The 235,663-nt window shown below is 54.3% G+C and overlaps 89 protein-coding genes across 89 annotated transcripts; 48 read left to right on the forward strand and 41 right to left on the reverse strand.

Moving 5' to 3' along the window:
- Positions 1-2,201: 2,201 nt before the first annotated feature.
- On the reverse strand, positions 2,202-3,448 carry ACRALDRAFT_1067694 (uncharacterized protein; the record flags this gene model as incomplete). Its single annotated transcript, XM_071017474.1, has 3 exons — positions 2,202-2,256; positions 2,429-3,068; positions 3,139-3,448. 3 exons carry the CDS (start codon positions 3,446-3,448, stop codon positions 2,202-2,204), a joined length of 1,005 nt encoding a protein of 334 aa, XP_070878522.1.
- Positions 3,449-4,139: 691 nt separating this feature from the next.
- Positions 4,140-7,202, forward strand: ACRALDRAFT_1047124 (uncharacterized protein; the record flags this gene model as incomplete). The annotated part of the gene is made up of 7 exons (XM_071015483.1): positions 4,140-4,819; positions 4,905-5,026; positions 5,154-6,306; positions 6,362-6,370; positions 6,448-6,593; positions 6,713-6,927; positions 7,000-7,202. Exons 1-7 carry the CDS (start codon positions 4,472-4,474, stop codon positions 7,200-7,202), a joined length of 2,196 nt encoding a protein of 731 aa, XP_070878523.1. The 5' UTR covers positions 4,140-4,471.
- Positions 7,203-7,710: 508 nt separating this feature from the next.
- On the forward strand, positions 7,711-9,958 carry ACRALDRAFT_1074227 (uncharacterized protein). Its single transcript, XM_071018214.1, has 4 exons — positions 7,711-8,066; positions 8,158-8,532; positions 8,627-8,743; positions 8,854-9,958. The coding sequence occupies exons 1-4, from the start codon at positions 7,802-7,804 to the stop codon at positions 9,729-9,731; spliced, it is 1,635 nt and encodes a 544-aa protein (XP_070878524.1). The 5' UTR covers positions 7,711-7,801; the 3' UTR covers positions 9,732-9,958.
- A 765-nt stretch (positions 9,959-10,723) lies between these two features.
- Positions 10,724-14,523, reverse strand: ACRALDRAFT_206366 (uncharacterized protein; the record flags this gene model as incomplete). The annotated part of the gene is made up of 10 exons (XM_071022020.1): positions 10,724-10,864; positions 10,940-11,050; positions 11,127-11,309; positions 11,388-11,544; positions 11,588-11,674; positions 11,749-11,835; positions 11,928-14,239; positions 14,275-14,306; positions 14,334-14,371; positions 14,435-14,523. 10 exons carry the CDS (start codon positions 14,521-14,523, stop codon positions 10,724-10,726), a joined length of 3,237 nt encoding a protein of 1,078 aa, XP_070878525.1.
- A 5-nt stretch (positions 14,524-14,528) lies between these two features.
- Positions 14,529-19,678, reverse strand: ACRALDRAFT_1060442 (uncharacterized protein). Its single transcript, XM_071016234.1, has 8 exons — positions 19,451-19,678; positions 19,203-19,391; positions 16,848-19,139; positions 16,353-16,796; positions 16,046-16,292; positions 15,717-15,967; positions 15,417-15,645; positions 14,529-15,356 (listed from the first exon to the last, which is right to left on the reverse strand). The coding sequence occupies exons 1-8, from the start codon at positions 19,529-19,531 to the stop codon at positions 15,130-15,132; spliced, it is 3,960 nt and encodes a 1,319-aa protein (XP_070878526.1). The 5' UTR covers positions 19,532-19,678; the 3' UTR covers positions 14,529-15,129.
- Positions 14,555-15,101, forward strand: ACRALDRAFT_206365 (uncharacterized protein; the record flags this gene model as incomplete). The annotated part of the gene is made up of 6 exons (XM_071022019.1): positions 14,555-14,587; positions 14,666-14,717; positions 14,802-14,822; positions 14,850-14,957; positions 15,004-15,016; positions 15,071-15,101. The coding sequence occupies 6 exons, from the start codon at positions 14,555-14,557 to the stop codon at positions 15,099-15,101; spliced, it is 258 nt and encodes an 85-aa protein (XP_070878527.1).
- Positions 19,679-19,851: 173 nt separating the features above from the next.
- Positions 19,852-21,433, reverse strand: ACRALDRAFT_1060440 (uncharacterized protein). The gene has a single exon (XM_071016233.1). It carries the CDS (start codon positions 20,781-20,783, stop codon positions 20,139-20,141), a length of 645 nt encoding a protein of 214 aa, XP_070878528.1. The 5' UTR covers positions 20,784-21,433; the 3' UTR covers positions 19,852-20,138.
- Positions 21,434-24,433: 3,000 nt separating this feature from the next.
- On the forward strand, positions 24,434-25,866 carry ACRALDRAFT_2094693 (uncharacterized protein; the record flags this gene model as incomplete). The annotated part of the gene is made up of 4 exons (XM_071022679.1): positions 24,434-24,538; positions 24,616-24,673; positions 24,846-25,327; positions 25,393-25,866. The coding sequence occupies 4 exons, from the start codon at positions 24,434-24,436 to the stop codon at positions 25,864-25,866; spliced, it is 1,119 nt and encodes a 372-aa protein (XP_070878529.1).
- A 401-nt stretch (positions 25,867-26,267) lies between these two features.
- ACRALDRAFT_1074222 (uncharacterized protein) lies at positions 26,268-28,388 on the reverse strand. The gene is made up of 4 exons (XM_071018213.1): positions 28,238-28,388; positions 27,876-28,177; positions 27,190-27,810; positions 26,268-27,084 (listed from the first exon to the last, which is right to left on the reverse strand). Exons 1-4 carry the CDS (start codon positions 28,329-28,331, stop codon positions 26,569-26,571), a joined length of 1,533 nt encoding a protein of 510 aa, XP_070878530.1. The 5' UTR covers positions 28,332-28,388; the 3' UTR covers positions 26,268-26,568.
- A 436-nt stretch (positions 28,389-28,824) lies between these two features.
- Positions 28,825-32,241, reverse strand: ACRALDRAFT_1047112 (uncharacterized protein). The gene is made up of 2 exons (XM_071015482.1): positions 29,750-32,241; positions 28,825-29,694 (listed from the first exon to the last, which is right to left on the reverse strand). The coding sequence occupies exons 1-2, from the start codon at positions 31,916-31,918 to the stop codon at positions 29,329-29,331; spliced, it is 2,535 nt and encodes an 844-aa protein (XP_070878531.1). The 5' UTR covers positions 31,919-32,241; the 3' UTR covers positions 28,825-29,328.
- Positions 32,242-32,633: 392 nt separating this feature from the next.
- Positions 32,634-33,176, forward strand: ACRALDRAFT_206361 (uncharacterized protein; the record flags this gene model as incomplete). The annotated part of the gene is made up of 3 exons (XM_071022018.1): positions 32,634-32,664; positions 32,726-32,955; positions 33,003-33,176. The coding sequence occupies 3 exons, from the start codon at positions 32,634-32,636 to the stop codon at positions 33,174-33,176; spliced, it is 435 nt and encodes a 144-aa protein (XP_070878532.1).
- Positions 32,745-34,375, forward strand: ACRALDRAFT_2050107 (uncharacterized protein). Its single transcript, XM_071021572.1, has one exon. The coding sequence runs from the start codon at positions 33,286-33,288 to the stop codon at positions 34,189-34,191; it is 906 nt and encodes a 301-aa protein (XP_070878533.1). The 5' UTR covers positions 32,745-33,285; the 3' UTR covers positions 34,192-34,375.
- A 1,014-nt stretch (positions 34,376-35,389) lies between these two features.
- ACRALDRAFT_2076867 (uncharacterized protein) lies at positions 35,390-36,889 on the forward strand (the record flags this gene model as incomplete). Its single annotated transcript, XM_071022290.1, has 1 exon — positions 35,390-36,889. A coding segment is annotated over one exon (1,500 nt), but the record flags the coding sequence as incomplete, so codon positions are not given.
- A 741-nt stretch (positions 36,890-37,630) lies between these two features.
- On the reverse strand, positions 37,631-40,341 carry ACRALDRAFT_1079391 (uncharacterized protein; the record flags this gene model as incomplete). The annotated part of the gene is made up of 5 exons (XM_071018895.1): positions 40,008-40,341; positions 39,814-39,950; positions 38,190-39,746; positions 37,896-38,060; positions 37,631-37,752 (listed from the first exon to the last, which is right to left on the reverse strand). The coding sequence occupies exons 1-5, from the start codon at positions 40,019-40,021 to the stop codon at positions 37,631-37,633; spliced, it is 1,995 nt and encodes a 664-aa protein (XP_070878535.1). The 5' UTR covers positions 40,022-40,341.
- A 319-nt stretch (positions 40,342-40,660) lies between these two features.
- Positions 40,661-42,609, forward strand: ACRALDRAFT_1091501 (uncharacterized protein). Its single transcript, XM_071019571.1, has 2 exons — positions 40,661-41,128; positions 41,222-42,609. The coding sequence occupies exons 1-2, from the start codon at positions 40,683-40,685 to the stop codon at positions 42,474-42,476; spliced, it is 1,701 nt and encodes a 566-aa protein (XP_070878536.1). The 5' UTR covers positions 40,661-40,682; the 3' UTR covers positions 42,477-42,609.
- A 588-nt stretch (positions 42,610-43,197) lies between these two features.
- ACRALDRAFT_2094286 (uncharacterized protein) lies at positions 43,198-44,667 on the forward strand (the record flags this gene model as incomplete). Its single annotated transcript, XM_071022664.1, has 1 exon — positions 43,198-44,667. One exon carries the CDS (start codon positions 43,198-43,200, stop codon positions 44,665-44,667), a length of 1,470 nt encoding a protein of 489 aa, XP_070878537.1.
- Positions 44,668-45,206: 539 nt separating this feature from the next.
- Positions 45,207-51,970, reverse strand: ACRALDRAFT_2050110 (uncharacterized protein; the record flags this gene model as incomplete). Its single annotated transcript, XM_071021573.1, has 2 exons — positions 51,759-51,970; positions 45,207-51,657 (listed from the first exon to the last, which is right to left on the reverse strand). Exons 1-2 carry the CDS (start codon positions 51,854-51,856, stop codon positions 45,207-45,209), a joined length of 6,549 nt encoding a protein of 2,182 aa, XP_070878538.1. The 5' UTR covers positions 51,857-51,970.
- Positions 51,971-52,394: 424 nt separating this feature from the next.
- On the reverse strand, positions 52,395-54,322 carry ACRALDRAFT_1074218 (uncharacterized protein). The gene is made up of 8 exons (XM_071018212.1): positions 54,084-54,322; positions 53,984-54,021; positions 53,884-53,925; positions 53,704-53,817; positions 53,506-53,639; positions 53,274-53,451; positions 52,963-53,217; positions 52,395-52,899 (listed from the first exon to the last, which is right to left on the reverse strand). Exons 1-8 carry the CDS (start codon positions 54,139-54,141, stop codon positions 52,813-52,815), a joined length of 906 nt encoding a protein of 301 aa, XP_070878539.1. The 5' UTR covers positions 54,142-54,322; the 3' UTR covers positions 52,395-52,812.
- A 1,460-nt stretch (positions 54,323-55,782) lies between these two features.
- Positions 55,783-58,382, reverse strand: ACRALDRAFT_1039309 (uncharacterized protein). The gene is made up of 4 exons (XM_071015131.1): positions 58,126-58,382; positions 57,999-58,061; positions 57,198-57,935; positions 55,783-57,140 (listed from the first exon to the last, which is right to left on the reverse strand). Exons 1-4 carry the CDS (start codon positions 58,132-58,134, stop codon positions 55,944-55,946), a joined length of 2,007 nt encoding a protein of 668 aa, XP_070878540.1. The 5' UTR covers positions 58,135-58,382; the 3' UTR covers positions 55,783-55,943.
- Positions 58,383-58,617: 235 nt separating this feature from the next.
- On the forward strand, positions 58,618-60,622 carry ACRALDRAFT_1047100 (uncharacterized protein). Its single transcript, XM_071015481.1, has 4 exons — positions 58,618-58,967; positions 59,025-59,199; positions 59,262-60,106; positions 60,168-60,622. Exons 1-4 carry the CDS (start codon positions 58,710-58,712, stop codon positions 60,261-60,263), a joined length of 1,374 nt encoding a protein of 457 aa, XP_070878541.1. The 5' UTR covers positions 58,618-58,709; the 3' UTR covers positions 60,264-60,622.
- A 1,716-nt stretch (positions 60,623-62,338) lies between these two features.
- Positions 62,339-65,385, forward strand: ACRALDRAFT_2038380 (uncharacterized protein; the record flags this gene model as incomplete). The annotated part of the gene is made up of 4 exons (XM_071020870.1): positions 62,339-62,399; positions 62,451-62,820; positions 62,878-65,108; positions 65,186-65,385. The coding sequence occupies 4 exons, from the start codon at positions 62,339-62,341 to the stop codon at positions 65,383-65,385; spliced, it is 2,862 nt and encodes a 953-aa protein (XP_070878542.1).
- Positions 65,386-67,642: 2,257 nt separating this feature from the next.
- ACRALDRAFT_1060424 (uncharacterized protein) lies at positions 67,643-69,785 on the forward strand. Its single transcript, XM_071016232.1, has 2 exons — positions 67,643-69,024; positions 69,076-69,785. Exons 1-2 carry the CDS (start codon positions 68,189-68,191, stop codon positions 69,500-69,502), a joined length of 1,263 nt encoding a protein of 420 aa, XP_070878543.1. The 5' UTR covers positions 67,643-68,188; the 3' UTR covers positions 69,503-69,785.
- A 765-nt stretch (positions 69,786-70,550) lies between these two features.
- Positions 70,551-71,933, forward strand: ACRALDRAFT_2038382 (uncharacterized protein; the record flags this gene model as incomplete). Its single annotated transcript, XM_071020871.1, has 3 exons — positions 70,551-70,907; positions 71,008-71,346; positions 71,439-71,933. The coding sequence occupies 3 exons, from the start codon at positions 70,551-70,553 to the stop codon at positions 71,931-71,933; spliced, it is 1,191 nt and encodes a 396-aa protein (XP_070878544.1).
- A 360-nt stretch (positions 71,934-72,293) lies between these two features.
- On the reverse strand, positions 72,294-73,092 carry ACRALDRAFT_2023707 (uncharacterized protein; the record flags this gene model as incomplete). The annotated part of the gene is made up of 2 exons (XM_071020151.1): positions 72,294-72,734; positions 72,790-73,092. 2 exons carry the CDS (start codon positions 73,090-73,092, stop codon positions 72,294-72,296), a joined length of 744 nt encoding a protein of 247 aa, XP_070878545.1.
- A 371-nt stretch (positions 73,093-73,463) lies between these two features.
- ACRALDRAFT_1039302 (uncharacterized protein) lies at positions 73,464-75,865 on the forward strand. Its single transcript, XM_071015130.1, has 7 exons — positions 73,464-73,720; positions 73,852-73,892; positions 73,992-74,018; positions 74,082-74,157; positions 74,279-74,809; positions 74,871-75,294; positions 75,352-75,865. Exons 1-7 carry the CDS (start codon positions 73,696-73,698, stop codon positions 75,581-75,583), a joined length of 1,356 nt encoding a protein of 451 aa, XP_070878546.1. The 5' UTR covers positions 73,464-73,695; the 3' UTR covers positions 75,584-75,865.
- Positions 75,866-76,470: 605 nt separating this feature from the next.
- ACRALDRAFT_2038384 (uncharacterized protein) lies at positions 76,471-80,557 on the forward strand (the record flags this gene model as incomplete). The annotated part of the gene is made up of 5 exons (XM_071020872.1): positions 76,471-76,501; positions 76,565-76,719; positions 76,789-79,697; positions 79,788-80,463; positions 80,528-80,557. 5 exons carry the CDS (start codon positions 76,471-76,473, stop codon positions 80,555-80,557), a joined length of 3,801 nt encoding a protein of 1,266 aa, XP_070878547.1.
- Positions 80,558-80,930: 373 nt separating this feature from the next.
- Positions 80,931-82,424, reverse strand: ACRALDRAFT_1067675 (uncharacterized protein; the record flags this gene model as incomplete). The annotated part of the gene is made up of 1 exon (XM_071017473.1): positions 80,931-82,424. One exon carries the CDS (start codon positions 82,422-82,424, stop codon positions 80,931-80,933), a length of 1,494 nt encoding a protein of 497 aa, XP_070878548.1.
- A 2,181-nt stretch (positions 82,425-84,605) lies between these two features.
- ACRALDRAFT_1054403 (uncharacterized protein) lies at positions 84,606-85,234 on the forward strand (the record flags this gene model as incomplete). The annotated part of the gene is made up of 2 exons (XM_071015818.1): positions 84,606-84,662; positions 84,743-85,234. 2 exons carry the CDS (start codon positions 84,606-84,608, stop codon positions 85,232-85,234), a joined length of 549 nt encoding a protein of 182 aa, XP_070878549.1.
- A 2,238-nt stretch (positions 85,235-87,472) lies between these two features.
- Positions 87,473-91,213, forward strand: ACRALDRAFT_1039295 (uncharacterized protein). The gene is made up of 3 exons (XM_071015129.1): positions 87,473-88,188; positions 88,290-89,546; positions 89,605-91,213. Exons 1-3 carry the CDS (start codon positions 87,799-87,801, stop codon positions 90,688-90,690), a joined length of 2,733 nt encoding a protein of 910 aa, XP_070878550.1. The 5' UTR covers positions 87,473-87,798; the 3' UTR covers positions 90,691-91,213.
- Positions 91,214-91,592: 379 nt separating this feature from the next.
- ACRALDRAFT_1060418 (uncharacterized protein) lies at positions 91,593-93,010 on the forward strand. The gene has a single exon (XM_071016231.1). It carries the CDS (start codon positions 91,635-91,637, stop codon positions 92,757-92,759), a length of 1,125 nt encoding a protein of 374 aa, XP_070878551.1. The 5' UTR covers positions 91,593-91,634; the 3' UTR covers positions 92,760-93,010.
- A 318-nt stretch (positions 93,011-93,328) lies between these two features.
- ACRALDRAFT_1047082 (uncharacterized protein) lies at positions 93,329-95,584 on the forward strand (the record flags this gene model as incomplete). The annotated part of the gene is made up of 1 exon (XM_071015480.1): positions 93,329-95,584. One exon carries the CDS (start codon positions 93,329-93,331, stop codon positions 95,582-95,584), a length of 2,256 nt encoding a protein of 751 aa, XP_070878552.1.
- Positions 95,585-96,169: 585 nt separating this feature from the next.
- On the reverse strand, positions 96,170-98,991 carry ACRALDRAFT_1074206 (uncharacterized protein). The gene is made up of 2 exons (XM_071018211.1): positions 98,202-98,991; positions 96,170-98,118 (listed from the first exon to the last, which is right to left on the reverse strand). Exons 1-2 carry the CDS (start codon positions 98,266-98,268, stop codon positions 96,794-96,796), a joined length of 1,392 nt encoding a protein of 463 aa, XP_070878553.1. The 5' UTR covers positions 98,269-98,991; the 3' UTR covers positions 96,170-96,793.
- Positions 98,992-101,023: 2,032 nt separating this feature from the next.
- Positions 101,024-102,895, forward strand: ACRALDRAFT_2023716 (uncharacterized protein; the record flags this gene model as incomplete). The annotated part of the gene is made up of 4 exons (XM_071020152.1): positions 101,024-101,350; positions 101,492-101,553; positions 101,626-101,758; positions 102,044-102,895. The coding sequence occupies 4 exons, from the start codon at positions 101,024-101,026 to the stop codon at positions 102,893-102,895; spliced, it is 1,374 nt and encodes a 457-aa protein (XP_070878554.1).
- A 335-nt stretch (positions 102,896-103,230) lies between these two features.
- ACRALDRAFT_1067668 (uncharacterized protein) lies at positions 103,231-104,379 on the reverse strand (the record flags this gene model as incomplete). The annotated part of the gene is made up of 2 exons (XM_071017472.1): positions 103,231-104,087; positions 104,235-104,379. 2 exons carry the CDS (start codon positions 104,377-104,379, stop codon positions 103,231-103,233), a joined length of 1,002 nt encoding a protein of 333 aa, XP_070878555.1.
- Positions 104,380-105,418: 1,039 nt separating this feature from the next.
- ACRALDRAFT_2038391 (uncharacterized protein) lies at positions 105,419-106,828 on the forward strand (the record flags this gene model as incomplete). Its single annotated transcript, XM_071020873.1, has 2 exons — positions 105,419-105,612; positions 105,667-106,828. 2 exons carry the CDS (start codon positions 105,419-105,421, stop codon positions 106,826-106,828), a joined length of 1,356 nt encoding a protein of 451 aa, XP_070878556.1.
- Positions 106,829-107,228: 400 nt separating this feature from the next.
- Positions 107,229-111,120, reverse strand: ACRALDRAFT_2093627 (uncharacterized protein; the record flags this gene model as incomplete). Its single annotated transcript, XM_071022634.1, has 3 exons — positions 107,229-107,273; positions 107,337-110,844; positions 110,912-111,120. 3 exons carry the CDS (start codon positions 111,118-111,120, stop codon positions 107,229-107,231), a joined length of 3,762 nt encoding a protein of 1,253 aa, XP_070878557.1.
- A 524-nt stretch (positions 111,121-111,644) lies between these two features.
- On the forward strand, positions 111,645-112,156 carry ACRALDRAFT_2038393 (uncharacterized protein; the record flags this gene model as incomplete). Its single annotated transcript, XM_071020874.1, has 2 exons — positions 111,645-111,965; positions 112,019-112,156. The coding sequence occupies 2 exons, from the start codon at positions 111,645-111,647 to the stop codon at positions 112,154-112,156; spliced, it is 459 nt and encodes a 152-aa protein (XP_070878558.1).
- Positions 112,157-112,383: 227 nt separating this feature from the next.
- On the reverse strand, positions 112,384-112,938 carry ACRALDRAFT_1054395 (uncharacterized protein; the record flags this gene model as incomplete). The annotated part of the gene is made up of 4 exons (XM_071015817.1): positions 112,384-112,523; positions 112,576-112,638; positions 112,765-112,780; positions 112,876-112,938. 4 exons carry the CDS (start codon positions 112,936-112,938, stop codon positions 112,384-112,386), a joined length of 282 nt encoding a protein of 93 aa, XP_070878559.1.
- Positions 112,939-113,489: 551 nt separating this feature from the next.
- Positions 113,490-113,830, forward strand: ACRALDRAFT_2094433 (uncharacterized protein; the record flags this gene model as incomplete). Its single annotated transcript, XM_071022669.1, has 2 exons — positions 113,490-113,606; positions 113,663-113,830. Coding segments are annotated over 2 exons (285 nt in total), but the record flags the coding sequence as incomplete, so codon positions are not given.
- A 310-nt stretch (positions 113,831-114,140) lies between these two features.
- Positions 114,141-114,989, reverse strand: ACRALDRAFT_1054394 (uncharacterized protein; the record flags this gene model as incomplete). The annotated part of the gene is made up of 1 exon (XM_071015816.1): positions 114,141-114,989. One exon carries the CDS (start codon positions 114,987-114,989, stop codon positions 114,141-114,143), a length of 849 nt encoding a protein of 282 aa, XP_070878561.1.
- A 525-nt stretch (positions 114,990-115,514) lies between these two features.
- ACRALDRAFT_1025230 (40S ribosomal protein eS10) lies at positions 115,515-115,912 on the forward strand (the record flags this gene model as incomplete). Its single annotated transcript, XM_071014754.1, has 2 exons — positions 115,515-115,553; positions 115,643-115,912. Coding segments are annotated over 2 exons (309 nt in total), but the record flags the coding sequence as incomplete, so codon positions are not given.
- A 1,222-nt stretch (positions 115,913-117,134) lies between these two features.
- ACRALDRAFT_1091485 (uncharacterized protein) lies at positions 117,135-118,202 on the reverse strand (the record flags this gene model as incomplete). Its single annotated transcript, XM_071019570.1, has 8 exons — positions 117,135-117,422; positions 117,488-117,553; positions 117,599-117,612; positions 117,665-117,785; positions 117,849-117,878; positions 117,915-117,949; positions 118,002-118,112; positions 118,181-118,202. 8 exons carry the CDS (start codon positions 118,200-118,202, stop codon positions 117,309-117,311), a joined length of 513 nt encoding a protein of 170 aa, XP_070878563.1. The 3' UTR covers positions 117,135-117,308.
- A 613-nt stretch (positions 118,203-118,815) lies between these two features.
- Positions 118,816-121,101, forward strand: ACRALDRAFT_2030825 (uncharacterized protein). Its single transcript, XM_071020673.1, has 7 exons — positions 118,816-119,310; positions 119,413-119,516; positions 119,537-119,541; positions 119,693-119,776; positions 119,853-120,427; positions 120,512-120,609; positions 120,691-121,101. The coding sequence occupies exons 1-7, from the start codon at positions 119,276-119,278 to the stop codon at positions 120,846-120,848; spliced, it is 1,059 nt and encodes a 352-aa protein (XP_070878564.1). The 5' UTR covers positions 118,816-119,275; the 3' UTR covers positions 120,849-121,101.
- A 2,292-nt stretch (positions 121,102-123,393) lies between these two features.
- Positions 123,394-126,077, forward strand: ACRALDRAFT_1028029 (uncharacterized protein; the record flags this gene model as incomplete). The annotated part of the gene is made up of 2 exons (XM_071014831.1): positions 123,394-125,083; positions 125,155-126,077. 2 exons carry the CDS (start codon positions 123,394-123,396, stop codon positions 126,075-126,077), a joined length of 2,613 nt encoding a protein of 870 aa, XP_070878565.1.
- A 430-nt stretch (positions 126,078-126,507) lies between these two features.
- Positions 126,508-127,364, reverse strand: ACRALDRAFT_2023724 (mitochondrial 54S ribosomal protein mL61; the record flags this gene model as incomplete). Its single annotated transcript, XM_071020153.1, has 3 exons — positions 126,508-126,955; positions 127,079-127,185; positions 127,320-127,364. 3 exons carry the CDS (start codon positions 127,362-127,364, stop codon positions 126,508-126,510), a joined length of 600 nt encoding a protein of 199 aa, XP_070878566.1.
- Positions 127,365-127,756: 392 nt separating this feature from the next.
- On the forward strand, positions 127,757-129,950 carry ACRALDRAFT_2023725 (uncharacterized protein; the record flags this gene model as incomplete). The annotated part of the gene is made up of 2 exons (XM_071020154.1): positions 127,757-128,231; positions 128,305-129,950. 2 exons carry the CDS (start codon positions 127,757-127,759, stop codon positions 129,948-129,950), a joined length of 2,121 nt encoding a protein of 706 aa, XP_070878567.1.
- A 429-nt stretch (positions 129,951-130,379) lies between these two features.
- On the reverse strand, positions 130,380-131,636 carry ACRALDRAFT_2023726 (uncharacterized protein; the record flags this gene model as incomplete). The annotated part of the gene is made up of 1 exon (XM_071020155.1): positions 130,380-131,636. One exon carries the CDS (start codon positions 131,634-131,636, stop codon positions 130,380-130,382), a length of 1,257 nt encoding a protein of 418 aa, XP_070878568.1.
- Positions 131,637-132,215: 579 nt separating this feature from the next.
- Positions 132,216-133,447, forward strand: ACRALDRAFT_1074200 (uncharacterized protein). The gene is made up of 2 exons (XM_071018210.1): positions 132,216-132,655; positions 132,765-133,447. The coding sequence occupies exons 1-2, from the start codon at positions 132,433-132,435 to the stop codon at positions 133,079-133,081; spliced, it is 540 nt and encodes a 179-aa protein (XP_070878569.1). The 5' UTR covers positions 132,216-132,432; the 3' UTR covers positions 133,082-133,447.
- A 226-nt stretch (positions 133,448-133,673) lies between these two features.
- On the forward strand, positions 133,674-134,572 carry ACRALDRAFT_2095464 (uncharacterized protein; the record flags this gene model as incomplete). The annotated part of the gene is made up of 2 exons (XM_071022724.1): positions 133,674-133,846; positions 133,927-134,572. The coding sequence occupies 2 exons, from the start codon at positions 133,674-133,676 to the stop codon at positions 134,570-134,572; spliced, it is 819 nt and encodes a 272-aa protein (XP_070878570.1).
- Positions 134,573-134,814: 242 nt separating this feature from the next.
- ACRALDRAFT_1067658 (uncharacterized protein) lies at positions 134,815-137,415 on the reverse strand (the record flags this gene model as incomplete). Its single annotated transcript, XM_071017471.1, has 2 exons — positions 134,815-137,174; positions 137,307-137,415. 2 exons carry the CDS (start codon positions 137,413-137,415, stop codon positions 134,815-134,817), a joined length of 2,469 nt encoding a protein of 822 aa, XP_070878571.1.
- A 396-nt stretch (positions 137,416-137,811) lies between these two features.
- ACRALDRAFT_2038401 (uncharacterized protein) lies at positions 137,812-139,532 on the forward strand (the record flags this gene model as incomplete). Its single annotated transcript, XM_071020875.1, has 2 exons — positions 137,812-138,501; positions 138,561-139,532. The coding sequence occupies 2 exons, from the start codon at positions 137,812-137,814 to the stop codon at positions 139,530-139,532; spliced, it is 1,662 nt and encodes a 553-aa protein (XP_070878572.1).
- Positions 139,533-139,941: 409 nt separating this feature from the next.
- Positions 139,942-140,676, reverse strand: ACRALDRAFT_1028124 (uncharacterized protein; the record flags this gene model as incomplete). Its single annotated transcript, XM_071014836.1, has 2 exons — positions 139,942-140,270; positions 140,334-140,676. 2 exons carry the CDS (start codon positions 140,674-140,676, stop codon positions 139,942-139,944), a joined length of 672 nt encoding a protein of 223 aa, XP_070878573.1.
- A 391-nt stretch (positions 140,677-141,067) lies between these two features.
- Positions 141,068-142,704, forward strand: ACRALDRAFT_206328 (uncharacterized protein; the record flags this gene model as incomplete). Its single annotated transcript, XM_071022017.1, has 8 exons — positions 141,068-141,077; positions 141,130-141,253; positions 141,326-141,446; positions 141,501-142,015; positions 142,051-142,083; positions 142,184-142,213; positions 142,281-142,359; positions 142,402-142,704. The coding sequence occupies 8 exons, from the start codon at positions 141,068-141,070 to the stop codon at positions 142,702-142,704; spliced, it is 1,215 nt and encodes a 404-aa protein (XP_070878574.1).
- A 39-nt stretch (positions 142,705-142,743) lies between these two features.
- ACRALDRAFT_206327 (uncharacterized protein) lies at positions 142,744-145,509 on the forward strand (the record flags this gene model as incomplete). Its single annotated transcript, XM_071022016.1, has 7 exons — positions 142,744-142,911; positions 142,972-143,000; positions 143,126-143,157; positions 143,228-143,258; positions 143,291-145,350; positions 145,399-145,419; positions 145,484-145,509. The coding sequence occupies 7 exons, from the start codon at positions 142,744-142,746 to the stop codon at positions 145,507-145,509; spliced, it is 2,367 nt and encodes a 788-aa protein (XP_070878575.1).
- A 1,005-nt stretch (positions 145,510-146,514) lies between these two features.
- Positions 146,515-149,730, reverse strand: ACRALDRAFT_1039267 (uncharacterized protein). Its single transcript, XM_071015128.1, has 3 exons — positions 148,747-149,730; positions 147,666-148,634; positions 146,515-147,549 (listed from the first exon to the last, which is right to left on the reverse strand). Exons 1-3 carry the CDS (start codon positions 149,519-149,521, stop codon positions 146,720-146,722), a joined length of 2,574 nt encoding a protein of 857 aa, XP_070878576.1. The 5' UTR covers positions 149,522-149,730; the 3' UTR covers positions 146,515-146,719.
- A 536-nt stretch (positions 149,731-150,266) lies between these two features.
- ACRALDRAFT_2094157 (uncharacterized protein) lies at positions 150,267-151,456 on the forward strand (the record flags this gene model as incomplete). The annotated part of the gene is made up of 3 exons (XM_071022655.1): positions 150,267-150,602; positions 150,664-151,354; positions 151,416-151,456. 3 exons carry the CDS (start codon positions 150,267-150,269, stop codon positions 151,454-151,456), a joined length of 1,068 nt encoding a protein of 355 aa, XP_070878577.1.
- A 232-nt stretch (positions 151,457-151,688) lies between these two features.
- On the reverse strand, positions 151,689-152,712 carry ACRALDRAFT_2094028 (uncharacterized protein; the record flags this gene model as incomplete). Its single annotated transcript, XM_071022650.1, has 2 exons — positions 151,689-151,869; positions 151,934-152,712. 2 exons carry the CDS (start codon positions 152,710-152,712, stop codon positions 151,689-151,691), a joined length of 960 nt encoding a protein of 319 aa, XP_070878578.1.
- Positions 152,713-153,295: 583 nt separating this feature from the next.
- On the forward strand, positions 153,296-157,467 carry ACRALDRAFT_1026032 (uncharacterized protein; the record flags this gene model as incomplete). The annotated part of the gene is made up of 10 exons (XM_071014776.1): positions 153,296-153,503; positions 153,572-153,804; positions 153,999-154,020; positions 154,083-154,135; positions 154,195-154,359; positions 154,435-154,643; positions 154,720-155,187; positions 155,241-155,446; positions 156,219-156,312; positions 156,405-157,467. 10 exons carry the CDS (start codon positions 153,296-153,298, stop codon positions 157,465-157,467), a joined length of 2,721 nt encoding a protein of 906 aa, XP_070878579.1.
- A 1,409-nt stretch (positions 157,468-158,876) lies between these two features.
- Positions 158,877-162,205, reverse strand: ACRALDRAFT_2045332 (uncharacterized protein; the record flags this gene model as incomplete). The annotated part of the gene is made up of 24 exons (XM_071021507.1): positions 158,877-159,091; positions 159,162-159,179; positions 159,226-159,279; positions 159,318-159,601; positions 159,662-159,706; positions 159,743-159,770; positions 159,869-159,940; positions 159,998-160,076; positions 160,160-160,174; positions 160,218-160,332; positions 160,440-160,483; positions 160,509-160,534; positions 160,596-160,844; positions 160,875-160,942; positions 160,983-161,006; positions 161,073-161,265; positions 161,302-161,321; positions 161,359-161,393; positions 161,455-161,474; positions 161,527-161,695; positions 161,809-161,837; positions 161,882-162,028; positions 162,087-162,139; positions 162,191-162,205. 24 exons carry the CDS (start codon positions 162,203-162,205, stop codon positions 158,947-158,949), a joined length of 1,947 nt encoding a protein of 648 aa, XP_070878580.1. The 3' UTR covers positions 158,877-158,946.
- Positions 162,206-163,925: 1,720 nt separating this feature from the next.
- ACRALDRAFT_2093237 (uncharacterized protein) lies at positions 163,926-167,590 on the forward strand (the record flags this gene model as incomplete). Its single annotated transcript, XM_071022623.1, has 3 exons — positions 163,926-164,658; positions 164,746-167,064; positions 167,133-167,590. 3 exons carry the CDS (start codon positions 163,926-163,928, stop codon positions 167,588-167,590), a joined length of 3,510 nt encoding a protein of 1,169 aa, XP_070878581.1.
- A 923-nt stretch (positions 167,591-168,513) lies between these two features.
- On the reverse strand, positions 168,514-169,504 carry ACRALDRAFT_2093011 (uncharacterized protein; the record flags this gene model as incomplete). Its single annotated transcript, XM_071022614.1, has 3 exons — positions 168,514-168,928; positions 169,018-169,324; positions 169,408-169,504. Coding segments are annotated over 3 exons (819 nt in total), but the record flags the coding sequence as incomplete, so codon positions are not given.
- A 652-nt stretch (positions 169,505-170,156) lies between these two features.
- ACRALDRAFT_2045335 (uncharacterized protein) lies at positions 170,157-171,696 on the forward strand (the record flags this gene model as incomplete). The annotated part of the gene is made up of 3 exons (XM_071021508.1): positions 170,157-170,805; positions 170,879-170,933; positions 171,019-171,696. 3 exons carry the CDS (start codon positions 170,157-170,159, stop codon positions 171,101-171,103), a joined length of 789 nt encoding a protein of 262 aa, XP_070878583.1. The 3' UTR covers positions 171,104-171,696.
- ACRALDRAFT_2050142 (uncharacterized protein) lies at positions 171,169-174,121 on the reverse strand (the record flags this gene model as incomplete). The annotated part of the gene is made up of 3 exons (XM_071021574.1): positions 172,908-174,121; positions 171,953-172,786; positions 171,169-171,878 (listed from the first exon to the last, which is right to left on the reverse strand). The coding sequence occupies exons 1-3, from the start codon at positions 173,581-173,583 to the stop codon at positions 171,169-171,171; spliced, it is 2,220 nt and encodes a 739-aa protein (XP_070878584.1). The 5' UTR covers positions 173,584-174,121.
- Positions 174,122-174,731: 610 nt separating this feature from the next.
- On the forward strand, positions 174,732-175,218 carry ACRALDRAFT_206319 (uncharacterized protein; the record flags this gene model as incomplete). Its single annotated transcript, XM_071022015.1, has 4 exons — positions 174,732-174,795; positions 174,863-174,935; positions 175,064-175,099; positions 175,161-175,218. 4 exons carry the CDS (start codon positions 174,732-174,734, stop codon positions 175,216-175,218), a joined length of 231 nt encoding a protein of 76 aa, XP_070878585.1.
- A 352-nt stretch (positions 175,219-175,570) lies between these two features.
- ACRALDRAFT_2050143 (uncharacterized protein) lies at positions 175,571-177,636 on the reverse strand (the record flags this gene model as incomplete). The annotated part of the gene is made up of 3 exons (XM_071021575.1): positions 175,571-177,078; positions 177,135-177,432; positions 177,571-177,636. The coding sequence occupies 3 exons, from the start codon at positions 177,634-177,636 to the stop codon at positions 175,727-175,729; spliced, it is 1,716 nt and encodes a 571-aa protein (XP_070878586.1). The 3' UTR covers positions 175,571-175,726.
- Positions 177,637-177,904: 268 nt separating this feature from the next.
- ACRALDRAFT_2030843 (uncharacterized protein) lies at positions 177,905-178,405 on the forward strand. The gene has a single exon (XM_071020674.1). The coding sequence runs from the start codon at positions 178,174-178,176 to the stop codon at positions 178,330-178,332; it is 159 nt and encodes a 52-aa protein (XP_070878587.1). The 5' UTR covers positions 177,905-178,173; the 3' UTR covers positions 178,333-178,405.
- Positions 178,406-179,321: 916 nt separating this feature from the next.
- On the forward strand, positions 179,322-180,918 carry ACRALDRAFT_1060393 (uncharacterized protein). The gene has a single exon (XM_071016230.1). It carries the CDS (start codon positions 179,501-179,503, stop codon positions 180,611-180,613), a length of 1,113 nt encoding a protein of 370 aa, XP_070878588.1. The 5' UTR covers positions 179,322-179,500; the 3' UTR covers positions 180,614-180,918.
- Positions 180,919-181,450: 532 nt separating this feature from the next.
- On the forward strand, positions 181,451-185,595 carry ACRALDRAFT_1060389 (uncharacterized protein). The gene is made up of 5 exons (XM_071016229.1): positions 181,451-181,887; positions 181,962-182,405; positions 182,468-182,885; positions 182,948-183,159; positions 183,216-185,595. Exons 1-5 carry the CDS (start codon positions 181,594-181,596, stop codon positions 185,472-185,474), a joined length of 3,627 nt encoding a protein of 1,208 aa, XP_070878589.1. The 5' UTR covers positions 181,451-181,593; the 3' UTR covers positions 185,475-185,595.
- Positions 185,596-185,849: 254 nt separating this feature from the next.
- On the forward strand, positions 185,850-189,724 carry ACRALDRAFT_1025826 (uncharacterized protein; the record flags this gene model as incomplete). Its single annotated transcript, XM_071014769.1, has 2 exons — positions 185,850-185,918; positions 186,008-189,724. The coding sequence occupies 2 exons, from the start codon at positions 185,850-185,852 to the stop codon at positions 189,722-189,724; spliced, it is 3,786 nt and encodes a 1,261-aa protein (XP_070878590.1).
- A 692-nt stretch (positions 189,725-190,416) lies between these two features.
- On the reverse strand, positions 190,417-191,188 carry ACRALDRAFT_1067643 (uncharacterized protein; the record flags this gene model as incomplete). The annotated part of the gene is made up of 2 exons (XM_071017470.1): positions 190,417-190,860; positions 191,009-191,188. The coding sequence occupies 2 exons, from the start codon at positions 191,186-191,188 to the stop codon at positions 190,417-190,419; spliced, it is 624 nt and encodes a 207-aa protein (XP_070878591.1).
- Positions 191,189-192,931: 1,743 nt separating this feature from the next.
- Positions 192,932-194,749, forward strand: ACRALDRAFT_1060388 (uncharacterized protein; the record flags this gene model as incomplete). Its single annotated transcript, XM_071016228.1, has 3 exons — positions 192,932-193,199; positions 193,261-193,729; positions 193,825-194,749. 3 exons carry the CDS (start codon positions 192,932-192,934, stop codon positions 194,747-194,749), a joined length of 1,662 nt encoding a protein of 553 aa, XP_070878592.1.
- A 402-nt stretch (positions 194,750-195,151) lies between these two features.
- Positions 195,152-195,902, reverse strand: ACRALDRAFT_2023748 (uncharacterized protein; the record flags this gene model as incomplete). The annotated part of the gene is made up of 3 exons (XM_071020156.1): positions 195,152-195,213; positions 195,302-195,764; positions 195,843-195,902. The coding sequence occupies 3 exons, from the start codon at positions 195,900-195,902 to the stop codon at positions 195,152-195,154; spliced, it is 585 nt and encodes a 194-aa protein (XP_070878593.1).
- A 620-nt stretch (positions 195,903-196,522) lies between these two features.
- ACRALDRAFT_1039242 (60S ribosomal protein uL24) lies at positions 196,523-197,642 on the forward strand. The gene is made up of 3 exons (XM_071015127.1): positions 196,523-196,608; positions 196,706-196,818; positions 196,892-197,642. Exons 1-3 carry the CDS (start codon positions 196,593-196,595, stop codon positions 197,168-197,170), a joined length of 408 nt encoding a protein of 135 aa, XP_070878594.1. The 5' UTR covers positions 196,523-196,592; the 3' UTR covers positions 197,171-197,642.
- A 313-nt stretch (positions 197,643-197,955) lies between these two features.
- Positions 197,956-198,162, reverse strand: ACRALDRAFT_2055963 (uncharacterized protein). The gene has a single exon (XM_071021754.1). The coding sequence runs from the start codon at positions 198,147-198,149 to the stop codon at positions 197,976-197,978; it is 174 nt and encodes a 57-aa protein (XP_070878595.1). The 5' UTR covers positions 198,150-198,162; the 3' UTR covers positions 197,956-197,975.
- An 861-nt stretch (positions 198,163-199,023) lies between these two features.
- ACRALDRAFT_2023750 (uncharacterized protein) lies at positions 199,024-201,967 on the reverse strand (the record flags this gene model as incomplete). Its single annotated transcript, XM_071020157.1, has 2 exons — positions 199,024-201,785; positions 201,856-201,967. 2 exons carry the CDS (start codon positions 201,965-201,967, stop codon positions 199,024-199,026), a joined length of 2,874 nt encoding a protein of 957 aa, XP_070878596.1.
- Positions 201,968-205,057: 3,090 nt separating this feature from the next.
- ACRALDRAFT_206310 (uncharacterized protein) lies at positions 205,058-205,315 on the forward strand (the record flags this gene model as incomplete). The annotated part of the gene is made up of 3 exons (XM_071022013.1): positions 205,058-205,063; positions 205,105-205,251; positions 205,277-205,315. The coding sequence occupies 3 exons, from the start codon at positions 205,058-205,060 to the stop codon at positions 205,313-205,315; spliced, it is 192 nt and encodes a 63-aa protein (XP_070878597.1).
- A 674-nt stretch (positions 205,316-205,989) lies between these two features.
- On the forward strand, positions 205,990-207,097 carry ACRALDRAFT_2023751 (uncharacterized protein; the record flags this gene model as incomplete). Its single annotated transcript, XM_071020158.1, has 2 exons — positions 205,990-206,250; positions 206,543-207,097. 2 exons carry the CDS (start codon positions 205,990-205,992, stop codon positions 207,095-207,097), a joined length of 816 nt encoding a protein of 271 aa, XP_070878598.1.
- A 406-nt stretch (positions 207,098-207,503) lies between these two features.
- ACRALDRAFT_2038421 (uncharacterized protein) lies at positions 207,504-209,378 on the reverse strand (the record flags this gene model as incomplete). The annotated part of the gene is made up of 1 exon (XM_071020876.1): positions 207,504-209,378. The coding sequence occupies one exon, from the start codon at positions 209,376-209,378 to the stop codon at positions 207,504-207,506; it is 1,875 nt and encodes a 624-aa protein (XP_070878599.1).
- A 913-nt stretch (positions 209,379-210,291) lies between these two features.
- Positions 210,292-211,286, forward strand: ACRALDRAFT_1054367 (uncharacterized protein; the record flags this gene model as incomplete). Its single annotated transcript, XM_071015815.1, has 2 exons — positions 210,292-210,402; positions 210,561-211,286. The coding sequence occupies 2 exons, from the start codon at positions 210,292-210,294 to the stop codon at positions 211,284-211,286; spliced, it is 837 nt and encodes a 278-aa protein (XP_070878600.1).
- A 529-nt stretch (positions 211,287-211,815) lies between these two features.
- On the reverse strand, positions 211,816-215,157 carry ACRALDRAFT_2093068 (uncharacterized protein; the record flags this gene model as incomplete). Its single annotated transcript, XM_071022617.1, has 7 exons — positions 211,816-211,971; positions 212,046-214,000; positions 214,057-214,391; positions 214,464-214,753; positions 214,819-214,862; positions 214,924-214,937; positions 215,009-215,157. The coding sequence occupies 7 exons, from the start codon at positions 215,155-215,157 to the stop codon at positions 211,816-211,818; spliced, it is 2,943 nt and encodes a 980-aa protein (XP_070878601.1).
- A 956-nt stretch (positions 215,158-216,113) lies between these two features.
- ACRALDRAFT_1025758 (uncharacterized protein) lies at positions 216,114-217,300 on the forward strand (the record flags this gene model as incomplete). Its single annotated transcript, XM_071014766.1, has 2 exons — positions 216,114-216,389; positions 216,479-217,300. The coding sequence occupies 2 exons, from the start codon at positions 216,114-216,116 to the stop codon at positions 217,298-217,300; spliced, it is 1,098 nt and encodes a 365-aa protein (XP_070878602.1).
- A 456-nt stretch (positions 217,301-217,756) lies between these two features.
- ACRALDRAFT_2094505 (uncharacterized protein) lies at positions 217,757-218,494 on the reverse strand (the record flags this gene model as incomplete). Its single annotated transcript, XM_071022671.1, has 3 exons — positions 217,757-217,864; positions 217,955-218,113; positions 218,240-218,494. 3 exons carry the CDS (start codon positions 218,492-218,494, stop codon positions 217,757-217,759), a joined length of 522 nt encoding a protein of 173 aa, XP_070878603.1.
- A 230-nt stretch (positions 218,495-218,724) lies between these two features.
- Positions 218,725-221,107, reverse strand: ACRALDRAFT_1039232 (uncharacterized protein). The gene is made up of 7 exons (XM_071015126.1): positions 220,853-221,107; positions 220,675-220,759; positions 220,594-220,613; positions 220,502-220,537; positions 220,285-220,446; positions 219,900-220,225; positions 218,725-219,839 (listed from the first exon to the last, which is right to left on the reverse strand). The coding sequence occupies exons 1-7, from the start codon at positions 220,949-220,951 to the stop codon at positions 219,047-219,049; spliced, it is 1,521 nt and encodes a 506-aa protein (XP_070878604.1). The 5' UTR covers positions 220,952-221,107; the 3' UTR covers positions 218,725-219,046.
- Positions 221,108-221,280: 173 nt separating this feature from the next.
- On the reverse strand, positions 221,281-222,710 carry ACRALDRAFT_1047024 (uncharacterized protein). Its single transcript, XM_071015479.1, has 2 exons — positions 222,349-222,710; positions 221,281-222,268 (listed from the first exon to the last, which is right to left on the reverse strand). The coding sequence occupies exons 1-2, from the start codon at positions 222,622-222,624 to the stop codon at positions 221,441-221,443; spliced, it is 1,104 nt and encodes a 367-aa protein (XP_070878605.1). The 5' UTR covers positions 222,625-222,710; the 3' UTR covers positions 221,281-221,440.
- A 286-nt stretch (positions 222,711-222,996) lies between these two features.
- On the reverse strand, positions 222,997-224,193 carry ACRALDRAFT_1060381 (uncharacterized protein). The gene has a single exon (XM_071016227.1). It carries the CDS (start codon positions 224,055-224,057, stop codon positions 223,371-223,373), a length of 687 nt encoding a protein of 228 aa, XP_070878606.1. The 5' UTR covers positions 224,058-224,193; the 3' UTR covers positions 222,997-223,370.
- A 433-nt stretch (positions 224,194-224,626) lies between these two features.
- ACRALDRAFT_1060380 (uncharacterized protein) lies at positions 224,627-225,151 on the reverse strand (the record flags this gene model as incomplete). The annotated part of the gene is made up of 1 exon (XM_071016226.1): positions 224,627-225,151. The coding sequence occupies one exon, from the start codon at positions 225,149-225,151 to the stop codon at positions 224,627-224,629; it is 525 nt and encodes a 174-aa protein (XP_070878607.1).
- Positions 225,152-228,376: 3,225 nt separating this feature from the next.
- ACRALDRAFT_2038429 (uncharacterized protein) lies at positions 228,377-231,028 on the forward strand (the record flags this gene model as incomplete). The annotated part of the gene is made up of 4 exons (XM_071020877.1): positions 228,377-229,015; positions 229,102-230,664; positions 230,732-230,848; positions 230,939-231,028. The coding sequence occupies 4 exons, from the start codon at positions 228,377-228,379 to the stop codon at positions 231,026-231,028; spliced, it is 2,409 nt and encodes an 802-aa protein (XP_070878608.1).
- A 95-nt stretch (positions 231,029-231,123) lies between these two features.
- ACRALDRAFT_2014818 (uncharacterized protein) lies at positions 231,124-232,167 on the reverse strand (the record flags this gene model as incomplete). The annotated part of the gene is made up of 10 exons (XM_071019787.1): positions 231,124-231,174; positions 231,249-231,319; positions 231,346-231,386; positions 231,427-231,472; positions 231,540-231,547; positions 231,648-231,755; positions 231,782-231,798; positions 231,842-231,896; positions 231,929-231,960; positions 232,000-232,167. The coding sequence occupies 10 exons, from the start codon at positions 232,165-232,167 to the stop codon at positions 231,124-231,126; spliced, it is 597 nt and encodes a 198-aa protein (XP_070878609.1).
- Positions 232,168-232,537: 370 nt separating this feature from the next.
- Positions 232,538-234,498, reverse strand: ACRALDRAFT_2038430 (uncharacterized protein; the record flags this gene model as incomplete). The annotated part of the gene is made up of 4 exons (XM_071020878.1): positions 232,538-233,518; positions 233,598-233,803; positions 233,906-234,278; positions 234,406-234,498. The coding sequence occupies 4 exons, from the start codon at positions 234,496-234,498 to the stop codon at positions 232,538-232,540; spliced, it is 1,653 nt and encodes a 550-aa protein (XP_070878610.1).
- Positions 234,499-235,663: the final 1,165 nt, after the last annotated feature.

The raw sequence follows: 235,663 nt of genomic DNA on the forward strand, positions 1-235,663 counted from the left end.
GAGGAAGTCATGCGAGAGAGTGGGACACAATCACTACCAGCAGGTATTAGATGGAAAACTACATTGGTCAGACTTGTTCCCGTCAACTGCGATGGTCATCAAGAGCGGCAACTGTGATTCAAGTACCTTCGATGGGAGGAGTCTGGTAGCCTGTGAGGACATCATACATAGGTGGTAGAACTCGAGAACCAAAAACGCCCCCAACTGATTACAGAAATAATACACACATGTCCCCCTTCCCTTTCCGTCCATCCATATTACCTACGATACGAGTGCGGTCTGCCACCCCCCCGATAACTGTCATGTGCGTTCCCGCCTCGGTAGCTTCCATGACCACCTCTAGGTGGATATCCGCCCATACCGCGCTGTTGCCCCGGATGCGATGGTGGTGCGCCGTAGTTATACTCTGGGGGCGGATATGGCCCCCCAAAGTTATTGGCTCGGTGCCCCCCGTTGTAGTGCGCCGGGGGAGGCGGAGGGGGTAGTCCCATACCAAAACCCGGGTGTCCAGGGGGTGGCGGGTGCCAGTGTGATGGAGCCCCGGGCGGCCCCGCGGGATGATTCACGCCGTGAGAATTTCGTGCGGGGTGCGTGTGAGGAGGTAAGGCGTTTGGGTGTTGATAACCGTTTCGCCCCTGGGGAGCGTAGTTGATTGCCCCACGACCACGACCCCGACCCCGACCCCCATGGTTCTGTGACAACGGGACACCGCCCCAACTCCTCCCAGATCGAGACGATTTGTTTCTGAGGGCCTCGATATCCGATCTGTCAAGAACTGGTCTGGGGAGTTTGGTCCCGCGTAACAGCATGGACTTGTGCGGATGCGACGAGTGCGGGATGTCGTAGTAAACACTGGGATCACTCGAGCGTTAGCATGAATTCAAACTGCAAAAAAGTGGCTTTTCGAGGTCTGACTAACCTGATAGATCTGTCATAGTCCAAGTTTGGCATGGCATCGTTGTCAAAGGGATATACCAAAGGGCCGTGTGGTAGGTAGTCGGGGAGTTTCTCCACTTTCCCAGACATGCCATCGCTACTTCGCGGGTTCAGCTTCAGCACAGGCGCACCCTGCTTCTTTGAGTAGAAGCTTGTGGTGATGGCATCGTAGAGTTCGTGGTGGGCGTCTGAGAGGAGAAGAACGTCTCTGCCCCTCTCATTCCGCGCGGCTTCCTCTGGCGATAAGAGGGCATACTTCTTCTCTACCGCCGCCAGAAGCCTCGGCATATCGATGAATGGCAGTAGCGCAACGCCTTGCCATGCCATCTTCTTTCCGTTCAAGTCTATCTCAAACTCTTCGGGATAAAAGTCAATCACTTCACTGTCCTCGTTTGTCATCAGGTCGTGGAAGACGTCGGGAATGGCATGGCGCGACGCAGCCGGCAATACACTCATGAGCTGCTCAAAGGGCTTCGACACTCTCCCTTTTTCAAACTGAATATCCATGCTCCCCAAATTGACAAAGTCGGCAGCAAAAGGTGCGTAGTGGTAGGGGTAGTACCACTCCCATGATGGACAACCCTGGTAGTAATAAAGGAGCACCCAGCATAAGCCTTCTACGTAGGCTCGTGCTACTTTATGCCGAAAGGCAATGTCACTCCGGTCGACATGGAACTTTTGCTCGTAGTATCGATCAGCATACCCTTCTTCCCACAACCGAACGTTGTCGACCGGGGCCTCTTCGGTCGCTGCGGAGGGCGTTCCAGGACTGGATGTATTCGGGGTTGGCGAGCCCGTGCTGTCCGCCAGGGTATCGGCTTTGCGTTTTCCGAGCGCGGATTTTGGCGACTGCGTGGCAGATTCTCCGCCGGCTTCCGCCGCTTTTTGCCCAGACTCGTCATTCGCTGGCTTGGGAGGCATCATCCCTTGTATCTTCTCCCTGATGACGCTGGCTGCACTTTTATTGGCCACATTCGCGTTGGCGTTCGACGACCGTCCCACGATCATGTCATGTGTGATAGCGGCGCCGGAGCCATCGATCGGAAAGCCAGCGGTGGGGAATAAAGGCAGGCCTGAGCTCGCATTGTCCAGCGGAGCTTTCCGCGCACCTCCGGCCGAGTTGTGCCGGCCACCTCTTCCCTGACGCTCATCCTGAAGTTTTCTCCGCTTCGCATTGGCCTCTCGGCGGTCCGACTGTTCTTTTCTTCGCTTGAAAATGGCATCCTCCTGTTTCGCTAGCGCGTCCATGATGAGCTGCGCCCGCTTTAGATTGAGATGGCCGTCTTTGGTGACATAGCCATCCATGAAGGGCAGGTTGTCCTTCCAGATTGTCGTCAAGGTATCAATACCGTTTTCCCGAATGTCAAGTGCGGGCAAATGAGGAAGAAAGTCGTTGCCTACGAAACAACACAAGAATACCCAATCGTCAATGGCCCTTTCCAGGTCAAAGGCGAAGGGCAACCCGGGGACGTTGAGCTCCGCTGCCAAGTACTCTCTGAAGATGGAGACATGGAGCCAAATGAAAGGCTTGAGGGGGGCTTCTTTGGCCTGTTTGTCCTCTTCGTCGTCTTTTGCTTTGGCCTCGCCTCGACAATCCCGTGCCTCGTGCCCTGCCTGGCCACAGAGTTTGCACATCCTGGTCTTGGATTCCTGGAAGAAGACATCCTCGCGCAGCACGCGAAAATGAGGTTCGTGGGTGGCAAGCCCCAACATAATAAGATCCGCATCTAGGCCATAGATGACATGTCGCGTGTTTGGATCGTGATCTGGCGACGCCCGTTGAGAGCGAATGAAGTCCATGATCTTATGTTCTCCTTCGCCAGGTACGGTGGCGTCTGAGATCAAAATCTTCATCCTCGCCCAGGCGGGATCCGAGTTCAGTTTGTAGGCACACCAGTAGCGGAGGCTTATGGCAAGAATGTCCATGAAAGGGGTGCCGGGCGTGATAGAATTGGAATCAAAGGCCTTCTTGGCTGCGCTCTCCAGAGTGTCCTTGGGCAAGACGCCGCCGTTCTGTTGCTTCAGTAGCTTGAGGAGCTCTTGCTTGTCGACCTCCTTCTCCTGGGCTTCTTGCGCAGATCGGAACCGCCGGGAACGCTGCTGGTTCATTTTGGCTCGAGGGGCAACACCATCTGCGATGGAAGGTGCGTTAGCAACCTGGTAAAAGCGCGCGCACGATATTGGGTTTACACAACCACTTACCAACCGCAATCATAAGAAGCTTGCGAGGTCGAACCATGTTCACGACACGATCCGTGTACTTGAATATCTCGAGCATCATCTCCTCTTCGTTTTTGGGGGCCGGGCGATCCTCGGGATGAGAACACGGATGCACAATGCCGTTCATGTCGAGGTACAAGTTATCAAATTCTTCCCCGTTGGGATTCGGTCCTGTCGTGTCAACCGGAATAACGGTACCATCGTCCATTTTCACCGGCTGCTCCTCCATCACCGGGGAGATGATTTTGGGATACTTGTTGGAGAGCCATCGGAACGCCGCGGGGATACCCATGGTGACGGCTTCGCGGTGCGTCGTCGAGTCGGTTCAGAGGTTCGATGCGCGAAGTCGCGAAGTCGCGAAGTGTTATGTCGATCTTTCAAGTTCCTGAGAGTGAGGCCCTGTAAAGTACCCGTAGCTTGGGCAGGAAAGGCAAGAAGTAGACAACGTAGCTCGCCGCTGCATGAGCAATGGGGAATATGTAGCGAGCGTAAAGTGCTATCCAACTGTGCAACTTGAAAATTGGGAAATCAGTTTGTATAGAATGGTCCAAGTTGATATTCTCGGAAATCCCTGACCCGGTAGTTTTACCTACGACTTGACTTCACGTGTTTCTCAGCCTCTTGTCTCCACATCTAAGCATAACAACGAATAGAAAGCTCGCAATAGCTTGGCCCTACGTAATCTGGTATCTGCCAAATGCATACGCTAGCCGGACGGAGTACTTTGACCCACTTAAGAGGTACCGTACATGTCGCGAAGCACATGTTGGGCTGATTCTTAACAAACCGCCACCACCACTGTACGCTTTTTTTGTTTTTTGTTACGAAAAGAACCTGTAGCAAGCTTTGCTGGACACTGTACCTAGTGACTCCGTGCAAGGGGTCCGCCACGCAACGAATGCTTGGCATTCTCCTTACCACAGCTAGAGCCGACCCGCCCCGCGTCACACTCCGGGGAAAACCAGGCGCGCTTTGAAACCAAATCAGGATCCATCTCGATACTGGCCCGATATCGACAACCCAATGATAAGGTCCGAGTCAACTTGTTTCTCAGGGAACGTATTAACAGAAAATCCGACCATAGTTGGGACGATCGACCCTCGCTCAGTTTCCGGTTTCCAGAACCATTCATTCGGCTAGTCAGACTGCCGCTATCGGAATTGTCCAGCAAGCTTCACTCAAACAAATCCCTACGATGCTGACGGGCTAGATACTGGCACCAACGGAGTCTCACCTGGCGACCAAAACGTATTGAGCCACTGAATATTCCGGCGGGAACCTTTGGGCAGGTCATTTTGAAGATCGTTTTGCAAACATGGCTCCCGACCGAGGCAGCAGTCGAGATGGCGGCGCGCTCTTGACATCCGAACAAGATGTCGACGCCACTTTACGTCCTCGGATCGAGGGCGAAAGCTTCACGATCCGTGGTGTCGCCGTTGGTCTCCTGGTTGGCCTGGTCATCTGCTTCTCCAACATGTACTTCGGGTTGCAGACTGGCTGGATAAGCCCCATGACCTTGCCGGCCTCTCTTGTTGGATTCGGTATCTTTCAGGCTCTTTCCCGGCACCTTCGATTCCCATTCAGCCCCGTGGAGAACGTGCTGGTGCAAAGCGTTGCCGGAAGCATGGCGATCATGCCTCTGGGGTGTGGTTTTGTCGGAGTGGTATGCCCTTCTCCGTGTCCCATCCGCTTCAGCTCTCACAGGAAAGAAGAAGGGCCGAATAATTCGTTAACGTAAAATCGTGAAGCTACCTGCACTGAATTATCTCCTGAGGGAGGAAGAGCAAGGCCCACTCAAGTTGAGCATGTGGCAGTTGATCGTCTTCTCCATTGGTCTCTGTTATTTCGGTGTCGTCTTTGCCGTGCCATTGTAAGCCAACCCCGCCCCTTGCCTAGCCGGCCGCTCACACCGACAATATCTCTTCTCATGAAAGTGGGACGGCTGGGTGTAGACCACCTCTCGAGAGTCTGGTCAGACGCTGATGTTCGATTTAAAGGCGACGACAGGTCATTATCCGTGAGAAGCTACGGTTCCCCAGTGGCTACAGCACGGCCGTCCTGATTGGCGTTCTTCATGGACAGGTGCGAGGTCCTGGCCCCGACGGGAAGGCCGCGCCGTCGTCCGGCGATTTTGCGAGTCTCGTTCCGCTGACTACGTCTTCTGACGTTAACATCTCGACGAGCAGCGACGAAGATGGTGATGAACGGCACGGCCAGGAACCAGACCATGCGGCGCGCCGCCGTGACTGGGCCAGAAACGTACGTATTTTGTTCATCTGCTTCGCCTTTTCTGCATTTTATACGCTTTGCACCTACTTCCTCCCCTGGTTGCGAAGCATCCCCATACTGGGCCGTGCTGCGGCGCATACGTGGCTCTGGACTCTGAATCCAAGCCCTGCGTATATCGGCCAGGGCATCATCATGGGCCCGGAAACCACGCTGCACATGCTCCTCGGCGCAATCGTCGGCTGGGGTATCCTGTCGCCGCTTGCAAAACACAAAGGCTGGGCACCTGGTCCCATAGACGATTGGGAAAGTGGGAGCAAAGGCTGGATTGTGTGGGTGTCTCTGTCCATCATGCTGGCAGACGCGGTTATGAACCTCGGCCACCTCGTTGTTCGCTCGCTGTGGCGCAGGGGTAAACCATGGATTCGAACGGACTCTAAGACGATTTCCCCTCCCGGCTACTCTGCCATCCGAACACACGAGGATGATTCTGCCGGAAGCGCGCATAGAGACGAAAGGGAGAACTCTGCTCTCGATATGGATAGCCCACGCGGATCCCTTGATGCAGACTCACCGCTTCTCCGCGCAGACTCTCCATCCGGCAAGAGCCACATCGCTGTAATGGACGACGCTCCCCCTGAACAACAAGTTGGAGACATGACGGTGGGAGTTGGGCTGATCGCGTCAATTCTACTATGCATCGTGACAGTCCGATATGCTTTTGGGGATCTCATGCCGCTATATGCGACGGTCATCGCCGTGATGCTGGCTCTTATTCTGAGCATCATGGGGGTGCGGGCTCTGGGAGAAACGGATCTCAACCCGGTTTCCGGGATCAGCAAACTCGCACAGGTCTTCTTCGCCTTGATCATTCCCGCGTCTCACCAGTCGGGAGTTATCGTCAACCTAGTTGCCGGGGCCATTGTAAGTTGGGTGTGGTTCTTGAGATGATTTGCTACTGATGCTAATGAAATCACAGTCCGAAGCTGTAAGTCCATTTCAGCCCGAATCGACAGCCATGCGGCGGTTCGAACAGACTAACCTTCCATTTCTTCTCCCCCTTAGGGCGCCTTGCAAGCCGGAGAGTTGATGCAGGACCTGAAGACGGGCCATCTCTTAGGAGCGGCACCGGCGGCACAATTCTGGGGGCAGATCATAGGGGCGACGGTGGGCGCTGTGGTCAGCGCTTTTATCTATCAGCTTTATACTGCGTCAGTCATGTTCCATTCCATTCCCCTGCCGTTCTCCTTGCCTCCCAGAAAAGGCGACCCTAGTCACTCAGTAACTGGGCAAGCACGCTGACCTGTGAGGTGTCTCGCCCCGTCTCTAGAGTCTATCCGATCCCAGGTGATCTGTTTCAGATCCCCACTGCATATGTTTGGATCTTCACAGCGAGGCTTGTCACCGGCAAGGGCCTGCCGACCATGACGAAAGAGTGGTCGATCGGTTTCGGGATTTTGTTTGCCATTACGACTATTATCAGAGCGACCTGCCCGGGCAGGAGATGGAGATCTCTGGTTCCCGGCGGCATTGCCGTTGCCATCGGTATGTCACTAACCCTGCCTACCTATGTAACCCCTTCGCTCGATGGTGGGAGTTCCTGTTCTAACAGGGAAGAAGGCATGTACAACGTCCCGTCCTTTACGCTTGCGCGAACAGTGGGCGGTCTCCTTGCTTGGTATTGGTCGTCGCCTTGGCGAGGAGCCCCGCGGGAGAACACGCCGCTCATCGTCCTAGCCTCGGGCTTCATTCTGGGCGAAGGATTCTTCAGCGTCGTAAACTTGATTCTTCAGAGCGCCAATGTGCCGCATTTCAAGTAAAGGAATTGCCGCGTCGGTTTTCACTGTTGATTCTACCTATATAGTCTGTTTCTGCATGTACCCTACACTTGCTCGGATACCCGGTTAGATACTTCGTACGACTTTCGACATGATACTACGAATAGGTACATATGAGCAGGTTCCTGTGAGTTTTGGCCTGTGGCTTTCAAGTATACCGATAACGGGCTCCGCGGGATGGTTCACCAGATGTACTCCCACTCAAATCGGTACCTGAAGATATGCCTAAGAATTGCGCCTGCTAACAATTAGCGCAAAATAAACTCTTCGTTATTTGTATATAAAACGTGTAGTTACTATCCAACGTGGGTATTAAATAAGAAACTAAACCGTCTTTTTTATATGCTAGTGTTGTTTTACGAGTTATATAGGTACTATAATTACCAGTTAATTCCTGAGTGTGTGGCTTAGGTAGGAGCGAGACCCGTGGCACCACAAGTCTATACAAATCGATATCCATTTCGCCCCTCCTTCCGTCTTAGGGCTTCACCACCAAACCATACAATAACGCCGGAGACCCTTGTTCCTTCATGTGCATATCCTACTAGCAATCACGTCGCATTAGGTAGCTATTATCAACCATGGCGGGAAACAAACTCATAAATAACAGAGATCCCGACTTCTCCGATGACTCGGCGAGCTCGGGCGGTGATGAAGCAGAATGGCTGGACGTTGAACCGGAGGAGGATGAGCCTCTCGCTATCGTCTCTCTCCTGGACGACTCTGTTTTCCCGGATGTCATGTCCATGTTGACGCATTGTAAGGAGAAACACGGCTTCGACTTTCTTGCCCTCCGGCAGCGTCTTGGCCTCGATTTTTACGGAACCGTCAAGCTAGTCAATTTTAGTCTGTCTCTCCAAATCCGCCCGCTCCCATCACGTTTCGACGTTTTGAATCGTTGAGGCCTAAAAACTCGATGGCTAACTCGAAACCCTAGTCCGGCAGCAAATCCACGATGGCCGCCCCCTTCCAGAAACCATCACGCTGGAGACTATCGCTGACGACCGCTATCTGAAGCCTGTCGTGGACGATGATGCCCTCATCCTATCTCTCGATGAGCTGGACCTTGATGACTCGGACCAGGAGGCCGTGCCTCCTGTCGCCGACGATGTCTCGCGGGAGGACCTCGCTGCTCTCAATGCCCGCCTGGCGGAAGAGCTGGCCGCAGTCAATTCACAGTTCGCCGACTATCGTCTCGCCGTGGAAGAGACCCTCGAACGCCGCTGGGGAGACGACAAGCGGGACGCAACTACGGAATCGGATGAGGCCAAGGATGAATCTCAGTATTACTGGGAGTCGTATGCTGCAAATGGTGCCTAACCCCTCCCTCTATCATCCCGGCCTGGGTGTCCGTGGATTTTTATTTTCATTTTTATTTTTCCAGGGAGCTGACAATCCCTCCTTAGAAATTCATGAAACCATGTTGAAGGACACGGTGCGGACGGATGCTTACCGTGACTTTATTTATGAGAACAAGGCCTTGTTCAAGGACAAGATTGTCATGGACATTGGATGTGGAACTGGCAAGAATCCCCCTTCCCTTCTTTTCATCCCCCCTTCTTCCTCCTCCCGCCAGTTCCTCATCATTCGTCAGTGTTGATCATCGCCATGTACTAACACCGCAATCGCTTAGGCATCCTGAGCATGTTCTGCGCCAGGGCAGGCGCAAAGGCCGTTTTCGCCGTCGACAAGTCGGACGTCATCGAAAAGGCACGCGCCAATGTTTACCAGAACGGGCTGTCCGATACAATCACTTGTATCAAAGGCAGAATCGAAGACATCGACCTCCCCGTCCCGCAAGTGGACATTATCGTCAGCGAGTGGATGGGATACTGCCTCCTCTACGAGGCCATGCTCCCCAGTGTCCTGTATGCCCGGGACAAGTACCTAAAGCCGGATGGCCTGCTCGTACCAAGCTTTGCCACCATCTGGGCTGCACCCGTGTCCGATCCTGAATATATTACCGACCATGTCTCCTTCTGGGACGACGTGTATGGATTCGACATGAAAGCCATGAAGACGGGCATTTACGAAGAAGCCCGTGTCGAGGATCTTCCACCCTCAACGATTTGTGGCCAGCCGTCTCAGATCTCTCACCTGGATCTGCACTCCGTCAAGCCAGAAGAGCTCAACTTTCGCAGTGACTGGCAGTCGGAGGTAACTCAGCAGGTCGAATCCATCGACGGCTTTTTGATATGGTTCGACATCTTCTTCACTAGGTCTCGGCAAGAGACAATCCCCTGGGGGACCAGTGTCGATCCGAGTTCCCCTGACAGCAAGATCCCGTCGGCTGTTGCCTTTACAACAAGCCCTCGTGGCCCGGTGACCCACTGGAAGCAAGGTCTCTTGTTGGTTGACCCAAGTAAGGGAATTCTCACCGCGGAAAAGGGAACTCGCGTTTCGGGTGAGATAATCTTTGAAGCGCCGGAAGAGAACCCAAGAGCACTCGGAATCTCCATGTCCTGGACTACAAAAGATTCCGAACGAAGACAGACGTGGAAATTGCAGTAGTAATGTCATGGAAATGGAAAATGGTCACCACAAAAGTTGATTTTGGCTCTTCTGCGGAGTGTACGGTCTCTAGATCTAGATTCGGGGCTTTGAACTCAATGGACGCGCTTCAACCCGACATCCCAGGGATGGGACTGGCACTACTCGTTGTTCATCTAGCAGCTCGACTGATGTGTCAAGCGGCCTGTTTCTACCAACATACGACCGATCCGTCCCACTGGCTTATCATCTATGGGGCAGCGGACGGGAACCCGAGCTTTCCAATGTGATAGGACGTGTAAGGGAGGGTTATAGGGAGGTCTCCTCTCCTCTGATCCAAAAAAGAACGGAATCAAAAAAAACAAAAAAGAAGAAAAAAAGAAGAAAGAAAGAAAAAGTAAAAAACATACAACACCGGGTATTCGCTGGTCGTCACCGACCCAACTACTAATCCGGCCCTCACTGGCTTATCTATGGGAGAGCGGACGGGATCCCGAGCTTTCCAGTGGGTATGGTCGTATGTGACAGTACTCTGTACGGGAAGCACTTATAAGGTCTCTGAATAAGAGGCAAAAAGGAAAAAAGAAAAGAATATAGCAAAAACATACAACACCGGGTATTCGCTGGTCGTCACCGACCCAACTACTAATCCGGCCCTCACTAGCTTATCTATGGGAGAGCGGACGGGATCCCGAGTTTTCTAGTGGGTATGGTCGTATGTGATAGAATTGTATAAAGGAAGCCCTTATAAGGGGATGTGCTTGACAAAAAAATGAGGGAAAATAGATAGCGGAGAGTTCGGAGAAGGGAACCCCAAGAGATGGAGGAGCGTCAAAACGTCCCATAACAGCACATCAGGGGTCGAAGTGTCATAGGCTCTTTTGTCTTGATTCTATCATGGGGCCAGTTCGTGGCTGGGGCTGTTTCGACATAGAAAGGCGATATCTTCCTCGCATATACATTCGTCCCGTTCTAGCCAAATTGTGCGCGGCATATTGGCTGCCTGTCTAAACTCAGCCGGCATTCTTGACTCTATCGTCTTCCTCGGCCTCGTCCTCGTCCTCGTCATCGTCTTCGTCTTCGTCATCGCTCTCATCCTCGCTTTCGTCCCCCTCTCCATCGGACACCTGTTCTCCCAACTTCTTGAGCCGCGCCTGTGCAAATTGTGTCAGTCATGACCAAGTCTTTCTATTGTTCGCTCCCATGGTCCCCTCTCGGCATAGACTTACCTTATACTTGGCGACCTTCTCATCCAAGTCGGAAAAGACCATGAGTAAATCATCAAGCTCGGTCTGGGTTGATTGCTTCGCCTCCTGGGCCTCCTTGAGGGACATCTCACGCTACCAATCTGTCAGCCGAGCCCCTGAATTACTGCATGCCAGGACAACTGGCTCATTTTCAACCGAGGAAACATACCTTGCGGATCTTCTCCCCAGCTTCATTTAATTCTCTTTCAAGTTGAGACGCGCGATTCTCCGCCTTGGTGGTGAGTGCCTTTTGCTTTTCGATATCCAGAGCATGCTGTTCTTGTTGCTCCGCTGATTTAGATGCATGTTCCTCTCGTAACGCCTGCAGCTCCTGAGTCTTTTCTTTGTCGGACTGTTCCCTGAGTCAGTAATTGTTCCTTGTTTCTCGATATTCAGATGGCTTGCTGCGGCTTGCCTTTTTCAGGTCCACCTCGAGTCTGCTGATGGTAGCACGGAGATCGGCAATCTCGGCATCGGCACGCTGCCTCGTCCTCTGAACCTCAGTCTCCGACGCTTGCTTGGCTTTCTCAAGTTCCTCCTTGAGTTCCGCCTGGGCCGACGCACTCTTCCGTCGTAGTTTCCTGAATCTGTCAGTGGCAAGAGGTGGCATGAGTGACAATCAAGACTCACTCCAATTCCGCTTCTCCCGACTTCCTCACGTATTCCAGCTGTCTCTTGTGATCCTCTTGTGCAGATAAAAACTTGCGGTGTTCGTCCCTAGGCCGTGTCAGTGTTACGCCAATCAACAGTCCAACGACCGAATTATTAAATCGTCCTCAATTCCAACGTACTCTAAATTGGCTTCGGCACCTCGCTTCGACTGTTCCATTTCCTTCTCGTGTTGGTCCTGGGCAGCTAGGAGCTCGCGGCGTGCATTTCTGGACGGTCGTCAGTATAAAAAGAAAGTCAAGGAAAAGAAAAGAAAAGAAAAGAGGAGGGCTCGACTGTGAACGAAAGCCGGGTGCCTTACTCAAGTTCCACCACGTGGTCGCGACGTAGAGCTTCTACCTCAGCCTTGGCCCTGGAAACCTCTACCGTCGCCATCTCCCGGGCTTTCTTGTGGTCGGCTTGCTCTTGTCCGAGTTGCCCCTCCAAAGCAGACAATGTCACTTGGGCCTCCTGCAATGCCCTCTCCTTCTCTTCCAACTGTTGGCGGAGAGAATCCACGAGCTCCCGCGAGATGCCCTTCTGCACGCCGTTGGAAATAACCGAGACCTCCATGCCCGGGTCCCGATCAATGGCGCGGAGCATCCGGCTGTAGTTATCCTTGAAGAAATTCACAAAGAGCGAGTCGAAGAAAACATCCGGAAGTCGACCTGAAGCCGAGGCGTCCAACTTTTGCGGAAGTACCTCAAAGTCGCGCATGGCCGGATGGCTTCTCAAGTTGGATAAAGCCTCGAAGTACCGTTCTCGTCCCATTCGCGACAGCAGTAGCGAATGCAGACTTGGCCTGGGGATGGGGGAATCCTTGGTCGAGAATTCGTAGATTTCCCCCAGGAGCATCGCACAGAGACCCTGGACGATATCATCGGCCGGACCCTGGCGAACAACAGCTTCGATAAGGCTCTGGACGTTGCTTCCTTGGTCAAGGAAGTCATTGACGGCGTCCAAGTCTTCAAACATCCAACCCAAGAGGAGTATGAGATAGCCAATCACCACGCGGCTGTCCTGTTCGCGCTGTAGTCCCGAAACAACATGAGCGGTGATGGTCTGGATGCTCGTTACGACCTCTTCGCCGCTTTCCGCATCGCCTTCTGTGACCTCCATGACGAGACTCTTGGCCCCTGGGTTGTCAAACAACAGATGGAAGGTGATGATGGCGGCGAACCAAATGCGGTAAGGGTTGCTGGCGACATCGTCGGCGTCTGGACGAAGCAGCACGGCCAGGACGTTGGCCGTTTCGTCCACGCTCGACCGGTAGCCTTCGATGGCCCTCCTGAGAAAATGCAGACGAATCTCCGAGTGTTGGAAGAAGTAAGCCATTATACATTCACAGGCCCCACGGCGCACATCGAACGTGTCGGTGGATGAGAACGTCAGCGTCAGGTCCAGCAGGCCGTCGATAACGTATACTTTTGCACCATCGCCATTTGCTCTGGCGTCGTGCGCTTCGGCCCCCGGCCCATCAGGGCCTAGCGGGGCGGGAACCTGGAACTGGGCGAAGCTTTCTTGGAGGCCGGTGTTGCCCCTGATAATGTCGGCGCATGTCACCAGTGCCTGAAGGAAAAATGTTGGTTGGTATTTTAACAATACATAACTACGACAACACGCGGGATGACCAACCTCTGCTTTAATGGGTGTCTGCGCTGCGCGGCTAAACGAGAGCTGCAGCGCGTGGTACAGCAAACCGCTCTGCCCCAGGGCTGCTTGGTTTTGGGAGAGCCCGACGGCTCCCTCTGCGAGAAGAAGCCGGACCACGGCGAGGAGCGCGTAGATATTACGGTTCCGCTGAGCTTGTGCCCACGAAGCTACATCGTCCCCTTCCTCCTCTTGAGCCCTCAATGCAGCCTCGAGGAACGCCGCAAGTCGCAGTATGCCTCCCGACTCGCGGAACAGGGACTGGTTCGAGGTGTTTCTTCGGAGGAGGTTGGCGAGGAGGATGAGGCAGTCTTCGGTTGTGCGGCCTCCCTGTGAAAGCGCGCCGTCGGAGGTCATGATGGCAAACAGGCGATCGAACGCATTCTCAAAGGCGACGAGTTTCTGTACGTCGGTTGAGGTGGAGGTTAAGAAGGTCAGAAGTGTTATCCCTTCGTTCCTGACTGCGTCCCGCTGGTCGTCAAGTATGGCAACGAGGCGCGAGATGCCCAAGGGTGCAGTAAAGATGCATTCTTCGGTTCGCTCGGTGCGTGCGGAGAGGATGGCTGTGAGGAGCTGGAGTGAGTATAGGCGGGAGTAGAAGTCGGTCGATTCGAGGTAATCGAGTAAGAGCGTGATATTATCCTGACGTTGCGTGAATTCATCGGCCATCCACAGCATGACTTCATCGGATGCTTCTGGACTGTCATCGTTGGGGTTAAAGAGCATCAATAGCGTCTCCAGGATGACCTTTACGGTATCGACGTCTTCTCCATCGTTGCCCAGGCCGCCAATCAAGCTGCGCAATGCACCAGACGCAACGGTCGCTGGGAAGTCTTTGGCGAAGCTGCGCAGGCCGAGAATGGCAGCTCGTCGGTCCTCAAGGAGCGTTGCGGAACCCAGGCGACCGCTCAGGACAGAGATGGTCTCGGTGACCGACTGCTTCGCGGGAGCCGTGGAAATGGAGAACATGCTGAGCGTCGTTGCCTTGTCCCTGCCATGGAGCGCACTATCTGACCCACGTTTCCGCTCAATTTAGCTCCGTTGTATGCGGCTGACGGTCACAAAGGCATTATGTGACGCCGGCCTTGTATAGCTATTCGTTTATTCTCGATCGTGCTGGTGATGTTGTGCGTTGGTAAATAAGTTAGCTACAGTACCTAGTTGTTGTGGTTTTGACACCTTGGCCCAAACGTGTACGTACCCAAGTTCGAGGTACGGTACCTGTCAATGTACGTGGTAACAAAGGAGCTAATTTGATAGGATTGCATCGGGTGCCAAGATAGGCCAGTGGTACTTCGTATGCAATTGCTGGCTTCTGGGGATACTTACGATGTAGGTAGGTAGCCAGCACGTACAGCAACTCCAATTCCTATTTTACTCGAGCCGACACTGAATGTTACAGAATTACAGCATGGCCAAGTACACACGCAGCGCGTAGACCCCCCTACGACGGTGGTCACTGGTGCGTCCAAGTTAACCCCCTCTAACACTACAACCCAATTCTGCCTTCGTACACTTAGACGATCCCACTGATATTCACTCGGAGCCTCCAAGAACATAGAGTCCAGTATCAGTTGTCAATTGCGATCTGTAGAACAGGAAAACCGCCAAGGATGCCCTTTCCGCTATCCCCGCTGTGCCATACCCAACCTACTAATCATACACGCGGCCATCTCCCCTCGCCATATGCCCGCCGACCCTCGTCAGCCCTCTCACGAGTCTCCCTTCGCCTGCTTCGACACACTGAGTTCCCGGTATTGCGTATGCTTCCGTTTCCATGCCTTCCGATCGTTGTTTCTAATCTGGGTGGGCGAGGAGCAACCGCATGACCCCTCGAGTATGTTAAAGGACGGCGATGTGTACTAGCAATGGCATTAAAACCCAAAGCTATCAAGAAGAGAGTTTGCATCCGGTTCCTGGAATATGGTTGGCGGTGGATGTGCCTCGTCTGGCTTGGCAGCTCGGATATCGGTATGGAGCTTTGATGTTGGAAGGTCGTCCACGACGAGCGAGCTACGTCGCCTCAGTAGCTTTATCGAGTTCACCTCGCCGCCCAAGCCGGAAAACACCGTAGTCGGCTGGGGGAACTCCCAGTTGCGAACTGCATGCTGTGAGCATTATGCATGACGAAAACAAACGGTGCAGGAGGATAGAAACATACCGAGATCGAGACCTAGGAGATCACACCCCATACGACCGTAAAGCTTCGCGCTATGGAGGACAAATTCCCATTCGGCTCGCGGTGTCACCTTGGAGGCGCCGCGGAGCGTCTGTAGAGTCTTCTGTCGTAGTTGCGAGTACAGCACAACCAGCGCTGGGTCGTCTGTCAGGAATAGCTTCGACTTCATGTCGAGGACCAAAGGTGTTTCCAGTAGAGCGTACACAGGGGTCTATAGAGCGCTGTCAGTTGTTGTCTGTGCTGGCCCGAGGCCACACGGTAAGAAAGGACGAAAGCACTCACAATCAACGCTCGCACCGCCATGTCCTTGCGGTTCAGCATCCAAAACGCCCAAGACGCAAGCCATCGGTTTCCTTCCCGGGCGGCGACACCCAACACCTCGTCCTCCAGCAACCTGCGAAAGACCTTGCCGTGATCACCTTCATACACACGGGCGAGCGCAATGGCCAGTTGCAGATCTTTCAACTGTTTTAAACAGACGTTGACGGCGTCTTCTAGCCGGTCAGCTAGGAGGAAAAATGCCGCGGCGTATTCTGTATCGGTCAACCAAAAGTCAGCGACTAAAGCTAATATCTGAATAACGTGTGGGACTGGCTTCTCTTTTTGCGTACCGAATCTCCGTCTACCAAGTAAGGCGTAGGCATTCTTAAGGGCTGCTGTGCGCCATTTAGGATCATCGAAATTATTGGAAAGGAGCTTTAGTGTAGCTGCTTGCTCGCGATGCCAAGTAGCCATCCGCCAGAGGCCTTGCAGGACCGTCTTCTTCTTCAACGCCAGGTAGTACAAGCTGCAGTTGATGGGGTTCTTCTCATCGCTTTTCGTATACTCGTTTCGCGCAATGCGTTCGAATTCCGTCGCCTGTGACCGTTAGGAATATGAATCGGCAACACGGGGCGCCTGCGCGTGGATTCCTCTTACCACTGCGTGCGAGTCGGTCAGCCACATGAACATGCCGCTCTCTCGAGCATGCTCCCACCGAATCGATCCGTGATACTGCCGTGTCACAAAGTCAAGTAAGATATCTTGACTGGTCGAGTGATAGGCCCATGTAATCTCCCGCCACGTCATTTGTATCTCATTGGTACGACCTTTGCGGAGAGCATGCTGGCGGAAAAAGAGCATGAACCGCGCGCCGTTTTCGTCCAGCGACCGGCGATGCTCCTCCACCAAGCCGGCACACTCAATAATATCAGCTAGTTGGATCTGTTCGTGCCCCGAAAGTTGTGACAATCCTATTTTTGTAAGACGCTCGTTGATGGCTGCAGCTACGTCAGCCGTGAACGACTCGTCGTCGTCACTTTCTGCCAAGGGGTGGCCATGAAGGCGTGTGGGTTGCGGTCCGAATCCGGCGTTGGAAACGGCCTTGGATAACAGTTAGCTTCTCACGGGATACGTTACGTTGGGACCACTTACATTCTCCGTATAAAAGTCGTCAGGATCCAGTCCCAAGTAGTCATCAAGCTCCTCCCCCGGGAGCACATACTTTAGTGCCTTGTGTAATGCCATCAAGACCTTATGCACAACCGCTACTTTGCCAGCGAGGATATACTGACTGAGGAACTGGGGGTGGAACACCGGCAATGGTCCGTTGCATCGCTGGACGGCTTCGAACAGGTCCCAGACTCTATGTTTCCTGTACGGTAGGTGCAGGCTGCTGATTCTCGCATCCGACAGGCCAAAGTCCCTTCCGTGAACGAATAACTGGTTACCTGCACCAACAACAAGATGTCCGTCTCCAAGCCAGACAGAGTCTCCAATGGGATGCGGTGTCAGACCCTGAATGTTGATTTCTCGGATGGGAGCCCAGGCTGGGCCCTTGTTAAGGTAGTCGAAGCGCATCTGACACAGGAGAATTACGCGATGCTGAAAGCCGACGGCCAAAATAGACTGACAGTCGGGCGTGGATGTCCAGTCCAGATCCTGGATGGTCTCTTGTGTTTGATAAGTCTCCGTGTACTCCAGCCGAGCGCCGCCGACATCCCAGATGTAGAGTCCGGACCGAGAAGAGTCTACCAAAGCCGCCTTGGACAGTGTGCTTCCGCTGACAAGAGCCGGGTTTTGGAGTCCAGTTTCGGTAGAGCAAGTCGAGAGCCATTCCACGCTGCGCTCGGTCAGATCGACACGCGCCGCCCAGAAGTGAACGCGGCCAGTGTCAGTGTAGGATACAGCGATGTCTTTCGCAAACACATCGAGGAAACCCGACACGACCGGTACAGACCCCGCAGGGTCGACGGGTAGGACGTACGCGAGGCCCTCGGCATCTGTCCACTGGAAACTGCAGAACTCCCGGATGAATACATCGCTATGGCCATTGGTTTGCGGTGTCGTCCGGCCATCATGGCCATCCTCGTGATGAATATAGTCCGGCAGACTGACCTCCCAGACGAGGCCCTCTTGCTCCGAGGTAACGGTAGCTATATAGGCCGTCTGGTGATCCTCGGGTATTGCGCGTGGTAAAATCAGGAGGCAGAGTGGGTTCCCGGCAATGCTATACTTCTGACGACCGAGGAGTACCGCCTTTTGCTCGCGGCAATCCCATAGGGAGATGGTATCATGTTTCAGGAAGACGACGAAGCGACCTTTACGCAAAACACAAATGCGGTGGATGTGGCCCTCGTTGGGAATACTGCTCTGTCGTAGGAGCTCGGGGGAATTTCTCTGGCCCCCGTGCCGCCAGACGATACTATCGCCACCGGCCGTCCTCGAAACCACGGCACGGCCACTGAAATTGCGCACGACCTTTTGAATAGGCGCGGAATGCCCAGACCAGAAGCCCCGGAGGTGCAAAAGTGGCTTCTCGGCTTGAGATGCTATTAGATCCACGAGTTCCGTCCCGAATATCCGAATGCGGCCATGGTCGAATTCGTGGAGAAGGATGCGGAGCTGGCCGGAAGACGGCATGCAGTAGGCCTGGATTTCCACGTGCGAGGGAGTATCTGAAGACTCCCGTTCCGACCGAGTCATCAGACTACCGGATTCAATATAGGCAATGCTCGTAATCCCCAGTTCTCGCGACGAAGATCCCACGTTCTCCAGCGCGAGCACAGAGAGCGAGTGGCCCCCACTCAAAACAAAACAGAGCTCGGATTTCTGGTTTGCAGCGGCAATAAGGCGATCGAGGGCGGCGTTACGTTGTTTTTCCTTGCCTGCATCGGATTTCGCCTTGTTCTCGATCGCGGTCGCAACTTCACTGGCATCGAGAAAGAAGACGCAGGGGCTACCATACAGGCTCTGATCTCGCGCAGCCCACGACAGGTCGACTTTACCACAACTCTGAAGATTCTGTGGGTCGGAAGGGTCGGATGCAGCCCAGACGTGAAGGGTGAGATCCGCACAGATGGTATATAGAGCCTTGTTGGCCCTGGAGGGAGTATCGTGGTTCTTGCGCCATTGGATTCTCGTCACAACGTCGGGATGTGGAAGGCAAAACAAGTCGAACCGAACGCCTTCCGTGCCGTAGGTCAGCCTGTGCCATACTTTGACAACAGAATCATAATCCCCCACAACGGCGATGTTTTCGGAATCCGAGGAGAGGGAGGCTATCTTGGCGGCATTCGCTAATCGCTTCTCCCAGAGGAGTGTCGGCTCGCCAGACGTCGTGTATAGGTGCAGCGAAGTAGTCGCTACGAGAAGTTCCTCCGATGCTCCCCAGGACAGGCGCGGGGTGCCGGGTGTCGGTATTGGGAATGACGATTGAAGAATCCACTGCGCCAAAGTCATTTGTTAGCCCCCGTCTCCCTGAGCCAGATGGAATTCCAGAAAACCCACTGTCGGAGGATATGCTTTGGCGCTGAGAGGCTTGTAGACTCGCACAACAGACTTGGTGCTCGTGGCTATTTTGCCTGAAGATTCGTCGAACGCAACAGCGAGCAAGACACTGTCATCGTCCTCATATACGGTCTGGATCAGCACATTGGGTTCCGTAAGCACAGCGAAGGCGTTCCCAGTTGCATAGACCTGGAGAGAGTGAGCTTAATTCCCCAGCAGTTAACCATTCTGTACTTTGCGCCACCCACGTTATATGCCTTTGTCTCCCAGACACCGGTCGCCAGAGCTTGAAGCTCCGGCGATGGCTTTCCTGGGAGGACGGCCTTCATTCTAGATACATTGGCCGCCGTGCTGCAAGACGAGGTCGGATGGATGGCCTTATGCGGGACTGGAATAGACGATACGAGCAGATTGGTTGTCGGTTAGCACAGGGTGGCGGCGTAACTCTTTGTTGGTCCGGAACTATAGGAACCCCATATTGTCGCGTTGAGGACAGCAGGGTTCACGATTCAGAACGACGTCAACGTGCTGATAGTCATAGCAGTGACCCACTTATCCGTACGCCCCACTGTACACTGTCTTATGGTTATACGAATATTCATATGTCACAATCCGAGCAACCCCTGATTAAGCAGTGGTCCGAGCTTTTCACAATGACCTCCCGCAGAGGTACGACTGTCAAGGACTTTTGATTTATATTCCTGAGACGGCCGAGTGTATCTGAACACGAGGTTTGAAACGATCAGGAATTGTTCTCTGACACCCGAATGAGAATATATACATGGCCGTCATACTTCCTCTGCAGTTTGGAGCCTATCAGTAGCCCTATGGGTATACGCGCGAATGCAAAACAAGACCGCTTCTCCTTTGCTGGGATTGCTGTCAATATCCAAAATAACCGACCACCTTTTCATTACCCTAGACAATTTCCTCTGTTCAAGGACTCGTTGCAGCATCACCAATTCGGCTCCCGCGTCTCCGTTCCTCGGCAATTCGGCGAGCCTCCGTGACGGATAGTCGTGGGGTGGCTCTGACTGAAAACCGCTCTGGCGGCTGCGGCCCAAGTGACCGGCTGGCAAGGGGGTCGTAGCGGATTCGCAGCTCTCGTTCGAAAGGCGTTGACAGCGGTGCCAAGGGGGTTGTCGAAGGCAGCTTCGCCAGGGACGAACGGAGGCCGGTCCAGCGGGTAGGCGTATTCATCACGCCGCCAATCTCCTCACCTTCGGATATGGCCGGTTCAGTCTCCTGGTCCTCGTCTAATTCCCTCACCAACGTTCGGCTTGACACGCCCAATAGGGACGATGCCGCCGTATGGCCGGATCGCGTCCTTGACCAGAGTGATGTGTCGTGATTGCGACTTGCGCGAGAGGGCCCCATGGAGGAGCCCACCAACGTGGAAAGACGAGACTCGCCCGAAAAGGAGGAGCCACCATTCTTCCAGTACAGCAGTACCCGATGCGCAGATTTTCTGGCGTTCTTGCCCCCGACATCCTCAACAACATATTGGTGAGAGTGGAGTTGCACAGACATAGAATGCCATTTGCTCCAAACTCTTGATGTCAAGAACCTGTCCCAGGCCATGCGGGTTTCTTGCTCGATCAAGCGACACCCCTCCGAAGCCACAATCCACTCATCTAGCCAGATAGCATAAAGGTGCAAGGGCCCTTCCTTTGACACCAAATCTTGGCATTCCTCTTTCCAAGCATCAAGTGTCTGTCTCGCCCTGCGGGTATCCAGTCCAACCTCAATGCGACGAGTTGACTGAGCCACGCTATCCAAGTCCCGCACGGCGGCTCTCCAGTAGAGCAGTTGTCTCCTTGTAATCAACGCCTTTTGTTTCCATCGACATTTAACATAGCCCCTCCGCGTAGTTGAGTCCCATCGCGGCAGCGACCGCTGCCAGCGTCGTATCGTCTTGGTCAATACGAAATACCGCTCGGCCCGGGAAGCCCACCTGGATACCTGGTCTTCATGGTCGATTTCAGAACTCCATGTAGACAGAATGCTATCCATGACATTTTGAGCTCGGATGTCTCTGTAATACTGACCAATGGCTTCTGAGGCTCGGACATTCTGTTGCCAGCGCCGTAGAACCATGGCCGTCATGTTCTTATCAAAGGATGCAGTAAAATTGCTGGGATCATCTGGCGACCACGGCTGCAAGGCGAGCCTCGCTTGCTCGTGCTGGTGCGCTTGTGGATGAACCCCGGGCGGTTGCAGTAATTGATGCCATTCTCCAAGCCATGTGCGGGCGGCTCTGATCTGCAATGTATGCTGGAAGCGCTGGGAGCGCACGGCAAGGTCCCAAAGATCCAGAGTCCTGTAAAAAAGTATGTCCCTGGCGAAGAAGGCGGCATCGCGCGACTGCACTGCAACACTGCGTCTCCACGACAAGGTGACCTTGGAAATCAAGAAAATCTCGCGCATTTGCGTCGCACGATGCTCCAAGCTCTCAGCCTCAGACAAATAAGCCTGCCACTGGTGTATCCTGAGAGCCCCTAGGCTTGAGAGGGGGGAAACTGTGACATCAGATGCGACGGTCTCCCATCGCCGCGCGACGCGCCTGAAAATATTGCGGGCAGCTAGCTTCAGCGCATCTTGCTCTTGTCTGCCTGCGTCGCGAGCAAGACCCGCCCACATATTCTCGATTCGCGAAGCCGAGATGCGCCGACTAGAGAGCTTGGCCTCGGCGGTCAATTGAGCCCAGGGCCCAAAGTGACGTATACGCAAGATGTGTCGCCTAGCAACGGCGGTTCGCTCCATCTTTTCTTCCGTGCATATTGCCCAGTGGGAAATGGCTTTGGTGAGCTGAAACAGGCTCCAGGCTCTCGATGCCCGCCTTCCCAGTCGTTCGGAATCTGCTTTGGCCTGTGGATCGATGGAGAGTTCTTGAACCTCGTTCCAGGGGGTTTCGTCCAAGCTCTGTTCGCGAGGGTTATCCGGCTTTGTGATCCCGGAGCCAATTGCGACCTTGGATTGTTCAACTAGGTCTGAAGGGTTGTCCCGCATATTATGAAGCGAATCCTGCAACACAGTAGCGGCTTCGACCGCTTGAGATGCATGGAGAGCACTGATGCGGCTAGCAACATGATTACTGTGTAGGAACTGAGGCTCAATATGTTGTGCCGCTTCGTCGCCGGCTCTCGTGTCGTCGTCCGACCTTGGGTCGGTCACTTGGCTCACTTGGCTTTCTTTCGTGTTCGCGTACAAAAGACCGGATAAACGTGGCGGATGGGCTTCTCGGGAAAGCACCGGCGCGGCTGATAGATGCCCTTCGCGGCCTAGCTGGTTGTGCGCCGAGTGGGTGTGAAGAAAGACGGAAGTCGTGGTGGATTTGTCTGAGAAGGCTCCCTGGGACGAGGTGGGATGATCGGAATCAAAGTCAATCTCTACCTCAATCCCCATCCTTGATAGAACAGATTTGAACTTTTCGAAAAGAGTTCCATCGCCCCGTTCTCCGCCGATGCGGAAAACAAGTCGCGAGATGTGTTGGTCCTGTTCGGCATCGACGCCATGTAAGGGCAGCACTTCGTCATAGGCCCTGAAGAGTGCATTTGTGGCCAGGCGCTCTCCCTCCGGCAGCTCGGAGAGGATCTCCTGCGCTCTTTCCACGACATCGTGTAAGATGCGAATGTCTGCGACATGGGTAAGCCCGAAGAAGCGAACGCGTCACAAGATGGTGCTATACCTTCATTACTGTAGTAGGACTCGGAGGCTGCATATGACGTCGAGTTCGAGATTGCGTCTTGGGGGGCCAGCGCAGGGTAAGGGAGCAGCGATGGCATGTGAACGAGGGTTGTGCTTGCAGCATGCTAAATTGCTGGTGTTGTGAATTGTCGTAGCTCTGGTAGCTAGTGGGCGACACATTTGACATTTGTCATATGAACTCGTTGGATCACCTTATGCCGTAAAAGCTGCTATTTCGCATGGTAGAGTAAAAAAAGAAGCGAGGGCAATCTATGATTGGGAACTCGTGGAGACCAAGGCCTCTTCCCGGGCAGAAAGCATGCTGATGGAGGATTGGCGGGATGTCAAAACAAAGCTTTTGCGATAGGGCGACTCGAGTTCAGATCCTGGCGCGTGTCGCGCTGCTAAAAAGTACAACCCAGCCTCTCGAATAACCTCGTCATTACCTAATAGGTACTACGACAAGGCTGACATTTATGTCTATATGCATATCACAACAGCGATACGTAGGGACGTACCTAGCTGCGAATGCCGAAACTTCGTGGTCGTTTTCCAGCTCTACGTCCTCACCATCGCATCGAGTCTGAAGTCGGCGGGGTATTGTACGATACATCGTTTCATTACTGTTCCCTCTACAAGTTAATGTTTTAAGCAATTATGACTTCTCGTTCCCGCCCTATCAAAAAGTTTGCGGCCGCAGTATCCCGCTGCAGCGCAGAGGTGAGCTCTTCATCTCGTACTCCATCCGGATTACTCTGACACAGACGAGGCATAGGCATCTGTCTATGGCAAGTGTATTGTTGCCGATTACAATGCCGTCCATAAGGATAAATGTGTTCGTGAGTTTATGAAGTTAAAAGACTGCTATCTGGTGAGTTTGCGCACCGCACACCCTTACGCCATAACATCTCCAACAATGACATGCAGGCGGCATCCCGGAAGGCCTGATGGTCTGGGTCGGAATATATGTTCTTATCGGCGTCTCCAATGTTGGTCATCCATCAATTTCGTCAGTCGACGGATAGTGGACGGCTCAATGGTCTCGATATAACAAAGGTACCTACCTACCTAATTCGGTATCAGACGCGCCGAATATGGAAATACCTACCACCGTTCAGCAATGTTGCGACACGTCACACGGCGCGTCAGGTACAAAGTACACCATACCCATGCATTAATGCGATCGAAACATACATATAGGCGGATTATTCGGTTTCCGGTGCGGGATCATTTGGTGAACCAACTTCCCAAATTGATACCCGGGTAATTATCCGTACTCCCACTTTAACTGCTTCCCCGAGCCAACCTACATCTTACCTACATAAATACTATGAATTCGAGAAAGACCAAAACAAAACGACAACAAGTACCATCATTGGCGACACCATTGCCGGCGGCAGGCGCTTCGTCATTCGAATTACCGCTGTGAATTTTCTCCTGTGCCATCCACTGTTCTTCATCCAGTTATATTCGGCTTGCTGCACCTCCGATATCAGGCAGCTATCCTCCCAAGCCGACCAGTTACTTGGAACTAATCCTACGATATGTCGTTTCTTTTCGGCCGCGCGAGAACCAGGACGGCTGTGGACCTGCCAAAGCAGGCGAGAGAACATCTTACTAGATTAGATGGCTCTAGTAATACCTATAGAGTTGAGTCGAGCACTTCGCCCAGATGATCATTGCTCTGTAGTCCATCTTCGACTGACGGAAATCCGTCCACATGCAGGCCGACGAGCTGGCCAAGGTTCTCAGTCAGATGAAGCACATGCTACAAGGCACACATGGTAGTAGACCCCACACCCCGCGCCCCTCCACACCATTCCCCCCTAGCTGCAACGGCGACAACAGCAACACCAGCACCACATGCGCACATGTACACACACATACCCTCGCCCACCCGTCTCGTCCCTAGGCACTCGCCCCGTCGCTGCGCGAGCGCGACTAACCATAGTGTAGATACTGATAGTACACCCGAGCAAATCTACCAGCTGGTGACTAGCTTGATCGAGGAGGATGTGCTCTATCTCCTTGCAGTGAAACTATGGCGCCTGCCCTTCGAATCACGGAAAGACGCCCAGGTTATCTTCTCCTACGTCTTTCGCTTCCGCCCGCCCACTGCTTCGCCGAAGAGTGATCCCGTCGCGTTATCCTATGTTGTAAACAATCGCCCGCAGGTCTTGCTGGAACTCTGTCGCGGATATGACCACAAGGAAAGCGCAACGCCCGCCGGATCCGTTCTGCGGGAGGTATTGAAGCTGGAATCAGCAGCGGCAGCTATCCTCTACGACGACGGCGACCAGCCTGGTTCGAGCGCCAAGGGGCTCAGCGGTATCGACAGGGATCGGAAACAGACCGGCACGGGAGTTTTCTGGAGATTCTTTGACTGGGTCGACAAGAGCTCGTTCGAGGTATCCGCTGACGCCTTTACTACGTTCAGGGTGGGTTCCGTCCTTCTATCCACTCATTGAAACAAGTCCCGCTGACAATTCGTCTATCTTCGCAGGAGCTTCTCACGAGACACAAGGAGCTAGTTCCGAGATACCTTTCTGTCAACTTTGACCTTTTCTTTGAAAAGTATAACAACATTCTCGTCCAGTCCAACAGCTACGTAACCAAACGGCAATCGATTAAGCTTCTTGGGGAGATTTTGTTGGACCGCTCCAATTACACTGTCATGACAGCCTACGTCGACCGGGGAGAACACTTGAAGATATGTATGAACCTACTACGCGACGATCGAAAAATGGTCCAATACGAAGGCTTCCACGTCTTCAAGGTGTTTGTTGCCAATCCGCATAAATCGATTGCTGTACAGAAGATACTGCTTATGAACCGGGAGAAGCTCCTGGTCTTCCTGTCTCACTTTTTAGAGGACAGGACCGATGACGAGCAGTTCATTGACGAGAGGGAATTCCTCATTAAGCAAATCAAGAACATGCCGCCAAACCCAGTTGCACCCCAGCGGCATGGCGGCTAGACGCTGAGACGCTTGTCAGGCAAGAAGCGCATGCCTTGAGCAAGGTAACCTACCTACACAGAACCGAAGCCGTGTGTTCTGTCGCATTGCATCTCAGCTATAGCGTGGGTTAGTGCATCCCGAGCCACCAAACCAGGGGAAGGGGATGGCACTGAACAGGACAGAACCCTGACTAGATGGGACGTCCTGATGAACATATATATGGATATAAACTTTAGTGGCAAAGGCAAAGGGAAGGAATACACATGCATTGGCAACATATGTATTGAGGGACATCCTTAACTGCGCCCGTCTGAGAGTAGTTCAACATGGCGTATGGGCAGTGGCCTTTGGTCTACGGCTTCCTTTGTACAACTCTTGCTCCTCTGTCAAGTGTGCACAGTGCCGTCCATACGAACCTACGGCACAAGTTATCTCGGGGTAAGGAGGCAAAACGCTAATCATATTTGCAAGCAAGTGATCGTTGATCGTGGTACAAGATGTCCTAGGTAACAGGGCTGGCGCCGAATCCCAAAGCTACTGGCCTCCCGACACCTCCAACGCCCAAGAAATGACCCATCATCCAGCGTGCCAGTAGAATCCCTTTTCATTCCGCAAGCTCTATCGCCATAGCAAGCCATTTGGGACAAGGGGGGAAGATGAAAATAGGAGCACAGATAGATAAAATAAAATAAAACGGTCCTGCCGTGCATTTAGCAACGGTTACCGCGAGGGTCTGGCAAGAAGCAGATTCACGCTTTCGCGCGCATTCGAACTCGCCCAAACACTCTCCGGCCCGCCACGCCGCCAATTGTCAGTGGTCACATCATCGCTTACGCCTCTGGGCGCTTCGCCCATGATCACTTCAAGATCTCGCTGCTGAGAACTCAGCCAGTCCCTCATGAAGATGGCGGGATCCTGAGCCAGCGATGTCAAAAAGGTGTGTTTGGCCTTTGAGGCCGAGATGGCCTCGGCTATCAACGACAGATGCTCATCCAGCGCCATGATCTCTCGGAGGTCGCTGCCATACGCTGGGTTCATGATGAACGGGAGGGTTTTGGCGCGCAATGGCTCGTCGACTGTCACCTGGATATCATAGATGGTGGGCTGTGGGTTCTTGTGGAACTCTTCGTCGACCCGTATGGTGTAGGGTAGATGGACAGGATCCAACGCCTCGAGGTGTGCGTTGATGAACCGGTCCAAGTCGGAAATGGAACAGACGTCGCTGCCTGGTATAATCTAGACGGCCGTTAGTCACAGTTGGAAGTGGCCGAATTAGGCGTTCGTGGAGGGCGGTAAAAAAGCGGGGGATTGAGGGACTGCCTTGCAAGTCCAGGTACACACCTTTTTCAAAAGCTCGTCGCATCGGAAAATGCGCTTCTCCTCATCCTCCTGCAGACCCATAAACTTGATGTACTCCCAAATTCCGGTCAACACCTCCTGCCGGTTGGCCTCAGACATGTCGACGATCTCTGAAAGATCCTTGCTCAGCTTGTATCGTTCAGGGTCCACATGGCGCGTCAAGACTATGGTGATGTTCATGTTCTCGCTGCCGTTGCGCTTGAAGGTGAGTTCATCGAAGTCCTCGGTGGACGCAGTCGCCTTGGACGACCTTGCCTTTACCCAAGAGACTGTCTGGTTGGCCGCGGCGCGCGAATAGCTCTTATCGAATTCGACCTCCATTCTCTGGAAAAAGTGGGTGAAGCGTGGTCCAGGGGCCTTGGTTTGAGCGGCTTTGGCAGAATCCGAAGACCCCTCGGCGCTCTCCTCGGCAGTGCCGGAAGCCTGTTTTTCCGTCGAGTTGCCGTTGTCGTCGTCGTCGTCGAGCAACCGACCTTGTATTTTGACGAGGTAAGTTGCCTCCAGGTTGGGACTAAAGTCGAACGCATCCGCTTTCATGCCACCGACTTGCCAGGGTTGGTTCTCGACCGTGTTGCTGATCCAGACGCGGAGGGTCTTTGTGCGCTAAGGGTTTTATATGAGCGACGCTGGCGTGACCCTGACGGGAATCTTGTTTTGATCGGGCTTACCTTTCCGTGTCGATGGATAGTATCTATCATATCCAGACGTTTGCGCGTTATGGTGGCGTCGATGCGTTGTTCGAGATCGCGGAGATCCTTGTATCTCTGGGCCAGCTCTGGATCAATCAAGCAGTCTTCGATCCCTTCTGGCAGATTCTTGTCGGCGGGTTTGCGACTCCTTCGCTTGGCAACATTGAGAGAGGAGTGGGCCAATTCAGGGTTATCATGTTGTACGTGGGCGCCGGGAGGCATAATCGGATGCATAGCAGCTCTATTCGGGGTCGGCTGTGCTCCAGGCATCACCATGGGCCCTTTTACAATACATTGGGTCAGTAAAAGTGGGATGAAGCAGTTCCAAAGGAGGTGCGCACCTATCCCACCTCGTCGCTGGTTTGGCTGTAGTGGTCTTGGCGGGCCTTGTGGCCCGGCATGGCTATAGCCTCCAGGCCTATACTGGGGCTGCATTTTCACTGGGTTGGAATCAGCTTTCGGGTTGTTGCTTAATGGTGATCCCAAAGGTCGTGTTTCGCGAACGGATACTTGAGCGACGATGAAGCTCTGGGAGACGCGCTGTGGCGGCGGGGACTGACATTTCACGAGGTACGTACTTTTTACGCCACAGATACATGCGCATCCGTAAAGCAGCAAGTCACACCACACCGCATAATTACGAATATGGGCACCTCTTAAGTGCCGAATATTAAGCATCAAATCTTGCATATTCTGATAGCTGCATTCATACAATTAATCCGTAACTTCGTACATCTGCCTGTGGAAACACCGGGTTTGTAATTACCACATAAGCTCGCGGCTTGAGGCTGTGCGTCTATTGTAAGCATGATTATCACGAGGCGGAATGTTTCCAGACATCCCGAGAGGCCGTCGGAGGCATGGAACACGACGGAAATGGTCTCGTCTATCCACCGTCGAACTCGCAGAGTCGCCGGGTCTAGGACGGACAAAAGAAAGCGAGGCTGTCTTTTCTACCTATCTTTTGTGTGCCTCCTCCGTACATGATAACCAGGTCATTAATCTGTCTACATACTAAGCTCCGAGCCCAGCAGTGCATGTACAGGTATGGTATGTAGCCCCTGATTGACGCGCGAGTCTGGGAGGACTGGGACAAAATTTCCAAGCCTCTCTCATATGAGTATATCCCATCCAGGTCCAATAGGAACCGCACTAACTGCGCTCATGTGCCTTGGCTGCGCATTAAAGGCCCTTCGTATATCTCTACCTCCCTCAAGAGATTCGCTAGCAAATACGGTGGTCGATGAGTTTATGAAAACGCCATGCTCCCTAATGCTCAGTTGTATCGAAGAACATGACATAGCCCTGAACGGATCATATAGAGTCAAAGGGCAACTACTTCGAACCAAAATAAAATAAAAACCATGCCATGAATCGCTGGTGCAGGGTATGCGAGTGCCGCTTCGGATCGTTTCCAGTGGGTTTGTCCAGCTCAAAACTGGGCACCAAGACCATTCTTCGACTGCCGCTTGCTGAACCGGTTTCGTTTGGGTGTGACCTCCTCTAGGCCTCCTTGACTTTTGGTGAGATGGTTCCTCCCAGACCGGTCCATGGCACCGGTGCCGTAATTCTCTGCGTAGGGACCCCGTCCACCCAAGGTGCTGGTTGGACTGGAGACAGCGGATGATATTTCCCCAAATCCATTATCGCTTCGGTACGAGCCAACTTCGTTGTAGGACAGTGCCAAGTCCTTCGCTCTCCCTAGCGTTTCAATCCAGTCGTCCGTTGAGGAGCTGCCTGTTTCCGATGAGGAATACGTGGTCGACTTTAGCTCCTGAAAGGTGAAGTGGTATTTGTCCTAGGAACACAATTAGCTCGGGAAGATTGGCATGCCGAAGGAGGGCAGTGCTTACCGTGTCGATGCACCAAGACTTCTGGCCCTTGGCGTCTATATAACTTCTCCACGAGCATGATGGCGATAGTAGGGAGAGCTCCTGTTTTGCTCGCTTCTCACCGCCGCCGGCGGGCGCAAAGAGGACTCGCCCGCTTGACGTCACCAGGACCAGTCTCTGCCTCTTCTTCGTCGTACTGCCACCAAAAAATCGCGAGAGTTTTTTGTGACCCTCACCATCTTTGCCATGGGAGCCATGTGGGAGCGGGCTTGTAGTGACCATCAAGTCTCCTAATTTGAGAATCCGTTCGTCGTTGTGCGTTAGCACAGGTGACCATTCAATGTCGAGTTGCGTTGGGGGTGGCAGTTCGGCAATGATCCTTGCGGGGCGTGGGTTTCCTAATCCGCCTGTGTTCTGGGAAGCGGGATCCTTGGCCGAGTTGGCGGCGTCAGGGGCACTGGTGCTGTGGGCGCCATTGAGCTGTATTCTAGTAGGCTCCTGGGAGACTGGGACGTGAGGTCGTAGGCGTGGGGCTTTGGTTCTCCACAAGGTCTTGCCGAAAACCTGCCCGTCAAAGAACTCGTGGTTTTTGATATGCTCCACGGTGAGTCGACGAGTCGGGTCAAGCACCAGGCATCTCTCCACAAGGTCTCGCGCGGCCGGGGGGAAACCAGGCGGGAATTCGTAATCCAGGTTGACAATCTTCTGGAAAGTCAGATACTCCGTCCCAGCCTTGAACGGCGGGCGTCCGGAGAGCAGTTGGTAGATGATGCAGCCGAAAGCCCACAAGTCACTGGCCTTGCACGCATTTTTGCTCGTGAGAAGTTCGGGGCTCACGTATTCTGCGGTGCCAACAAAAGATGCCGCACGACTGCTGTCTTCGAAATCTCCCTGGCGATCGGGCGGACCCCTGCCAGAGCCATCTTGCTGAGATTGTGCCTCTCGCGGGTCTTTCAGCAGTTTCGCCGTGCCAAAGTCTGTAATCTTGACGTGCATGTTGTCATCAAGCAGTACATTTTCGGGTTTCAAATCGCGGTGGATCACCCCCCTCGAGTGCATATAGTCGATGGCGTCGAGGATCTGTGCACCGTAAAATCGGGTGCATTCCACGTCAAAGGTGCCAGTCTTCTTAAGGACACCAAGAAGCTCGCCTCCGTTGCAGAGGTCAAGCACGTAGTATAGCGAGGCTTCGTCTTGGAATGTGTAGTAAAGCCGTACGATCCCGGGATGTTCGGTGAGGCGATTCAGGGTGTCCTTCTCGATGTTGACGTATTTGATCTTCTTCTCCCTGATGATGTGTCTTTTCTCGAGTACTTTCACCGCGTATTCCTTGAGAGTTTGTCGGTCCGTGGCGAAGTACACGGTACTGTACGACCCTTCCCCGAGCACACGGCCGAAGCTGAAGTCCCGGACGCCTTTTTTGATGTGTCGGAGAACGGTTTTCCCACTAGCGTCGATTTCACGCCGTACACCGGTTGCCGCCCCCCTATCTTTCCATTCTTCGCTGGACGTCGGAAGGGGGTCTTCTGGGCCATATTGATCTCGCCGAGAAGGGGTCGAAGCGCCAGAGGCAACGGCGTAACCAACGCCCATTCCCTTAGAGCTCCGCCGAGGTGGCAGGGACCCAGATGGATGGGGAATGGGTCCATGACGAGAAGACCGGCTGCCTTCTCGGGATAGTATTGTGTTGGGGTGGCCAGCAGCGGGCCTTGGGCTATTCCTTGTCGGTGTTCCATATATGGATGAGCGCGATGCTTCGGTTCTCGGAGCCGATTGATGCGTCGATACTCGTTCGGTATCGACAGCTCCAGATGGGGTGGTGGGTTGAGAGAGAGACGCGGTATGGGCGGCGTGGACGGCTAGCTTCTGAAGATCTGGCTGATCAGTTGTTTGCGGTCGGGGATACGCGTCGTCAGAAGCGGTAGCGTTACGGTCGGAATGTTGGCGAGTGTCGGGATCTGACGCATCTCCGAGTCCACTAGAGCCCGGGGGAAGTGATAATGTCGAAGCCAAATTCGGCTCTATTTTTGAGGGTGTCTGTGTTGCAGGCCCGGAGTCCGGGGGGCGGTCGACGGAGGGTACGACCATCGATGATGACGAAGTGTCGTCCAACGGTGCAGCATCTGCGTCGTCTGGGTTCGCAATGCGCAGTCCCCCGAGGGCTTGGGACAAGCTAAGGTCTCCGTTCATGATGTCGGATCAATACTGTAAGGATGGGACAAAAGTTGAAACCTTTGCAGCCTGGGAAGGGGAGGAGACCACTCGGCGGGATGAAAACGAGCCACGGGGGAACTGGCTTGAGAGCCAAGCATTGGATCGGATTATCGTGTCGGTCTGGCAAGGATAACAAGCTGCCTGGCTCGAATTGGTAGGCAGACAGGATCCCAAGGCGTATCGCAGTTTTGTATTTGGCGTTGATATGTAGTTCGAGGTCGTGTCGATTGCAAGTTGAAACCCCAAAACGAGCTGCTTACAGGCCCAGCTTGTTATAATGGAAACTGGCCTGGCCTCACTATCACAACCGGGGATGAGGAGTGGCAGAACAGGCTGTGCTTCTCTTGGCGTGTCCGTAACCTTGGTTGCTCCTAACTACGTATTACTTGTACACCCCCTTAACTAGGGGGGAGGATAGGGACCAACCACTCCTATGCTTTATTGCTTACCTCGAAATACCTGTCTATCCGGGATGATATGATCCTCTTACTTGCACTCTTATGTAATACACAATACGACTTGCCGTATCTACGAATAGCATATTTTTCAAGGCAAGTGCAGTGCGTGCAGTCGCCGAGCTTAGCCTGTTCTAGGTTGGTGGACCCGCACCGTGCATGGGCTGTACTCATACGGGTCTTCGCGTTGAAAGAAGGTGGAAAGTGCCTGGAAACTTGTATCGGACCCACTTGTGATGCACATCAGACAGAGAGGCTGGGGCAATTGTGGGTCGGTAAGGCCCGATTTTCATCCGGGGAAACGTGATGCGGGACATTTTATTAATAGCTATCGGTCCCCATCCTCTCTTCGACCACTCACTCATTCCCATACAACCAACCATCAAGACGACCAGGACTCAACCAGTGCCTCTAGTCCAGGGAGGTTTGATATCCTCACTTCAATCCCTTTCACTTCTCATCTGTTCCTCCTCTCCGATCTTGGAAGCCTTTCTCTCTCCCTCTTTCACCTTATCTATTCACTACCGGGCCCTTGACCACCCGGCCTTCCTACGGCTCGTGTCAGTTACTACCTACATGATACTCTCGTGACATCGCCATCCGAGTCTCCGTTCCAATTTCACCGCGACTCCCTCTGTCAGCCAACAATAACGACATCTCCCGCCTATCACCACATACCTAGACGCGCCGCATTCGATACAGTACAATCGGGCTCAGGGATCACTCACCATTGTACTTTGGGCATTGAACCGACTTGGCCCAACTCGACTTGGAACTGACAGCTTGAGCTCGTGCTAGGCATACTCAGCTTGATTTTCCCTTAATCATACACTTACTTGCTCCCTAGTTTGTTTGATATACTCACCTTACAGGTTCTAGTTCGTCATCATGGCGCCTCTCGCTTGTTCATTCCGCTTCGGCTCGCCAGGTCTATCTATGTCGCCAGAATCAATCCATCAGGGGCCTTTCGGAATGGCATCCTATGAACAGTCAGCCAGGCCGTCCAACACCGTCATTACATCACCCTCGATGAATCCATTTCCACAACCCTGTTCACTCTCAGCTCTCCGTCCCAGTTCGCACCAAGCAGTTGGCCGCAAACGCTCCCGCGATGAAGCTGGCACCAACTTGAGCATTCATCACGAACTCCAGAAAGACGCCAAGTACGGCGAGGGCATGTCGGTTTTCAAGCGGAACAGGGGGTACATCGCCAACAGCAACGCCCAAAGGTCGTTTCTCGCCAACCGGCCGCCTCAAGAGACGCCATTCGCCCGCAATGGAAAGTCCCGGCGTCTCGATCACACTGAGCAGCAGGCGTCAACCACCAAAACAACGATGCCCAAGGGTCCTGCATTGTCCGTTACTGAAGTGACCCCAGCATCAGTAAGCTCTGGCAATATGCAACCGGTGGTCGATGACTTCACTCTACATCTCGGTATCGGCTGGCGAAAGATTAGCGACGACGAGCACATCCAAGCGGCGGCTCGCGGATGGTCTCGCTACATTGAAAATCATTACCCTCTGTCGTCAGTGACCATCCTTCTTGAGAGCAGGGGTTTGCAGGCTTATCTTGTCGAGTCGGCCGAAGGGTTCTTCCTCTTTTCCGAAGACCTGCGCAAGGGCCGGTTAGTCAGTACCAGGGTGGAGGTGGCTCTCCAGAACCTGAAGTGCTCCCCTCCCGTCTTTGAGGGCCAGGACACACTCGTTGCTACCGATACTCCAGAAATTGGAACCACTGAGGCACAGGGCTTTCGGCACGAGTATCAGCCCGATATGGCGATGGAGATGGCTTAGGAGAGGACACCTGAGTTTGTGCATTTATCCAGCACATCTACCTGCAATCTGGGCATAGACACCACGCCCTTCATGTACTACTATATTATCATATCGCGAAACCATTGTGGGCATGGCGGTCGCCGGCTTATTGGGTTTCTCATATTTTCCGACGCAATATACACGCAGTTTGATTAGATCTAGAGCTCTTTGAAATTTTTTTTGCATCGTAAATTTCCTCCGGCCTACTTCCGGATGATTGGATCTTGAATTGCGGTTTTGCAAGGTCTCGAAAGGAAATAAACGTGAGGTGACGGGGGCATCTTGCGAGCGGCAGGGAAGCGGATGGGGCTGTTCTCATTGGCACTAGTGTAGAACGATTCGTTCCGGACGTGTCTCAACAAAGGTTCTTGAAGTACCGTTTTGGGACGGTAACTGTCGATGAATCCCTATGCACGTATGTACGTACCTACGGAAGATTTCATCCCGTAATCTAATGGTTCGTATTGGTGTTGCTACATGGCGACGATCGACGCGTCGAGGAGACAACCGGCTTCCCCGTGATTATTGGCCAATCGTACCATGTCACGCCGGAGTACCTGATCGGACACCAACGAACTGGGCGGGTTCGTCCATAGTAATACTCTATTTGTACACACTGTACACATCTGTAGGCCCTGAGCCACCGTGGTAACGGCCTGTACAGTGAGCGTACCCACATACCTTACGTACGAAGTAATGGATTAATTACACATCGTTGTACCTTGCCTACAACGATACATACAGACGTACCTACGAAGTACGTACACTACCTACTGGGAACGGCAACCCCGCCATGGAACGATTCCGTTTCGCCATCCATCACATGCGCTCCTCTCACTGTTGATACAAGACCACAAGGCAACTGTCGGCAATTTCCCTCTTCAAAGGGTGCAAGCAGCCCCAAGAGGCTTCCGACCAGCCGCTTCATAACAGGGCCAAGTCTAACGAAACTATCGCATCGACCTGGGCTACGCGTACGTTCCCACATCATTGTTCTGACTCAAGACCCCTCGAGAACGTCACCAACCGAGCGTGCATCGCACTTGATTCACGCCTACCATTTTTCTAAATACCTGTGAATCGTCACGGCCACGCATTCTTCATGGTCTCTCAGCCCGATACCTCGACCTCGCTTACCCTCCGAGGACCCTCCTCGGTCATCTCCAGAGCATCCCTTTCCCGATCGAAACGGTACAATCGTTCGCACGTCGGCACCACCAACCACGCGCCGCAAAACGAGTTCCCCTTCTTCAGTCACTCGGGCGACGTAGAGATCATAGTCAAGGTCGCCAACCATCAGAACCGATACTTGCTGCACCGACATATCCTCACTCGATGCTCCGGCTTCTTCGAAGCCAGCACCAGCCAAGAATGGTCACGCGCCTCGTCGCTCCCAGAACCCTCGTCTGTCGCCCAGCAGCAGCAGTCTCGCAGCAGTTACGGCACAGAGTCCGTCGTATCGCACTCCTCGTCTTCGTCCCCGCCTCGCCAGAGATGGCGCTACGAGCTCGATCCGGGGACAGGTGAAGGAGACATCCCCATGCTTGTTCAAAAGTCATACCCGTCGAATTCCCGGGACGCAATCGATGTCACGCCTTCTTTGTTCGGCCAGGGCGGGCTCTCAAACCCCGCCACTGCATCCATGCCCGGCGCTGGTCGTCCTAGCCCCCCAGATCACACTCGCTCGTCGTCCGTTTCTTCGCGCCGCGGCTTCTTCCGGTCGGCAGTCAATCTGAGCCTTGTCCCTAACGCTCCAGCGAACCCTCCCCCTTCACAACCCGACATCGACCTGCTCCGAGACTACGATAACCTATTTCGCATATTCTATAATTACCCGCCGTTCCTGGACGGCATCAATATTGCCGACGCGTACGTGCAGTGCAAGTCCCTGCTCGCGTTGGCCGATCAATACGACGCGCTGGCCGTAGTCGGGCCCAGGGTCGACCACCACTTGCTGCAGTTCCAGTCGAGGCTGTGGAGGCAGATTGCCAAATACCCAATATCCTACCTGCGCCTCGGCTATCTGGCGCGCAGCAAGGTCATATTCCAAGAGGCGCTCATCCACGTCGTCGGCCAGTGGCCTTCTGGAGAGCGCAGCCTTCGCGCAGCTCTCCCCGATGTCGTCCTCGACATCATAGAAGACAAGGTCGACGAACTAGAGGACATAGCAAGTCGCGTCGAGGGCCGCCTCTTCCGCCTCGGCTTGACTACATCTCGAGGCGAGCGCGTCACCCCAGCCACGTCATACCTCGACTGGCTCGCTCTCAGTCTCTTCCGGCAGTGGCTAGCCGACAACATCAATCCGCCCGCCGTTGACCACCGGTCTCGCGACTCGCGCAACCGACAACATACGGGGAACCGGGCGCAGACTCCACTGCCGCCGGCGTGCCCTTCGCTGGCGGACATAGGCAGGGCATATCGCATCCTCGGAGTCTCCCCGCCGTCGGCCTACCTGGGCCACGACGAGTGCAAGCGCTTTCTTAAACTGACGCCGGAACTATACAGCCGGGAGAACCTGCGCCGCTTCGAGAAGCGCATTGACGAGCTCAAGGCCATGGCGCGAGATGTCGTGCGGCCGTTGATGGGCAGCGGGCTCACGCTGGACATGGATGCGAAAATGGCAGATAGCGTCGGATATCTGACGTGCACCACTGTTGGGGATCTGGACCTGCCTTGGCACCTGGAGTGACACGAGCAAAGAGTGAAGGGTACTTTGGGCCAGGGAGTGTTTGCAGCATGTGAGATGAGGATATGCTTGGGGCGTTTGACTCTGCGGATATTTTGAACCGGACTTGTTTTGATACTAAGCCATGGAAGGACTGTTGGATACCCGGTGGGATAGTTGTGGTTATGCATCTGTTTCCTCTTGTGCTGGACGCGAGGGTTATATGGACTTGGGTAGTATATGGAGTTTCGGTTTATTGGACATGTATATTTCATCGCTGTAGTGGCGTCCAGCTATGTTGAACACATGCTGGAACATAGTATGTGTATATATATGGAGATGACAGGAATAATAACCTGCCAAAGGCATTCCCCTTTGGCCAACGAAATAAGTATGGTATCTTTGGACATGATTAGCGGCCTGCAGGCCAGGCCATGAGGATAAGCCCATTAACATTAATCATCTCCTGTAAGATCGATAACAGAGACCTCACTTCGTCTCCATGCCCTTCGATGAGTTCGCACTCCTCCCAATTCCCATTTTATAAGGCCTGTCGTGGTCAGGGCCTCCGCCTCCTCATGTCCCACTTCCAATTCATTAAAGAACCCCTCGTCATCCACACAAGGAACTAGTAGTCGAACCCCAGAATTTTTTGTCGATCGTCCCGACGAAAAGAGGTCATCATTACATGACGATGGAGAGGGCGTGGATATTTCCAATCTTTCCATTAAAGCAGTGACATCGGTGCTGCGATCATCTTTGCTCGCCTGGTGGGAGGAAGACGATATCTCCAATCTCCCCAGCAACGTAGTGATACTGGCGCTGTGATCCTGAGTGGCAGTCGCGGCCGGGGCCCGTTTCTCGCGCGAGGTTCGCTGTCTCCTTGAGCTCGATACGGACGTGTCTCTAATCCGCGCCCCACCGGGCGGGTCAGGCAAGAAGGACGTTATCGAAGTCTGCGTCATGCAACGCTCAGTCAGGATGAGCTTGTGCTTTGAATCATGTGCACGTAGTTCACCTGTGCCTCTCCCCGCCAGCTCGCGCTTTTCCCGCCTGGTCAAGTTGGCTTTCTCGGCCTTGTGGCTTGTAGCAGACTTGCTACCGTGGGCTGGCGGCTTCTTGCCCAGGAGAAGAGAAGACAGAGGCGGTAGACTCTCTGGGCTAGAAGATAGGACAATGGCCTCTGGAGATTGGGTATGTTTGCTGTTCCTAGGCGGATATTGTGAGCCAATGATCGCCCGTGATGCTGACCGCTTCGTCGGCTCCCCTGCGCCCTCTGTGCTTGTAGGTATGGGTGGTTTATTTGGCTTACTCAAAGGTCGCGAAATATGGTGCAACTGTCGTGAATTGGATGGCGAGCTGGGGCCAAAATGATCCGCTCCGCCAGGGGCTGTCCAAGGAGGCGTGGGGGATAGCGGACGGTGACGGGGCCGGGAGAGAGAGGTTTTGGTTCCTGGGCCCGCTGGGTTTCTCTCCTGCACCACCCATTTGTCGAGGGTACCAGCTTTCTTGGACTCTGGCATTGAGTCGCTCGACTTTGTCCCTTTGCGTCCGCTGGATTTGGTTGATCCCTTCGCCACCCTAGTTGCTTCCTTCTTTTTAGGCTTCTGCTTCTGCTCCCACTCATCGACATAAGACGGGGCGCCCAGTTTGACAAAGGTCTCCGGCACCCACAAAGATTGTGGCGAGGACGGATCGAACGTGGCCTTTGTCTTTCCAGGTTCAGGATCAGACAGCATGTCCGGGCCACTTTGGGAGGCGCCGTACTCGTCATCGCTATTGAGGCCAAGACCCCCGCGACCGCTTGGTACTTCTTCCTCTGACATTTCCTCGGATAGATCCAGAGGGACGACGTCGAGCGGTGTATACGAGACACGAAGCTCTGGTGTTCCGTCGGTACTAAAGTGGCACCTTCTACCGGATACACCTCGAATTAAAGGAGTCCGACCCATCCCAGACGCCGCGGCTCTGTCGTTCGAATGGTCCTGGTTACACGGTAATGAGAGTCCTTGAACTAGCAGCCCTGGAGACAACACGCGGATGAGTTTGATGGCGCCGATTCGGTAGGTCCATTCGAAGGTCTCAGCAACGAATTCTCTGAGCGCCATGGCGTCAACCGGGGCATTCCAGGTAACGCTCCTCTTCAAGCTCTCAATGGTGTCCAGGTTCGACACGACGGGATGCGTGTAGTATCTTAGGATTTTCATTTCGGGAAAGTCGTCCGGTATGACCAGCGCCCTGTGTCTCGTGCGGAAAAAGCCGCTCTCGTTGGTGTAGAGTTCGCGTTCCAGCGATGCCTTCCACGACGCCAAGCCGTCTTTGTCTGCGGCCTTGAGGCGGCACAGGGACTTCCCAAATCCGGCTCTGGCAACCTCGCATGCGAGCTTTAGTCCGCAGCGGGGCACACCCTCGGGAATGTAGTCGCCACCGCTCATCAGGGCGACAATGATCATGCCCTCTCGATCTAGCCCCGACGCGATCATGGCTGGGTGGTCGACGTCGTACATGGTGACGTGTGTGGGCGTTTTCGCGCCCCGCTGGCCTTCTGCGCTCCAGTTGCGCAGGGTGCGGGTGCAGCCAAACATGATGGTATCGACATCTTCGCTCAGGACCGCGTCGACAATGCCCTCTCGCTGCAGGAGGGCACATTCAGCCTCAGCTTCGCCGGGCGCTTGGTGAATGGGGAATCCGAAAAGGCGGATCAGTCGTTTAGCCATGGCATTGGACACGCCATCGCCGCGGCCAGAACGCTTGTTGCGCTTGAATGCCGGCTTGTACGGGCCATCGAAAACGAAGATGGGCTGCACAGCCAAGCCGAGGAGACGAACGAGACGGTAGAACAGGGTTCGGATGGCGGGATTGGTGCCACCTGAGTTCACGTCGGGTCAGTAACGTTCGGAAGAGACAATACCATTGAGAGGATGACTGGACTTTACCCTTTGCAGCTCGTGCCTGAAACTGCCAAATAGCAACGTCGATAGCAACACGCAGAGGCCGGCCAGAAGTCTCGAGTTTCTCTGCCGCCAACTTGGCAAGTGCAATTCTCTGACCCGGGCCGAGCTCCCGGTAGATACTGTGATTCTGAGTAAATGGATGTCCCAATAACAAACCGGTAGAACAAGCAACCTACCCCTTGATGCCCATATGGTAGCAAAGGAAAGAGGGTGTCGACTCGGTTACGGGGGCTGCGTTGCCGAGGTCAGGCGAGCGGAAATTGAAGTTATCAACAGATCGTTCGGCAATAGTCCCGTCATTGGCCGAACGTATGAACTGGCCCCCAAGTTGATGGCGATTCCAGCTGTAGCGTTGTGAATGGCGAGGTGGGTTCCGCTGCCCCGGCGTACAATATCATACACGTTGATGGCTTACGTCAAGAGGTCACCTCAGCCATGCTTTCCTGCTTCCTACCGAGAAACAAGAATGATAGATTCCCGGGTTCAACAGGGAAGACATGGGTAGTCGTGAGGGCATAAAGGGCTCTCGCTCATAATGCGCCCAGCTGGAGAGGTTGTAGCTATGCTTTGTTATGACGGCCTTGTTTACTCATCTCCCAAGGAACCAAGGTACTTCGGGAGCTTGAGCAGGGAGGATGGATTATTTACCTATCGGTATAACTACTCTGTATAGAGGAATACCTCAACTAGGCAGTATAATCAACTAACAGAGAAACGACAGTTCAGAGGTTCCACGTGCTTTCCGTTGGGCGCGCGACTGTATGGATACGCGGATAGGCCTTATCGTACACCAAAGCGCAGCCCGATGCCAAGCTAAGACGTACGCATTCTCGTTCTCGAGGACTCTCGACATGTCCACATCCACGCCTTCGGCCACTGGTCCCGCCCATCGATCGCTATCCAACATTCGTTCCGGAGCAGCCGCCCTTTCGCAGACCGGCCCGAGTAGTCCACGCACACCGGCTCGTGGAATTGCCTCCGCGTTCGGATCGCCGTCTAGTCTTCGGGTCGAGGAGGAAACGGTTGTCATTGAATTGGGAACCAGGTTCATCAGGGCTGGATTCGCGGGAGATCACGCACCAAAGGCGGTGGTCTGCTCTGGTCCCGAGGACCAACGCCGTGCTGGAGATTTCAGATCATGGGTGGCCCAGGCAGGTGACAGGGACTATCCGAAGGGGCAGCCCTCGCGAGCAGAATGGGCGCGAGAGTATGAGATATGGGCTTCTGATCTCCGCGACTCGGATGTTAGTCTCGTGCAGGATAAGATTGATCGTGCCCTGCGAGAGGCGTTCAATAAGTATGTCCCCTGTCCGCCCCATGACGACAACAACAGCGACAACAAAATAAGGAAAAGGAGAAAAAAAATGTTTATATGCTAAGGTTTATATAGCCATCTCCTCATCGATTCCCGGCCACGTCGCATGTCACTAGTGCTGCCATCTATGATACCCCTTCCACTGATTTCTGCCACTCTTGATACACTCTTCAACCCGTTCCAGGCCCTTACGGTCTCGCTTGTGTCGGCCTCCGTCATGTCGGCCGTGGCAGCCGGTGTGCGGTCTGCGATCGTCGTAGATCTTGGCTGGTCCGAGACTGTGGTCACCAGCGTGTATGAGTACAGGGAGATCCGCCATACAAGAAGTGTCCGCGGCGGCAAGATGCTCGTAAATGAGGTCCACGATCTCCTGGCGGATTTGCAGAATGGCCAGGAGGGAGGACAAGCGCAAGAGAGGGACCCTGAAGCATACCAGTCGGCGAAACCATTCCTAAGCTTTGAAGAATGCGAAGATATAACCTGCCGCATGGTATGGTGCGGACAGGCTTCGAAAATGCAGACGGCTGGCGACGCAGACAGACTGTCGACAGTCGAGGAGCACGAGGAGTCTCCAGACGAACCATCAGATCCGCAAGATGACGCGACACGTTTCGTGCGAATACCTCTAGAGTCGTGCCATCCGCCAGGTATCGTCGAGGTGCCTTTCCAACGCCTCTCTGAGCCATGTGAGAACACATTCATGGCGGCTCAATATGACAGGACCAGCTTCGATGACAATGAGCTACCGATTCCGCAGCTTATTTACCAGCACCTCCTAGTACTCCCCATTGACGCCCGGGCGGCCTGCATGTCCCGGATACTGTTCACGGGCGGGTGCTCGAACATACCGGGGTTGCGGCAACGACTGTTCGACGAGTTGTGCCTGATGGTTCGTAACCAGGGATGGGACCCGGTGCGCGGGAAAGGGGCCGACCAAGTCAGGAGACAGGTGCCGAGGGTGCCTGCTGCCGGCGGGTTCGATAACGTCCGCCGTGAAGCTGCCAGTCCAGACGCCGGGAGGGACCCCATCGAACAGCTACTCGAGAAGACGAGAAACGAATTGGCCGACATGGGCATGCAGGGCAGACTCAGGGCAGTCCACACATTAGGCGCGTGGAGCGGGGCCAGCATGGTCGGGCAGCTCCGGGCCATGGCGGTTGCCACCATTGACCGCGACTCGTGGCTGCAACAGGGGATTCATGGTGCCTCGAGGCCTGGCGAGGTCGACCTCAAGGCTCAGCAGCGGCAAAGCTTGAATCATGGGAGCATGTTGCATAGAGCGTCGAGTTCTTCGGCGACTTGGACGCTCGGTGCTTGGGGAGTTGTCTAACAGATGCCTTTCTGGGGTAACTATGGTCCACGTACCTATTTCAGTGGCTCCTGCGAATATACCTACTACATATTTGACCTATGCCACCCGCCCAGTGCTAGATTATCTAACGTCCTTTATCCCGAGATGCGTGCGTAGAGATGTCCTATGTAATAGACTCAGACGTCTTGAGCTGCACCTCCAATACTACGCCTTTTGCCTAACAGGTTTCAGTCATTCAGTTCGTATAGAAGTCCTAGATATATAGAATGTCGAACAGGGCAACATAGTCAATCTGTGACCGTAGGCCAAAACAGTGGTTGGTCGATTCTAAGAGTGTGCCCGGGCGACCTTGTTGCCTTGGTATTGGCACTTGTGCTGTATCTTTCGAGACCACTCGCTTTGTGGTACTACTTGAGTCTAATTATAATCCCTTTACAAGTACTTGAAAATATACTGCCAATTTTTACTCGATTAAACCTTTGAAGTAGAATTATACGAATACCTTCCTCTTAATTCCGAGGTGTGGTGAACTTGGAAGTCTCATCAAGTACTTCGTACCTTCAAAGCACAGTGAGGATACAGTGTCGGAGACTGTCTAGACACTGTAGCCGTGACTTGATTACTCAACGATGCGTTCAACCATGTTCTAATCTTGCACTTCATTCAAGCGCTCTACGTGCTTGAGCTTCACAACATGACAATTATGGCCCTGCGCGTTCGCTGTTGGCCCATCTCTCGGATGGCCCTCCCAAGGGCCATCACAGGGTCTGAACGCGTCTGCCGGCGCCTCTTCACAGAATACAAACGCCCATCGACAGCTCCCAAGGCCATGATCGACATCAAGCACATCCGGGAGAATGCTGATATGTACGAGGAGAACTGCCGGAGACGCAACTACCAGGCCCAGAGCAAATACCCAGCCCGCATCAAACAACTGTTTGCCCAATGGCTGGAATTTCAGAGGAACAACCGAACCCTACGTGAGAGATCCAACCTCGTCCGCCTGCATATAGCGAACCCGGCCTCCACCCACCGAGACGACTCCGCTTCTTCTCTGAAAGGTCTCACGCGAGAGCAGCTGCTGGAAGAGGCCCGACTTCTCAAAGCCCAGCTGGCCGACGTGGAGGAAAGCGAGGGCCGGCTGATGGATGAGATGCAGGCACTCGCCTTCTCCATCCCCAACCTGACCAGCCCCGAAACCCCGGACGGAAAAGAGCCAACAGTGCTCAGCTACATCAACGAACATCATTTCGACAAATTCACCTCCTCCGACAGGGTCTGGCGGTCCCACGTCCACATTGGGTCCGAGCTCGGCCTCCTCGACTTCGCAGCAGCGGGCGCCACCTCCGGCTGGGGCTGGTACTACCTCCTCGACGAGGCCGCCCAGCTCGAACAAGCCCTCATCCAGTACGCCCTGACCGTGGCCACCCGCCACGGCTGGCGCCAGGTCTCCCCTCCCTCCCTGGTCTACTCCCACATCGCCACGGCCTGCGGCTTCCAGCCCCGCGACCAGAACGACGAGCAGCAGATCTACGCCATCGCCCAGGCGGCCGACGACACCGACCGCGGCAAGCCCGAGCTGTGTCTCGCCGGCACCTCGGAGATCCCGCTGGCAAGCATGAAGGCCAACACCACCATCGACGAGGCCTCCCTCCCCATGAAGCGCGTCGCCGTGTCGCGGTGCTACCGCGCCGAAGCGGGCGCCCGCGGCGCGAGCACAAAGGGCCTGTACCGCGTGCACGAGTTCACAAAGGTGGAGCTCTTCGCCTGGACGCGCCCGGACCAGGACGAGGCCGCGGACGTCTTCAACGAGATGCTCGACATGCAGACCGAGATTCTCGAATCCCTCGACCTCAGCTGCCGCGTCCTGGAGATGCCAGGTACCGATCTCGGAGCCTCCGCCGCCAGGAAATGCGACATGGAGGCCTTCTTCCCGTCGCGTCAGGACCAGGACGGGGGATGGGGCGAGGTCACTTCGGCCAGTATCTGTACCGACTACCAAACGCGGCGACTGGCAACCCGACTCAAGACGAAAGACCGCCTTACGTTCCCCTGGACCGTCAACGGGACCGCCCTTGCTGTTCCTCGAGTGCTGGCCGCCATACTGGAAAACGGATGGAACGAAGAAGACATGACCGTTCGCATCCCAGAGTGCCTACGGCCTTGGATGGATGGCCGGGACCAAATTGGGCCGAAGAGGAGGACATAGGAGGAATATTCCCAAGACACCCACCATGACAAGGCCTAGCCTGTTACCGCTGCTTTTCTTTCGGCGCCTATACCTGTATTCTACGCTGTACCATAATGTATCTATCCGTCTATCACAAATGGCCGAGTTGGACGCAAGCAAGATCGGAGGCAAGTTGTACGATTAACGGATGTTGGATATATCTTGCATATGTCATGTCATATATTCCCACCCAGGCATTCAGCAGCGAGTGCGCCAGTCCTGTCAGTTGCCTCATACGCTGCGCTACCAAGATCGACACATTCCAGGGGCATTGTCATGTTGGGAACCACGGCGCGATGTCGTTAATTGTACGGACGCAAGCTAACTACTTAATACAAGACAATATCGAACAAACGACCAGGATCTCTCCCAGACAAGCCCTTAAGGAACTGCAAGGAAAAAAGAAGAGAAGATGAAAAGAAAAAGAAGAACAAACAGTACAGCCCGGCTTGCTCCCAACCGAACCCACTCCAACACCCGTGGACGCCTCAAAACTGTCGCCATGGCCATCCGCCGCCTCACACGTCCCCATACCCGACCGTTTGGCCATCCCTAGCAGCCTTGTCGAACTCGGGACTGCCAGAATGTCCATCCTCGACGCCATCGTCTTCCATGTGATCAAACTCGTCGCCGTACTCTCCCTCTTCCCCGAAATCCTCATTGACCAAGGTCTCCGTCACAATCGTCGTGCCGTGACTGCTTCGCCGGACATCCATCTCCTCCGCATCCATGTTCGCCATGGAGTCTTCGACTGTAAGCAGCGAGTCCTTCGGGGCCTCTGTCTCTTCGTCGACCTCCCGGACCGACATGTTCTCCTTATCGTGATCGCCATGGCCATTCTCCAGACTCCCACCCCAGCTATTCTTGCGTAAAGAACGCCCGCTACGCACAGGAGTCCGTACACTTTGGCTTCGCGAGACGCCTCCACTAGCGACGTTGTTGTTGATGTGGCTCAGTGATAGTATTCGCCGGCCCGGTCCGCTTTGCGCCGGCGATGCGACGTTGCGCCGAGTAGCCAGGGCAATGTTGACGGCCGGGGGGTTCGCGCCTTCCGTTGCACGATTGTGCTTGTGGCCTCTCACCCGCTTCTGGCTCATTGCCTCCTTGCCCTTGGCCGCCTTGGACATCAACAGGACGCGCGAGTGATCCATAATCCCGTCGAGAATCCTGCGTTCCAGGCCTTGGGCCCGTGCTTCCATGTCTTGGAGCTCTTCCCGTCGGAGCCGCAGGGCTGTTTCGATCGACGAGACATCAGCCACCAGGCGCGTCTTCTGCCTCGTCATCGTCTCCTGCTCCGCCCGAAGACTTCCGACAGACTCCTTCAGCCGCTGCTCCTCGGCTCGGAGGTCAGATAGATTGGCTTCGACCTGTTCCTTTTCCGCGAGCCGGCGCTCCAAGGCGATTGTCGTCTCCTGCAGGGACCTCTCTCGGTCTTCGTTGGCATCTGCTATCTGCTTCGCCTGCCCCGCGAGGAACGCGGAGATCTCAGACGCCGTGGAAACCACCTGCTGGCGAATTTGCTCCAGGGCGTCCAGTTGCGAAAGCGCCTTCTCGGTGGCGTGGGTGTGGTCGACTATCTTGTCCAACTTCTCCTGCACGAGAGTGTCGTCGTATTTCAGCTCATCCTTTGGCTTTGCTTCCTCAATCTTGTCTTGGATATCAGTTGTGGACGTCTTCGAGTACTCGTAGTGTTGTCCGACAACGGCGAGTACGTCCTTGACGGCGTCCAGAATCTTGGGCTGGAAGTCCCCAAGCTGGCCCTGTAAATCCTCGACTGTCTCCACAGCCCGCTTGATCTGATTCTGACTCTCGTGATGCTCTGACGTGCTTTGTGCGTGATTCTCATCCGTCTTGACCGCCATCTCCTCCACCTTGTCAAAAACCGTCCTCGATGCCTCCTCCATCTTCTCGAGGGAGTCGGTGACGGCTGCGCCCAGGGTGTCGACGAGAGACTTGAGTTCCTCGGCCATCGTCTTGCTTCCCAAGAGGGCAGCTTCCGTCTCGACGTCTCGCGCTTCGGCTGCTTTGGCACGCTCCTCCGAGAGAGACTGAAGTTCTTCGTACTTGACGACCAGCTCGGCGAACTTCTCGTCAATCTTGGAACCCAGATCATCGGTCAAGTGTTGCAGCTTTTCGTCGGTATCGAGCTTGGCACCCACTGCCCCGGTTTTGGTTTCTTCAAACTCCGCCCGTACCATGTCGGAGAGCTCTGTCAGGTTCTGTCCCAGGTTGGCATTCTGTCCCACCGTCTCAGAAATACCCTCCAAGAGCTTGGAAAGAGCCTCTATCCCCGTCACACCATCCTCCAGCTTGCCCTTGACCAGTTCTTGAAACCCCTCGAGGACTGTCTTGACGTCGGAAACTCGCTCGCCAACGCCGACAATCTCGGCTTGTCGATCCTCGGACGCCTTCGATTGCGATTCGTTCATCGTGTCAACGCGTGCCCGCAAGTCGTCCAAGACACCCTTGACGGCGTGTACGTCTTCACTGGAGGAAAGCGCAGCCAGATCCGTCTTCACCATGTTCTCAACGACCGTCTTGATGTCGTGGCACACTGTCTCTACTGCGTTGACGTGGGTCCGCGTCACCCGTTCGGGGTCCTCTAGGCTCGTCATCTCTCGTTCTTTCATCTCGTCAAAGGCCGCCATCACCTGTGTGACAAGCGACCCCACAGACGTAACGTCGTCTTTGCGGGGCAGGGTGTCGAACTGGGCGACGACCTGCGTGACAAGCGACTCCACGGCCGTGACGGCGTCTTTACTTGGGAGGGCGTCGAACTGGCTAACGACCTGGGTGACAAGCGATTCCACAGACGTAACGTCGTCTTTGCGGGGCAGGGTATCGAACTGGGCGACGACCTGCGTGACAAGCGACTCCACAGCCGTAACGGCGTCTTTACTTGGGAGGGTGTCGAACTGGGCGACGACCTGCGTGACAAGAGACTCCACGGCCGTAACGGCGTCTTTGCTGGGGAGGGTGTCGAACTGGGCGACGACCTGTGTGACAAGCGATTCCACAGCCGTGACGTCGTCTTTACTGGGGAGGGTGTCGGTCTGGGCGATGACCTGTGTGACAAGCGACTCCACGGCCGTAATGTCGTCCTTGCGGGGGAGGGTATCGATCTGGGCGACGGCCATATCAACAGCGTCACGAGTTTCGCCGATCAAGGACTCAAGATTGTCCACATGTTCCCTTCTCACAGCATCTGTGCCGTCGATCAGGTCGTCGAGCCTGGCCTTGGTGTTGCGCAGTATGGTTTCGATGGCCTGGACGTCCTCCCTAGACGCGCTGTCGGTGGGCAACGGCGTCTCCCTCTTCTGGTCCATGCCGTTCACACACTCCTGGACATGGCCCAGCATATTTTCCAGGCGCGCAAAATCATCTTTTGTCACCTGCTCCGTGGACGTCGATTCGGTTACTAATGCCGTCTCCCTCTTCTGGTCCATGCCGTTCACGCACTCCTGGACATGGCCCAGCATATTTTCCAGGCGCGCAATATCATCTTTTGTCAGCTGCTCCGTGGGTGTCGAGTCGGTTACCAATGACATCTGTCTCTTCTGGTCGAACCCACTGACAGACTCCTGGACGCTGACTAGCATGTCTACCAGACGTGCAAAGTCATCTTTGGTCACATGTTCCGTGGCTGTCGAGTCGGTTGCCAATGACATCTCCCTCTTCTGTTCGATGCCGCTCATGCACTGCTGGACGTTGACTAACATATCTTCCAGGCGTGCGAAATCATCTCTTGTCACCGGCTCCTTGGTTGCCGAGTCGGTCAAGTCGGTTGACAATATCATCGCTTTCCTCTCGTCGATTCCGTTGACACATTCCTGAACGTTGACTAGCATGTCTTCCAGACGTGCAAAATCATCTCTTGTCACCTGGTCTCTGACTATCGGGTCGGTTGCGGGGGGCGTCTCTCGCTTCTGGTCCATCTCGCTCATGCATTCCTTGACGCTGGCGAGCATGTCTTCGAGACGCGCAAAATCGTCCCTTGTCACCTGCTCCTTGGCCGTCGAGTCGGTAGCCCCAGGGCTCAAGGCCTCAACCTGGTTACGTAGTTCCGAGATGAGGAATTCGAGGTTCTTGATATCATCATGACACAGCGCATCAGGTGGCTCCGCAGGCATGACTGCCTTGTCGTTTATTATAGCCACTGCCTGATCCTCTCGACTTTGCTCTCGCAGCGCCGCAATGTCAGCGTGGACACCATCTAGGCCTGTCTTGAGCGCCTCCAAAATCTCGTCGTTGGCTGTGAGGTCGGCCGGCTTGTTGCTTATTTTCTCAATGCTCACCCGAACGTCGGCGAGGCCCTCGTGGAGCGTATCCAAGACTTCGGCATGTCCTGCCGACGGCCGGCGCATTTCGGCTCGGACAGCGTCCAGGCCACTCTTCACGGTTTCAAGAATGTCCATGTGGTTGACCTGGGGAGCTGCGGGCACCATGGACGAGTTGACTGTATCGCGGAGCGAATCCATTCGCATTTCAATGATAGACCTGGAATCGTCCGACGCTTTCGCCACAGTCGATGCAATCTCGTCCCGGAAACGGTCCAAGGTTTCGGTCAGTTTGTCTGCGAGGTCGTCCTGCGATTGCAAACGAACCGATTCTTCCAAAAGGTGGCTGACATAGGCTTCCATATCGCACCGCAGTTTCTCCAGTCCCTCCCTCGTAGCATCGAGAACCTGCTCAGTGTCGCGCCCGATGGCCGCCGCGTCCTCCTTTGCATCTTGCGAAGCCGCCTGAAATTCCTGGCGCATATAATCCATCATCTCCTGGAGATGCAATGCAATCTCATTGCTGTCAGGAAGATGGCTGAGATCGACATTCTGTTGCGGGAAATCGAAATCGCTCAGGCCCTGCTTGACGGCATAGATCATGTCCTCCCGCGTCAACTCCGCATTGAGGGCAGATGGTGCGACCGGGAACTCGAATTCCTCAAGACACTCCCGAACCGCGTCGAGAATTTCATCACGCGAGAGGCTGGGGGTTGAATCCATGCGAGGAGGGACAAAATTCTTCAGACCCTCAACCACCGCCTGGAAGACCTCCTCTTTCGTAGCACCAGGAGCGGTGCTGTTTGCTTGCATATGGTCCTGCAATCCCTCCGTGAGGTACTGTAGGATCTCGAGACGACCCAGGCCCAGATTTCTTTCGTACTCGGGTTTGTAGTTGTCCCAAGCTTCCCGCACAGCGTCCACCACGTCTTCTGGAGTGAGGCTCTCGTCATCTGGTTTGGATGCGTCGGCATCGCGCAGGGCCGCTCTCATGGCGTTATAGATCTCGTGGTAGTCGATTTCCTTGGGACGGGATGAGACGGCAGTTGCCGACAGCCGTTGATGCTCATGAATAAGCTCGTCCATTTGGGTTTTCATGCGACCCAGCCCTTCCTCGACAATCTTAGCAATCTCTTCGGTGGCCGACGAATCGTTTTCCTGGACTTGAGAGTCGTCCAGCTCGTCGAGTCGGCGGCCAATCTCCCTCCCCATGCCCAGGACTTCCCCACGAAGTTCCCTGACGAGGGCCTTGACTTCTGCGGTGAGACCCCCGCTCTGAGAAACAATGTCCTTCACTGACCGGATAGCTTTGGTCATATCGTCTCCGAGCAGTTTCACAGTCGTGTCTGACGCCAGGGACCTGTGGTCCATGCCAGGTTGAGTCACTTTCTGCATTCGCTGTGAGGCAGACAAAGGCTGAAGATCGTACCCCGTCTCCTGTCTGTTTGACTGAGCAGAGTTGCAGTCTCTCTCCATGTGGTCATCTTCCTCCCCGATGGCCACCATGGCCTGCTCACGGTCCCTTCTGGCCTGAGCGACGAGCTCCTCAACCCTAGCAGCGGATGCCACGCCAGAAAGTCTTTCGGAGAGTTCGGATAGTCGGTCTAGAAGGAGATTTTGTCCGTCTTTGGTGCTCATGTCTCGCAATACCTTCTCGAGAATGACAGTGGTGGTGGTGGCAGTAGTGTTGGCAGTGGTCGTGGATGGTTCAGAATTACAGAGCGAGGGCGTGGCGACAGAGTCACGGTCAATAGACCCAGTGAAGCTGCCTGGGGAGGGGATCCGCGGTAGGGAGTATGGCCGCATGGCCTTTGCCAGAGGAGGAGGAGATGCCTGATGGGATCTGCTGTCGAGGTACAGCCCGGTATTGTATGTATCACGAGACGCTATCCGCGCAGTTGTCTCGTGCATATTGTTGAGCACGTCGCGTAGACTTTTTCGAATATCTTCGTCTCTGGCCTTTGTGGCCTCCTTGAGGCTGAGAAGATCGGCTGCGTTGTCGCGACTGCGCCGGCTCAGTTGAGACATATCTCTTTGCAGAGCTGTAGCGATATTTGTGAGGCTCAGGATTTGGTTGGATACACAATCCAGGCTCTCGGGTACTCGGATGATGGATGAGGATTGGTTGGTGACATTTTGGAGAGGAGCTGGTTCGGAATCCTTCGTCGTCGGCGCTGGCATGGTCTGCATATTCTGCAACGCCTGCATTGTAGCCGATTGTGGCGGGGTGTTTTCACCCAAGATACTCTGGTGTGGCCTGCGGACTGTTGGACGGAGAATCGGTGTAAGGCTCGGCCCAGGTCGGGGCGAGTTGGTGAGGACCTGGGATTCCTTCTCGGGTGGTGCTGATTCGACCATACTATGAGACGACGCCTTGGACGGCGTGGAGGGTCTGAGGGATCTCTCAACCGACTTGGTCGGTGAAGGCGGGCCCGACAACTGCGAGCCCTCGAGCAAAAGGCTGATATCCCGTACGGTGCCTGCCTGAAGGGACTCCATGCGTCGATGATGGGAGCCTCGGACGAGGGACTTCTCTGGCCAACTATCGTTTGTGTTCTCTCGGGCTTTCTCCGCAAGGTTAGCGTGGGCTGACTGGATTGCGCTTGATGTGCCGCGCCTCGGGGAAACGCTGGGGGATTGCGGGTTGAGCGGAAGAGGAGGGGGGGCCCTCTCAGGATCGGAACTATCCCACCTGCGTTCAGTTAGCTCACGCCAAACTCCGGTCATTTCACGTAACGACGGGAGCCGAAAAGACGGGATCGCCTGACGGCGGTGGAAGCGAAGGACACTTACATGGGAATCAGAGCTCGGCTGTGGTCTGAGGATGCTGAGTGTTGATGTCTAAGATGTCGCTCCCCATCCCTGGAGCCGTCGTACTCCACAGCTGGCATTGTCCTTCAATATGGCAGCAAGTAACCAAAAATGTCGGTTGATCGGGATCGACTGGCAAGAACCAGTAAGTATCGTCTTGGTATCGTGGGAACAATAATACGCCTGCCTGGTAGGAATGTGGGGCGGGCAGGAGCAACAGTTCACTGAGAGCTACTGGCAGACTCGTCGTGGCATAAACATTTGCTGGAGTTGACTTGGGCGACGGGTAAGAAGGAGAAGAAAACAAGACTTGGACGGTCTGAGTGCAGATGGGGAGTTGTTGAATTTGAATGCAGTGCTTGTGTCATAGTGTTCTGAGGTGATGAATGTTGATGGACAGCTCCTTCCCCATCTACAGCTCAAGCAAGGTGCTGTTCGGCCTTGGCAGGTGATTGGTCTAATTCTGTGTCCGCCTGTTGCCGAGCAACCACCACACCGCTGCCCTGTCCTTGTCCTCCTGTTTGACGTCGGGAAACACAAAGCTTTGCAATGTGACAATGCGACATGGAAACATTTCCGTATTATGTAATCTTTGGTAGAGCAGTACTGAGTAGTGGGTCGCTGAGAATAGGGTACTTATTATCGACAAGGTTCTCCTGGTATTATACGATAGGTAGCTTTCTAGGCGTAGATTCACTCACAGCACCTTGGCCTATCTATGTACGTGTACACCACTATTTAAGTCGTAGAGTGAAGAAGTCCGAAAGTTGCCAGGTTACTGCGCCATAAACAGCATCAACGCCTTTGCCCTATTTTGTGTCTATTATACAAGTCTAAGATGAAAGAAAATGGAGCACAATTGGCCCGCCATGGTGTTATGGGTTGAGGCGGCGCAAGGCGGCCAGACAGCCAAGTACACAACACCAGGCAACGGACGCAAAACTGTGTCTCCCAACATTTCTAGGATCTCTCCACACCAGTTGCCGTCTCATATCCCATTATATGTTTTCGTATTCTCACTTCGTTCGTGGTGATATTACTTGGACAGAGCAGCGTCAAATGCGGGAATAAGGGTTTGCGCGAGCCAGAAAGAGAATACGAGTTTGGGCCCGGTCATCAGCAACTGCGCGTCATGTTGATCAGCCAGTTGTCTTTCACGCCGAAATGCAAAGGGTCGACGACATACCTTGGGAACCAGTCCCTTGAAAAAGCTGGAGAAACCCTCAACCCTAGCCATCCTGGCCAAGATTCTGAATCCACTCTCCGGGTTGTCGAAGTTTCGGTTTTGGATGCGCGTCTTGATGACGTCCAGGGGCGCAGAAACCACGAGGGAGGCCGATGCTCCAGCAATGGATGCAATGAAGTTCTGGAACCACGAGGCCTTGTTGTAGTCGTCTAGCTTGAAGAAGAATTCCTTGGCGAAGGCAGAGCCTCCGAAAAGCTGCGCATGTTGTCAGCACCCATAAAGTCACCCAACAGGTCGGTCGCAAAACTAACCGCAAAGGAACCCGGCGCATTTCGAGCTGCTGTCCAGCCCCAGCCCCTGTAGAGACCAAAACCTTCGTCCGCCACAATCTTAAACACGCCTCTGCCTCGGAACGCCTCCGGGTTGGTTTGCCGCTTGATCTTGAGGACGTCGAGCGGGAGCAGAACAATTTCGCCAATTCCAATCAAGCTGGTCGAGACGTTAACGGTTTGCGATCAACATGGTGGAAGAGACAATCCTCACCTGCCGGCCGTGGAATGCAGGATCGCCTTGCCAGTCTTCTTTCCGAAGGCGTGTTCGAAATCCTTGCCGTAATGCAGGGTAAGATAGTCCCGCGCCACCGGTTGGCCGCCATATTTATATATTCTTTGCAGTACCTATTTGACACGCGTCAGTTTTGGCATTTTCGCTTTCGCCGACTCATGGAGAAGGCGCTCCGACCTTGTAGCCTGCTGCGTATCCCAAACCAGGGAAAAGCGAAAAGAATTTTCTGCCGGGGGTGGCATTGGCCTTGTCCTTGAACACGACGGAGTTCAATTGAGCGATACCGGAAACCTATGGTGCTTTGCGTGAGTTCGGCCGCGCGATACTGGATAGGGGCGTGTCAGAGATCGGTTATACCCGTGTCTGATTGCTCATCAATCGCTTCGCAATGGTGTCAACCTGCACAGGCACGAAGTTAGAGAAGCTATGTACGAGGGGAAATCGGGGAGCGTATTACAGGATGAAAAACAGCCAACTCGGCAATACCGGCGGAGCCTTCACTGTCGGTCAGCGTCACTAAGCCTTTCGCAATGTCTGAGGCAAGCAGGATAACACACCGGAGCCCAGGAGTCGGGCAAGGTTGGACTCCTTGCGCGTAGCGTTCGGTGGAGACATGGCGACGGAAAGTCAGATAGAACTGGAGCAATTGTGTCGAATGGGTACAGTAGGATGTCGCGCGAAGTTCGAAAGAAAGTGTGTCGCCAGTTCGGTCTGAGAAAGAGTGGCTCTCAAGGTAGTACAATTTTTGTATTTTTATTTTTTTTCCTTTGCCAATGCCCGACTTCGGACTCGAGAGTGCAGCATCGAGAAAAAAAAAATGAAAAAAAAGGTACTGATTGGATGTACCTGAATGATATCTCTTATCGTTGCTTAATGAAATATTATCTAATCAATGCCGTCGGGTTTTTCCGGAACCAGAGATGCGTATGTACATAATAAAAGGGACTCTCTAGGGAGACCTCACATTTCCATAGACAGACCTCACACGTGACTTCTTCGTGGGATTTTGTGGGGCCATGACAAAGCCGTGAAACTTCCCAAGTATCCCATACAATTTGTATGTACAGCTTGAGTAGATACCTGTACTTAACATTTCCATTTGCAGGGACATTTTCCCATTAGATTATTCCCGCGGTGCCCGGCCATAGTACTGTACGAAGTAAGTACTATTATTCCTATGCCCCTTTTCTTCCCTGTACTAGATGACTTAAGGGCCAGTTTTAGGCTGCTTATGCCTTAAAAAATCACTGACTTTGGGGAATATCGAGTGTACATAAAAAGAGGTGCGGTACTTAAGCGGCTTTACGGCTTTGTCATGGCCCTATAAAAATGTCACGTGTGAGGTCTGTCTATGGAAATGTGAGGTCTCCCTAGAGAGTCCCTAAAACAATAAAGTACCTTAGGTATTTCACGAGTTTGACCAAAGGGTCGGAAATGGTCGGAAGAAGAACCCCTGTAATACATACGAAGGCAGATGCGGCTGGCAAGGCCACGCCCCACCGTTTGGAGTCGCCTGGAGCTGGGCAGTAAAAAGACACTCGATATAATAAAAAGACACTCGATATAAAAAGACAATCGATAATATAAGACACCACCACTTGCTTCAGATAAACAGAGTAACCGCAGGCGTGCTTTATCGATTGAAGCGAATAACTAATAGGAGCGGACGTATTCGTTGTATAATGTAGGCGAACAAGACTTATGATTCAACTGCCCTTCTGTTTTCTCTGCCAACCACGAGTATAGAAGGACCGGTCAGGAACGAACTCCCGAAAAACAGGATGTGGCACGGGTATGCTATGGCTGTCCTAGGAACACCAATACAAGAATGGGCGAGATAATGAAGAAGGAAGCTTTTAGGCACCGCGCTTCGTAGTTTGCTACGATATAGGATGGGTCTGTCTCCCCGATGAGAAGTAATTTCCATCTATCTTAGTCTAACAACGAGACCTCATCCTACGTAGTAGAGTAACCATCTATTACTATGTCCAACAGAAAAAAAGAAAAAAAGAAACAGAAAGAATAAGATCACGTCAAAAAAACCGGTCACGGTTGAATTGGATAAGAGAGTAGTTGTTGGAAGGTTAATGCACGAGAAAGACGCCAGCTTAACTCCTGACTGTCCAGACATTAGGATACGAACTGCGACGCGAAGCAGGGAGGTCGGCGGAGAGGGACACACGGCAAGGTATTACGTCAAGCGCAGGTGGTCCATGGATCCTGATATAGGTGACGGAACGCATGGGAAACAGGCGATGGGTTTATAGGTGGATATTAATGCATCTCTAATAGTACCTGGTGTGGCCCAAAGTAAATGGACGGTAATCCCCCGTCACGGCATCAGAGTACTAATGGTATATATAGGATGTGTGTTGGCCTCACATGCGCCCCGATCAACTTCACCCCAAGGTCATCCATTAGAAGTCCTTGAACACACAGACGAGATCATCTAATCTCATCACATGCCCCAGAAGCTTGCTCTGCAGCTCCAAGAAGTGGCTATACTTGTCGTAATGTTCCGTAGTCATCACTTCCTCCTCCTTTCCCTTGACATCCTTCCGATCCACGAACGAAAGAATGTTTCGCTCTCGATACCTCTGCACATCCAACGTCTGTAGACATCGAAGCATAGTCTTGTATACGTCGTCTAGTAGCTGATTCCTGACCCTGCTTTCGTCAAAGAACCAGAAGAACATGGTGCGGTTCGCCGTTCGGTTGTTGTCGCGAGGTACTTCTTGAACGTCGACAAAGCCGGCCATTTGCAAAGCCAGCATTTTCCCCTGCACATCTTGTTTCTTCATGAGGGCCAGCGAAGGCAATGTCCTCTCATCCAACTTCCCCTTGCTCCGGAGGATACGTGTCAATCTCAGACCGTGCCGCCCGAAGGTCTGCTCGATGATGGCTTCCGTCTCCATCTGCCTGAGCCGATCCATGAGCGGCTTGAAATCCACCGTCCATTGGCCTCGGCCCTGAGTGCCGCAATGGCGGAGAAAACCTTCTTGGCTTTCCGCTAGAAGAAGGAGATGCTGCCGCATGCTTTCGAAGCGACGGCCCCGAGAATCTGAATCTTCGTCGAATGCGACCTTTGCCTCCTCGCCTTCCAACCGTCCCGGTCTCCGCGCCGAAGACCTCACATCCTCAACGTCAGAATCCTCGTCACTGGCCATCCCCCGGACCGGTTGGCTCACATCCTCGATTTCCGATTCATCATCGGAGTCAATCGAGGCCGTTTTTGGCTCTTTTCGCACCTTCTCGGCGTTGCGGTAATTAATCTTATCTCTAGGGACTTTTCCAATGCCGGCGGTGACGCTGAGCGAGGGATCCAGAGCGTCGAAGATCTGAGTGGACATAACGGTAATCTGTTGCTTGGATTTGCGACCGCCGGTCTCGTCGTCGTCGTCGTCATCATCATCAGCACCGCCGCTACCATGGAGCTCGGCGTCCACCCTCGGATCCTCCCGGCACCGGGCAACTTTGTCGGACAGTAGCCGGAGAGCGGTGTGGTATACTTGTCCTGTGATAACCCCTAGACTTTCCGACGCATACCGGGCTAGCGTTTGGTTCCGCAGGTCAACAAGACACTTTTCAAAGTTGACCTTGAGGACACAGTTGGGCTACAATGCCGTTAGTAGGACCTCACTAGTGGGACGCAAGAAGAGACGGAAACTCACGGGAAGTGCTTCACTGTATCTTTTTCCTCCGAGAGGGCCATTGACATGTGATCCATTGGTCACCTTCCGTCGTTTCGCAGGAAAAGGGACGGTGTGTTCAAGCTGCCGCTTCAACTTTTGGCTCTCGTCACAAGCTGTCTGGAACCGCTGCAACGCCAACTGTTGCAAGGCTGCTTTGGCTTTTGCGCTCGTCTTCTCTCCCGTAGCAGTCTTTATCGTGTCCTCTTGTATCTCACGAAGCACGTCGTCGGGGCTTCTGAACGTCTTGGGGCCAACCTGGTCAATGACCCCCCCGATAACGAGCCGGCAGAGAATGGCATATAGCTCTTCGGCTGATTGAATGTGACGGGACGGGCCGGCCCCAGTCCGTCCTCCACCGTTGATATGCTGGCCGTTGGTTCCATTTTCACCTTCTTGCGAATACCCAAAGGCCTGGACGAGATCGGATACTCGCGCATGGCCAAGCTGCAGCAAAGTCTTGAATACATCTTGCTCCGCGGGACCGAATTCATTCCCCACCATTTCCACAACCCTCCCCGAACGAACAAGGTTATAACAGGCATTCGCGTTGGCTTCGTAGCTCGTGATGGGAGACTCTCGGCTCGAATAGTGATACAGTAGATTTTGTTGTATAAGGACTGCTAGCCCATGGCGCACTTCTCGGGGAGGCAGTGAGGTATGTTGTACAAGCTGTACAAGCGTCAATCTTCCTTTGCTAAATAATACTGCCAAAATTCTCTGTGAACACATGTATATGTTAGCAAGGCAAAGCAGAAAAAAACAGCTGTGATCAGGACGAACCGCAGGGAGTTCGCCAAGCATGTCGTTCACAAGGTGAGCGCAAAGCTCGGCAGCATGCTTGGTCTGAAGCGCGCATGTTAGAAACCCGGTGTTCAGCGAACGTGGTCATTATAGGTGTGTTACTGACAACTACCATGGTGGAGGTCGACGAGAAGGTATCCTTGTTTGCGCGGATGGAAAGAGATCCCCTCTAGAGACGCTCTCACTATCTCCAGAGTTGCCACAAAAGCTACCGATGGACCATTGAAATGGATTCACAATTTTCTGTGAGCAATTGATATTGCCAGAGACAGTAACGTATGGGGAGTTAGAGAGGTGTTTGCGTCTCGACTTTTTTTCCCCAGGCGTCGAGAAATATACTAATAATAGGACGCTGCTTGTGACTCGGAAGCATGATGGCGGGGCATGGGCTTCACTTCACGTCTGTACTTCAAGCAGACCAATGCGAGGTGCTTAGGTACTCTACCAGGTAACTGCATATGTATCTACGGATACCTACTTACCCGGGGGCTCGGATAGATGGGTACCACTCTCTCAATGTTCGAAATCACGTGATCTGTGGAGTGGCTAATTGTGTCGTTATGATTGGATGGAAGCGAAATGTCGTCTCTCGAAAATTGATCGGGACGACGGGCATATTCTTCGAATCTAGCTATCACGACCTCGGTCCACGAACGTACATCGCCAATTCCGAGCATCCGCTCTCACAACATGATTTCGCGAACATCCTTCCCGCGGGCCGCACAGCTGGCCCTTCGCCAACCAGGCCATGCTCGAACCCAACTTGCTCGTGGCCTGGCTACCTCCTCCCCTTCTGGCTCGTACGAGCTCTCGGATGTCGGCGGCGTGAAGGTTGTCGCTCGTGACTCCCGTGGCCCGACGGCCAAATTGGCCGTGGTGGCCAAGGCTGGGACGAGATATGAACCGCTCCCTGGACTGGCTGCGGGCCTTGAGTCCTTCTCCTTCAAGGTAAGACTGATGACGCCCCCAGGTAATCCTCAGGCTAACCATGGCAATTCTGTGTAGACAACCGAAAAGCGTTCTGGCCTGCGAATTGTTCGCGAATCCGAACTCCTTGGAGGTCAATTGGCTTCCTATCATACTCGGGAGGCCTTGATGATCGAGTCGAGCTTCCTTCGCACAGACCTTCCTTACTATGTCGAACTACTGGGCGAGGTTGCTTCGCAGACCAAGTACACAAGTGAGTCTTTTGCGGGCAATAAAACATGTTTGAACACGCCCAGCTGAGACGTTTTATCCCAGCCCACGAGTATAACGAGGAGGTTCAGGAAGTGCTCAAGGCCAAGCAGGCCGTCGCGGCATCCAATCCCGCTGCCCTGGCCCTCGACGCTGCCCACGCCGTCGCCTTCCACCATGGTCTTGGATCCCCTCTGAACCTGACCCCATCCATGCCGACTCAGCCATACCTCAATGAGTCGTCCATCGCCGAATACGCCGGAGCCGCGCTCGCCAAACCCAACATCACCATCGTCGCTGACGGTGCTTCTAGCGCCGAAGTCTCGAAATGGGTTGAGCAGTTCTTCAAGGCGTCGCCTGCCTCCTCGTCCACTTCCCTGGGACTCAACACCACACCCTCCAAGTACTACGGTGGTGAATCCCGTGTTAACCACACGGCCGGCAATTCCGTGGTCATCGCATTCCCTGGCTCGAGCTACGGAACCCCGTCGCCCGAGGTCGCCGTCCTTGCCGCGCTTCTCGGCGGCAAGTCCAGCATCAAGTGGTCGCCCGGCTTTAGCTTGCTGTCCCGCACTCTTGGAGGTCTCTCTGGCCTATCGGCATCTACCGCTAGCCTGTCGTACTCCGATGCTGGTCTCTTCACCGTTCAGCTGAGTGGACCTGCCTTGTCTGTCCGGAAGGCTGCGGAAGAGACTGTCAAGGCATTGAAGGCCGTTTCCCAAGGAAACGTTAGCAAGGAGGACCTGGCCAAGGCCATTGCCAAGGCCAAGTTTGACGTTCTCGAGGCGAGCGAGGGTCGCAATGCAAGCATGCTTCTTGCAGGATCCAGCGCTCTTCATACCGGCAAGCCAATTGAGATCATGGAGTCCATCAAGCCCCTCGACACCGTGACCGTTGACAAGCTCAAGACCGTGAGTTATCTACACCTCCCAGGCCCATTTGGACATTTCCACTGACTCGACAATGTAACAGGCCACGCAGAATCTCCTGAAGGGCAAGGCTAGTGTGGGTGTAGTTGGCGACCTGCACGTTTTGCCATATGCGGAGGAGCTCGGTCTCCAGGTATAACCAACCGAGCTAGGTGCTAAATCGGGACAAGGAACCATGTACCAATAGTCGATCGCACGTGGCAGCATCGCCTTCCATTTGTAGTAGAATCCGAAGCTTTTCCTGCGACCCTTTGCGGGTTTCAATTCAAGTCCATATGCTCTACTGGGCTTCCCAGGTTATTCGTATATTACAAACTGACAACTCACATTGGCCATCAACTTCCATCCCCTCGTGTCTGGAATAGTAACATCCATATCTACACTCGTACACTCTCCTGCCTTCCGGCTACTAACCACCTCTCCAACCTCAATGGCCCAATATAGGCGACGAGACGCACCGTGGATACTGTTCGGTATCCCGGAACACTAGCATGGCCCTCTATGGCCAAAGAAGTTATAGTGGAGCGAAGCAGTACCCGGCATCTTGGAATAATCGGCTGAACTGCATTCAGCTGCAATGCTTGTTCCGCAGTACGTCATGCGAGGGGTGTTTTATTCGCTGATCAAGCTCTTATTCCAGGACACCAAGAAGTGGGACTTCTGGAGCAAGTACGGGGCTACGAAGAAAGAAGCTCAGCTACCTACGACTCGGCAAAGCGGTGTCGCATACCTGAACATTGAAGCCGGCAAAATGTTAGACTCATTAACCATTGTACCGAGGGGTGATCATGAGTAGTGGAAGAACTATCAGTCTTATAGTTTTTTTTGGGGCGTAGAAAGTTGGAATGGGCGAAAATACTGAGGGGGGGTATGAATCCGATGTCGTTGTACATGCCTGGGTACTCGAACGGTACATCAAGGAAATGTGACGAGGTAAAGTGTCACCGTAAAGGATACGACGAATCTCCACCACCCACGGAAAGTTCTCGGGATTTTTGCTTAGACTGTCTGTACCCAAGTAGGTACATTATAGGTAGATATTCAACACCCACGACTTTACACGCAACACTTAGCCACCAATACAGTACCTACCAAATGAACTTGGTGATATCGTATATGGGATACATGGATAATGCTTCGCGGGAGTCTCGATGACACGAAAACGCCTGTACGGAGTACTAAAACGAGCTTTCAGCCAATTATCATTCCGCTTCTTCCGCTAAACAGTCCACACCGATATATCCATAAACCTGGTAATGTGATGCAGTTTATGCTTCTTGCCAGTTTTGGGGTACTCCCTGCCTGAAACCCATGAAGTAACAGAAATCGGCGCCAGGTGATCAACCAGAGCTCGCTATTTTGGTGGTACCTCCTTCCAATCGGCTGTCCTTGCGCTGTACATGAGAACGAGGCGTCGTTGCTAACAAACCCCAAACCACCACACATCTTCCCCTGTCAGATTTTCCAATACTACATTCTGTGTCTCTGAACCTCACCCATTCCCATTCTCTGCGATCCCCATGGGCAATACGCTGCACCGCATGCCCGAACGTCTTAATTAAGCTCTGCAGAAGGCAGGTAGGTGCTGAACTTCGCCGCATTATTTATTCCAGCCTCGAGTCAATGCCGGACACCCCGCCCTTTCATGTCTTCCAATATCCCACCTATTGCCTTTCGTTGCACAAGCTCCTTCGACAGCTCCTGTATTCGACAACCGCAATACAATATATACTGACTGCAGTAGTCTCGACTCCAGACAAACAATCTGGTCACCTGGCGTCATATCCAGTGCGAGTTGATTATCTTCTACTCGGTACCAGCAATCACTGTGCGTGGTCTACATTTTGGTGCTTGGCAGTTGTGGCGTCAAACTCCCCATCAAGGCGTACGAACTATTGAGTTCTTCGAGGTTAGTAACTCTATGATTCGGGGCTGTTCTCGTGTGGGGTTTGGGGATTTGCGATATTGTGCTTGAATCTCAGCGGCAAATCTGGACGCCGTAAAGTTTACTTATAGCTGTCTCGATAGTCGGACTATCTGCAACGCAGTGGCTGATTCTGGTAGTTGACTTGGATTCTTAATCAGGCCATCTTGAAGCTCTTCCCGACCTGGGTTTCTCGGTCCACTTTCCCCGTTCCCCAGTTCCTAGACTGAAGGAATAACACCGACAAGCCATTCGACATCTTATGCAACAACCGACACATACCGTCTGACATGCCACCCCCGAAAAAGGACTTGGGCATGATGGGCAGAACGGATAATAAGGGGCAAAATGGTGGGTGCCCTGGCGCGGGAACGGGTCAACATCTGCTAATCTATTGTTCAGGCCCAAGAGGTGGCTTCAGGACCGATGCTGCCATTTCAAACAGCCGTTTTGGTGCTGAGCGCACTCTGAAGCCCTGGGTTCCTGACTCGACAGATGAAATCGACGGCAGCCTAGAGAGTTCGAGCAACAGTGGTCCTTGGGATCAGTTTGCTGAAAACGAACGGCGATTTGGCATCAAGACGGATTATGACGAGAGCATCTACACAACCACAATCGACAAGAATCATCCGCAATATCGAGATCGCATGGCCGCTGCTGAAAGGAAAGCCAGAGAGATAGAACGTAGCCTCCCAACAACCGCTCATGTAGCGGAGGAGCGCATCATGGACCACGTTGTAGGAGACGGCCGGGGCGATGACGAAGAAGAGAAGTACTTCAAGCGGTTTTCAACGCTACCATGAGACGCATGCTGACTATTTCCACATAGATATAGCGGGGTTCGGCGACAGGACATCCCCTCTCTCCCAAGTCGCGAAGACAAATATACGCCTCCTGCAAAGCGGGCTCCCTCAGCCCAAACTACGGTCGCTGGGGCACCTGTAGACCCGGCTATCATCTCGTCGCAGATGCGGGCCCCGGCTAAAAAACAGTCCCCGGTCAAGACCGAAGAGACAAAGACACCTGCTTCTGCACCGAAGCTCGGTGCTGCCGAGGCGGCGGAACCATCTGCCGAAACGAAGCTTTCAAAGCAGGTCGCGCCAAAGACCGAGACAAACGTGCCGTCTGCACCCATGTCCGCGGAAGTATCCAGCACGAACACATTGGGTGGGAAATTACCGGACAAGTCCACGTCTTCGCGACCTTCAGCGACATCAAGCCGCGTCATGTCCCCGCAAGTTAAAGAGGGCGTTCCCAGTGCCGCGCTGACGGTGGAGCGCGATGTCCTCAACTCGTTTAAATCATTTGCGAGCCAACAGCGCCAGACTGCAGACAAGATCCGAACGAACAAGGCCAAGGCGGACAAGGAAGTCAAGTTAACCGAGTTGAAGAAATTTGCACAGGGCTTCAAGCTCTCAACGCCTGTGCCGACTGACTTGATCTCCATCATTACGAAAGACCCTGCCAAACAGAAGGAAATCCAAGCGAAAGCCCTTCAAAATGCGGAAGAAGTGGCGCGAAGGAGGGCGGCCGATGCTTCTGCGAAAACCAAGAACCCCAACCCCAAGGAGAACACAGCCAAGCCAGCTACGACAGCTGCCAGCCCCGTGACGCAGGTCGCACCGGACAGTCGAGGTGTTACCCGAACTGCTGGTTCTCAATTTGCAAATTCCCCAGGGCCAGCAACTCGCCACGCGAATGTGCGCCAGCCATATGCCCCTTCGTCTCATCCTAACGGACCTTACAGAAACGACCGTCCGGGGCAACATCTTACCCAGCAGGGTCGTCAGACTCTAGGTCAACGTTTGCGCAACGTGGAACAACAGAAGATGTCACAACCGCCTCCTCATCCCCAGCCACCCCATCCCCAGCAGCAGATGGGTGCTCATGAGATGCGTGTGCCGCCGACGGGCCCGGCAAACAGCGGGGCGGATCTACAGTTTGGGCGCCGACTCAGTGGTGTCCCGGGACATATGAGTGCGAAGCTCAATCCGAACAGCCACGAGTTTAGACCCAACCCATACGCCTCCTCTTTCAACCCGAATAGCGCCCAACCCAGCACGACTTCTAGTCCTCCTTCCGCTGGCGGGAATAATAATGCAGCAGACTCGTCCCCGCATACCGGCCCGGCTGGGCAGCTGATCCGCCGCAAGACCAAGGCCATCGACGCCAAGAAGTGCTTCATCCTTGCTCATATCAAGATGTGCCAGCCGCCTCAGGGGCGGAACTGGGAGGATAATGGCAATCTGAGGCCATCCTACGATACCCTTCCGACATGGCGTCAATTCCAAGAGGAGGCTGAAAAGCCGGACTCGACGATGCGTCTGACTTACAAGGAGTTCTTGGAACAGCAGTCGTTCGCCACACCATCGGCCGCTCCCAACCCGCCCCACGTTGGTTCCAACGTACCCCATCATTATCAATTACCACTGCACTTGCAAGGTCCGCATGGTTCGGCACCCCGTCAATCTCCAAACTTGCCTTCAATGCCGATGCACACTCAACATAGCCACACGTCACACGCCGCATATAACAATGCGGACGATCATCGGATGATGCATTCGAATTCTGCCCAGTCTTTTGCATCTCCGAGGTTGGCACAGGTTCCAATGACGTACGGCCCAGCCGCGAGCTCCCCAGCGCAGGTTCCCTTTAATCAACCTGTAATGCAGCCTTATATGAGCCCCGGCACTCCGCAGATGAGCCAATTCCGGAGCTTCTCCAACACCCATCAACCATATATCCAGCAACAGCCTGGGCATGTGGCTGGACCGATGATGATGCAGCCGCAGTTCATCCATGCGCAGGGCATGGTTCCTTCACCGCAGCTGCCGATGTATGGCACGCATGCGCAATTCGTTCCTCCCACTGCACCCCCCTCTCAAACGATACCTGGATCCAACGGATATCCCAGCCCGGGCAGACCCGCCGCGCCCATGATGTCCCACCAGGGATCTCAACAGGGGCAGGCTGTCTACGGCATGAGTCCTAGCCTGCAATATCAACAGCCTGTCTTTGTTCCCCAGCAGCCAGGCGGCCAAGGTGCGTTGCCCTTCAAAGGTATATGAAACCTGGTGTGATTCGCTCACATGTACGATCCGATGCAACACGAGACTGATGATTCTGGGGCACTACAGGAAGCGGACGAGGTTATGGTGCGGCGGCGCCACAACCGTATGGGTCTAGCCCTCAGCAAATGCACTCATATGGCCAGCAGCATCGAAATGGAAACAATAACTACGGTGGCAAAACTTTTGGGGGACACGGACAACAACAAGGAGCTCATCAGGCAAACGCCCAAAGTCGCCCATCAGATGGCCCGGCCGACGGCAGTTGAGCTACTGTCAACGGACCAACGCAAAGGACTCGAATCACGTGACCGAAAGGCTCGCCTCACTCCCTCTCCCACTCCGTGCCTCTCGCTATTCATGGCTTGAACACGCACGGCGCTCAATGTGTTCAGGACAGATAAGCCATATCCCAGTGCCGGGGGCTTTTAAAGAGGACGTTCGCTCCATGATGTTTCTCCCCATGCGTAGGCCTGGCTGCGAGGATACGCATGGAGATTGATGGGGTGGGAGCTCTCACGGCTGGCGTTCGCAAGGCTGGGTACTGAGCTGCAAAATCGTGTCCAGGCTCCCCGTAGGAGAGAAGGGGAAGGGGCCCAGGATAATAGCGTGTAAGCCCCATTCAAGTCTCAGTATCGGCCGATAGATATATCAGTCAACGCAGTAGTTTTCGAGGTGTCGCGCACAGGGTGGAGAAGGTATTAGTTTGACAATGCTGAGCAGCTTGGGTTCAGGCGAGAGGCGAGGATGCAATCAGGACAAATCGAATAGCCTGTTACCGCACCGATAGTGAGAATCTTGGAACAGGAAGTGCCCACTGCAAGTCAAGACGGCGAATATGTGTTATCCCCGCTGCATCATCTCTCGAGGAATTGTGGCTGCCACTTGACTATTGCCCGCATAGATGAGAATGGCCCAGGATCACGGACCCGTTCAAATCCGAGAAGCGGCGTTATCCGTTCTCCCCCATCCGGTGAAGCCTGTCAGTGAGTGTCACGTCTATAGACGAGTTATCTGGGGCATCTTGTGCGGTTGGCATGAACTCGAAAATCGTCGGTTGGTTGCTGGCCGAGGCAGCGGCCCTAAGACGGCAAATGGGTCTGTAAGACGCTTTCTTTACTCAGTATACTTGGTAAGTCACATGGGTGGTGAGAATGGAATTTCATAAGAGGGTGGGCAAGGCCAAGTAGGAAACCTTCGTTCTACAATAGCTCGCTACTACGACACCCAATTTCATGTTTGAGTGTGCGCGAGGGGAGGACTGGCGTGAGGTAGGAGGACACTGCCGATGGAGGCAAAAGCGGCTGAGGTCTGATTCCGCACAGCTAGGAATGGGTTGGGTCAAAATGGACCTAATTAGGCTGTTCGAGTTGAACGTCGTGGCAAGGTGACAACAACAACAACATAACCCACGATAGGTGGTAGGGTAGGGTACCTTATGATGAACATGCCTCTCCTGGTCCAGACTCTTCGCAGATGTTGATCATCTCATCACATTGGCACTGCGTGGTTTTAGAGGTTAAAGTGTCGGGCGGGTACTTCGTAATTAACTGGAGTCGGCGAATCGAGCATGTGGGGTGAGATGGCTTCCGCGTGCGAATCAGGTACAAGGTAGTTTTACCTGGCAGGTACGCGATACCGTTGATTGGCCCAAGAGTCCCTGCCTTCCAACCTCGTTCAAGAATTCAGGAATTCAGGAATTCACAGCACGTTTCGGGCCATTCCAGTTCGAGGTCAGCGTGGGAATTCATGCCCCACCTGCCCCCCGGATTGGCGCCGTAGAAAGACGGCTGCGATATCCAATTCGTCGGCAAGCCGCTGCAACGACCCCTGAATCCCTGATCGACTTGAAACACCCTCCTGCCTCCCAGTTGGCAGAAGTGACCAGCAGGACCCGTGGTGTTCTCTTCTTGTTCTCTTTCTCGGACTTGAATACCCTGTGCCGATTCTATGGCATGGCAATTCTCCATGAAATCGTCTGAACGTCAAAGGAAGGCCTTCTCATTATGTGGTACTGTGTGACTTGCTGGCCTTGTCTTTGTGCAAGAGAAGGAAAGAACACAACAATGTAGGAATTGAACATGGATAGGACATCCTTTCAGTTGACCGTCCCTGTCTTTATTGAAAAGGGTGTCTTTACATGTAATGTCGACCCCATTCATTGGTACAGGGTCCTCGGTTCCTTGGGCCAAGACCTTCTCTTAGAGGAGTGAGTGGCTGCAGTACGTTGTAGACGAAGAGAAAAAATATGGACTCCCAGGACAGGGTGTGATGCCGAATGATAGTGCACATACAAGGTCGGCAAGGGTAGGTATGCTTCCCGCCACTTGTATTCTTTTCCATCAACCTACGAGCCATAAGAGGACAAGTAGAAATAATCATGAGATTCGACAGTCACTGGTGTGGGCAGGTGGTTGGCTATCGTACCTGCCTTGCCCAGGTTCAACTCCTACCCAAGGGTCCACCCCTCCTTTTTCCAGGATACTTCTCTACCTCCACACGAAATTCCCGTTTCCCTAAGGAGGATATAAGACCGTCGATGGCGTACCTACCTTGAACGAGGAGCCTGTTCTGTTCTTGCAGTGCAAAATTTCCCTCTCAGGGTTCCTGTTCAGCTTCAGGTCTTCTTCCTTCCTTTTCTACACAAGGCTGGTTCACTCCTTTCCTGGCCTTCTGTTTTGTCTCAGCAGGTTCTGTTCTCTTCTATCACCACTCCACATCGCCAAAATCTTTCACGGCTGCCGGAACAGCTAGAGTGTCATCTCACTCCTTCCTCTTTATTTCGCTCCTGCTGCCTGGACAATTGTATTGTCACATCGTCAATCGTTTTGATCTCTCGAGTTCTACGAGCCGGCTCACGAACCCAGGATCACTATAAATTACTGCCAACTCGAGTGCACTCACTCCAGTTATCGTTCCCTCACTTCCATCTCAAACAAGAGACAAAACCACAAAGCACATCAACTGCGACACCCAGAGGCTTTCTGATAGCCAAGCAAACCGACTTTAACATCAACAACAACCAAGACTCACAGCTACAGCTGCAACCTCACGGTACTCCATCACTTCATCATGGTCCGAATCACTTGGAAGACGGCCGCTGTGGCCTTCCTCCACGCTGGTCTCGTCTCCTCGCACATGGAGATTTCGTGGCCACCTCCACTTCGCTCCAAGTACAACCCTTTTGCTGGTGGCGATATTGACTACAGCATGACTTCCCCCCTCAGCGCATCTGGCAGCGACTTTCCCTGCAAAGGCAGTCTCAGCCTTCTTGGCTCTGACGCCGCGCTGCCAGTGACCTCTTATGAGGCTGGCCAGACGTACAACATGACCATCACCGGCGGTGCCCATCACAATGGCGGAAGCTGCCAGGCCTCTCTTTCTTTCGACGGAGGCAACACCTTCAGCGTCATTCACAGCTACATCGGTGGCTGCCCTCCCGCGGGAACGTCTAGCTATGACTTTACCATCCCCGCCGATGCTCCCTCCGCGGATAATGCCATCTTCGCCTGGACCTGGTTCAACCAGATCGGCAATCGCGAGATGTACATGAACTGCGCCGTCGTCTCCATCCAGGGCAGTGGCACTTCCACCTCTTCGCTCGCGGGCCGCCCCGAGATTATGATTGCCAATGTCGGAAACGGCTGCTCCACCACCGAGGGTACTGACGTGGAGTTCCCCAATCCCGGTCCCGATGTCACCGTTGCAGGCTCTGCGACCACGCCTCCCCTGGGCAGCTGCGGAGGTGGAAGCGGAGGCGGCAATAGCGGAGGTGATAATGGCGGCGATGGCAACCGCTCCAACCCCGACGAAGGCTCCAACCCTGGCGTTCCGACCATTCAGCCCGACCAGCCTGCTATCAAGCCAGACCAGCCCGTTCCCGAGCTCCCCAAGACTACAACTTCTCTGTGGGTACCCTATCCCTTACTGCCTCCAAACGTCTCGCTAACACATTCTAGTCCCGGCGGCGTCTTCATTCCTCTTCCCAGTGAGGCTCCTCCAGCGGAACGGCTCTCCACCCTGACGACTGTCACCATTCCGACCACCACGGCTCCTCCCTCGCAGCCAACTTCTTCTCCTGGTGAGGAGGAAGCATGCGATGATGTCGAGGATGGTGTCGAAGATGGCGTCCAGGATGACGTCCAGGATGGCGTTGAGGATGGCGTCGAGGATGGTGTCCAAGATGGTGCCCAGAACCCAGGCACGGCCTGCGCCAACGAAGGCCAGTGGAACTGCCTTGGCGGTACTCACTTTCAGCGTTGCGCCTCGGGTGTCTGGTCCCAGCTTATGCAAATGGCTGCCGGCACCACGTGCGAGGCAGGTCTGAGCGAGACGCTCATCATGATCAGGAAGAGGGGAGGTGCCCGCCGTTTTCTGATCCTGTAAGGGACGGGCCTCGGCATACATGCTTTGCTGCTTGCCCCTATAAAAGCAGTAGGCTCATCTGCTTTCTTTCTGGAAAGGGAACAAATGTTTGGCTCGCCACCTAAAGCCGACAACAACAGTCGGATGCATTTCACCAAAGGTAGTTGAGGGCGGTAGGGCTTTGGCGTCTAGGTTCCCGTTTTTTGATTTCTTTTCTTCCATGTAACTTAAGAACATCTGGGCGACATACACGGCCCTTTCACTTCCGGTGCAACGAATACAAACCATGCTGATAAGTTGTGATTCCTTGCCATTTGCCTACATGGTGAATCAGTGACGAGACAATGGAGGCCGACAGAAATGATCAATCTGACTGATAGCATATGTGAGAGGTAAGGTAAATAGGTAGGCATTACTTACCTCCTTGTTTAGTAAAAGTACTACTCCAACGCAGAGTCCCCTCCGTATCCGTACATTTTGAAGCCACCCCCTGGAGATGATCAATCCCCTTACAGCCGTTCCTATTTCGTACTCCTTTCGGGAGGCCGCCCGCGTGGCTCTTCAAGCAGATTGGTTGCGATGGCATGACGGCTGAAGCTAGGCACACATGCTGGACGGACGGCCGTCCAGCAGCCCGTCCGTCCAGCAGCGACAAAAAGCATACGCGCACTTGTAGAGAAGAGGGGAAATACGACGGACGTAGATTATAAGCGCAGAGTTCGGCTTATCTGTTTATTCGTAGCCTGAGAGTGCTCTCGTTTCCTTAGAAGTCGGGGGACCGAAACCGGCTTCCCGCTAAATCCTCAGCCACACCAACATCTCACGCCACGTGCCCGGCACGCAACAGGGCAGCGAAATGATGGCTGCGCCACAGTCAGCCTCTCCTGATGTCCCCGCTATCTAGGTACTTTCGAAAGTTGTCTTGTATATATTCGACGTAAAAGACCAGAGGTGGGCGGGCAGCGCTTCAACTACGGGATCCGCCAAACTGCGTCCTATGCGCAATAGCTCTACCCCTTCCCTTTTTTACCCAGTTTCCCAGGAGTCCCCCTAGCTGCTGCCAAATCCCATGACCGGGCCAGCGTCCCCGGGCGCCGAGGGCCCCACGTTCGCCCCGCCGCATCTCCCTCCAGGCTGGATCGCGCAGTGGGATGGAGCGAGCAGGAAATACTACTATGTCCAGCTATCGACGGGCGTCTCGCAATGGGATGTCCCTACGGACGCTGCGCCGACGGGCAGCACGCCCGCCCCGGTTGGGGACCATCCTTATGGCGTCCCTCCCCAGAACGAACTCATTACTCACCCCGACGGGAGCCAGACGCTTCGCCACGCCGACGGTACGATGGAACCTGTGAACCCGCCTATGCCTCCGGACGGCACCAGTACAAGAGGCGGTGATGGGCCGGTCGGCGACCGCGGGCTTGGGGTATGTCTGTCTACCGTGTCCTGTTTCTGAACCGCTGTCATTCCCTGCTTATCCGCTGCCGTCAAGTCAGCTCCGCTAACGTGGTATGGTGCGAAACCAGAGTATGGCGATGAATATGTTAATGGGAGGAAAAGACTCAAGACAAGGAAGCTCCGGAAAGAGTCCCCTCGGAAATATTGCTGGTCACATCATGGGAGGCGGGAATTACGGAGGTCAGGGAGGAGGTGGTGGAGGTGGTGGAGGGAAAAATCCGCTGGGGAAGATTGGAGGCGCCTTGGCCTCAAGTCTTCTCAATACGGGTGGGGGATCAAAGCCTGACCAGCCCGGGACCTTTCACGGCGGCCCGGTTTCGGGCCAGCAGCAGCAACACGGCCTAGCAGGATCTATCATGGGCGGCGTGGCTAACATGTTCGGTGGAAGCAGCAGTCAGACACAAGGAGTGAGCATTCACCACCCTCCGAGTCTTGTTATGACTCTCCCTGCGACTCTCTACCTAGTGTCTTGCTAGCTGACGCGTGACTATGGCGATAGGGATCCGGCTTTGGCTACTCGAACACAGGAGGGACGGGCCCATATACGGGGCCGGCGCCCCCCGTATCCTACGAACCGCCTGGGACGAGTTCTTCCTCCACGAGCGGCATGGGGCGGGGTTCTACATATGAATCCCGGCAGTCGAACCAAACGGGCGCGCAACGCCTTTCCAATTCCCATGCTTCTGGAACGTCTGGGAACGGCGCATCCTTCGACAGACCTCCCGCGTCACAACAAACCTACCCGGCGTACGGGCAGATGCCGCCACCGTCATCATCAGCCGGAAGGCCAGCCATGCCGACATATGGCCAGAATCCACAGTCATACGGCGGGCCGTCTCCAGCGGGTGTCTCACAGCAGCAGTATGGTGCCCCGAGCTCCTACAACCCGCATTACTCGGGCGGCGGCGGAGCTCCTGTTGGTTATCCGGGAGCCCAGCATTCCTTCCCGACAGGTCCTCAGCACCGTGGACATAACTATGGATCGCCATACTGAGGGAAGCGGCAACGGCTCTTCGAAACAAACATGCGATTCTATACCGTTCTGAACATCGTCTTCTCTTGCGTTCGTCAGCACTCACGGCAAACCAGTGGACATGGGTGGATCCGTGCCATTATCCGGCGGATGGCCTCATACTTCTTCCTGCCTTTATTGCTTCCTTTTTCTCCACCGGCTAGCAGCTAGCATCTCTTCACATATATTGCGGATGGGGAGTTGCGTGGTACTGCATGTGGCTCTAGTGAATTATCTTCTCACGACAATGCTCTGTCTAGCAGAATATCCCGCATGCTGGAAATCAGGATCATGGTGATTTCTGTCATAGGTGGCCAGGTCTGGCGACCCAAAGCGAGTGAGCTATTTCGTCTTCTTTTGAGCCGTCGCGTTTCGCTCAAACGTCTTGTCGGTGCCAATCAGTCTCCGTATCCGGGAGACGATATGCCGCGAGAGCAAGATAGCCAATACGGCGATGACAATAACGTATGCCACAGTCGACATCAGTGACTCTGGGATTATACCGAGTACATACGGGTCCATAATAATGTCGACAAGAGGCGGCTCCACTTGGGCCATGCGAGCCGCGTCTTCCGAGTAGTAGTCGGCGGCGGCGCGAACACGGAGGAATATAGCAGAGGGGTACCCCATTGCTCCGTCGTAAGGCTGGAAAGGAAGTGGCTCTTGGCCGTCGTCTGACACAGCCTCCTGGCCCCGGCCTGACTGGACGAGGGACGAGGCCAGCTCTGGGTCCTCCCAGACGTCACCTGGCTTGTAGATGTCAAGTAGGAACTGGGTCGGTTGCTTCATGGGCGGGTCAGAATCATCATTTAGCAATTTACCGGTTTTCACCACTCACTATCGCAGCCCAGCACACCCGCACCTCGTAGCGGCGTGACGCCGTGAGGTTGTAAAGCAATAACCAGGATGTTGTCCCAAAGGGTGACTCGGTAGTCGGGAAAGACGCTGGTATATGTCGCCTAATAGATCTGGCCGCAGGGGTGAGAACGTCTAGGTGGAGATCGTCCAGCGTCGAAGAGTTATAAGACATGCTGGTGTCCTCTGGGCCGAGAAAAATGATCTTCTCTGTGTTGGCCCAGACAGTCTCTACGAGGGCGCAGAGACACTGGACCCAGACGAGGACAGATACCACTCCCTTCATGCTTGCCGCCGTCGACTCGTCTATACACTTGTTAAACGACCAGATTCGTGGTATATATGGGGGACGATTAGATTCTACCTAGATTGTCGAATACTTGATTAGTGGAGTTGTATGGGCACAAGGGTGAGAACTTGAGGTATCTGAAATCCATCTCGTCTCTCTTATCGTGTTGATGATGATGTACCTACCGTGCCAATTAAAGTACAGTGAATGTACTGTATGTCGTACTGTATATACTGTGTGTGTCGACAGTCAGGCAACTGCCCCTGGCGAGCTATTCCCCTTTGGGCCGAGGGTCAACAAATACAAGAATATTTAGTATTTATTGGTCAGCTTGCACGGGCTTTCTTAGGGAGACCCCTGACGGTCAAATTCGGTCTCCACCCTCTCTGCCTTCCCTACTTAGGCGGAAACTACTCGCATCATCCTCTCCAACAAAATACCTACCAACTCACCGACAACTTGCTCTCTCGCAGTATTCTTTCTGCGATATAGAGTCGTGCACAAGGGCCCAAGTTACCCCAGGTTATACTCCCGAGCTTCCCTTCAAGCCGGATTTCCTTGCTTTACAATAAAACTCTCTGCACACGACAGTCATTCACCATGCGTGAAGTTATTAGCATCAACGGTATGTTCCATCCATGCCAGCCCTTATCCAGAATCCCCTCCATGTTCTTCATCTCAACCACGCGGTCCAGTTGCGTGCGGCTTTCAGAGTCGTCCATCTCGCAACATAGGTACTGACTTTGAGGTCTATAGTTGGACAGGCTGGCTGCCAAATTGCCAACTCGTGCTGGGAGGTGAGCCTCTTGATTCCAACGACAATTTTCGCCCTGGCCTCGCCTCTCTACCTCGGTTCGCTTCAGAAACACCTTGCTGACTATTGTTTCGATGAATAGCTCTACTGCCTTGAGCATGGAATCCAGGTTTGTCTAAACTGCCGTGACCTTCTATCGTACTTCTGCTGACGTCGACTTTCTTCACTCTAGCCCGATGGCTACCTGACCGAGGAGCGCAAGAAGGCCGATCCGGATCACGGTTTCAGCACTTTCTTCTCTGAGACAGGTATGGGACCCAACCTGGATACATACGTGATACATCGTCGAAATTTACGGCAATATCAGACGAGTGTCATTCATGCTTCTTACGTGCTGGCTCAGGCTAACCAGACTCTTCATCTTGATAGGTCAGGGAAAGTATGTCCCTCGAGCCATCTACTGCGATCTCGAGCCCAATGTAGTCGACGAGGTCCGCACCGGGCCCTACCGGAACCTGTTCCACCCCGAACAAATGATCACGGGCAAGGAGGACGCCTCGAACAACTATGCCCGCGGCCACTACACTGTAGGAAAGGAGATGATTGATCAGGTCATGGACAAGATTCGCCGCGTTGCGGACAACTGTGTTGGCCTCCAGGGCTTCCTCGTCTTCCACTCGTTCGGCGGTGGTACTGGATCTGGTTTCGGCGCCCTCCTGATGGAGCGTCTCTCGGTTGATTATGGCAAGAAGAGCAAGCTGGAGTTCTGCGTGTACCCCGCGCCTCAGACGGCCACTTCGGTTGTTGAACCCTACAACTCCATCCTCACCACCCACACCACCCTGGAGCACTCTGACTGCTCCTTCATGGTCGACAATGAGGCCATCTACGACATTTGCCGTCGCAACCTTGGCCTTGAGCGCCCCAACTACGAGAACCTGAACCGCTTGATTGCTCAGGGTATGGTCAATCCTCAAGACTTCGGGCTGTTCGTTTGTGCTTGCTAACATGGGATATTCAGTTGTTTCGTCGATTACCGCATCCCTCCGATTTGACGGCTCTCTGAACGTGGATCTCAACGAGTTCCAGACCAACCTGGTCCCCTACCCCCGTATTCACTTCCCCCTCGTTGCATATGCTCCCATGCACTCGGCTGCCAAGGCCGCGCACGAGGCGAACTCGGTCCAGGAGATGACCATGTCCTGCTTTGAGCCCAACGCCCAGATGGTCAAGTGTGATCCCCGCAACGGAAAGTACATGGCTACCTGCTTGTTGTACCGAGGTGATGTCGTGCCCAATGATGCCCATGCGGCTGTCGCGACTCTCAAGACGAAGCAGACCATCCAGTTTGTTGATTGGTGTCCTACCGGATTCAAGCTTGGTATCTGCTACCAGCCACCCGAGATGGTTCCCAACGGTGATCTGGCCAAGGTCAGCCGTGCTGTGTAAGTTTTCCATGACCTCACCAAGATGAGTAAAAAGAAACGCTAACATGGCTGTAGCTGCATGTTGTCCAACACCACCGCGATTGCCGAGGCCTGGTCGGCGCTGTCTCACAAGTTCGACCTCATGTACTCAAAGCGTGCCTTTGTTCACTGGTACGTCGGCGAAGGCATGGAGGAGGGCGAATTCTCCGAGGCGCGCGAGGACCTCGCTGCCCTGGAGCGTGACTACGAGGAGGTGGGAGCGGACTCGCTCGCCGACGATGAGGATGGATTGGAGGCGGAGTATTAAGTCAAGAAGAAACAGCCACGTGTGTCTGCCGCGTTCCGCGCAGACTTGTGGACTAAAACAGGGTAACCTTCTTTGTTCTTGGCCGGTCTTGCCGTGCACGTTCCTATATTAGGCTCCTACTCGAGTGGTGGGATAATAACAAGAGACAAGATTCCCCTCAGCTACTGTACTACGGGTAGACGACACTTGACTGTGTGAGAGTAGTCCAGGGCCTGATACAGGACTGCAATTTCTATAAATATACATCAATATAATGCTGGAGACACTATGTATTAAACAGGGAATATCCTGGTGTAACCTTGAACGGTGGTATTTTTGCTGGCGGAGGTTTTACTGTGTAGATGTTCCTGAAGACATGGAGATGGCGTGTTGGCATACCGATTTCGTATATGCAGATGTTGGATGATAAACTACCTGTGGATAGGGTCTTGCACGACATCATAGTTCTTCTGTGTGTACCTTTTATTCATAGAATAATACTCCGAAGCTATTCAGATACGAGCAACAGAAGGGGGTGGTGTGTGCACAGACCATCTAGCGATTGTGAGGTACCTAGGTACGTAACCTGGCGACAGCCGCCTGCCTTCGCACCTCAGTACCTAATTATTACTCCGTCCGTCTTCTTCGCTCCCAATCTACGTGCCTGGTATCTCTGCCTTATCTGCGCCTCTGGCTTCATCGTCAACTATTAGCCGACAGCAGCAACAGCTCCCCGGAGTTGCCACCTCGCATATGCCTAGATCGATCAAACCACTACGCGCGTAGTTGGTTGCCTTGGGAGGATATCGGCCGAAGAATAACATATCTTTTTTTGGCATCCCCACGTCATCAACCAGCCACATACCCAACGTCTTTCTGCCTATTCCGCAGCTGTCCCGACGAGCAAAATGTCTGCCGCCGAAACGGGCGCAGATCCAGGTAATACCGGAAGCTGTCCGCCCATTAGGCGTATTGGAGCTAACGACTGTTACTTCGCTGTAGCCGCCGCCTTCAATCTCAACCTCAATCCCGAAGAGAAGCGTGTCTACGGTCAACTATTTCGACAGGCCGATTCCGATAATGTCGGTGTTGTTACGGGCGAGGTAGCCGTCAAGTTCTTCGAGAAGACGAGGCTGGATTCGAAGACTTTGGGCGAGGTTCGTCATGTGTCTTGGATAGCGACGTCAAAAAAGACTAAAGACTAACCGCAACAAATGGCCAAGTAGATCTGGCAGATTGCCGACAACGAAAACCGAGGTTTCCTCACACCCGCCGGATTCAGTGCTGTACTACGCCTCATTGGGCATGCCCAAGCTGGTCGAGAACCGTCACTCGAGTTGGCTGCACAGCCAGGCCCTCTTCCTCACTTTGACGGCTTCCAGGTTGCTGGTCTCGCCTCTCCACAAGCTCCGCCTACCGCGACTCTCCAACCTCAAGGGTCGGGAGGCCCCGTGCGAATCCCCCCCTTGACTCCCGACAAGGTCAACCAATATGCTGCCCTGTTTGAGCGCCAGAATTTACGGCCCGATGGCCTGCTTGCGGGCGATCAGGCCAAGCAAATCTTCGAAAAGTCTGGCTTGCCGAATGAAATTCTGGGGAGGATCTGGCAGCTAGCAGACACGGAACAGCGAGGTGCTCTTGTGCAGACCGAGTTTGTCATTGCCATGCATCTCCTGACCTCACTGAAGTCCGGCGTTCTGAGGGCCCTACCCAACATTCTCCCTGCTCCCTTGTACGAAGCAGCCACCCGCCGCGGTTCCGCTGCGCGCCCATCGCCGACGAACACTGGTGTCATGTCTGCCATCCCAAGGCAGATTAGTGGCACTGCACCCATCCGCACAGGGAGCCCCCTCAGCCAGCCGCCCGTCACTCCAACCGGCCCTGACTGGCTCATTACCCCAGCTGATAAGGCGCGCTTCGATCAACTGTTCGATGAACTCGACAAGACCCGGAAAGGCTTCATCACAGGCGAGGAAGCGGTCCCATTTTTGGCTCAGTCCAACTTGCCAGAAGATGCCTTGGCCCATATTTGGGACCTTGCCGATTTCAACTCGGAGGGCCGTCTCACCCGAGACACATTTGCCGTTGTCATGTACCTGATACGCCAGCAGCGCACGAAACGTGATGGCACTGCGTTACCTGCTTCCCTCCCTCCTAATCTGGTCCCTCCCAGTATGCGACAACAGCCCCAGGCCCCGACGGCCGGCTCTCCCTTCGACACTGGGCCGCCAGGTCCGGCGCAGCCTCCCCATGCAGCGCCGATCACAGCGCCAGCAACCAAGTCGGCACTCGATGACTTATTTGGCCTAGACGCGTCGAGTCCGACAATCCCCGCGGCACAGACCCAGACTGCCCAGACGACGGGGGGCTCAGTTGGGCGTGATTCTTTTGCGACAGGGACCAAGACCCAATCCCTATCTTCTCCCCCCAAACCTTCTTCGCCCGTATCAACTCAGTTCAAGCCTTTCGTACCCTCGTCTTCCTTTGGCCGAGGCCTGACGGCACAGATGACGGGGGATTCCGCGGGCTCAGGGGCTGGCCTAAACAAACCCTCTGGACCCGCATCGGCGGCTGATGATCTTCTTGGTGACAACGACCCGGAGATCAGCAAAAAATTGACAGGCGAGACGACCGAGTTGGCGAACCTCTCCAACCAAGTTGGTTCGCTGTCCAAGCAGATGCAGGAAGTACAGGGACAACGGGCAACTGCGCAGAATGAGCTGAATCAGACGAACGCGCAGAAGAAAAACTTTGAGCAGCGACTCGCACAACTGCGCACCCTGTATGAGAAGGAAGCCAACGACCTGCAGGCACTCCAGGAGCAGCTCAACGCGTCGCGCAAGGAAACGCAGAGGCTTCAGGCCGAGTGCATGCAGCTGGACACCACGTACCAAGACCTCGCTACGCAGCATCAGCAAGTGTTGGCCAACCTTGAGGCCGATAAGCAGGAGAATGCGAAGCTCAAGGAGAAGATGCGGGTGGTGAACGGCGAGATCACCCAGATCAAAGCACAACTCGAAAAGCTCAAGTCGGAGGCACGGCAACAAAAGGGACTCGTCGCTATCAATAAGAAGCAGCTGATGACGAATGAGGGTGAGCGGGACAAGCTCCAGATGGAGGCGTCGGAGCTCGCAAAGAGCAACGCGGAAGCGATCCCTCGTCAAGATACCGGCACCTCCATCCCGGGCTCTACTACCACCATCACGAGCCCGGCCGCTTCAGTCGCCAGTGCCAATAACCCCTTCTTCAAGCGAACTGCTAGCACAGATATCATGGGGGCCTTTGGCGCTCCCGGGGTCAAACCGAACACGGCCACCCAGTCCTTCGACGATATATTTGGGCCATCTAGCCCGATTCCCGGTCCTGTCAGTACGCCGCCCCCGCCTGCCGTATCGTTCAAGCCTCAGAATACAGGCGCATCTACCGGCAGTGTGGGTTCATTCGCCACTCCTCCTACTACTTCCCCGAGCGTGAGCCGCCAAGCTACCCTGACCAGTGAGCCACCTGCTGCGCCAGAGTCCCGGCAGGGTAGTTCCGGCTTCATGCCGTTTGCTGATACCACAGAATCGGTGTCCTCGTCGCGCGCCGTATCGCCGCCTGCCTCACGAGTGGATGAATCGGCGGACGCCGCGGCCACGCCCACCCAGCTGCCGCACCCAGGACCGGGAGCGTTCCCCTCCGAGTCTGCGTTGACTGGTGAGGCTGGCAAGGAAGCCAAACCTGCAAATGAGAGCGTGCACTCCACAAATGGAGATGCCAGCGTTTCTACTGCTTCCACGGCAGAGAAGCCTGAGGACAGTGTAGATGACCCCTTTGAGGCGCTAGACCAGGACAAGGCCAAGGCAGAGTTCGATAATGCCTTTGCGACATTCAGCAAGGCACACAAAGCTCCCGATAGGCCTGGAGCTGATACCAACAAGCCGACCTCAGCCTTCGACACCGAGTTCCCTCCCATCTCCGAGCTTGAGCGGGATGACGATGATTCCGACACCGCCAGCGAACGGGGCGGGTTTGATGACGACTTTGCTCCCGTTTCTCCGTCTCGCCAGCAAGAGCAGCTTCCTGCGGCGGTCAACCAGGATCTGACGGAGCCCGTACCCTCAGATGGGACCCAGGCTGAGTCTGGTGAGAAGAGGTGCGTTCCCTTGGCAGGTGCAGTAGTGCTTGAATCCCATCGCTGTCGATACAACATGATGGGAGGACCCCAAACTAACGTTCAATACAGCGACACGCCGACCTCGGGAGGAGGCACGGTAGCCCCGCCGCCCGCGGTGTCAACTACATCTCAAGCTGCTGACAACTTCTTCGGATCCACTGTGTCTGTGCCCGCGCCGGGCTCGGCATCGGGCCATGGACCGACACCCGCCACATCCCAGGCACAGGTCAGCAAGAGTAGCTTCGAGGACTTGGACGACGAATTTGAGGGCCTCGAAGACGCCAAGGAAGGTTCTGCCGACGACGACTTTCAGACCATCTCGAGGTCGGGCTTAGACGACTTCAACCCGGTGTTCGACAGCAGCCCGCCGCCCAGCCAGACCAAGGGCACATCCAGCACGGCGCCGTTTGGCCAGGAGAGCAGCTATGACTTTGGCACCACGTCCACAGTGTCGACTACAGCTGCTGGGCCTGGCGAGTCTGGGAACACCAACCTGCAGAAGAGTTCGCCGCCGGCCGAGTCCCATGATTGGGATGCCATCTTTGCCACCCTGGACGCTCCGAGCGAATCCCTCACGGTGTCGCCGCCGCCATCCAAGCAACCGGAGCCGAGTCCCCCTCTCACCAGGGGCGCCACGGAGGAAGGCAAGGACGACGACCCCATACTCAAGGACTTGACCAGCATGGGCTACTCTCGCTCGGATGCCCTGCTGGCCCTGGAGAAATACGACTACAATCTCGAGAGGGTAGGTTGATGCGTGCGCCTGTCCACGAGTTATCTGTCAAAGAATCTAACCCAAGCATGTGTAGGCTGCGAATCATCTTGCCAGCCAGTCATGAACTGCGCGGGCGTGAGCGACACATCGAGCTTTTATTCATGGTTTCTAGGTGTTCCGAGATGCATCGACACTTCCGCTCCTTTTTGGCCTTTTTTTATTTTTGTAACCACACTAGCCCGCGAAGTTTGTGAGGACGCTACGCTTTGTTTCCTATCTCCTTAGCAAAACTCATGCCTCTTTTGTATGTATTTACAACATAGTACGGAACCTGTCCGGACGTAGTAGATGGTATGTAGCGCGGTTGCAGTTAATCTAGCCATCTTGTGGGAGCCCTGCGGAAGTCTGAGTGGCCGTCAGACCCCTATTATTATATTATATCTTGGTTGTAATGTTCTCCTTTCCTGCTTCGCTTCCTATCAGCGAAAGCTGGCCATCTAGTTCGTGCTGGAGCTGTCGCTTTCGTCGCTGCTAATGTCGGAGCCGGAGCTGCTCGTCGTATCATCGGCAATAATGTTTACGTCGGCGTCACTGTGGGTATCAATATCGTTCTCATCGGCCTCCTCCCCCAGGCTTTCTTCGGACACAAGGTCGACATCTTCCCCGCCGCTTAAACTTCCATTCAGCCCTGTTTCTTCGTCTTCGCTCGTCACCTCACCGTCTTCGAGGACATGGCGTGGTCTTTTGCGATTTGACTGCAGACGTAGACTCCCGTCGTTTCTGTCTCGTTGACTGGTTTCCCGCTGCGCCTCCTTCGGTCGAGGGTTTCTGGGGCAGGCGGCCAAGGTAGGGGGTAGCGGCACCGAACTGGGAAGAGCGTATATAGTCGGGAATTCGATGACGGTGGTTTCGCGAAGGGCCTCGGCGAGGATGGTGGTGGAGTCCACTGGATGGACGACGGTTTTATTGTGGTGGGTGGTCGTGGCGCGGGAACTTGAAGCCAGGTAAAAGTTGAATTTGGATGCTTGAGCTGGGTCAACCCCTACAACGCCGGTAAATGGCACGGTTCCTGACCGCGACTTCCAGGCGGAGTCTGGGTAAGGCTGGAAAGGGTAATGGCCCGGACGCCAGGTGCCGGTTATGGGGTCTTGGGTAACATCGACGGGGTGGCCCGGTGGGGGTTTCTGGCGGGCTTTCGATGGAGCAGGGTGAGTTGAGGAGGCTTCGGGGTTGTCTCGTGTTTGTTGGGATTCTTTGCGGAGCCTATTCGCCTGTGCCACTTGAGCCTGGACAAGGGCCGCGTATAAAGGGGTGTCGTCCATGGCCTTGCTCATAATTCGAGTTCTCTTCCAGTCGGGGCCCTTTTCTCCAATATTCTTTTCAGCTTGCTTAACGTCTTGTACGGTATCGGCGGTGTTCTCGAGCAACAGCCACTCGACCTGCCAGTGGATTCTGCCCGAGGCCCTGTGGACATTGGTCCCATTTTCCTTCTGCCTGGTCATTCCCAACGGCAGTCTGCGGACGTTTATATCAAAGGTGGCCAGCCTCTTCTTCATCTGCTTCGACAGCTCGGGCCTTCCGGCGGCGGGTCCCGATGGGCGCGGGGCTTGGGTGACGAGCACCTTTTGTTTGGAGCCATCCTTGCGGCGGCGCCACTGGACAGTCTGGACTTCGGCGGGCCGCAGTTGGTTTTCGGTCACGAGGTGACGCTCCTCGACTATTTCGCGTTCGGATCGCTGGCGGGCGCGTTCGATGGCGGAGAGGAAGTTGTAGTCGTGGTCAATGCCGGCGGGGGTCTTGAGCTTGGAACGGGGGATGTAGGCGGTGGGATCGCGAACGCCCGAGCAGGACGACCACGCTTTGTGCTTGCGGCTGCACGGCAGGGAGCATGTTCGGGTGGAGCAGGCCGGGCATTTGTACTTGGGGGGTTCGATGTGGCAGATGCCGCAGAGGGAGGTTAGGGGAGGATCAGCACTAGAAGAGGGAGGCATGTTGAAGTGTCGGGCGAAGGGGAATGATTCACGACCAAGAAGCCCGTGAGCAAGGGGGACTCGCGTAGTTCAGTAAGTTCATAAGATCCGCTTGGTCCAATCGATGTAATGGCTCATTTCTTTGTTTTGGTCATGGGTTGGAAGAGTTTCGTCCATACCAAGTACGAATATCCGAAGAGAGCTTTTTCCAGGACTGAGGACCTCTTATCGGTCAGCGAACAGCAAAATTTCCTTATCGCGCTTTACCTGATAACGATAGCAGCTGATTGGCTGAGGGACCACCGATGGTGTACCTAAGTACTTCGAACCCTCAGCCCTGCCGACGATCCATCACCATTCCTCAACATTTTGTCATGGGTTATCAAGCTACTGTACTGTCCCTAAAATCATATCGGACTAACCGCGGATTTGGTTTACTCTATCATTATTAGTATGTGCCGTCTCTAATTTTACGGTTCTCTATCCATTACGAACCATGGGTATACATGAATACATTGTCGCTTCGGTACGCTTCGCCCAGGGCAACAATATATACAACGTAGAATGACATACATGGATGGCGACGAATGCAATGGACATGAGGCTCGATTGACTCACGGTGAGACTTAATGTCAACACGGGTAGGCCTGGTTTCCGAGTAAGTACGGATGCATACATTGCAAATGTATGAAGACCTCGTTCTGTAACGACCGGAGAGGAATGGGTGGTGATTTATACCACAAGGCAATATAGGCGTTCTTGGAGTTTTCTATGTCTCAATGGCATGTGATCGCCAAGCATCACTGCACTTTTTCAATTTTTCACATTCACGACAGAGTTGCAGCAGGAGTACGACAGTACGACCGAATTCATTGCCCGTTGGAATGGAAAAGCGGTCCTACGTGGTTGCCCTCGTCTTTTGCCACGCCTTTCTCGTCCTCGGATTACAACGTACTCCTAGCCTCGGTTCCTATGTATCTTTATACACTACATTCAATTCTCGTCTCATCCGCGAGTCGACGATTGATAGAGTTGGCCTATCCTATCATACCCTAAAATAGATCGACGATTCCACCGGCATCCGTTGTCGGATGACATGCTCTCAATCAGTACACAGGTCACGGAATGTAGCCGCGTACTTTCGGGAGATAAGGTCCCTCCCTACCTCCTTAGGTGGGGATGAAGAACGTCGTGGGGGTTCACACTCGACTTTCACATGTCAAAAGAGCGAGGCCACAGAGGTGACAGGGATGATTCATTACCACGCATACCGTCGACGAACAATCAATTAATCAGCCAAGAATCCGGTTCAAACGATGACAACGACGACGCCTTATGACCTTATTGGCACAGGACAAGCCCAGAAACAAAAATCGAGGGCCAATCGAGTTGTCATGCCGGGACGTTGGCGGTAGAAACAAGACACGGCTCTGGATCCAGGCCGCAGCTAGCTTTGAACTAGTCGTACGCCTTGCACGCAATACGACGCCATGCGCCCGTCGATATGGTTCTGGCCCGGTGAGGTTTATCTCCACCATTCTTTACGTTCATCGCCGCACATGTAGGGGAACTGCGACATCTTTTTTCGAATGGACTAACTCGGCCGATGGGCCAGGTGCTCCAAGCACATGCACATGTCCGTGACTTGGTTTAATCCCATGTTCACCGCATCGGAAGCCTTTGGCGGGCAAGTCGCGGCAAGCCCAGCTTGTGTCTTATCATCTACACTCCAGTACGGTACACCGGCGAAGTAGGTAGTACAGCTCCGTCCCAGGAACAGGCCACCCGGCCTTATCTACACGGGCATTTGAACCCATGTGCCCCGCCGTGGGTGGTTGGTATATAATATTACCACGGGTCCTACGAAGTACACACATTCCATTTCCTCCCTTGATAAATTGGCAATTCCTAAGGTGGTTATAAGGAGTACCTCATCCCACTTCGTCTTACCTTTCGCCACTTTAACGTCTATTCTTTTCTCCTTCCACGCTGTTTTACTACTGACTTACCTCTCCCACCTCGCGACTCTCTTTCAAGTCCCGAGGCTTTTTACCCGACATCGCTCCTCCCCCATCAAGCCTAGTTCAGTACTGTTTGTGAGCATTAGAATCAACCCTCGGCCAGTATCGTGTACCCGTTTTATCTGACTTGCCTCCCGTGATCCAGACGTCCACGACCTTCAGACATCAAAACTCGCCAAGCATGGCTCAGGTCAATGGAGATGTTGCCGGCTCAGGCCCCAACTCAGCCTTTCTCCAGGTATGTTTCTGTTATTCTGCTTTCTTCCTTCGGTCGTTCCCTGGAAGCTCGCAGGGCCATTCCGCTAACGCTGTCCCTAGCATCTTCTGGACTACCCAGTGGTTTACGACGGCGTCACTACGATCAAGCAGAATCCGTATGCACAAAAATCACTACAGCTCGGCGACTCGGCCTACAAGACCTTCGCCCAACCATTCGTGCCCCTTTTGAACAAGCCGTTCCAGCTCGTCCGACCCTACCTCCAGAAAGCCGATTCCCTGGGAGACCAGGCCCTGTTCAAGGTGGAGGAGACGGCACCTTTTGTTAAGAAGCCCACCAACCAGCTGGTCGCGGACGCCAAGTCCCTCATTGGCCTGCCTTACCGAACTGGAATGGAGGCGAAGGACCATGTCATGAATACGTATTCGAACGAGTGCAAGAAGATTGGTGGCGACGGGATTGTGACCCAGGGCAGGGCGCTCGTTAGCACAGCCCTGGTGTCGAGCAGCCAGTTGTTGAACTGGGCTTGCAACGTCATGAGCAGCCGCGGCAAGGAAGCCAAGGAAAATGTGAAAGATAAGGCGGATAAGTAAGCGATTGGCTGTAGTTATATGGTCTATTAATACGGTTTTCTTTGGCAATGGTTCTGTCGGTATGGCGCTTTGATCAACCCATCCGTTGCGACTCTATATTCTCCTCTGCCGCTCTTGTCGCCGTGTCTCCAGCTTTTCGAGCCAATGCACCGGGGAGTATAAGACGCTAGTTCTATTGCGCACCTAGACAAAGTACATCTCCCACGTGGACTTTGTTGTGAGAATTCCAACTCGGTTCTGTCGATGGAGTAAAAGGTGGCTGTTGAATTCGAATTATGGGGCCAGGGTTTTCCTGGTTGATAACATCGGGGTTCTGGATGTCCTTCCGCTCTGTTGGCTCCATCACGCTCCGAAGCGAGCCCGGGTCGCCGTTCAGAGGGTTCGGGCCCGGATTGTGGGTCTCTCTCGGAGCAGACGACCGGGCTACTCGAGGTCGATGAGTGTACCTCCCTCGACCACCTACCTAGATATTGTACGATAACCGGGAAAGTAGCGTGGGTGGAAGGGAGCCTGGAAATTGAGTTTCGAGTTGAAGGTGCTGTTACTGTCTGTCTTGTTCATCAACCCTACTGGCTTGAAGATTCAGAACATGACATCCTAGTTATCTCGATCGTGGTTACACTGGTGTTAGAGGATCCAGTGGGCCTGCCTACAGATAAATATACGTAGCTATTTAGAACATATGTACAACGTAGGCCCTCTACAATAGGTAAACATACGTGAAATCAGCGACACTTGCCGGCCTGTCAGGTTGTTTTGATAATACCGAAGTAAACTAGGGGGCGGCGAACTAGCAGAACTAGCAGGCCTCTCGTGTCATGATCGCCTTTTGGCGCCGGTTCGGCGATGGACTAGCACAATGGCATTTTCGGGAGGCAGCTGTCATCACCTCTTGGCCAAATACACTATCATTACAGCTTGATTGGTATCGCGATATTCCTTTGGCACGAGGATGTACAAAATCAATTCGTAGGTCATATCGTCATCTCGTATGACTTATACATCGGCAGCAGCAAGGCCGGGTGTGAAAGCTGTGAAAGTCGGTTGGCAGCACCGCATCAACACGATGGAAGTCTCTATTCTGAGCTCAACGAGAGGAAGATGAGGGCACAAATGAGAAGGAGAAGAAGACCGAAACCACACTTGTGCAACAAACAGTTCAACAGTAATACCGCGCAATGAATTATTTCCTATAACGTACGTTGTACTCCTCGTATCTGCGATTCAAGACTGTGTTTATCCGCCCAGGTCCAACCTCCTCATCGCCTCTGTGTCGCAATTGTACACACTTTTCGTTCTTTCGTTTCTTTTTCTTGTTCTTTAGTTTTACTTCTTCTTTTCTTTTTCTTTTATTTTCTTTGCTTTTGGAGTCAGTATTGCATGCACAAGTATGTACGTTGTATGTATGAAATCAAACCCGAAACAGAACATGAGCGATTCAGAGCGAACCCACAGTGAAAGCGGGGAGCGCACCTGGGAGGGAAAGAAGCGTGGGTGGCGGCTGAGCTTTCTTCTTCGAGAGAAGACGCAATTTCCCGTTGGTGGTGGTTTTCTCTCTCCTCATTCGTTCATTCGTCAGTTACTCAGCTTATGGGCCTCAAATCTAAAGGACGAACCAGGGACCCCCTGTCATCGTCTGCTTCCTAGCGTGGCTCACTTGAGAGCTAGTCACGTCCAGTGGGTCCCCACCCTTCTGCCATGTGCCGTCTGCCTCACCTCAGTTCACACTGTAAAGTGTTGGACATGATGAGTGTGGAAAGTACAGATAATAACAGCAATGCACAGTGCAAACGACTCTCCATGTCACCGACTGACTTCGTAAAAAAGCAAGGCAAGTCGTAGCGTCGTATCAGACTCTCGGAAACCCCCTGAGCACCCCTGACGGCGAGCTTTCCCCTGACAGCGCGAGTACGTTGAACATGGTTTCCAACTTGCAGGTCGTTTCCCTATCCGTGTTACCGTGGAAGCTCATCCTCGTCTTGGCCAATTTCACGAATTTTGCCTAGGGGTCTGATCACCCTTCTCGTTTCGTTCGTTCCCCTCCCCCCCTGACTCGAGGGCCGCACAGTTGATCCGACCGAGTGGTTTGGAAAGGAGAGGAGGCGTTCGGTCTTTCCTTCCTTTTGGCCTGCTTCACCTCTTTGCTCCTCTCTGTCCCCACTAGCCGGCTGCACTCTTGCTCCTCGCCCACCTCTCGTTCGCCTTTCTCTCTTTTCTTTCTCGTGCATCTTCAACTAAAAAAGCCGGTATATTTCCCTCGCCTCCTTGATCTCGAGACCGACGTGACATGTCGATTCTGGCCGTGTAAGGGATTCGTGTGAATCTCCTGGTGCAGCACGATTGCCTCTCCAGAGAGACTACGTCGTCTTCCTCTTTCATCTTTCATCTTTTATCCTTTTCTCTTCTATTTTTCCCCTCGCTCGAATCTGTTCCGACGTTCAAACGGCGGACGTCGCAAGACGCTGGTCAGGTCGTTTTTCGAAAAAGTACCACGAGTCGAATCCGCTCATACGTATACGCACCACGCACCACGTCTATCACACTGCGTTCCTTCCTGAGCAACCATGGCGCCATCCCTAAACGCCCATTCATCCTTTACGCGCCCTCGCACCGGTGACCGCGAGGGCCGTCCAACTACGAGAGACCAGAATGACAGCAACCTGATGATTCCTAGCCGCACGTCGTCGCTTCACTCTCGCATCACACAGCCGATTCCCTCGACGCTCAACGCCAAACCCCAGCAGCGCACACCAAAGACACTTACCCATGCCTATATGGTCTGCGGCGTTGGGCGGGAGCCGTCGCAATGGGTCAAGGCACCGCCACCCGCCCAGGGCAAGATTGGCCACATGAAGGGAGCCGTTGGTCAGTTCTGGCTGCCCGAGATTCTCGGTAGCAGTCCCCGGCTGGAGCAGGATAACGAAATAGCCAGGTCGCTCCATGCCGCCATGAGGGTAAGTCGCTTTGTCCGGACCAAGAAAAAGCACTCGTCTATCTTGAATACATGTTTTTCGGCGACAATAATCTGTCAACGGGACTGAGCTAACAAACCTAGGCTTGCTTCCCCCACGACGTCGAAATCTGCACCGGACGAAGCCAACCCCATTGCGTGCATCATGCATTCGTGCTACAGCAAGATTCCTCCCACACACTCTACGGCATCTGCCTGCGCGTCTGGTCTCGGGCTGATGAGAAGCGCGCGGAGACCATCCGTGATCTGAGGAAGAGGACGGAACCCGACTTTTATGACAATCCCGACGAGACATACTGGATCCCCTACTGTCTGTCTTTCCTATCCCGGTACCCCCTGTACAACCTGCTCGGCGACTACCTGAGGGGCATGTGGATTCACTGGAACAAGGCTACCAACCTTTTCCATGCCGAGGAGGTCTCCCGCATTCTGAGCTTCCCCGCCCCGCGCCTTAACGATCTCGTTCGGATCGACATGAAGGACTATGCCTTGTGCTATCAATTCCCTTCTTCGCCGACGGGCTTCCAGAACTTCTCCATGTGGCCCTTGTTCTGCTGTCTCTCGATCCCCAACATTGTGGGCGTTATCGAAGCGGCCATCTCTCCGACGCGCCGTATCATCTTTGTTAGCCATTACCCTGCCATGCTTACCATGGCCGCCGAGACGGTCAGGTACTGCGTGAGGGTGTACGAGTGGAGTGGCCTTTACGTCCCGGTCGTCCATGCCCGCCATGCCAAGGAACTGGTGCAGGAGCCTGGCCCCTACATTCTCGGCATCACTGCCGAGTGCCGGTCGCTCTTCACGGCTCCCACCGATGCGTTGGTCGTGGATCTGGACCGCAACTTTGTCCTCACCTCGAGCCCTCCGACGGCACTGAACCCGGGTCAGCGCAACAAGTTCGTCACCCGTCTGACACAGGCTCTCAGCGGCGATGTCACGCCGTCCGGCGTCCCCCAACATCTCCGCTCGGCCTACGGCGGAGGCAAATTGATCCCGGCCGGTCAGATTATCGTTATGCGAGGCGAGGTTGAGTCGATCCAGGACCCGGAGTGGTGGAACCAGGACGCCGTCATGACAGTCATGGATCACGTGTGCGAGAAGATGGGCCGCAACACGGGCCTCAAGGCCGTCTTTGGTGGATCCGTCAAGAAACCTCTTATGACCAAGGTATCTATGCGGCACCTGAATGAGATTGTCCGCGAGAGGAATCAGTACTCTCGCGACGCGCTCGAGGCGTGGCAAGACTTTATCAACCTGAAGGGTCGCATGGATACCGAACTCAGCAAGGTCACCAAGCGCAACAACTACCTGGTCGAGGAGCTCGAGAGCTGGAAGCAACAGGTTCGTGTGCCGAAATACTGCTGTCGCCATGAGAATGCTTTTGCTAACCCGTCCTTAGTTCCTCAAATTCCAAGCCTTTGCTGAACAGCTCACAAAAGAAACGCAAGATCTCAAGGCGAAGATTGAGAACCATAAGAGGGAGAATAGGCGCCTGGCTGGTCTCCTAGACCAGCAGAAGGACGACAACGCCCGGCTTTCCGTGCGCCTTAACGGCACTGAGAAGCAGCGCGATGACGCCCTCGAGGCGCTTGTGCTCCAGCAGGAGATCGCCGAAGAGCTGGAGCGCGAGCGTAAGCGTAACAAGAAGGAGCTCGCGGCGTTGCAGCACACCAACGCGACCATTCTTCGCCAGCGGGACGAGGCGCGTCGCGTCGTACTCCACCTGCGCAGCTTGATCGGCGGACAAAGCCATCACATGGAACACCTCGTCCGCTCTCTCACCAAGCCGGATGAGCTCGCCTCGGAAGTCGAGACGGGCTTCGGACATGACGAAGATGACGAGCAGGACGGCACATCCAGCGAGAGTCTCTCTCCGGAAGCCCAGGCCAACCTCCGGAACGCAGCTCTTGCCAACAAGCGCATGTCATCCTCTAGTTTCGTGGATGTGGCCGATCGTCATCTCAAGGACAAGACGGACGCCATTGCTCACATCATCAGGAATATCGCCGAGCAGTGCCAGGCCGCTGTGGAGGGCCTGCAGCTCGCACAGGACGCCGAGATTGACGAGCGTGCCAGACGAATCGCGGCACACCGCCGACACAGCAACATGTCGATGACGCCGAGCGACGACGGCAATGACACGCACTCCAACGCCACCTCGGAGGTTGGCGATGATAGCCTGCTCCACCCCACCTCTGGGCGGGCATCTAGCATCCCACCCACGCCGGATCTGGTGCCCAACCGAAGCAGCACGGCCATGTCGTTCGCTTCCACGGCCACGACGCCCGAACGGTCGAGCCAGCAGTTCATGATCCGCGACGACATGCCCACCAAGATTGTCGAGGACGACGAAGACGACCTGGAGGAAGGCCGTAGCGAGTCGGAAACCATTCCCCAGGACCACGGGCTAGTCGGCAAGCATGCCGAGAGCTTGATCCATCGGCCATCTGGGGCTAGGATCAGCGCTCTGGGCGGCTCTCGCTGAGCTGCTGAGCTCGAGCTGGGTGTTTATGTTACATTTCCCATGGCCGGGAAAGTGTTTCGTTATGCTGGAGTGGATCCTCCACCATCTGTGAAGCTGATTTTCCATTGTCCTTAAGCCGCGGGGTCGTTGACCAGTCTGCTTCTCCTGTGTGATCGATTTTGGCCATCTTTTTCTTCTATTCTCTGACGACTGGTTCCCTCTGATCTTTTATTTTGTTGGGGTTTTTCTTCGACGAGTAGTCTTGAATGTTTATCTGTCTGGCGTTGATACTCCTGTCACTGGTTTTCTTTTGTCGTCGTATATAACCGCCTCGGGCATTGATAATCAGCGATATGAGGCATCGCGGCTATATACCAATTTCTTCTCCCATCGGTCTACTCGCCCGATGCTGTCGTGCTGCCCTCGTTGAACAGTCTACTCGAGGCGGGTTTGCTATGCCCAGCATCGCCTGTTATCTAACTAGATTGATTGTCCAGCTGGTCCATTCACACTTTTATAGCACTCGTAGCGAGTTCCAAATCTGGCATTTAAAGTGATCGACCTTGTTTTCTTCATACCCTCATCCCCTTCGACTATGTTGCTGTGTGCTTCGTAGCAAGAGTGTTGGTATGGCTGCTAACATGAACTGATTGGTCAGATGCCTTAATGAGTCACGTGACTAACTATCCACAACAGGACCCACGTGTCGCTGATGTAACCGTTGACTAAATGTGGGGTTTGCTGACGAAGTACCGCTTCCGTCTCAGTAAACCATCCGTTCTGGGGACATCTCCACGACTTGTCTGTGATTAGTAGCGGATTAGTGAGACGTATTCAGCAAGGACACGGCGTCACTAATAAACGGCGCTTCTACTATAGCCCGTTCTCGCAGTTTCTACCGATTTATATAAGCTAGGTCCCGTCGCTAACTGTATATAATATCTCCTCAGCAATCCACATTCCAGATGAAGGCACTCATAGTATCTGTGTCCTTTCTCGTAGGCCTTGTTTCTATTCTATTCTTTGTCGGCAAGGACCATATCCAGCACGTCGTGACATCGGCAGCCATAACGATACTCGACCAGCTCGACATCAACTATTACAACCACACCATACAACATCCATCCACCACAGCGGTCGCGCCACAGTCCCAAGACGACCACCACCTTTACGCGACGGAAATGTCAGTCTCTCGCGCGATTCGCAAGGTCTTCCTGGCCGTTGAGCAGGCCGAAGGCGCTGGCGCCCGGGTCAGGCGCTCCATCGGCACCCCGCAACTACGCAACTTGTCGCCGTTCCTCATGCTCGACCATTTCTCCATCAAGCCCGGCGCCGGGTTCCCCGACCATCCGCACCGCGGACAAGAAACCATCACGTACCTGCTGCACGGAGGGGTCGACCACGAAGATTTCGCGGGCCACGCCGGCACCATCGAGAGCGGCGACCTGCAGTTCATGACGGCCGGGCGCGGCATCGTGCATGCCGAGATGCCCAGGCAGAATGCGGACGGCAGCGCCAACGTCGGGCTGCAGCTCTGGGTCGACCTCCCGCAGCACCTCAAGGCGTGCGAACCGCGCTACCGCGACCTCAAGGCGGCGGAGATCCCGACGGTCGATGCCGACGACGGCCGCGTCCACATCAAGGTCATCTCGGGACAGAGCCACGGCGTGGATTCGGTGCGCGACCTCGCCTACACGCCCGTCTGGATCCTGGACCTGCGGATGAAGCCGGGCGCCAAGGTCACGCAGCCGCTGCCGGCGGGTTGGAATGCCTTTGCCTACGTCCTTGACGGCCAGGTTCTCCTGGGCAAGGGGGACCAGCAGCAGCCGGTGGATCAATACCACAACGCTGTCCTGGCGCAGGAGGGCGATGTCGTCGACATGGCGGTGGACGCAGGTGCCGAGGGCGACGCTCGCGTTATTCTGATTGCCGGGAGCCCGTTGGACCAGCCTATTGTTCAGTACGGACCGTTCGTCCTGACGTCGAAGGATGAGATTTACCAGGCGCTGCAGGACTATCAGACACACTCGAACGGGTTCGAACGGGCGGCGGGGTGGCGGAGTGAGATTGGAAAGTCCATGGTTCGTTAGTGGAGAGGTCAAGACGGTTGTCTTTCACCATGGCCATTAGACTAGACCAGCAGCCTGGTGTTGTGCGTTGGCTGTGCTTTTGTATAGGTACGGGGTGATTTATACGCCACATTTGGTGGGGATGGACATCGTGTTCCCTTATAGCTAGCTTGGCGTTTTGTAGTGGGAGGTTTGGATTTTATCGCATGGACCAAAAATATGTAGATAGCACTGAATTTCTTAAGCCCTTAGATTGTCCAGATGGATGCGAGGGACGTCTTCTGTTGATGTAAACATGTGAAGTGAGGTATTACCTTATATGTAAAAGTGCGTTGGTAACTCCGTACCCCTATGGTCGAAGTACCTACCTAGGTACCCAGGCATCGAAGACCCACTAATTATGGCATGCAGGTAGGTACAGATATGTACATGTACAACGCAAATGCTCTTGGTGGCCGCTTCGCGTCTGGATACTCTCCTGGATACTCTCCTCTTCACCAGCATCAATCCAAATGCTTCTTCGATTTTGCGCTTTCCCAAGGTAGTAATGCGCCCGCTACCCCGGCGAGCTTTTGTTCTGGCCAGCCACCATGGACGCAGCAGTACCCAAGCTCTCCGAGCTCCTCCGACACCCCGATGACCTCGACAAGATCGCCGGCCTGAAGCAAGAGTTCAGCCGGAAGAAGAAGGCCGTCGACGTGCAACTTCGTACTGGTCTGCGCGATCAGCTCGAGACGACACAATCCGGCATGAATGGCCTGGCCGACGGTCAAAAGACGGTGCAACTGATCAAGGAAGAGATGATGAAGATCGACCGCCTCTGCTCCGAGTCGCAGAACATGATCAAAGACTTTGCCAGCATCAACTTTGTCTCCCAAGCCCACCGAAACTTTGGCGCCGTCCAGACCATGCGCAAGAACCTCGAGACTTTTAACGAGCGCCTCTCTGTCATCGAGGGCATGCTCCGGCAGGACGAAGACGACAAGGAGAACATGCCCAACCTGCTGTCCATCCACTACGAGCTCACCCAACTGCGTAACATCCGCGACGACGCCATGGAACAGATCCGGAGGGCCGAGGACCCGAGTCTCCAGTCAACCCTGGAGGACTACTTCCAGAGGCTCGACGACATGATCGACTGGTTCGACAGCCACATTGGTCTCCTGGCGCTGAATCTCATCAACCTGGTGGTCAACGACAATAACGGCCTCGTGGTACGCTTTGCCGTCATCATAGAATCCGAGGAGAAGAGCGATCAGAGGGTTCTCGCGTTACAAGAGGCCCTGAAGGACCACAAAGAGATGGCGACCCGGTTTCAAAGCATCACCGACGGAGCCAAGACGGTCAGAGGGTACAAGGAAAAGTTTCTCAAGGCCATCCAGGTCAACGCCGAGGGGCAGTTTGCCGAGGCCAGGACCGAGTTCCTCGACGATCCCACCCAGCTGTCGCAGGCACTACAGTGGTACTTCAACGACCTTAACGCGGTCAAAATAGGCATGACGCCCCTGGTGCCCAAGAAGTGGAACATCCTCAAGACCTACGGCCGCGTCTACCACGGCCTCATGCGCGACTTCCTCGTCGGCATCATCGACGATCCCGACGCCAGCTCGGGCCACACCCTGGAGATCATCGGCTACACCGACAAGTACTACAAGAGGATGGCCAAGCTCGGCTTCCGGCAGGACGAGCTGACGCCGCATGTCATCGACTCGCGCGAGGCCGAGCTCGTCCGGGAGTTCCGCCAGCTCATCATCAAGTTCCTCGACGAGTGGATCGACCGCATCTTCACCCAGGAGAAGAAGGAGTTTGCCGAGCGCAGCGTCGAGGGCTCCAACCTGGACCAGGACGAATACGGCTACTTCCGCACCCGGAGCCTGGTCGACATGTGGCGCATGCTGCGGGAGCAGGTCGACGCCGCCGCCAACTCGAAGCGCGCCGACGTCGTCGAGGGCGTCATCGACGCCATGTTCCTCCGCCTGCGGTCGCGCCAGCAGTCGTGGCAGCAGATCCTCGACGAAGAGGCCGTCCGCTACGAGACGGGCAAGGCCCCCGACCTGGAAGGCTTCCAGGCCCTGCAGGACTGGCTCGTCGCCACCGCCAACGACCAGATCGCCTGCATCGACGACAGCGAGGACGAGAACAGGCTCGGCTACCTGTCCGACTTTCGGCAAAAGTTCGAGCTCCTCGTGTCGCCCGCCTACATGGAGCGCGCCGACGGCGAGATGTTCATGCTGCGGGACGGCTACGTCGACTTTAGCACGTGGTGCATCACGAGATTTGTGCGGCTCATCTTCTCCGTCGACTTCAAGACCGTCATGCCCGACTTTTTCACCCCGAAGTGGTACACCAGCACGGCCATGAAGCAGATGACCGTGACCTTTGAGGAGTACCTCGGCGACTACCGGCAGGTCCTCCACCATTCGCTCGTCGACATTTTTACCGAGATTTTCGCCGACGAGCTGCTCGTCCGCTACCTGACGTCCGTGCGGAACAAGGGTGCCAAGTTCAAGCGGGCGGACCCCTTCCAGGACAAGATCTTCAACGACATCAAGACCGCCTTTGACTACTTCAACAGCCTGCCCAACCCGGATATTGGAAACTCGGTCAAGGAGACGTGGAGGGCCACGGAGCACTTCCTCCAGCTGCTCACCGTGGAGAAGGATGCAGTTCCCGATGCGTTTGAGAGATTCAAGACTGCTTATTGGGACTTGCAAATTAGCTGGGTCGAGGCCGTCCTCAGGTCGCGGGACGATTTTGAAAGGGCCATGCTTAATACCGTCAAGGCGAGAGCAGCCCAGCTGGATGTGCCGCGCGCTGGAGAAACGATTATGGGCAGAGTGAAATGACCGCCTTGAAGTGAGGCCAACAAGTCTCTGGGGCAACTTTGCTCTCACAGCTCCCAATGGTCTGCTCTTAGGGAACTCCCTTGTTCCCACACCCCATCTCCGAGCCGAGTGATGTACAGTCAGGTGCCTGGCTTAGAGCTGGAGCTCGTCTGCCTTGTGCCTCTCACACGGCTACGCCTCCCATTACTCCGTCCAACGCACGGCTGATCAAGTGGAACTTCCGTATTTCCCGACACCGCAGCACAAATTCACAGGGGACATCAGGCACTCGCACCGACCCAGCTTCTACTTGGTATCACTTGCAGCTGCTCTCCATGCGAGACGCACGCAGTGACAGAGAGAGAACAAGCGGTCATGTTGGAAAAGTAACAGGATGGATTCTTTCAAACATGTAACAGGATTCAGTTACGAGTTAGCGTCCTCGGCTCCGAGACAGTTGTCCGATCCGAGAAGCTGTGCCACAGCCTCGGGTTTTCACATGTCAATAATGATAGCTCCAAAGAAATTATTAGTGCAGACCAGAGACGTCCGACCAACCCCTCCAAACTCCTCTTTTCCTTTTTCCCTGCAGATGCCATCCCTTTGAACTACGCGAGGAAGGGTATTGGCTCGGTTCCAAGCCGATCGACCACCCATCTAATCAAAGCAGGCGAAGTCCCGGTGATTGTTACTAGTAGGGACCTCTCTCGTCATGGGTAGAGTTTACCATTACCATGGCTGGAAAGCCATGTGCCAAATTCACTATCGTTAATCGGGACTGATATAGAAAACACCGAGTAATCTTCACCACCCGTCCCCTGCTAAGACCAATACAGGACACACACCCCATCTCGCGCGACGAAAAGACCAACTTGCTGGAACCAACCAGCCGCACATAATCCAACTGTCCCTGGCATCTCTCGTGCTGTCATCGAACATGGGGTATCGTTTATCCTGCGCACTACACCCTTCCGAATTCCCCCCTCGTATTTGGCGACGCCAATCAAACGAACCGCTGCGGCCGCACCATCCCGGATTCTCCCAGTACGCCAACTATGTAACGCCGACCAACTCGTGATACGTCCCAGCACAGCCCTTGTCAGCCTGGGCATAGCATTTTCGAACCGCCCCAAATGCTACCTGTACAAGACCTGGGGGGGAAAGGAAAGATAAAAATAAAAATAAAAAGTACTGATACAGCACATCCAGCATGGGTTGAAACGTCACCCGCTATTGTCTGCTCTCAATCTCGCTCAGCTGCGCCGCGAGCTGTTCGTTCCCCCGGAGGATGTCTTCCAGCCACTCGGCGGCCATGGTAAGCATGGTGCTCTTGCTGAACCCGCCACCCTTGAGGCCCGGCACCAGTTCGCAGAGCTCCTCGAAGCCTTCTTTGATGATGGTCCTCCGCTTTTGCTCGCTGCGGATGTGATTCTCCCGCTTCTGCGCCTCGGTCAGGTTTTCTCGCGGGGGCTTCGCCCCTGCGCCAGCCTTGCGTCGTCGACTGGGTGCGCCGCTCTTGGGCTTCCTCTTTTTCGGTCCCTTGGAGGACGTCGCCGCTGCCCCCTCGGCCGCATCCTCGTCCCCGCCGTCCTCCCCTTCCTCGGCATCGCCCTTGGCATTCCGGCTCTTCTGTCGTTTCCTAGGGGGACCCTCTTGAACCTCCTCTGTTCGAGTGGCTTGAGGCGCTTGTCTAACCTGGGTGTGATGAGAGGAGAAGTCGCCGTTCGGAGTTGATGGCTGGGTGTTGGCCGCGCTCTGACTCGGTTCCAGGCAGTCTATGTACCGCATCTGGTCCTTGGATATCGCATCCATGGTTTCCGTGGACGACTCGGGTATGAAGTTCTGAGAGCTGAAGCGCAAATCGGAGCCCCACTGCACTTCGACGGGCGGTTGGCTCTGTTGCGATGTCGATGCTGCCATTTGTCCTTCGACTGGAGCTGACCCATACAACAACTCAGGGAAGGTGTTTACGTGCTGTACCTGAGCAAAGCCGGTGTTCGAATAGCCGTTGCCGTGTTCTGGTGGCCTGAAGCTATCCATCGGTTGGTGCCTTGAATGGTCTATGTGCATATCTCGTGAGGGGAACAACGGCGTCGCGGGCGCTCTTGGTGATGCGCCATTCTGCAAGACAGAGGCGGCGGCAAGAACTTCGGCTGAGGGATGAGATTCGGCAGACGGCTGGGAATGAACATTCGCCGAAGCATGGGGCTGGGCAGGAGGCGGAGGAGGAGGTGGAGGAGCCATCGTTCCGGTACCCATGGACATCATATCCAGAAGGCCATGATGGTGCAACTCGGTGCCGGGGGACAGTAAGGAGGCGGCTGACGACGTCTGGGCCAAGGACGTGGAGGTGCCCATAAACTGGGGAGGCAACTGCAGCCAGGCATCGGTAAAATTCAAGCCTTCGCCGAATGAAGGAAGGTTGTAGTGATCGGACGTCAAGTCGTCGAAGAACGACGAGATCATTTTTTGGTCATTATCGGAAAGTAGGGGCGCCCCGGGGGCAGGTTCGGGTGGAGGGTCAAGGAGACAGTCTTGTGACGCATCGACGGAATCTGGCCGGGAGGTCAGTCAGGAAGTCGACGGTACAGATATGATCAGCGGCCACACCAAGGGCGGGGGGATAGGAGAGACATACAGCCAAAGGGTAGGCTGGCGTCCGAGGGCTGTGAGGAACCCATTCTGGGACGCTGAACAGCAAGCATCAGTGCGTTCGGCGCAATTCAGATGATGTTTCCTGCTGAAACCATGGACCTGGGGAGAAGGCGGAATTGTAGAAGAAGGACCGGACAGCAGGCGTGGGAGAAAGCTGAAGGAATGGTGTAAGCACGTCCGTAGTCACGGAGAAGCTCATGTATCGTCGAGTCTCGTCTTCGGAGGGTCGAGTCGTGCTATTGATGAAGGCTCGCGCAAACCACCGAGAAGTGAAAGAGAACGAGCGGGTATTGTCGGGTGGTTCAGATGGGCTGGCGCGGATGTTGGTGACAGGTGGCTCTCCAAAAGATGGGGTTGGAAGGGTGGCCACGAAAGCATCAACGTTGTGGTGACCCGGAAATGCGGCTGCAACGGAACAGACGCAGAGTCTCGAGGCCCGTAATTGTACTATCGGTGGTAAGAAGCGACCGGTATCTGGAACTACTGAAGTAGTATTACAAGCCGTCGAATCGTCGGGGTGGTGAGAATGAGAGGTACGTTGTAGTTGGTGGATGCGAGCGTTGTAGTTGGTGGATGCGAGCGAATAGAAAGCCACAGACAGGTGCAGCAGGATCGCTGGAGTGTGGCGTGAGAAGGCTCCCTCAGTTCCAGCGTTTGCCGCTTTAGGATGTTCGCGCAAAGGACCGCAGTGCAGAGCGAAGCCGTTGGTTATTACCGTGGTGGTTTGGAGTGAAGAGGCGAGAAGAATAGGAGATAACGAACGGGCTTGGAGCAAGACGAGGAAACTCGAGAAGGGCCTACATAGGACTCCGTACAGGAGAGTTGAGTACTGGACGGAAGGGAATGACGCTTCTGTTGAAAACGGCATAAGGGCCCGACCGGGAATGGTTCTGGAAAGGGCATGGTGCGGCCCCACTTGACCACTCCCACAGATTATGAGCAAGTACCATGTACTATTAGTACGGTACCGGTACTCCGTAGGTACCTGTTGTTAACGCTAGTGTGTCGAGGCGGGGCTAGGAACTCTTCTCGACAAGCGTTAAAGAACGCGGGGAGAACATTACAGGGGCTCGGGGCTTCTAGGGAACGTCCCAGCTATTGATGGGCTACGCAGCGTTGATGGAGGGTATTGGTGGGAATACCCTGGATTATTATTATCAGAATAATCACATGCTTCGAGTCTTGATCAGGTCAACTCAACCCACCCCACCTTGTCGGTCTTGTTTGTTTCTCACCGAGAGTTTTCTCGTTGGCCGGTAGCTTCTTTGCTTCTTTTGCTTCTTTCCAGGGGTCCTTCGTTTCAGCATTATTAAGCAGCATCTTATACTAGAATGGTGCCGATGGTACATAACCAGTCACTCTCAACTACTTCTTTAGAATCCATTTACTCGAGGTTTACTTGACAACCAGAATCGACGTCAACCAAGCATTGTCTTTTCTTTGTTCTTCTTTCCCCTGTCTTTCCCCTGGGCCAGAACTGAACCAGTGGGGACTTTTAACGGAATGAAACGGGTGTCCCCACGTACTGAAGCTATTGCTACTTCAGCGGCGCCGCAGAAAACTGGCTTGACGTTCTTTCTTCGTTCATGCTCCTGACACCTGATGAGAAGGGCGAGCTGCATGAAGCATGAACCGGATTAACAGTTCGTTGGGGAAGTAGGCCCGAAGCCACGGACGACGAGCGGGAGGTACCGGGTGGCGTCCATGACATGGTATCCAACTTGAAAATTTGCATAGATGGATGTACAATATACATATATAGACCTGTCAAGGTATGTGGCTGTGGTATATTGGATGGGAGCCTTCGAGGGGGTACAATCGACCACGAGGACAGTACTGGTGACAATCCACGTACTTCGTACGAATACAACGTATGTATTCGCAGCTTTCTCGGGACCCTTTCGGGTTCTATAGTGGCGTGCATATCACGTGCAACATTTCCGACATCCTGGCCCAAAGATCTTCGATCCCTGAGTCTTGGCCCCCTCCATCCTGACCTGCATTCCATGATTTCACCCTCATGCGCGCGCCAGACGCGACGGACCTCGGCCTACCTCTTATTCGGGTCTCATGAACAAAGCCATATCTATTCATACATATCTGCCAACAACGAGTAATGTCCCTAGTATTCCCACTCCGTAACTAATTGATTCGTCTCTTGTCCAGATTATTTGATTCTGGTGTCCGTTCTTTTCCATCTCTATTCAGACATAACCTTACCTTTCCACCGACCCTCTATCTTCCTCTTTGCTTTCTTATTTCTTACTTTCATGCTCTACTGTCCAAAGCTCGACCGATTCTCCAAACGCCTGGTAAGACCACTTGTTTACATTTCTGTCATGTCGAGCCACCCTCAACAACTCCCATTCCCAACTGAATCAGGAAAATATCCTGGTCTGCTTTTTACTTTTCCGTCCCTCCTTTCGTTCTTCCTATCTAACTGCCGGAGAGAAAACGGAATGAACCTTTCTGTGCAGTGACTTGGCTTGGTCTCAACACCTATTCTCAAAGGTATACCTACCAGTCCCATGTGCGCCATTCCTTATCACCAAAGGTCCCTCAGTTGACCACCTTTATTTTCATCGGGTGTTCGTCTTAGCCGTCTCTCGCCTCGTCTCCTGTCTAGTTATAAACGCTTACGGTAGCCGCTAGGGCTGATTGTTGACCAGTGCCAAGGGTCTACCCGTGTCATCGTTTCAACTCATCCACCCGGCGCATTCAGTCACTCTGGACACTCTCACATCCCATCTTCGACGGCCGGGCCGTACTTACAGTTAAAACCGTCCCGAGTCAAATCCCCACGCGATGAACCAACAAGGCCAAGTGCGAATCCGTGGCAGGAACATCCTCCATCTTCGAGCCATCCCGCCTCCGCTGAGGCCCCTCATAAGGGCCTACCTTATCGGCTACGCAACTACAGTCGGGCCCAGGCTCCTCAATGTCCTGCTTCGGCGAATCGCCGCAGTTCGAAGACGCCGCAACACCACCGCCATCGGGGATTCGTCTTTACCCCCGAAAGTCTCACATGACAACCTCCTCGCTTCCCTACGCCGCGTAATCCTTTCCGGTCTCGACTGGAGGGCCTTTCCTACTTTCTGTGCCGTCCTTGTCGGTGGCAGTACGATTCTCGAGGTGCGTGTCAGAGGCTCTTGATCTCCAGGGTGTGACAGGTGACTCGGTTTCGAATATCGGTTATCGTGATGGTTACAGGGGACGGTTAAAGCTCGAAGAATCAAGTCTGTCCATCCCACACACAAGACTCACATTTCATAGGAACCAATTCAACGGCTCGTGAGACGGTTTGCGCCCAGTCTTGGTGACGTAGCTCACACAAGGTAAGTCCTGTCTGTGCGCTTCCTCGACTCCAAGATATCTCCGTGCTTGATCTTCACTGACCTGCTTCATAGGCTCTCAAGATGGCTTTCGACATTTCTCCCCGCCTATCTTGGCATATGTCTCTTGCAGTCGAAGCGGAGTCCCGCCTTTACTGAGTCGGTCCTCGTAAAGTCGAATGCTCACCCGGGAGTCGAGCGCAAGGAGGTTAGATACGCAGGCCGTACTCTGGACTTGTCCTTGTTTGCAGTCACCCGCGCCGTCGACGTCATCGTAGGAGAGCTATGGTCTCGTCGCCGGGCTCGAAGAATAGCAGACAAGAAATGGACAAAGGTGAGCCACATCTCGCCCTCCCTATTTCTCCCACCTTTTTTTCTTTTTCTTGGTTATTCTAGTTTCCCCCTTACCCTCCTCCCAGGCATCTTTCCCTGACCCCAGTTTGCATTTCCTTGGCATTTGTTCAACCAATGAGTCGATACTGACAATACCCAGCTTGAGAGCCTCATATCTCGATTAGCGGATCCATTCGTCTTCTCTTGCTCCTCCGGCCTCATCATGTGGGCCTGGTTCTACCATCGCTCCCGCCTACCCCGATCCTACCATAAATGGATCTCGTCCGCCGCCGCCGTAGACGACCGTCTCATCCAGGCCCTCCGGCACTGCTGGAGTGGGGAGCTCCGCTACGGCGAGGACACGGGCCAAGCCGCGCTTCTGCAGCCCATGTGCGAAGACTACGGCTGGCCCCGCGCTTGGGGGGACCCATCCGTCACCGTCCCCATCCCCTGCGAGATGGTACACATGGACTGCGGCCCATCGTGCGAGTACCACGCCGTCATGCGCTTCCTTCGCTCCTGGCGCTGGAGCATGACCATGTACCTGCCGCTGAATTTGGCCCTCCAGATCCGCCGCAAGCTGCCCACGACCCGGTCGCTCGCCCCCGCCGGTCTCTCTGCCGCCCGCTCCTCCACCTTCCTGGCCACCTTTATCGCCCTGTTCTACTACGGCGTCTGCCTCACTCGCTCAAGGGTCGGCCCGCGCCTCCTCGGAACCGACGTCGCCGCCCGCCAGGCCATCGACAGCGGCTTGTGCGTCGCCTGTGGCTGCTTTTTGTGCGGGTCGAGCGTGCTCATCGAGACGGCCTCGAGGCGGAAGGACATGGCGCTGTTCGTGGCCCCGCGGGCGCTGGCTACGCTTTTTCCCCGCCGCTATGCTGAGGATAAGCAGTGGCGGGAGACCCTGGCCTTCGCTACAAGTGCGGCTGTCGTATTCACCTGCGTCCGAGAGAACCCTGCACGAGTCAGGGGAGTGTTAGGTAGGCTGTTGCGATTCGTGCTGCGGCAATGATTGCCAAGCTGAGAAGGACTTCACGGTACATATACGTACTGCCACATGGGTTAAGACCCGTGATGTAATTGTTGAGGAGAGTCACGACGAGCGAGGCATTGCATAAAGCATAAAGCAGAGATACATAATATTTATTAGCTACCACATTGAATGTACCAGTACCTTAAGTCTTTGAGGTTCAGTTGTCCTTGGGCCGCTCACATCTTGCTCCATGCAAAAGAAAACGTGAAGTATGCTCCTGGATAATCAATAAAGATGACCTAGCTAGGAGATAATCGGGTTTTGGTGCACCACCCAACTCCCAATCCTCATCGTTCCCCTACCTTGGAGTTATCTCAAGCCCTCCACCAAGAAACAACCCCCAAAACAAAAACACAAACCAGAATATCCCGCCTCACGCTCGAGAACACCTGCCCGTAACGTAGCGCCGTCTCCACCCGGCCCTTCCAGGGCCCAGGCAAAAAACCAGCCACCATCCACAGAGGTCCCGACTCGGCACCACCGGGCTTCCCCCGTTCAAGCATGAAGCGCGTGGTGATGAGCAGCGCCTCAGCCGTAGCGAACATCCAGAAAAACACCTCCCTGCCTTCGTCCATACCGTGCACGACTGAACCATCGCCATCTGTGCCCGGGTTGGAGAGGCTCAGCGCTGTCCTCTCTCGTTGCACCTTGGAGCCGCTGAACTGCGTCGTGAGGATGATGTAGAGTCCCAGCACGAGGGCGAAGATGGCATGTAGGATGCGCCAAGTGTAGTCGGCTTTCGAGGCCGGCCGGTTCTTTGGCGACTGCTGCTGTAACCCCCCCGGTGGCATCCCCGGCATCCCTTCACCACCCCTGGCAGCCATCATCTGAGACATCATCTTCATAAACGGGTCATCTTGACCGCCGCCAGCCGCAGCACCGAACGGGTTCATCGGAAGGTCGCCTGGAGCAGGAGCGGCACCATGGGCGGGACGGTCGAAGCCGAGCATCATCTGACGCAGTTGGGCATCGGAGAGGGCGCCCGGATCGACCGGCGGGGTGGCGGACGAGGGGTGGATACCAGGCCGGTCACTGACAGAAGGGCGATAAAAGTGTTGGGAGATGTCGACCTCTTCTGGGTCGGCGTGGCCTGTGGCAGGCCTTGGCGCAGGCGGTGACGGCGTTGACGTCGACGTGACGGTGACGGGCGCAGGAGTTGTCGAGGGCTCATCTGTATTTGTTGTCGGCAGCCAGAGTTAGCCCAAGCCTATCCTTTCCAAAAAGCTACCCGAGGAGGGGAGCGAAAAGTTGACAAGGTATACGGAAAATCCCTTGTCATCATCCGTCATCGTCATACAGGCCAGGGTCAGACTCGTACCTGGGACACGGCCTCCGAGGCCGGTGATTTTGTTCAGTCGCGCAGCCCCGCCAGCCCGAATCTTGGCTTCTCTACGCTCCTTGCGAATGCGTGCCTGCTCTGCCGCACGCTTGGCAGCGGCGTCATCTGGTGTGATTTCGGTCATGTTGTGTGCATCGTCCGTCTCTCAGGTTCGTGTCGATGGATGATTTGGATTCTAGCTTTAGTGCGTACGAAGTACGAAGTACTGCTTGGAAGGTACTTGAGTGGGTCCACTTGTCCATCCTTGCTAATGATTACTAAACAAGGCCCATAGCTCCTTCTTTCTTCTTTCCTCCTTCTCGTAATTATGGGTAAAGTTGTATCGGGTCGAAACGGCCGAAACGCGGCGTTTATCGAGCAGGGCAAAGTTAGAGGAAAGGCAGTGATATCCTCTATAAGCAGATGGACAACAATTGATAAGTAGGTATTTGGAAGGGAATACAACTGTGTTTAAGTACCTTGCTTGGTTGATCCCCAACCATCCATTGATGGCTCTCTTTCTGGACCGCCGCTCGGCTCTAGGATAGAGCTCTGAGCGTTGTGTCAAGCAGAACAATCCCTCCTTTTTCAACAGCCTAGTGTTAACGGCTCGCTTTGGTGGCTTGAGCCCTATCGTCAACAGCTCGCCCTCTTCTACGGCTTGAGCGTCAACCGTCAATTGTCAACCCTTTTCGGCTCGCGCTTTCCACGGCATGTAGCCTAGCTGTTTATGGCTCCTCCTTCCCTCTTTTCCACCCTCTTTTGAGCCTCTATGTTAGTTAGCCTCTTCTTCCTCTCATCCCTTTTTTACCCTCCGTCCCGCCCTCTCTTTTTGACTCCATCGTCCACCTTTTGACTCTACGTCTAACCTTTCTTTTCGGCCCTGCCGATACTCCCATATCTATGATCCGATCATCCTACCAATCCTCCCGATCCTCCCGACCTTTACAATCTTTTTCCGACCTTCCACGATATTCGACATTATCTCGACTCGAATCTTCACACCCCCGACGAGCACGTGTTGATCACGTGGTGGGGAAGGGTTTCTTACAACGTACAGTGTATCACATAACAAGCTCTTTCATGAGAGGCCCGCTCCAATAACCCCGCAACATTAGATTGCGCCGCCCGGGATCCTCGGGATCCCCACATCGTCCAGACGTTGATCATCATCAGTACCTACCATGGAATTCATCGCCAAGGCCAAAAACGGGGAGGTTCAGGTGGACAGCCATGATCAAGTGTTGCGAATCGCCTTTATCTATATGGATGAAGGCCTGTGGGGAGGCTATGGATGCGACTATGGAGTGTTCAGTGTCGTTGAGCGACTCCACAAGTATGGGTGGTCATTTGGCCAGGGACACTTGAAATTCAATCGGTACGTCCGAGTAGAGGCTTATCTATTAGGACGAGAAACAGCTAACGTACGAAGAACTCTGGATATATTCTACCTAGCCCAGATAGCAGCTGGCATCTACCGCTCCACCAACCAACTACAGACCAACGTCTATCCTAAACCAGACGACTTTGATATATTCTACGCCCGACACTACCAGTTACTTAACCAGGACGCATGGAAGGAGTACTACTCGCCGGCGTTCCTTGCGCAGCCACTGTCAGCTCGCTTTTACCGCCTCCCCGACCTACGGGACCTACCGGACGCAAGCGATCCTCTTAAGGCACCACGGCAAAAGGGAATCGGCCACCATAATAAACTTCCCTGCTGGGCATACAATGTTGTGCGGACGCACCAGCGACAGTCGACCCTTCCCGTCGAAACCATTATACAGATCGCCCTCTCCACCCTCGAGCAAACTATATCTCGCCAGCGGAAGGAGTTCCCATCCCCAAGTATTCAGCCATACTCGGAGACGCAGGCTCGCTTCTGGCTTAAGTACATGAAGATAGACGATTCTAGTGAACCAGTTATTAGGCAGGCATGGACCTCTAATAGATTTGGCTCTCTTATTGCGCAAGGTTGGTACGATGCCTGGGGGTGGGAAAGGGACTACTCACGACAACGATGGGAGGCATCGATTGGCGTCGTACCACCTCTCGATCCGGATTTAGATGAGACGCTTTACCAGAGCGAGGTGACCTGGTGTGGGTATCCAGACGGCGGGATAACTGCCCTGTCGTGGTATAGAGGGTGGGACGCGGAGTTGGGGAGTGAAGAAGACCTTGCGTTCTTAGCAGCTGTTGCGGTGAAAGAGACGGAGGGTATCGATACGGATACGGGTATGGATAATCTGGATTATGCAATTCGATCGCATATCCTTCTAGGGGTGATGCGTGTGGCGTTTAAGATGGAGATGGAGAGGGCGAAAGATATAGACGATCTAAAGGGGCGGATAGTAAAGGTGGGCAGGATTGATGAGGAGAGCAAGGCCGAAGAATGGATTCGACAAGCGTTGATGGTTATGGAGCCATACGTACCTGCATATCAGGGGCATGATGGATGGCCTGCCACTGTGGAGGATCGAAGTGAATTACTACGGAAGATTCTGGTGGAAAATGGGCATCTTTTCGGAAGATGGACGGTTTGTCCGTCTTATAAAGAGTTTGACTTTGAGCTGAACCCGAGGGTATCATAATTAAAGGGCCATTATTTTGGAAGTTGCCTAGGATCACAATGGCTAAAATGGGGACGGGAAATATATTGGCAAACATGATCAAAGAACTCGGGAAGACAATGACAGACACAACCTATATATGAAAACAGTGGCTCATCACATGACAAAATACACATACAGCAAGATAGGCCCCAGAAGCGATGCCATGCTACTCGCGGCACCACGGAATCGGTATATAGAAAAAACCCATTCTGTTTGGTACGTTGAAATCTATGAAAGCTACCTAGGCAATGGAGTTCCAGACGGTTAGTCCAGTATGCTCCGAGGCCTGGTTCCATCCGATAAAGTCAGTTCGTCAATTGTCATCGTTTGCGCCAACCATCTTCTCTCGCGCCCAAAGACGTGGCCTGGTTTCTCAAGCTCAAGGGGTCGCCTTGCTCATGCTGATCAATCGCTTGACGCCGACCTGTAAAACTCCTTGTCAGCACATCTATCCTTGCAGCCTGAACCGCACGTGGCTATTACTTACCATCCAGTTGCCGCACTCCTCCGTCTTGTCCCGCTGCATCTCCACCTGCAGACGGTGGGCGACTTCGTAGTCCTTGGCATGCAGCGCATCCGCGAGTTGAGACAACTGCCCAATCGTATCCGGTTGCAGCAGCTCCCCGTTGTTCAGGTGGTCGAAGAGGATGTTGAGCCGCTTCTGCGTATCCTTGACCTGCGGCGCGAACGATGAAGGGGCCTTGCTGGCGACCCGTTGCATGTCCGAGCTTAAAATTTCGACCAGTCTCTGAGCATTGGCTGGAATGTGTGACCTGTCACCGGGTGGGTGCCGAGCCTTGGTGGGAGGAGCCGACGCACGAGGTGGCGGAGGCGTCGCCTGGGCGACAGGAGGGGGTCCGCTTGAGAGAGGACGTCCGGTAGGCGGAGGGCCTGCCGCCGGCGGTGGAGCGTGGTAGGGCGCCGGCGTGAATTGGCCATGGGGAGCAGGGACCCCACCAGCTTGTGTAGGGGGCGGTGGAACGGGGGCATATGGGTTCCTGGGTGGCGGTGGCTGGCTTACGGAGGGGGACCCAGGAGGCGGGATTGACATGCCCACGGGCGGCTGACCAGGTTGCGGCAGCGTAGTAGGGGCAGGGGCGTAGCGGTTAGAGGGCGGTGGGCCAGACGGCGGCGGACCGTACGGGGATGCCGTCCGGACAGGCATATGAGGCACCTGGGGCGGCCCAGGCAGTTGCTGAGCCTGGGGAGGGACATATGCGTTGCTTACCGACGAGGATGGTCTCGGTGGTCCCGCTTGAGGAGGGCCAGTCAGGGGAGACGACAGCCGGGGGGGACCCGCTCCTTTCGGCGGGGGTGGTGGAGGAGCCGCCGCACCCGGTCGTCCGAATGAAGCCTGAGGAGACCCCATGGGGTTGGGAAAGGGGGAAGCAACCGGTGTCATGCTTGGAGTAGATCTCCTAGGGGGAGGTGCTTTTGTAACCATGGGAACGTCGTTCCAATTTTCGGTGGCTTTGACCTGGGAACGGGGAGGAGGACCGGATGGCGTCGGGTTCCTCGGCGGCACATTAAACTGGTGAGTCGGCGGTCCATAGCCAGTGGGAATCTGTTGTCCAGGCTGCGTCATAGCTGCAGGCGGTTGGTATCCTCCGGATGGCGCGTACGGGCTAGTTCCCGAAGACGCAAACAAGTTCGGTGTCGGCGGAACGTAGGGATTCGTGCTCGCAGCGGTCGGAACGGGCGCCGGGGCTACATAGGGGTTCGCGGCCGCGACACCTGGTACAGGTTGATGGTGGGCGACGGGTTGGCGAGGTGTTGGCTGTCGATGGGGCTGTCGGGTGGTCGCCGCAGCATGAGGGGTGGCTTTCTGGGTGGCAAGCTTCAGCCTGTTGCGAGCCAGCTCTGCATCTGGATATTTCGCAGGCAAGTAGTCGAGATACTTCTGAGCCACGTCCAGCTGACCGTGGGCCGCGATTATGTCGGCATACTCAGTGTACTTGTCGTACAATGCGGACAGCTTCCAGCCCTCGGCCAGGTCCTTATCAGTGTCCTGGAATTTAGTCACCTGTCGGAAAATGGTGATTTTCTCAATGAACTGCTGCAGCAAGCGGGCGTGGATCGAGAAGGTCGATTCCTCGGATGGGCCTTCGGCACTGGCTTGCTCGGCTTCCTCCAGTTCCGCAAGCCAAATATCGACTACCTTCTCCAGCTTGGATCCAACCAGATAGCAAAACGAGGCATCCTTCTTCGAACCGTGCTCGTTAATCCGGTCGCCAAGGGCCTCGCACAGGTCCGGGAAGTCCTCGGGGTCGGAGAAGGTGCAGAGAACAGCCATCGTCTCCTTCCAGTTCTCGAGATCCGCGTTGTAGACCACGTCCCAGAGGTTCTTGTTGACGACCGAACTGAGGAGACGGATGTAGCTGGGGCGCCCGCTCTTTTGGGCTAGATACGCAGCCTGGACCTTGTCAACCAGCTCCTGGCCGCCGCAATTAGCGATGAGGAAGGCCTCGGCAATTTGGTCCTCCTTCAAGCAAATATCCGTGGCCTTGGCGAAATTCCCGAGCAGCAGCGCACTGGTGATTTGCTTGTCAACCTCCGAGTCATTCTCGCCGAGAAGATGGAAGGGGCTGTCCGTCTTCGCGCCCTTGGTTGCGGGGATACCGTTCAGGAAGTCATCGCCGTCACCCTCACTGTCACCAAAGAAATCGGACGCGTCGGCTGACGGCTTGTCCTTGCCTTCCTGCTTATCATCTTCTGCCGGGGTTTCGGTTTCCGTTTTGTCGGCTACCTGCTGGTCGGAAGTGCTATCCGCCACTTCCTCTTCTGTGAAGCCCAGGTACTCGATGATCTGTTTGCGAGGATTGTCGGCCGTCAGGGTCTCGATGACATGCCAGTCGGCCTTTTCCTTCTCCGTGGCGGCTTCATTCTTCCGTGATTCACAAATGCTGGCAAGGTTGCCCGACCTCAACGTTTCCTCAAATTTCTCCGTGGCAGCGCTGATCTCCGAGTCCACAGAGAATTGCGAGATCACAACCTTTGAAGCCCGTGGCTGGCCCGCCTGCTGCTTGAAAACCACCAACTTTCCGCCGAAGCCAAACGACGCGCCAATGGGCGGCTGGAACCACTTTGGAGCTTTGGCCAGGGTGAACGCAGCCCCTTGCGGTTGTGTCTGTGCCTGGTTGAAGAAATCTTCGTCGTCCAACTTATTCTTCTGCTGGGCGGCTTGCGGCGAGTCGGAATTGGTGTTCTGCAAGGTCTGGATCACAATCTTTCCATCAAAGCCTGCAGTTGCAGAGAGGTTGGGGTTGTGGGGATTGAACCGCGTGAGGAACGTCCAGTTGGTCACTTCGGGGAACTCTCCATACTGCTCCCCGGTCTGAGGGTTCCAGACTAGAGTACGATTGTCTTTGCCGCTCGAGATCAGGAGGTCACTATCTTGCTGGCACCAAGAGAGGGAAAGCACGCCCTGCTCGTGGCCCTGGAGGGACCGCTCCGGCGCGTTCGAGTTCCTGAGATCCCAGAGGAAGATAACAGGGGTCGAGTCGTCAGGAGTCGCCGTCAACAGCTTCGTGGAATTGTTCGGATCCCAGGCGATGGCGCTCACGGGCTTGCGGTTGTTGTTCAGGGTCAACGACGCCTTTTTGGTCTTGAGATCCCACACAGTGACGAATCCGCCCGATCCTCCAGTTGCCAAGATGTGCGCGACCTTCCTGTTCCAAGCTATACATTCAAGGTCGTCAGATCGAGCAGCTGCGGTGCCGAGTCGGAAAGAGTTCTCAATGTCGGTAACATCGTAGACGAATAGCTCTCCCTTGGCGCCAGCAGTGGCGAGAATATGGGGTCGAAGAGGGTTGAACTGCAGCGACTTGATCGCCCCGGTGTGTTTCGTTGTACGAGAGATCAAGGCATCTTGGGCGCCGGCGCCCGCAATGAGCTTTTCGGCATCCCAGAGCTCGAGCGATCCATTCTCTAGGGCACCTGCAATGATACCACGTGGATGGTCTTCGCCGGGTTGGCCCCAGGCAATATCGTAGAATCTGCCAGTATTTAATGAGCCCGGGTCTTCTATGCGTTTATCACGGGCATGCTTCATCCACCCCTTACCTCGATTCAGTGGTGATGCTGACAAGGGGCTGGAGCTCGAGCCCCTGATCCTCGTCGTCGAGGTTAAGATCCCAAAGCTCCAGCTGCGTCTCATCCGAGAAGTCGGCATCCACAGCGCCGGCCCTAGTACCAGTAGCAAGGAGTGGTTTAGCGGCGCCCGGCGACCAGGCGAATGCCGCAGTTCTGGGGATTTCTCGAAGCCGAACCATGTTCAGTTGCTTAGGCCCTAGCTGGGCTCGCGGGATGACGACGCGGTGTGTGGTGCAGAAACTGTGGGATGGGACAATGTAGCCGCCAATTCGTATTGATTAGGGTGTAAATGACATGAAACAATGAAATGCCACGGGTAGAGGCTGGAGTGCTTTGCTCCAATGCTGGTGGCCTAGAGTTGCGGCCAGTGGGCTTGTGTATGTTGGCTGCTACGATATACGTATGATGCCAGATTGCAACGCAGCACGGATTGGGGCAAGAGCTTCCGTGCTGCTTCGATGTCAAGGTACGTACCTAGGTACTTCGGCCTCTGTACACGGTAGCAGCAGCCCAGCCTTGGAATGCCGCCTACTATGGGCAGGTACCTACCGTTACAGGGACCTAGTCACGTGACTCGTAGACACCGTAATGGCCCCGCAAACCCGTTACGCTCCCTCCAAAGCATACAGCTCATGATTACCAGAGTGATGGGTATAGCGATTCAACACCGCAACAAACACTTTGTCCTCCCAGCCTACTCAAAATGACAGACGCTGCTCGCTGGAAAGCGACACTTTACGTCGGAGGCTTGGCCAGCATGGTCACAGCAAGCCATATCCACGACGCATTCATTCCCTTCGGCACCATTGTAGACGTGACACTCCCCGAGAATGACAAGCCGAACAGCACTGAAACTCACCGGGGTTTCGCCTACGTGGAATTTGCAGACCCAGAAGACACCGCGGAAGCCATCGACAACATGGATCAGTCCGAATTCTTCGGTCGCGTTATCAATGTCTCCGCAGCCAAACCGCCTAAGAGTGCCGGGGAAGGACTCGGCAGCAAAACAGCTGTTTGGCAACAGGTGCGTTGTGCTAGACCGGTACGGCGACGGCGTATAACTGACTCGACGCGTAGGAGGGATGGCTTGCGGAGCATGCTGTGAGCGAGGAGGATAAGATGGCAGCCGAGGAAGCCAAAGCACGGGACGCACAGTGTGCTGATCCAATGCAAGGCCTACAGGATCTGGACGTAGCCGGGCCCAAGCCGGAATGAAACGTCGAGAAGGGGAATATGGCTGGTATTTGCATAGCGGCGGCGTTTACAAGGTTTCATGGTCGTCATCGTGATATAGACGTATTGAGAGAGACAAATGGAATATGATATTTCTGGCTTTGCACCGACCCTAGATCTTCTCGCTCAACATACACAAGTCCATCACACCTCAATGACACATGGGTGTTGTATTAAAACTACCCTTAGGTACCCTCATCCGCCTAGCTCTAGTGTTCCGCCGTCTCTTCCTCTGGGTTGTGGGGCATAGGAGTATGACCCTGACGCTTGAGGCGAATGGTACTGTCGGTCGTGAGGTGATTGAAAATAGAATAGGTCCCGGCAAAGAGAGCAACCATAACAACAGCACCTGAAGAATTGTGAGCAATTGTTTCTCGATACGCTTTCCGCGCCCGACGTACCAAGAGGAATCAACTCGGGAGGGATATTCTTGAGCTTGCGAAGTCGCTGCGAGACGGTATGGCCTACACGACACGGATCAGTACTGTAACGTGGTATCTAAGGTCGCCGCTATGTCGTTCTCCGTAATGAAAGCCATTGACGAAGCCAATGGCTGCGTTTCGGTGCTACAATGTATTTCTTGCACATACCGACTTGGTCCTCCTTCTATTATGCAGGTCACGTCATGGTCAGCTGATCTGGCACAAATACTTTTACGACTCGTGGTGTTGGGGGCAAATAATAATAATAAAGCCACTCACAGGAACAGGAGACCTCAGACGGGGAGTCTGGCGAAGCATTCGAAGACCGAGGGTAGGACGCATCTTGGATGGTGGTGGTAATGAGCGAACTGTGCTTTGGACGAGTCGAAGTGGGATCGAAACCAGAGAATTGGCAAACAGTGGTGGTTTGATGTCGGGATTCGGCTCTGCGCTTAGTGGTCAACTCGCTCTCTGTCTGGGGGAGGATCGGAGCTCGGCCCACCATGCTCTCTCATTGGCTGCCTGAGGCAACCACTTACTTTCGCCCACCCGGGCACCACCTTACGATTCTCGTCAATGACCGAAACACACCTCATTACGGACATACGAAGACCAACTTCTCGCCGCTACAGCGCATCTTCCGAAACTCCACACTTCGACCCAACACATTGACCCTCGAAATCCTTCACAATGTCTGACGACCAGGAACTCGTTACCAAGCCGTTCAAGTTCGTGACAGGTACGTTTAGGAAATTCCTCTACGGTTAAATGGCATGATCATCCGAGGCTAACATTTTGACTCTTGCAGCCGGTACGATTGCCCTCGCGATACCTTTGATAAACATCACAATCGACATATCAATGGCAGGCTTTGTTTCTGACACGATTAATTTTTAGGCACCGATGCCCGCTTTCCGAACATGAACCAGACCAAGCACTGCTGGCAGAACTACGTTGACTACCACAAGTGCATCATTGCCAAGGGCGAGGACTTTGCTCCCTGTCGCCAGGTACGGACGCATTCGAATCAATTGAACGCTATAGATGTCAAGCTGACAAGGCCTAGTTCTTCCTGGCCTACCGGTCTCTGTGCCCCTCCGGATGGTACAACCGCTGGGATGATCAACGCGGTATGAACAAAACCTCCCTTCGTCCCATGGTCTATTTTCCGTCATCGGCCTCGCTAACAAAACCAAAAGAGGCTGGAAACTTCCCCGTCAATCTTAACGTATAAGGACGGATGCTGTTAGAAGTAGTGAAGAGCCTCTAGGAGGCAAGATGTAGGAGTCGGGGCAAGTGTAATAGTTCCCTGCAAGGGCAAGATATCACATAGACAAATGGAATGAGGCTTCCTTCGCTACAATGCAATCTCATATATTAATCCGTCCGTAACTCGAACGCTTTCGCCAACCCAAAAGAAAGGAAAGATAAAAAGAATATATCTCTCGAAAACGCCTTGCATCTGAACGCCATGATTTCGTGAAAACAGTTCTTCGACACCTAAAGTATCGCCACTCCAATGACCTCCACCAGCATGACTGCCATCAATTCGCCTTGGCTTCGTCGTCATCAGAGCTCATGAATTCATCATCCTCGTCAAAGCCAAAGAAAGTCCGGGGCTTCTCTGGTTTGGTCTTGGGTGTCTTTGTAGATGCCGTGGAGTCTTTAGACTCCTCGGAGCTGCTCTGCTCTGGGGAGTCCGACAGACCCTCGTCAGGATGTTCAGAGGAGATCGATCCGGCTGATGTGCCGAACAAGTCACCCTTGTACGCTCCAGCCTGCATGGCAGCCCGCACTGCCTCGCGGGTCCGCTCACTGACTTCCTCCTTCTCTTCCACCCACTTTCCGTCGATGCGGCCTTTGCCGCCGTGCTTGATCTCATCCTCTCGTTTTTCGGCCGCATCGACGATTTGCTGCCACCTCTCGCGCCGCTTCTCCTTCTCTTTCCTTTCCATTTCAGGTTTGATGGCGAGATACTCGGCCAGGGCCTTGGCCTCCGTCACTGTGCGCAACCTCCGACCAGCCAGGTTCCTGCTCGATCCGTTCGCATCCCCCTGGTTCCGTTTCTTCTTAGACGACATTCGACCACCGGCGGCTCGCAGTTGTGATCCGAAGCCACCCTTGCCACCACAGAGGGGCAGAGAGAGGCGGAGAGAAACGAAGTCATCTTCCAACGGCAGCAAATCCGCTAGAGTTTGTGACGAGGTTCCTGATAACTCCTTGTTCGATACCGTTGTCAGGATAAGCCTTGTGTCTGTCTCGGGCAGTCGCTCCTCAATTCTCCTACGGACGTCGGAGAGTCCAGTGGACGCAGGCATGGGCAAAACCAGGGTTGGCGGCACTCCCAAGCCAGCGAATGTGCTGACAAACACATTGACGTTTCTGGGCGACATCTTCAGTTCCTGGACGCAATCACAAGGCGTTCGGCGATGATGGCTTTGTCTGTTGTCGCAAGTTGGTGCTGTGGCGAGTCGCAAGAAATAGTGGTTGCTGGAACTGCAATGCTGCAGTAGAAATCCCCAGCCACAACTGATTTGATGAATAGGTTTTCAGTTTGTAGGCGTCTCTGCTATGGCACCTGACGCAGTGTTGGCGAATGAAATCTCGAGTAAACAAGCAAGAGAGTTAGGCAGGTGAGTGAGTATCCGACGCCATGGTGTTGCGATGAAGCCTCCTCACCGAAAGAGGAGGCTTATCTTATCAGCACCAAAATCACATGACTTACCAGCCACAGACGTGCGCCCCGAATGACCAGGAATCTGGAAGGTGTGGTGTATCCCCCCCACCTCGCTAGCCCCAGGGTTTTTGCCCACACAAAGTTCAACTTTTCGCCTTTGTCCGTGTCCCTTGGAGATAGATCTTTCGCAAGCCTCACGACACACCCCTCCTCAACGTCGAGTCGATCAACAACCGCCACGATGTTGATGCCCAAGGCTGACCGCAAGAAGATCCACGAGGTTAGCACCACAGCGTTTTCCCCCGGCTCGGTTTTGGTGGTGCCAAAACAAACGAAGTTTGACATGCCACTGACGCGAAAGATACCGAGCAGTACCTCTTCCGAGAGGGTGTCCTCGTCGCCGCGAAGGACTTCAATCTCCCCAAGCACCCCGATATCGACACCAAGAACCTATTCGTGATTAAGGCCTGCCAGTCGCTCAACTCCCGCGGCTATGTCAAGACCCGGTTCAGCTGGCAATATTACTACTACACCCTGACCCCCGAGGGTCTCGATTACCTCCGCGAATGGCTTCACCTCCCGGCCGAGATCGTCCCTGCCACCCACATCAAGCAGCAGCGGTCGCACGCGCCTCCCCGTGGTATGCTGGGTGAGGGCGAGCGCGAGCGCAGGCCGTTCGGCCGCGGCCGCGGTGGTGACCGGGGTGACCGTGAGGGCGGGTACCGCCGCCGGGATGCTGGCGAGGGCAAGGAGGGCGGTGCGCCCGCTGGTTTCGACCCACAATTGTAAGAACTCTCGCACGCTCGCTCACCCCCCGATATTCGTACAGGTGTAGTGACTAACATTTCGCGTCTTTTCTTTAGCCGTGGTGGCTTTGGCCGTGGCCGCGGTGCTGCTCCTCCCTCGTAAAAGGGGGAATTTTTTCCTAAGGGCTTTAACTCACGAGACGCATGGACGAATTAAAAAAAAGGCACCGACATGTATTTTAAAGTGGAGGGCCGGATAGTCGCGCGTCGGGTTTACGTCACACAGACTACGGGGGACACATCGTAGGGAGTTTGGAGGTTAGATCCTCGGATATCGCGTTTGCATCAACGGACACTTCTTCAGGCAACCGACTTGGACTCATTTGAATCGCTCGTGAGGTGCACCGCAACCGTACCCGCGGGGCGGCTCGTGTTCGTGGTGTGAGGGCAGAGGGTCTTGCGTCGAGCTGTTGTCTTTGTGATAATAACTCGGGAAACGCTGAAAAGTCCGGGAGCCCAGTCTGGACCCGTTCTGAACACTCGTCCACCCAAGCAAACAGACTCCTGTTGTCTATTGAATCCCAAGGCGTTTGGGGTCTTAAGGTCTTGGCCTCAAAAAGCAATATTTCTGAACTACTCTCATCTCGGTCAGCTTGTGTCCAGGTACCAAAACGCATCGATCCTGAGTTGATGCACGGCGGGCATGTGTTCGTGTGACTGGTGGCGAAGCACGGTCTGGACAAAAAGCTTGTGGGAGCTTTTCAGTGTACGTTGTATATCATTGCGAAGCCCAATGGATGTAAGTGGACCATGATGCGAGAGCTGCATCTAGCGGACTAGCGGTGACAATGCATGCCCAAAGCATATTGCCACGTCTGACAGAGACGGAGATGTTTAGTTGACCATTTGAAGCTTTGAGGGCAAGAAACTACAATGTGCTGGTACCAATTACGACGAGACGAAAGCGACTGCAGTTGATGACCCAGTCTACCCTCTCAAGTTGGCACGTGGGGAAGCCATATTGCGCAGGGTCGACAAGCAGCCACATACTACCATCCAATACAAGCTTGCATGGGATTTCAGCTACCAAGAGAAATGGTGAAGGAAAGAAGCGGTGTTACCACCATCCATCTGGCAGTGGAATGCAAAAGCAATTCTGCTGACACTTGGGCCGTGTTGGGTTTGTTATAAGCGAAAGATCCAACCTTGTCATGCGTAAGAGAACGACGCGGTGTCTTAGCGAAACTAGAAATCGAAGCCGCCTAAGAAGCAAGGACGAGACAATGGTGTCAGTCATATTGAAGAAAAGCACGGGGCCTTGATCCGTCTTGAAGGGAAAGAAGCAAAGATGATTCCGTGAAGGACGACGGCATACAGACAGGAAGTGGAGATATCTCGAGCGACTTAAAGAGGAGTCATGCAAGTAAGGTGCCTTTTATGGAATCTATCGTAGGCTCGACTGCTCAACGGGGCTGGAACCTGTTTTCTTATGGGAGGAATGGAAGGTAGAGGCCAGAGTATGCGAAGCGATAGCCTCGAGAACAGCGTTCATTAGGTAGGCAGGTCAAAATGGACATACAACGTATACCTTGGCTAGCCATGTGGTTCAAAGATGCACAAAATACCGGTAGTCCCGTCTACCGACGGTCCTTGTTTCTCGTTCTTAGGGGTCGTTGCGATGGCAGTACCATGGGGACTCCAATAGGTAGGTAGGTGAGGATACTATGAATGTTATTCTGTGTAAGTTGGTTATGAGCTTCAGCCACCTAATCGTTGTTATGCTGTGTGATATGGCGGTTTTGGGCGCCAGTCAGTATGCTCATGCAGACGTTGGACTCGTACCTACGATCCTGGGGAAGCTAGGACGAAAACACGTGCGTCCTGAAGTTCCCCACTCGAACGACCAAGGGGAAAGGCTTGACCGCCAGTTCTGTACTCTGTTTGGTACAGATACCTTTGGTATAGTGGGTGCGCATAAAAACCGAAGCATTCCGATGCGGGGCTGTCTCGAGGGATACCCAAACGTTTCGAGGCTTTGAACTTGAGATGCTTCGGCCAGTGGCTATAGTTCGAAAGTGCCCTCAATCGGTCACCTCCACCGTCGGGTTTTCTTTACATCGCCAGTTCCTTACAAACGATTCACTTAACATCTAGTAATCACCAGTCTCAGTGCCTTTGCCCATTTTCCCTGCCTATCTCCCCTCTAACGGAACCTAACGGCGATGTGCGGGCCCCTCCTGTGTGGGCATTTCCGTGTACCGCCGCGCAAATACGAATACCAGACAGTGAGCCTTACCGAGATGATATGGCTGCGGCTTAGGTGCGAGTCTCCGGAATCAAACTATTCCCCGTTTCCCGTCTCTGGTAATGTATGGCAGTCCAACTATATGGATTCTCTGCCGATTGACGGGCGGCCGGGCCCAAGCTGGAGCCAAGGGCATTGATTTCAGCGGTCTGCGGGGGATGCGTTGTCGCTTGCCTGCCGCGTATGATCCGGTTCGCCAGATCCTTCATGTTCGAGTCCTCTACGTCGTCGCTTTCCGTCCTTTATACACACACTTGCGATGACAGTCGCCAGTCAGTTATCTCAGACCGCATCCACCGCCTCTGCCCAGAGTTCCCCCACGATCAACGGGTAGCGGGACGCGTATGTACGTTGTATATCAACAGAGTGTGGAGAGCAACGAAGCGGTCTGGACTCTCCTCCCCCATTAGCGGCTGTGCTCTCGCCCACCCCTTGCACTTATCAACGCCCTGCCGCCATTCACCGGTGGTGGGGTTGGAAACCCCCAAGGCCAAGGTCGGCCTAGGGTGAGACTCGACACTACAAAGACGAAGTACGAAGTACGCGGAGACCACGGCATGATCCCACTCGCCCACTCTCTTCCATCCGCCCCGTGCAGCCTACCTATCCATACGTCAGGATCCTTTCCACCCCTGGATCCAGATCCCACCACCAGACCGTGCTTCTGGCAAGCCGTGGACACGACCCCGGGTTTCCCCTTAGCCCCTGTCCTTACACCCGGGGAATGCGCGGGGTCGTGCTGACGACCACCGCTTGACCCCGCGACCGTATAAAATGTTCCTGTCTCTTTCCTCCCTTCCCCGGACATTACCGTTCAGCTTCTCCCTCTGTCTTCCCGTGTAGTTTAAATAAACCCAGCACTTCCTGTTTTACTTTTCGTCCAAGATCTCGTCTTTTCTAGATCCTTACAAACTCGCCAATTACTTCATACATCTCTACGACCGAATCACCATGGCCGATCTTCCCAAGACTATGAAGGCTCTCCGGTATGTATGCACCTCGGTGTGAAAATGGCAATAGTCAATGACCATGGCAACGCTTGTGGTCCACTCCGCCCCCCGGCAAGCCAGACTAAGCTTTTGGTATAGCTACGAGAAGCCGGAGGACTGGTCAATTGTCCAGGTCCCTCTGCCCGAGCTACGCGACAATGATGTTCTTGTCAAGGTCCGGGCTTGCGGTGTGTGTGGAACTGGTACGTCAAAGCAGCATTCTATCTGCCTTTTAGGGCACCCTCGGATTTATGATTAGGGAACTGACCGAGAGTGTCTGGTCGACAGATCTTGTACGAGAATATCTCTAACCCCTGATCGTGAGAACAAGGAGGGTGAACGGAGCATGGAGCGTAGCTGACATGTGGATCCCCGCTAGCACATCCACGAGGGCGAATTTATCGCCAAGTTTCCCTTGATTCCTGGTCACGAGACTGTCGGCGTCGTCGCCGCCGTTGGCCCGGTACGTCCCCACATCATCTCCCAAGGACAGCCCAAAACCTTCCAAGACGATTCACTAATACGAAGCCGTGAGACAGAAAGTCAAGGGTTTCGAGATTGGCGACCGCGTTGCAGCCGACAATAGCGAGCTCTGCCAGGAGTGCTTCTACTGCCGCCGTGGAGAGGAGCTTCTCTGCGAACACTTCGAGGCCCATGGCGTCACGATGAATGGCGGTTTCGCCGAGTACTGCGCCTACCCTGCCGGCAAGGTTTTCAAGATCCACAACCTCACCGACGTCGAGGCCACCCTCATCGAGCCTGCGTCGTGTGCCTGCCACGGTCTCGACAAGATCCGTCCCCGCCTAGGCTCCAGCGTCCTCATGTTTGGTGCTGGCCCTACTGGTCTCATGCTCTCCCAGCTCATGCGCCAAAACGGCGGCTGCAACGTCACCATTGCTGCCCCTGGCGGTCTCAAGATGGACCTCGCCAGGAGTCTCGACGCCGCCGACCATTACGTCGAGCTCTCCCGCTCCGAACCCGAAGTTCAGTTCGCCCAGCTCAAGAAGGACAACCCCTACGGCTTCGACGTCGTTGTTGAGGCTACGGGCTCCACCAAGATCCTCGAGGATGCGATCCACTATGTCCGGCGTGGCGGCAAGCTTGTCGTCTACGGGTAAGCCCTGGTTCCCGTCCTTGGCGCTGCTCTGGCTGGTGCGTTACGTTGTACAGATAACTAACCCTGCCACTACTTTTCCAGCGTCTATCCCAGTTCCGCCCGTGTCTCGTGGCCCCCCTCCAAGATTTTCGGAGACGAGATCACCATCCTCGGCTCCTTCTCCGAGACTTACATGTTCCGTACGTGTTGCCCTTTTCTGATGCTAACATCTAACTGGCGCGCACGCAAAGGCACAAAGGGCTGACTTTTGTGGTAAACAGCTGCTACCATTGACTACCTCGACAGCGGCAAAGTCAAGACTAAGGGCATCGTTAACAAGGTATTCAAACTTGAAGAGTTCGGCGAGGCCCTCGAGAGCATCAGGAACAAGACCGCTATCAAGGCCGCCATCGTCTTCGACGGTGCCACCGGCGTGTAAACGATCAGGCCCCTGACCTTACTCTGCGACTGGGTGTTTGCCTACTGGGCTGTATTCTTTGCATGCCAGCATGATTACATGAAAACTTTGGCTCGTATAATGGGTGTAGCAAACGGGAGTCGAGGTTCAGAATTCACATCCGGGGATATAGGGTGTGGAATGTGATATAGATAGCATGAGCGATGACTGGTAGCGACGACGAATTCTCTAAGACCAAATTATTGGAATACACATTGAATCAGAATGACTTGTGCCTTTTCTTTGTGAGAATGCCAATATAGTACTGTACCGTGCTTCGTACATATATCTCGAGGAGCAAAGCCGGTCGATCTCGGGCTGTCAAATGCGACCTCGTCGGGTGGTTCGACTCCCATGAATGTTGGAGTGTACTCTGGTGGTGTCAGTCGAGATTTAGTCTGGACTCTAGTTGTGTTCCACCTACCCCAGAATATGCACCGAACTGATCGCGGCTACCCAGTGGCATTAACTCTGTCCCGTGTTTGTCGCCCGGAGGTCGGATTGAGGGGGGTTCACTGGAATATAGGGGGCTCAAATATGACTTGACACCCGAGTTGACCCTGATACTGGTAGCTCAATGGTATGGTATGACCTAATCACGACGCTTCGTACCTGAATGTTGTTGTACATGTCCCTGTACGAATACTGTACCTGTCAAGTACGGATACTCGCACAGAGTCTTACGCGCTCTTTGTACAACGACACTACAGGGATTCGAACTCGGGGTCCCCTTCGTGATTCGCCCTAACAAGGTACAAATGTACCTAGTAGTCTGGGGGATGCTCTGGGGTTTCCCCGGCTTAGGTAGGTTGAATACGAGCTTCATGTTGGGTTTTGGATCCCTTTCACCACCATTTCCTCTTCTTTTCTTCTCCTTTTTTCTCCCTCCGGCAGCGGATGTTGCTATATTCGGATAGTCTCTCTATGTGATTATATGTACAGTTTTTCGAATCACCTGCATTATTACTGTCGTTATCGGACTGATCTATTATCCTGCTTCATCTGCCGGTGCACTCTTCTTCCACATTTCACAGTACCAACAGCCCAGCAGCTCGCTCTGGCCTCTTGTCGCGACAACTGGCCAAAGCCTTCATCGATGACTTCCGACCTTGTCATTGCCTGATTTTCCCGTCTTTCATCTAAAGTAATCTACCTGCCTACCGACCTAGGAATCCAAGGAACCGGACCAAGGTACGGAGTACGTGCCTAGGTACATACTGTAGCTCAAACCCCATAGCGGGGCCAGAGTCCAACCTCGACCGCGTGCGGCATCGACATCTGTATCATCAACGACCAGACAGACTCCGAATTCCTGTCCGGATCACCCCGACTGGGGAAACTGCTCCCGATCCCTCGAGCTGAGAAATGCCCGTTACTTCTCATCACCGGCAACTGCGTTTGTCCGTGTGCCCGAGTCGCTGCTATGGCTCCATGGCCACCTCGTCTCCCCGTTCCTCCTCCACCTTCCGAACCACCCCCTCCACCACCACCACCGCCTCCTCCTCCGCCGAAGGATACGGCCTTTTTACCACCTTCCTCGACGCTTCCAGTTCCTACCCTCCAAATTACACCATTAGCTCCCGGTCAGGAGTCAAGTTCTGTCCTCCATCTGAGCTCTCGCCGTCAAGAATCACGCCGACCCACCGCTTACGACGATCTCGTCACTCGACTCCATAATACTCCGCTAACTGCGCCGCCACATTATTTGACACGGTCACCCAACTCACCGGCCTTTGACAATCCTCAGCTCAACGCAGATTCGAGTTCCTCCGAATCAGACCTCCACCCTTCCAGGCCACCCCGTCCCGGCCATGCGCGGTCTTTGAGCCACCCATTCCCATCTCTATTCTCCAAGAAGAAACGTCCCAACACCAACCCTGGTTCTGACTCCGACATCGACAACGGTCTTCCACCACGGCCGGTCCCGGGAAAGTCTGACAAGAGAGGGAACATGGCAGGAGGTGGCAGTCGAGACTTCGTTACGGGGAACTGCATGACCTGCAATTCCCTTGTGCGATGGCCCAGGGAGCTGAGGGTTTTCAAATGCACAGTTTGTGTCACCATCAACGATCTCCACCCGGACTATCACCCGGAACCCCGAACTGAGGATGTCCCGCGCTGGTTGCGAAAGCCGGTTCCCGACACCCCATCCTCACCTCCTACGAGACATACTCGCCAGGCGAGTAGAACAGAGGCGAGCGAGATTTCGCTGGAGCACACGAGAGCCTTGGTACACAGGTGCATTCGGGCATATCTCCTCTCAGCTTGCCACAAGGCTCAGCGTCAAGAGGCGCCCGTTTGTTCTGTGATGCCTGGGAGGAAAGCTCTGCCTCCATCCGAGGACGAGCAACAGAGTGTATCGCTGAGAGTGCCTGCCAAATTGGACGCTTCTCGTCCCTCGTGGGACCCAACAAGCGAAACACCATCAAAATATCAATTCATTGACCAACCCACGCTTTATCTGGAACCTGGCCGGGACGCCTCGACTTCTCGGTCCTACTCGTCTTCGTACCCTGGTCGTCCATCTATGCAGGAATTTATGGCGGGGAGAAATACTGCTCGGCCTGGAGAACCGCCGTCACGGATTGAGCAGGATGGAAAGCTGATCTTCAAGCCCCTTGAAAATTACATTATATCTTGTTTCGGATCTTTTAACTGCGTGAATAATTCTTTCCTTACCAACCGTTCGACACATTCAGCCTCGATCCCCAGACCTACGACTGCCAGACGACCGTCGGCGGCAACTCGCCAAGAGCCGCCGAATATGTCCTCCCAAGTATGCGACCTGGATCCAAAACTCCTACTGCTGGGCGACTTTGCGGAGAACGGCATGTGGTGGACCGGTGTGCAGGGAGATTCGCTTCCACAGGGCAAGTCGGAACGGCGCCGACCGTCGGTGACTACTCCGTCTATAGTCACCTCTCATTCTCCCCGAGTGGATTGGGCCCAGGTGTCAGACTGGTATGCGGCAGTGGTAAACGCAGCAGAAACCTGGCCCTTTATTTACGACGAGCTTTGCGCAGAAGAACACTTCGAATCGTTGCAGGCGTCCGAGTTGCGGGATTTGGAGGCCAGTCTCTTAGCTGCGCAGGATCATCTCCAGCGGGTGCTGCTCAAGGCCACCGAGACGCTGCTCAAACGGCCCGGACGCCTCATGACCGATCCCAGTGACGTACGGTTCCTTCTGATCATCATGCACAACCCTCTACTGCATGACAATTTTGCCGGCTTTAGCGGCATTCTCCAATCCGACGACTCTTCGACTCGGCAGAGGAATGCCTCGGCCAGGGGGACTCGGCAGCCATCGAAACGAGGGCCAGTTTCGGGACAGCACTCTAGCATCATCAAACGAGTTGTGGGTCTAATGTCCAACGCATCGAGCACCTGCCAGACTCACTTGGTCGCCTGGTTTGCGAGTTATTCCGAGTCGGCATTCGCGTCGACCAAGGACTTGGTCGGCGGCTTTCTGACGTATAGGCTTATCCGCCAGCGTGATAAGAAACATGAGACCAGGGTGGATATCACCGACGGCCTGATCCCCAACATGAGTAATGGACATTCAGCGGCGTCACTTCATGCAGCTCTGGGCACTCCTAGCGCATCCAGGAAACCTAAAGAGACACCGAAGAAGGTGGTGTACCGTGACGACTGGCAGATCCGTGCCGCTGCTCGCGTCATGGCCCTGCTCTTCGCTGCCAACAACACGCTCGATGTCCGGCGAGCAGATGCTTCCGCGTTAAGTGACAGCAGCGTTATTCTGCGCCAAGGTGTCCAGACCTATGGTCAGTTGCTGCCGACCAGCGACTTTTACAATAGCATGATCGACTACGCCGACCTCGTGGCGGATTTCGAGGCCTGGGAATCAAAGAGGGCCAAATTCTCCTTTTGTCAGTATCCGTTCCTGCTCAGTATTTGGGCCAAATCGAAAATCCTGGAGTACGATGCGCAGCGTCAAATGACGAACAAGGCGCGCGATGCCTTCTTCGACAGCATCATGACGCGGAAAAACGTTAACCAGTTCCTCACACTCGATGTGCGCCGGGATTGCCTTGTTGAGGACAGTCTGGCGGCTGTCAGCGAGGTCATCGGCAGCGGAAGTGAAGATATCAAGAAGCGGCTGCGGATCGTCTTCAAGGGCGAGGAAGGTTATGATGCTGGCGGCCTCCGCAAAGAGTGGTTCCTGCTCCTTGTACGGGAGGTCTTCAATCCCGACCATGGTAAGCCAAGTCAAGTCAGAAACTGGGGTCAACCTGGCTCGACCACGGATCAACGCTGACAGCTCCATCAGGGATGTTCGTGTACGACGAGGATTCCCATCTCTGCTACTTTAACCCCAACTCTTTCGAGACATCTGACCAATTCTTCCTGGTTGGCGTCGTCTTGGGTCTCGCTATATACAACTCCACCATTCTGGATGTAGCCCTGCCCCCGTTTGCCTATCGCAAGCTACTCGCATCAGCGCCTTCGTATTCATCCTCCTCGTCGGCACATCCGCGGCCGAGTATGACCTACAACCTAGAGGACCTGGCCGAGTATCGACCCCGCCTTGCCGCCGGGCTGAAACAGCTTCTTGACTATGAAGAGGAGGTCGAGGATGTCTTTGGTCTCGAGTTTGTTGTTCCCGTCGAAAGATATGGAACGGTCGCGCAGGTTCCGCTGTGCTCCGGAGGCGAGACGAGAAGCGTCACTAATACCAACCGGAAAGACTACGTGGACCTATACGTCAGATACATTTTAGAAACCGCGGTGGCGCGACAGTTTGAGCCGTTCAAACGGGGCTTCTACACGGTCTGCGGGGGCAATGCATTATCTCTCTTCCGGCCCGAAGAGATCGAACTCCTTGTCAGGGGCTCGGACGCGCCGCTCGACATCAAGTCGCTGAGAGCGGTTGCCGAATACGATAACTGGGGCACCAAGAATCCGGACGGAGCGGAGCCGGTGGTCGGATGGTTCTGGGAAACATTTGAACGGGCGTCTCCAAAGGAACAACGAAGGCTGCTCTTATTCATTACAGGAAGCGATCGGATACCTGCCATGGGCGCTTCGCTTCTTCCCATCAAAATTTCCTGCCTGGGAGAGGACGAAGGCCGGTATCCCATTGCGCGGACATGCTTCAACATGCTCGCTCTCCGCCGCTACGGATCACGGGAGCGGCTGGAGCAGATGCTCTGGACCGCTGTGCATGAGAGCGAGGGGTTTGGTTTGAAGTGAGCTGAGTGGGCTTTCATGGTGTATTAAGAACGACGGATTTCTGGGTATATCATCATTGCGAGGGAGTTATGGCATCGGTCAATAGGAAAAGGATTGGTAATGTGATTCGGTATTTTATCTGCACTTGTATGTACTATATCCGCCCTCCTGCCAGTGGTTTGAATAGATTGCGAGTGGTGTCTTGTTGGATGGCTACGAAGGCATTGGGCCTACATTAAGACAGCTCCGATCCCAGAGTCGCTTCGGTAGTAGGACCAGGTGCGATGGATGCTAGGGCGATACGTACGGGTGGTGTCGGTCAAGGAGAACAGTGCCCCAGGACGCCCCTGATTTCGTCTTCTTTTTAGCTCTCGAGGCATCGGTATTCGATACACAGTATATCCTTATACAAATATTGATACATTGGCCTTCATGTGCATTGCCATGCACATCATCCCGCCCTAGCCCTATCAAGCACAGCCTTCTCCCTCCTCTTCTCCTCCAACCTAGCCCTCTGGGCCTCCCGGTCGATAGCGCCCTGGCGCTGCATCTCCGCCACCTCGCGCATCTCGGCCTCCTCCTCCGGGGTGGGTTGGACGGGCTGGCTACGCGTCTCGGCCATGAAGCGCTCAAGGATGTCGTCGGACCGCAGGCCCTTCATGTCGATCTTGACGACGCGCTCGTCGGCGGCGGGCTCGGCGGCCTTGGACGTATCGATGGCTGACGAGGTCGGCTGGAAGCGGACGATGGGCTCCTGGCCCTCGGCTTCCGGGGCGTCGTCCTTGCGGAAGTAGATGGACATGACGGACGTGCCTTCGTTTGTGTCCTTGCGGTTCACGATCATGGGGATGGCCGGGTTGTAGAATTTTAGCCGCGGGAGCATGTCGCGCCAGAATCTCCTGAATTGTTCAGAACGGGGTCAGTGTTAGTTTGCCTCGTTTCTTCTCGTTCGGTGCTGACAGCCGCGCCGTTCTTTTCTTCGTCGGTGTAAGTGCCATGCGGAGGGAAGATGAGAGACGAACCTAGGTCCCATATGGCCATCATTATATGTCTTGGCGAACTCCATGTGTATCCTCGTCACCGACGGAGGAAGGATTGCCGCACCGGGGCCGTGGCGTATCCTAAGTAACTGCGGGAGTGTTAGGTGATTCCTGTCGTGTCATGCGTGTCGGGGATGGTTCTCTAGGATTCCTACTTTCTGTCTCAATAGTTAGCTAATCTGATGCGTCTTTTGGTCCAGAATTGAGGCAATTGGATACATACTGCACGAAGCTTGTGCCATCTTGCTGCTGGGCTTGTGCCGACCATTGTGATAAGCTGAAACCGGGTCTTCCTCACTGGGACCTGAGGAGTCTCGGTCGCGTGGTCAAGTGGATGGATGCTCAAAAAATGTCCTGGGATCGAGTCTTGCGACCTCTCATCCCGGGCCGGGGTTTATCCAGATAAGATAAGCCTTACTCCGTCATGAGGTACCTACACCTAGGTGCCTTAGATGGAATGCAGCAGCGATAAGATAAGATAAGATAAGATAGCCATCTAGGAGAAATTCTGGAAGCGCGTCTTGGGATTTTCCCCAGTTCAGACGCAAGTCGCAACGAATATGCGATAACGACTTTTGCTATACTGTAAAACAAGCGATTCCATCTTATTCGGTAATGCATCGAGCTCTCTCTTCAAAATGGCTGAGGAGCGCGCTACGAATGGGTGACCGGGCGTTGCTCACTGAGCTGCCCGGTTACCTCTGCCCAGCCCTGGGCTTGTCAACGACACGCGCGCATCATCCCCACGGACACGCCTCTCTCGCTTTCCCTACCAGGCAACGGCGTTGCATTCACCTCGAATCGAAAGATGTGGCCCCGGCTGCGCAGGTTGAACCGGCCCCAGACGAAGCACTTGCTGCGGCAAAGCTTCCGCTTCAGTGTTATGGCTGCGGCGCCTTCACACAGACGAGTCAGCCAGACGAGGCGGGTTTCTATGACCTAAAGCGCAAAGCCGTCCGGAAATTCTTGGGCCTCGAAGAGCAGTCGGAAAGTTTTGAAAAAGCTGCGGAGAACGACCAGGAGGACTTTGTCGTGGACCAGGCTCTGCAGGCGCTGGGACCGGAGAAGTTGGAGGAACTGGGCATCGATCCAAAGACGCTCCATTACGGCGAGGAGACGGAGTCGCACATGACTTGTAAGGCCCCTTACTTTATCCGTTACATTTGAATTTTCGTTGAGAGACCACCGCAACTGACGAGGTATACCAGCCAAACCCAATACCACGCCGCTATGCGATCGCTGCCATAAACTTGTCCATCATCGCCAGGGGACTCCAATCTTCCACCCCGATGTAGAAGCACTACGAGAGACCATCGGGGAGTCTCCCTACAAATACAATCACATCTACCATGTCATCGACGCCGCCGATTTCCCCATGTCGCTCCTGCCCCGCCTACACCAGCTTCTGGGCGATATCAGTCTTCGCCGGAAGAACCGACGGTCCAGGGCCGGCCGATACTACCAGGACCGCAGGTTCGAGATGAGCTTTATCATCACTCGAGGAGATCTCCTGGCCCCCACGGAAAAGCAGGTCAACTCCCTGATGCCGTACCTGAGGGACACCCTCCGCGACGCCCTGGGATCCGTTGGGAAGAACATCCGACTGGGTAATCTACGAGTGGTCAGCGCGAAGCGGGGCTGGTGGACAAAGGAGCTGAAGCAGGAGATCTACAAGCGGGGTGGCGCCGGGTGGATGGTTGGCAAGGTCAACGTGGGCAAGAGCCAGCTCTTCGAGGCCGTGTTCCCCAAAGGTACCACGGCTGATATTCCGGCGTCTCGCGACCCGATCGAGGTGTCTATGTTTGCGCGGGAAGAAGACAGCGAAAATGCGAGGTACATCAAGGATGAGGTTATGGACGCCGAGGAGGAGAATATCGACCCGGATTCCCTACTGCCGCCGACGCGACCTGAGATTAACTATCCAGAGATGCCGACCGTGTCTTCTCTCCCTGGTACCACGGCATCGCCTATCCGTATCCCCTTTGGCAACGGGAAGGGCGAACTCATCGACCTGCCTGGACTCGCCCGAAGTGACCTCGAGTTGTTCGTGCAGGAAGAACACAGGCAGTCCATGATCATGCAAAAGAGGATCAAGCCGACCCAGTACTCCATCAAGCCAGGGCAATCGCTGCTCCTCGGCGGGTTGATCCGCATCACACCCAAGACGCCCAATCTGATCTTCCTGGGCTACAACTTTACTCCGCTCGAGGAGCACCTTACAGCCACCGAAAAGGCGATCGAATTCCAAGAACAGACGAGGACGGCACCGGGAGTGGTCAACATTAGCACCCCCGAAGCCGCCTCGCAGATGGCCCACGCCGGGACCTTTCCGCTCCGCCACGACGTGACCAAGCTCCGCGCCGGTCCCCTCACCCGCAAAAACGCCATCAACCTCGACGTCGAAAGGCTTCCCTTCCGCGTCCTGTCCACAGACATCCTCATCGAGGGCGTCGGCTGGATCGAGCTGACGGCTCAAGTCCGCGCCAAGCAACTATACGCCCGCCCTGCTGCGGAGGAAACGCCCGCCCCGGACCCCGAGGATCTAGCAAAGGATCCGTTCGCGGCCCTGGAGCAACTGGCCCGCGATAGGAACAAGTCTGCGTCTGCGTCTGGGTCTGCGCCGCGCAAGGGACCTACCGAGCCGAACTGGCCCCTTGTAGATGTGTACAGCCCGTTGGGCAAGTTTGTGGGTTCCCGGGCGCCAATGAACGGGTGGCTTTTGAACAAACCACGCGTGCTTGAGAAGCACAAGAAGGCGCGCCCGCGGAAGAGCATGAAAGGGGCGAAGAAGAGGGAAAAGCTAGCTAATAGGGCGGCTGCGGGCGGTGCTGCTTCTACATCAGCAACGCAGTGAGGCTGTCTTCCTCACGTGTTTAATTTGAAGCCTTGGGGGTTGGGTGATGAGGGATAATTTTGTACAACATATTGTAACCACCACATCTTCACCTTGTATGTAGATATACGCATATTTAACGGACAGGTCCAGCTGTATTAATATTTGGACATCTCCCGAAAAGGAATAAAAGCCATGGGACAAGATTCCTCGTAGTACATACGCTCATCTATCACCATATCGTTCTTTTCCTGTCCGTCACGGCTTGATGCATCGTCGAGAGATGAATCGAGAAGGGGTATCAACCAAAAACACTGCATGCATGCCTCATAGCCTCATTGTACTGATCCGACCCATCCCAGAGCGTCGTAGTAACGCAAGTTTTCAGTACGTGATAGATGTATTTTCTGGTCCGTCGACCACATTCCAATCCTGTCACCCACCACGTTTTCAAGGCACCCCGGTCGGCCCAACAGGTGCAGCGACCAACTCACGGAAGCGGAGGTAAAAAGTCTCCGGGTCGAGCCCTTCCTGTTGCAGCGCCTGGAGCTGCTCGAGCTGGGCGGCGCGCCTAGCAGCCTCCAGCTCGCGGTGGGCTTCCCAGCGCACGCTGACGAGGGCGGCCTTGCGCAGGTCCAGTTCCGATTCTGCCGCAGCCCGCTGGGCGTCGGGCATGGCGCGGTACTCCGCCTTGAGGCGGTCGAGGTCGAGGCCGACGGAGGTAGCGTTGGGAGCATCGGGCCCGTTGACGGGAGCACCAGGGCCGCCGGTAGGGCGTCCGCCGGCAATTCCGGGGCCTGGTGCGGTGGTGTTCCCACCGCCGGGGGGCATGATCTCATTGAGCAGATCGCGGGCGCGCGCACGGACGGCGGCGTCGTTTGCGGCCGCTGCCCCTCGCTGCTGCTGTTGTTGCTGCTGTTGTTGGTGGTGTTGCTGTTGCTGTTGCTGTTGTTGTTGTTGTTGCTGCTGCTGCTTGTGTGATTGGAGATGTTGTTGATGGTGATGGTGCTGATGTGGATGCTGCTGCGGGTGCTGATGCTGCTGAGGGTGTTGATGTGGTTGTGGTTGTTGCTGATGTTGTGGGTGTTGTGGATGTTGTGAATGCTGTTGATGCTGCTGATGCTCTTGTTGGTGGTGGTGGTGCTGTTGTTGTTGCGGAGGTAATGGTGGGAGCGGCTGCTGTCCTTGTGGTGGCTGTTGCGGTTGTGGGAGTTGCTGCTGGGGTGGCGGGACTTGGGTTTGCTGCGGACCAGGGATGACGCGGTTATTAAGCGGTCCGGCTGCTGAAAGGACATTGGTGAGGGACGGAGGATGATGGGGAACGTTGGCGTTGGGATCGGACATGATGCCGTCGCGATGAGGGTCTAACCCTCCGGGGGAGGGGGACGGCGTCTCATCGTCGTCGGAGTGGGCGCCAGGGTGGTGATAGCGGGGTGCGGAGGTCGTGGGAGCGTTGGCGAGAGCCGTAGGCGTGGAGCTGGTAGTCGCATTGGCATTGGCATTGGCATTGGCATTAGCAGTGGCATTAGCAGTGGCTGTGGCGGCGGCGGCGGCAGCGGCAGTCTTTGATCGACGGAGGGTTGTTTTGATGGTGTTGAAGGGGATGTCGGGGAGGATCTTGTGGATTTTCTTGGCGCCGTAGCCGGTTGCACGAAGCTCGAAGATGCGGGCGCGGAGGGACGGGTCAAGTTGTCGGCCGCGGACCATTGCTCCCTTGTTGCCTCGGTGGCTTTTGGCGAATATATGTCTTTTTCAACTTGTCTTCACCTGTCTCCTCGGATCATGTCCCTCGGTCTCGTTTCCCCCCAAGCTCTGCTTTGTCGGGCTCGCTCCGGGGCTGTCGCGAAACCGGACGCGGATCGGATCAGGGGAGGGTGAAGTGAAGTGTTGCGAAGTGGGTACGTCTTGGGTGAATTAGCGGAGGGTGAGGGTGAGGTGAGGGTGAGGTGGTCAAGCAGTGGGTTTTTGTTGTGGGTGAGGGTCAAAATCAGCAAATTGAGGAAGGGCAAAGGGGATGGTTGTGGTTGGGGGATGGACCGGGGGTTCCAAAAGGCGGGTGGGCTGGACCAAATACCTTGCCTGTTAGTGGTTGGAGATAAGATAAAGAAGAACAATACCTAGGGTGTCAATTACGGGTTCTTTTATAAGGATCAGTTCTGAACCCCTGAGATTCACGCGCACCCCCCCCCCCTCTGTGCTGTTGTGATGACATAATAAGACACACAAGGATTGGGTGGGGGACTTGAGGTCACTCGTAGTGTACTTCGTACAGATTCTAACGTTCCTACCGACATACCCACCCACTCACCTACAAACACTCACCTAGACGTCCTTGTTGATCACCCTTATTTTATTGAAACAATCAGAGAGCATACGGATCAAGTCTGCGTGACGATAGCCAGCGGTCTGGGAAGAAGCATAGAATCAGCACCTCGTTCCTTCTAGCATTCAACTTGTATTCGCAGACACTGCCTGAAGAGAGAACCGAACAACGGCCACTACGATGACAACACAATATCAACGCTCCCCACTGCGGAGTGGAAGCCCAGCCATATCGCAAACACAGACCGTTCAGACCGCTTCAAGAACCATCGAAACTGAGAGTCAGGTTCGATTGGGACAACCGACGCTCCGACTTCGTGGCGCGCATACCGCATCACAACGAACGGTGCAATGGGCCGACGGTGTGGTGGATAACGAGGGTCTCGGCCGAAAGAAGTCTAAAGGTATGTTTCCCTTTCCCGTCTGCCTGCTTCTAGGGCAGAGTCTCGGCTGGGCTTGTCTTTTTATTCTGTTCGCCACTGATCTGACGCTGCGGCTATTTCTTACCTATAGTCTGTTGCATTTACCACCGCCCCAAAGGAATAGACGAGTCGAGCGACGAATCATCTTCCGAGTCGTCTTCAGACGAGTCCGACTCGGATTACGACGATGGCCGACGGAGGATACGATCTGCCGACAACGAGGGTAAAGGTCGCCGTTGCAACAGTCACAAACACGACCATGGGGAAAGGGGGCGAAACGACTGCAGCGAGGGTAAGCAGAAGAAGAGAAAAGAAAAGCGGAGACCGAGCCCGAACGCATACGAAAGAATGCCAAAGTACAAACCAAGGAATCCCGATCGTGCACAAGGCGGGAATACAAGGGCTTGAGTGTTAGAGTTCCGCATTCCGTCTGGGCTTCCCCAGATTTTCATTATGCGAGCAGCGGACAATTGATTGTATTGATTAGGTTTATGACGGATGATTTCTATGGCAGCCCTCCTCCAGCGTCGAACTCGGGTACCTTTTGCTCTGCTATGGATGTGACAGCGATTCGAGGCATTAATGGCATTGATGGGAAATAAGGAACACCAGCATTTCGCGACTTTGTAATAGAGTGGACAAACAGAAGATAGGACAATCCCGTTTTATCGTGCCAAATTGTATCAATACTTTAGTGTGGAGTCCGTCCACTGATCAATTGCCGGCAGTTAATCACGATACAGCGAATAAACCTCCAGAATACACCCCCCAACTTCACTGTACCGTACCGATACCATCGCGATCCACCCAGACCGTCACGTCACCACTGGTATGAAACGGTCCCCACAGCGGGGTAACTGCCCCTCGTTACAATCCACACTCGGTGTAGAAAGGTTTCTCACACACTATACATCATCGCTCGCGTCGTAACCATTATCAACACCTCTTCTTCGGAATACAGACGTCTAAGTCCCATCCAGCTCCGAATACAAGCTCAGACATGGCCCATTCTCACGACGGCGTTGCCAGCCACTCTCACGCAGGTGTCTCGGCCGCAGACCACGGCCACAGCCATGAGATCCTCGACGGTCCCGGGAGCTATCTTCACAGAGAGATGCCCATCATAGAAGGACGCGCTTGGAAGGACAGGAGTTTCACCATTGGCATTGGCGGGTGAGTCCACAACAATCTTTGCCAGCCACACCCCAATCTTATGTACGTTTGCCTAACGAACATATTTTCCCCCTCCTCAGCCCGGTCGGTTCGGGCAAGACGGCCCTGATGCTCGCCCTCTGCCTCGCCCTGCGCGAAAAGTACTCCCTTGCCGCCGTCACCAACGACATCTTCACCCGCGAGGACGCCGAGTTCCTGACCCGCCACGCCGCCCTGCCCGCCGACCGCATCCGCGCCATCGAGACCGGCGGCTGCCCCCACGCCGCCGTCCGCGAGGACATCTCCACCAACCTCGCCGCCCTCGAAGACCTCCACCGCGCCTTCGACCCGGACCTCCTCCTCATCGAGTCCGGCGGCGACAATCTCGCCGCCAACTACTCCCGCGAGCTCGCCGACTTTATCATCTACGTCATCGACGTCAGCGGCGGCGACAAGATCCCCCGCAAGGGCGGGCCCGGCATCACCCAGAGCGACCTCCTCGTCGTCAACAAGACCGACCTCGCCGAGCTCATCGGCGCAGACCTCGACGTCATGGAACGCGACGCCCGCAAGATGCGCGAGGGCGGCCCCACCGTCTTCGCCCAGGTTAAAAAGTCCGTCGGCGTCGACCACATCGTTAACCTCATCCTCAGCGCCTGGCGCGCCAGCGGTGCCGAGGAAGTCAGAAAGGCCGCCGGAGGCCCGCGGCCCACCCAAGGCCTGGAAACCCTCCAGTCCTCATCGTAATGATAAAAAAAAACGCCAAACGAGGAACAACACCAGGCGGCCACCGGATGCAAAGGGTTCGAAAAAAAAAGTCCCCTTTATTCATACGTTATCATAAGAAAATGTTTCTCTAAGCTCATGTAGCATGTGCATTATCCACGAAGCGACGGCGTTAGATCCATAGTCGCCCGAAAACTCTTTAAGTTCCTTTAGTTCCGTTTGTTCCCGTTTTACCGCTTTTCCCGTTTCTTCCCGTCGTCATGTTATCCGATCATCATAGCATCAGGCGCCGCTTGGCCGGCTTGCGGTTCCAGAAGCGGGCCATCCAGTGGACGGGCATTGCGCGGCCACACTCGCTTGTACAGACTCACTCCTATGGCATCCTGGGCGTTGATGCGACCGTCAAACGTCGCCTTGAAATACCCGTGTGTGCCCAGCGCCTCCTTAATGTACCCGGACCTGCCGCGTCTAGTCCACAGCGGCAGCGCCTTGAACCACTCCACGTCTTCCCGGTTGAAGAACATGTATCGAATCGTCACAATCTTCTTGTGAATGTGGTAGGGGTGGCCCGTCAGGATGACCCGCTTGGCAATGACTCTCGAGGTGGACGGAGGGAGCGCCGTGCCCGTGGCGACCAGAGTCAGGCCGATATCCGGTTGTTCATCGGCGTCCTCTTGGCCAGCTTCCCCGGAGCCGGGGGCGGTTCGCTTGAAGAACAAAACCGGAATGGCACCCCAAGTCACGGGGCCCATAAAGCTGACGACCGCCGTCTGTCCCGGGTGGAGGTACCGGCAGAATTTGTGCACGTCGTTTGGTGTATTGCCCGGCTGGGAGAAGATGGGGTTGATGACAAAGCGCCGGGGCCCGCACTGCACGATGAGCTCCTCCTTTGCCTTGATCGACCTCGGGTAGTCGGCGCTCAGGTTCATGAGGTAGTTGACAACCGTCTTCTTCTGCTCGTGCCTCAGCAGTGACACGAGAGTCACCGGCCGGTCGGGGCTGTACGTCTTCTGGAAGTCGGCGGGCACTCCTTTCAGATACACATGGACCCGGGTTCCGGGTGCCACGCCGCCGACAAGGGCCTCTCGCGTATACCGAGCGCGCGAACCCTGGTAATCGGGAATCCGTAGCAGCCTGCGCCACTCCTCCGGCTCGTGCGCCCGGTCTTCATCCTCCACCCACTCGCTCGTCCTCAAGCTCTTGAGGCCCCTGTACCGTGCAAGCCTCTCTCTGGCGATGACATTAGAGGGCAGCTCGATCTCATCGGGGAATTCCATGTCGTCTTGGACGTCGTCCGTCTTGTTCTTCTTCTTTCTGTAGGCCTCCAGTTGCTGGGCGTCCTCATCCTCGTCCAGATCGACAAACATTTCGGACTGGGGGTACTCAGACGGCGCCCCTTCGGTCGGCTCCGGTTCATTCGGCGCATAGCCTTCCAGTCCGTCCTCCGGCCGCGGTGCCTCAGGTTCGGGCTGGTCTTGCATCTCATAATCCTCCATGTCGGAGCCCGAGTCGGACACGTCGTCTCCCAGGAACCAGGCGGCCTGATAATTAGATGTGCCCTTGGGAACCTTCCTGGGCTTTGATGTAATGTCCTCGTGATCGTCATCGGAAAAGTAGTGGTGATCGTCAAGGAGCACACCCTTCTTAGCCGACGGAACCACCGATGCTGCGTCATCCCCCATCTCGTCATCGGCATCCATGGGCGCATCAGGGGCCAAATCGGCACAGTCATCTTGATCTTCGGTGGGTGTTCCTAGGACCGTCTCAGGTTGCTCCTCGTCCACCGGCATCTCATCGCCCTTCTTCCTCTTCTTAGGCAAAGGCGCCGTCACGATCTTCTCAATCTGAAACGCCCCAAAGTCTCCCAATTGAACCAGCCTATCGGGGTTGAGACCCTTTCCTCTCACAACCCCAGTGATCACAGTGGACTCGGGGGTGGGGAACTGGACATCCTCGGCCAGCATCCAACTTCTCTCATCTCGCCACCGAACCCCCTTGGGCGTGGTGCTGCATAGCGAGCGCATCAAACTGGAGCAATCTTGTCGGTTGTCGAGTACGTATAGCTTGTCCTGTTCCGGATGGAAATGCGTGATGTAGGACTTGAGGGAGCTTAAGATCTGCTGCTTCTGCTTCGGCTGCTCGATCTTGTCCATGCCCTGCACAACGGTGACAAGGGTAGACAGGCCCTGGCTCTCGAGGCTGCGGAGCATCAGCTCGCCGAGTGGATCGACCTCCTCGCCGGCGCTGAGCATGACCACCACAAAGTCGGCAACCCTCGTACCATCCAGGACGGAGGTCAGATCACGTTTCAGAGGCACATACTGAAGCTTCTGCTTGAATCGGTCCACGGAAACTCGGAACGGGTGGTCTTGGATCTCAGTCTCGATGTCGACGCTCTGCGTCAGTTGTTTGATAGCGAAAGAGACGTCGCTATCGGGACACAGAGGAACCACTGCGACGATTCTCGGCGCACCATCGCGACCCGAGAAGATTGCCGTCTCTTCGATGTGTTCTTTTCGCTTGGCCAGCTGGCGTTGCTTGGCCTGGTTTCGACGGTCAAACTTGGACATAACGTGCTGGTGCGGAGTTCTGCGCTGGCCCTTCTCCTGGCCTGCAACTTTGCCTATTGGAAAGCACCAGGTTAGCTTTGACGTGTGCTAGATGTAAGGGGCTTCGCTGGGAATTCCAAATGCGATGGGTTTTTCGAAAGACAAAAAAAGAGTCAAAACAAGAAAAAAACGTCCAAACCCCATACCTTTTGCTGCGTTCCTCAGGGCGCCCTTGGTGGCATGTTTCGATTTAAAAGGCTTGTTACCAACTTTTGTGGTAGGGCGGTGAGAGTGTTGTACTACCGCAGGCGACATTTTCCCGTCACCGCCGGCCTTGAACCTGAATGGTAAGGAATCCACGTTTGACACGATATTTCCTTCTCCTTGAATTTGTCGTGTTGTGAAACAATTTGTCTATATCGAATAGCAGAACCCTAAAAGTTATGTCCCATACATGTCGTAGGGGATCATGGCGGGGTCCTAGAGAGCCGATCTTATCGAGGTATCGTAATTTTTTTCTGTGGCTATCTTATCAAGGCGACCCACTCAGCGCTTCCATCGCTCCAGGGTGTCTGCCAATAAACTCTTCGCGATAAGGAGGACAGGGAACGAGGAACCATAGAAATTTTGAAAGACCGAGAGCAACAGTCGAACGCACGCAGTATTGGAAAGTTGGAAAGTTGACAGCGGCCGCAGCAGCAGCAGCACGCAATGGAAAATACCGAGATTACTACGAAGAAGTCGCCAGAAAACCAGCATTCCAATGGCGCAACCCGTGTCGAGAGGCGCACCGACCTCCTCTCGAAATCCGAACGCGACAAGATTCGACGGCGCAGGGAAGCCGATCAATTATACGGTCGCGGGAAGAAGGTCAACTTGAAGACTATCCGGGACAAGAAACTGCGTACCAACCTCAAGAAACTCGAGAGCAAGTACGAGACAGCCGCCCTACGAGCCAGAGATGCCGAGATTCTACATGAGAAGACTGCGGGCTTCCTCGAGCCCGAGACCGAGCTCGAGCGGACGTACAAGGTCCGACAAGCCGACATCACCAGCAACGTCGCCATCTCAACTGCACAGAAGAGCTTTGATCTCAAACTGGACCGGCTAGGCCCCTACGTAGCGGAGTATACCCGCAATGGCAGGGATCTCCTGCTGGCCGGTAGAAAGGGCCATGTCGCCACTATGGACTGGAGGGAAGGCAAGCTGGGTTGCGAGTTGCAGTTGGGCGAGACCATCCGAGACGCTTGCTGGCTGCACAACAACCAATTCTTTGCGCTGGCGCAGAAGGACAATGTATACATCTACGACAAGGATGGCGTCGAACTTCACTGCTTGACGAAACATAGGGAGGTGACGCACATGGAATTCCTCCCATATCATTTCCTGCTTTGTACAGCGGTAAGTGCATGACGGCGACCGGGTTTGTCTTGCTATCTTTCTTGGCTAATCGAAACAAGGCGACAAATGGCTGGTTAAAATACCAAGACACGTCGACTGGCCAAATTGTCACCGAAGTGCCAACCAAACTCGGCCCTCCGACCACCATGACGCAGAATCCCTACAATGCCATTCTCCATGTTGGCCACCAGAACGGCACCGTCACCCTGTGGTCTCCCAATTCCCACGACGCTCTCGTGAAGTTGTTGGCGCATCGAGGCCCCGTCCGCTCCGCAGCGGTCGACCGGGAGGGCCGGTACATGGTCACCGCGGGACAGGACTGCAAAATGGCCGTGTGGGATATCCGGATGTTCAAAGAGGTGCATACGTACTTCACAAGGCAGCCAGCATCGTCGGTAGCCATCTCGGACAGAAACCTGACAGCTGTCGGGTGGGGGACGCAAACCACGATATGGAAGGACCTGTTCACCAAACACAAGCCAGTCCAGGAGAAGGTGCAGAGCCCGTACATGGCGTGGGGCGGCGAGGGAAGGCGCATCGAAAGGGTACGATGGTGCCCTCTCGAGGACTCTCTAGGCATAGGCCACGACCAGGGCTTCTCCTCCATCATCGTCCCTGGCGCCGGCGAAGCCAACTTTGACGCACTGGAAGTGAACCCGTTCGAGACGACCAAGCAGAGACAGGAGGCCGAAGTCAAGGGCTTGCTGAACAAGCTGAAGCCGGAGATGATTGCGCTGGACCCCAACTTCATTGGAAACCTCGATCTGAGGTCCGAGAAGCAACGCCAGGCGGAGAGGGACCTGGATGCCCAGCCCGTGAGCATCGAGGAGGAGATCAAGCATCGGGCAAGGGGGAAGAGCGGCGCGCTCAAGAAGTACTTGCGGAAGCAGCGCAAGAAGAACATCATCGACGAGAAGAGCATGAAGGTCGAGGAGATGTGGCAACAGCAACAGAGCCAAAGGGAGAAGAGGAATCAGGAAAAGGCAGCCGAGTTGGGGCCAGCCCTGTCAAGATTCGCGAGAAAGGACTGATCGGGGGCTACTCTCCGTACTGTCTTGGGCTTCAGCGGAATTACTGTTACATGTATAGAGTTCTTGTTGAGCTGGCGTTCAGAGGCGAGATTCGACAATACAAAATACCCACGCCTTTACGGGCAGATCTACCCCCTGGCGTTCGAATTCGATGGCCTAAGTACTCATTACTATGCCGATGATCCCCTAGGCCGCTGTCCTCACTCCACACTCCCCGAAGGTGTACCAAGCGTATGGGGTGGACACTGGATACTGATGGAAAGATGGCCAGATTCACCTCTTATATCGAAACCAACCCAGCTGTGAGAGGTCTTTTGAACAGCTCACGCCACACCGCAGCTCCAGGCTCCCGGCTCCAATCCTAGTTTATGCAAAACAGGTACAACTTCTGCCATCGTTCGTAGACTTCTCAGAGCAGCTTGAGGTGTCCTGTAACCTTGTCGACCAAACTCCTAGGTGCCGGTCCGACACCGAGCACTGTCAGGCTTCCCGCGTCGATCTGTGTCCTTCCAGCGTCAGCGATAACCTCGGCAGTGACGCCCATATCCCTCGCTGTCTTCTGCAGGTTCCTGAGTTCCTCCTCGGTCTTGGTTTGTACTGCAATCTTGGCCTGCCCAAGCCTCTCCCAGCGGCTGAGGATACGGGCTTCCGGGGACGAAGGACCGTTCTTGGCAGCTGCGCGAGAAAGGGACTTGTAACAGGCTAGTGTCGCGTGTGAGCATTGGGCTGCGATTTTGCCTAGGTTGGAGAAAACAATGTTAATGACGGTGGCTTCCGGTAGCTTGACAGGGGTGCACGAACCTTTGGTCATGCCTAGATCTGTCCGCACCACCAGAACAAGCTTGCATTCTTCGTTGCCGTTGTCCACGATAGCAGGTGTCTGCCTGGCCACAGGGGCCTGACGCAGACCATCGCGACGATCAGCGGCCGGTCCATTGGCCCAGTTCGGCGCGTGGTCGAGGATGGTGTCGTTCTCGTCGATATCCGACTCGTCGCTTTCCACGGGATCTTTTGTATTGCCATCGCGCTCAGCGGTCAGTTCTGGAGAAATCAGGTAGCCGCGGATGGCGTAGACACCGAGACCGAATCCCGTCAGAAACGCCACACTCGACGTGGTGATGATGAGGTGCAATGGGTCTGCCATGACGACTGAAGACTTTGCTTGCCGCTCTGTATGTGCCTGGAAACGGCACCTGCAGGGTTTTTGGAATGTCTCGGCCGAGTTGAAGTGGACGGGACGACGGGCTCGAGGAAGGATTGTTACACGAAAGGGTGTGGGTAATATGAATATGGCAAATAAATGTCACGGACAGAGCTCGAATTCGGCACGGGCTTCGTTGGACAATACTTCTGCATTGAAGGAATGACGCACAATGGGCGTTCAAAGGGTCCAGGTACCTGAGGGCCTTTTTTCGGGGTTGACCTGATAAGATAAGATACCGATGAACCCCCCTCGTCGCATCATCTCATCTAGACCACCACCTTCTTCTCATCTCAAGCGAAACATGTTTCAGTGTTCATAGAACCTTTCCACAATGCCTCCACGTCTCGGATCGTCGGGATTCACATAATACAACAATCATGACCGAAAATCAAGCTGTCGTCGTCGGCCTCAGCGGTTGCTCTTCAAGCGGGAAAACAACCCTGGCACGCCTGCTCCGGGATATCTTTCCGAACACCTTCATTCTACACGAAGATGACTTTTACAAGGCAGAGACCGAGTGAGTGGCATATACGGGAGCAAGATGTTCGTCACAATTCGTTTGATCTCCCGTACTGATTTTCTTATCAAGGCTCCCCATCAAAAATGGCCTCCGGGACTGGGACTGCCTCGAAGCCATCTCCATCCCAGATATGGAGAAAGCCCTCACCTACATACGATCCACGGGGACCTTTCCTGTATGTTCTGCCGCTGTCCGTAGACGGAAACCCCTGGCCCACTTTCTCACAACATGATTCTCTTGCCAGCCCTTTGTGGATTCCAAGGAAGACCATAATACCATCGGGCAATGCCCAGTTTCGGACGCTAAAATCGAGGCCATGAAGTCCAAGGTGACGGCTTGGATGCAACCGGGTCGGCCGGGTCACCATCTATTCAGCACCCGCAATCTAAAGCTTTGTCTATTCGACGGCTTTCTCCTTTACGCCCGGGAGATGGAATCCACGATGCGCCTTATGGACATTAAGCTGCTTTTGCGAGCGAGTTATGCCAAGGCGAAGCAGCGCCGCGAGGCTCGCGACGGCTATGTCACCCTCGAGGGGTTCTGGAAAGACCCCCCTGGCTATGTCGATGCCATTGTATGGCCGAATTACATCGAGACACATGCCTGGCTCTTCGAGGAAGGCGACGTAGAGGGGCGATTCAACGAGGCCGTCTTATCGGAAAAGGGGATACATGCTCAGACGGACAAGGGCCCGGATGTGGATATGGAGACGTCTTTGGAGTGGGCTGTTGAGAGCATCATGGTCGAATTAGAGAAGAGGTTTGTAAGCGTAGACTCGGAATTCAAAGCGGCAGAATGACGACAGATGATGTGTCGTACTCTAGCAGGTGAGCTTCTCGTGCCGTGTAGGTAACCACGTCCCATTCTAGTATCTTCGTACGCCAATCTAGCCTGTATGGCCAAGCAGAGATGACTGCATACATGTAGAAACTTTGACCAGAGACCTTGCTTCTACACGTGGGCCTGAGGCTCCTTCAGACTATCCTATCGACCGGCACTTCCGTGGTTCCGGTGACGATGCAAGGATACGAATTCAGGGCCAGGAGCTCGGAGCTCAGGGTAAAGCTGAGGTACGGAAGGATTTCGAAAATGCCAATGCCGTTGTGCCAAATGCAAAACAGAGTTCTGGATGGTGAAAGAATGAGTTCAAGCTGACAGAGGTTTATGATCGCATACTTGGTAGTCGATATGAAACGGCGCGCCACGCGACCGCGGGTGGACATACGCATCTCACGGAGTCCAAACTGACGCCATGCCTGCAATATAAGATCTTTGGGCCAAGTGAGGCCACAAGAGAAGTTGTCACCGTCGTCATGCTCTACAATCCGTTGCCCGGACAACCTGCTTCAAATCCGAAAATTCCCATCATCTTACTATACATTTTTCTTGGACACCTACCCGGTGTGCGTTGGGCTGAGCGAGCGCGACATGAATACAGGGAGAGCTGACGCGCATCTTTTTAACTAATGTAATTATGTAGCCAGACCATGGTTTTCCCCAACCTCATCGATCGACGATCTTGGAAAAAGGGTGTGGAATATGGTGGCCCCAGAATCACCCGTCCACCAAGCTCAGCTTTTTACGGCGAGCAAGGCTTCTCTAGGTGCCCGGTCGTTCTTGGATCTGTCGATTGGATGATTGACATCATGAAAACTGTGATGGCTCCTTGGGAGTAATCGAGCTGCCTCAGCAATCGACCCTGAACTCGTTTTTAGGCGAGCAGAGGATCGCTGGGCACAGATCCGTGGTTTGTTAAGGAAGAAAGAAGAAGAGAGAGTGTTAGAAATTTTCGAGCCGCGATATGTAGTCGGGCTGGCCCCACTTATTCTTGGTTATGTAATATCGGCTGCAGGTGGGACTGCTCATTAGAGTTCCTACGCATTGGCCACCGCTCGTCGTCCGTACCTTAGGTATGTACTTTAGCATATTCTGCCGCACCAGCTTCGACGTCTGCCTGCTTTTGTGCCCAAGATCGCACATTACAACTTTGCGAAACGAGACAGTCACTTATTGAACAAACGCAGTCACCATAAGCCTTGCGATCAAACCATTCTCATCTCCCGAGCCTTCCAGCCAGCTATCCGCCATGGATGCCGCGACGATTGAGGAAACGAACCGCATGCGGGAGTCGATAGGCTTGAAGCCTCTTCCCGTTCCTGGCGCAGAAGCGCCGTCGTCGAGAGGATCTTCAGACGTATCCGAGGGAGAGGGTGAAGACGAGCCCAGCACCATCGAGACGCGTGAAGCCAAGGCATACGATAACTTTCACGCTCTACAAAAGGCCGAAGAGGCCAAGCGGCGGCGCGAAGCTAGAACCGCAGCGGCCAAAAAGCAACGAGACGAAGCTCAGCGTTTTGCCGCACTCGAGGGCAAAGGCTTGGGCGAAGAAGATGAGTCTGTCGATGTCGATGCGAAGACATGGTTGAAGTTACAGAAGAAGCGTCAGAAAGCCATTGAAAAGACACGGAAATTCGAGGAGGCGCAAGCCGCTGCCGAGGCTGCTGCGGCCGCCGCCTTGGAGCATACATCAAAAGACCTCACCGGCGTGAAGGTTGCTCACGACGCGGCAGACTTCCTGGATGGCGACGAGCAGATCCTCACCCTCAAGGATACGACCATCGACGAGAACGAAGCAGAGGGTGATGAGCTAGAAAACCTCGACCTCCGAGCAAAGGAGAACCTAAAAGAACGACTAGAGCTCAAGAAGAAGACGACGGCATACGACGTGCACGATGACGAATCGAACCAGCGCGGTATCCTGTCGCAGTACGACGAGGAGATTTATGGGAAGAAAGGAAAGAAATTCACCCTCGATAGCTCCGGTGCTATAGCTGAGCTAGCCGATATCCTCGACGGCCCGGCGGAGAAGAGCAGGAAATTGCAGAGCATTGATCTGGACAGCATGCGTAAGACTGCCCCTGGTTCTACGTTTTCTCGAGGTGTTTGTGCTGACCCACGTCCTTTAGAAGATACACCTCAATCTGACTATCTGGATATTTCCGAGATCAAGGTCAAGAAACCCAAGAAGAAAAAATCCAAGACGACACGCCGGAGGCCGATCGACGATGACGACATAATAGACCCAGAAGCCCCTCCCCAGAATGATCCTACGGAGACGGAGATGGACGTTGACACGGCTTTGCCTGCCGCAAAGAAGCGAAAGACCTGGGATGATGCCTTTGTGGACGATGAGGACCTTCAGACGTCGTTGGCCATCCAAAGAAGGACTGCATTAAAGAAACGGAAGAGGACAAAACCTGAAGACATTGCCAGGGAAGTAAAGCAACAGTCAGAGCAACCCGAGGACAACGCGCAAGAAGATGGGGGAGTCGTCATTGACGATATCTCCGAGTTCGTATCCGGCTTGAAGAAGCCCGAAGACAACGAAAGCAGGGTCCGGAAATCGAAGCCGGCAGTCCAGGAATCCGTCACAGCTATGGACGACGAGTCAGATGACGAAGAAGACGTGACCATGGACGATGCCGCACGTGAAGCATCGCCGGATGTTAAGAGAGAAGAAACGCCGGAAGCCGGTATCGGAGGCCTCGATGAGGAGAAGACGGTTGGAACCAACTCTGGCGTCGGCTCAGCCCTTGCATTACTGCGCGAGCGTGGTCTGCTCCAAGACTCTCAAGGCGCGGAACTCAACGAGGGATTCCGCCAGAAGGCCGAGTTCCTAGCCGCCAAACGACGCCTGGAACAAGAAGCAGAAGACAAGACGCGGCAGCAGAGAGAGCGCGACAGGATGAGCGGTCGTTGGGACCGCATGTCGGTTCGGGACCGGGAGGACTGGGCGCGCCAGCAGAATGCGTATCGCGACCAGCAGCAGTCCCGCACCGTGGACGCCCTCTTCAAGGAGAAGTACAAGCCCAACATTGAGCTCAAGTACACAGACGAGTTTGGCCGACGGCTCGACCAAAAGGAAGCATTCAAGCATCTCAGCCACCAGTTCCACGGCAAGGGAAGCGGCAAGGGAAAGACTGACAAGCGCCTGAAGAAGATTGAAGCCGAGAAGAAACGCGAGGCGGAAACGATCCTCGACTCGAGTGCCAATGCCACCATGAGCTCGTCCGGTGCCAAGCGAAGGGAGGCCGGTGTTCGCCTGCAGTAGATGATCGGGCGGGGGACATGGGATTGTCGAGAAGAAAAGGTGCAACAACCCTGTGAGATTAGTATCCGAACCATGAAGAGAGCTTATTTCCTGCTGACACGACGAGCGACCACTAGACTCTTTTGTCGGTGATCATCCTTGATCCTTCTGGGGTCCGTGTCTCCTGTTTTTGTTTTTTCCCCCTAACCATCGCGCCCCATCTCCCCGTTGTTGCCTCTAGTGGAAGTGTGCACTAGGAAGTGTGTATCGGCCGAATCCTGGGAGCAGCACGTCAGCGAGCTACTCGCCACGGCACGCCAACCGATACTGTCCGCCCGCTAAGCTGGAGACTTACCTAGCCCCTTGTATGCCTCCCACGTCTGCCGTATCATTCCCAGAACCTCGTCGAAAACCACAGGTAAGCGTGCAAGCCCCGTCTGGGTGTCGGTCGCTTGAATCTCATAGAGTGCCTTGTCGACTTGTGTAAGCAGGTCCTCTATGACGGGTGACGAATTCGATCCACCTCGCCATAGCGAGCGAGTGCCGCCGGTGAGATTTGAATTGGCGTGAGACGGGTACGATGAGGCCGTGGTCTTGATGACACGCAACGGAGCAACGCCTTGGTCCTTGTTTGTTCTCTCCGCCATGATGCTAGCAAGACCTCGTAGCTAGAGCTCGCTCGCTGTCCCTGCTTCCTCTGTCCTGTGACGATCAAAGTTGGCCGGACCAGCGATCCCAGCACGCATATATGTGGATGGGAGGCGAGACGTGCGATCCAGTGAGTATTTCAGGAGTGACTGCTAGGTTTAGAATATTAGCCACGAGATATTTAAGAGTGGTTTTAGAGGTGTATCTCATTAGAACTCAGTTCGTTGGCACCAAATCACCGACCTACATCGAAAGTCAGCCATAGAATTCCAACACATGTTCTATTTCAAGTGGTCTATTATTCTTCAACGCCAATGGTCTCTTTGTTCGCATTCTTGCACCATGCGGGGGCTTTGAGGTGTCATTTCAGGCCCCGATCTGTGTCCATTATGGCCCAATGAGCCAACAATGAACGAAGCGGATTCTCTCTGCCTGCAGCCCCAAGCCGTAGTAATTGCGCATGCATATGTATGACTTTCCGTCACATGGGGACCGTCACTGGCTCTTAAACTTGGCCACGCTTCAGGGAAGATCAGGCATCAGAACCGGGCTATTGAATATCATGAATACCATTGTAACAAAAAACACTACGCTGCCAGTCTCTTACCGGTAATCGCAACCTACTCGAAACCGCTGCTCCAGTTCTAAACCCGTAAAACGCCGGTATTCCCCCATAAGCCGCCTTGTCCGTAAGAATTCCAACTCCCATGAGCCCCAATACCGGCTCAGAGCCTGATATGAGCGCCAATTCCATTGCCTGTGTACCAAACCGTTTCCCACCAATTCCCAATTCTCACAGTGACATTAGCCCTGGCGTCTAGCTTCAAATCCCCTCCAAGAGCTTTCTTGGCAGCTTCGTAGCCGATCGACCCGACTGACCATTGTACCGGCAGCTTCGGGGTTCTCGATGCCCCCGGCAGCGCTGCAAACGGAATGTCATATTCTATCCTTCCGACGGGTTCCGTGTGGTTGTAATAGGCCGTTGCGTCGACCATGTCTATATATATCGTGTTGTAATGTAGTGGCGAAAGGAGCGTAAAAGAGGCGGTAGACGAAAACAAGTGAAAAGTTGCGTCTCGGATGAAGCGGGCCTCATCACCATCCCCATCCCCATCCCCATCCCCAAAATTCAACTTGGGCGCCGAGAGGCTGATGTTGAGATGTGACAGAGCCTCTCCGATCAGCGGCACAGCAGGGATGCTGTCACGATGAGTTTGGATGTCCATGGTGACGTTGTAGCCGGACAGGTATTGCGACAGCAATTCTCTCCCCACCTTTCCCCCTTCGTCTCCAGCCTCCAGAGGGTTCCATGTCGCGGTAACCGGAATGTTAGTTTGGTTCCCTCGTGTAATGTTCAAATGTTCCGCGGTGACGCTGCCCACCACAGAACCGTTCTTTGCGATGTGCATGTTGATATAAGGAATGTAAGCCGTGTAAGGTGTCGGGTTAGTAATGTTGACAACCGCCTCGAGGTGTAGGGAAGTGGAACTGGTGTCGAGAATTTTGACATCTCCAACTTGCGGGTTGATGGACCCGAAGAGATCGCTCGGCATACCTGGGCAGAAGCCATTAGTACGGAGCCTTCCTAATCGCCATGGAATGTCCATAGACCAGTCAAGAAGCCAGCAATAGCACACGCACCAGACCAACAGTATTAAAATGAGTACGGACGTTTTACTGGAATCCGGCCCTCGGCGGGAAGTCCCTTCAGGGCCAAGTCGCCCAGAGCGGCGTTGACTTTGACATCGACACTGGCCTTGACATCGAGCATGACGTCCTGGCCGCCGAAAAAGAGCTTCTGTACAACCTCGGCAAACACGTCGCCGTCCGTGATGCGGAGGGGGACATCTTCCACGCGTGATTCGATTTTCAGAAGGGTCGCACGGCTTTGCTCTTCCTCAAACTTGGTAGAAGTAGACGGCTGCCACTCGCTAAGGTTGAGCTCTCCCATCTTGCGTTCCTTGTAGAAGACGTCCGCCGTCGCGCGAAGGGCGGTCACATTCATTTCGAAGTTCATCCCCTCTGGTAGAACGGCGACCACCTCGATATTTCCGGACACGCGAGGATTTCCGTCGTCATTCGGATCGCCAGGACTAGCTAAGGGGTCCGGTAATGTAAAGTGGACGTCGGTGAGAGTAAAGTTTCTTATAAGGCTGTCGGACTCGTGAGTGGGGAACGGGACGGGAATGGTAATATTAGACAGGGTATCGCTGATCCAACCCGGCGTCTTCGATTCCGGTAACTGTCGACCTCGGACATAAACCGTTGGGGGTTCGCCCTGTAGATACTGTTGCAAGAAGTTGTCCAGTGGCGAGGACCGTGAATGCGGACAGACACGTGTGAGCTGCTTGGGGATCTCCGTCGCGAGACCATGCACATCGAGAAGCACCTCGGAGTGTGGGCGTACCGTTATGTGTCCAGTGATGGCATCCGCAACAGCGATCAGAGGATCGTCGGGATCGCAGTTCGGAACAAGGACTTGAAATCCAAGTTCAGGAACGTCTAGGCTGACAGGGAAATCGTTGTAGGCGGTGATGGAGACATCAGCGCCAAGTGCGCCGCCATGGCCGTCGGAATCTGGGACATCGCGAAAGTTGATATGGGTTATATTATAACTGGGGAGGCTGGGGATTCGTTTCGCTACACACAGTATTAGCAGCCGAGTCAAGGCAAAGAGTTACAGAACAGTTCTATTGTAGTAGGGATTTTTCGCCAAAATACAGGGATGCAAAGGAGCGGTAGAGAGATTGACCTTCTAAGACTATGGTCTCGGAGACCGGGTGAGTCCCAAGCGGGATAATGCCTGACTTAACATGGAGGCTAGCCCGGCCAAGCACCTTGAGTCGGTCAAGCTTCCCGTGCAGCCACTCGTTCGCGATTGTACGATAGGACTCTGCGTTACCCGGAGATAACTCGGCAACGAAGTCGAGCAGGGTGGTCTCCCCATCCACTAGACCGACGACCAGCGGAGGAATGACAGCGGTTCCCAGGAGGGCATCGTCATAGTCGGGCAAGTACACGTCCACCTGAGTCTCCTCGATGCCCAACTTCCTCACCACCCACGTTGTAAACCTCCCTAGCCGCCTCGAGGCATCATCCTCAACTCTCGATCCGTCGAGACGGAAGCTGGCCTGAATCCGTGCCCGAAGGCCGTTGGCGGTAATGGACTCGAGCGACAGGCTTGTGGGCTCCAGCACGACGGCCTGTTTTGTGTAGACTTCGACGGCTGGTGGTAGGAGGAAAGCCACGAAAAGAATGGAGGCAGCTATTGTCCCAAGCAATAAGGTGGCAATGATCGAAGGCCATCGCCTAGCGTGCTCATCCGGGGCATTCTTAACTGCATCGAAAATAGCGGGGTTGGGGACGTTGTTGTTAGAGTCGTTTTGCTCCCCGTCGTATCTGGGAGCAGACGTGCTACGAAGCAACGGCTCCGTTTCCGAGGCCACGTTTTCACTTTCATCTCGAGGAATCGTATTATCTCTCGCCCGCGGGCCAGGCGATGAAGATGAAGGCTTGGGACTTGACATGATGGGCGGGATGTGCGCGACGGGGGTGGGTGTTTGTTGGGCTCGGATTAGGATAGGCAATAGACCATCTCCGGGTCCCCTTTGTGTGTACCAATATGTGGTGTTGAATGCGACTGATAAACGAGAGGTGTGATTGATGATGAAACTAAAACCAGATGACAGTGTCAAGGAAGATGGAAGTCTATACACTACTTGACGTTTGGACGTCCTTCGTCAGCGTGCATGACAGAGCAGGTACGTTGCACCTGTCTCCACTATTCTGGGTTGGTCCAGACACCACGACATTGGGACCCTGGGACGCGGAGGATGAGCTACACGTGTACTTCGTATGGGTGCACCATACAGTTCGTAATCATCAGGTCAACGATTGGCTTAACTTTTGGGAAGGAGTGTGGGGAAGTGGTGCTCTCCGTTATCGGGACAGGTAAAGGCTTCGTATCATCCAATGGTTACTTTGCGATATGGATAAAGTACCTGAACCATGTAACTCGATGTACTCGGTACGTGTTTGAGAGCTCGTGTGATTATCTATTTTTTTGTTCGGTGTAGCGGTGAGAGAGCTTCGACACAACGAACACCTCAAAGTGACTCAACAGCTAGGAAGCCATTGACTTGGTGCTCGAGCCTCTATTCCCAGTCCGTTCTTAACACACAACAGCTAGGCGACCCTCATAAACCATTTTCCCAAGAAAACTTTCACAGGTCCTACCATCACCCAAGTAGCATTAGCAAGCTAAAGGACGTGATGAGGCAATCAGCTCTTCGACTCACCCGACAGGTCCTCAATGGCACCCAGTTGAGGACCTATTCACAATCCTCCGCGCCGTCCCCTCGGCATCTCATGTCAATAAGCGACCTCTCACCAACCGAGTTCGCCACGCTAGTTCGGAATGCCGCCGCTCACAAAAAGGCCGTCAAAGCTGGACAGACTCCTCCCGCTCTGAGCTCGAGCCTCACGGGCAAGACCGTCGCTATGATGTTCAGCAAGCGGAGCACCAGGACACGGGTGTCGACCGAGGCGGCCGTGGCTCTTATGGGTGGCCACCCCATGTTCCTGGGCAGCTCTGATATCCAATTAGGGGTTCGTGTCACTTCTGTTCTCGGCGAGTTGCGTATTTTCTAACCACTGCCCCATTCTTCAGGTCAATGAGTCTCTATACGACACGTCCAAGGTCATCTCGTCCATGACGTCCTGTATGGTCGCCCGTGTTGGGCCCCATTCGGACGTCGCCAACTTGGCCAAGGATTCGAGCGTCCCCGTCATCAACGCTCTGTCCGACGACTTCCACCCTCTCCAGATTATCGCCGACTTCCTCACCATCCACGAGGCCTTCCCAGCATCTGCCTCTTCCGACAAGTCGGATCTGGGTGTCAGGGGTCTCAAAGTTGCCTGGGTCGGCGACTCTAACAACGTCTTGTTCGACCTCGCCATCGGTTGCGTCAAGATGGGCGTTGACATCGCCGTCGCGTCGCCCGCCGGCTACGGCATTCCTGAAGCCATGAAGCAAGTCATTTCCTCGGCTGCCCACGGCGTCTCGTCTCCCGGACGACTTTCCCAGACCACCGTCCCCGAAGAGGCGATCAAAGACGCCGATGTCCTCGTTACCGACACATGGATCTCGATGGGACAAGAGGAAGAGACCCAGAGGCGGCTGAAGGCTTTCGCGGGTTACCAGATCACCAATGACCTAGCTAAGCGTGGGGGAGCCAAGGAAGGGTGGAAGTTCATGCATTGCCTCCCCCGTCATCCCGAGGAGGTAGCCGATGAAGTGTTTTACAGCCCCCGTTCGTTGGTGTTCCCAGAAGCGGAAAACCGGTTGTGGGCAGCGATTGGTATGTAAAAATCCCTAACTACCCCAGTTATGAGCGCTACATAAACTAACTCCCATCTTAGCGGCTTTGGAGGGCTTTGTCGTGAATAAGGGCCAAATATAGTCATGAAGGCGAGTTTCACACCCCACTGGACGACCGGAGTTGGAGAACGAGCGAGCCAAAATGAGATTTAGCATTAGCCTGAGGGAAATACATGGTTGTCATCACCAAGCGAGCAGGGTCGTAGTACTAAATTGAAACGCAAAATCTTGTTTCCTGAATACAGCATAGTGATAGTAAACACCTCTGTCCAACGCCGGGTTGCCTTCTTTCGTTCATATACAATAGCCAATGCTTAACCAGGAGGAAGCTGGCTAGCGTCGACAATCTCATCCGCTTCCTTGTGAATGGGTTCATCGTGCTCGCTATGCAGAGGAGACCGGGGCAAGGCCATCAGACCAGTCCGGGCCGATTCCAGGATGCCAAAGGGGCCAACAAGCTTCAGGAAGGAGTCAATCCTCGATTGTTTGGCGGAACTGTTCACATGGTTAGTCACCCATTCCGGCAGCCAAGAACCCCAAGAAGAGTGAATGCGCTTACATCTCTACAATGCAGCTGTTTGTGCTGATATCGAGAACCTTGCCGCCGAACTGGTGCGCGAAGTAGGTGATTGTCTTCAAGTGCTCGTGCTTGTGGCGAAGCGCTTCGCTGAGGGCAAGCTTGCTCGGGTGGAAATCTTTAGCAATCTCCGCCAGGCTCTGCTCAATGCCTTCGACGGAACCGTTTTCCGCATCGTTGGCAGTGATCTCGCGGTGGTGCGCGAGCAGCTCCTCGAAATATTCAGGGCCGAGGATGTTAATCTTAGCAAGGAGGAGCTCTCGCTGGACAAGGGCTGCGTTCGTATAGTCAAGGACGGCCCATACGGGGACCAGGTCCTCGAGCTGACGGCGTGCCTGCTCGACGACGCCGTCCTGGCCGGTCAGAACGATCGTCATGCGAGACAGATCCTCAACCTCGGTATTGCAGACCACGAGCGAATCAATGTTGAACCCACGGGCGGCGAGAATTCCGGAGACACGAGACAGAACACCAGGCTCATTCTGGACAAGGCAGTTCAGAATGTGACGCTTGGGAGGCTGCATTGACGGGGACGGGGTTTCGTAGAGGATGTTGGACACAGCCGCCTGGGCGGACCAGGCAGGCGACTTGTCGACGGGAAGAGGGGCAGAGCGGCGGCGGATGGATTTGTAGGCCATAGCTGCAGTCGACTTGCTGGTCGAGCTCCAGCGTTGCACGACCAAGGTCGAAGAGGTCGGGGCTACCGCACCGGCCAGTCGCGGCCGAAGCCGGAACGGCGTCGCGAGGCAGCGAGACGCCATTTCCTGATCAACTACGAGAACGACGGTGTTCTCTGATCAGAAAAAGACAAATCCCAATACCTAAGATATCGTGCCGTCAGTACAAGGGAACCAATTGGAGTGGACTGATGCAGACTGACGCCAATTGGGATGAATCAAGGGAAGAAGTGGTCAAGATAAAAAAATCCTGGGTAATTCGACGACGGAAGTCTAGAGTCATAAGGGTACACCGATTGGACCTCCGGCCAATCGGAGCCAGGTAAGTATTGATGCACGGACCTTTTGTTGCTTACCGCCAGTACGGAATATGAGTGTACGAATAGGATTGAGGTACCTAGGTAGGTACGAAGTACAACGTATCTTCTTCTTTCCGTTTTTGTACCTCCAGGCAAGCACTGTGATGTACTCCGTAGGTACTTGGCGAGGCCCTTAGGTAGAACCTTATTACTAAACTCTTGCCTTGCCCTTCTCGCAGCCTTGCTTTTTGTTTGGGAAAGTCTGACCTTCCATCAAATCTACCTTCAACAACATAACCACTTTCCACAACTCCGACGTCAGCCGACTTGCTAGATATCCTATACTACTGCGTGAACCTTGTTCAAAGATGGATGATGCCGAGCGACGTTCGGTGAAGCGGTCGAGGTTTGACCAGACCGAGCCTGAGCCCAGGAGGACGTCTCGATTCGACAGGCGCTCCCGTTCCCCGCCCTCGAAACGATCTGATCATGGTCGAAGCCGGAGCCCCTTGGCTTCTTCCGGAGATGCGGCGGAGGCAAAGAAGTCACCTGCCGTGGATCCGGCAGCCGCTGCAGGTACGCGTGTCCACCCCGGGCAAACGTCAAGACGACGCCAAATACTGACAGATCTCGACTCGTCCTAGCTGCCGCCGCGGCACGCATCAATGCCCAGCTGCAAGCAAAGAAGGGCATTCAGCATGTCGATGTCCCACCTATCAAGTCGGCCATTTCGCCTTCGAGTGCCAGCGGAACACCGAACCCAGACAGCAAGATCAACGGCGAGATGTACGTCGCTGACGGCGACTACATCAAGGACATTGAGGTCAACGACCTGCGCAACCGATACCTCCTGACCAAAGGATCTACACAGAAGATGGTAAATTATCTCTTGAAAGCACCACTGATTGCCTCCCCATCATCCAGACCAAGTTTGCACCGATAGACTAGGCTCATCCTGCGCATTAGTCTGCATTTCTACTCTTTGCGTCGAGGGCTACCTGCTTACTGGGCCTCACAGCTCACACAGCGTCCTGCTCTTTTGCATCTGCTGACACCCGCTGCTTGATCTAGATTAAAGATGAGACTGGTGCTGGTACGCAACACCTCCCGCATTTGCCTTGGTTGAAAGACGCATGTTGATGTTGACTCTACAAGACGTTACTACTCGAGGAAGTTATTACCCAGATAAAAGCATGGCGACTCCAGCGGTGCGTATTCTGTTCTTCCATTCGATCCATTGAGCCACAAACTGACGCTTCCTCGACAGAACCCGCCCCTCTACCTGCACGTCACGAGCACATCGAAGGAGGGTCTCGAGAAGGCCGTAGCCAAGATTGAGGAGCTGATGAAACAGGAACTTCCACAACTCGTGGATGAGCGGCGTTTCCGTCGTCGCGAGCAGGAGCACGTCGAGCGTGATGAATATGGCCGTGTACGTCTCTATCTATATGTCCTGATGGAGCGCCCGTATGACCGCCGTCGTGCTAACATTCCCCGGTCTTGATAGCGCAAATGGCCTGAAGAGAAGATCCCAATCGGCCTCGAGCCCGTTCCCGGCTTCAATCTCCGAGCACAAGTTGTTGGTCATGGCGGCGCCTATGTGAAGCACATTCAAGGGGAAACGCAGTGCCGTGTCCAAATCAAAGGTCGTGGCTCTGGCTACTATGAAGCCTCCACCCATAAAGAAAGCGAAGAGGATATGTACCTCCACGTTACGTATGTTTTCCCCCGGCTCTCGGTTTTTTTATCTGTACAGAATTCTTTTTTGGATGATACTTACTCGTTTCTCAAGGGGCCCCGATCCAAATATGGTGGCGAAGGCAAAGGAGCTCTGCGAGGATTTGATTGCAAACGTCAAGGAACAGTACGAGGAGTTTAAAAGCCGGCCCCCTCGTAACTATGGTGGCTATGGCGGCGGTCGCGGTTACGGCGGTGATCGTGGTTATGGCGACCGGGGGTACGGTGATCGCTCACACTCGCACGATCATACTCGAGGTGGATCCCATGGTGGCTCACAGAGCGGAACTCCTGATCCGGGCCGCGGCGGGCCACAGGGGGCGCCTCATGGGCCATCCCATGGAGGATCCCATGGCGGCTCTTACCAAGGCTATGGCGGCTACGGGAGTCAGGGCGCTGTCCCGACAGGCAGCCCGGCAACCCCAGGAGGTGCCAGTGGGCACAATGCTTCCGACTACGCAGCTCAGTATGCACAGCTATACGGGGGTCAAGATCCCTATGCTGCCTATGGTGGCTACGCTGCGTAAGTGACCCAGTGTCGTGCTTCTCGTCACATCATGCTAACGAAATTCACAGCTACGTCCAACTGTATCAGCAGTACTATGCAGCGGCCCAACAACCGCAGCAACTGCAGCAAGGCTCGCCCCCGCCTCCCCCTGGTACAGGAGCATCCGCGTCTCCTCCACCTCCTCCTCCTCCGCCCAGTGAGGCGGCCCCGCCACCGCCGCCACCCAGCGCGGCCCCTCCTCCGCCCCCAGGCGCCGGTAGCTATGGCAATGTACGTACCCCTGTCTAGATGTGCATGTCGGAGTGTTGATTGACTGACTGCGATGAAAGGTGCCCCCGCCCCCTGGCCTGTAACGTTGGTGTATGGTGTGTTTGGCAGCTCGAGAAAATGGATGCGGAAACTTATCAAAAACTTATCAGAACCTGCAACGTAGGCGGCACGGCTAGAGTCTCGCGTACACGTGTCTTGTTCTGGGTGTGTAAGGTAGATGGTCAACCTGCTTACGGATACCATAACTTGATTTCGTCAGGGACCCCTACTCAAGGATAGTTGGCCAGAAACTGGCAGGGCATGGGGTGGCTTGCTGTAATCCATCCAGTTCATAGTGCAACTAATGCGCCCCTAATTCATATCACGCAGATCATTGTGCTACTCTAATCCGTAATCCGTGTTGGGGTCACAGCTCAGGCCGGGTGGAGAGTTCTGTGCTGGGCTTGTCTTTGCCGTTGGATTGCGGCTGCCAAAGGGTTGGTAATGATACTTTGCATGATACTTTAGAACGGTACTACTGTACTACCTACTGTACCACTTTTTCGCACACACTGTACGAGGTACATAGATCGATGCACATTGGATCCACCGGAGGTACGGGTAGTTCAAACAGTCAGTCAAATGCCATTGCGACAGAAGCACACGGAGCTCGCAAGTTGCAGCTATCATCTTCCAACGGCACACAGCACCTGCTCCAACTCGCAACCTCCGAGCCCGACATAGGCACCCGGGTGGCCGTCGCATCTGCTTTACCCACTCGAATAATAGACAGCCAGCCCGGGATAGCTTACCCATCACCATGAGCCACCAACGATACCCCTCACACGATCCGATCAAGGAGCCTCACTCTATTTCTCTCAAAGTCCTACGGTGGGTCGCAGCGCCCACGCTCGGGCTCCTATATTGCCTGTCTTTCGCTTTCCTTCTTTGAAGCGGGCACATGGCTAACGAGCTTCCATTAGGCTCTCGCGCCCTTCTCTCGTAACGCAACACCCACTCAAATCGCTCCTCAACCCAAGTACCCTTGACGAGGGCCCATCGCCAGCCTCCCTGGCCTACGCGAGCGGTCCAGGTGCACCGGGTGTAGGGGTGCCAGAAACGAACCCAGACCCTTTCCTCCTCACCCCGATCCTTAACCTCCCTCTATCGTTCGGCTCTACCTACGTCGGGGAGCACTTCAGCTGCACCCTATGTGCCAACCATGATAGCCTCGACCCGGATGCAGCATCGTCAAACGTGCAAGGAGAGGGACAAACGCAGCAGCTGAAGTCGAAGCGGATACGCGACGTCAAGATTGAGGCGGAGATGAAGACTCCTCGGGGCGGCGGCACCGTGCAGAAGCTAGAACTCACCGGGGGGATCCAGCCGGACGGATCGGGAACACAGGCAGGAGGGTCCATAGGTCAAGGGGTTGGAGGCAGTAGGGGCGTGGACCTTGAGCCCGGGGAGACACTGCAGCGCATCGTCGGCTTTGACCTAAAAGAGGAGGGCAACTACGTTCTCGCGGTGACAGTGAGCTACTACGAGGCGACGGAGACGAGCGGTCGCACAAGGACATTCCGGAAGCTATACCAGTTCATCTGCAAGTCGTCCCTCATTGTTCGGACCAAGGTGGGAGCTTTAGGCGGCCTACCAGCAGCGGGCGACGAAACCTCCGAGCGCGGGGACGAGGCCGAGAAGCGACGGACACCGTCGCGGAGGCGGTGTGTCCTAGAGGCGCAATTGGAGAATTGCTCCGAGGATGTTATGCAGCTCGAGCGGGTGGTTCTGGACCTCGAGGCCGGGTTGGGGTATAGAGACTGCAACTGGGGCGCGAGCGAGAAGCCCGTGCTGCAGCCTGGGGAAGTGGAGCAGGTATGCTTCGTTGTTGAGGAGGAAGAAGGGGACGGGCCTCGAGTCGAAACAAGAGAGGACGGCAGGATTGTGCTCGGGGTCTTGGGGGTTGGATGGCGCGGCGAGATGGGGAATCGAGGCTTCCTAACAACGGGAAAGCTCGCGATGCGTGCTGCGGCCGCTAGTACATGATTGTGAAGCTGTTGGTGGGCACGCCTGGGGTAAGCCGCGCTTCTTGAGCCTCCCCGTCGCGGTGCTCTGAGAGACGTTAATGAGAGACGTTAATGACACCCACCCATAGCTCAGTTCCCCGACAGGGGACAATGGTGACATGAGCCAGCTCATCAAACTGGCTCAGAGTTAGCTTTGGGACGGCTGTCTGCTACCGCTCCCCGTGTTTTCTCGGACTGCTCGAGAATAGCAGTGGCGGGATGGCATATCCATGTCCAGGTACTGGATGGGCAGGTCGCCAGATGGGCATTTGTACCAGTTGTTCCTTTGACAGTTCAAGGGCCAGCAGCGTTCTACCTGAGGGGTTGGTGCAAAACCTAGCATCAGAAAGGAAGCATACTCGAAAGCCATTTAGGACTGTCGTTGGATAGGAGGCGGAAGCCATCGACAGCTATTTCCAAGTGTGTCCACAGTGGCTCATTGAACCACCAGAAGAGTCGCCATGCCGGGAAACCAGAGCACACGCGGCACCGATATCATGGAGCGGTACGAAGCATTTTAGGATCGGCTCTAGATCCGGTTTCTGGATGTAATTTGGCCAGATTCTGAATCCATATCCTTTCCCCTAATGCAATCTAGACTTTTGCGGATGATATCATCCATTCCTGCGATTTCGGTCGTTTCGTTGGTTCCCCATATAACCACTATTTATAACATAATTCCAGCAGTTGGGCACTGTTCTTTGACGCTACAATGAGTTCGGAAATGACGTGCTGCAACAGAATCCTTCTGGAAAAGATCCATCAAACTAAGAACGGCCTCGTTGCGGTAACAGGCGTTGGATGAGGGACTGACTGCCACAGCCTGGCACGGACAGTTGGTAGCTGGCTTGCCCATCGCCATCTAAGCCCATTCGTTTTCTCGTCGCTATTGACATTACCTTCCCTCTTTCTCCCCCTCTCTTTCCACTGCTCGCTCCCCCATCTTCCCTATATATACTGTCTCAAGTAATTCCGTCACCTATCACCCCCGTTGCCAAATGGCCTGCCTCTGAGTCGTTTCCCTCTGCCCAGCCGGAGCGAGAAGGATCGTGACAAGCTTTGCTGATACGAGCGTAGGCCGGTCTTGAGTTGGCCTATGATTACAAGCAGATGACCCAACCTCCGGTTTTCAGCTCTCCAATAGCCACGGGACTATTGGATGACGACGGCTATGGCGATGAGGCGTTCCAAGTAGGCTTTCTGTTGGAGTGTATCATATCGGCGGGGAAAGCTCTCCAGTTACGAAATGACTGTGAAGATGATGTGAATTAGTCAGGCCGAAGAGACGGTGACGCAACAGCTCTGGCTCGGCATCGTCTGGGGAGACGCGGAGGCCTGATAGCGTCGTAACTAACGCAGGAGACGCAGTAGTGGTGGGCTTTGGAGGCGATTATATGCCGAATTATATTGCATTCCCTAAAAGAGGCGCGACAGACAGCCCGGCACATATGGTCTACTCCTAGCGAAATCCCCCCTGGGCGTCCGTCATAATGGCTAGCGGAGAAGCGGGAGAGTCGGCTTCAAGAGCCCACCGTAGAATGGGGACTCTTGGGGTGGTTTTCTCTTCCCCCATCTTATCTTCATTTCGCATCGATTGTGTGTGCCTGTTAGTCGCCGATGATAGTCCAATCGACTAGAGTTAAGACGCGCGTTGTCCCCCGGGCGTTATACAACGTATATCCGCGAATTTGGCTGGGGATGTGCTGAGAGGCCCCTTATATAGAAAAGTAGTCAACACGCAGATGGAGGAAGCGGTTGCATGTAGTCACTGTTATCCGCCCACCAGGGGTCCCTTCAGCCACTTGCCTGGTTTACCAGACAGCTTCTTACCAAGTACACCAAGTGCCCAAACCAAGTAACAGCGCGCTGGCCGCCGCCTCATGGGCAAGTCGCCATGCCCGACAAGGATATTTCTTGCATTGAGCGGCAGCAGCGTTTGGAGAAGGGAGCCAGCGGTAATCAAAATCCATCTCAATGGTTCGTTGGGAGTGACCCATCCGATCTTGGCTGGATTTTTTGCCCAGACTAAGGGAATGGTGGTGCCATGGGACATATTTGTGTCCTACTTGCACCATTACTGTGTCCCAATCCGCGAACTTCATATCGGGGTTTAGCTACCCCTGTTGATCAAGCTCGGAGTGCATAAAGGGTATTTTTCTTCGGGGTATGGCTACTCCGTACTGGAGACGGAACAGAACGGGAAAGGTGGAGGAAGGGTCCTGTCGATCTTACCAAGATCGCCGTTTATCCATGACCTTGCTATATCCGTAAAAAAGTGCTGCTCTTCTTCGCAACGGATGCAGTGGTGTCCGGGAGCAGTTATGCCGCGCAGACCACGGTGTATTAGCTCCTACCTAACCTCTGTGGCGCGTTAAAATGACGTACATAAGAAGTTGTCAGTGGATTTCAACGTGAGTAGCTCGGAGTATTCGTAGCGAGACGTAGCGGGCTCTCTGCCTACCTAGTTAGGCACTTATAAGTAGGCAGGCTGTTAGGATCGATATAATCACAAGACAACACGGATGACAGCAGCGCGGGTGCAGTCGAGTGCGTCCGCGAGAACACAAGAAGGTGGGGTGAAACAGAAGCCTCGGAAGAGCGTACGTATTGTACACTAATTTACTTCGTACTTCGTACGTTGTAAAAAGGCCCCCTTATCGTGAATTCCTCACGGGAGCCTCGGCACGCTAAGCCAAATGCGGTGATTGATGGTACTAGCAAGGGCCGTACATGCGCCGAGCAACCTGAAACAACCTTCTGCCGCCTCCTTACTCTTGTTCTCTTGTTGAACGTTGTTGAACGTACGTTGTACTTCGTATGTAGTCAAACTAAAGCTCTCGCGAGGCTTGAAGTGTACGGAGGAAGGGAATTAAAGTCCGGAGAAGTCAGTGGACCGGAGTGTGTACCTAACAGCAGTACGTAGGCTTCACTCTGCTGCTATGTACAACGTACGAATGTGTAAATGTTCATCCTGTAAATCTGGAAGCGAAGTTCGTCTCGTTAGTCCAGTGGTACTAGCACGTGAGCTTAAAGGCTCAGTCGATGGTCTAATAAACACCTTCACCCATATTGGTATCCAAGCCGAGATGTCTTTATCGTACACCTCACCTATGGCCGAAGATCATGTGGGAAGCAGCAGAAGAAGGCCGATGTAACCATACGCAGACCTTGATGTACGGGAAAGCCATCCAGTTTGGGCCAGAGAGCGTATTGTCGCCCCTTGCTATACCGTATGCCATACTCCTCCAACCGGCTGGCAGACAGTTCTTCCAGGATGCTTGCCCACAGACCATATCACCCGTGCGCACGGCATTAATTAGATCGTAGCAAGCAAGAACGTCGTATTCGATATACAGCCTTGGCATATTGATCCATCAAGACGACGACCGGTCGAACGAGAACAAGGTGTTGCTAGATGGGCCGTTGAATCTTACATACGTCGTATGCTCCAGTTTCTATGGGCTGACGGAAGAGGATTCTGGGAGAAAAGCTCACAAGGACTTGGACCTGGAAGTCTGCCTACTCTGCACAGTGTACAACGTACATATATCCAAACACGCCCGTAAATGTGATAGATCATTCAACATACAGCCATGAAGCCGACGTGTCGTGTAGTGCATGGCCGGTTCCTTGGAATAGAGGAGCGTTGGACGCCACTAGGTGCCCGATATGCAAGGTACCATGCAGGAACAGAATCAATCCCACGGCCCTTCGGCGCCATATGCTGTACGTTGTAATTACCATGTAGGTATGCACAAGGGACATCTTCGCCACCGTCCTGTCGCCAACTCGTGTTTTATCTATATAGGTTGACTCATTGGGTTGGAAGTAAATCTGGGAAGTGCTGTGCTGTCGCGGGTATTAGCCATACAGAGGTCCTGTTTCGAGGCTTCCATTTAGCCAGTGCTGCAGTGTTTCACACTCCAGACGACAACAAAGCCCGACGGCGTGGTAACTCCGAGTTCACTCGTCTCTGTACCGTTGTACCTGCATAGACATAAACATCCGAAATAGCTTTCTTCAATGTTTAGACGTGAACTTTCCATATGACAGGGTACACATGCGCATGTGGTGAAGGTAGGCCGCCGACTTATCGTTAGATGTGCCCTCTGAATGCCGATCGTCCCAATGGGAATGGCAAGAGACTTGCCGATCGTGGTTGGCGGCATGGAAGCCAACGTTGTCGGGCGAGTTGCGGGACGGCCGGCCTAAACCCAGAAAAGGCAAGTAATTATTAAGGGCAGGCTGAAAAGGGAAGAAGCCAAGGGGCGCGCATGCGATCGTCATGAGGGTTCCCGCGTTGGACGTTAGCGGCGACGACCTGGCCTAGCTTCTATTCGTACGTTGGCGCTGGATGGACACTGGGTTTTGCGGTTAGAGGAGCCGCGTGCCACACTGGGTCGCCGACTACCTTACTCAGTACTTCGTACCTATACGGGAGGGGGTGGTTATAGGTCAGAGCTTGAACAGATGATTTTGCTCTGACCAGAGCCAGGTCAGAGGTACAACTGTCAACATGAAGTTCTAAGACTGTCGACAGTCTGACCAGTCATCGGGCTCTGACCTATAAACGCCCCCTCCCGCGTAGGTACTCAGTACCCATGTACGTTGTACGTTGTACATATATCTAGGTAGGTACGTTGTACTCTGAGCTCGATACAGTGTAAACACTTTAGTACCTAATATACTACCGTAGTCATGACTGAGGCAAGGTACATGTATCTTACGATAAGTCACACTACGAGATACTCCTAGGTACTTCGTAGGCAGGTAGGTTCGGAAAACCGTTGACATGGCGAGAACAGATCCGGTGTTTTTCTACCAGGTTGGTACTTTTCGTCTGCCTGTGCTATTAGGTACTTGTACGACATCAAATGGGTAGATACTCACCGTACTTTTGAGGATCGCTGGGAATTATTTGACCCCGCCATGCTGCCAGTGGCCCGTGCTAGCCAGCACTTTCCCGTGACTCCCACGAGTCCCACCCAAGTCACTACAAAGTACGCTATCTACTTAGTAAAACGGTCCCAGAATAAGAACAGACAAATGTCTCAGTCTCGGCTTGTATCCTCCTGGCCGCTCTCTTCATCTGTGCACGTCATTCTTTCTGCTCCGTTGTCGTTCCATTCCCTTGCTGTCAATTATTTTAGGCAACCTTGACTTCTTCCACCACTCTTTCCAAACGGACATACGGAAAAGGTGGATACACAGTTGGTCCCACTGATAATAGCCTATTGATACGTGCAGAGCACCGAAGAGGACCACCTAGCTTCTTGGTTCAGCATCATATTGGCCTAGTCCGACAGGTTACATGCTCCACGCCGCTGGGTGTGCCTGACAACGAAAGAGTTGAGCAAGGGGGCATACATACATACATACACATATGCATGCACCCCTTCGAGGCCAAAGGAGTAAAAACTAGGTACATATTCCAACAGTCGAGGAAGAGAGGTTTACCACGAGTCTCGGCTTTCTCACACCGCCATTGCGCCCACCTCGATTTCCTACTTTTCAACAAAACTTCGTACCTTTTTCTCACAGCACACAAGCCACTGCAACTCGCATTCTTCTCCCTCAAGACCGGCAAAGCACGCTCTGTGGAACTCTTGCGGGGCCTTCAGTACCTGATTTATCAAGTACGGACATCCAAGGCCAGCTGCAAAAATCCGCCCGTGGCAGATTTCGGTTCCTGGACAAATCGGACTACCCATCGGCTTTGGAGGCGGCTCGATTCTCCTTCCCCATTCTCCTTGGCCAGCTTTGCTAAGGTATTGAGCAGCTAGGTAACCAGTTTTTACCTCTGCCGTCCTTACTCGCTTTTCCACGTGCGTGCATATATCATCGTGGCTTCTGAGCAGGGCTGTCTTCATTGTTCTGGCTTTCGGGCCGTCGAAGGTCATTGGCGCCTTGCTCAATACGTTGTACTTCTGCACTTCCCTGGGGTTCTAAATTGCTTGGCCAGGCGTGGGTTTGGACGCTTCCCTGCTCCGTACTCGCAGTACGTACTTGCCGCCCACCTCACCTACTACACGCACATCTCTTCGTCGTCTCTTCGTCGTCCTCTTTTATTCGTCCTTGCCCTAACATTCCGTTTTCGCTCTTTTTGTAACTTACTTGGAGAAATCTAATCTAGATCGGATACTTGCCTTGCTTGCTACCTCGCCTGAAACCCCTCTATCCGGCTCAAACAGTCGATCCAATTAACCCCTGCCAGTAGCACGCCGGTCGCCGATACACTAACGGCCTACCCTACCAAGCCCAACCCGACCCCTGAACGCATAACGCCACTATACGATATTTCGCAACCAAAACCTGCAGCCTTGATTTTGGTCCTGTTCGACCTCCAGAGGGGAGAAAAAAAAAGGAAAGACAAAAGAAAAAACCCTTCGATCCACAAACTCCGACCTCCGCCTCTGTCCTGGCTCCAGGTGTCATGTCATGGACGACTCATCTACCACGCCCCTTGCGGACTACTTCTGGATTGCGGGCATAGAGTCCATCTCCTACGATGATTTCCCACCGCAAACCTCCAACCTCGAGGCTCCCATTGCCGAACATGGGGAAAACGACGGGTCTGGGTTTGGCCTAAAGGGCGCAGCAAACGGTGCAAACGGTACAAACGGCACCAACGGCACAAATGGCTCCGCGAAGCACTCGGCTCGTCATTCGAGACAGAATTCCGCCAACATGTTCTCTAATAGCCGCTTCTCCATCCAGACTCTCGAGGAAGGTGACGGGAATACCGCGAGCAACCGCAGCAGTGTCACTATCCGTCCTTCGCACGCGGCCAATAATAACAACAACAATAATAATAACACCGTCGACGGTGCGAACACAAATTCCGCCTCATGGACCGACAAAGGCCTAGGCAGCCCTCTCGACGGGTTCGACTTTGATAGTGCCTTGTTCAAGTTTGCCGCAGAACGCGAACATTTCCTCGAGGACTTGACCTTCAGCGCTGGTGCGAAAGTGCAGTCCAGGCCCCCCATGGTTAACCCGAGGACCGAAAGGATCAAGGCCGAAGACAACGGCGAGCCGAGCGGGCGAATGAGTCCCCTACGCAACCTGGAGAGGAGCATCAAGGGCAGCATCCGTCGCAAGATCAGCTTCAGGGACATGAACAGTATGAGGAGACAGCCCACAACGGGACGGGCAAATACGCCCGGAGGAGGTAGGTTCATCTAGTGTCTCGTGTGAACAAGACATTTTCCCCCGGCCATCTTGATGTCATAATGTTCTAACGCCCTGTCCTCTCCAGGCTCCATACGCACGTCGAAACGATTGAGCAATTACAACTCGGTTATTCCTCCCCCCGAGCCCCTCAACACGGATCCCGACATGCATCCTTTGAAGCGACGCTTCGAGCCCGTCCTACTAGACAGGTATCCAACCCGCGACGCGTCAGATGAGGTGTCGCGTCGGGGCAAATTCCCAGACTACGTGCCCATGTTCGCCTTCCCCAACGATATCCAGGTTGTTTCCTCCGACGAAAGGCCTCGGTCCACCTGGCACGGCTTCACCATGACGTCCGACAACAACTCTAAAATATATGGCATTACCGTCATCATCTGGAACGCCCTTACCTCCGAGGTGGCAGATGAGGTGGAGAAGAGGTGCGAGCAGTGGCGGCAGCGGCACATGTCCAACGAGGAACGCGAGCTGGCCGCAAGCTTGGGAGTCAGGCTGGCTGCAGAGCGCGCTCACCTCTCCGAGCTGCTGGCAAAGCTGCCTACAGCCCCGTCCGGATCCCAGGCTCGGGACAAGCTGGACGACGAGATCAGCGCCGTCGAAGAGAAGATCGGCCTCATGACAGAAATGCTACGACCCCTGCGGCACGGTGCGGCCGCCAAGATTGACGGTCTGACGGCGGGGGAAACGGGCCTCTGGACGCCCAGAGCTTACGGCATCCTCGGTCGCGATGTCACCCGCATGACATTCTGGAAGGAATGGCTGAGAGCCGTCATTGTTCCCATGACCGATGGAGGAGTCCTGCGCATTCCGCCCAGCTCGCCGAAGGTGGGGCGCTGGCAACCTCTCGAGCGTTACGTCGTCAACCTCTGTACCGAGGCGTTCAGCCCGCTGGGATCCAAGACCCAGGTCGAAATCGGGGTCAGGGAACTCCGGCTCTACGCCAGGAAAGAAGCGGCCAACGAGATCCCCGGCACACGAACCATCGACCTATACGCCCTGTTTCGGTGCCTGTCACTCGACAATATCATTTCACTATTCGAAGCCACTTTGGCGGAATCTCGCATCATCTTCCTGTCGTCACACACCGGAATGCTGCATCTGGCATGCCACGCGTTAGCCAGCCTCTTGTACCCGTTCAAGTGGGCAAGTATTTTCATCCCCGTCCTCCCAGCACGACTATTATCTGCCCTCGAGGCGCCGTGTCCGTATATTATCGGTGTGGAACGCCGGTACGAACGGATCGAGCTTCCGGAGGACGATTACGTCCTGGTCGACCTGGACAAGGATACGATTGACACCGTGAGCTCGCCCATGAGGCTACCACGACAACTCCGTCGGAAGCTTCACACGCTTCTACAAATAGCTGCTCCCCATACGCTACGGTATGGCGTGGCGACCGGGCCCCCTCCCTATGCGATTGAATCCTTCCCATACGATGCATTCTCCGTGGAAAACGCTTCGATCTACAGCCCGAATGTTGTCTCTAGCACGCTTGCGAGGTGGGTAACACAGAGTTCTTCGACCTTTGGCGAACCGACACCGCCCTCCGAGGCCCGTCCTCCGATCTTCAATGCGTTCATGCACTCCAAGGTCGATCCCAACAAGCCAGATCGTCCCGGCACCAGTAAGTCGACCAAGACGAGCCCACCGTCGTCCGTGTCGCCGGTCTCCACACATTTCCCGCCAATGCCGTCCACGCCGATATCTCGTAGCGATTCTGGATTCGCCTTGAGCACTACCCTCCGTGAAAAGAGGTCGGGTTATTTCAACGAGAGTGGACGACGCAGCTCCTCATTCGGCCTGGATAAGCATGGCGGCCCGGTTCATCGGCCTAGTTTGCCGTTCTTGAACGGCCATGCAGCCAGCATGTCCATCTCGGCCATTTCCGTCGACTCCCAATCCTCGTCCTTTGGTGCTGGGGGCGTGACGTACGCACCGTCCATGTACGCACAGTCGACACTTGCCGCGTCCACCATCATGCCCAACATGCTCATACAGCCCGTTCAGAACACCGACACCACCATCTGGGTAGAGGGACATTGCTTTAACTGGATGGCAAATGATACTTCGTCATCCTGTACCGTCTGCGACGAGCGGTCCGAAGGCGATGGCATCTACAAGTGTACTGGCTGCGGTGCATTCAGCCATGGTAAATGCTTGGGATGCGTCTCCCTGGTCTGCCCGCAGGCGTTTCACGAGGACAGGGTGAGGGCTGCGTTTGTGCGGTGTATGGCAAGCCTGCTTTACACGTACAGAAAGTATCTGGGCCGCCCGTCAAAGGAACAGAAGACTAATGGTCGCATCTATTCCTTTGACATGGGCGGGTTTATCAAGAGTCTCCCCTATGACCAACAGGAATATGCCACCATGTTACGGGAGACCCAGGGTAAGTTTTGAGTTTTAGTTCGTTCGACTCTGTGGACTGGTGGCCATGTCGCTAACCCCTTGTCACAGCATTCAATGAATTCATCCACGAGCGCGAGACCAAGCCGGGTTCAGCGCCATCGGTTCGGCTATTTGACGAAATCCTCATGGCAAAGAGAGCACGCGGCCGACCGGGGATAGCATCCGGGCTCTCTCGCCTTTCCACCCTCCGGTCGTCCCATGGAGCCTCGAGCAGCGCATCGGGCTTTGCGCCGCCCTCGCGAAGCAAGGTACCGACATATCTCAGCGATACGTCGGATCACCTTTGGCGGACAGCTTCGGTGCCAGTACCCAGCGCGAAATTCACCGGCGACTACCGAAGCATTGTGACGAGGATACCGTCCAAGCTAGACACCTCTCTCATCCGGGAGCCGCGCATCGTCCAGGGCGTCCCTCGTCCGGAGCAGCGTGGCACCCGTGACCTAATCCGGAAACAGGTTCCCAGCATGATTGGCACATCGCCTACCGAAGAGGAGCATGTCTTATGAAAGACATTGCGAACCCAAGCATAGGTGGCAGTGAAGGGACAGTTCTCTACGGAGATCATTGGCTCTTTGCGTTGGCATCATTGTAGAAGTACAAAGGAGGGAAGCACACCGAGAGAAGGAGAGAGGAGGGAACGGCGGTCATGTACGTTATTTGCATACTGGGGGGTTGTTTCGGGGATTTCTTCGGGGGACTGGGATACACACTCATCAAAAGGATCTTGTTGGAAATTAGTTGGGAATTCTTTTCTGGACGAACGGGGAGCACCACTTCGTCATATCATACAAGTGGCATAAGGACGGGGCATATCATGGAAACAGAGACCAAGCAATTGGAATGGGCAACCGTGGACACGTTGCAACTAGCAATTCGGGTCCTTTTTGAACATTTCATTCCATTAATCCGTCCTCGGTTTCCAAATCCGTCGCTGGGAATCCATTCTATTTGCCTCTCCTTACAGCTGTCCGGGGAACAGTAGGCAGGCCGAGGCAAGGTAACCTGAACTTCGGCCAGATGCCAATGGATGAAGCGTACCGGGCTGATGTCAAGGCAATGCAGGACGGTCGAAACATACGAATGATGTGTCGAGTCCCAAGCTAGTCTGGGGTTTTGGTATAGTTTCCTGTGACGAGCCTATTCCAAAGACGCCGCCGCAGTCATGGCCACTGGAGCTTCTAACGTAATGTTCTCGCGTGTCTTGGCCCTTCTCTCCCCTCCTCCCCTTTCTTATGTTCCTTGCTCCCTGCCATGCTCATCCAGCGACAAGACAAGCCCGCTTGCCCCGTCAATCCACAAAAACCGCCCTTCCCCGATACTTGTAGCCGATTAGATGGTAGCACGGAACGGACAAAGCGACGCCTTTTAAACAAAACCCAACATGCAATACGCCCCGTACAACATCAACCTCATTCCAGGCAAATTTTCTTCAAGCAAACTCGTCCTCGGGTTCCTCAATGGCGTTCTTGACCCGGAGCAGGACGGTCGTCTTCCACTTGTCGAGCTTGGAGATTTGGTCGTATTGGAATAGCTTGTCGGTGAACTCCTCCTGGTCTGCCTTCTCGACGGCGGCGAGGAGGTCGTTGAGGAGCAAGTACTCGCGCTGGCCTGCGAAGGAAGGGTCGAGGTCTGTGTACTTGTCCAGGGCGCGGCGGGTGGCGACTGCGTCGGCTGTGGCGAGGTGGCAGATGCCCGCCTTGAGGAAGTAGTCCTTGACCGAGTATTTCATGAGGTTGTTGTTGACGGATGCTGCGGCCACGCGCTCGTACGCCTCGATGGCCTTGTAATAGTCGCCGTCCAGGCCGGCTGTGTCGGCGACCTTCAAGTGAAGCTTGTTGGCTAGGCTGGTGCGAGTGTAGGGAGTTAGTCCGACTGCTTTGCTATGAAGGCGTCGGGGAAAAACGGCAAGGGAACAAGAGAAGAAGGAACGTACGCAGTAGCATTATCACCCTCGTACCACCCCGCAGCGGCTTCGTAGCACTCGATGGCCTTCTTGGAGTCGCCTAGTTCGGTCTCGTACAGTTCGCCCAGAGCCTCCTTGTGGCCAGCTGCGCGGCGGAAGTTTCCCCTGGCGCAGTACTGGTTGATGGCAACGTCGAGGCAGCGGACGGCGGCCGAAGCGTCGGCCTGACGGTAAGCCTTGAAAGCGTCTACTAGGGTGTTGGCGGCATCGTCGGGTTCTTTCAGGTTATTGGTCTGGATGTTCGCGGCTTTTTCGAAAGCCTGCCCCGCTTCGAGGTCTGGACGGTCGAGTTAATGAAACTAACTATTAGCCTCGAAAGAGACGTAGCAATTGGGACACCGGAGCATGGGGTTAACCGACTTTGCTTCTGCATCTTGAAGGCGTTGCCGGCCTGAATGTATAGGTCCGCTGCATCTTGGTACTTCTCTTCCCTGCCGCCGAAAAAGCTGAAGCCACTCCCCGCGCTGGAAAGCTGCTTGTCGGCCTGGAGCGCATGCTGGTCAGTTTCTGATACCAGAACGAAAATAAAAGACAAAAAGAAAGAAAGGTCTGGCCATTATCGCTGGCAGCAAGAACCAGGGGCACACCGCGGGGTAGCACAGATCGGACCTTTTGTAAGAGGGCTCGGGGATCTTGCGCCATCGTTAAGCTTCGTATATTCGAGGATACTAACGGATAGTCGTAGGAAATCCTATGTGTAAAAGGGTAGTGCAAATTGCGATGACGTGGGCGTCTTGTTGAGGTGAAGGATGGTGTAGCCTGTAGGATATGTTCAGATGGGGGCCGCGTCGCAAGTCGAGCTTGTCTCGTACGTGTGCGGAGCCAAGGTAATACTGTATACGTTCTGGGAAGGTCCCCGCAGGGGTAGTGGGGATGACGTTGGTGGGGGCGTACCTACGAAGTACCTAAAGGAGCGGAGGCTGGACTTGCACCAGAGTCACGTGATCGTACGGAGGACTCGACTACACGTCTTCGCATCCATCTGGTCGTGAAGGTCCTTGACCATCGTCCCATCGACATGATCACAATTCGCACTAAGGATACAATTTTTTCGACCGGGAGATAGCCTGATACGCCCTTTATACTACTAAATTGCCATAAGAACAACAATGCCGCCGAAACTACCCCGTTGCCCAAACTGCGACCTGCCCTTCCGCGTCCTCAAACGCGTACCAGCTCCAACAACAACCCGACTTCTCGTCTCCTCTCCCGCCGTCTCATACGTGTCGAGCCTCTCCAATCCGACAACTACACCGAAGCTGCATAATGCCGCGGCTAAAGACATCCTCGCTTCACCGACCTGGTCCGTCGCCTCTCTCCTAGACCCTCCCCCTCAACAACGACAACAACAAGCCCCTCAAGATGCCGGCGCCGAAATCTCCCCCCAAAAACTCCACCACCTCCTCCGCCTCTCCGCTCTTCCTCGGCCCCCTACCCCTGCTGCCGAGTCTGATCTCCTAGCCGCCCTGCACTCCCACCTGCGTTTCGTGCGCGCCGTCCAAGCCGTGGACACCGCCGGTGTCGAGCCCCTCCGCGCGCTACGAGACGAGACGGTCCGCGGCCGTCGCGAGGCGACCATCGGTCTTGCAGAGCTCCAGAGTGCCTTGAAAAATGAAGTGCGCCTTGGCCATCGGAAGCGCCCGAGACGCGTCCGAGAGAAGGGGATGTCTGGGGATGATCCCGAAGTGAAGGCCGCAGAGGACTGGCAGCCTCTCAATACGGCCACTCGGACAGCAGGCAAATACTTCGTCGTACACAGTGGAAAGGTCGAGGAAGCCTAAGAACAACTAAACCATTGCTGCCACTAATAACTACATCCCTGGCTTGGGAGTCCGTCCGCCCATGCATCTCCTTGACATGTGCCATATCTGCTGCCATGCTCCCTGGTGAGTAATAGCTAAATTTACATCTGGTCGTGTCATGTCTCGACCGGGTGCTAGGCCATAGAATGCTATAGCTAATCCGTATAAGTGACCAAAGGCACCGCCTGTCCATTCTCTCGCCACACATCCCGGCGCCACAGTGTTCCCGCGGCCAACAATATACACGCCTCTGATCCTTCAATGCCCCGCATCTCTCAATAAACATACCCATCGGCTTGGTCGAGATGTTCTCCGTAGCCTAACCCTGGATCTTCATCTTGCTCATGCACGAGTCGAGTTTTCTGACTTTCTCCTTGTTTATCTGCTTCACTGTCGTCAAAGGCCGCACGGGCAGGTGAGCTGGCTTGTGTTCCCTGGGTTTGCCGAACTGCTTGTCCTTATTTGCAAGCGTCTCCTCGTCGCGGGCGATTTGTGTATAATCGAGGTCCTCCCATCCAATGGTTTTGAGGATGGTGCCAATCATGTACTGGTAGCGGAGATGACCACTGACCGTCCGAGTAACGTTGTAGTTCTCAATCCCTTCCAGCCCGACGACCGCCTGTATGCCCGAGACGCCAAATGCGAGGTTGGAGGTGCGACTGAGAAAACCAAGGACGTAGTCGCTTTCTGAGTAGACGTTGATCAACCTACCCGTCACAACACTTCGCATGGCTTGCCATACTCGACCATCTGAGGGAACGGGCGCTCCGATCATCGCCACCGACTCAACCAAGCCAAACTGTCGCCTTTCGGCCAGCGCCATCAGGCACACGTAAATAGCACGCGCGCCAAGACTATAACCGACCAGAGATACCGGCCGGTCTCCCTGAACCTTGCGGCCGATGCACTCTGCCAAGGCCATGCCCGCTTTCTCGCAACGCACCATCCCAACCGCCCATGGGTTGTCGATGACCTTGCTGATTCTCACCAAGCCCTGTGGCCACTCCTGCTCCGTCAGACTCGAGACAACTACATAGCAGAAGACATGTCATTAGCCACTCTTTTCTTCTCGCATGGCTGTGGCAGATTGTGTGTCAACTCACCGCTACGTTTGCTCATCTCCTTCCTGGCGATGCCCCATGCCACACTCTGGATGATGAATTCGAGCGCGGTCCCCAAGGTCATCAGATTCTCCACCTCATATCTCACGGCGAAGCTCTCGGCCTGATTGCCGAAACATTGGAAGGGAACGGCGGATCCCTCTTTTTGGGTCAACCATCCGCCAACTCCCATGACTACTCTCATTCGACGGTTGGCCGGAGGGACGGCCCTCGCATTGCGATAGGGCTCCATTCCCTCGTTTCTGACGGGGAGGAATGCAAAGTCGGCAGTATCCTTGCCGTATTGGTCGATCATTTTGCCCGCCTCGCGACCGGCATAGATTCCGAACATATTGCCCACGACAATTCCGTTATGGGCCACGGTTCCGAGGAGACCAGCCGTGGCAGGTGCACCAAGACTGATTCCGTCCTTGATGCAGTCGATCCCGGCAGCCGCGAGGGGCTCGGCTAGGCTACCAGCTGTACCGATCAAGGCCGCGCCAGCAGCCTTCCACTTGCGAGATTTCTTATTCTCAGAAGTCTTCTGCTGGAGAACAGCGTCGAGATCAACTCTATCAGCAGCGTTTGCCAGGCCATGTGCCAGTCGGACTTCGTCGTCATGAAGAGCTCTCAGAGATAGCCACAAAGATGATGTGACATAGAGCATGAACACTCGTGAAAAGCCGGAGTACGATTCAAGCGACAGGACGAGCAGGATCGTCGCGCGAAGAAGAAGCTTCTTTTTCTCTAATGAAAGTGTACTGAGCCAGGTGCTCAAAGGTGGAAAGCGTCGCGCCAAATACGCATCCAGCTCGTTAGGTAGCGGCGTCGACTGTCCTGTTTTCATCATCAGTCGTTGAGAACAAGGGATGGCACAGTGGACGCCTCTTTTCCAAAGAAGGAAACACCCGCACTGGATCAGATGGCGTGCGAAGATATTGGCCGACATGATACTTACCTGGGCGGCAGTTGACTTGAACACCGATCCCTGCTGGGGTTCTGCCATTTGCCAGGGGTTTAGTTGCAGAACGAGCCGCGCCGCGCAACGCTTCCCGGTTGCCCCGTCGAGTCCTGGCTGCACCCCGGGCGCCGCCACGGCCCCCGCGCAAGCTTGTTGTAGCAGCTTCTTTTGCTTCGCTCACAGAAATATCTCTGAAACGATTCAGCAGGCTGTTCTCCCACCTCTTGAACGTAGCCAAAAGTTCTCTCTTCAGTTCCGCGTGTTGCGGAGTAAGGCTTGTCTTGACGTTGTCGGAAGAGACTGAAGTTGCCTTCAAGTCTTTTCTCAGGGGAGACGCATGAGCTCTGTTATACGCCTTGGACGCGTCTGACTTGGCCCCTGTCCTGGTCCTGTTCTGACTCCGACCATTCACCGGCGGTTCATTCTCCTTGTCTGGCATCGAGTGGCCGCTGCGGAGATTCAAGGTGGGCTGGGGTACGCCGTTCGGGCTATTGGATGAGAGCGGCGTTTGGGTCGGCTCAAAGGTTCTCTCCAAGTGTTGTTCCATTTTTCTTGTGACCTCGGTGACCAGAGCAACGAGACCATTCTTCTCGTCGGGGGTTAGGATGCCCGTTAGGTCGGGCCTGGCCCTACGACCAGGGAAGGTTCGTCTGCCACTCCGGCCACCCGGCATTCTTGCGATGATGAAGTCCGGACCTCGTTTCTTGGAAGAAAAGTCTGGCAAGGTCAGTTCTAGGATGAGGCTGGCGATCGAGTGGTATGTCAACAGATCATGGCCTGCGACTGTCGGTAGCTGCAGGATAATGGAGTCCCTTTACAAGGTATGGACAGACAAGGGCGAGAGGGCCACCAGCTGTTGGTGCCACTTATGGTTGAATAGTATCGTCTGGGAATCAGAATCAGGAGGAATGCCGATGAATCAAGCTGGGAGGGTCGTTGCCTTACTTGCAGTCTGGCTTCTGGTAACCCTTCCCGCGAGAATGATGCCTAGTTAGATTCAGCGAACTCGATAATCTCGGCAGGCAATCAGTCGAGCAGGCAGGAGACTTGCAGTTGGAAGAAGTCCTCGTCCCTTGGATCTACCAACCTGACAAGGTATCTATGGACTGCCACAGATTCGCCTGGACTCTCGGGAAGGCGGAAATAGAGGGGCCTCTTCAGTTGCACTCTCCCAGACGTTGTTAGTCGTGGGACAGCTGTCAAACTATGGGATTGAAGGAAGAGGTCTGGGAAGGATCAAGACCAGGGGATAACTGGCTTCGATGGCCCAGGCTGGTGAGAAGGCAGGCATACATACAGTGGCCCTTTCTTCGTTGCAAGAACTAGGTCACCCGTTAGAAGGCCCGTGGTTGCAGCATTAAGACTGGTGTGTCTCCCGTTTCCCATAACAGATGCTGTCAATATTCCCGATGATAGTTGTGCGTGTGAATAGGTGTGCTGGCAGGTGCCATTTGAAGAGGCCCCTGAGTTGGGACTGAGGATAAAGCCCAGCTTGATCTGCCCTATCCAGGCAGATCGTTAGGACAAAGGTGGAAGAAGTAAAGGTACCACGTTCGAAGGGTCATGGGTCAGGCGAGCTGGGGTGTCTGAAGGCAGGAAGGGGTGAGAAGCTGAGGCTGTTTATGATACCTACCTAGTTATGGAAGGTACTAATACTTCCTTTGCAAGATACCTTCCTACTGCGGGAACAAGGAAGGAGGACTAGACGGATCTATGGGTACCGGGATGGCCACAGCAGTAATTTGAAGGGAAGGGACGACCCTCGTGTCTTGTTTCTTAGACCCATTATGGGACATTGCAACTCATCGGACTCGAGACTCCATGGTTCATCCTGTTGTCTACCTCAATGGCAAGACCAATGGCAATCCCACCCACCTTGTTTACAGTGGTTAAGCTTTCCCTCGCAGTCAACACCTTGATCTACCTTCCCGCAATGTTGGTCTACTTAGCAGCTATACAGTGCCTGTCCAGCACACTCTATAAATCTACTTGGGGCTTAGACTCTCAGCAAGAAGATCTCTCCAGGTTGATGCGATGAGTGATTGTACAAGTATACCTAGGGAGGTGTACTCTTTAATCTGATGCGAATGGAGATATTCTACATCCCCTTCTTATTCCAGCCTCTTAATACTCCACGACCAATACAGTCAAAGTAAGGTGGGTGCGATGCAAGTCGATGCCAACAAGGAGTAAGGAAGATACTATACCCACCTATAAACCAATCTCTCAGGTAGTCATCTGAACAATCAGACAAGAAAAGACTATGCTGCAAAACTATGTCTTAGATATCGTCATGGTCCGGAAGTAGGAAGCCGTCTCCTATATCGGCTTCGTGCATGCTCTAATGCGATACCTTTGTTACTCTTAAAATACCACCTAAGTACCCCTGACTAGGTACCTGATAGACGAGTTTCGATAATGTAGAAAACATCTCGCCCTTTTATTCCATACGTCTTCAGGCATGACCTGTAGTTAACATGCCTGGGTTTATCTGCTAACCCAGTTCAGAGATAAACGAGCTTACAAAGATAATAACACCCGCGGAGTAAGATTTGTATTTAAGAGGCCTTGGCTATGGCCAGACAGTTAGTTCTATGGGCATTGTTCCTCCAGATAATGCAGGTACCCGTTCTATATTTGCTAGGAAATAAAGGGGTAATCATACAAGCTGAAATAACCTGGACTTAGCCACGAATACGGCCACATGCTTGAGACTGATTCTCTTTCCATTGTCCCAACAACTCTTTATATGCTTTGTCCAGATATTGGAAGAAGAGGAGTAGAGTATAGTGTGTGTTGTATGGTAAACGGATTAGTCAATCACCCAGATCATGATACCGTGCATGAGCTGGCACCGCAAACAGGGGGATAGAATATCCACACTGAGCACATTTTGCTGTGCCGTCCTCTCCCTCCCACAAAATTTCAACATCATCATCTCCATCGCCTGATCCATACCCCTGCTCGGAGACAGCAACAGCTTCGGCCCTGAGGCAGTCTTCCTGCCCGATAAAGCCAGTGTCGGCCTTCCACTGCCGCAGCACATCATCTTGCCGCTTGAACATGATGGAGATATCCCTGCCGACGTTCGTCCCGGCCTGGCTACCGCTTGGAGCCATATTCGCTACACAGACATTGATGAGTTGTAAGTCCCATTTGTGGTTCTTCTCAGGGTGGAACCTCTTCAGCATCGGGAACAAAATGTCTGAAGTAAGCCGCTCTGCGATGGCCTCGACGCTCTCTCTGAGACTGAAGACGAAATTTGGTAGAGGTTGTGACCGGGATGTCCGGCTGAAGTCCCAGTCAGGCATTTCTGACTTGGCCGGCCACGAGCGGATGGAGAGCCGGAGCGTTTTCGGGTGTGCCATCCACCTTTGGTTCGAAGTGCCATGTTCCGTGGGCTTGTCTTCCGTGAGCAGGTCCATGCGCATCCTCCTCACTAGGGACGCGGACAGCTTTCTGAGCTCCTCGTCAATTTGAGTGAGGCTGTTGAGCCCCCTGTACGTATCTTCAATGCTGATCTGTGTCGGAAAGTCGCTCGCCTCTTTGACCTCGGTATCGTCTACGCCGTGCAGGAGATGCCACACTCTCAGTCCCACCCCTTGCTCGGATCCGGGACCTCCTAGCAACGTCTCCAGACTGGAAGGGGAAATATCAGGATGGACTCGGACTGCGTTCACTGTCAAAGTAGACTCTGAATCAAGAGAACTAACTTCCGTGCCCTTGGACAATAGTCGCTGCTCTAATAGTCGTGTCGTCTTGGCACCCATGCCAGGTATTTTACGTATGGCATGAGAATCAACGAAACCCAGGACCACGTCATCATCCAATGATAGAAGTGTAGTCTGATTGCGTGGCTTGTGTTTACTCCCGGCCAGTTTACTCAGAAGCTTGTTCGTGGAGACGCCGCAGCTTGAGCTGTAGCCGAACCTGTCTTCCAACTGGAGGCGCAGATACCATGCCAGGTGCGAGGCCAGCAACAGGCGGACATACACGGGAACCTCGAGCGGCGGAGGTACCGGGAGAGAGCCGTGTACACAGCCGGCAAACCTCGTCAGGTCACATGGAAAGCCACTTTCCGGGTTTTCCTTGGAAAGACAGAAGAACGAATCCGAGAGGGACGACCTATTCAAGAGAGAAATGTTGTAGTCGATCATATCCGTGACGTCTAGGATATTCATCAGTCCACTTCTATCGCAGGGCCAGCATCGATGTTCATCTTACCCATAAACACCTCGTCTAGGCCGAGTCTCTCAATCTTTTGATTCCACGAGTGCGATCGAAGAAAACTATACAGTTTCTTGCTCGCATCACGAAAGGGTGTCAGGTCTTCTCCTTCGACGATGACAAGCTCGGGACATAGTTTCTTGGCCTCGGATATGAGCATGAGCTTCTTGACGCCTCGCGCACGGGCAGCATAGTTGCAGGTGGCTAGGATGCCTTTTTGCTTGACACCCAGGGGCAACGACTTCAGAGCCGGGTTCTGGTTTTCGAAGACCGAGGCATAGAAACAGTCATAATCCTAGAGGGACCACCGGGTCAGGGGGGTGAATTCGGGAGGGCTGCATGTCGAGGAATAGAGAGGACGGAGCCAGGAGGCTCTATCGAGTCATAACACGTAGGGCATGCCCTGAGAAAGGAAGAAGAGCAAGATACGTACAAAGTGTAGTACGACTCGGTCGTCCTTCCGCTTGGGTGCTCCATGTCGTCGTTTGAATATGTCCATTCTGAGAGCCGGGATAGGTGTGATGTCATTGGCTAGGTGCTCCTATACCCGACATTTTGTAACCGCGTCATGAGAATGCGGGGACGTCCAAGTTGGGAGTCACTCTAATCATTAACCAGGCGAATAATTCGTTCACGCTCTTGTCACGATCCTCTGCATGGTTTGGGGACTGCAACTTGCACTCGTTATGGGGCAGAAGAAATGGGGAAAAAAACAAGGAGGTCAACACGATGCGCTCCCTCCCCTATTACCCACTTTGTAATCTTCGATATGACATCTTATCTGAACTTGTTATCTAATTGGCGCGCGCGTACAACCCCCATCATCACGATGATCCATCTCCATGAACGACCAAGCAAAACCACACATCATCGGAAATAGGGCTGATAAAACTGGCGAGTCTAAGACCATGCTCAATATCCTCATAATAGCCGTAATTTCAAGCATATAGGTAATCTCCTTCTACATCACGGGCCCATAAGCAGCCATTAACGCCCATGAAGAAGGGTCACCACCAACGACGTGGCTAACGCCGTCATGGGGGTCGAGGAACGCCTTGAATCATCGGCGTCCGCTGGTCTGGTTCGTCGAGTTGGTTCGTCTCTCGTTACCGATTCCGCAGCAGCGCTTGGACTGAAAATCATTGCTAGAGTGGACTGTTGTCCAAGTGGTTGTATAGGTGGTCGTCCAAACTAAAGCTGGCGCCTCCCCGAGGACACGAAGGGCTGATGTATCGAATTTCGAACAATGGCCTTCTGGAATACGATCATCAGCTGACGTTGTATTCCGTCCTTGTTGGTGTCAGAATAAGAAAATACTATTAATTCCCGAGTTTGTGCGTGCACTGACCACCGCACAGACCACTACCTAATAATAAGGGAATTATGGGGTCTTCGCGGCTATGGCGTTCACTCCTCATCAACAGTCGGGTTTCCGAGTCCGTTGGTTGTCCAGTGTTCGTTGGGCTGTCCAGTATTCGCATAACGCCCGAATTTGGTATGACGCTTTTCCTTCTTCGCAACGACATGGGAAAAGTCCCAATTCACTCCCCTGCCACATCGCCATGTCCGATGGGGAAGTCGGACAATGGTGCTTCCTTTGGCAGGGGTCGCTTCGACGTGAGCTTGGATTCAGGACACGACGACAATCTCAGATAACGCGATTCTGCCTCGGTCCTCAAGCAAGAAGATTAGGCGCCGGTGCTTGGCTCGCCCCCCTCCCGATCCCCCAACGAGTCGACATTTCCTCAAGATGAAACAGGATGGACTTTGGTGAATAAGCATTAGGGGCACAGTCGGCGCTTACGAGACCACCAGGATGTTTGCATTTTGGTGGTTATCAAATTATTAATAGCCAACCACGAGACCAGGAACAGTCAACCACCCACGACGTGCGTCTCCTGCGACCAACGGCACAGGCTTCCCCGGTGGCTGACCAACTCATCCTTTCATTGTTTGGTTCTCAGCGGCGCTCCATTTCCGTTTCGTTTGTTCCCCTACTCCGCACGCGTCTATTTGTCCGTACCAACATGTCACATCGCATGCATATGCAGCTAGGCGCGGCGCTTCACCATGTCAATGGTGTACGTTGTATGGGTAGGTAGTCAGGACCTGAGACTCTGGCCGCCGTCAACCCAGTCATTTCCTCAATAGATATAACCACCTGAATTTCCCCTCATTTCCGTGCCTGTCATCTCATCGTGTTTCTCGTTTCTTGTGTTTCTCGTATTTCTCGCCCTGACTGGCATCATCCTGCGGCTGTTTGATCCTCTGTACTCTACACGCCTTACTGCTGGAGCCCTCCCGACTCATTTGGCATTTCCAGACTCGAAAGAAGAACAGAAACCTTCAGTGCTCTTCGAATTATGGCTACTACTCAGAGCGCCTGTAAGAGACCCAAGTTGTCTCTGACCATCAAGCCCTCCAATGGTCCGAACAGATCCAGATCGTCTAGGTCCATGGCTGCCGTGGACCCCCAGTCTCCCACTGCCTTCAATACCCTCACCAACGTCTATGTCACCGCAATCGAGAGGTCTACGCCCGTAACGGCGATCAATACCTTCCAGCAACATCCTCATGACACGCAATCCCCACGCATGCTCTCCTTTCCGCAGACGCCTCTCAGCGCCAACACCACCTCACCAACCCCTATTGAGCTCCCTTTCCCCAGCATCATGACCTCGACACCGCCGCTATCGGCCGGACCAACCGAGTCGAATGAGCCGCGGAGGTTCTTTTTCCCCAAAGCCGACGCACCAAGACTGTCCCTAGTCACAAATCCAGACGAACCGGAGCCTCCAACGCCGCGACGGAGAGTCACAATCTCCAGCGCCCTCGCGCGGCAGCTCAACCCCCCTTACACGCATCCCCGGTCGCTCCACAGCATTCTCCGCAATTCACCTTTACCTCCGAGGACCGTCCGGACACCAATGTCACCGCGCTGCCAATCCTTGCGCTTCCAGAAGAAAGCTACCCGTCGCGTGGCATACCACAGCCCTCTCGAACAGACAATCATTACCAACACGTACACAAAATCGCACATCGACCTCTTGAGCGAGGATGCCTCACCCAACTCCCCTGCCATGCCCAGCACATGCCAGGGGACGACCGACATGGTGCTGGACCTGACACTCGCATTTACGAGCGACGAAACCCGGGACGGGGGACAGACTCCTGGTCCCTTTGAAGATATGCGGAGACGGATGGCAGGTCTAGTCGCAGCATCGCCCCTGTCACCGTCCGCATCGGGCGGGATCCGAAAACGGAAACGCAACAAGGAGAAGATGCGCCATTGGGCATGGACCATTGGACAAGAGGACGAGGAGGAGGAAGACGAAGGAGGAGTCAGCGGCGCGATCGCCGCGACTCGAGCGGCGGAGGCTAGGGCTGCATCCGAGCCGCCACCCGATGTAACTCATTTTGTTGAGATGCAGCATCGGATGGGGCACAGCGGAGATGAGGATTCTCTCTATGGTTAGTGTGGAAAGCTCTGGGGCGCCAGCACGAGGAACAAGGACGACATGCTCATGGCATGGCATGGTTCCGGCATACGGCTGTTTGAGCATGACGAGAAATGACACTTGAAGGAACGAAACAATGAATCGCCAGCAACTCGACTGTTGTTTTGGGAGTGCTTTCGGAGTTTGGAAATAGCATCTGCAAAGAGCTCTGCAATATTCGTATGTAGAATTAGCTACCGGAATCTTTATGGGTGTATTCGTATGGCTTGAAGACATGACGAAAGCAGACGAGCCAGAATCGTCTAATAAGTACGAATCACGCTAAGTGAGAAACTTGGCCCAATTTTGAATGATCGTCACAAACTGTATTCGTAGTTGGCCGTGAATAAGGTGAAACGGATCAGTTACCGATATTTCGTAAGAATCCAACAGGTTGGCGCTGCCTGTGTAGGTACTCTGTACTCTTGGTACTTCGGCTTAACTGAACAAATGTTCCGAGAACTTCATCAAAGTGAAGTTGAAAATCTAGAGATGTTGTACTGGCAACTTGTAGGATGTTAGGAAGTTTTTATTAGCGTTACATACATAGTGAAAGGCCCCACTATAATGTGGAGTTGGTGTCTCGGACAGCAGCTTCATACCGACGTCATTGACTGCCACAGCTCCGAATTCCAAGCGCAAGCACAAGCTTTTACGGAGTATGAGTGGCAGGAAAGATGACGGAGAACGAGCGGGAAGAGAGCGATCTACGTACCTTGTCTTGCCCCTAGGGACGTCATGGTTCCGGGCAGGGAGCCGCCCAACGTAATATGAAGATGCCGTAACCGACGTTGGCAGTTGCTTCGTTTACAACTCTTTAGATGGGCTTCTTGGCTTTGATATCGGCGTACTTTATTTCTGTCCCTTCGACTATCAATTACGACTGACTCACATCCGAAGTTCGGCCATCGATTCGTTCACTCGCCAAGTCGGGGTCGGGAGAGTCATACGCCACCACGATGGACGCCCGCAAACATGAACCGCCCGTTGGCGGCCAACATTACAGCGGCCAGAATAAGATCCCTAATGTCCACGAGTTCATCGCCAAGCTCGACAAGGAGAAAGCTGAAAGAGACGCCGCCATAGATGCAAGTCTAAAAGGAAACCGTAAACATGCCGAGATCAACGACCATGTCCCAGACCGAAAGCACAAAACCAAAAACACCAAAACAGTCAGGGACCCGGTTACTGGTAAAGATGTCGATATAGAGGATGCCGAGACAGATTTCAAAGAAGTCGTCGAGAACCCCCAGGTAAGATAGGCATCCGATCCATCCCAGGGGTCCTAAGAGTTTCCTGTCCCTAATATCGCCGTCACCACTGCTAGATCTCCGTCCCCAACGAAAACGTCGGAAAGAAAGCTACCGTAGCCACCTCTTCCCAGCAGTCCGGGGAGGAGTACCGGCGTGCTCAAGACATTACTGCGCCGCCCGACCCCATCGAGCCCGGGAGCACGTCTGACGTGCCCATTCACAGCGAGAAAACCAATGTCTTGTTCTACAAGACCCCCAGTGTCAGCTACGAGCCCATGTTTGCGGCCCTTGAGCAACGCGCCAACGTCTTATGTCTCGCCATCTTCTTTGGAGTCGTTTTCCTCGGCCAGCTTTTTGGTGGGAGCCTCTGGGGGCTCGTGCCGCTGAGTGTGACCGTGGCTTGTGGTGTGTTTCTCTGGGCCAAGGACGTCATCCGTCAGGGTCGGGAGATGGAATGGTCCAGTGAGAAGGAACGCGGGGAAGCGGCCACGATAAACCTGGTACCCGAGTCTGTAGAGGTCAGTCAGTGTTCGACTCTGCACACCAGCCTCGGCGTCTTGCTAACATGTTGGTAACGTAGTGGCTGAATACCGCGTTGGGAATCATGTGGGGTCTAATCAACCCCGAGATGTTCGCCGGTGTCGCTGACACGCTGGAAGATGTCATGGTTGCCTCTGTGCCCGGCATGATCGAGAATGTTCGCGTCGCAGATATCTCTCAGGGTTCCAACCCGATCCGTATCCTCAGTCTTCGTGCTCTTCCCGACTCCCATCTGGAGGAGGTCAAAGAAGAGACCCGCAAGGAAGACGAAAAGCATATGGATCCAAACGAGCTCGCCGCTATGGAGCAGGCCGGTTCGTACTACAACCTTGAGGCCTCCATCGCCTATCATGCCAAGCCATCCGGCACCGACATCTCTTCTAAAGCCCGTAATATGGGCATGCAGCTCGTCTTCTACCTGGGCGTGAAGGGCCTCGTGGGCATTCCACTACCTGTTTGTAAGTGTAATCCGATGTGAGGTTGTGGTGGTAGTTGCGATGCCTGTCTAACGTCCCTTCAGGGGTCGAGCTCCAGGGCCTGGTCGCCACCGTGCGCATCAGGCTTCAACTTGTTCCCGAGCCGCCGTTCCTAAAGACGATGACCTTCACCCTGATGGGTGTTCCACAGGTGCAGGCTGGGTGCACGCCCATGGTCGAGAAAGGCGTCAACATTCTTAACTTACCCATCATTTCAAACTTTGTGAACTGGGCCATTAGGACCGCCGCCTCGATGGTGAGTGAATTCGCGGGGAAAACTTTGTCCCAGTGCTGGAAACTAATGCATCTCAGTACGTCGCTCCAAAAAGCATGACACTAGACATGGGCAAGATGCTCGTAGGAGACGATATCCAGAAGGATACGCAAGCGCTCGGCGTCATTTTCATCCGGATTCACCGAGCCACCGGCCTCAGCAAGCAAGACCGCCGTGGTAGCGAAGCCGGGGGCTCGGATCCGTACGTCACTGTGGCTTGGAGCAAGTTCGGAAAGCCACAGTTCTGTACTCGCGTTATCCAGGATGACCTCAATCCTATTTTCGAAGAGAGCTGCGGCCTCCTTGTCACCGCCGATCTGATCAAAGCTGACGAGCAACTCGCTGTCGAGCTCTGGGATAGCGATAGATCTTCCGCCGATGATGTAGTCGGGAAGGTCGAGCTAAGCATTCAGAAGCTCATTCAACATCCCGGGAAGATGTTCCCGCAGGTCTCGAAATTGCGCGGGGTCAAGGCCGAAAGCGAGATGCCCGGCGAGCTGATCTGGGAAGTGGGCTTCTTCGGCAAGACTCAGTTCCGCAGGGCCCTCTGGGCCGACAGCCAGAATGAAAATCTTCCACAGGAGCTCAGAGATAAGAGGGAGCTGCAAGCTGACCACGGGGTCATTGACACGGCCGAGGAGGATGCCGTCATCCACACCCCTCCCGATCCTCTCTGGCCTTCTGGCATCCTCAGCGTCGTAGTTCACCAGATTGTCGGCCTCGAAATGGCCAATATCCGCGGATCCAATGGAAATCGCTCAGGTCGCGAATACGAGCCTGCTCGGCCCGAAGCCGGTGAGGTCAAAGAAGAGTCGAGCAAGAGGCTTCCCAGCTCATACTGCACCATCTTGATGAATGACGAACTCATCTACAAGACCCGAACGAAGGTCGTGTCATCCCACCCCATCTTCAACGCTGGCACGGAGCGCTTTGTGCGCGACTGGAGAAATTGCGTGGTCACCGTCACCGTGCGAGACTCACGTAACCGCCAGCACGATCCCATCATTGGTGTTGTGCCATTGAAGGTCTCGGACATTCTCCAAACGGGAAGCGAGGCTACCCGATGGTATCCACTAGATGGCGGAATCGGTTTTGGCCGAGTCCGCATATCGCTCTTATTCCGGTCTGTGGAACTCAGGCTTCCGCCCCCGCAGCTGGGCTGGGACGTGGGCACTTTCGAGTTCCTGGGCGACAGCATCACTTCGTCGGGGTACGGGAACCACAGGACGAAGGTGCGCCTGCGCACAGGAGGAAGCTCTGCCAGCATCAAGAGGGAAGCGTGCAGGAAAGAACCTGACGTAGATGGCCTCGTCTGGGACATAAGTGGAGACAACAAACACCACAGGATTCGCCTGCCCGTCCGCTACCGGTATCGCTCCCCCATCTTCTTCGAGTTTTACTCGGCCGGCAAGCGGAAGCCCGACGCTTTCGCCTCCCTCTGGCTTCAGGACTTGGTGGATTTGGAAGAGCACGAATTCGACATACCGATCTGGAAGTGCGATAACCCTACCCGCCTATCCCAGAATTATGTGACGGAAAAAACATGCAAGGATCTCCCAGCCCTCGAGGTGGAGGAGATCGGTCGCCTGAGGTTCCGGGGTCGGTTCTCCACGGGTACGGATCGGGATCACATCAAGTTCGTGTCAGACAACAACTCCAGGGAGACAATCGAGACGTGGGAGGCGTGCTTTGCCGAAGGGGTGCGGAAGGAGGAGGTCCAGTCGGAAGTTCCCCCGTCGACGCAGCAGTTGCACGAAGCGTCTCTCACCCAGGGACGGGACGTCCTTGCCCAGGCAGATCCGAAAGAGAAGGAGAAGTGGCTGGCAAAGGACGGTACGGACTGGACGGGGGCATTCGGAACGGACCCCACGGCTCTGCTAAGCGGCGAGCCGGTTGACCTCAATGATACGGAACGTCACGACGACGAGGGCGAGATACAAGACCACGATAGTGAAAGCGATGTCGACCTGGGAATTTCCGACGCCGAGACTGCATCACGACGCGCTTCAACAGCAGGTGAGGACGGGGCCGAGGGTTCGAGCGGCCGTCCATCCACCAACAGCGGTGGAGAGAGCCAGTCCCAGGCGCAGAAGACCAACAGCAACAGCCCCGTGCAGGCGTACAAGGACTATAAGGACCGTAGCCGTGACCTGCATCGAAAGCACAGGGGACTCATGCAATGGCGACCCATGAGAAACGTCCAGTTCGCAAAAGATGAGGCTCTCTATGCGATACGGAAGGTCAAGAAGCTTGGTGCCCTCGATGGGCGGAAGCCGGATGTTGAGACGGAGGTCTGAGGAATATTGTGTGATTGTGACTGCGACTTCATATGCGAGACAGATTGAGCTTTCGTGATTTTAGGCAATGAGAATTTCAATTGATGCCCATGATTGACGTGAAGGGACTCGGGACCGCGTCGGCCGAGTGGTGTAGGATGGTACAAACGGTTTTTGTAGATCCACCGATATCGCGCAGACTGTGTGTATACTGTGTATAATCCAATAACACTGTGCCGTCAGCTGTGGACCCTTATCGAAACCTATGCGGGGTGAGTTGGTTGGCGGTCAAGCGATAAGGACTTTTCTTTTTACTTTTTCCCAAAAAATTGGTTGGCATCTCGGTCGGTGCACATTACCGCTGTCACCGCCTTGGAACTCGCTCAACGCAGCACCATGGCGACTCCCACCTTGGATGAAAAGCTAGACAAGATCCGGTCACCGGGTCTTCAGAGCCAGAAGAGGGTAAGCATTCGCCTTATTCGTTGTCTCTCCGCCAACATACCCCTCTCCCAAGCCTACGCCTCCATCCCCTTGCTCACCTTTTTTGCCAGACAGTGGTTATTCTCGATGCGGTCGACACTACGCTGAAGGAACAGAACACTGCGCCGACACCGACGGGATACTTCGCTGCTCTGCTGGGGCTTCTCAGCCAAGCCGTCGAGAGCGGAAACGTCAGCTCTGAGACGACTACGTCGGTGGTCTACCTCCTGGATGTCGTCACTCCATACGCACCCGAACCTCTGCTTCGATCCAAGTTTACGCAGATCCTAACTCTCCTGGCGCCCGTCCTCATCCTTCAAGATGCCGAAGCCATTCTCCTCAGGTCCTCTATCGGGTGCCTGGAGTCCCTGCTCCTCGCCCAAGATTCAGCCTCCTGGGATCTAGGGGTAACCCAAATCGGGCCTCGGCGTGCCGTCGCTGGCCTTATCAAACTTGCCCTGGATGCCAAGCCGAAAGTGAGAAAGCGCGCTCAGGATGCGCTGAAGAAAGTCCTCAAAAACCCTCCGCCCAGCCCGTCGCTCGACCACCCTGCCGCCGACATGTGCGCCCACACTGCGCTTTCCACCCTAGAGGAGATGGCGACCAAAGTCACCCAGGCAAAGAAACAAAAGAAGTCCTCCGAGTCGCCCCATGACCCAGCTTTGATCCATGCGCTGCAGCTGGTCAAGACCGTTGCGTCTGCGAGCGGCGGCTGGCCCAGCAAGAAAATCGAACATCTCTGCGAGTTGCTGCTGGGTATCGCGCGGACAGGCAACGAGTATATGACCGTGGCGACCTTTGAGATCTTTGAGATGATCTTTGAGGGCATGGCGGATGAGGTTGCGTCGGCCAAGCTCCCAAGGTTGATGGAGATCATATCCGAACTGCGTCCCGCCACCAACGATACGCAACTCGTTCCTTCGTGGTTGGCCATCCTGTCACGGGGTTATGACGTCTCTGCTCAGCTAGAGCCCGAGGACACCTTTCAAAAGCTGCCGGACATCTTCTCCTTGGTCCTGGGCTTCCTCGAGTCCCCTGCGCACAATATTCGCGTTTCGGCTTCCGAATGCCTCTTGTCGTTCATGGCAAATTGCATTCCCACCTCCGTGATTCTAGAGCCGTCCGTCTACGACGAGAAGACGTTGGAGAAGATCGCCAAATCTGTCGAGTCTCTTCTTAACGTCAAGTTCCAGGCGGCTTGGATGGAGAGCTTTACCGTCTTTGGCGCCATGTTCGATGCGCTCAGGTGGAGGGCTCACCCCATGATGCTCAACATTCTCAAGGCTGTGGGCGACTTGCGGAGCACTGATTCGTTCAACGGCAAAAAGGAAGCCGACGAGGTCATTGGCAAGGCAATCAGGGCAATGGGACCGGAGGCTGTCCTCTCCGTCCTGCCACTGAACTTGGCGAAACCAGCCAAGGGACAACCCGGCCGGGCATGGATGTTCCCCCTTCTGCGCGACTACATTAGCAACACGAACCTTGGTCATTTCCGGCGAGAAATGGTGCCTCTGAGCGAACTGATGTTCCAACGAGTCCTGAACCATGGCGACGCCGCGAAGACGATGGAAGTGAAGATCTTTGAGACGCTGGTGCAGCAAATCTGGGCGACGCTGCCGGGCTATTGCGATCTCCCGCTCGACTTGGAAGAAGCCTTTGATCAAAGCTTTGCAGAACTCTTGGCAAACCTCCTTTATAAGCAGGTTGAGCTGAGACTCGAGGTGTGCCGGGCCCTGAGGACCCTCATTGAGTCCAACCAAGCCATTGCGAAATTGGAGAATGAAACAGACGACATGATCCTTCAAAGCCGCGTCTCTCGCGACACGGCCCAGAAAAACCTGGATTACCTCGGCGGATTCGCCGGAAACATGCTGGCTGTGCTCTTCAACGTGTACACCCAAACCCTACCACAGAGCCGCGGTCCGATCCTCTTGTCCATCAACGCGTTCCTCAGCGTCACCCCGGCAGGGGAACTCAAGGAAACCTTCGACAAGGTGTGTCAGATGCTCGCGACAGAGCTCCAGAAGGAGCCGGAGCAGGTAGAAAAGGAAAAGACGAAGCCACAAAAGGGGAAAGAGCAAATGCCCTCAACAAGTAACACCCTCATGGATCTCATCATCACCATGTCTATCTATCTCCCTCGGGAAAGCTTCGCTGCGCTTTTCGAGATGGCGGCTGTCGTTATTATGAAGCAGGAGGAGCCTCAGTTGCAGAAGAAGGCGTACAAACTCATTCCCCGCCTTGCCGAGTCGGAGCTTGGGAAGCAGGCGCTACAGGAAAGGTCGGCTGAATTGCAGAGCCTGCTTCTGTCGAGCGCGGAGAAAGTGTCTGTCCCTGCACGAAGGGAACGCCTCGCGGCGCTCCACGCCCTTCTTCCGTTCATCCCCGACACATCGCTCCATTTCATCCCGTCCATTCTGAGCGAGGTCGTCATCTGCTGCAAAGAGAACAATGAGCGTGCCCGGGAGGCGGCGTTCGATCTCTTGGTGCAAATGGGCAAGCGCATGTCGGAGGCCAATGGAGCGGCCATCGACAACTCCAAGGTCCCGCATATGCCGAAAGATGCCCCGCCAGGCACAGCCAACATCGAGGAGTATCTCACCATGGTCAGCGCAGGCCTCGTGGGCGCCACTCCGCACATGATCTCGGCCTCTGTCACCGCGCTCAGCCGTGTACTGTATGAATTCAGGCCAGTGTTGAGTGAACAGACCCTGGCCGATCTTGTGCAGACCATGGACATTTTCCTGACGTCCAACAACCGAGAGATCGTGAAGAGTGTGTTGGGTTTCGTCAAGATCTGCGTGCTCAGCCTGCCGACGGAGATGATGCTGAATCGTCTGCCAACGCTGACGCCCAATCTGATTATCTGGAGCCACGAACACAAGGGGAACTTCAAGAGCAAGGTCAAGCATATCCTGGAGCGCATGATCCGTAAATTTGGGTTCGATCTTGTCAACAAGTACTGTCCGGAGGATGACCGGAAACTCCTGACCAACATCCGTAAGACGAAGGCCAGGAACAAGCGGAAGAAGGACGCCGCGAAACAGGCCGACGAGGACGGGAGCGACGACGAGGATGCGCGGCCCTCCAGGAAATTCGAGAGCGAATACGACCAGGCGCTGTACAGCAGCGACTCGGACGAATCGGGCGACTCGGACGACGAGGGCGGAGCCGCTGCGAGGAAGGGCCGGAAAGGCGGGAATAAGAAGGGCGGCAACGCGTACATTATCGAGGACGAGGACGAGCCGCTTGACCTGTTGGACCGCAACGCGCTGGCGAACATCTCGTCGACCAAGCCCGTCAGAATCAAGAAGCCGACCAAGACGAAGGCGAAGACGGACCTGGACGGCAAGCTGATCCTCGGCCAGGGGAGCGACGACGAGGGAGATGCCATGGACGTCGACGGCGGCGAGGGAGAGTCGGGCGTCAATGCGTACGTCGCCGCGCTCAAGGGCAAGGATGTGGCGCGCCGCGGTCGCGGCGGTAGACTCAAGTTCAGCAACAAGAAGAGCAAGGACGACGGACCTATGGACCACGATATGGATGATGATACTGCGGCTGCTGTCAAGGCACAGGTAAACAAGAGCCGGGGAGGCGGGGCAGGTGATAGGTTCCGTGGCCGTGGTGGGCGCGGAGGGGGAGAGGGGCGTGGAGGGTTTGGAGGGCGTGGAGGACGTGGCGGGAAGGGTGGGATCTCTTCGGGCCGGAAGGGACTGGGCGAAGAGAAGAGGAGAGGGGGAGCCGTCATGCACGGCGGTATTAGCAAGTCTCCCCGGTCACGGAGGTAGGTGGACAAGGGAAAGTGCTGTGCATTTGATGGACTACCTCAGTATACCCGTTGGTTATCTCTCACTCCCTATTTTCCTGGCTTTCACATAGTATCTGACCTGCGGTTACTGGCGCATTGAGAATGGGAAAAAATGGGCTTGGTTTGTTACGATCTGAAACGAATCCCGAGGATCAAAGTACGGTGTCGTCTATGAACTGCATCTTCCGAGAGGTCAGATGCGGTGAGAGGAGTCTCACTACACTGCCCACTCGGCAGCAGTATACTATTGTACGTGTGTATTGTGCGCCGATATGATACGTCAGGGACGATGAATGTTGCTCTCGCAATAGCGGGTTTGTGGTAAAGTCAAGCCACGACTGAAGCATGTCGCACGAACGCCAGCTAACTCCTTGACCCAAATGCTGAAGGGAAAAAAAAAGAGAAGAAAAAGGGACGGAGAAGCAGGCCGAGGTCCGATTTCAAGTTTCGAACCATGATCCATATGTTCCCGGCTCCCTGAGCTGGTGATGGAATGTACGTCCTCGTCTACCTGAACTTGCTGAAAATAACCGCCACGATAAGAAGGACAAGTATGGTAATGATGGCAATGGTGATTATCCGATTTGTAGCCATCCTGGAGGGGAAGGAGCAGGTTCGTCAGTCGGGCGTGATACGTAGGAGAGAGGAGAGAGGGCGGTGAGAGGGCGAGCATTACCTACGGGCCATACCCCGCAGCGTCTTGACACTCCGGTCGACGTAGCCCTCGCTCTCGAGCAGGCGGTCGTGGGTATGCTGGATGGTCTGGCGCTGGACGTGGAGGTCGGCAAGGGTGCTGGCACCGATGGCCTCGGTCTCGTTGGCGAGGGCCTGGGAGGACTTGAGGCGCTGGGTGGAGCGTTCGAGGCGGTCTGTGCCGGAGAGGAGCTGCTGGCGCTGTTCGAGTTGCCGGTCGGCGGCGGCGGAGGAGGAGGAGGCGGGACCGCCGGAGGGGTCGTCGGTGTAGCGGGCGCCGAAGAGGGCGGCGCGATTGTCGGAGAGGGCGCGGAGACGGCGTTTGGCGGCGTCGAGGTCCGACTCGTGGTTGCGGAAGCGGGTGTTGATCTTGGTGCGGTGCGGGGTGGGGATGTTGGCTTTCTCTAGGCGCATTTGACCGAGCTAAGGAGGTGATCAGGTGGTTAGAAACTGCATCATACGTCTTCTTTGCGCGCAAGGGGAAGGGGGAAAAAAAGAATGGGGTAGTGGGTAGTTCTTGTAAACCAGGCTATGATGACCATAGGAGTGGCAATGATGATGTAGAACGTACAATCTCGTCGGCCTCCTCAAGTGTTCGTTCGGCGGAGCTGATGGCAGCTTTGCGAGGTTCTCCGGATAACTCGGGGATCTGGTCGAGTTTCTGGGCCAGGTCGGCCTGGACGAGTTTCAGCTCGGCTTCATAGTCGCTGAAGCGCTCGGTGCCGACGTCTGTGTCGAGGGGGTTAGACATGATGAGCCAGTCGTTGTCGACGAGGCGTGGTCCGTTGGGTGACTGGTTGGCCTTGTTTCTAACCGAAGCGCGCGCAAGCTGTTGAGCAGGAGTCTATGGACTCGCCAAAACGGGGAGGCGAAAAGAAGAGCAGCGAAACGACAGGGAGGGCAAGCAGAAGCAGGTAGTAAATTCGTTAAGAGAGTGCTGACTCGATGAGGCGGTGGCGTAAAGAAGGGCGAAAGACGTTTTGAAGCTATTCGTATGTTGAAGCCTGGAAGATGGCTGGGATGCCGAAGGCGGGAGAGACGGGGTTGGATGGATGATGTCGAAGTACCAGTTACGAGCCAGGGTCATGCTTCGCAGCGGACAAACACCGTACTGCATCTGCATCTGAGGTACCGTACCTAAGGTAACGGGTGGAAACTGCCTATTGGCCAGCAGGATATTACTCACGTGACACTCATGTAATGGCCCGTGCATTCTCGACCTTTATCTTCGCTGCGGTGGAGAAATTTCTCTTTTTCCTTTCTCTTCTTCTTTTCTCTCCAAAGTTGATTACCCCGGAGGAAGAAATACGGCCCTGCGATCCCAGACTTTTGGACTCCCCTCGGGGAGAACAGGGTTCTATGGGCACAGGGTTGAACTGATTTCGGGCAGATTGATGCTCTTTGTTGACGCGGCGCTTTCAAGAATTGGGAACTCGAACACACGTTTATCCGATCCCGTTGAGTGCTCGACATTTATTCCCAATGTTATGTCTGTATGGTGGCCAGAGAAGGCTCAAGAGGTGGTACTAGCTATCCGCATTTGCAGCCCGGCGCCTCGATTTCCAAGCGGAGGAAGTTGTGCGTCCAAAGCAGACGCCATGACCCATACCTCTGTCCATCGTACCGGTTGGGATAGCTTCCCATCACCACTTGTAAAGCAGCATCAGCTGCAGGCTATCCACCTGCCTTGACATGTTTTTGTAAGGCTTTCTTAAGCTGGTTTGACTACGAAGTACTGGCCAGCTGAAGTTCAAGACGCAGGGTGCAATGTCCTGTGTGCCAATTATTTCTAACGGGCAATTCTTCATTTCACCAGCCCCCTTTTGGCGATTGTGCTATGGCTAGCCTTCCACCATGAACAGGTCTCATCCGAATTGGATGGAATATGGGCATTCTTTGCTGGTTCGACTCGATTCTCACTTTGTCCAGTCATAAGCTTCCACATCTCGGCTTCGACTGCAGCGATACCCGCCCGGAGCAATGCTTGACCGCCATGTGTGCGACTCTGGTTCGTACTTATTCGGAGCTATCTGTTTCGCATGCCAACCAACATGCTTCCGGCTCATCTCACTCTCCTTGGGCTCCGGATCGCTGAGCTGGCTGCATGTCGGCCGCTCCCGTAGACCGGCTGCTGAGACACGAAGTTCCATCGTTGCATTCTGCCACGCCTATATTGGTTCCCGCTAGTCGTCGAAGCTCGTCTTAACGCCTGGAATACCCAAGGTACTTATTCATACCTGGACAGACATCGACATTCCAAGTAGAACTACCTATCACACCGCGTACACCTCTTCTCCAACTCTTCCCCCGCCTCATTCACGTACGTCATGTATTCCATGGGATAACGGTGTGTGCCTGGGAGCAGCAAGTCGCGCTGCATATCGTGTCCTTGTCGCCACACATCATACACCTCTCCTTCCCATCACTTTTCCATATCCCTCTGTTACTCTGCCCCACATTGTGATATCGGCGATTGCCGCATCTTTACATCGCCATGTCCCACAGACGGATGCTCTCTCAAGATTCTGTAACCTCTTCTATTTGCTCGGCTGGGCCAGGGTCGAGAAAAAAGGTCGCTGTTGTCGGTGGTGGGTGCGCTGGTATCGCCGCCCTTTGGGCCCTGAACAAGAGTCACCATGATGTCTACCTTTATGAGGCCTCGTCCAAACTAGGCGGTTACACCAACACTGTCAAGTGGAAGGCTGGCAAATACGAAGTCAGCGTAGACGCCGGCTTTGCCGTTCTCAACTCGGCTACTTCCTGTAAGTTGTTCCGCGTTCCCCTCGGCGTAAGCTCCGGTTCGACAAGCTTACCGGCCTCCAGCCAACTTTCTTAACTTCCTCAAGAGAGCCAAGGTCGAAACCCAGACATCTGAAATCACCTTCAGCGTCTCCCAAGACTATGGCTTGTTCGAATGGGCGAGCACTGGCTTGGATGCCCTCTTCTGCCAGAGGCGCAACCTCTTGTCGCCCCGCATGTGGAGGATGGTCTTCGACGTGATCCGCTTCAATCACTTCGCCTCCGAGCTCTTACTAGCAGATGAAACCGTTGACCATCCCTTTGTTGCCGCTAACCATACTTCTCTGAACGGAAGTCATGTTAATGGCAACGGCTATCGACCCAGTCAGGAAAGCAAAGGGTTCGAAGAGACGATCGGCGAATATCTCGAAAAAGAAGGCTACTCTGACACCTTCAAGAACGATTATCTCATTCCCCTGACGGCCGCCTTATTGACCACCAACCCGGACAAGCGGATTCTTGACATACCTGCTGTAAACTTGGTACGGTTCATGTAGGTTTCCCACTGCTCGGGTGCTTCCTATCCTCCCGTCCTTCCCCCTTTCTCCTTCGGAAGCACAACATTGACCAATTGCTCTCCCCACGTAGGTGGAACAACCATCTTTTATCCGTAGTACGCAAGCGACCAGACTGGCTTACTTTGAAGGATTGCGGGAAATCCTACATCGAGGCTGTCATGAGAGGCTTCCCACCGAACCACCTCTTCCTGAATACCGCCGTCACTCACGTCTCCAACACAGCCGATGGCAAGGTCCGTGTTCACCTTCCCAACGGCCGCTACGAGGTTTATGACCATGTTATTCTCACGACATCTGGCGATGAAGCCTATCGAATCATTGAACCCACAGCAACACCCGAGGAGAAGGATATCCTGCGCTCTTTCCAGTCGTCCGAGAGTACAGTCATCCTCCATTCTGACCCCGCCCTCATGCCAGCCGCTCGCAAGGCCTGGTCAGGTTGGAATTACCTGACGGTGTCGTCCCCTACCGAGGGAAAACGCGACCTCGGCAGCAGAAGCTCGCTCACCTACTACATGAACAAGTTGCAGCACATCCCTCGTGATCCCTTTGGTGATGTCTTTGTCACCATCAACCCGGTCCGTCTGCCCCATCCGAGCAGGATACAAGCTTGCTTCACACGTCGCCGCCCTCTATACACCTCTGAGGCCATCCATGCCCAGGCCCTTCTACCTCGCATTCAGAATACCCGCGGCATCAGTTACGCCGGCGCCTGGACCAAGCATGGCTTCAACGAGGACGCATTCAGCAGCGGCCTCAAGGTCGCACAAGACCACCTTGGCGTTCGCCTACCCTTCCGCTTTGTCGATTCCACATATAGCCGCGACCCGGTGCCAGTGCTCGGCACCGTAGACCTCCTCCTACGGGTCGTCATTTTTTTCGTTCAAATCTTCGTAGTTCAAGTCCTGGAAAGGCTATCTGTTGTCGGAAAGGACATGCTTAACTTACACATTGACAACGCCAGGAGGTCCCTCCACGGCCGCAAGGTTGTGTGATCAAACAATACTACGCGTTTCGGTGGGTTCACTTCGTGGTGGAGTAGGGGCTACGAGTCGCGATATAGTAACTCTTGGATAATCTCGACTTGAAAGAAAACACGTCTTTGCTATTCAAGCGATATAGTGACTGGGTGGCGGAATTCGCCGAGTCACAAATGAACTTCCCGTCTATTGGAGCTGAGTACAGGCATGTCTTCCCAGCCCGAAGTCCCAAGGTCTTGCGCATCCAGAAATTGGATCTGGATGCTTTCCTTCCATGAAACGCCTCGCATCGGCAATCGCCAATACAGTTTTGCTCCCCGCCTCCTGATGCAATATTGTATAATACAACGAGCCGGATTCTTTAAAGTACAGGACGATTGGACGTCTTCTGTCACGCAACCTATCGTACAGCTCTGTTCACTTTATCTCTGTTAATCCCGCCCCAAGGTCGACGTTTCCATCGTCGTCGAATTTAGCCTCTGTCAAAATATTAGCTACCATCCCATGTCGAGACCGGCCCAATAACAAACGAGGACAACAAGTGGCCAACGAAAAGGGGAAACGTACTGAAGAATGTATACGAAAGCGTGATGGTCTGGATTCTCCGCGCGTTGAGATCCTTCACTATATCCGGGTCCAAGTAGAAGAAGACCGGCATATCCACAGTCTCGCCAGCCGCGAGCCGCTGCTGCTCGAAGCAGAAGCACTGGATCTTGGAGAAGTAAGGCGCCACCTGCCCCGGAGTGACGCTGTACGTCGCCACGCCGATGATGTCACGATCGCTTTTGTTCGTTGCCGTGTAGAACGCCAGAGCCGTCTCGCCGGGGTATACATGGACTTCGCGCTGCTGCGGGACAAACTTCCAGGGTAGCACATCCGAGACCGAGGCGTTGAACGTGACGCGGATGCGTTTCTCGTCCGTCAGGGGGACGAGCCGGGCGGCGAGGGCTTCCGAGTCTTCGTCGTCATAAGTGGAATAGGGGCTATGGGCGCGCACTGGTTGACCTCCGAACCCTGTGGTTTGGCAGATCTGCAAAGAGGCGAGGCGACAGTGGTTAGAGGCAGGGAAATTTGTGAGTAGGTCTTGGGTAGCTTGTCGGGCACGTACCATTTTATATAGAGGAACCGAGCCGTAGGACAAGGCGACAGTACCGAGGATGACACTCATGGTGTACAAGCTGGCACAGAGAATCTTAGCTACCCGTTTACCACGAGCTGGCCGTTCGGCCGCGTGACCCACTGGCTAGAGGAAGGATGTCGCCATACGCTATTGTGGCATTCTTCTTCTTATAATGCGCATTCACTTGTTCCATCGATGGACTGTATGGATTTGTTTGCGGTTGTCGGGGCTGCTGCGGCCTCGCACCCGAGGAGTTGCGAATTGTTCCCGGGGTCCGCATGGAGCGGGTCGCTTGTGGTCGGGCATTCTGGCAGAAGAAGCGACTCCATTGCCTTGAGGATTGCGCTACGCCCCTCTGAATCCAGGGGAAAGTGCTCATCTCGGAATGTCGATATGGAAGACCTTCATCGGGAACCGTTACGGCAATGGAGAAGCTCCCGCAAATCAGATGTCAATTGACGGGGGTACGTATCTTTATCGAGCAACGTCCCGCGGGAGTCACAGTGGGGCAGGTTGAGCAGCTACTGAGTAGGTAGTCCGTGCTCAGACGCTGATAAGGAATCACGTGCATACTAGGGCAGACTACTCTTGGTCACGTGAGTCTCGCACGGTTCACGAAAAAGCTTCACACCACCTCAATTTCACCGACGATTTCTTTCCGACTTCTCGAACAGACAACCAACCGCCGCAACAAGTCCTCGATCCCCTCGGTCCGCGTCGCCAATACTAACCGTCAAGATGGTCCAGAATCACAGTATGGTGCATCCTTTTATACAAATCATTGAATTGAGGCTACTCATCTCAATGATCACTCTTGTCAGATCAGGGAGCTGACAATCATTTCACTCTAGGGGTTCACTCTTCCCGCCGCAAGTCGCGCGCGGCGCACTTCAAGGCTCCCTCCAGCGAGCGCCGCGTCATCATGAGCGCTCCTCTCTCCAAGGAGCTGCGCGAGAAGTACAACGTGAGTTCTCTTGACACAATCCTTCCCGCCCGCAGGAAAAAAATGCATGAAACGTGCCCTGACATTCCCCCAGGCTCGCAGCATCCCCATCCGCAAGGACGACGAGGTCACCATCGTCCGTGGCGCCAACAAGGGCCGTGAGGGCAAGGTCACTTCGGTCTACCGCCTCAAGTACGTCATCCACGTTGAGCGCGTCAACCGCGAGAAGACCAACGGCCAGTCCGTCCCCATCGGCATCCACCCCTCTAAGGTGGTCATCAGCAAGCTCAAGCTTGACAAGGACCGCGAGGCCATCCTCGAGCGCATCAAGCGCGGCCGGGAGGCCGGTGCCAAGAGCAGGGCCGCCGCTTAAACGGGTTCAAGGGAAATGCACCTCCTTTCGGCCGTTCTTGAGTGAGCGGCGCCTGCTTCAGCCCTGCTCTTGGCTTCCTGTCTCGCAGCTTGTGGGGAGGAACGTGAAGAAGGGGAAACGACCTGTCACGACACGATACTCGCATTCACCAATCAACCAGCCACTCGAGTGGATGCCTTCGACTTCTCCGAATGATTCGCATACGTACCACTTTACCGGTTTCCCCTTCGGCGTTTTTCGGGCTTACACAATTCCCCGGTTCGGCACGGGCATGATGCATGACAATGCAAAAGGCAGGGCAAGGCGGGAACACCTTTCACCCACCACGGCGAAACGAAAAAAGAAGAGCAAAAGTAGCAACGACCAAGAATCACAACCAAAACTCGAGAAACTTGTTTCTCTATGGCCATTTCACTTGTCCTCGTCGCTCGTGAAATGCTCCATGGGAGGTCCTCCCGAAGCCCAAGCACTCAGCACCGCCACGGTGTCTAGAGGTGCTGCCCAACCCCATTCGCTATCGTGATGTTGTTTTCCATCTTACTACAGGTCTTGGAAGCCTATCCGGCCTATGCTATCCAATCTTTCGTAGCCTACTAACCTCTTCAGCTCATGAAGCCAAAACTGCGCGGTCCAGCCTTCGGTTGGTCACAGCTTGTTGGTCACAGCTTTACATGGCTGCCATCAGAATCGAGCCTTGCATCTGGGCCGACTTCAGACCAACTCGAAGTATGTAGTGGATCAGCGGTTGGTACTAAGCTCCTTCCTTTCTCCCAGTGACCTTCTGTCCCGCTAGGATATCTCCTCGTCAGCCACTCAGTCCATGGTTCTCGAGGTATACGACTAGCGGATAATGAACCCGGCGAGGGAGACCTGCCTTTCCGTCTAGGCGGAAAGCAGGATCACCACTTCCTCGTCCTCGCATGAAGACTTTCGTCGAGCCTTGATGCCATGACGTCGAAATTTTGAACGTGAGATACATGTTTTGATAGCACTTCTCAGTAATGTGGTTCAAGTTATCATTTGCCACCATACGAATATTTCACTTTGTCTGCTACCTATGTCTTCTTCAATGAAACCACTATTGTTCCGTGTTCCATACTAGGTTAACGTGTTACAATCGTTGATGAGTTCTCGGCCCGGTTACAGTAACCATCATGCAATCAATGCCTAATATCCTCGTATACTCGGAACAGTTGGTGGACAGCGATGAACGTAAGCAAAGCTCGGTGCGTACTTAACCCCACCTGCCAAACAAAGTAATTTGGAAGAAAGCTTCTGCCCAGTGCAGGACTTGGACTCCTGTACACTTCTCCCAAGCGCCGTTTCATGACAATAAAAGGCAAACAAAAGAAGCATGAAAGGGATATAAAGGAAACAAGTATTCCGACCCTGAATATGCAGCATAGAAAGTCAGAGCTGCGACAACGGCGATGTTGGCACCATACCAAAAATTCAGATGCTCTTTTTAACATGGGTATCAACAATGATGTAGAGTCTGGCACTCAAGTCTTGACAGGGAATATCTCTCCTCCAATGATGAGACAATCCCATATCAAACTTACTCCCAAGCGCCAGAGGCGCACAGGAGTCGAAGTGAGTGGCGTCAATATAATCATGAAGGCAGGTCGTAATGCCAGGAATAATCATGTCTGGAATAAACAATAATGAGACGACTTCTTGCGCAAATCATGGCAACTTATGGAGCCCATCATGTAAGTGGAATGAATGGATTTGGGCAGGCTAGCGGAGTGGCGAATGGAGTCGCGTACTTAGCCTCTCTGTGGCATGCGACCTGTGCCCCTGCCGCCCAGACTTCGTCAGTTATGGTGGTTTGGGAATCAGGGCGCGGACGCTCACCGCCGACCTAGGGGTGACTTGTTCTCCCTCTTGTCTCCGAATAGAGCAGCTCCCGCTGGCGTCTCTTCTTCACCCTGGATCCTGACAGGGGAGATTCGGGGTGACACCGCCGAAACAGAAGCAGTGACCATGGCGGGCGTGAGCGACGCAGCGGCCGAACCCGCATACTGGCGCAAGAGCCCATGAGCCGTGGTGGAGCTCATAGCCCCGGGTAGTGCGTTGACACTACCAGCATTGATCTTTCCCATTGTCTGCCAGAGTCTGCTGCGATTGTTGCTGGTGGGCATGAATGTCAGTCTCCGAGGCGAATGTGCGCAAGAGATGTAGGGTACGTACCTAGAGCGCTGCGCGTTCCGACGCCCGTTAAAGACAATCACTTGAGACTCGTCCGAGTCGGACAGCTGGTTGGACTGTCGGAGTGCATGATCAGGTTCAGACTCCTCGGCGAAATCCCGGGTTTGGTCAGAATCGCTCGTCTCATCCTTGCTAGCAAGAGAGGTCGCTGGGCGGATACGAATCGGTTTCTTTTTTGGAGACAGGCCACCATTCACGTTATCAGACTGCGTTTGGCGCCTGGACTTGCTCAGGTGAAGAGCGATGAGACCCCTCATGGTTTCTTGGATGAAGGGATCGGGATCAGGTCCAGGCACGGAGGACTGGGACTCGTAATCATAGCCATCCAGCCGACTACCAGGCAAATTGGTACGGTTAGAGTCCGCGTCTGGGGATTTCAGTTCCTTGACTGGAGAAGCCGGGTAGAAGTTTCTTCCATCATATTTTGGGAGACCCTTCTGAACGGAGCGCGGAGCATTGCCCCAGTACAAATGGCGCGCGCGAATCTCTTCGTCAGTGAGAGGACGAGGGTAGATATAATCCTGGTCCTTCGCGTCACGGGCATCGACCCCTGGTCGGAGCTTGCCCTCCAGATACGGCTGTCCAAGCCCATCGTTGAGCTGATCAAGAGGCTCTTGAGAATTGCCTTGGCTCCCACTTTGGATGTCAGCAGATGACTCATCTTCTTTTTCAGGCCTTCTCAGAGTAGCATCGGAGAGCCGCGCGGACATGGCCTCGAATTCGGGCGTGATGGGAGGGTATTGCATGCCTGCTGCAAGAAGGCGCTGTTCACGCGCAAGCCGCTCTTCTTCGCTCATTCTGCTGGAAGCCGTGTACTTGACAGACTCGATGCTGGCCGAGTGCATGACTCCTTGGCCGTACTGGCCCCGAGGTTTGAAAGGAGGCGCCAAAGCAGCGGTGATTGGCAATGCAGACCGCTTCTTGACAGGTTCAGGGTGCATATTCGCGTCATGTAGCACAAGCGCGCTCGTCGTCATGGGAGCGGGTTCCTCGACGGGGTTGCTGTCCGTGGTGGATGTTCGATAGTGGTCCGTATTCTGCCTCGACCCGGACGCCCTTGCTCGGTTTCCTCGTTCCTTTCCATGGAATGCCTGTGTACTTCTCTTACCAGTCGACGGCTTGGACTCACTCGTGGCACAATTCGATTGAGTTGATCCGCGTGCCTGAACCGCGAGTTCTCTGATGGACGGCTTAGTCGAGGCTGACTTGGAACCCGTCTTTGACTGGCGGGCCTCATCTTCCAGTTGGCACTTGAGGTTGGCTTCTAATTCCTGGATCTGTCGACGGATGACTTCTGCCTGTTGCTTCATCTCTTTCTCGTCGACCTGATGCTTATTGAACTGAAGTTGATCTTCGACCCACCTGAGTTGGAGCCGCATATTCTCAATGTGTTTTCTGGTCACATGGCTCATACGAATTGACGACGTGGGCGGTGCGCTCGGAGCGTGTAGCGGTCCATGGGGCCCTCCCATCAGATTGGGAAAAGGTTGAACCAGTCCAGGAAAAGGCATCGGCATCGGATGATGCAGGTGGCCATTCTGGAACGGCATTGGTCCATAGATAGGACTGAACGCCCCCATGTGAGGACCCATGGTGCCCATCTGGGAGCCCGGATGCCCAGTCATGCTCGGATGGGAGGGAATCATGGGCATGGGCATGGACATACCCATCGGCACCGGCATTTGAACTGACATTGGCATGGGCATTCCCGGCATTCCCGGCATGAACGCGTGGCCCATGTAGTGACCTGGCATATGAGGACCAGATGGTTTGGGAGCAAGAGGCTCCTCCAATGGGGCCTTGGTTACATTCTTGTCGCGACCACCGTCCTCCATCTTGCTTGCATCGGCGCTTGGGGCCGTGTTCGCTGGATCAGGTACAGCGGGCGCGGCCGAGGAGGCGTAGTTCGGCATCAGAAAGGGGGTCGCAGACATGGGTCTAGGGCTGCGAGGAACCAGGCTCGGGCTAAAGACAGAGTCCCTGCGGTGGACAGGGAAGCCACCGTTCGAGCTTGCGCTGTAGTTCTGGTGGCCTTGAACGGTGAACCGAAATGGGCCCTCGCCATTCTCTTTGTCCTTTCCCTTTCCAGTGGGAGAAGAATGCGGCAGGGTATTAGGCACGATACGGCCACCCGCCGTGACCCTGATATTGTTGGGGGAGACCACGGCCTTGTAGAACCGCTTGAAACCTTCATTCATCTGGGCCGTCATCTCATGCGGGGCCATCAAGGGATTGGGCGACTGGGCCTCCACAGCGTTACGCTCTCGAAGTTTCCATTCGACCTCTTGGCCGTCAAGCTGCTGACGAATTGGTTCGTCTGACTCGGTAGAGACATGGTGCTTGCCAATGCTGCGATTGACGCCATTGGTAAGTGGTGCAGTTGGACGCACACGAAGGACGTGAGCTATGACCGACAATGAGCTCCTTTTCCATTTCCACATGTCAAGTGTTGGGAGGGGGTGGTAAGTGCATACCGATAGAAGGGTCTCTTTCAACCTGATGGAGGATTTTGCACTCGAGCGGGTATTGGGAGGCAGGGGCTCGGAGAGCAAGAAGCTCTTCCAGGGTGTAAGTCTTGCGCGTCATGCTCGGGCTCGGACCGATACAAGGCCAGCCTAAGTCCGCTCTTGGCCTTGGGTAGTAGGCGTAGGAAGAGTTGATTAAGGCTGCCGGTGGAAGTAGTATCGTCCAAGTAGAGTGGAACAAGTCGAGCCGAATCACTGTGAATCAATCATCGATATTAATCGTCCATCATCCAGCAGAGATCGGGATGTTGCCATCAAGGCCGTGTTCAAGGGAATGGGATGGAGGGCCGGGGTAAGGGTCATCCTAAGCAGCCCACGGATGATGTAGGAGGGGGCTCCCATGCAGATAACTTTGTAGAGAGAAAATGACGGGAGAAACAGGACCAGGAGAACCCTTCAGCTTTCCCTTCGAGGCCAAAGTGACGCCAAGCAAGGAGAAGTATAAATGAGACTTACCAACTTATAAAAGGGCCAGCGAAAGGAAACCCAACGAGCAGCCGACACTATGCATACAAGCACTTTAGAAGTCAGATTTCATCAGAACCGGAGCCTAGAAAAGGAAGACACGGTCCAAAAGACGTCGAGAATGGGAGTTTGAGTTCAGGGGTGTACAGCGCGAGGACGTGGTGTGAGGTCCGGTTCAAAAAAAAGGAGGGATTGATGAGTTCGAAAGCCTGACGGGTCAAGGAGACAACGCTTGTGGCTGCAATAGATTCTGGTGATGACGAGGACAGGATACAAGCGGGAGGCGGTCGGCGGCCAAGGTCTGTGATGAAGTGGAAGGAATTGCGAAAAGAAAAACCACGAAGGCGAGTCCGTGAACAAAGTAGAAGAAGTGCAGACTAGGGAGACTATCCAACTACAGCAGAGCGTGGAAGGAATGATCGGCCCCGATTGTGATGTCCTTCGCTTGCCCGCTCGCGAAAGAGGGACTGGCCAAAACAAATAATAAGAATAATAAAAGAGGCTAAAAAGGGGCAGAAGCCGGAGAGGGAAGTAAGAGGGCAGGAGAAGAATCCAACTTACCGGATAGTCAACCCAGGCTCTTGACAAGGCGAGGCGTGGACGCTGAATGAACGAAGACACTCACAGAGCAGCTATCTGACTCTTTTGCCTAATATCTCCCCAAGTCGTTGACGAAATCGAAGTCAGGCTGTATCTGCTTGGTGAGAGGTCGGTGGCCACAGCCGACAAGCCTCGCGGTATGAGGAGGATGAGGAAGCAGCTAGGTGAGGTAACGAACGTAAGAGAAGGATAGGCCTTGAAAGGTTATCTCGACGCCTGATCTGCGTTGCAATCTCTGAGAGGCATAGATGTAACGATGAAGTTAGGTAGATCAGGAAGGGTGTAATCAAAAATGATATAAAGAGAGTAGGTTCGACCTTCTCGTTTTACTACCCATCAAGGTACACGCGATAGATGACTCCAGGACGTGTCAAGAAACAAACGAGATGGAAAGTTGCTCCCTAGGAGAAACAGGTGGTTCGGTCAGAAGATAGACGCTGCGGAGACTGATAACCTGAACAGGAAGGTATCTGAAAGGAGGACTCCTGTCTATTGGCGGAAGCAAGAAGTGGACCGAGTTTGGGCGACCCCGATGTGTGTGTCCAGAGGTTCACGATCAAAGCAGGAGGTGCTGACCTTTAGGAAAGCAAGCAGAACCAATCGGTCGGGGTCTTCTTTCCTCATCTCTGAAAGTCCGCGGGAGTGGAGGTGGCCACTAAGGTCGGCTAGGTAGGAACAACCAAGAGCCCCTAACTAGCACTCCCTTGACTTGCGCTGGTATCTCGATCACACTGAATACATTTCTATACCCAAGGACTACTGCCTTTGAACAGCATCACAGGTAAGAGATGATATGGTCGGAGAATCGAGGAAAGTATTCCAGTGCCTCCCGAGTATATACCTGGATACATTGGTACAGTGTACCTGTGTAAAGCAGGACGACCGGGCCCTTCTTGTGAGGATGGCTCACACGCCCGTTAACCCCCTTTCAAGCTCCTTGGCTTCTTAGGAAGAGTGGGATAGCGAGTAGATTGTCGAACCCTTAGGAGAGGGGCCCTTCTTTTCCGGATTGCAACAGGTTCGCAGAGTGCCGGTGGGACACAGACAGGAGGTTGGACCTGTCTATGAGGAGTCCGCCTCTCCCTCAGTTGCCTTTCTGTGTGAGACGGAAAGTCTCGAAAAGCAAGATTCCGTCCTTCTGGTTTTTGAAGAATTGGTTCTCTAGCTTCGGGGCAGAGGCGTCTCAAGAGAGAATCCGAGAGGGCCAACAGGCAAAGTACTCGATGGCAAAGCTCGCCTTCCCCGGCCCCGAAGGCCGATGGCCATTCCGGGGGGAGGTGACTCCATGGGGTATTATGGCGACAGAGAAATGAGAAAGACGGCGATGGCCGGAATCAGGGCAGTAAGTAGGGTGCCAATTATAAAGTAAGAACTAGATTCATATCCATATCCAATGGAAAAAGTATGAATCTGGCCACAAAAACCTGAGCACCATGAAAGGATGCAATGTTCAAGTGGTGACAGTGAAAGGGGTCAAGGGAAGGGAAGAGGCTTGCTCTTGAAAAATATCATTTGTCATTGGCTGTGGGAGTGACTAGAACATAGGTACCTAACCGGCAAAGCGTATAATATCCGTGGTTGGCTGCTGAACGTCAAACAATGAGATAAGAAGAGGCACATAGATAATCAGCAGCTAGAACTGGTCATCTATGCCTTAACTTTGAACTACTTATGAAGTTGGAAAATTGTAACTGTTGAATGCTGGCTGCCGCCAGATAAAGACCAGGAGCTCTTATAGTGTACCAGGTCGCATACCTAGGTAGGGAAGGTAGTCGTGTTGTTCTGCTGTATGATGACCGCATCGGCGCAGGTACCAGAGAATCTTGGTTCTCAAGGTGGTGACTAATCAAAAACAACCTACCTATGTACGAAGTACATGTACCCGCTGTCGAATGAATCGGAGATTCATACGCCAAGGTCAATAATCTGTAACCTGTTGGATAAGAAATGTCGGAAACTCGGGATTCGATTATAAAGAGACCGAATTCAGTTTCACAATTATCATAATCATAAGCATACGAATAGGACAGGCCGGGTCGTTATAATGTCGTAGTTACGATCACTGCCCCGCATAGGTACATTGGATATGCATGTGAATTGACGAGGATCTACTTCATGTACCTATGACCCGAGGTCTCCTCCGCCTGGGCCAGTTACCCCGCGGGTTTACCCCTCCCGCTCTCCCTTCACATTCCCCTCCAACATGATTGCATCAAGGAGAGCTGCTGGTGCAGCACCGAACAGCAGCATCATGTCAAAAAGCCGGTCCCGTCATTACATGTAGTGTTCTTCTGACCCTGACTAGTACGGGCGCAAATCATTCGGATTGGATTCCACGGGATAATTAGTGACGGCCGCGTTCGGTATTGTACCTAGCTCTTCGCGGAATGCCGGATAACAGGCACTTCAACGTTCATCGATGTTTCATACGTCGTACTTACGAGAGGTACCCGAACTAACCAGGTACCCAAGGCCGTAGTCGTTGCCCGTTTTAGGACTCCGCCTCCGGGAGTCCGTACCGCTTTTCTTGCATTGCCGCCAATAACGCCTCTCTTATTATAATACCAAGAGGTACTTAAATGTAAATGTACACTTACTTGGAACTCTCTCGGGGCTGCGTTGTTTAACGGCATCCGGACAAGGCGTGTAAGCCGGTCACTTAACCGATAACATATGACGACTGAGCCTTTTTGTTTTTTGGTCTCTCGTCTTCGATGCCTGCTCTTTTCCCTTTCCTTTTCTCTCCCCGTTTTTCTCTTCTTTCTGAAATCTAGATCCTCGAATAATCCGCCCTATACCCACCCAATCTTTGTCTGATTCTTTCATTAGCGACAACTAGACTAGTTTGGACAACTTCAGAACGCATCTCCGTTCGAATCCCTACCAAATCTGTCTTACAAACATCTACGACAACGACTTTGCCGCGACTAGACGGCCCAATATCCTACATTCGAGTGAAATATACGTTATATTCGCAATCCAACCAACAAACTAGAAACGTATATATCAGTTTTCGTCATGGCCCCCATTAAGCCTCATTGGACTCAGCCGTCCCACCCGGACGTCCAGGAAGTCATCAAGGCGAGCGATACCGAGTTCCTGACCAAGAGCGTTTCCAAGGTCCACCTACCACCTTTCGCCATCTTCGCCAAACTGTCTTTCCCTCCGTGCACCTTTGTCAAGCAGCCGACCTATGCGACTGTCCAGTGTGGCCGAGACAAGCACTTTGATCTCAACAGCGACCTTCTGTATATCAACCACTCATGCGATCCTTCTCTGGTCAGTCGCCCTTGAACTCCTCTTAGTCTTCGTCCTGCCAGCTTTTTTTTAACTGCGGCCAAGTATCCACCTTTTGCTAACCATCGTGCCTGGCGACAGATTTTTGATACGGGCAATTTCAATGTCCTAGTTGGACCCAAGGGGCTCAAGCCCGGTGATGAGCTGACCGTTCGTTGTCTCTGACATCCCTCCCCCTTTTTTCTTTCTCCCGCCTCATCATACCACCTTGGATGATCTCTCCCCACTTCATTTGCACTACTGGTCATCCTCGCCTGTCTAACCCGTCGTCTAGTTCTTCTATCCCTCCACTGAGTGGTCCATGGCCCAACCCTTCGACTGCTTCTGCGGCGCCTCGTCCTGCCGCGGCACCATCAGCGGTGCCAGGGACATGACCAGGGCCCAGCTTCAGGGTGTTTGGCTGAACGGCTACATCCTGGAACTGCTCGCAGAGCGGGACGCCGCGGTAGCAGCGGCAGCGAGCTCGGCGAAACTTCCGTCCGAGAATGGCGTGAAGCCGGAGCCGGAGGGCACCGCCAACGAAGATCCCACTGCCCAGGCGCTGAGACATGCGCTTGAGCTCGCGGAAAAGACCGCGGAAGCCGCCCGCTCTGCCCTACGTTCCTACACCGAGACCTTGCAGAACGGTTCGGCTGCCATGGCCAAGGTTAACGGTACGACGTATGTCAATGGCGACAGCAACGGAAGCAACGGAAAAGTAACCCTCGACCCCCTCGTTAACGGAACCGGCGAGTTCGGGGCGGCAGCAGCCAGGCGTGGGCCGACGTCACGAGAATTGAGCGGCGAGATGGACGGAGATACCAAGTCAAATGTCGTGTCTGCCAACTAAGTTGGAAGGCGGTAAAGAATTCGGCAGACCTTTGAAAAGAGGAGTAGGGAGGAAGGGGAGTGCCGCATGGACATTTTAACAGACTTCTCTCATACAGCACGAAACCCGGGAAAATCCTCACCACCCCTTGGGCCGAACGGGGCCACATTGGAGCGGCCAGCATTCTTCTGTGGATTTCTTTTCCAACCCACAGATTCAACATATGGATTAGTGTAGACACGATTCTTTCCGATTATCGAGCCATAAGGTTCGTTGTTTACCTCTTGCTTGTCGCATAAGGACCTCTCGTACCCTCAACGAGCAGCAGATGACGGGCAGAAAATCAAAAGTACTCACTCCCTTAACGCCAGTCCATACCATAACTAGTTTTCCGAATGTCAAAAAAAAATAGAATCTTACCGGCAAGTCATGTAACTCTGTTCGAAACCTCATCTTCGATGCCTACCGGCCTCGCGGCGCCATGGTGTCTGGTTTCGTCTTCCTCCCATTCCAGACGCTCGATGATGCGTTGCACAAGAAACGCCGTGGCAAACTTCCACGACTCCGTGTCGCCAAGATTCCAGGCCTCGATGGCGGCGCGCACAGCGACTGCCCGGTCTTTGCCGTCCTCGCCGCCAATGTTGCCGGGCGCATGGATTTCTCGGGCCTTCTGCAGTAAAAAGGGTTCTAGAGCAAGATCGGCCTCGTTTGCCACGGGACCGTCGACGGGGTCGTGCTCCGGCTTGGGACGGCGCCCCGGTCCCAGGTCGGTGTAGCCTCTGTCCTGATCGTATGGGATGGCGAATCCAAAGTGCCAATCGAGATAGCCCCGGAGCTTATCCTCTTGTATCAACTTCTCGGCCGTCAACCAGAGGGCGTGGGCCGTGGCGTACTGGCTAGCTACCATCTCCTTAAAGCGAACGACGCGAATGGCGGAACTGACGGTGGCGCCGAGGACCCCGGTAGTGGTGGCACGCAACCAGGGGTCGCGAGGCGAGATCCGGCGGATCCAAGGTATGTCGACCTCTACACGGGCCTCGCTGAGGAGGGCTGTTGTGTAAGGATGCGGTACGGTGCCGATAGTGTAGAGAGTGCTGATGTTCTGATATCGGCCTGGGGTACTTATATGCATGAGCCGTGAGGAGATGCATGGATTACATTGGTCATTGTTGGGAGGACACGAATTTACCATGGGCGAGGGTGAGCATTGGGAGAGACTCACGGCAAGCTGCCTAGCCTCGCTGATCATGTGTGTCGAGTGTTTGGGGAGCGGTTTTACTACTGCTATGCCGTCCGAGAAGAGGTTCTGCCAAGTGGTATGAAGGTGGCTGTTGATGAGCAGATTCAAGCTCTTGAGGCCTCCGGCGCGGTTGTCTTTGAAGGCCTGCTCGACTTTGGCGTATTTATCCTTGATGAGGGATGCACCATAGTGAACGATAGAGTTGGGCATGTCACCTACGTGGAAACGCTCTGCGGGTACAGCTGCGAGGAAGTCTTTGAACTGCTTCCGCTCGCCGCTGGCCAGGACATGCTCGATCGCCGCCAGAACGTCCGGTCCAGACCCCGCGAGTAAGCCGTCGTTGAGGCCTTGCCAGCGGGTAAGTTTGGCGGGGTATATCCCTCGCCGGAGAAAGGTGAGTTCGGCGTCCTCCCGAGGTCCCATGGGCAGCAGAGTGTATGATGACAATAAACCGCCGCCCACATTCTCCCAGGCCAACCAGCGCATTATTTCGGTCTTGACAGCGGGTATCAGATCAAGGCGCTGGACTTCGCCGTATAAATGGTTATCCATAGCGTCGGCGGGGCTGAGAATGATGGGTCTGAAGCCTTGAGCCCACCAAGCACGCCGCCAGGTTAGCAAAAGATCGCCTTCGGCATCCGCCGTGGTCCTATCCTCGGCGTTGGCGGGGTCGTAGTAGCAGTATATTGGTGCCCGATCCTCCAGTGGCGGGAGGATGGAGTGAGACTCGTTGAGGGTGAGAGTGGAGAAGGGCATGGAGAGCCACTCCCAGTCGGACCACGAGGAACCATCGCTATCTACATCATTCTTCTGTCGCGGCGGGGTGTTGGAAGGCGGCCGGACAGGATCCAAGTTGTTTTCAGAGGGAGGGATCCCGATCTTCGGTACGAAGGGTATCCGGTCGGCATATCGGGACAGAGTGCTCTGACCCGGGACGATGCTCGGTCGCGATAGAAAGAGAGAGAATAGGGAGAAGACAGCCACACAAGCGAGGAGCAAGCGGAAGCGTCGAGAGGGCCAGATACGGAGCGGCTTTCCGATAGAGGCGTGGTGCTCGCGCATGGCGGGCCGACGGACTGTCCCTCTCGATGAAAGGTCGTACTTTGAATCACCAATTTCAGAGGTGAAGGGGAAAGGTGGACATGATGAGGACCGCTAAAACTAGGTGGGTTGAGGAATTGAACAGCGACGATCGCTAATTCGGTTATATGGCATCAAAGTTAAGGCTGGTCACTAATACTTTGACCGGGACGGCGTTGTTTCGGATAACTGGAGCTCGACGCGTATTTCAACACGTAATGAGAAATCAGAGTACACCACATGTTTCCAAACTAGGGCAGGTACCATTGAGATTGAGTCCAGCTGCCCTTTCCCGACATGTCCATAACTTGCCGCCCTTTGTCATCTGCCGATCCGGCCGTTTGGCCGGCGCGGTGCTTGTACCGTGTACGGGTACATGACGTTGTGGTGAACCTATGGCCACACCGAGGTGTATCTGGAAGACAAGCAACAACACCAACGACAAGAATGGCCAAGACTCCCACAGTCGTATATCTTCGATGAGAATGTCTTTGACCGACAGCCAAGGTAGCTCGCCAATAGGTCTGGCCTGGGGATAGGTAGAGATCTTTTCGTATTCGAGTGGGATAGAGGAAGAAATAATATCGTAGACGGGTCGTACGGGGTACAAATACTTAGCATAGCTTACAAATCGTGTGAGCTAATTGATACGATATGAGCTCCGGTTCAAGGTCCACACTTAATTATAACTAACATAGGATACCAATTTAACCACCAAAATCTGTACCCGAACTGTTAAGAACTGTTATCAATGGGCGGGGAGGTACATTATCCACGTCTCACGGAGTAATCGCTTCAACCTCGCAATCCCATGTTAATGACCACCAGACTCAACTTTCTACACACCACTTACATGTAAATATAGACAAATCCCCATACTCGTGAGCGGTTTCCAATGACCGACACGCAGCCAGAGATGAAAATCGATCCTGCAAGGGCTACAGCTCTTGCATCTCAACTCAAATCCGTCAGAGAACGTCTGACCACAGCCACCAAGGGACGAAATGTCTGTCAACTAGGATCATTTGAAGCTGTCCCTATGACGATGTTGCACACCCCTTTCCTGGCCCATTCACTTCCTGATTCCACTTACCCTGCCTCTCATAATTCCTTTCTCTCCACTTCTCGTAGTAAAGCTCATTCATTGCTGACAATCCATCTTAGGTCCGCCTCGTCGCCGTGTCCAAGCTGAAACCGGCCAACGACATCCTTGCCGTACACCAACCGGCCGACCCAGCCGTGGCGGCCGTAACTCATTTCGGGGAGAACTACGCCCAAGAGCTCACCCAAAAGGCCCAGATCCTGCCCGCCTCCATCAACTGGCACTTCATCGGAGGTCTACAGTCCTCACATGCCAAGAAGCTCGCGCGGATCCCCAATCTCTACTGCGTCTCCAGCGTCGACTCCCTCAAGAAGGCCAAGCTCCTCAACGCCGCCCGCGCCGACCTCATCGCCTCCGCCTCCGCCTCCACCACCCCGTCCGCCGCACCGTCCTCCACTCCTCCTCCCAGACTGAACGTCCACGTCCAGGTGAACACCTCGGGCGAGGAAGCCAAATCCGGCACCGCCCCCGGCGATGACACCGTCGAGCTCTGCGCCGCCATCGAGCGCGACTGCCCTGCCCTCCACCTCCTCGGCCTCATGACCATCGGTGCCATCGGCCGTAGCCAAGCCACTACCGCCGATGGCGGGAACGAGGATTTCCAAGTGCTTCGGGAGCAGCGGGACCTCGTTCGCACTCGCCTCGGCATCGAGCGCCACCTCGAGCTCAGCATGGGAATGAGTGAGGACTTCGAGGGCGCCATCGCCATGGGTAGCGATGAGGTTAGAATTGGGAGTACCATTTTCGGTGAGAGGGGCCCCAAGAGCGAAGCCAAAGTCGTGGTGTAGATGTCTCCGTGTCGTACGATTCAACGTGGCCACCGGGTACAATGAGAGAATGGGACACGAAAAAAGCATGAGAACAATGTTCTGGGCCGCGATATCGTGGTGTCGCCTGACCGAGGCCATAAGCCCTTATAATTTAACATGGAAATCTCCCTCATGGGTAATTGAGAATGCCTATGCTAGAGCGCAGCATCGCATCAAACGTGCAAACCATGTCGAGATCGCTGCCCGCCGCTACTACGGTGCACCGACCACGGCGCGTCCGATGGCTCGTGGAGGAATCATTGACGTGAAGAGCCTCTAGTGGCCTCCTTGAATAACTTCAAAGCAGCTTAGCCATGCACTGCCAGTTGTACACTGGTTCAACCGCCATTTCCTTCTACCACGGAAACTAACTGGAACTCTCCCGTCACCCTTACACCATACGCCATAATCTACAAGAGGACCAAAAATAAAGAACGAGCCGGCAATGGCACGACTGGCGTCGTCCGATGGCATGCGGAAGGCAGACCCTGCGTGAAAAAAGCCGCTCTCATGCAACGACAACGTTAGCGAAAGTATTGGAAATCTCATCCCGTGTTGGAGGATGGCGTTGTAGTGATATGCCGGCCGCAATGCGTTCTTCCATGATGTTTACGAGCGGTCCAGGGACGCTCTCATCCGTGGCTCGGATCGTGAGGCGAACCATCTGTAGAGGATAGTATTAGTGACGTGCGTGCGAAGTAGAACATGCGGGGAGACACATGTCAAGGACAAACAAACCTGAGTCGCATAGTTTGGCTCAAGACGCATCAAGCAGCCGAATTTTCCGCCATCCGTCGTGTGAAGGACGCTGGCACCCACAAAGTTCTTTGCGTTCGGATCCACGTTCTGGAGATTGCGCCAGCGGAACCCCTCGACCATCTTCCGGATAAACCCTTCGGTCATCTCTCGTCCGGCGTTCTTGGCCGCAGCGCTGAGGCCAACAATCTTCTGGGCCTCCCTCGGCCCACCTCCAATCTGCTTCCATCGCCTGAAAAACTCTTCGGCTGAGAGGTCGGTTGGATCCATGAATTTGTGGATAGTCACAGGAAGCATGAGCGTCAATGCCTGCAACGCGCCTGCCAAGTAGCTGACGCGAATGGTCGGGCTCTTCTCAAACACCTTCTTCGCTTCGAACATGATCACTTGCTGTGACTGGCCGTTGTGGCTGAGTGACGTCTCGGGCATGCTCTTGACGTCCCAGGTCAGTTTGCCTTTCTCGCTCTCGTCGAGATCCAACAGGGTAGTGAAGGAACTCATGGAACCAGGCGTTTTGTTTGAGAAGTACAAAATCAGGCATGCCATTTGCCCTCTGTACTCAGACCGGACCCCTATCTGGAGCTGGCCATCCTCGTATAAGACGCCCTCGGCCTTGATTAGGAGCCTATTGTAGCCCCGTTCCCATCCGGGCGATAAGTGAGCCGCGCTGGCTAGATTAGGAGCGTTGGCCTTGGGCTCCGCGGGCCCAATGTTCGTCATGTCCAAGCCGGCAAGGTCGTTGGCTGCGCTGGACTGGGAGGGCGTGGTGTTGGCGTGCCCGTTAAGCGCTGCATTGCTGCTGAACGACCTGTGCAAAGACGGCCTCTTGGTCATGCTCAGCTCGCTAGGATCTGAATTGGCATCCTTGCCACCAACAATCCAAGTTCTCTTATCACTGGTGTTGGCGTGCTTTTTATGCAGTCTTGACAGCAGCGCAGATTGCCGTGACGGGAAAGGCGGCATCTCGTCGCACACGGTTCGCAGGAGGTCATCCGTGGGCATGTTTGCCAAAGCCAGGTACTCGCATGCCCGCTGTTGCAGCTCCGAGTCCAACGTATGCGTGAACAGATCAAAGGCACCGAGAAGCTGCGGCTTGATTTCCGGGAAGAGGTTGACGAATTTGACGAAGCATGAGAGGATCATGGCGCGAGTCGACGAGGAGCAAGCTGGGAGCTTACTTTGCAATGCCAGGAATTGCTCGATCGGGCTGCATCTGGGCTGATCGGCAATGAGGTGTCCGAACTCGCCCAAGATATATGCTCCGATCTTAACCAGCGTCTCGTGACAATGGTCCTGCTTGACGTATTGAAGGGAATGCTGAGCAGCATAGACCTGCAATTCCTCGTTGTTCGTCACGATCTGGATGACGCGCTGCCAGACTTCGTCGCTGACGTGATCACCGGCCATGGCAATCAGCCTCAGAGAAATGTCGACATACCACTGGACATCTGTCGCATATTTCTCCGTAAGAATGGCAATCTTGATGACCATCTCTTCTCGGATGGCGAAATCAGCGTTCTGTAGGAAACGGAGAAGCTCGCCCACTATGACACGAGCGTTCGTCGAGTCGCACATGCTGTACAGGAGGTCCAGCCCCTTCCTCCTGACGCTAATATCTCGGTCTTTCAAGGAGCCAACGATGACATCCTGATGTTGTTTAATGGTATCCAAGTTGTCACCGCGTGCCGCTAGGTGCGTCATCGCATCTAGGCCCAGGTAGCGGACGTTTGTCTCCCTAGAAGTGAGGAAGCGGCCCAATCTAGACGAGATTTGTTTCATGAGGGCCGTCTCCGTATCCAGGTGAATGACCAGGTTGATGGCTTCAAACAAAACAGCATTCTGTGCATTGTTCTGTTGAACATTCTTGGTTTGCTCCAGAGCTAGGTTTAGGATCTTCTGTATAGATTCGCGGATCATTTCGCGCACGTGTGTATCATCTGGCCTCGCGTCAGCTGTCGACGTCTTCCATGAAGGGAAATCTTTGGATGCCTACCGGATGGCGGGAAGTACTGAAGGAGACGAAGCAGCTTGACCTGGATCCAGGGACAGGGAACTTTGTAGTAGAGATAATCGGGAGTGAACTCATTGTCGACGACTATCCGCTTCAACTTGGCTGCAGCTTTCGGATACGCGGCCTTATATTGTTCTAGGTTGTCTTGTGCCAGGGTCATGACTAACGACGTGACAGATAGGGCGACACCGAGGTCGGGGTCGTCCATGAGAGATATTATCCTCTCTGCCCATTGCGGTTGGACAATCTCTGGATGCTTGCGGTAAAGGCGAAGGAGGGTCAGAGCGGCCTTCTTTTTGACGAAGGTTTTCGAAGTACTAGGGTCGAAGCATCAATAACACGACAAGCAGAAGTGCGGGGAGGGGAAAACGGAATTGGGGCCAACGTACGGGGCAATCAGAAGTCTGTGGACCTCGCCACTGAGTGCCTCGCCCATCTCCTTCCCGCCGACATTGGCAATGGCATGCAAGGCCAGGCAGTTGAAGAGCTCGTTATGTTCCAGCAGGTCTTTCCGTATACTGTTCACCACAAGGTGAAGCAACTCATGCTCCTCATGTAGGAAAAGAGTCATGGCCAAATATCCGATCTGTTTCTCTGAATACTTGTGGGCCGAGATGAGGTTGACGGCTTCCAAATGGCCAAAGTCGACATTCCAACCGAGTATGTAGATGTACAGGAGCTGACGAAACGATCAGCTTCGGAAGACCTCCCTGAAAGAAAAAAAGGCAGCAGGACAAAGCTCACCTTGCACACATATTTCTTCTTGTGGTAGCCGTTGAGATTCCCGTCTGTGTTGTATTAGCAAGCCGCAGCCTTCCCAGCGCGCCGAGCCCGGTTTTCAAGTCGCACCTTTGAATTTTTGTCTACAATCCGACGGTCTGTTAGCCAGACGCCTACTCAACAATCTTCTTGAGAGACGGGAGATCATTCTCACCGAATATTCGCCAATTCCTTGTTTATTCGCTTTTCTTCGAGGTCCCGTGCTCTCGCATTTCGCAGATCAGCAATGAACTGAACGAGGCCTCGCATGTTGGCCGTGTTCGTGCTCGAGCGGCCGAGAAACCCTCCTGTCACGGCTGACATGGTGGGCTATGGAGCTCGTTCTTCCGTCTTTTGGTGTGCTTTTGTTTCGGTTGATACTCTACAATGGAGTCAAATAGTAGGTATCGATAAATGGCGAACCGGCGAGGTGTCGAGTGGTCAGAGATACGACTCTGGGAAGAGCGTCGGGGAGTGATCCATGCGCCACGAAGCGACTTCTCCTTGAGAGGCTTTGGCAGATGTGCGTGCCAGGGACGGAAGAAGCCGAATTGCCCCCAGGATTAGCTCACGAGCAGTCGCGTTAATGGTGATGATGAAGCTAACTTCCTTTATAGCCAAGGAAACGTTAGACGAGAAAAGATCTTTGGGTTCGTGAAGCCATGATCTTCTCGAGAGACGACGCGATTACTGGACGAGGGTTGGGGTGGTATTGCAGCCCGTGTGGCCTGGACTTTCCCGAGGACGTCGCCGTTGGAAAAGGGGAGGTGGGGCATTCTTCGACCAGACTTCCGGGGTACCATGTGGGTACACTGTATGGATACGGTACTTATCCACTATGGTACTGAGTTGAATCGGTTCCAGTGATGATACCTACCCATGCACCAACCCATATCAGTGAAGGGAAATAAGTAGTCATTGGGAATAGAAAGCATGTTTGCCTACCTGAGTTCAAGTTCGTGACAGCAGAAAGTAGAGCAAAGAGTGTATGAATTTGGGATCCAAGATCGACATTGCAACGAGCATTTCATATGTACGAATAGTGTATGTACCTAGGTACTTAGGGAGAACATCTTGGCACCCCTGGCCGTGCGTTGGGACCAGATGATAAGATAACGAAAGAGCTTCTAAAGGTGCACCTAATAGAGCAGCACAGTGTTAGCGCGTCATAGAGCCAGGTTCTTTCTTCCCACTGCTTGATGCATGCTCGACTTGCCCTTCGTGGTGGACATGCGCAGCCAGAATGCGTTCGCAATCCAAGCCATAGACATTGTCGCAGCATGAATCCCGCCGGCTCAAGGCTCAGCCGAGTCCGCTTTGGACAAAGGCCAACTCAATGGCTCCGAGCTTCCTCACATCCAGAACTCGCCGTATCGACTCCCCGGACATTTCGGCGGACATACGCATTCCACGCCGCCAGCGCGCCAACTATTCAGGTCTTCAATCGACGCACCAAGTGGCTCCAGAAGGAGCGCGCCGCCTCCAATGTTGAATTGGGTCGCGAGACGGACTACCTCAAGGATGAGATAGCCATGCGGCTTTGCGAAAGACTCCTTGTACTGTCCCCAACCCCAGCTCTGCACAAAGGAAGGATTCATCGGCGTTATCGTTCAAAGCTGACTCGTCTTGCATGCCAATGTCTAAGGATATCAAGCGTCATTTCCCCAAAGTGCTTGACCTCGGGGCCAATTCCTGCAACATCGCTCGGGCCCTGACACGCGAGAACCCTGACCCAGACCCAGCGAAACCTATCTCCCCTGCTCTAGCCACCCGTATTGGCGAGCTTGTAGCAGCCGACTCGTCTCACTCTCTCCTTTATCGAGATGCCGACCTGCCTTTCAACGATGCCATCAACATTACACGCGAGGTTCTGCAAGACGAAGAACAGCTGCCCTATGACCCTTCGACATTTGACCTGGTGATGAGCTCTCTCAGCTTGCATTGGATCAACGACCTTCCCAGCGTCCTGGCACAGATCAACAGAGTCCTCAAGCCCGACGCTCCTTTTATCGGCGCCATGCTTGGCGGGGATACTCTATACGAGCTACGCACCAGCTTGCAGCTCGCGGATCAGGAGCGGAGGGGTGGCATCTCTCCCCACGTCAGCCCTCTTGCGGACGTCCGTGATGTGGGCGGCCTCATGCAACGTGCTGGCTTCAAGCTGCTGACCGTCGACGTTGAGGACATCATCGTGGACTACCCCGACACCTTTTCGCTGATGCAAGACCTGCAGTCCATGGGAGAGGGTAACGCGGCCTTGAGCAGGGAGATGGGCCCTATCAGCAGGGATGTCCTATTGGCCAATGAAGGAATCTACAGGGAGCTCCATGGAAATGAGGACGGCAGCCTCCCAGCGACATTCAGGGTGATATACATGATTGGATGGCGCGAGTCCGACAAGCAGGCCAAACCACTACCCCGGGGTAGCGGCAAGGTCAATCTCAAAGACATACTCGAAACAAAATAGATAGCGTGGGAGATGACCATGGTCATATACTGTCCGAATAAGGACAGTCTGTCGAAGTATTGTTATATTTAGATGATATACGGGATAAACCCAAGCCGCCTTTTAGCCCTCACATGGGTTGCTGGAGTGAGGGGATAATTGAGCTTGGATATCGAAGTGGAATGGGCGTCAGCCAAGGCAATTCGCCGTCAACAGAACGGCTCCACACTCGTACTTGAAGTGTTGTCCTGCAAATCCGTGAAGTAATACGCCCATCGAACCATAAGTCTAGCTCGGTATGGACGACATCATGGGACTGCGACGTGCCAAGTGCACGCATCAGAACCAGTGTCGTTGTCGCCCAGGCAATGCTCCGCTGACGGCAGCAGTAATCCATCATAAATTATTCTTTCGTTATGCCCATGAGGGCGGCAACAGGCACATTCCTAATTCCACGGTCTTGTATGTATCCGCCGTTCAAACCCTTCTCCAGTCCGTCATGACCCTGCCTATGCAACCGAGGCCCGCAACATCAACAACCTTCTCATGCCAGCTCAGCAACACGCTCATCGCCGCACCAACACTCTCGTTCCCGGCGCCCGGTCGTCCGGCGCTCATCTGGCTGAAGCCCGTCGTCTGCGGAGTGATGCCCGCGCTGCTGCCGCCCGGTCGGACGGCGGGCCCCGCTGCACCCATTCCTTTGTAGATGTACTTCATGAGGACGTCGAGTAGCTCGGAACCGCCCGCAGAGCCGTAGATATTCTGAAGGAGGGGGGTCATATCAGATGCCTTGATAGAGTGAAGGACTTCGGTGATGGTCTGGAGGTGTGCATCCTTTTCCACGAGACAAGAGCGAGTCAGCAAACCATTGTCACAAAGAGAGTCCCAGAGACAGCAAGTGATACGCGGAGACGCGAAAGAGAGAATAACGATTCTGTATTCACAGGAAGAAGGACATACCTTGGCAGCGTCGACACCATTGTAAACCGGAAACTCGAGGCATCCCCTTAGGGCGCCCTCGGTGTCACCTCCCCGTAGAAGCTGTCGCACTTGGCCCGCCAGCCCTCGAACTTCGGCTTCGCTAATCTCAGGTTGTGGGGGCCGGAGGGTAGAGGTGTCGAAGTTAAGGGGAGAGTCTTCTTCGAGGGCGTCGATGTTGATGGTGCGCCAGGCATCGCTTAGCGATGCGGCCGTGTGTTGTTGGATGATTGACATGGCTTCGTCTGGCGGTAAGAGCGGAAGTGATGGACGTGACTACTTTAGGGTAGTGTCTTGCACGAAACCTCAATGGAGGAGGGAATCGAGGCCGGCAGACGCGCGAGAACGGTGGGATTGGTTCACTGATGATCACGGTACTCAGTGGAGAGTAAGGTGCTGCCGCAAGTTGCATCACTGTAGTGCGGGATGAGGCTGGAGCTTCGTGCTGATGATGGAGTGGGGTGGGGATGAGGCGGTGCAGCATAGATGTGGAGCAGCAACCAACCGCATCGCTTCTTGGCATTCCCTCCCAACGCCAAAGACAAGAAATGTCACGACGAGACTACCTAAAACCCGAAGCTCGTGAAACCTCCTACATCCCCGGACACGATGAAATGGTAAAAATGGAACGACTGTTGGGCGAAGCCGTATTGAAAATCCATACTACTCTTCCAGATTTCCGACATTCGTACACACAAAAAGTGCCAGAAATTCCATCATTTGATTTATATTACGGCGGCATGTAAATCTCAGGGGTATAACCCTTCAACCCTTCTCCCACCCCAACACTTACGCGTCGATGAGGTTCCCCTCGTTCTGCTGCACCTGCTCACGCTGTTTGTTCTTGTCCTTGGCATCCTTGGCTGCGCGCTGGTAGTATTCGTTGAGGATCTTGGCGGGGATGCGGTTCAGGAGTTCCTTGGGGTAGATGCGCAGCAAGCTCCACGCTAGATCCAGGGACTCGAAGATAGACCGGGACTCGTAGGGGCCTTGGGCGACGAATTGCTGCTCAAACTTCTCGAGGAATTCGAGAGACAGCTTGTCCTCGGCTGACAAGGCTTCCTCGCCAACGACAGCCTTCATCGCGGCGGCATCACGACCAATGGCGTACTTGGCGTACAGCTGGTTGGATACATCGCCGTGGTCACGGCGAGTCATACCCTCGCCGATGGCAGACTTCATGAGACGGGATAGCGACGGAAGGACGTTAATGGGCGGGTAAATACCACGGTTATGCATCGGCTGGTCGACGAAAATTTGGCCCTCTGTAATATAGCCCGTCAAATCCGGAATCGGGTGAGTGATGTCGTTGTTAGGCATGGTCAGAATGGGAATCTGAGTAATGGAGCCGTTACGTCCCGCCACACGACCGGCTCGCTCGTAAATGGTGGACAAATCAGTATACATGTAACCGGGGAAACCGCGACGTCCTGGCACTTCCTCTCGAGCTGCCGAAACCTCTCGGAGAGCGTCGCAGTAAGCCGATAGATCGGTAAGAATGACGAGAACATGCTTTTCGAGTTGGTAGGCGTAGTATTCCGCAGTGGTCAGGGCGAGACGAGGAGTAATGATACGCTCGATCCTAACATCACGTTAGTCTCTGCGGGTGGTGGGGATGCCTGGGGATGTGGTGATAACATACGTAGGATCGTTGGCAAGGTTAAGGAAGAGAGTGACGCGTTCCAAGCTACCGTTCTCCTCAAAGTCGCGCGTGAAGAACCGAGCCGTTTCCAAGTTGACACCCATGGCGCCGAAGACGATGGAGAAGTTCTCCTCGTGTCCATCATGGACGCCCTTGTTGGTGACGCCCTTCTGTTGCACCAGACCGGCCTGACGGCAAATCTGCGCAGCAATCTCATTGTGAGGGAGACCAGCGGCGGAAAAGATGGGGATTTTTTGGCCTCGAGCGATGGAATTCATGGTGTCGATGGCGGAAATGCCGGTAGAAATCATCTCTTCGGGGTATTCCTGCACGCGGTAATTAACTCACTGCTCTTTTTGCTAAGCCCAGACGGAATGCGACGCACTCTAGAATAGGGGTTGATAGGGCTGCCGTTGATGTCGAGATAGTCCTCGGCCAGCACCTTGGGGCCCTTATCGATAGCTCGTCCGGATCCATCAAAGATGCGTCCCAGCATGTCCTCCGACACGCCGAGCTTCAAGCTGTGACCACTGAACTCGACTTTTGTCTGTGTCTCTTTTAGCGCCTGTCTTGGTGTAGTTTATCAAGGGCCGGTCTCATACCTTCTTGACATCGATGCCAGAAGTGCCTTCGAAGACCTGATTCGACAGTCAGTCGGGGTATAACAGTGTGTTTCGTGATTCGTTTCGCATACCTGGACAATGGCTCGGTCACCTATGCTGGCGGTCAACGATTTTGAACTGACGAGCTATAGCTGGGGCTTGGAGTCAAATACCTCGAGCTTCTAGGACTTGACCAGAGCGCTCAGTGCCATCGGGGAGAGTAAGGGTAACGATTTCGCTGTATTTGGGGATTTTGACCTGTTGGATTGGTTAGCATGGAGACGAGTCTTGAAGAGGTGAAATGGCCATGGTAGCCGGGCAGCCGGGGGGGCCGCGGGGTTGCCTTCATACTTTGTCTAGGATGACCAGAGGGCCGTTAACACCACTGACAGTGTTGTAACGAATCCTCGGGACCACCGAGTAGGACGACGACACTCGCGGGTCGGTCATGGTGGAGGACGGTCAGCGGCCGAACCTGCGGATATGCTGTAGTGCGGGGGCAAGCGGGCAGCGGAGGAAATCACGGGGCGTTTATTATGCCGGGCGAGAAGCAATGGCGGTAAGTAATGTTGGTCGAGCTGGCGTACTTCGTACTTCGTACGTTGTAAAGAGGGTTGAAGTTGGGACTCCGCTGGGTCGTCTCCGTCGACCTTGCCAAGATGCACCAGTGGGTCCTCCACTTACTGTGGGTACCTATCGACAGTACGTACCAAAGGTGGCGCGGTAGTATCGAGCGCCCAGTGTGAAAATGACATCACCGGACGAATGGTGATACGAATGTTGCCTACCTTGCCTCGCTCGAAAGCCCGTTGTGTCGTGGCTCATGGACCTAGGAATTCGATCAGAAGCCCGTCTGAGTACTAATATGCTATTCCACCCTATCCAGGTACTTTCAGGCATGTGCGATTGACAAATTGACACTACTACAGCAATACTACATTACAGTCCCGCGGTTCTAGTCCTTGCACCAAGCACAGCTTTGCCTACTGTGCTCTCATTGGGTTTTTCCAATTTGCCGGCGATCCAGGCCCCAACATCAGAAATCGCGTCTAGATCTACGCCCGTGTCCATTCCCAGGGTACTGAGGAAATAGACCATGGTCTCTGTCGCGACATTTCCCGTGGCTCCGGGGCTATAAGGGCACCCTCCCAGGCCAGCAACGCTGCTGTCAAAGGATCGGATGCCGTGTTCCAGCGACACGGCCGTATTCACAAGAGCCTGCCCGTAAGTGTCGTGAAAGTGCATAGCAAGGTCCTCGTTACGGATACCTGCGGCTCGCATGCAGTCTAACAAGGCCTTGGTCCGAGGAGCTGTTCCCATGCCCGTTGTATCTCCCAGCGATATTTCGTCGGCTCCAGACTCCAACAAGTCTGTAGCGATCTCGGCAACCTTGTGTGGATCGACGTCGTAGCCTTCGAAAGGGCATCCGAGAACGACGGAGACGTAGGCCCTCACTCGTAGCCCGCTGGCTTTTGCGTCTTGGATCACATCTTTGTAGCGCGTAAGGGACGTCGCAATATCGCAGTTGAGGTTCTTCTTCGAGAAGGACTCGGTGGCGGCCGCAAAAACAGCGATCTCTATACCGGGCTTAGTGGGGTCCACCGACGGCTTAAACTGGGACGAGAAGGTGTCGGGATTCTTTTGGAGGATGGAGGTCGCGTTCTGAAGGCCCTTGGTGTTTGGCGCAAGGAATGAGTACGATACCGCAGATGGCGACGAAATCTTTCCCGTAAGAATGTGTTCCATAATCTCACTGGAATTGGCCATCTAGACAACGAAATCCAATCGGTCAGCAGACGCCGTACACCGCAGACTGGCGCGATTCTCTGAGGTGACGCGCAGCCTACCTGGGGAACCCATTTTGGTGCCACAAAGGAACCAGCTTCAATCGTCGATAAACCAGTCTTTGCGAGTTTCTCAATCAATTCAATCTTCGTGGCAAGCGAGATGGTCTTCTTTTCATTTTGAAGTCCATCGCGTGGTCCGACCTCGACCAACTTGATGTAGTTGTCAGGTCGGGGTTGTTGGAAATTGTTTTGCGCAGTGGCGTAAGTCCGCAAGGAGCGATAACTCGCCCTCTTGCATGCTCGGCAGATGGCAGGACGTAGGAGGGACAAAGACATGGAGGGCAGGCTTCGTCGCGCCGTATTGATGGCAAAGGGGCAATTACTGACGATGCCTCCGTTGTACTCGGTAGCTGTGGCTTTTGGTCAAGATGGGCGTACTGAGTATCTAGGTACTGCGTATGAAGAGTGGCGTGGGCTAAAATTAGACGCATACCATCGGCTCATACCTAGGTCCGATCCGTCGGCACGTATCTTCGTACTTAGTACATGTACCTGCCTCCACTACGGGGACAGTGTGAATTCTTCATTTCGAGGCGGGGCTGAGTATTCGTATTCTGAGCCACATGCGCCGAACGAGCTGACCACTGGGGTTTGTGGTCGGTAAATCACGTGATACAGGATCCAACGAGTATATAAAGCATTAGATGGCTGGCCTCTATACAATTCGTACGACGCGTTTGTATTCATAACTACCGGCATGATGATCTTGATATGGCAGTAGGTGTCCTGAACACGAGCACGATAATTGGCCGTAGCGACCTATTTTGCACGTGTTGACTGATAGATCGGCCTGGGTTTTCTTCGCGAACACTCGATGAAGTTGAGCAATGAAGAGGCCAATACTATTGAGTCACGAATATGTCGTCAGAATCTCTATCGCAACGCTAGCATAGCAAGATATGAAAGGGGACCAATGCGCCATGGAGAAGACTTGGGCCAATCCTCGGAAGGCCCGTTGCGTCTAACACAAGAGGACGCAACCGTAGGCTGCGCGGACGACCCGGAATGTGGGTGAATGTCTGCTAGTGGCTTGCTGCAGCCTTTGCCTTTCTCTTCTCGGCAATCATGGAATCGATCCTCCGAAAGGCGCACACGCCCTCGAAGAAGGTACTCCCAAGCCACGTCCACCATAGCCTGGAGCCCGCATCGACACCATGGGGCAGGAGGCGCGACCGGTGCATCCACCAAACCTCGATAAGATGAATGCCTAGAACCGGCCAGAATAGGGTGGTGACAAGCCAACGGAAAGAGCGGGGTCCACCGGGGTAGACGGCGGTGAGGGCGGACCAAAAAGGCGTTCCGGGGAGGAGACAAGGAAGGGTGAGATATGAGAGGAAGAATAGTGCCACGGCGCCGAACACCACGATGTCGAAGCCGCGTGGCGAGGCGTAGGTCGTCACGTAGACGTCGCGGATGCCGATTGCCGCACGGGCGTCAGCGTCCATGGCGACGACGCGGCCGCGCACCTCGGCGGGCGAAGTAAGCGGGGGTTCGAAGGGGATGCTGAACTTGGCGCCATCCGAACCGCCAGCAGTGATGGTCATTCCGGTCAGGGAGATTTCAATGAGTTCCGGGGATGAGGCGGCGCGGGTGGAGAGGCCGGCGTAATGGCGCAAATAATGGGAGAGCTCGCGCTTGTGTTGGTTATTCATGTGGTTGACAATGCGGGCTTGGGCCGCTGCGTCGAACGTGGGTTTGGGCCCGTCCATCATGGGCAGGCGCGATGGCTAATGGGACTGCGTTCTTCTTTATTTTCCGTTGATGAGATTGAATTGGCGGTCCAACGCTTGAAGATCTGATGGAAGCTGGGCGTTCGGAAAATAGTGCGAAATAGTGCGCACGCGTGACTTTTGTGGAAAAGCGATGAAGCGACGTTGCTTCGCTGAAGAATCTACACCGTGTCTAGTGCACTGTGGTTAGTCATACTCGGCCTGTGGGGTTCGAGGTGGATCGTTCCCGCACACCCTGAATTCTACACTACCTACCTACCGACATAATTAGTAACTACGGAGCCAACTCCAGTCACTTGAAATGGTCTGGGGCTACTAATGGAAGCGGCTATTATATCTCACGTCTTTCTTCGATCATCCTACACGTGCGGACTATCGCCAATACGCCCATCCAGCCAAATCCGTGCCCATGAGTACCTAAGCTGCGAAAAGCCTGCAGAGAGCAAGCACAGACTTGCTTGTTGAATGGCTGGGTGAGAATTTGAAGGTGCGGGAGGTTGACACCCGGGTTCATAGCTCGCCTCGACGCCGTCTATTCGATTCCGCATTCAAATACGTTGGCTCCCGTGCTTCTCTCCGTCGACCCTGGCAGACTCAGCCGTCGCATTGTTCAAAGAAATTACTCTCACAGACGTGTGGCTCGTTAGCCGCGATGCTAGGGAACCAAACATGCCAGGGAGAACTCGCTTGAAGAACATTCTCAATGTTGGCAGAGAAGTGACAATCACTGACACGGACACCTCGAGACCTGACCAGATAAGAGTGTCGGCATAGTCCCACGTCGGGTTAGTCGATTCCGCAAAGGTGATCAGGTACTGGAGCCGGATACACGACGTGATGGTTATGAAAATTCCCAAGCTGAACATGATAATGACGCCGACCTTGGATCGCCATGACATGTTGAGACCGTACAGTAACGGCAACGGCAGCGCTAAGATGACGACGTCTTGGGCGATGCTGAAGCCCGCCGCCACGTTCACCAGCATGTTGACGTTGAGGCACCGGTGCGGCCCGAATTGACCCTTCCAGCCGAGCCAGTTGTACTCGATGGGCGTGCACTGGAAGATCTGCATAATGACGAAGACTGTTGTAGAAACCAGGATGAGCGCCATGGTTATGAAAGTCGCAAGTCGGAACGGAAAGTTCGGGAAGATGCGCAGGTAGAATAACAAAATTGACACCTTTGTCAGGGCAAGGCAGACAAGATACAGTGTCTCGGCGATGTAAAAGAGCTGGTGTCGCCGTCAGTTTGGTCTGCCTGACTCTCGACCGAGCCGAGAACCACATTGCTTTGGGAGGTATTCACTTGCCTTTAACCCCATGGTTATATCGTCGACATCGACATTCCAAACATCCACACCGAAGGCGATTATTCCGACTATCACACTTCTGGTCAGTTGATGCCCCTTCGGTATACTCTCGGTTCACGACGTACCGGCATGCCCTAGGATAATGAATGGAGTGAACAAAACCTTGGGATACGCAACATGGTAAGTGATCGTGATATACGAAAATGGCGAATCCATATCAACGTACACCACACACGACCATCACCCTATCATCAGCCTCAAATGCCGGCGCAGTCGTCCATCGCACGCAGAGGCGCAAGGATAGCATCAAAAGTGCCGAGACTTCAACAGCGAGGGGCGCGAGCAAAGCCGCTTTGCGATTGCGGTATGGGCGTCTGCAAGCCTTTGCTTCTATCCGGGCAACCTCTTGGCCAAGTTAAATCTCCAAATTTGGGACAGATTCCTGGACAGAATGGTCACATGGCTCACCGATAATCTCTAAAGCGGACTCGCAAGACGAGGTCAGGCAGTTTCGCATAGCGTCACTTAGGTCTTGATCAGCGCATAGGCATGTCGTGTTAACAAGACTCCCGCATATCGAATGCGGCACTTCTTGACGGAAACAGGTCAACTGCAACAGGGGGGAACATTAGTCTCTCTCGCCAGGCCGGCATCCGTTCGTTTTGCCTCATGGCCGACACATCAAGCAGAAGGGACGCACACCGCATTGTGGAAGCTCATCTGCAACGCCCAAGAAATCCGATGCGCGGATAAGAACAGGAGATGCCAGCCATGCCAGCAACATCCATAAATGTCTCCTTGGATTCATTTTTGATGCCGACGCTAGGTCTATAAACGACAATGAGAGTCGAGACGGAGGAGTTGGACGAGTCAAGCACGGGAACGTAAGTAGAAGCCAAGGCTCCGTGTTGTTGGTCGAATATCACAGTAATAACTGAGAGTTAAGATCACAACCCAAATATTTTCGCATGGAAAATGGGAAAATGGGGAAATTGTCGGTATTGAGGTTTCACTCCCGCGTCTTAGCATACTAAAGGTGGGAAGGTCCATAGACGTCGGAACCATCATGACGGGGCAGGATAATCGCACAATGTTACACTTGAGGGACCTGCTGGCCAGATATCAGCTACTTCTGCGCCCACGTCCCCGCGTGTACAGAACGGAGTGGAGTCTGGGTGTGACGGTTCATCCGGGAAGACGACCGAGACGGCAGAAGGGCGGCCATACAGGAGTATCCGTGTGGCGCATCTCGCTTGGCGTCTGTCAAAGTGACGAACGCTTCACACATAGACGGCTTGCGATAGACCGACCGGATATCCATGGCACCGTATACATACATATCAGGTTGCGAGCTACAAGAAGAGCTTAGACTTCAGGAATGGAGGCGCCCCTGGAGTGTTGAGCTCTCGACCCGTTCCAATCCTATCCCAGCTTGTGAGAAGGGAAAGACGGGTTGGCGTGATAAGAGTCGGGCTCTGCCAGACAAGAACAAGACCAGTATCACGCAGCAGCCAAGCATGTCCAAACCAAGTCTCATGGCGCGAAACCTGAAGGTAAACGTGCGAGAGAAGGACCCGAGAAGGGTTTCTTGAGAAGGTAGCATTAGGCTAACCGCACAAGAATTATAGCCTGCGACATGCAGTCACTGGTATGTTCCCACATCTTGGGTGCCAGTCCTCTGCGGCCAGTCCGATACCCGAATGCAGGTACCAAAACTATATGCAGATGTCTCGGTCGGTAATTGGCTTGGGGTGCAGAGTGCGCGCAGCTTCGTGCGACAACCGAGCTCTTGAAGATCCACTGTACTTCGCATCATGTTGTACGAGGTTGCAGGATGCCTGTGCCTGAAACCGAAAAGCAACAGGGTGTTCAACTTGACTCAGTCCATTCTGATGAGTGCCTCTTGGGACAATCGCGAGAGAGTGATTGGCCGAATAATCCGAAATGACCCAGCGGTAAGGATCGTGTTTCAATTGTCATGTTTATGTTTGTTTGGCCGACGAGCAATGGATCGTGGGATCAGAACCCTGATCGCCACATGTAAGATCGTATTGCGTAGTAACATGTCAACGGAGATGGCAACAGTGGCATATCAACAACATTGAACGAATGGATTATAGAAAGAATAAAGGGAACATGGCAAAGAAGCAAACTTTACCGCAGTATGGTAGGTCTTGTGGCATATATGCTTTGGGATTCCTTGCCTACCTGGACCATGTTCGGGACACAAGGCCGGGAGATCACCTAGGCGCGCTTGTAGACTAGCGTGTAAAAGAAGGGCGCGAGAGAAAGCTTGACTGGCACAGTGGGGAAGATGTATGTGGGCTCTGCCTTCTCAGACGCTGACCGAGTTAGGGCTCGAGATCGTGACGACGTCGCAGAACCACAAGGCTGAATGAGCCCTGGAGTCGTCGTTGGTGTACTGGCTCAATTCAAGGCTGATAACCACCAGTTTCTCCGAGGGAAGCGTTTCGGTTTCCGATTGGAAGTGGGTCTATTTAGCATGTTATCTTTTTTAAGTACAGTTCAGCTGGGAAGTTGTTAGTAGACTAACAACAGGCTCGGAGAAATTCCGACCTAACTCCGAGACGCCTCGCCCTAGACCTAAAAGGGACAAAGGGTAACATCCTTCTAACAACCCGTTCTCCATGCGACGTCACGGAAAGAAAGCTCGACAGTAGCTCCCGAAACTCAGAATGACTCTTTCCTCTCGTGTCCTCCGAAGTCGCAGACTTTTTCGCCCCCCGCCCATGAACCTGGGTTGAGAGACCCATGCTACGTATTATCAGATATCGATCCTAATGAAGGGCTACTCTGGCGCCTGTATATCCAATGCTTGCTATCACCTGAATATACCTACCGCCCGACCCGCTCAGCTCGAATGCATATCAATTCAGACTCGGTTTCCCTCCACGTGGCACTTGCGCTCCTGCTGTTCACGTGCGCCCGACGTACGTTTCGCAGCCCGGTCATCACCTTCAATTCGTAATGAGCATGGACGACGCCGCGAGCCAGGCGACTTACCGCTCCCGTCCTGACGAGGACGAGGGCCACGATGCCAACCAAGGCGGCAACCCACGCAAGAGGCAGCGCGTGCGCCTGAGCTGTCTCGAATGTCGCCGTCGTAAACTCTCGTGCGATAGAGGCTATCCCTGCCAAAGGTGCATTAAGAGTGGCACGCCGGACCGCTGCACCTACGAGACCAAGTCGGGCATGGTCATGAACGCTAGCTCGGGCGTACCCCCGGCCTTTGCCCAGCTCGACTCGCGGCGCCACGGGAGCGAGCTGGCCATGACAGCTCGGGACTCGGACTCGAGTTGCATCCGCGACCCCATCAAGGACCACGACAGGATTCGCAGGCTGGAACTCGAGGTTATGAACCTGAAGAACCAACTCAATCAGCATTCCAACGCCACGTCCTACTTCGACGGTAGCACCGTCGCCGCCAGCAATTCTCCGCCAGCCCACAAGGATGAGATCCCCCACTCGCCACCAAACGATCCTGATGCCGACGATATTTCTCCCGACTGTCTTGGATATGACAAATCGGAGCTGAGGTTTTTTAGGGGAAAAGAGTTCCGAACCCGTTATTATGGCCCCCATAATGCCACCATGGCTTTTCTTGAGGTAACACTTTTCCCTGTTACCCTCCTTCCCTGCTCCTTGTTTCAATATTGTTCGTCGGTCGCTGACACAAAAGGCTTGCACTGTAGCTCCGTGGACTCTGTCCCTTTATGCAGGAGACGGCCGATGAGTGGCTCAAACCGGCAGCAGCACATGACCTCAAGGATCGCAAGAAAAGGAAGGAAGACCGCGAGAAGGCATTTCTTGAGCGCGACCTCGATCTCGAAGCCCTTTTACCTGAGAAGCCTTTGGTTGATGCCCTTGTAGACGTCTATCTGGAGCAATTTGAACAGCTCCATCGCGTCGTGCATATTCCGACCTTCAAGCGAGAGTACGCACTGTTCTGGGAGAACACCGAGTCACGACATGCAGCACTGACAGCACTGATACTTTCTATGATCTGCATTTCCAACTGTATTCACACCCACGACACCCTTTGGTTCACTGGAATGGTCTCCAATGCGCACACCACTGCCGTCAAGTGGATTGAAGCGGTGGAAAAGTGGCAGTCGCGACAAAGTATGAAGCACCGCCGTCTCATCCATTACCAGATTGCCTGCTTGCTCTATCTCGGCAAGCGCGTCAATATTGTCAAGAAGAAGCGGTTTTGGACCAATTCGGGGTCATTAATCCAGGACGGCATATCGGTAGGCCTCCACCGTGACCCGAGCCACATGGGAGGCAAGATCTCTGTCTATAACCAGGAGATGCGACGGCGCATCTGGGCGACAGTCCAAGAGTTTGACATGCAGGCGAGCTTCGACCACGGCCTGCCCACCTTGGTGAGCCAACTGTACTACGACGTAAGCCCATCGCGGAACCTGGACGACGACGACTTTGACGAGGAGACCACAGCACTCCCGCCGTCGAAGCCCGCCAAGGAGTTCACCTACTCTTCGTATCAGAACTTGTCCCGACAAAGCCTGCCACTCCGGATCGAGCTGAGCCGCCTTCTCTGTGGCCCCCCTGGCGATCTTGACTACGACCAGGTCATCCGCTTTACCAACGACATCTCGCGCGAAATCGATGTCCTCCCCTCGTGGGATACCAACGGATCCAACAGCCAGGGCGGCAAACGCCCGCTCCTCGCCTACACATTACTGCACATCCAGCTCCGGCAGTACATCATCCCGCTGCACCAGCGCTTCATCAAGTTGTGCAAGACCAACCCCAAGTACCAATACTCGGAGATCATTTATTACAACGCCGCCCGGGATATCGTGCTCCTCCACGACAAGCTGTTTGAACAAGGGGTGCGATCCTTGAACTTTCTACGCGAGGACGCCCTGACCTCGGCCGTCAACCTATGCAAGGTGACCATGCTGCAACCTCGCGACTCGACGCACATGATCATGATCAACTCGCAACATACCGTTAAGCTCCTGCAACGATGTCTGGCTATCAAAGAGGATCGCCTCATGCGGTGCGGAAACAACGAGCCATGGGGCTACTCCATAATGTGCGCCGCACTTGGCTTGCTCGAGCTCCACCTCGGGACGAAGACAGCCGAACAGGCCAAGGCAACATCGGCCGAGAGATTTGTGAACTTGCATTACAAACTATTATCATACCAGGCGCCTCCGGTGGTGGCGCAGGCGCCCGAACCGTCTAAGATGCCGGGGATGCCCTTGGAGGTTCCCACGGGCCCTAGAGTAAGCTCCTGCCATGCTATCTTCCCCCTATCGTGCCATCCAGTTCGGCTCACTTGTTCCCGCTCAGTCCGCCCCTCCGTTCTCTTTCCAGGGACCATTCCCCAACTTCCTCTCGTCGCAGGGCTCTGCTGTGGATGGCACGCAGATGCCCTTGAACTGGCTACCATCCGCCATCGACTCTTCGGTGAGTGAGAAACCCACATCTCCTTGATATTTACATCGACCCGTCCGTCAGGGTGTTCTTCTTCATTATAGTGGACTAATTTTCTTCTAGGCGCACACTTTAAATCCTGATTACAGTTTAGAATCACTGGGACTCAACTTGAACGAACTCTGGGGAGAGTCTTGGGATCAGGTCGGATGATCAGTATACCCAGGCTTCCCGTGCGTGGAACTTGTATTAGTAGTTTTACGGAGATATGACCATGATACCCGTTAGGAAAAAAGCGCTTTTAACTCTTAGCATTTCTCGGCTTTCGGTCGACTCTGCGAATCGGCGACAACTGACGGCTTCGTGGTCCATGGAACGCAGAAATCAACTCGCGCATTGAGGCCGGAAGATTTTCGCGATAACTAGTCACGACATATTTCAAGTTGGGAATCAAGTGACTTGTGGCCAGCTTTCGCCTTTCACTGAACTCGTTGAGCCAAGCCACTCGAAATGATCAATGTCTCTTCTACCCTTGTCTCCGTTCGCTGGCCTGATCACATTGGCCTCCGTTCTCACAGCGAGAGACAAGGCAAAGAATGACATGACCTCACAAGCTCATCCGCCTATTCGGCTGGCTCCTAGCTGCCATGGTTGCCGCTGCAGCACCGATCATCGAATCCTACGCGATCATTGGTCACGACCTAGTCGTCGGCTCCCCAGAGACCGTCCCGCCTACATCAAATACACGCCCTGGATCCGTGTCTATACGGCCTGTACTGTTTCCTGCCGAATACCAGAGAAGATGCCAGGTAGATTGTTCCGCCCAATTCACGAGGCCATGGGCATACCCAACATCTCACCCTTTCTTCCGTCCAAGGTGGCGGATGTGAGGTTCTCGACAAAAGCGGTTGGTATTTTGCTAACGGCTTGCGATTCTTGTCTGCAGAGGCGGGTTGGCACCAACACTCCCAAAACGGAGGCTGCTCGTCACCGCGAGGCCAAGTGTACGCTCGTCAAGGGACGCACGGCGGGCGCCAGCGTTCTAGGAGTCGCTGCATCGGCGCACGGGAGCTTCAACAAGCTATCAACATGAGACGTCGGTTTCTCGGACACCCGGCCTGAAAGCTGAAGCGCGCCTCGAAACGCTGGAAACAGTGTGTTATACAATGGAATGATGGAACAACCTTCATGGTGGACGCCCACCGAACGACCAATGTCAACACGACGTTACTCGACCTGACTGCATTAGGTACAGCTATATTGTCGGTGTGAAACCCGCAAGGAAGGAGGAGAGATGGAATAAGATGCTTACATTCGGTGTGGGTACATTCATTATGATATCCCTTCCCCATTCTCTCATGGAGATATATACGGGTAGTGTGCCGTTTGTCTAATAGCTATGGCCCCAAATCGGCACTTGCTTAGCTGCTACCTGACGGCGTCTAGTAGGCTACTACGGTATACAGCAGATCATTGTTACCTAGGTATCTCTAGAAGATTCTTCCCCGAGACGATACCGTCGTATCTCTAAAAAACGTCCGTCTCGGTGTTCAAGATTCGAAACCTCAAGAGGCAAATATGCACAAAGGAAATTCCACGTCAAATGCAAATGCACCAGGCGCACCAATTCTCATGACCTTCATTGCCTCATATCCCTCATGTCAACTGTCTGTTGGGCCACAGGCAGACCAGTCGACTCGAGTCCCCGGCCAGCTGGTCTGCCTATTCCTCCCGGAGCTCCTCTTCGACCTGTTGCTTAACTAGCTCCCGTACCCTCTGCCAGTCATTCTCCACGAACGTCACCCGCTTCTCCTGGTTCTCCAGGCCGGCGAGCTCGGTCGGTAGCACCTTGGCCTGAAAGTCGAACCCTTCCTCTTCCTTGAGCGCGAGCTCCACCGCACCCGCAAACTTGGCAGGGTGTGCCGTGGAAAGCGAAACGTGCGGCACCTCGGGGCCGGTGCGCCCAATTGACCGCAGCGCCGTAGCGATGCCCACCGCCGAGTGAGGGTCCAGGACGTAGCCCTTCCGACGGTAAAAGTCCTTGATGGTCTCGATCGTCTGTGAGTCGCTGACCCGCTCGCTCTCGAAGTCTGTCCGCGCGCCCGCCAGCACCTCCTTAGGCACCGGGCCGAAGCCGCCCGCCGACTTGAGCTCCTTAAGCCATGACGACACCTCCTGTCCGGCCTGTTTCTTGTTCCACTGGTCGTCCATCCCAGCTCCAGCGGCATAGTCGTAGGCCAGGAACCAGAGCAGGCGCTCAAAGTTGCTTGATACGAGGATGTCCATGGCTGGGCTCAGCGTCTCCTTGACGCCCTCCTCGTGCGCTTTGGCGCCGTCGGTCGCGAGGCCCCCAGTCGCAGCAGCTCCTTGAGTGGAGTGGATCTCGTACCGTCCAGTCGTCCAGAACCGGTGGAGGATGTCGTTCTCGTTCGTAGCAATCACCAGCTTGCCTATGGGCAAGCCCATTCGGAGCGCGAAGTATCCGGCGAGCACATCGCCGAAGTTACCTGTGGGTACGACGAATCGGACCCTCTCGCCAAGCCTGAAAGGCGGCGTGGTCTTCGACGCCTTGGCCAGGGAGAAGTAAGAGTGGAAATAGTAGACGATTTGCGCTAGGATGCGGGCCCAGTTGATCGAGTTGACGGCGCCAAGGTTGTGCGTCTCGTTGATGTCCTTGTCCGCGAAAAGTGCTTTTACGATGTCCTGGGGAAATATAGCTTTAGTAGGTCGAATAGAGGCATAGACGACACGCATCGCGCGTGCTTCGCTGGAATCCTCTTACCTGGCAGTCATCGAAAGTACCTGTCACGGCAAGATTGTGAACGTTCTTGTCCAGGACGGTGGTCATCTGCGCCTCCTGGATCGGGCTGACACGGCCTTTAGGATGCAGGATGAAGACCGAAACATCCTTCTTACCCCTCAGGCCGTAGATAGCCGCAGATCCCGTGTCGCCACTGGTGGCACCAACGACAGTCAAATGGTGTCTGTCTATACGAAGAGAATTACCTGGTAAGTCTACCCTTCTTCTTCAAGAAAACAAAAACAGGAAGGAAAGAGTGGCGTCTTGAGCAAGGACGGAGGTCCACAAACCTTTTCCAGTTTTCCCCTCATTCTTGCGAACGAGGAAATATTCGAATAGATTACCGAGGAACTGTAGGGCAACATCCTTGAAAGCGAAGGTAGGGCCGTGGAATAGCTCGAGGAGATAGAGGTTGTTATTGAGGTGAACCAACGGGGTGGTCTCGGGACTCCGGAAGGTCGAGTAGCTCTTATCGATGATCGCCTTGAGATCCTCGGGTGGTATCTCGGATTGGGAGATGTACAAAGAGAGAATCTCAAAGGCGAGGTCGGCGAAGGAAAGATCCTTCCAGTTTCGCCAATTCTCGGCGCTGGGAATTTCCTCCGGGATGTAGAGGCCGCCATCGGAGGCAAGACCCTTGAGGACGACCTCTTCAAAAGAGAGCTATGAAACGGAGTCATAGTCAGCATGTCTTGCGACCAAAATAATGTCATGCGCATGCTCATTTTTGCGGCTCCGTGGCGCGATGGCACGAGGGAGAGGAGAAAAAGAAGGGGGGGTTGAAGCATACGCCGCTATCCTCTCCGCGTGTGCTGAGGTATCGCTGGGACGGGGTGTGGCTGCTGTCAGAGGCAGCCTCGGCGGTGGTACCGTTCGTAGCCATCGTGACGATATCGGGAGAAAGGGGTTGACGCCGGAGGAGAGCCGCAAAGCGGAAACAGAAGGAGAGAGCTGCTCGAGAGATTGCGGAATCGGGAAAAAAAAAAGAGGGGGAGGGGTCCGAGATTATCGGCGAGAAGACGGGCCGATCAGGGGTGCGCCGGATAGCAGCGGGGTTCGTCGTTAAGACCCTGATATTAACTCTGCCACCAGCTACAATAAAAACAAAAATGAACAAGCTGGATAAGTACTTCTAACGAGAAGAAGAAAAGGAAGAGAAGAGGGGAGATTGATTTGGATATCCCGCAAACAAGGAGAAAATTCGAGTCATAAATTTTACGGCCAAACGTACATCGGGGGTTCATCCGCTGTCCAAATCAGGTGGATGGTCGAGTTCCATTTTATTGGGATAAGATCTGGGTAGTACATTCGGTTACCAAGCCATTAGCGGGGGCTCTAGGCGCTGGTGTTTTAACGGTAAGCGGCTAAAACTTCCCTCGTGGTGGTGCCACCGTCAAGGCCTGTATTCGTAGGTACCGATGTTGTACTGAACGGGTACCGCCATGGTATCCGGTGAAGTTGACAAGTAACGATCCTTGGCTTTGGGCACCACGAGGAAGGAAAAATGGGTATTAGAACCTTATAGTGCTAACGTGATCAGGGGTCGTGACTTCAGAATCACACACAAATACTCCACAGCCTAAATCCAGCATCTCCACTCCACTATCCGATGCGCACCTATTCGCGACTCGACATCGAGACAAAGAATTTCTCGCCTCAGTATCTGAACCCGAACGACGGGCATCACTCCCACTGCGCGAGCAAGAAACAGCTCTGAATTTCACTCAAAGGCATACAAGCACCTACGACCATCAGGAAGACTAGAGGCAGCTCAAGGAGGTATGGAATTCGCCCACAGCGAAGGTTGGGGATTGGGTGGGCGGCGTTGGCGGACGAGTGTTGAAATCAGGAAACATGAAAGCCACGGAGAGTCGTGTGTTACACAATGCTCGTCCGATACCTGACGAAGGCGGGTGGCACAACGAGTAGATTGGGGTGAAGATATTAAGGGGCTTACACCTCATTCGGTCTCCTCTTTGCCACTCGCCCCTCAAACTACGTTTTGCGCATAGGGGACAATACCAGTAAACGACGGGAAGATGGTCATG

This window comes from Sodiomyces alcalophilus, assembly GCF_042370955.1.
Source record: "Sodiomyces alcalophilus JCM 7366 unplaced genomic scaffold ACRALscaffold_1, whole genome shotgun sequence".
Classification (NCBI taxonomy): Eukaryota; Fungi; Ascomycota; class Sordariomycetes; order Glomerellales; family Plectosphaerellaceae; genus Sodiomyces; species Sodiomyces alcalophilus.

Excerpts from the sequence above, each read along its gene's own strand:
- ACRALDRAFT_1074227 (XM_071018214.1), top strand. The coding sequence starts at position 7,802 with ATGGCGGGAAACAAACTCATAAATAACAGAGATCCCGACTTCTCCGAT. Across the intron at positions 8,067-8,157 it reads CGTCAAGCTAGTCAATTTTA|TCCGGCAGCAAATCCACGAT; the intron begins GTCTGTCTCTCC and ends TCGAAACCCTAG. Across the intron at positions 8,744-8,853 it reads GGACATTGGATGTGGAACTG|GCATCCTGAGCATGTTCTGC; the intron begins GCAAGAATCCCC and ends GCAATCGCTTAG.
- ACRALDRAFT_1060442 (XM_071016234.1), bottom strand. The coding sequence starts at position 19,531 with ATGAAGGCCGTCCTCCCAGGAAAGCCATCGCCGGAGCTTCAAGCTCTG. Across the intron at positions 16,293-16,352 it reads TGACCGACTCGCACGCAGTG|GCGACGGAATTCGAACGCAT; the intron begins GTAAGAGGAATC and ends TAACGGTCACAG. Across the intron at positions 15,357-15,416 it reads TCTCCTAGGTCTCGATCTCG|TTCGCAACTGGGAGTTCCCC; the intron begins GTATGTTTCTAT and ends CACAGCATGCAG.
- ACRALDRAFT_1060440 (XM_071016233.1), bottom strand. The coding sequence starts at position 20,783 with ATGGCCTGGGACAGGTTCTTGACATCAAGAGTTTGGAGCAAATGGCAT.
- ACRALDRAFT_1074222 (XM_071018213.1), bottom strand. The coding sequence starts at position 28,331 with ATGCAGCCCCAGTATAGGCCTGGAGGCTATAGCCATGCCGGGCCACAA. Across the intron at positions 28,178-28,237 it reads CCAGCGACGAGGTGGGATAG|GGCCCATGGTGATGCCTGGA; the intron begins GTGCGCACCTCC and ends GTATTGTAAAAG. Across the intron at positions 27,811-27,875 it reads CTATCCATCGACACGGAAAG|CGCACAAAGACCCTCCGCGT; the intron begins GTAAGCCCGATC and ends TAAAACCCTTAG.
- ACRALDRAFT_1047112 (XM_071015482.1), bottom strand. The coding sequence starts at position 31,918 with ATGAACGGAGACCTTAGCTTGTCCCAAGCCCTCGGGGGACTGCGCATT. Across the intron at positions 29,695-29,749 it reads AGTCTTGGTGCATCGACACG|GACAAATACCACTTCACCTT; the intron begins GTAAGCACTGCC and ends TTGTGTTCCTAG.
- ACRALDRAFT_2050107 (XM_071021572.1), top strand. The coding sequence starts at position 33,286 with ATGGCGCCTCTCGCTTGTTCATTCCGCTTCGGCTCGCCAGGTCTATCT.
- ACRALDRAFT_1091501 (XM_071019571.1), top strand. The coding sequence starts at position 40,683 with ATGTCCACATCCACGCCTTCGGCCACTGGTCCCGCCCATCGATCGCTA. Across the intron at positions 41,129-41,221 it reads CTGCGAGAGGCGTTCAATAA|CCATCTCCTCATCGATTCCC; the intron begins GTATGTCCCCTG and ends AGGTTTATATAG.
- ACRALDRAFT_1074218 (XM_071018212.1), bottom strand. The coding sequence starts at position 54,141 with ATGTCTCCACCGAACGCTACGCGCAAGGAGTCCAACCTTGCCCGACTC. Across the intron at positions 53,926-53,983 it reads AGTTGGCTGTTTTTCATCCT|GTTGACACCATTGCGAAGCG; the intron begins GTAATACGCTCC and ends GTGCCTGTGCAG. Across the intron at positions 53,818-53,883 it reads TGATGAGCAATCAGACACGG|GTTTCCGGTATCGCTCAATT; the intron begins GTATAACCGATC and ends AAAGCACCATAG.
- ACRALDRAFT_1039309 (XM_071015131.1), bottom strand. Across the intron at positions 57,936-57,998 it reads TGCTTGGCGAACTCCCTGCG|AGAATTTTGGCAGTATTATT; the intron begins GTTCGTCCTGAT and ends ATGTGTTCACAG. Across the intron at positions 57,141-57,197 it reads GATACAGTGAAGCACTTCCC|CCCAACTGTGTCCTCAAGGT; the intron begins GTGAGTTTCCGT and ends ACGGCATTGTAG.
- ACRALDRAFT_1047100 (XM_071015481.1), top strand. The coding sequence starts at position 58,710 with ATGATTTCGCGAACATCCTTCCCGCGGGCCGCACAGCTGGCCCTTCGC. Across the intron at positions 59,200-59,261 it reads TTCGCAGACCAAGTACACAA|CCCACGAGTATAACGAGGAG; the intron begins GTGAGTCTTTTG and ends GTTTTATCCCAG. Across the intron at positions 60,107-60,167 it reads CCGTTGACAAGCTCAAGACC|GCCACGCAGAATCTCCTGAA; the intron begins GTGAGTTATCTA and ends ACAATGTAACAG.
- ACRALDRAFT_1060424 (XM_071016232.1), top strand. The coding sequence starts at position 68,189 with ATGGTCCGAATCACTTGGAAGACGGCCGCTGTGGCCTTCCTCCACGCT. Across the intron at positions 69,025-69,075 it reads CCCAAGACTACAACTTCTCT|TCCCGGCGGCGTCTTCATTC; the intron begins GTGGGTACCCTA and ends AACACATTCTAG.
- ACRALDRAFT_1039302 (XM_071015130.1), top strand. The coding sequence starts at position 73,696 with ATGCGTGAAGTTATTAGCATCAACG. Across the intron at positions 73,893-73,991 it reads TTGCCAACTCGTGCTGGGAG|CTCTACTGCCTTGAGCATGG; the intron begins GTGAGCCTCTTG and ends TTCGATGAATAG. Across the intron at positions 74,019-74,081 it reads GCCTTGAGCATGGAATCCAG|CCCGATGGCTACCTGACCGA; the intron begins GTTTGTCTAAAC and ends TCTTCACTCTAG.
- ACRALDRAFT_1039295 (XM_071015129.1), top strand. The coding sequence starts at position 87,799 with ATGGCGCCATCCCTAAACGCCCATTCATCCTTTACGCGCCCTCGCACC. Across the intron at positions 88,189-88,289 it reads CGCTCCATGCCGCCATGAGG|GCTTGCTTCCCCCACGACGT; the intron begins GTAAGTCGCTTT and ends TAACAAACCTAG. Across the intron at positions 89,547-89,604 it reads TCGAGAGCTGGAAGCAACAG|TTCCTCAAATTCCAAGCCTT; the intron begins GTTCGTGTGCCG and ends ACCCGTCCTTAG.
- ACRALDRAFT_1060418 (XM_071016231.1), top strand. The coding sequence starts at position 91,635 with ATGAAGGCACTCATAGTATCTGTGTCCTTTCTCGTAGGCCTTGTTTCT.
- ACRALDRAFT_1074206 (XM_071018211.1), bottom strand. The coding sequence starts at position 98,268 with ATGCTTGCTGTTCAGCGTCCCAGAATGGGTTCCTCACAGCCCTCGGAC. Across the intron at positions 98,119-98,201 it reads CGCCAGCCTACCCTTTGGCT|ATTCCGTCGATGCGTCACAA; the intron begins GTATGTCTCTCC and ends CCTCCCGGCCAG.
- ACRALDRAFT_2030825 (XM_071020673.1), top strand. The coding sequence starts at position 119,276 with ATGGCCGATCTTCCCAAGACTATGAAGGCTCTCCG. Across the intron at positions 119,777-119,852 it reads TCGTCGCCGCCGTTGGCCCG|AAAGTCAAGGGTTTCGAGAT; the intron begins GTACGTCCCCAC and ends GCCGTGAGACAG. Across the intron at positions 120,428-120,511 it reads GGCAAGCTTGTCGTCTACGG|CGTCTATCCCAGTTCCGCCC; the intron begins GTAAGCCCTGGT and ends CTACTTTTCCAG.
- ACRALDRAFT_1074200 (XM_071018210.1), top strand. The coding sequence starts at position 132,433 with ATGACAACACAATATCAACGCTCCCCACTGCGGAGTGGAAGCCCAGCC. Across the intron at positions 132,656-132,764 it reads CGGCCGAAAGAAGTCTAAAG|TCTGTTGCATTTACCACCGC; the intron begins GTATGTTTCCCT and ends TCTTACCTATAG.
- ACRALDRAFT_1039267 (XM_071015128.1), bottom strand. The coding sequence starts at position 149,521 with ATGTCAAGTCCCAAGCCTTCATCTTCATCGCCTGGCCCGCGGGCGAGA. Across the intron at positions 148,635-148,746 it reads CGAGACCATAGTCTTAGAAG|CGAAACGAATCCCCAGCCTC; the intron begins GTCAATCTCTCT and ends TACTGTGTGTAG. Across the intron at positions 147,550-147,665 it reads GGGCCGGATTCCAGTAAAAC|GTATGCCGAGCGATCTCTTC; the intron begins GTCCGTACTCAT and ends GCTTCTGCCCAG.
- ACRALDRAFT_2030843 (XM_071020674.1), top strand. The coding sequence starts at position 178,174 with ATGGGGGTCGAGGAACGCCTTGAATCATCGGCGTCCGCTGGTCTGGTT.
- ACRALDRAFT_1060393 (XM_071016230.1), top strand. The coding sequence starts at position 179,501 with ATGGCTACTACTCAGAGCGCCTGTAAGAGACCCAAGTTGTCTCTGACC.
- ACRALDRAFT_1060389 (XM_071016229.1), top strand. The coding sequence starts at position 181,594 with ATGGACGCCCGCAAACATGAACCGCCCGTTGGCGGCCAACATTACAGC. Across the intron at positions 181,888-181,961 it reads AAGTCGTCGAGAACCCCCAG|ATCTCCGTCCCCAACGAAAA; the intron begins GTAAGATAGGCA and ends CACCACTGCTAG. Across the intron at positions 182,406-182,467 it reads TGGTACCCGAGTCTGTAGAG|TGGCTGAATACCGCGTTGGG; the intron begins GTCAGTCAGTGT and ends TTGGTAACGTAG.
- ACRALDRAFT_1039242 (XM_071015127.1), top strand. Across the intron at positions 196,819-196,891 it reads AGCTGCGCGAGAAGTACAAC|GCTCGCAGCATCCCCATCCG; the intron begins GTGAGTTCTCTT and ends ACATTCCCCCAG.
- ACRALDRAFT_2055963 (XM_071021754.1), bottom strand. The coding sequence starts at position 198,149 with ATGTATCTCACGTTCAAAATTTCGACGTCATGGCATCAAGGCTCGACG.
- ACRALDRAFT_1039232 (XM_071015126.1), bottom strand. The coding sequence starts at position 220,951 with ATGACCGACCCGCGAGTGTCGTCGTCCTACTCGGTGGTCCCGAGGATT. Across the intron at positions 220,760-220,852 it reads CTCTGGTCATCCTAGACAAA|GTCAAAATCCCCAAATACAG; the intron begins GTATGAAGGCAA and ends CCAATCCAACAG. Across the intron at positions 220,226-220,284 it reads CTATCAACCCCTATTCTAGA|GAATACCCCGAAGAGATGAT; the intron begins GTGCGTCGCATT and ends TACCGCGTGCAG.
- ACRALDRAFT_1047024 (XM_071015479.1), bottom strand. The coding sequence starts at position 222,624 with ATGTCTTTGTCCCTCCTACGTCCTGCCATCTGCCGAGCATGCAAGAGG. Across the intron at positions 222,269-222,348 it reads CACCAAAATGGGTTCCCCAG|ATGGCCAATTCCAGTGAGAT; the intron begins GTAGGCTGCGCG and ends TTCGTTGTCTAG.
- ACRALDRAFT_1060381 (XM_071016227.1), bottom strand. The coding sequence starts at position 224,057 with ATGGACGGGCCCAAACCCACGTTCGACGCAGCGGCCCAAGCCCGCATT.